Raw genomic sequence first — 288,358 nt, forward strand, 5'->3', positions numbered from 1 at the left:
GTTTGAATCAAGTTTCACACAAAATTTAAATAATCCCGCTGTATATTGCAAACGAGTTTTCTCATAATGCTCTCAAACTCTTAAAAAATGTTTGACAAATATTGTTTGATCCCAAATATACATGTATACTATACATTTTCACCCCAAACTTAGAATACCGGCACTTTATTTTTGCTAACTAGCGTGAAATAAATGATTGCATACAAGTAGTCATTAAGTGCCTACCACATATTAAATTGCTCTTTCGAAATTGTATAAAATATTCTTAGACCAAAGATAATAATATATTTGAGAAGTAATATATTGGTACCTCCTTCATAATGTACAGGGCACTGGCTATAATTAGCTTTATTTCACAGATACTTTTTAATTAGAAATATCATCTTAGGTGACATCAAACTATTCGCCATAGCGTTTATAACTATTTTCTATACACGATATGCAATTTTATAAAATAGAAATAATGATTTTAATCTATCTGTAACACTATGATTCTATTTAGTTCCTATAAAACCTATCTTTAGTGTCGTTATTTATTTATATGTAAAATTAGTTATTACAATGGTATATGATATATATACATAATATTCTAATACATTTTATAAAATATATCAATATCATGATGTTTCATGCAAAAATATTTTTGACACTCATACCACATTACTAATAGTAATATAAATAAACTAGAAACATAGCTAGACATTATTATAAGAAAATATTATAGTATCCGACACATCGTTTCTGCCTTAGAATTCTGTTTGATTAATTTTTGAACTCAATTTTAAGTATTTTATATATCCATCACGGTAAAGTTGCGATGACGATGAACACTTGATACCTAGGTACTATTCAGCAGAGAGACTTTTCTGATTTTTATTTCTAGATGCTGTGCGAAGCTATGAATGTATTGGTTTGATAATAATTAATGTTTTTTTCTCTAAAGTCACCTTTATTACAATAAATGCTTTGATCTTCAACTTCAAGGGCCGTTTTTAATAGGTAGAAAATTGGATTTAGATTTTAGTTAGAACTTAAAACGGGAATATTTTTTTTTGACAAAAATGATTTTCTTGTAGGTAATTCAAAACCAAATAACGGTATAAGATTCTTATAATTGTCATAAAATATTTTCATTATTATCTTCTAAATATGGTTGAATTTTCAAAGTGTTGTGGTTTTTTTTAAACTCTTTGACAACATAGACATTAAAATATACATTTTATAACATTTGTGTAACACTATTGTATTTTTTTTCAAGATAATTAATAGGTATGTCTTTTATGCGGTTTATTAGTATATGGTTATCGGGTCAACGGTACCTGTGTGAGAAATGCATGACTTCTAGATTTTGTCAGGTGACTGATGGCGAAATTAAATCAGAAACCATAAAACGACCAATAACGTACCTATTAATTACAATGTAAATTATACGAAAACGTATTCTCAATATTCACTTAGGTACATATAATTAATATCAAATGTATTTTATGTGAGATTGGTTTCAAAGAATGTTAATGGTAATATTATTACTACGATACAAATTATTAGCTCACATTATTGCAAAATCACAATTATAATACAGATATATTCCATGTAGGTTAAATAACATGGTCGTACTAGAAAGGTTAATGTAATACGTACTTATATATAACTAGGCATCTGCCTCTGCTGAAGTTATACCTATTTATGACATCAAAACTTACTTTCTGTATTTGTGTTGCAACCCACTTAATCAAATATATCAAATATTGTGGCCTGTGGGTTAAACATTTTACGTTGTGTTAATACACGATCAAACCAACAAAATATCAGAATAAAAAAAAAATTAATTAAAAAAAAAATTGCATGGCACGCGTTATAATTTCCACGATAATTATTGTAAAAATAATGCAACGATACATTATGGTGTCATCTGCCCATTTAAATACATTTTTCAATGCACCGCTAACGTACAACAGTTTTTAATTACCATCGGAACGTGTATAAAACGTAAGTACATAATATTTTGTTCATAATGTTGTATATACTAATTATAATGTTTTTTTTCCTGAAATCGAACCATTTACTTAATGAATGGACCAATGATTCACTACACAATCAACGAAATCTGGGTTAAAGTCTAATCTATAAAATACATTGTACGTCAATGGTATTACTGTTGAGTTTCATTGCCGATCCATATAGTGTACAGCTATGGTTTATTATGTTTGCAAATAGTATTTTTTAATTTATGCGTGTGGTTGTCAGACTAGGACGTTGTCACTAAAAATGTTTAATGGTTCAAAGTGTTCATCGTCATCTGTTGTATATTATACTACAAAGAATGTGCGTTGTGTTTAATACTCTGTGTGCAAAGTAAACAGTGAATTCCATTAAATTAAAAAAATATATATTTTTATATTCGATCATAATTTCGAATGAGAAAAAAAAATTCTTTCCGATGAAGTAGATATAAAAATAATACAAAGTGGAAGTTACAGCTTTACAAAAAAAAAATGAACAAAGTGAAAGGGATCTTATTTGGTGGCACAATAGTAGCAACTCGCTGTGAGTTATAAGTGCATTGCATAGTTATAATAGTGTAATAAAATAGCTTCTGACAAAGGTTGCATATAGCGATGGTATATTATTGTAATTAACCAGTTTTTTACGCAGTTTAATGGCAGGTATAATATTACTAGTAGTATGGTACTTTTAATAGTTGTGACTATTGAGGTGTACATATTATCGTCTTCGATTTCATAGATTAGAATTTAATGAAGACTGTAAGCTTAGACTTTTAAAATACTAAATTTAATTGATGGTAGATTTCGATTATGAATTAACCACTATTTTACGATTGTTCGAACAACGCTCTGGCACAACATTTGAATATCTCGCGTGCAAAATATTGCGTATTGATGATTTATAATGAATAAATAATAATTATATATTATTATATTGTTTAACTGCACTTTTAGTTTTACGTGTATTTATACACTAACAATTTGATACAGAATAAATATTTTGATCTAATGAACAAATATCGAGAAGAGGTGTGTAGAACTTTTATTATAAAAGGAGGGCTTCCATGTTACATGTTTACTGAATTTAACATAATATAAAGCTTGCAGCGAAATTGTTTAAGTGCTTCCTAGTTATTAATCACATTAATTTAAATTGATGGAACACTGAAATACGCTGAAAAATTCACTATCGCAGTATGCGATACTTATGATAGTATCATCATAATTATACAAAGACGTTCGATCAATATTATAAACGTGCATAATTACGCTAAAATATTTAAGACTACGTACCGAGTCACAAAGTTAGGTCAGCTAGAGAATTTCGATTCCTTTGCATGAACTGTCATGAATATTCAAATGTTTCAATATATCAGTGATTTGTTCATGATATTTTATACATATTTATTATATAATATTAATTTTGTATTTAATATATTTTATGCTATGTACATTTTTATATTTTATTTTATATGTTTTGGGTACTTTTCATTCATATGGTGTGTATTTAAAATACATGTATTATGGCCATTGATCGCTAAATAAATTAGCATTAATTATAGATCAATTAGCAAATTGATTTTGAATAGATTTTAAAATGATATTTATACATTTTTCTTTATGGCTGTCACCTTCCGAAGAAGTTCAAATGTTTCAATCTTCAACTTCAATATATTTTTTGGTTGGAAAGTGAATCTTGTTGGTACTTTGGGGGTAAAAAGTAATTCATTTCCATAATAATAGGGGATAAAAATACCTATATTAACATAATAAAATATTTAGGAGGACTATAATATCTAATATATATTATATTTTATGTTATATATCATGGTAATTAGGTAACAAGAAAATAAAGAACTAAAATATGGCTAAAGATTTAACCAGCGGCCAAAGGCAAAATAATTTTAAAGGGAAAAATTAATATTGGGAAAATTGACAGATTCCTTGGCACCGGCAGGCAACAGTATTTTACTAAAAAAAAATAATAATAATAATAATACGAAAATAATAATTTATTAAATTTTGCTTATTTGTATTAGAACTTCCAAAAAACACTGTCAGATTATATAAAATAAACTAAAATAATGACTTTTTTTCTCATTACATTCAGAAAAATAATAAAATCTTAAAAAAAACTTTGATAACGGTGATCATACTGTATACAAAAGACCAGAGTTCGAAGTATTGTACAATTTTTAAGAAAACTATATTTGGTTGAATAAAAAATCAAAATAAATAAATAAGAAGAAAAAGTTATTCGAATAGAAAACTTAATAGTCACCTTAGAGAATACAAAAGAAATACTGAATTAATCAAATATGTAAAAAGAACGAAGAAAAGGGTTTACTTGTTTGTCGAAACAACCTATAGCTACTATACATGGCCCGTTCAACTAAAGTATATTAGGAAAACAATATTTAGTGAAGTATGACATAAGTGAAAATTTCGAAAATGTACTTTGAGTTTCTGTAAAAGAGAAAATGTAAGTAATTATAATATTATCAGTTACCATTTATTTTTATTTTTATACAAAAGGTATATACGATATATAATTTATGATTTTGTATGGTTATAATATGTACACGCTTAAATGTGATCATTTATTAGCATTTTAAATGAACAGTAAATTGTGTCTAAAAATATTGTTTTCGTTACAATAATACGTACAGGGAATCTAAGTCGCGTATAATAAATTATTTTTCCATAATTGTATACATCACGATTTCGTGTTGGATATTATTCTAGTTTAAAACTTTATTTTTGCCTTTACATAATACATGACGTGTACAACATACATTTAAGCAGGTGAAAAGGAAACATAAGGAAAACATGAAAAGTGATATACATCAGCATCAACACGTCATATTCAATATGTATCAACCTCCAATTGTCCTCCATACATACCTTATATTATATTGTTACTTCGTGAATCACCACAGACGATGTTATCCACCAACTGTGGAGAAGTTGGGTGAGATTTCATTACTCATCCAGATGTGTAAGCATAGTTGTTGGTTATACAGACGATTTCGATCCTAACCTTACCGAGCCTTATCCGAACCTAACCTTTAGGTTAGTAGGTTAATAGTTACACTAAAAAATATGTGAACAACGAACGTTTTAATAATTTTTCATTACTTAGGTGTAAAAATAAAAAATTTGTTTTTTTAGATTCTCAAATTTTATTCATTTGGCCGTGTAACCAAATTTGTTTTGGTTCGTGACTAATTCTGGTGTTAGGTACACAAGCACTGTCCGGGGTTCTAATTAGAGTCTGTTTAATCGTTATATTATGATGTTAAGTTTGTGGTTGGTTTTGATGCAAAACGAGACTATATCTACTTTTCCGTTTACACAACTTTACATATTATATTGTCTTACCTAATCTAAAAACAATTATATAGGCGAAAAATAATATTGGAGTTCACCCAAATATACGTCGCATATAAAACGAACACGAATGCAAACGCTTTGCATATTCAAATTACATTACACCATAAATACTAATTTAAAAGTGTTTACATATTTGTTGAACGTTATACGCGAAATAATCATTTGAAGAGGTACCAAATATTATCATCAAAATATATTTAAAATTAAGTTTTAGGAATTTTTTTTTTAGTAGTTAAGCTTCAGAACCTAATAATTTGTCTCACGAAAAACTCTCTAGTGCCCTTCGAGTTTAATTTTGAATTATAGTAAATTAAATTTACTTCATTTTAATATTGCCTAACCTAACCTATTACTTTCATGTTATTGCAATTATTTTAAATTTTAAATACCTACTAATAAATCCTATATGTATAGTAAATAAGCTATTACGCTACCTTAATTTCATATTATGTTCTAACCATTCCTAGTTAATAATAACCTAACCTTGATAGTTCTTGTTTGATACTATAATTAAGTACTTAACAACCAACAGTTATCGGTTATAACGACAATTTATCAATTAAAACGTCTTAATTATTTAGCTATCAATCATTTATGTATTTAACCCTTTCATGAATACATTAAATATTCATTATTGATTAACTGGAATTTTTTCGTGAGAATAATTACTACATTAATCAAATTTTTCAAGTATATTAAAGATCGTAGACCTTTTATATAATGTTCTTATTTTTACTCAGAGATTGTAGACTAAATTAATCAAATTATATCATCATCATATTATTAATATAATATTATCAATGACATTATTATTAAAATAATCGTATCTGCCAAATAAAAGATTTTTTCTTAATTATAAAATAATGTATTGTAATAAACTATAATTACACTAAATTTACTTTTGAAACTTTTTCAAATACATTTTAGTAATGAATTGAATGATAGTGAAAATAATTTATTCACCACTTACTAGACAAACACATTTGATTCAACGTTTGATATTTACTGACAATTTTATTATACAAATTATTTTTTATTATTTTAAGCTATTTGTTCGATTTGTGTGGTATATTATTTATAGGCTATGGGTAGTTTGTTTGAAGGTGATTTTAATCTCTAGTTCAAATTGAACTAGACTAAATATTATATTATTCCTTCTTACCCATTGTGTAGAAAGTATCTTAGACCAAATTAATTATTATTAAACCATTTTTATTAGGCACTGAATACATTTGTATACAATTTATACAAAAAAAAAATAACAGAAAAGAACCACTTTCAACTCATTTACATAGTTAACTGTACTTAAAATATAAAAAAAATGATCCCTTCTATTAGGTAAGCAAAATCATCCTTTCATTCATAAAATGATATTTATATAATATATTTTATAATTAACTAATGCAAGAATAATGAATGGTCAAAATTCTACAAGAATTATAATTTGTATAGTTTTAAATATTGTGTTGTATCAACTAAAAAAAAAAAATTAACACAAATACACATATACACATATAAAGGTCGAACTTCACGAGAATGGCGAAAAGCTATGAAAAACAAAACTTAAACACAAATATGCTAATTATATTATGTTCATAGATATGTTATAATATGTCAAACGTCAATAGCCATGAAACCAATATGCACAGATTATCCATAAAAAAACTTTGGAACTTGTCGAAAGTCCATAAGGCTTAACAATATCTGATAATTTATTTTCGATAAAACATTTACAAATATAATATGTACATACAAACAAATATTAGCTATCGTTGTATTTTTGTAAAATCAAAATAACTGTGTGTTTCAAGTTAAGGTGTTTAATTAATATAAATTATCTCTTAAAAAAATGTAGAGAAGTATAATAAAAACATCTTTCCTTTTTTGTTGTTATTCAGGACCCTCCGTGTATTTATTATTCCATGCACACCGACTCTGTATACCATTACTATTATAATATAATTAATAGTTTTCATTAATTATTTATAATATATGCAGTAAATTCTTGTTTAACAAAAACTCGAGGGACTGGAAAAAAAATTGAGACCAAGCTTTAATCTGTTTTACGTCAAAAACAACAAGAGTTCAAAAATAGGCAAATTTATGAGTTATTGATGATAAACCTATCAAAACCAATAGAATGTATGTTATGTAATATAACATTTTATATAAAATTAGGGTATTCTTATTAAAAATGCACAAAATGCTGGAAAAAAAAACATAAAATTCTAAACATTTTTAATCATATGTATTAAAAAAACAATTGTTATAATAAATATTTAGTGTTTATTTAACACGAAACTTTGTTTCATACTATATAGGTTTAATAACACAATTTTATTTAACTTTATTTGCATGTTTTTTTATTTTAACTCTTTTAGATTCTAAACATAGCGATGAATGTATTGATTTTATAATTATGATGATGTTTTTTTTTCATTTATACTTTTTGTTTGGGTCTGTCATCAAATTTTGGTATAGTAAAAAATGCTTTGATTTTTAACTTGGAGGGTGGTTTCTGGAAGCAAATTGGATCTAGTTGATACCTCGGGTGGTAAACAATTCGCAAATTATAATGTAATTTATAAAAAGTACTATTTTTAAAGCTTAAACTTGGAAAATGAATGAAAGGTTCCTTTAATTAGTTTATATTGTATCCTTAAAAATCACTGACAACTGTAGGATAATTGTCAAACAGATGTTTTTTTTTTGCAATAAAATAATTCAACCTACCTATTATTACCAATAGCAATATGAATATAATATAAAATATCTTAGGCTGACACACCGTCTAAGCTCAGAATGGTTTTTTTTATTCAATGATATATCACTGAATTCCAATTTAATACATCTATTAAAAAGGCCGATTTGACACCAACACATTTGACTGAGGAGAAAAGCAGTATCCACTAGTCCACCTTTTTTTTATTTTAAGTTGCCCTTTTCAAGTTTTTTTTCGTTATTAATATTTTGTGTTATAAGCTTGTGAAATTTAAGAGATTTACATACATTATAACTAAATATCATGTGGCAAGTGGTAATAAGGTCGTGGTTGGTACACTTTCTAAAATAATTCAATTATTTTTACGATTCTTTTTTTTTGATTTTATATAATTTGAGGTTATAGTTTATTTTATTCGACAGAAGAAAAATGCCAAAAGTTAAAACTTATTATTTTGCACAGTTACACAGTCTAAGTGATCCAGTCAATGAATTCGAGGAATATAGTTTTACTTGAATGGGTTCAGTGTATAATAAATATAAATATAAAATAATTAATATATTTTTATGATTCTAAAAATATTTCAGAGACCTAGAACATACAAACTCTAGTTATATGGGTGCATATTATACACTATATATACTTACTATTATTAGGTATAATTGAAGAATTGGTACTGGCTACTTCGGTTGAATCGAGTGTACTAAAGAATGAACACGACAAAATGGACAAATAATTGTAATATTGGTTAGCAGATTAGTTGATGTCAGATGAATGTTGTTCTTAACTCATCAACGTAACCCTTTGAGGTATTGATGGTCAATATAATGACAATTTCAGAGCAGTAGATAAAACTCCAAATGGGTTTACAGAGGTTTATTTTCGTGAATCACGTCACTAGGCACAGATGGCGAAAAGGCACTTTATATTTCACTGTTATCGATGTCAAATACATTCCTTCAAATGTATAACTGTTTATTAATGCATTACACATCATATTCTATACAACCTACTGATGATTTATAAATATATTATACTAATACCTAATTAGATTATTTTATTGGTCGTTTGTTTTGCCGACTCATTTAAATTTTAGCTAGAACACAATATGAAACACGAAATAAATCGTGAATTGAATATTAAAACAGTCGATTCTAGGTATTCAAACCTTGATAACAAGAAATTCCCGATATCTTGAAAAACAAACCTCATTCAAACTTTTACAACGCTCTAAAGTTTGTTTCATTAACTAGAAATTCTTGAAAATTATTATTTTTCCTAATCTTTTTGAACTTATCAGGTTCTACTGATGTACACCCATTTAATACGTGTATGTGTTATAAATAATAATTATAGTCTTTCACTTTAAAAAAATTGTTTTGATATTGTAATATTACCTATGCAGGTCTAGTATATAATTTTAGATAGTATGAAAGGTACATTTTTTAATCGGGTATTACTATAATTATTCGTTTATCGGATTTTTTAATTTTTGTACCCACCTGTTTATATATCAACCGCGTTGATAGTTATAAGACATTAAGCCATAATTTATGTAATGTTGTTTTGTTGGATTGAACACCGTAAAATGTTCAGAGTTATGAGTGTCCTCGGGGAGCTTCGAATTATGAACGACAACATTATAATTTTTACAATACATACAAATCATATATTATATTTTGTATTTTGTGGGAGTAGGTACTTTTTTTTTGCAAACGACTTTTTATAGTAGACATTTCCCTAGTACATAAATTGTAAAACTCAAATTGTATTACAATATATTGCAGGAGGTCGGAAGTTAATGCGTGTGAGGTTTTTACGAGCGTTTGGTTAATTTAGTACAGTGTTTTACTAAACGTGCCAACCAACGTAATATGTAGCAAATTCTCTATTTACGAACAGTTTTAATAGTTTTTTTTTGTACTTTATGTGAAACTAATTCGTTTTTTTTTTGCAATTTAAAACATCCAATTACGAAACACCACATAATATTACCATAGTCCATAGGTGTTCTAATTGCGCGACGATATCACACATTAGATTACAATTTACGATCAGATTAAATGAATTATAGTTAATTTAATCTTTTATATAACATATTTACACAATTTTAAGTCTATAAAATGCAAATTCAACGCATTAATTATATTTTAAAAGCCTTGTCACTGAAATTTTTTTTTTTATTCTGCTAATCCTTTCTGATGTGATATCGACCCATTTGTAATGGATTGCCTAATTAGACTATTATATTTCAAGTAAATTTAAATTTATTATAATGTTTTATTTTTAAATTTATCACAATTAATATTTAAATAAAGAATAAAATGTGTCTAGTGACGATACTATGTTATGGAATTCTTTTTTCTTAAATATTGGAGAATATATTATTATAGTACCATACTCTTTTACTTCTCTTGAACTAATATATGACTCATTCGCTTATCATTAAATTTACATTTTTTGTACCACACGTGAAGCGCCAAATGTATATGTTTTCATTTGATAATTTAATTATTTTTACTGCAATACTTTTTTTCGGGTAAAAACGAAAATATACACAAAGTCTTCCAAAGGTCTTAGAAGATCTGAATCGTTTTGAAGAATGCGATGGCTTTTTATATTACGTTTAATGCATTACCACAAATATATCCTGTGAATAGGTGAGTGAAGCGAGTGAATACTTAAACCCCGGCTTTATAAACTTACTGGCTTTTAAAATGTTATATTACGATTGTTCTTTAACCTGAATATTTTAAACTTAAACCAAACATGAAATTGATTGATGATAATTGTTTATACAAAACTTTTACCGGATTTAGAAATATATGTTACAAGTGTTATTGTTTGAAGCAGTGCCTATCAGCAAAAACTTATAATACAACCTCAAGGATAAATGTTGTAAGAGAAATCACGAGGAATTTGCACAGTTCTAATAACAAGAAGGATGACATGCATTAATGATATTGTCACAGGAAACTTCACTCTACTTAAATTTACCATATTTGAGTACCTACATTATTTATTTCGTGTAAAAGCACAAGTATCGTGACATAATAGTTTTTTAGTATTATTATTTAAAATTTAAAATTCTAAGCAAAGATTGATCATCTTTATCTATTCTGAGTAATCTCTGACAACTCTGAGATCCTTAATGCGAACATAGTATTCTTATATTTTTAATTTAAATAAATAAATAAATAAATAATGTTAAGAAAAAAAAAAAATATTAATTAAAATAGGTGCTTAATTTATTAATTTCAAATTGCAAGGGTCATCACTGGGTGGCTTCTTCCAACAAAATACCTACCTGCATCTTATACACTTTATCATATTGTACTTTACACATACGTATAGATGTAAATACTTACTATTGTATAAATAAAACATTGTAAGCGAATTGAGTAATATGTATTTGCAGTTTTACTATGAGTTTTTTTTTATTATTATTAAATTTTTCTACAAAGACTTTTTTAGCTGAAATAGTTTACAAAAAAGTTGCAAATACCATCTTCCACTATCAGAAATCATGCCCCAGTGGTATTTTTAAGAGGGCTTTTTTCATTTTCACAATAATTTATCTAAGTGCAAGAAATATTACTATCGACACCATCGAAATACGTTGAAAACATGTGAGCTAGGTTGGTGTAAACCAAGTTCTGCACAAAATCATTTATTGATTGCTTTTAAATTTAATATCGTAGCACACCGCAATTTTGCGGAGTGAGCGAAGCAAGATGAGTGCTCAACACCCGGTCTATATATTTTCGTGTCTTCATTTTATATAGAATAAAATTCATTGGATGAATATACTATAGTCTTATATATTTTATATTATTTTATCAAGTTGTTAGTGTACCGTATGCGTTAGTAGGCAGAACTGTAGACAGTTGTAAATTGTTTCATATGTAAATACAATTATAACGTTAGTTTTAAGTAAGCAAAATCCATCCACAACTGTAATAATATTGCTAATACTGAGTTGCATAAAAATTTGATAAGTTTAATGGTTCAGTAAAATTGAATGGACCAATTATGGACCACTAAATCATGTTTAGGGACTATTAGCTCATTAATAGTTTATTAAACACTTGTGGTTTTTTTATGCAACCCAGCATAAGTATTTTCAGACACTGCATTTGAATACATCCAGTGAATATGGATAATTGCAAACACAACACTTAATATTTGAAATAATTGTAACATAACTATTTCCAGAAGTATGTCATAATAATATACTAAACATTTGATCCAGTTCTACATCTTTTTTTTCGTTTTTGGAATACCCCTCGTATAATTTGTATGGCATTGATCAACATTACTTCTACGTCTTAAGGGTGTAATAATATCAACTAATATGTATGTATAAACTAATATAAAATGTAAGCTTTTAGATACCAATCTATTGTTTATTAACTATTAACATGTAGGTTAACGTATTAACGTTAAGATTAACTTAACTGACTCGAGTTAACTTGTCCTCATCTTATAATAAATACTGCATTTGAGTGAGCTTCAAAAGCCAACAAAACTGTTTCTATTAAATACAGTATGTGATGAATTTTTCTAACGTTTAAGTAGTGCCAATCAAACAATACATCGTTCCTAAAACGATAACAAATATGCATAATATGTGATGATGAGTGAGTTATTTAAATCTTAACCACATAATTTTAAAATGAGAACAATTTACTGATAAATACGGGTTTTATTACATTGATTTTGTATTATTTATTACAGTAGTACGTAGGGCGTAAATACCTACCTATTATCGAATATTTGAATTACATTTATTAAGCATACCTACGTATACAACTACATTCAGTGAGGTGTATAGTATTTACCATTATTAATATCCTTACTTTAATAGCCGCGTTTTCAACCATTGTAAATAGGTATACAATAAAATAAACATATCCAATTTTCCTTTTGCCCTTTTACCAACATGCAGTTAAAATTGCCTCGAGGTCAAACCCCTTACCAGGTTAGTTATAGTTTTCCTCTACATTTGAAATACCTACATATTTCATAATAGTGCTGAATAAAATACTCAAGGATCGTCTTATGTCTATTACTTGTTATCCAGCTATCGTTTAATATTGAAGCATACTACAGATTATAAATTATTGCAATTGCTTGTCAATGAAAAATGGCTCTCGTCAAAAACAAATTTGATTTTTTTTGTTTAACATTTAATTTGTTTTCTATTAGCTTCGAATAGTTTTAAATTGAAAATAAAACACATGTAGTTTAAAGTTTAAACAACTTATTTGTGATTCACACAATTATTCAAGATCCAATAAAGATCCCAAAATAAAATTATGTTCCGTAGGACGATATATATCTGCCAATATACATTTAAGTTTTTAGTAATATCTAATGTATATATAATAAGGTACACCTATATTTTATTTATAAGTTGCCGTCTTGCAACATAACATAGTACGCTTTTTTCACTCCATAATTGAATAATCCGTCAAAAATGTTTGTCATTAGACATTAGTCACAATTTTGCGTATAAAATATTTAGGATAATTATGACCTAATAACATTTTCGTTTCATTAAGCGACGAGACAAAAACAATTTTTAATCATGTAACTTAAAATCTATCCTGCTTGTTCATTTGAATATTTAAAAATTATTTTTAGTTATATAATTTAAAACCTATATTATGTACAATAAATTAAAATGTAATAAACATACTATAAAAATTAAACAACACTGTTTTATCCATGTATATTAAAAAAAAATATGTTTTCTGATTTTTAATTGTTTTGATAATCTACCTCTAGTAGTCATTTTATTTATATTTTATAGACTATAATTAATACCTAACATAATATATACCAAAATATGTTCATAAACGAGTAACAATACTGATATAACATCATTCTACGGACGTTGTTAAAATTATTATGTAAATAATCAATTCAAATGAAAGTCCGTTATTTACAGTAGAAATACCTCTGTACGTATAACTTTATCGTATCAGTTTTGAACCCAAATAAACTAAAATCACTAGACACCGATTAAAGAAAACGGGTGTACAATAACTATCCCAACACGACAATGTCCATTAATTAAAATTGATACATTTTGGCTGGAATATTATTAGAGAGGAATTAATATCGTCTGCTTCGATAGCGGTCGACGGGCTGTAGTCAAGCGATTGCAGTTTGGGTAATAGAAAGTATATTACCTATCATCTCTGGCCTGCTTAGCCAGTATAGTTGGGGTACATTGTATGAACGCTTGATAGTCGAAAACTCGATTATAAGGTACGGTAATATGGTTAACCACGACAACTATATTTGTTTATGTTTTTCATACCTGCAGTTTCACGAAACCGTTAATTGGATGCTTAAGTTTAAGTTGCGGCTTTAAGTTAAACGCATTAAAATATATTTTAACTGTTAATAATAATTAGTTTTTTTTTTTTTATAGTACTTACCGCCATTTTCAAACGTTTTCACACCCACCTGCAGTTTATTTATTACTTGTTAGTGATGTATAATATTATAATACATCCATGACTAGGTAACTAAACTTATATTACGAAAATATCTTACCTCTGAAACTTCATTAATTTTAAGCTTGTTAATAGCCACCTATGATTACACTGTCCGACGTCCGTTTAATAGTGGTCAAGGATGTATATTTATATGCGAACTATATTAATATTACTATAGCATCTCACTGTAGTTATGGTAATTTGAATTTGTCCACTGCATTTAATCGGGCAAACGGCCTTTTAATGACCTAAGGGACTTTTAAAATTATGTGATGTGGTGATAAAATATAGTTTTATGTGTGACTATGGCACTGCGCATATAATATTATACTGTAACAATAATTGCTTCAACCCAATGCCGTTAAAAAGACATTTTTAAGATATGTCACGTGGTGTTATGGCAATAATATGTATAATAATAATAGTAATGTTTTTTTATCAGTGTGATAAGCATCGATAAATCATGAATATTTAACCGTTGAGTATATGTTTCAAGCTGAGTTAAAAAAAAAACAGGATTACAGGGTTCAGTAACGAACAATTTATCATAATACGCACATCGTTTGTTGTGACTTTCGTTCTTATTGTTACCAAATACAATTGTTGATTATGTAATATGTAGAAGTATATAAAAAATATTTTTTCAAGTCTACACCCCAGCAATATATTATTGTCTACAGTGGAATATGCTGTATTTAATCACATTACAGAAACAATAAAATAATATGGAGAATAGAGATTAATTTATCTCTATTCAGTATTTTCAACAATATTTAACAATTGTTCACATACTATATGTTTTACATGACGTGTTTTTAGTTGGAGTAAATATAAATTTAATAAACACAATTGAATTCATTCACGCAATTTATCTGAATCAAATAATACAAGTAATGCAAGATATATACTAGCATTTTTACGTTCGGTCTACAGTAAAGTAAAACAGTAGAGTATATTATTATTATTTTATAACAATATTTGGTAATATAATATTAACAAGGTTAATACGGTAATGACAAATATTATAGTGGGTAACTGATGTATATTAAATTATACAGTTATTATTTTGGTATGAATTACAACGAGCACTTTCTATTATTGAAACACACTTCACGAATTACCTACCTACGTAATATACTGAAAAGCCTAAATTTTCGTTGATATTCCTTAGTTGGCATTAAAGTTTTTTGCTTCACGGAAGGAAATAAAATTTAGATCGAGTTTAAGTGGAATGTTTACCTAATGAAAAGAATTCATAGCGCGGAACACATCACTAGTAGTTCGTGATTAACATAGTATTCTCGAATCGAGTTAAACCTAATCTAAAATTTCCGTCGTATACCTCGGACTCTGTGTTATAACTATTTATGTATAAGTATAGTTGTTTACTGGTCGGTAGGTATTATGATACGCATATTTTAAATAAATTAAACAAAAAAACTTAGTGAAATATTTTGTATGATTGATATAATTGACCGAAATGTGATTTTTGAATGTTTATTTGAGTTTTATTTCTAAGGATAACTGAGACGAGAAATTGGACATGAGAGGAATAGGTAAAGGTATATTTTGGCGGAAACGTGCTTTGCCCAAAATGTTGATTGTAATCTTGCCTCAGTCTATTTGTCCAAGTATTTTCGTGTACAACAACTATTCATTATACACAACTATAATGTTCCAAATATCAACTACAAATTTTGTAAAAGACTCAAGATACCACACAAAGTACCTAGGTACTTATGAAACACTATGACTTTACTGTCAGTAAATAAATTATATTTTAAAGTTTTGGTATCTATTTTAGATGACTAAAAATAATCTTACATTTAAAAATGAACATGGATATTATATAGATAAAATATATCTAATGCCAAAGTACAGTCAACATAATCAATTAATCAATCCACAAACTTATATTTTATCGATCCAAAAATTTACAATGCATAATTTGAACTTACAAAATGACTAAGTTTCAAACAAAGTAACTCAAGATTCTTATAACAAAAATTACATATTGCCTAGGTACTACAAAAACAAAATATAGACATAACTAAAACAAATTTATTGGACTATTGGATTATTTGTTACATTAACTCGATGATGATGTTACTAATTGTTGATAATTTTAGTATTTCAGCTTAGTATTGTATTATTTATGACTACACACTCTTTACATAACAATACGTTATATTAAAACAAAAACATGCATTTTTTATATTGATATTTTAGTTATTATATTTTATGTGAAAATATATGTACCGTTATCATTCAAATGTATCAACTATTTAATACATTTTTATTTCAAATTGTAAGCTCGTAGGTTTTCAAACTAGCTTGTTCAGTGGGGCCCATTATAATATTCTTGAAATAAAAAATATATTTCGTCATCAAAAAATAACTAGAATGAAATTCTTCACAAGCAAAATATTAGGTACTTAAAATCAGCCTAAGGAACCATTTAATATCAAAACTAAAAAAAAATTATTATTAGGATACATGCTTCAAAAATATAAAACGTACGAAGTATAACAATATTCATGAACATGTAAACGGCTTGCTATATTAAAATAAATGAATATACTTTGCATTAAATAGTTATTAGTTATTACGTTGTATGTACAGATTTATATATTTAATAAAAGATTCTCAAAAATAAAACAGTAGCTTTTACTCAGTAGCCAGTTTAATAACCAGGGTTGAGTTGACGTATACTACTTACTCGAAAAGTCATTCATTCTTAACTCAGATAAATATTTTATAAATGTATCAGTAAGTATTGTTTTATTTCATATTCATAAACTCTTTGTTTCCATTTTTACACCACTGTGTTACGTTGATCAGACATAGTTAAGTTGTATATATTCTATATTTTACGATATTTAGAGGTGAAGCACTTGATGTGTCATATAAAATAATATAAAATAGAATAGGTCATCTGAAATGACCTTTTCAAACTAGGTATCATATTTACTGGATTTATACTCTATAAAGGTGCTACATTTCAAGAAATTCTAGTATATAAAATTTTAATAAAATTTAAAAAAAAAAACTGTATAAGACATAAACATTCTTAACTACCTATATGCAGAATCTAAAAGGAAAATGATAGAACATGATAAGACCCGTCTCTTACGACTTTTATGTTTAAGCTGTTTAAAACATTTCGCAGTTCTTTTGTGAATTGAAATGCAATACACCTTAATATAAAATTGAGTTTTGCATGTCACCATCTTAATGTAATTGACTGATTGATCGCTTTCAGTGTACATGATATCCGTTAAAAGGTAAATTGAATTAAGAAAAGCCCTACGCCGTGGGACCTACAATGTAGTAACCACTACGATCTCGTTAAATAATTATTAGCATTCGTATTAATTTTGTTATCCCTTGTATACACAAACAAGGAAAGTGGTAGTTAAGACCTGGGAATGGTTGGTACCATTGCAGGCTTACTTAATATTCTATTTCTTGTAGTTGAAACTTTAACCAGCTTCTGAAGGTATCAACTGTTAAACAATTAATTATGTTAATCAATAAGGTATTTTATTTCTTTAAAATATTAAAACAGTGTTATATATTCCAAAAAGCTGATCTTGTACAGCGTTTCCCTTGACATATATTAAATGCCAATGAATTCACCCTGTTTTAACTCCGTTAAAATGTACAATACTAAGTACACTTCAGATTTCTGACATAGTCTTTTAGATTGTTTTTACCAAATACACATAAAACACAGGTCTTAAAATATATCTAATATAACCTTTTATTTTCTTTAACCAATGGATATTATATGTATAAACAAAAAAATTTACGTTTTTCATTAGCCAAAAAATCCCTGCCTGAGTATCTTTTTAAAGTAAACATTTCACAAAATCCTTTCATATACTGCGCCTATAACTGTGTGTTGACTGCAAATCAGTCTGTCAGGACATTTTCTTTTATGTAACATAATATAGGTACGTTTTAAATTAATAGTATAAACAATAATTTTACAAAGTTTGCCATTTATAATAAGTTTTTATATATTTTAAATTAATTTAAAATTGCTTTTCTTCTTTTCATATACTGTTATTTATTAGTTTTTATCAATAACCGTGATTCATTTTTCAAATATAATTGTTCAATTTAATTGATAGAATAGACTGCATTATATTAAACTGCAATAATATTTTAATAGTTTATTTAGATTGTAATAACTTATTATTGAACATTAATGATTAAAAAATAATTTGAAATAATGTTGTTTTTCATATTGATAAGGGGAAATGATTTTTGTAAAGTACGTCTATTTATTATTATTTTAATGGCAATACATTGAGCTAAGTTAGGTACTTTGAAGATGTGTTTGAAATTTAAAAAACTATCAAAGCAAACCAATGCGTGTTTAGTTATGATAATATCGATAATCACTACAATACCTTATAGCCCATAGGTAGCGGTAGGCTGCTTAATTATATAAATATGCCTCAAAAATAAAATATTATTTAAAATTATTATAAAATATATATTAATTGTTAACGAAAATAAATTTTTTTTAATTTATTGAGATCTTAGATTTGTAGGTAAAAATGTAATTTACATAATTTGTATTTTATGAATCTACTTTTTTGTTTATATTGTACTCAATATTATCAAAATTATTAAATAATTTTGGGTATTAAATCAAAGTAGTACTATCTATTACTTACTAATTAATAGTATTTCATAATTTTAACGATATCTTATTTTATTCTTAATCTATTGTTTATCTAGTAATTATGATAGTGATATAATATTATGGCCAGTGTCATTGGTGACAACATAAAAATATAACTCAGATATATAATAATAGATCGATTACAGTCCACAAAGCTCAAATCGGGGTTCACCATTCTTTGAGTTATTTTAAATAAGTCATATTATACAAAATTTTTTTTCTACTATTATAATATGAAATAATTTATCATATTATCTGAAGAACAATAATTCTAGTTCAATAGCAATCTATTTTTGATTTCTGTAAAGAGAACTGAATTAATAATATTGTTGCTGATAACATTTATGTTGTTATTTATTTAGTTTGAAAGCTACATAATATGAGTGATTATGATACAATCTGTTTACTTGTGTATGTAGGGACCGTATTTAATATATACCTATATAGACTTGTATGCACGTGTACGAGAATAAATTAATGCTAATGGCTTACTGGATTTACTTGATTGTTACTTAGGAACCAAAGTTATATATTAAATAAATAAACGTTTATTGAAAAAGGCTTTTTTAATTAACGCTTAAATTATGTACCATCCGATGAAGGCATTGCAAAGTAGAATAGTTTTTGTTATTACATAATTTGTATTTTTTTGTTTTACATAGTACAACTTGTTATAATAACATGATCTCTATGGTGCCCTAAATACTAATGGAGTACCATCTTGAATAATATCTTTGATTCAATTTATGTGGTCTAATGAAGCCTGGGAGTAGTCGATAGATAAAATAATACAATTGGTACGCTTAATGACGACTATGCGTGACTCCGTTCAGCCGTTTAGGTCTCGAACCACAGTGTTAACGCAATTGAACCAAAGCTTAAGCCACATGCCAGTATACCACTATTGATGTAAGCATTTCCAAATAGCATATTAGAAAATAAAAACCCACAAATTGAATTAACCAGTGGAAAAACACAATGGGCGTAAATTCGGTTGAAAAAAAATATGTAACACAGATGAAAAAATATGGACTCGTCCTTGACATTATTTCATTAAACGAAACGTTGATCGTATCTATGTGTGAATTATAATATAATATAGAATTTAATATAAATTTGTAATGTATATAGAGTTTATATTAATTATTCAGTACATTTAATGATTCGATTCAATATTAACTATTGAGAGTTAGTCATCGTCTTGACTCCGTTTAGCTAGTAACGCATAACCTACACAATTCACGCTCGTTTGCAAAATTTACGATGTAACAATTTTGTGTTGTTAGCTTGGAATTAAGTCTTAAATACTAGAGTGAATTGGTATATAATGGAACTTAATGGAAATAACATTTTCTCTGTTCTCTCGTTGGTTTATACAATATTTTAATTTTCCAACAAGTCTTAAGAACTTTTAAATTCTAATATTTAAAAATAATACTGCTCGGAACTTACATTTTGATATCTTATAATATGCTTTATTAAGACATGTAAACGGTGGATTAGTTGTCGAAGTTGTCGTGTAATTTAGTCCATTGATTCTGTTTTTGTGTCAAACAATATGTTCACTTTTTTTTTTAACATTCACTGTATAGAATTGAGAAAATATTCTCCTTTCATTGTGAGTTTATAACTAAATGGTAGTGTGAACAAAAAACCGTTGTCCTCCACACTTGATCATAAAAAAAGTTGAAACAATTTGGTCATAAAACTTTTTCTCTTCTGAAGAAAACAATCATGGACGAAATATCAATACTTCTCTTTCATCTATAAAATTGCGTGGTTTAAAGTGCTTACTGCTTACGAAATATATTCTTAGCAAGTTAGAGTGAATGTCATATATTTGTTAGATATGATAGATATTTTATACATATTATGTAAGGGTTAAACAAGAGTATTGACACCGATATAAAATAACACAACTTGAGTGGGTGCTAGGTATATTTTTTTTTTTTGAGTATCTTCTCCGTATTGCCTTGAAATAAAAAATTGTGTGCTTGATTTACTTGAAGTAGGTACCTATATGTTTATTTTATTAATAATTAAGAATAAATATAAATTTAATAATTTGTAAACATAGGTACACACCACATTATTAAGGTACCTATGGGGCCTTAACAGGTACCTACAACTATATTTCATATCGGTAATACAATCTTTGACATCTGCCCAAATAAATGATCAAAGTAACATATTAAATTTATGACTGACTGAATGATTAGAACATAAATTGACTAATTATTTTAGACGAAATATTATAATTTTGCTGCTATTCAGTCACTTACCTAGTTTGATTGTTGATGACAAACATCTCTGATATGTTTCACAGTTCACATATTAATCAGTAGCGCTTGGTAAAATCGGTATATTGATAAATATAATATGGTAATAATATTGTAATCATATTGGCATAATTTTAACATTATACAACGAATAAATGGCGCGGTTGTAACAGTTGGTATTATAATCACCAACATGGCACCGAATATTAATAAAGTAATTAAAAAATTATGCAGAACAGACTGAGGAAATTTATGAAGAACCTGTGAAGTAGGAGGAGAACAGGAAAATATCACCTCACGTTGTTCATAAACTGTGGAATACTTCGTGAAACAACAAGACAATATATCTTAATTGTGGTGTTGTGTCACTATGACGATTACTTTACACATGCCTAAAAAGAAAAAAACAGATTTGAGCTTTGGCCGTCACCACTTATTTTCGAGTTTTCAAGTTGTGTTTAAATAACAAACCGAGGATTATTATTTACGAATTATTATTATTATTTACGAATCGGTTATTCTACCTGACAATTAATTACTAATACTAATTGGATGTGTACCTTAGTTTTAATGCCCTTCTTTCCATTCTTTTGTTGAATTTTTGTGTGATGATATTATCAAAGTTTTGGATTTTTTTTTTTTACGATAATATTTCGTATTCTACAGTTATGTTAGAAAAATACTCGAAATGTGTAGGAGTAAACATATTAAGGTAAAACGAGGGCAATCTAATAAAATAATTAATTGCTAGGCAGAAAACTAAATTGATTTTCAATTAAATAAAATATAATTATTGCATTTTAACGATGATCGCTGTCGCTTTGCTTCAATAGTCGACGGTGGCAAACATAGTAGTTGTCAGAGAGACGACGACTGGTAAATTACATTGTGCATTTATACAGTATATTATGTATTATGTATCATATACGGAGAAAGCTTCTGCCAACTGTTCCCAAACCTCGTTTGGATGTCAATTATTAATGATAATTAAAAAATACAATTCAACGTTTGATTTGATATTGAATTTGCAAAAATTATTTTTGTTTGATAACTACATTTGGTTATACATTAATCACATACTCATATTATTATAAACTGAAAAAAATAAATTAACTTATTTTATTCATAATATAGTTCTATTGATAATACATCACTATAGTTCATATTATTCAGTGTAAACTGTACAGTATTTAAAAAAAAACTATATCCACTACAGGTTTTCTTATTTTATTAGTGTCACACTCTAAAACCAAATCAATATGTTAAAAATCCTTATTTCACACTAACAGTTAATTTGTATCAACTTTTTTATTTGTTGGGTTGTAAGACTAGAGATCACTTTATGAGAGTACCTTTTTAGATTAACCGTGACTTTTTAACTTCGGCTAACAATGGAAAGGAAAATCAATTTAACTCCAATTCTAAAACAGAAGTACCATTAATACAATTCACTAATTTGAACATGGTTTTGTGTGCATTATTAACCACAAAAGATTATTTCTGATAATATGATATATGGACCTAATGCATAATAACTGAATACCAAACATTACTTATTTGAGAATTATATTGAGTATGTTCCTGTGGATAGTAGTAGTTTTAGTAGTTGTACACCTATTTTGTGGTAAGGGAGGTAAATAATAATAATGTAAGTAATACAAAAATCGAAGAAAAATTTTAATACCCTCAGTTACTATTAGATACACTGATATTAATTTTTTAACTTACCTGTATGGGTTTAAGTATTAATATGATATAATAATATTACATACCATTTAATAAGAAATTGAAACGCCGACTCCCAAATTTTTCTGACATTAAAGTGTTATTGATAAATACAAAATTTCAGTAAACAAAAAAATACAATATTAGTTCTAAACTTAAAACAATTAAATACACAGGAAAATAAACTTAAGAATCATACGATAGTCGTATGATAAAATAAAATAAATTAACCATACAATAAATTTAAGAATGTCGGAGTCTATATTGGTAAATACATTTTTTTAAACTTATAATCTTAACTTGGAAATATGATTGGAATAATATTATAAAGTATTATTAGGTATGTTGTCTACTATACAATTTGGAATTGAAGTACCTGTTTCTATTTTCTATGTGGTTTGTAATTTGTAAATATTTATAATAAATTGAGAATATCCTTATTTTTATTTTTGCTTTATAACTAAACATTTAAACATTGTATGTTTTGTTTTCATTTGAAGACTATAAGCTGTCAAAAAAATAAATCAAACGTAATTTTGAATTATCGACCAATCGAAATGACCTAAGAACAAAACAAAAATAAGACTTGTGGTATACTGGCATAGACTCTGTGGAATTGTGTGGTTTTGAGTGACAGGCGCAGTATTGATATGCTGAAACGTTTTTATTGAAATAATATATTGGTTTTCGTAATGAATGATATAACGAGACATCAAACCACAGCACGTCTGTTTTCGAATAGACTGATGGATAATATTTGTATATTGTATCTAACAATTACAGGAACAACGCTGAAATACTTAAAAGCCCTTTTAGCTGTCTTACATAAAAATCGTAATGTGTGATAAGTTTTCATTTCTGCCTATCTCAAGATAAAATTGTCGAGATATCCATAAACTGTGTAACCCATTATTTATGTTTTTATTTTAAAGTTGTTTTATATTTTTATGATCATTTTCACTCTTCTTTGGTGGTCCAGGTGACAAATTAATAATTTACAATATTAAAATTAATTTACCATGTTGTTGACACTGGATCAGGTGTTAGCATAAGAAGTCACTATGAGATGGTAGAGTTTTTTTATTTTATCATGAACTCAGGTAATAATTTTCTTAGTTCATGCTTAATAGATTTTTAGTTTAAATTCCGCTCAAAAAGTGTATTTTATTTATAAGTAAATAAATAATTGCATAAGAAATTTATAAAAATAGTGTCTTGCTACTTGCTGGGTTTTTAGTATTAAAATTGTATACAATGTTAAAATAATAATACATTTTATGCTGCTCGCAATAAATCACATAAAATATAAATAAATAAGTAATACATATACAAAGAAAATAAGTTAGCTAATTGTTTATTTGTTAAACTATAATTTTATACTAATCTTAAATAAAAACGTTGGAAATCAAACCGAAACATTGGAGTAGGTTTTCGAGGAATGTAGGAACTATTAAATGTTTAATACTTTCTTGGTTTAGTTTATTATATTACATGTTCTAACAGAGCGATTATTACCATTATTGGTAGTTGATAAATTGTTTTGTACTGATAGAGATGTTTGTGAGGACGTATCTTAAAGACTAACACAGGTCACAGTTGGAAGGTTATTACAGAAGTGACAGATGTACCTATATACGATTAGGTGCTAATTTAATTCAGTAGCGGAGGTGGTCAAAGATCAAAATGAATTATTTATTTATTCCACAGTGATGAGAAAATTGGGACTGTTGTTAAATGAGAGAGTATTTGCGTGAGATAACATCTTAGAACAATAATTAGAGTTAGCTGTGTTGAGTTTTGCGTTGCACTCGCAATCGTTATCTCTGTTGATTGTTATACTCGTGACACAATTAGCACAGTTTGAATTTACGTTCTTCATTTCCAATAAAGTTTTGTTATTTTTGATATTCGAGAATAATTAATATTTACTTGTTAAGGAACTTGAAAACTTAATAGTAACAGTTGGGCAAGGATATGTATCCGAGATGTCTCATCCATGTTTTTTGATAATTTAATCATACATTTATTTAAAAATATTTTTTAATTGATACCTATGTATTAAGCCGAGTATAACGTATATTATTATTATTATTTCGGTTGTAACCACGCAATAACCCGCCGGTCGTCGTCAATCTGTGGTACGATCAAAGCACCTAGCATAATAACTCGCCATATGTGCAACGCCACTTAAATTATAATTATTATTATTATTCACTTATTTCATCGAGCAAAAATACATAACGATGTAATATAATTTAACAAAAATGATTGAACTTGGTCTTTTCTTCCAGGACCGGCCGGATGATGAAACACACCGGAAAAGTGCGGCTTTGGTGGTGGTTCGCCCTGGTTCTTGCTCTGGCCACCACCGCCACACACGGCTGGACACCCCGGAACGGGTCACGTATACAGATCAACAGCCTTCCAGTGGACCCGTCGCAGAAGGCGTTCGGCCATGGCCGGGGCCAGAGCTCCATCAAGCTGGGCGTGCTCAAGAATCGGCTCAAGGAACCGGTGCAGTTGTCCACCACGCCGGTGGCGACCACCACCAGCACGGAGCGGTTCCGCCGGCAGCAGCCCACCGTGCCGCGAATCATGGCCCGCCGGCAGCACCAGAACCTCACGGTCGGCCTGGTGCTGCCGTATAAGTCGTTCGACACGCGAATATACACCAAGGCGTTCACGTCGGCCATCAGCGGGTTGCAGCGTAACTTCAAGCAAAGGAAGACCAACATATTCAAGAACTACGATATCCACCACACCATCGACATGAAACAGCTGACGCCCACGCCCACAGGTCAGTCTTGGTGTAGTGCGCCCCGTTTTTTGTAGTACCCAAACCATCCAATCGTAGACGTTGATTCGATGGGATAAAATATATTTTTTATACGATTAGAAATATTGCTTCTTTTCCTGTTCTAAGACTCATTATTTCGGTTATTGATACTGGTCGTCTTTATTAAAAAAAAAAATATATAAATCAAAAATATTGTACAGGAGAGATTAATTAAACAGAGAATAGATTGTATTTTTATACCAAAACTATTTATACTAGTAATCCAATCAAAAATAAAAATAAATAAATAGGTTGAAGGTAGCAATTATTATTGCCTTTCGACGATGATTATTCAATAGATTCAGATGTTAGACTTTCATTAAAAAGGTTTAAATCATAATTATACACATCTTCAATATTTTGATTGTCTTTTTTCTGATGACAATTGATTTCAACGGAAAGTTGATACAAATATATATTGATACAACAATTTTTTTTCAAGTAAGCGGTGTAAATCAACATTTTTTCCTCGTAGTATTGTTATTTCTGTAGCACAATGTGTAAAATATTCATTATTGACATTCATTATAATAGCAATCCTACAAACATATTTTTTTCGCTTGTTGATTTTCGGCTATGTTTAACTCATTTTTTGTACACGATAAACTTGGATCTATTTAATTTTTTCTTTAAAGCATTTAACAAAAAAGTCTATCATTTTTTAACAAATATTAATTATATTTTTAAATTACAATGTTATTAAATATATATATTGTAAAACTAAATAGTATTATACACAAATGATTTATGAAGTATGATAGTAAAGTTACAATATTATGTTGTGTGGGTATCGTTTATAAACTGTGACATTAAAGTATTAACTACTACAGTTATTATCATAGTCACGATTTATCTGGAAATGTAATACAATATGAATAACGACAAATTGACAATCGTAAATGATATTCAATGAACTAGGTGCATTTCAAAATGCGTTGTTTAAATACTCAACTGATTAACTACGAGTAACAGTAGAATCAGTAAGAAAAATCTACCCCCACTCCTTTATTCAGCTTTCAGAACACTACACAGTCAAACATAATATTATTATACAATGTTAAGTCTTAGGTACCAACGATCAGATATTTAACAAGAAATCTTCACGCCTACAACAAAAACAGTAAAAAACTAATACATTTTTTTTTAATGAAACATTACCCCGTCGTATAATAGTGTATTATAGTTGTATATATATAATAGAGTGCTATTACAGTGAACTGTATTTGTATAATCATCCTTTGTGCGGGATAGTTTGTGTCTTTTTAATCACAAGGAACTTTTTTTCACTTTCAGTTTATCCTGCCAGGTATTAACGCATACCCCCTACCCTCACACACACAAGCAAGGCCCTTTTCAAATACCATTTGATATTGTTTTGATCACTCTCATAATAATATAGTATTACGGCCAGTTCGCTTTTGATTGGGTTTCCTTGTTGAGATATAATATTATGTATTCTTGCTGTCAGTGTAGTCACACAGTGTTGTATATAATATAATAAATTAAGTATTAATTATTAGTATATTGTTTATGCTCAGAATGCCGAAAAAATCACCACCCGATCGATCTCTCTCCGTCGAAATGATCTGTAATGCATGAATGAGCCTGTAAAACACACTAAATCGTTTTCTTCCCTTAAAATAGATATACTCATTCTTATATTTTTTTTCTACACACCCACATAATATTTTTGACAGTGTTAATTTTTTTTCACTTCCAAACTTCTAGCTATAATAATATGTAACTGTGAAATCATCATCATACAACAAACGCATAATCGGTTCAAAGACGAATGACGATATACCTAAAAATTGTATTAATATTATTCCTTGTATTATCAACGACCGGGCGATGGTTAATTCTAATGAATTCGTGTTCTGAGTATGATAAATTAAATGAACTTAAACATCGCGATGTAATTCTAAATAATTTAAATTCATCAAAGTAGTTTTTTTTATATATGTTTAATTTATGAAATTTATAAAATTATGAAGATTGCGCATAGTAATGGTTAAATTTAGTATTGTAAAAACATATGCAGGTATAACAAAAAATATATACAATTTCAAGTTATTTATTTTTAATTACAAACAAGTATTTGACATTGAACATAATTTATAAAGACATACTTTTTATCATCTGTATACAATATAATTTTTTATACAGTGATGTAAGTAAACAAAATTGTCCTTGTATAGCACACATTTTTATAAACATTTTTTGAACGATAATACTATGATATTTTGTTATGACAATATTTTTCAGTACGAAACATCTATATACATAATCCAATACAATATACATAATGTATTTTCAATATTTTAGGACGAGCTTATTATAGTTTTTCATTTAAGAAATAGTATATGTATAGATATTTGTGTATATTTTTTTAATATAAAATATAATTTTCATTTAAATATTTGTTTTTGTGAAAATTAATTTAAAATATAGTCACTATGATATTAAAGATCCGTTTCAATTACTTAGAGGTTAAAATGTTTATTTTTTAAGATAATACAATTATTATAAACCGTTTTAAGAAAAAAAAATAATGATTATTAAATACAATTTATTGAACTTCATTCAAACACAAATTAATATAACTATTGTTTTAATTTTAAAATCTATTTTCTCTGAGCAAAAAATTTAAAAAGAAATACTAAAACGTCTGGATATTCCTATTTTTAATAACCGTATACATTACACTTATATATTCATATACAATGAATTGACAAAATACTGAGTTTCAATTGAAGAAGTTCGTTCATAATTCAAAGTTAATAATATTCACAATTTTATATAGGCCAAAAGTGTCTGCATAGTATATTAGATAAGCAATCCTCAATTTTAGAGAAGTTTTTATTTGATAGATTTTTTCAAGACATTTGTCATTTCTGAGGAATTCTACTTAAACGTTATTCTGCTCTAAGTAAATATCCTTCAGGAAGTTTAGGGACGTTGGAAAACCAAACTCTGTGACATATAATACGGTATTTGTATGTTTAGCTGTAGTCGATAAAACTGTTAGATAGCAGCAACCGGGATGTAATCTATGTGAAGAACACTGTGCATGTTCCGACGGATGAAATATATTTAGTTATTTATTGTGACTATGAATAGCACACACAATGTAGAGTAGCTGTTTTTTAGTTTATTTTATTGTTTCCAAGAAAAACAAATTACCACAAAAGTACTGTTCGCAAGCAAGTAAAATAAACAATGTTTTTCTTCTTAATTTAAACTTGACGGATAAAAATGTTAGTTTGAAAAATACACGTAAACAATTTATTAGCTTGTTTAGTTATATTAAACAGTATGTTTAAAGCCTTAAACACTTAGATTGAAGTATTTACATATTTGAATAATTGTCTTGAATATAATATGCAAGTTCAATAGAAAAATATATACATGATTATTTAACTGATTATAAGGGAATACAATAAATACATTAGGTAACTGAAATAGCAAATTCGAATAATAACAGGAGAACTGCTGTTGTATTTCTTGCCATTGAGTGTTTCATGTAATTCTCTTGTTGAGGTATTATTCCAATATTCGTCAAATTAAATTCATATTGGCTACATATCTACCTATTAAAATTCTGCACTTATTCCTAGAAAAATAAACTTGTCAAACTTTCCACCGGGCCAAAATTTAATGTAATAATGTGTTAAGTGAACATATCAATGAGTTATTTATATAAATTTTAATTAGGATTAAACACTATATTATTTTCGAATTCAAATTATTTGTATTTTAAATAATCAATATTGAAATAAAGTATATAAGAACCAAAAGTTAATATCACAAACAATTTTATTTTACTGTAAAATAGTAAAATTATTATTGTGTAAGCACGATCTTGATGATTAGTTATTTTAATGGTGAGTATATTCTATAATATATTGATTAGTTTTCACGCAATTCACAATAATTTATTAAATATCATGATACAAATCATTGGTCAATTATTAATACAAAAAATAAAAACAAATCGATCTAGAAAAGTATACTGTCGAATGAAATTGGCTTGGTCATAATATAGGTATTAGTACTATGTTTTTATTACTCCACATAAACGTTTATAAGTGTACAACTATGTACTTTTAAATATATTTATAAAATACTTTAATTAAAGTTTAGTAAATAGTATATGTCGCTTCCATTCTATTCATGACGTTGAATTGAAACATACAATAATATAGTTTTTGAGTTATTTTATGAATTGGAAAAAATAGTGCGTATATTATGAACTGGGCTACGATAAAGTGTAAAACTCAATTTCTGAACTACGCAGTTGCTAGTTTTAGATCTTCAGTATGGCTTTATGAAAGGAGTCAAATCTTAACGACATGAACAATTAACAACAATTCCTAGAAAAGTCCTTGATTAGTATAATGTACACGAGCTGAGCACTTAAATCAGTGATGTGATTTTAGGCATTTGTTCATCTACTACAACTGCAGTATATGTTATGACTTAGGGTTGCATATTTTGTACGGCTATCGATGAAATTATGTTTGATATTGATAATATGAATCCTTCTTGTATGCCAATTATTGATTTGTGTGACTTCATATTTGGTCATTCATAAAATATTTATGGTAATATATCCGTATTAGGTACCTTCTACTACGGATATTCTAAAATTCTATAGTAGGTACTGCTACATATTATATATTATTAGCTGTAATATTATAGTAAATTGACTGTCTTGTTGATAGATTTTTCCGATATCAACGATTGATAATAATAATCACTGATAATATTATGAACGTCGGCGTGCCAGACGCCAATAATCAGTCACCGCAGTATGGTAATTCTAACAATATTTTATTTTGTCAAGACCTACAGGGAAAAACTATCGCTGTGCAATATAGTTTCACTATGTGTTACTGACTACAAGTATTTTGTATATTAAACACACGTAATATATGTAATATATGTATATATACGTTACGTTTTATAGCGCTGTTTTGTTGTAAAAAAAAAAAAAATGGTCTTTTATGTAATTCTGCATATGTCACGATGGTCGATTTTGGGTGAACGCATTGTGATAATAATGAATAATGGGTTCGCATTTTTATTATGTACATTTTTTGTTTTTATCATTGTTTCAATTCGGAAATATTCAAATGAAAAACTATAATAAATTAGGAACAAAATACAATTCTTTTCACATATTTTATTAATATTGGAAACCGTTCAAAAATTTCTCAGTATCGTTAATTGGGCATAATTTCCAGCACATGATGGAAACAAACACTTGTTTGGTGCATGTAAATTGCGGCATAAGTACTTTTATGTAGTGCAAACTCCATCAGAAAAAGAAACAATTAAAATTGAGTTCATGTAAGCTGCGTTAGTGAGGATATCAAATAACAGTATAAAATGAATAAAACCTATTATTATTTTTAAAAAAATATCCAAAAAAATTATTGTGATGTGTATTATCAAAGTAAATAATTGTAATAATCATAAACTATGACGTGTCTATCTAGGCATTATGTTATAATATTTTTAGCTGTAAACTACAATTATATGATACAAATTGTAGACGTTCTAACCCCTTAAATCTATTATTATAACTATTTATGGCTTTCTTTTTTTTTCATTTGGAATTGTTGAGTTTATTTGGTTGAAATGTGTTATTAAGTTCTACATAAGTAAGTCCTTAACACTGGCGGAGTTTCCACAGCCCATTAAAATTTAAAGGTAAGAAAATAAAACTGGCAGAGTTTACATTAGACCTTTTCATTACATTTTTATCTAACCGGTATTCTGGCGGAGCTTAGAATCCCCGAAGTATTGTGTTTACCTATACCTAATATTTGATATTTAATTTTATATTAATTCCGTCAAGGAACAGTTTTAGTAGTGAACTTTAGTGGACTAAAGTAGGTTATTTAGTTCTTGTCTTTAGTTCTAATAAACTAAAATGGTATTTTATCATGAGTAAAGTTAATTTTAGATTCTGAGCTGAACGATATTATGGAGAGAATATTCTCGGTTTTTGTAATTTTTTTAGTTTTCCCCAATAATTAAAAAAATAACAGAGACATTCCCCTACCACACACACATACACACACACACACACACACACACACACATATGCCCAATGTACCAAATAGAAGACATTTACTTCCAAAATCTGAGGACTGGAACATTTTTTCTTCTATAAAAAGTGCCTCTGAATCTAAAGCACTAACAGTCTTGAAATTATGTCACTACTTGGTATAAAAATGGAAACTAAACATAAACCATATACCTACTTAAAGTGTCACGGAAATTATCACCTTAAAAAAATACAGCGAGCCCCGGCGTATTTATATAGAAAACCAAGCTATAGAATGGAACAAGACAGATGAACTAGTTAAGTACCTTCGCGAAAAACTTACTTGGAAATATATATCAACTAAAAACTCCCCCAAGACCAGCATGCCAGAACGAGAACTCTTTATCAGTCATTTAACTACAAATAAACACTACAAACAAAACAATCGCTCTTACTATACAGTTCAATAATCCAGTTGTTGGTCAACTGTTATTGAACATACGTATTGGACATGCAAGTATGGGCGTCAATCTCTTTCAAAAATATTTTAAAAATAACTCAAATCCTTCAGTACTTACAAATTCTTCCGGATATATTTAAAGGCAGCGTGGTTCATCCAACTTTCATCAGAAACTAGTAACATTTGAATAAGCCCGGAGCTACTACCTAAGAACCAAAACATTTAGTTATCGACACAAATACGACCTCAACTGCTTCTAGAATACGATTAGATGACACTGACAACATTTTTTGCGAGGACGAGTTATACTTTACACAAACATTATTTTGTACATTTAATAATTTATTTGTCGCAACTAATTTAAATACATTTTTTTTTACTTTATCTTAAATTGTTGATATTATAATAATTATAATAATTATATTATAATATAAAATAATAATTTATTATGTATTTATTATGGCATTATGTGTTAAAACTATCAAACGTATATCTATACATACTATACTATGTTGATAAATTTGAACTATAATAAAGTATTCGAACAAAGAAATAAAACTTTTCGAAGTAAATGTTGTTAATTTCCTGATATTTAATTATTACAGCTAAAATGTTTTTTTTTTTTTATATAAAACATAATTGAATCTTTTAGAAGTATTATTGACTGTTATTTTAAGAATATAATCTGTGTCTAAGGGATACATGTAAGTAATTTATAAAAAATAAATAATTAACCTTCATTATAGTTCCCGTTTAATTATATAGCTATATAAGTAAATTATACTTTTCACGACACTGTATTACTTTGAGTTAAAATTACATTTAACAATTCTAATGAAGTAAATATTTAAATTAAAATATTTATATAGTTATATAAGCTTGCTAGATGCGTAAATAAATCATAATCGAGTTTTGAGAATAAAAAGGTTTGTTGTTCAATAGGTACACATAAATATTTTTAAATAATTTTGTTTTATACTCAACCTCTCTAAAATACTCTCAGTCTCTGACATGAGCAACGATGTGAGTTCAATGTTCATTGGTCCGTATTTTTCGATAAAACTAAAAAAAAACTTGGAATATAAAACATCGAGAAGAGGTTCAAGTACATTTTTACTTCCAACGAAATTAAATCTTTTCCGCAGGACGTTAATCTGTCGTGCATTGTTTTATTCGATAAATTATTAACAAGATTTATAATACACGATAAACTAACACAAAAGAAAAAATTGTATTTATCTACAATTTTTATCTTTCATTGCAAGAACATTATAAAAGATCAAATTATCTATTAACCCACTAAAGCTACTACTTTTATTATCATCCGTATTAAATCAACTTTTTTTCCACTACGAAGTACAAGTAGAAAGCAATATAATATATATATAAAATAATTGTCGAGATGTAAACAATAACTTTTGATAGCAATCTTGAAAACAAGCGATCACTTTTTTTTAAATAAAAATTACTTATCTATCTCATCTGGAATTATTAATTTGATTCGAAGTAAAATGTAAAGTATAATAGATATAAAAGCTGTTTTTATTTAAAAATAATTAAATTAAAATGAAATATACATTATTAATAATAATACTAGATTTTATTTTTACCTCTTTGAAAAATAAAATATAAATCATGATATTATACCGTATGTCCCACAAGTATTTACTAAATTCAAAAGAGGTAAAATAATTTTCTGCATAGTACCCAAACTCTCACCATTTTAAAATCTCGAATAATTCATCAGACCGATATTATAATATAACGACAATTTAATCACCACCTATACTACAAAGGGACCCAACATCCACCCCAATGTTTTTTTGTATTTTATAATATTTAAAAGTAAAATTATTTTTGTTTAACTTGGTTAAATTAAGTTATTACATTGTTATCATTGAGCTGCTATAGTTGTTAACTGAATGCTAATAATGAAAAAATATAAAAATAAAAATTCAAAAGTAAAAAATATTAATGAAATTAAACAACGATTAACTGATATTGTATCCATTTAAAGAAAACGAATGCCGTACAAATAAATACATGAATTAATATATTAAAATAACTTATAATGTGAAAGGCATTTCCACAGAATATAATTTTAAAAATGTCTGATTTTATATTATTCACTAACACTTTACACTACAGACTACTAACCATGTATTTCACATAATATTATATAGTTTTTAAGTATTTAAACATACAATTTTATCATTATCAAGCATATTTTATAATTTAAGTATGCGTACATATCTACTACAAGTATGTACTTTGGCAGTTGGGCACATTATTCAATGAATCCAATAGAATGTCAGACTCTTGGATCAGGAGTTACCTCTTATCAGCTGATTTAAAAATTATAGTTAGAATGTATTATAGTATTAATATACTAAAGAGCAATTGCCGAATATTGCGGTTCACATTACTTAACATCACAATTTTATTTTTTGTTTTCATTCTAGTGAATTGTTTTCGTCTGTTGTATGTACTTAACCACCATTTTTTCTATAGATTTTCGATTCCGTTATATTATATAATTCATTTATTTTGTTTGTTATTTATACTGACATAAATTTCAGTGTACATAAAACCAAAACCAGTATAGGGTCGAGTCACACCGTAAATAATTGTTTAGGCCAATGATTTTGTTTGGCTGATCCGAATGTTAAAAATACATAAAATTGAGGAGTGAGCTTGAATGAAGCAAGCCTTATTGTTGATTAGTTATCCGTGGCAAAGACAATTTGCTTGTAAAATATATAATAACTATTATTTATTATATGTTTGATACTTTTGTCTGGCTGAATCAACGATATCAATGGTCATATACCACACTTCAATCAATACTGTAATATTGATGTCGGTGCGTGTGGGACATAAAAATAAATACATATAAACTATATTATACGATATCATTCGAATCCTTGTCATGCGTAAAGAATTAAGGGTGGCAGAATCGACCAAAATGCGAGCCAACAGTCCAACCAAAAAAGTCGTTTTCCGTTACCAGACCGGTGTACATGCACGGCGTAGGTTGTCGGTAAAATATAAAAATACATTATCATCCTTTAATAACCAGTATTTTACATAAATTACATAGGTAATATAATTAAAAATCATGTATAGCTTTTTAAAATATTTCTATACCTACTGCACAATAACAATTGTTAATTATCAACTGAAGCTTTCTAGATAATAAATAAAATATTCTTAAAACACAACATTTTTAATTTTTTTTTTTATAAATGTATTGATACTATTCAATTAAATTACAATATACCATCAAACACTTCCCCTACAAGTGAGGTACTAATTAAACAAACTGGTTATAAAATAAGGATACGTAGTGTAAATAATTGCATCAATTAAATCAATTGTATCATGCAATATAAGTAACACATATTATATGGTTGGAAATTTTGATTTGTTTAAATATTTTAATTTTGTGTGTATTAACATATTAAATTGTTAATAACCTAACAAAAACACACATATTTCGTACATTTTACAAATGCCATTGACATGAGCCACATGAATTACTCACAGACATGAGTAAAAATAAATACACTGGATATTATGTTTTGAAACTTTTATCAAAAGTATTTCCCTATATAATATGTTTTGTACTTATTCAATGAAGAAGTTTGTTTGTATCAACTGCTAATATTGTTACAACAAAAAAAAACAAAATGAAACAAGTTGTAAACTTAATTTCCAATTGTTTTCGTTTTTAAATACTTTATAACATCGTATAATTTATTATTATCTATTTTAACTACTTTATTTACGTCATACATATTTTTGATGGTAGCTCCTTCAAGTGTACTGCAAAGCCTTACCCTGACCTTCTTAATTGGTTGGGAAAGTCTGGTCTTCCATATTGGAGGTTAAACGCAGGGCTAACAACTCTATTGATAAATGAAGGATTCTCTAACAATATAACAAAGACATACAGGGGAGCTGACTGCGACCGAGACTATAACCGTAGGGCAGTAAGAGTTCAAAATAGTAGAGGGATTCAAATATCTGGGCAGTATTGTTACAAAAAAGGACGAGTGTCAAATAGAAATTCAGCAAAGAATTAAAGTAGGAAATAGATGCTTCTATGCATTAGTTAAGCCGCTGAGCTCTAGAGTATTTTAGAAAAAGGTTGAAATTCAGCTGCACGACGATCATGCGACCAATAGTCATGTATGGTTCACAAATCACAATGTTGGACGCTTTGAAAAACATTGGAAGAAAGACTTCATGCATCCTAGAGGAAGGTGCTACGCACAATTTATTGACTTATATAATATGATCAAGATATTCAAAGACTTAAGAAAAGACACAATCATGAATTGATCGAGATATTCAATGGACAAAATATTGTGGACACAATAACTTGCAAGTGGAGTAAGTTACAACGGGCAGGCCACGTGTGTCGAAAACAAAACTTAATCATACAAAGAGCGCTCCAAGAAAATCCAAGGAGTAAAAGACCACTAAACTTGGTAGGCCAAGGCTAAGTTGAGAGGATGGAATCAGAAAAGATTTACTAAATGACAGAGAAGATAAATTAAGGAGACATGGATTGGAAGGAAACAGAATAAAAAAGAATGGAAGAGGTTTTGTTATATGACATAAGATGGTTTTAAAGGCCTAAAAAAAAAAGTTACTTCATTAAACTCAATACGTAGTAAGTACATAATTAATATAATAATACTTACTGTGATGAAAAATATATCTACAATTCTATTTATAATTTGATTTATCATTTTTTCATTTTAATTAGTTTAGGTACAGAAAACTATGGGTCGTATAGGCAGAATGAAAAAAAAAAAACATTTAACTTGTACAATACGCTTTTAATTCGTTTATCATTTTAATGCTTTTTTTAATGAACAATTATCAGACTAAATTCTTTTTGAATTTACTTGAATCCGATTATCATCTGCAGTGTTCTTGATGTATAATGTAAATAGTAAAAAAAAGTGATTGATTATGATCAACCTGAACAAAAAAATATATTCGCAGACCTTCAGAAAGAGTTTTTTTTTTATCAACCTAAACGAAAAATAAGGCCTCCACTCTATCAATACTTGTATGTATTATTCATTGTTGGACACCAGGGATTTATTGTGTATATGTCGGAGCCAATCTAGATAAATATTCGCTAAACATTTTAACGCCAGCGTAAGCGTTATATGCAATATTTTACGTTACACGTCGTTCACTGGTGAAATGCAAGACATTTTTTAGTATACCAATTATCCTACATGGTACTTTTCGTTTTAAATGCACATAATATTATGTATCGAGACGATTGTAAGATTATAGAGTGTGTTTTAGACGAAAAAAAAAATAGGAAAATTTCAAACTCAATTAAATTGTGAAGGATAACCAATTACGCAAAAAAATATTGTTTTATTTTCCGAAAACATCGCGAAAAGTTACTTTTGTTTGCCACGCGCTTGTATGTAAGTGAATCACATTTGAACTTTTCAGCATTCTTTTCAGGATAAACTCAGTGACAGGCAAACGCCTTTTATGTACCGCATATATGATACTACATAAAGGAGATTTTGGGTTTTCGGAAAGTTTCCGTTTCCTCTCGATGGGTCTTTATGTACGACGATCGTAGGCACGTGGTAGGCACATGACCTAATTTAACGTGTTTATATTTCTTAACTCCTCCACTTTAATATAAGTCTAGATAGTGCTTTAAATAGTAAACATGCGTTAAAATATCAACGTAATGGTCGATCAATCAAAACTTGAATATTGGTACCAACACCATTTATTTATTACGTATTTGCTAAAGCATTATGCTTAGATAATATTATAATACATTCACGATGATTCACCTATCATGCTCACCACTGTTTTATTTTTATAGAGTTTGCCGTATCATGTAATCACTTATTTACAATGAAAAAGTGCAGCTATCATCTGAAAAAAAAATGTTTTACCACCAACGGTCACTGTTTAAATAATATAAAAAACTAAATATTAGAAAATATATTCTTCAAGTGGACTTAAAAAAAAAATCATCATTTGAATAAATTCAATATTAAGGCAATAATAACTAGAGGTGAGCATTTAACATTCTAAGAGAAGCATCCAATAATATGCATGTTTGCACAATAACATTATATGAAAAGATTTTCATAGGATACATGAAATGAATGAACAATATATACTATTATCTCGTTAGTTTACATCGAGAATTAAACTCATTTTGTTTGTCTTCATTTTATATTCCGAAATAGTCATTTTTTTTTATAGCTATTTGTGGTGTTCGAGTATATAAGACCAAGCTTACAACGAGGTCATGTAATTTTCTGATCTCAACTAAATGTAGCTAAAAACTTATTTTATGTATTTTAATAGTGTTATTATTAGCGCTAATTACGGACTTTCCGTAACTGCTGTAACCTCTATCTCAAGATTGAACTATAAACGCTTTAATTTTCTTCTGCAATTTTCCCGAGTATTTATTAAAGTGTAGCTTGTGCCTTGTATGGATTTTTGCTATTCGAAACGTCAATATATATATATTATATATTTACTTACAACTATAATGTATAAACGAACTAATCAAAGTTTTAAATTATTAAAATGAATACAATAATAATTATTGAGTACATTTAATATTAGCATTTACTTTTTTCAAAACAAAATATATACAATTACATTTTTTTTTTTAGATATTTTGTATGATATTTTAATGTTAAATAACTGTCATATTTACTTAAACAAATGTATTTTAATAATGCACGAGTATCTATGTGGTATTTTATGCCCTTAAAGGTATTTTAATAATTAATATCTAAAATACATTTTTGTGGTTTTGAACTTTCATACTAGGCATACATGGAAATTTTAATAAGTTTTCATAGGCTGTTGGACTCATTTTTATTAAAATCAGAACCTAACCAGTGATATGACGTGTGCAATATACGAAATCTGAATTTGAATATCATGCGTAATCAAGCCTTTAGTATAAAAGTTTAGAACAATTTTGACAGCATTAGATATTTTAAACATTTCCATCAGCACAAACAATTTAATTTGTATACACGTATTTCGTTTTATTTATTTTTTGTTTTTATTAACGAAACTCATATCTATGATTTTCGGAGAATACCTATATTTATTCTGAACAAGCAATAATTTCTATGACATCCAATATTTTTATTAAAACTTCAAAAAAGTTGTTTTGCTTATTTTTAGTAGGTTTGTGTATTATTCGTTTATTTTAATTACAATCATTTAACAACATAATATGAGTCTTAGTCTTGAATTTCATCTGTTTGTGATAACTAAAATTTATTAAAATAGCTAAAATTTAAAAATATTAACTTATCCACATTAATTGTGGGTAGGGGTACTCAGATTTAATTGGACTATCAAAAAGTATTATGTTATTGATTTGTATACATTTTTTCTTTCCTTTAGTAAAATTTATAGGTAGGATCAGAAAATCTACAATCATTAAAAATAAATTTTTAAGTGTTCAATCAAAACCAATAATTCAATTTTAAATAATTTTAACTACTTTTACGACTATTTTTTGATGGATATTGTATTTTACATTTTCATACTGTACATTAATACTTGTATTTATTCACAGGTATTTTTTATTCTATAGCTTTTTCTACTTTCTATAGATAATACGCTGATATTTCATCGTTGCTTATCGAATAAAAAAATAGCTTATATGAAAATATAAAATATATTCTTCTGTCTCTACATAATATTATGTCTATTTAATATGTATTATTAATATTTAATCGTATTAGTAGGTAAAATGCAATGAAATGTATTATTACATTTTTCATTTATCTAGAACTAAGCATATTAATTTTTCCTGTAAATATAGCCCAATATCTAGATATAATAAGGTTAGTTATTTTTAAATAGAGATAATTTTTAAGGAAATTGAGTTCATACATTTTAATTAATTCGATTGTCCAACGTTCAATAATTGTAAAGTTATAAACTAAACAAATTACAAATTAAATTATTTTTTATAAACGTACATAATATTTAACACATTTTTATTTTACGAGTAACTAAAAAAAAATGTCTTTTATTTGTTTTGTTTGTATGCATGAAATAAAATAAACAAATATCTTGATTCCTAAAATATAGAATGCATAAACTTTCATGAATTTAGTTACTTATAAAAATAACGCACCAAACGAATATATTATAGCTCATTGTATTTAGTACACTGCAAGTGAAACCCTCTGGGAACTCTTATACAAAAAAAAAAAAACAAAAAAAATCTCTTTTTTTATTGGCCTTTTAATTAAAACGATAAAACCCAGATACTTCAAATCCCATATTGCTTCCAGACGAATCGTTATAAAACGGGTGTGTTTATTTTATTATCTTATTATATTATAATGATAATTTTTTTTTTCAAAAATGCTTCTTCGCATTTTAATGAATTATGTACCTACTCATAGACAGAATATATGTTATAAGCTAACAGTGTATTCTCTATCATATAAAAATGTTTAAGTTGATACATAATATTTATTTGTTTTAATTTTTTAAAGATCTTTATATAGAACATGGGGTTGCATCAATATAAATGTTATTTAAAAATACACATTTTGTAAAACATCTAAAATTGCATACTTTATCATCTTGCCATCTTCTAAAATCGTAATAACTAAAGAATAATATTATATAGGTATATCTTACGTTAGAATTATTAAATTATTTGAGTACCTAATTTGTTATAATATTATCAAAATTAACCATAATAGGTAATATACATTTCTTATTCATTTTTAGATTTACATACACCTTAAATAAATATTAAGAAACCAAATCCAAATTATCTTTAAATCATATTTTATTTTTTCACAAAAGTACATATTTTAATCAATTGAATTATAAACGAAGTAAACAGATATATTGTTCATCCCGTGTTTTTATTATCTATGTTATATTTCTGTATATTAAATAAAATTAAAAAATGAATATGCAAAAACGAATGCATAAATTTATTTCAAAATAAAAAAAATCTTCAAACATGTTTAAACGAAGAACAATTCCCCCGAGTTTGGAGATTTTTAATAGAACCCAGTTCGTCTCCAGAGTAAAATTCTTAATTGAATTTGAATTCATGATTAGTAAGTTCTTTTTAATACATATAATTGATTGAATCACTAAATAAAATGTGTAAACAGTCAAGTAGTTTCAAAATGTTTTCTTTTATTATAGAATTTATTTTGTTTTTTTAACTATAAAAAAATTGACTTAAATAAAATTGTCAATTGCACTTTATAATTTTTGATATATTACAGAAAATGTTTGCTTTAAAAAAAAAAAAAAATAAATTGTTTTGTCACATTTTTTTTTAGGTACATTAAATATTATTACTCGTAGGTACATCGTATATTATTATTTTATCAATAGTTGAATAAGACTTAAATATTAATACTTGTATTACCTAGTTAAAGCCAAACCAATTTGTGCTTATGTACAAAACTAGAAACCCGTTAAGTTTAGAGTTTAGATGAAAGGAGTTTAAAATAACTAGAAGAGAAAAATATACTTCAGTAATCTCAAAGAGGGAATATTTTTACTTTTTCCCCTCGAAGTACAAACTAGAACGAATTTGTTACTAGAAATCACGCTCAAAACTAATATGATACCTAAGAGTCTTAGGACACAAAAAATAAATAGAAAAACACCTATCAGTGTAAGATCAATACACTCATCCCTCCACTCGGAATCTAAAATAACAATTAGATATTATAAAATAAAATTAAAATTAAAATAAATACAATTAAACTATATTATAAGTAATATATTATTGTTTCATAATAGTATATTTTACTCATATAAATTAAAGTGCTTAAAGGATATTATTGATTATAGACACTTGAATAGTTAAAAAGAAGATATCATTAACTAAAATAATTTTAAATTTAAACTCCGAGATAAAAGTTTTTATCTAATATTATAATTTATTATTGCTAAAATTAGTTTTTAAATTTGGAATAGATTTTTATTTTTCAGTAAAGTTAAAAGTATATTCAAACAATTGAATAGCTGCATATTTAAATATTACATTTACATAAAAAATAATTATAATAAAACAGGCAGTATTCGGAATAGATTCTAAGTGAAACATGGAAGATTTTTTTTGGAAGTAAAATGTACCTATTTACTGTGTATACTCACTAAGAGTTTGAAAACATCCATTTATATTATATTGATTTAACATTTGAACATTTGAACATCAACAAGGTACTTAAAATGTTTTAATAGTTTTCAAGAACATTTCACACAAAATTCAATGCGAAATTGAATAAAATGTAATTCTATTATATTATCGTTTCAGTTCACGTAATAATGTTAGCGGTTTAAAGTTTAAGTTGACAATTGTCTTTTTTATTTTTTAATATATTATTGGTTAAACTATTATTAGTAAGACTATTTAATCATTGCATTAATTATAATATATTTTCTCGTCTAAAGCTTACTCAATAATTTCCAAATTGTAATTATTTATAGTATGATGATAATAATTTTATTTGTTACTAAATATTCAATAAATAGTTATTTTAATACTTAAGTATTTACTAATAAGTTATTACAGTTATTTCTATACTGCATTTTTTCATCGAGAATAGAGCAAGATATCGTATGAAAGCCTAACTTAATTCGTCAATGTACCTAAAAATGCCTATACACCACTCTGCCAAATGGATATAATTACAGAATATTATTATTGCAATAATAATATTACAAACAATATTGAACATACGTTGTCTTATAGTCGTTCAGTTTTTATTGTAATCCACCATAGTTTGCTTAATTGTAAAATATTTAAGTATACTGTCAAATTAATCAATTCATATTTTTCAACATTATAACTGATAAGTCAATTAAATGTTCAAACGAAGATTTGAGTCCAAGGGTGTCCAATGCATAGCAAGAGAACTTAATAATGTATGAACACCACTAAGCAAGCTTTTAGAAGTTTATTCATTGAAGCATCGGGATAATTTAAATTGTACTGTAGCCATAATATTATCAAACAATTATATACCCACTTGTGTTGAACAATTTCATTAAAACAACGTTATTATACCACATAATAATCCCACATTTTGATAGTAGGTATAGTTCCAAAACTTAATTTATAGATAAACTCAAAACACACTTTGTTAGCTAAATAAAAATCATTTAAATCAAACATAAATTATTATTTACTGTTATAATTACAATATTTTAATTTACAATTATTATGGTTGAATAATATTATGTGAAAAATGATTGACGATTTACAAGATACTTAGTGATAAATAAAATAATATATGGTAATAATTTGTATGTTTTATTTTAGGTTTCGAGAATAATTATTATAATGATATTGGGTTTGTTGAAAATTGATCTTTTTTATTTGTATTTAATTGAATTGAAAAATAGGATAACCATACAAAAATATTATAATAAAATGTAAAATTAAATCGAAATGTATTAATATAAAAAACTACTTATTTTAATTCTACCTTAGGGTCCTTCCTTAGGGTACCTTAGGGTTTACCTTTTATGCTATTCTTCTTAAATTATACCTACAACCGTGTTCATACTTCACAGGACTTCAATCATTTAATGCCAGAATGAACAAAAAGTTATAAAAATTTAAAATTCAAAATTAGAAAATGTAATATGATAATAATTGTATTTTTTTTTCCAAGGAAAAGACATAATATTATTACGTATTTATTATAAGTAGTCTTGTAAACTTTATTTTTCAATAATTATTTGGTAACACAAAAATATTAAATATAGGTAACATTTAATAAACGTGTACAGAAGATATAATACATTAATTTAATTTTGAATCTTTGTGTCGTATTAATTATCATAATACTTCAATAATCCTACTGTGAACCGAGTACTTAAAAACCTTTTGAATACATTTTATAAAAGTATCATACTTCATAAAATAAATTCATGTAGAGAAATTATTATGTGAACTGTGATTGATACAAATTAAAATTTTGTTTTTATTTTTTAGTGCTTCTGTAACATTCTTAATATTTAACTATCCCAGATTTATTTTATTAATTGATTTGTACTCTAAGCTGAGCTATGAATGTATTGATTTACAATGTGGGTAACCTGTTTTATTTTTTATGTGTGTCTGAAGATACATTTTCAAGTAGGAAAAATAATCTGATTGTCAACTTTGATGGAAGTTACTGGTAGAAAATCGAATCTAGTTGGTACTCTCGGGAGGTCGAAATATTAAAAATGATCAATACTTTAAAAAAAAACAATGGTAAAAAAATCCAAACGATTTTTTTTAGTTTTTAACATATTATAATATATATAATATTTTATGGGCTGGATGAATTTTTTTTTAAACTAATTTTGAGTAACGTTTTGTTTACTGTCATAAAAATGGAGATCAATATAAAAAAAATATATGTACATATAACAAAAATCATTATATAATAGTTCTGTTTTCATTAAATTCCTAACAAAATGTAGCATGCAAAATCCTACACATTTTGATAAATAGTTTTTCACTTGGTTGGGAAATTTAATACAAGATTCCCTTTAAGTTGTCAATACTTTAATTAAAACAATTGCGGATATCCACAGTAATTTCTTATGATTATTTGACGGTAACATTTTGACGAATAAGAAAATTGATTTTTGTCAAAAACTGGTTTTGATTCAAAATGTTGGTTTTATTTTTTATTTTTTTTTTGTTTTTCCCCGATTATTAAGAAACGTAGTGAGGAAAATATAACTTTGTATAAACTAAATATATTCTTTTATGATAAATATTAACAATATTATAAAAATTGCAATGTTTTCGACAAAAACTTTATCAACCTACGTAATTCTAATAGTAAGTAGTATAATAATCACTTTACTAGAAATATTAAAAAAATAAAAAAATATAAACTAAAATATACTTAGTAATATAGGCTGACAGCTAGACTGCAGTCTTCGCCCAGAATCGTTTTTCGTATACAGTAATTTATCATTTAATTCAAATTTAACACATAAATTACAGTAACTTACTCAATAACGAGGTACAGCTGAGTGGTTACCTACTTTCTCTCCCCATTTTTTGTTGTTGTTTATTTAAGTTGATTCCGTATAAAACCATTAGTAATTGTTAGTCATACACAATTAAATGATGACATATTTTGTTTTTCAGTACCAACGTTGGGTTATTTTTGATAAATTAATCATGGAAGCAATGTTTATTGGCTTTTTGTGTTGTGTATAATTGTATCAGTGAACATCGAACAAACTGAATGCATTTATATGAAACAGCATAATATGTTCAATAATTGTATTCATTTTTCAATTTGAATAAGATGTTTTTAATAAGTATGAGTGTTTGAAAATCTTTGTTCATTAAAATATCGAATAATTGTACTTATAATGAAGATTACAATATACGAATAAACATTATTTATTGAAATTACTATTATATATTGTTATGGAAGAAAAAATGTACATAATTTAACGATCCTAACATATTTAAAAATAATTTTGTAGACAATTAATTTATCATGACAAATGTTTAAATGTCCGTTTCTAAAAAATGATCTATTTAGCATTTGGTAGGTAATTCACTAGGTATGTGAATATGTACACTGCCCGAAAAGGGTTTATTATTTAAAACCTACATAATTTCCATTGCCTCATTAGATACTATTATGGTCTTAAAATGTGAAAATTGAAAATGAATTTCGTAAATGCTTACCTACCGCTTTAATTTATTAACTAATTGCTTGCATTGAATAATTGCATATTAAAATTGGTTTTTCCTATCGTTCAGTGGTTAAAACTAATATAATAAATTAAAAATAAGATTATAAAAATATTAGTGAAATATTTTGTTTAATACTATTTATTGCTTTATTGGATAGGGTATATTGGATTAAAATAATAATTTAACACATTTTTTAAAACTATTATAATTACTTAAAAGATTTATTTTTATTTTTAGTGATAAAATCTTCTATTTAAATTAATTATATTCAGAAATTAAGCTTGATAAAAATGCTTCATGAAACTAAAAATTGAAAAGTATCCAAAACGTACACGCTGCACGTGAATACGCATTATGTGAATTTATATCGTTTATTTTTTTTATACACTTAAAGGTCCCTAAACATTTTTGTCTACGTTGGGTAAGGTGTTGGTTGAGAGTTTGTATAAGAATGAAGTTAAATATGATATCGGGTATAAAATATTTGTGATATTTGAATTTTGAAGGATTTGTTTGGGCTTAAATTTAATAAATGACAGAAATCTGAGTATTCGTGTAAAAGTTATGTTATAATTTGTTCTAGTATTACAGGTCTATTCTGATCCCCATACAAGAATAGATAATATATGATATGTCTGTATTAGTTCGAGCCTAGTCTTATAATTAATTATTGTTTGTTATTTTATGCGTCTAAGAGATTGTATGTAGAATAAGTGGGACACTATAGGACAGAGGTTTGTGAAATCATTGAATGCCCATTCCGTGCAATAATAAATCTGCAATCGATGCTCACGTGTTTGGACCCAAATTTTATGTTTAATACAATACTTCAGATTTCAATTAAATAAACATAAATAATTTACCATTAATTTTCAATTATGTGTAACACACTTTCATTTAAAGCACTGAATTAATGAGAGAATTAAATAATTGCTATATCTATGTAAAAGTAATTTTTCAAAAAACTCTTAGCTTTGACAAAACGTGTAATATATTTATAATTTCAATAATAAACAGTATAATCATGGGTCTTAAATTATAAAATTAATAATCAATATTAATATAGGTAAATTAGTATGTTTTAATTTCTAAAACATGTTTATAAATTGTTAGTAGAGTGAAAATAAATTACTGTTGTTCCTTAATTCTCAAATATCTACCATCGTGGTAAGCAGTGGCGCCGAACACTGGTAAGAATAGATAATTGTGGTGGAATGAACATTTTGGGCCAGTAGAATAAAAATGTAAGAATAATCATTAAATTTCTTTATCATATACCTTCTTCATCATACACACAAACTACAATATTGTGTATACTATAAAGAAATTCCTGTTTGGGTACCCATGTGAGTACAGTGCTACAGTGTACAAAATATAACAAATAAGAATTAAATTCAATAATGATAAATCATGAAAATCGATTACACTTTGAGTAGATACACGTATTACAAACGTATCAGCTGATCCGATTTAAAATTACTCTATAGTAAATATAATTAAATAATGTTTGTAGAATATGTATCATTAAAAATATTAAATTAACAAAAACAAAACAATTAAAATAAATAGTTAGTATCAATATTATTTATTCAGTTGACAGATGGACAGCTGGGCCATCTACCACTAGTCAACGATAATATATTTAATAATAAAATATAAATGTTTTTTTATAAATATTTTATGGTAGTGACTTTAATTTTCATGTAAATAAATGCAATTACAGCTTGTCTCGATTACAAGGTCTTAAACGTAATAATAATTACTTTAAAATGTATATATTTTTTATTCTATCGTTATTACTCTTAAAATCTTAAACTTTGTCAAATATTAACCGTCGAAGTGTTTAAAATTATTTATTTGTAACTCGTTCCTGTAAGTATTATAACAAAACTGTCAAGTATTATTATTTATTATACATCTGAAACATGGTAGATGGTTTTATCGTGTTAGAGCATTTTATTGTGGTTCAAAATTCATTCAAAGGTTCGCGATTTGGTTGTATACAACTTTTATACGTGTGAAACCGACAACGCCAGCCTTAACCACAAAAGAAGATTAAAATGGTCAACGACATTATTACAACTTGAAACCCGTGGTCTTAATTTCCATTTGGAAAACAATTGAAACGGACGTTCTAAAATGCTGTTACCTCATATTATTCTTGCACTGAACATTACAATATATTTTTGTCTCACCCAAAATTAATATTCTTGTAACGAACTGAAACCAAACTGTTACCTATTTAATATTATATTTCTTAGCATAACGGCATTAACTCCATTTTAAATTTGTTTATTTGTTTATTTGACGCCTAACGCCAGCCTCATCTATTTTTTAAACAATATAATATTCACATGTATTTAAGTTATTATAATATTGTATAATTGTTTTTAACTTATAAATAATATTTTCTTCTTATTCATTCATTATTATTTTATACCACTTTTATTACAATCTTAAAATTTTTTTGATATTTTACTACTATTTTTGAAATAATTTAATCACTTATTAAATATAATCAGTATATTTTCACGATTTAAACTTAATGCATTGATGTTTTCAATGTTATGTAGAACTGTTATAAATACTCTCCTGATTCCTATGTACATTTTACAACACAATAACCCTTTGAATGATAGTTAAAATGACTACATACTATTGCAGAAATTAATGACTCAAATATCATCATCAATGTGATCATTATTGAACATAGGTTTAACATAGACATTATAACTTAAAAGTTTATATACATATAACAAATCTTTAAGAGTAAGTTATATCGAAAATTGTTACATTTTATGTACACAATGTAATTAATCCAAGGTTGGATTGTAAAATTTAACCAAATCATGCATTAGATACGAACTTAAATTAAGTACCTTCCATGGTACTTATTTGTACTTATCGTTTATAGCTGAAATATAAATTATCAGCACAGCAAACCTCAAAGTTTTAAAACTAAGCTCACTATATGGCTTCCGAGGGCATATTGATCCTGTACCTAACATATAATTTAATATAAGAATATATTATCACTACTTCACTTTATCTAATATAAACTATATAGGTATATACGAAATCATATATCATTTGTTTTTCCCTTTATGAAATATGCGATTTGAATTTAAATAAACACAACATGGAAAGTTTTAGATTTTGGTCACAGCAAGGAATATATTGTTTTTAAAATTATTATTACCAATATATTATATTGTTTGGTGCTTTGTTACATTTTCTGGTTGAATAAATTGCAATAAACGTTGTACAAATGTATAAATAGGTTACCCTATAATTGGATTGAAAATCAATTCTATTTGAAAATGTATAAAGGTAACTTACTTATTTATCATATGCTTACTTAAGCGTTAGACAACTAACGACAAAAAAAAAAAGTGCACTTTATAATGCACCAGTTTTCAATAGATCAAAGTGAGTTTTTTTATCATAAGAAAAACGAAAACCCAATCCTAGATATAATCATCATTAATAATAACTGTTATTAAAAAAATAATTGTACGGTTTGATATTATTTATTTGGGAGAGGTTAGCGTATTTTATGTATTCTAATTCTAATAAAATTATTAAAAAATTATACAACAGTAATTTTATTCACCAAAATCTTATAAGTTTGAATTGTGGCAAATTTGACAGTTTTCATAAAATGTACGATTTCTTTTCCTTCATAGAATTGCTTTCAGGGTGCTTAGAAAATAAGAAGTTTTTACTTAAAGAAGCGAATAATGAATAAATGCGGGTAGCCAAAATTATAAAAACTGAAATAAAAACAATGATAAATCTCAATAATTGTAATTCATAATCTTTGTTTCGCGTATTTTAAGTTTTTATAGTGGCAATTTTTTTTGAATTATATCGCAATGTTATTTTAAAGATTTTTTAATAGGATTTGTTGCTTTAAATAATATAACAGTTGACATTGTAATACAAAGGCATTTGTAAATTTAATTTGTATGAACAATAATACATAATTGTTTTTTTAATTTTACATAATACTATATTGTAATTGAATACACATATCATTCATTAATATTAATGGTTAACTATACAACAATATCAACACACTGAATCCTAGAAAAATTAGTAACTCGATTTTATTCTGTTATAAGTTATAATATTAAAATGATTTAACCAAATTTGAAGTCAATGTATTGACGTAATAAAAACATATAAGACCTATGATATTGTTTTGATTCATATTCCATTTGAATAAGTTTTAAAATAAAATTTTAGTCTAGTCATAATATTTTTTAAAACAATATAATATATTTCCATTATTACGGATAATTAATTGTATCGTGGAATGCCGGTTGTTAACTGAATTTTTGTTCAAAATCTGTTCCAAATTAATTTAAATTAACCAAACTAAGCAATTTAAAGCAAGAGATTTTATTAGGCATGTACCATATTGCATAACCCAAGACCTAGTTACCATATGGGTTTACTCTATGTGCACATAGTTATAATCGCATAACGTGTGAGATATGTGAAAACCCATAGATATGTGTACAGTGTACACCTCAATCAGTTTTTGTTTAAATCGAAATAAAAATGTATTTATTTAAACAAATGTATAAAATGAAAAAAAAACAAAGATATTTTTTTGGTCATCACTAACATTTTCTTAAAATGAATTTGAAAAGAAACTCCAAACCTTAGTCGAAGTTAAATTCGAAATGTCTGGCCCCGTCTGTTTTTCTTTTGGATTCTGGACTCATTTGCACGTATATTAAAATTGATTTTATTTTATTCAATGTTTACATGACAAACAAAAATAAAAAAATCTGTCAAATTAAGTTTAAAAAATGCAATAAATAAGCATGGAGACAATGTATAAACGAACTCATGTGTATGTTAGATGTTAAATTCAAGTTGACACTCAAGTGACTGTTGCCCAATTGTTTTACTATATTATATTCATTTAAAATAAAATCACCGTCGCCGTTATTATACTGCTGGGATGAAAATAAAAGATATTTATTTTTTTAATTTATATTAATCTTCTATATTAGTATATGATTTAACAGAAAATATACAAAATGTGTCTCAAAGGTTGAATGTCATGGATTTATGTAGATACTATAACCACTAAGTAACTTTTGACCAATACATCTTTGTGGTGACAGGGGAAATGCTGTAAATGTAAAATGAAATTATTCATATATTTTTGTAAATGTATATTATTTATGTGTATTGTATTCATATAGTTTTTAAAATTCAAAAACGCATTTTATACTCAAAAAGAAAAACCCTTTATTAAGAATTTAAAAATAAATAATAAATAATATATAATGTTTAATGAAAAAAATCTTTTTAACAATATTCAATATTATTTATTATTTTGAAAATTAATTACCATCCTCCAAATACAAAAATTATCAGCTAATTGTATAGTTACATAAAAGCAAAATACTATTATAAATTAAGTAAAGCACTAATCGGTAAATACAACTCAAGATTAATAGTATATGATTAAGAATTTTTGAGATACAAACAACTAAAAGCCATTGCCCATTAGAGTATTGTTAATATCACGAAAATGCGAAATGGCTATAGAAATGATCGGGCATTAAAATCATAATTAATTTGGTTTTAATGGTAAAAAAAATAAAAATAAAGGATAACAGAGTTCTAATAAACTGTTACAATTATTTCGATTGCTTTTTTAGTTTTCGCAATAATCGAACCCATTTAATAACCACCATTCATGACGTATTTGTGTTAAAAATAACAATAAAATAACATAAAAAAAAATAAAAACAAATACATTGTTATAGTTTTATTACATTACTTTATACATCGTTATGAAATACGATTTACTTATTGGAGATTTTTAATGTAATTAAAAAAAACAAATCCTCTGATTGTTGTTATGAAAAAACGAAATGCCAAAGAGATAGCAAAATATGAATTGTTCTTTGATCAGTATATAACAATGTGTCCATTTGTAAAAATATGTATCTAATTGATGAAAACACCAATGCAAAAGTGACTGAATTGTCATAATCCTATGTTGATTTGGTGAACTATTTATTTTGAACATTAATCTAATGGTTCAACGTTGTTACCTACCAATTCGAAATCCACGTTGTTAAATAATATAGTTCATGCAAAACATTAAAATTCAGTTGTACGTAGAAATAATATTTGGTTTGTGAATGGTTTTGATTTATGTAATATATTATATTTGGTATATACCTATTACCTACGTACTGCGCGTTACGAGTCAAAAAGGAAACAGCAAAGTTAGAACCGTAAATTAACATTTTCTTTCATTCGAGGAGAAATCCAGTTCAGAGTTGAAATTGTTAATACATTTATAACCGTTGATATACAAGTATATACCTACATGAAACATATCATTTATTATTGTAATGCAGTAATAAGTATTAAAATTTGGCCACAACATTAGTAGGTGGACAAGCTTTTTGTTACACATAATAGTTATTACCTGTGAATTTAAAAATAATATTTAAAAAAAAAATTACAATGAGTGTGTGGAAACAGCACAATGAAATAAAAATAAAATGTGAGGAATTAAAATAAAACTAATATGCCTATAGAGCATAATATTAAATAGTAAAAACTATTCCATATTTCAACAAATAAAATAAACATTATAATCACCGAAAAAAATTAGCCATTTCGATGTTTAAATAAAAACGACACCAATGTATTTTATGTATTTTATTTTATTTTATTTTATTTTTTAATGTATTTTATTGATTTCTTAGTGCCAATTATTTTTTTTTAATAAACATAATGTAGAGTTTTAGTAAAGCAATGTTGGTTCTTTTCTTAATAATACAAAAAAAGTGTACTATTTATTGTTTTTTTTTCTTTAATTAGGAAGAAGGACAGTTAAAGTGTAATTAAGATGTAGAATAAGTATAGTTGTGAACAGCTTGGCAAATGCTGATTTAAAATTTTTTATAATTAAAAAGAAAACAAATGTTTGAAGACTCGCAATTAGTTTTTTTTCCTTTTTTTTCTTTTACGCGTCTCTTTATAGCCCATTTCTGAGTACAGCAATTTAAACTACACTGTTGTACCTAGTAGATTGAAAACTCTATCTTAGGATATTTTAAAAAATTATTTTACACATAAATACAATTTAGATTTATAGCAGAGAGAATCTAATGGATGTACATTGAATGGTTTTGATAATGACGGGTTGAATGTGTATTCACCAATGAATTCACAAAGTACTTTTAAAAAGTGTAAATTGCAAAAAACACCCGTGTTCTTTTCATCAATACGATTAATAATTACGTACTCGTTTGTTTGGTAAATTTATGCGAACTATTACTTCTACCAATTTTTGTTCACAAAATTAATATTTAGTTTAATTTGTATTTAAAATCATTCGACAAAACTATTAATTGGTATGTACCTACTATTTCGATCAATTTTGAATATCAAAATATATTGTTCCTGCATATTAATTATTAGTGCTTTGCCATTGGATTAAAAATCTTAAAAAAAACGAAATCACATCAATTAATTTAAGCTCATTCAATTTGTGTATTACATTTGTTATTTTATCCAAATTCCATTAGAATTTTCCTGTGATTGTTTGATGGAAACAAACTGATTAACTACTAGTAATTATTCATCTATAGTAAATGCATGTATTCGCTATAGAATCATCTTAAAAGCTCAATAAATTAAGTTGATTTATGCTTTATTTGAATATTATATATTATTTAAGTTTTACATAAAATAATAAATTACAAGGAATACTGCTTAAGTAGGTAAATACAAACAATTAAATAGGTGTAAGCTCTCATCACAGTTTACATGGTTATAATAAATCCTAGAATAACATCAAAACTAAAATATTCCACTACAATAATATCTACTTCAATATTAATATAGTTTCCATAATTGAACACAATGTAAAATAGAAAATTGTCTCAAATAGAAAATCAATTATAAACTATATTAATATTATTCTGATAATTAATGGTAAGTAAAATTATTTTTATTTTTATTTATCACAGTAAAAAGTTAGGTTACAGTTAGGTAAGTATTGAAAATAACTTTTTTTAAATATTAAACCATTAAAATTATATGATACTATATTTGATGTTTCTGGTATATGTATCAATTAGTTAATTTGGAACATTATATGAACAAAATACAATTATACAATTAAAATAACCCAAAAACACGACATATTAATGACTCTCAGTGAGTATTATTATTATTTAATCTATAATGTTTATATTATATACAAAGCGATGCAGCCAAATTTTAAAGTCACTATTTACATAAACATTTAAATATTTCTTTAAAAATTAAATAATAATACCTATATATAGGTCCTTCCGAAGCTAAACGCCATAAAGAAGCTTCTTCCATTATTGTAAGCAATGCTGGATCTCATCCACTGTAATTGCTTCCAGCTAGTAAATATTTCGGTTTACAGATGTCTGTCTTAAGTTCACACTGACTAAAATCAGCTGAAAACGAGACCTGTGGTACTAAGGAAATGCTACATCCTCAGAATTTCACGTCCGTCTAAAAGATCTGTGTGACGCCTGAAAACTTGCGATTTTAATCCATTTTCTCCAAACTTGTTTCACCTTTTTGAACGTTTCGCTGGTGTTCTCCCGAGTTTCAGCAAAAATTTAACCAGAAGATATTGTTCGAAATGTTCTGTTTCAATTTTCCAAATCCTATAAAATAAATTTACTCCGGAATACGTACCTATTGAAGATATCAAGTTGTCAAGAGATTGTAACATTGAAATGTTAATAACGTGTTTATTTTTTATTGATTGAACGATATAGGCTATAGTGTTGCGCGGTTCTTTTATAATATAGCCTTGTTACATTTCTGCCATACTTACCTTGACACCTCATAATATATAAGTTAATATAATAATATTATTATGCAAATATGTTAACACCCAGAGCTTTAATTTTTTTTTAGATTCTCTATAGTTTTATAAAAGTGACAGAGAAGTGCTTCTTTTTATTAAAATATTGATTCAAATAATGCAGTGGTTTTCAAATTGATTTATATTCTTCTAGCATTCTCAACTCTTGTATTTTACTTTTGATACTATACAGTTTCGATGTAAATAAAAGTTTTATTAGAGACGACGACCAAATATTTCAAATATCTGAAATCATATAAAACATATATTGAAGCTAATGTAATAAATAATAGTGTAAAAATGAAATTGGAATTTATTAAGAAGTTATTCACTAAACAAACGGTAATAATTATTTTTAGAGTGAAGTGATGAAAGTATTGGTTTAACAATTTTTTTTTTTATTAGGCTGAAGTCGCTTTTAGAAGTGGTAAAAATGCTTTGATTTTTATCTTTGAGGGTGATCTCAGCTAGAAAATTTGATCTTCTGATGTCTTTAGAGATTCAAAAGTAAGACTAATTTTTAAAACAAATTTAATTTTCAATTTGAATAGCTAGGGCTTGTTAATTTAATAAAATGTTCTTCACAAGTCGTTCTTATAGTCTACAGAAACCAAAAAAGTTAAAAATATAAATGCATAATTTTTATAGGCATTTCAAGTTCAAATATCAACGCATGATATTATTTTATTTTAATTCTTAAAATACTATTAGCAGGTAATTGAAACTTTTTAATTTTTGGAATTGCGTATAATATAAATAAATTTAATGAATAAAACTAGTTTTAAATTATTACCTATAATTAATAACCTATTCACGGTGGTATTGTCATATCATTTAACAATATATAGCTTGTAATTGTATATGAAATAATATTATAATTATTAACTATGACTATTGACTTTATTATGACTATTGACTATTTATATATTTGATTTGCTTTTAGGAAAGTCAGTTCAATCTACAGTATAAGTGTATAACTAATAATTAGAAAAACAAAATACTAATAGCAATTTAAGGATGTAATCGAATATCCCAAGAAATATAGGCTGTTATTCTAAGGCACGCTAAGGACTGTGTTTGTTGAGTTTCGCTTTTCACATGCAATGATTCATTATCATTGAATTCAAATTTAATAGAACATTATAGTGACTTACTCTGTACCTACTACACAGAAAAGTCAATTTACTGTAACGTCATATCGATAGGTAGGTAAGTTTTTTTTTGATCAAGCGATTTTTAAAATAACATATTTAAGCACTTCACTATGGTATTTATGTATCATAGTGTGGTTGGATTTGATAACTTGTTTTTACCACCATCATCGCTATACATTTTACATTCTCATCTTATGTTTTTATATTTTATTATTGACGGCGCATTTAACGGTACGCTGTATTGTCATATAAAAGTAGATATTATGCAAAAGTATACTACTACGCTACAGTTATCTCAGGAACTCCTAAAGAGGTACATGTTTTGATATTTTGAATTAGTAAGAATCGTATGGCAACGTTTGTTTTATAGTGGCAAACGTTTACTGTATGTCTTGGAACTGTCATTGGTGAAATGCAAAATAAATATATTAAAAAAACATAGAAGTGAAATTAATAGTAAAGTAATGAAAATAATATGAGTTTAAATTTGCTTCCAAATAAGATTGTAGTGAACATTTAAAACAATTGCAATTTATTGAACAAAACAGTTCAGTACTTATCTAATTGTAATTTACTCGCGTCAGTTATTTTAATTAGTATAAATTTGAAATCAACTCATTAAATATAGTCTGTATATTATAAATGCATTGACATTTAGTGTCTTAATCAAATAAACACTGTATAAGTTCCATATTTTTTACAATGTTAATGAAGTTTATTCTTATACTGTTGATTCGGTTATAAATGAGTTTGCGATCTTTGTGCCATAATTCATATAAAATTCAAAAAAATCGAATGATAAAAAATATAAAATACAATATAATTTTTCATTAAATAAGTTATCAATGTTGTATGTTTATATTTGATTGAGTTTTAAACGAGTGTATATTTAATGTGGCATTAAAATATTCTGTAAAAAAAATATAATCACTACTTACCTATAATACAGATCGTTACAATCCGCTGATTATAAATCTGGTTAGTATTTAATCTTGAGCGAATATTTTTAAATGTTAAATATGAATTTTATTTGAAAATTATCGTACTAATTTATGGATGTAAACATAAAATACAGAGTATCATATACATTTTATAACATACATATTACACGTATACAAGCCATAGCGTCCCAGTTGTATACATATTTTATGGTCGAATAATATCGCTACGATTACACAACAGTCGTTCATATATTATCCGCAGTAGCATAACTTATATGACTGCCAATTATTTCAAGAGAAGAATATGAAGTTTGTATAAGTCCAGTCGTTATGAGACATACATAAAACCACAATGCTCTCAGACGTGCTAATACGATGACAGCGTTTTTCACAACAATTATAAGAACGTGACATATTATTGTCAACGCAATATTGCAGCTCGGCTAAATATCTATTTCAAAATGTTCATGTATTTTTTCCCTATGTTTCTTAGTAGTTATATCTTCGAGATCCGTGATGTTTGTTATTTTACTCGATTTGTTTGGAAAAAAAAAATTACAAACTATTTGTTAAGTCGTGTATTGCAGATAATTTGCAGTTAACTCGTACCCGGTATATTTGCAAGGAATGTATGCCATCGTCTTCATTACTCATCTGCTGTATGTAACCGAAACGGCAATTACTACGGAAGTTGCGAGATCAGAAGATACGTATACTCTTTCATTTGAAGTCGAGCAAAATTAAATGCAAACATTTTATTCTCATTTTAAAAGGGCTTTTGCTCACTTTTCATCTCTAAAAGTCAATTAGAAACTTTTTGTAAATAGTTTACGACGCGTTTAAAAACAAAAAACGCTATGAGCATCAGTCAAAGTTGGATTAATGATTATCACACGGGCCGATACCTATGTGATTAATTAACCAATGCTATTGCTGTACCTACATAGTTGATGAATAAAAAAGCTGTACATTTTTATGCACTATGGCTAAGACCCTAAGTTTATATTTATTTTCTGCTATAATACATTAATAATAACATCAATAAATATCCATTAAAACCTGTATAGTATATATTATTTAAGTGAAGAAGCTTCTAAAAAATCGAACGTGCACTGTGCAAAGACAAATTGTCATATTATTCAAACACATTTGTTAGTAAAAATATACTCACTTTTATTATGTTTCGGAAGATTTCGAAAGTTCTAGACTTATATTTTATTTTTCAACGATTATCTTCTTTTTCATAAATTATGTTGCTATAAACTCAAATGAGCCGAAAATTAAACTTCTGGTTTTATTTTGGGGCCAGCAAAAAATTACGGATCTGCGTTGTTTTGACGCTTAGAATGTGTACACATTAAACAATTAATGGACAGTCTTAACTTCAGAGATAATCCAAATGCGTATTAAATATCTCATGGCAAAAAATTAATTATGTAGAGAGATTTATGTTCTTAAATTTATAATAAATATCAATAACGTTTCTGATAAAAACATGATTAAGTAGAAACTATTAGAAATTTAATTATTTCACATAATAATATATTATTGTTAGTTTGTGAGAAACCAATCGATATAGTTATTTAGTGCTGACTCTGAAATGAGCGTTTAAATGAACTACCAAACCAAAAACTAAAACTAAACAATTATATATTAGAGAAAACTTATGAAATCGATTAGTTGTGTTGGTTAAAACTTTTATATTAATAACAGTTTTATGCCCGTATAAGTAAATAAGTTTATATACTTTTTTTAGTAATATTTATATGATATTGAAACATTCAAGTTTTCATAGCGTATAGTCACTTAATATTAAACAATTAGAAGAGTTATTTTGGAAACTATATTTTGAAGATTATTTTCTTGGAAAAGTTTTAATTATTGCAACACAAGTTTTTTTAATAAACTGCAAAAAGTAAAATTAATGCTGTGTTGTTATGGTGTTAAGGTTTTTTGGAATATTTTAATGTGAATCTGTTAATTCATTTTAAAAAAGAAACGGAACTTACTTACAATATTTTTCAAATTTTTATAGTAAAATATCATCCGCAATATAACGAGTGGCTTTTGTTTTTCTTATTTGATCAATTTGGGGTGTGCACTAACTCGAAATCCGAAAAATTTAAATAAATAAATCCCTTCGAAAGAATCAAACGATTTCCATTCCTGGAACTATGTCAACGAGCTTTTTGTAATCGTAGCTCGCGATTGAATTTTATTTCGTCTAGAAATAACCCCGTGGGACGATCCTAAGGTTGCTTTGTGATGGAAATTCAACGGCGTCGTTATCAGATGCTCATAATATCTGTATGGAATATCAGGGGAACTTTGCACGAGATGTAAAAACGGACACACGCATCGACCCCGACAATGTTGATTGAAATGTCAGTCTTCATTTTATTGCAACAGTAATAAACGAATCACTCGATTTTATATGACGATCATTATGATTTATTCTATTGTACATTACAATGTTTGACAAGGAGTGGAAAATATTATCATAAATATCAGTTATAATATCTTCTACCTTACAAACGTCCGCACGAAATGACGATATCAAATAAAACGAAATAAATAAATTCCGGATGATTTCGTGTGTTATCATGGATTATTCATTTATTTGTATATATGTGTTCACGGTATCGTGTTCGGGGGCTCATCAATCACGATCGCGCAGTGTAAAATATAATATTATATTTAACGACCGGCGGACGTCGATAGTGTCGTCTGAAGACCGCGTCTGTATACAAATATCGTCGGAAAGTTGTTTCGAAAAATGTCGGTCTAATCGGTGCTCGAGTTGTGACTTTCGCGGTTTACTCGTCTCCGTGTAGACTGTACCGCGAGGGGGTAAACAACTATATTATATTATACGACGTACGTAACATTATCAAGGTTTAACGACAACAATAATAGTAATATGAACTTTGCGCGCCACCGAAACGTCAAAATAAGTAATAACACTATCGACGAGTGTGCAGTACACACAGTCGGAATAATAATAATGTCATGCCGGTGCGGTGCCAAAAACCTAATGGAAATATCGCTTTCCGGCGGCATTCGCGTATACACCTTCGCCATTGAAACGGCGGAAACAGATATGTCGTACGAGGTACACATATATATCCTAACAATAACACAGCAGTCACCGTGACGGGAAACGCGGCCGAGTCGAGTCCTATTATCGCCAAGACGATATAGCTGATAACGCCTCGTATTCGAATATTTATGAGACTCGAGGCTAATATACTCGAGGTATACGTATTCATTATTATTACTATTATTATTGTTGTTGTTGTTGTTGTTGTTGTATTGTTATGCCGATCGTTTTATTTTTTTTTTCTCGTCCTTTATTGTCGTCGTCGTTTAGCTTTCGAGTGTTGCCGAACCCCTGCCGCGGCTGATATTATATTATTATCTATCGAGTGCACACATCCGAGGTCGCGAATCTCGTTAAACTGTATATTGCAGTTACCTGACCTATAATCTATAAACGTCATATTATACACTGGTGTTTACTGGTACGTATTAACACGCAGTCGAGCGAACCGTTTCACCTCCGATTTGGGGGGGGGGGGGTGCTGGAAAGGTCGGCGGAAACGACACTGCTACGGCCGTACCGCCGCCGACATCATCATCGTTACCCACCCAGTGCTTTCGGTACGATCTGTTTGGCAAACGTACACACGGCGTCGTATTATATAGGCGCTGCAGACGCGCTCGCTGCAGAGAGAACGTGGCTGAAAAATAAACGGCACGGCGCATTAATGAGAGGGACGGAACATTATTAAATGTTTCTCGGGTAGGTAGCGCACACACACATAACTACTTTATTCTCTTATAAATTACATCCAACAATATCTTTATGTATACCTTGCTGTCCAAATACAAGCAAATGCGTTTTACGAAACCCCGCGCAGACTGATGTTTGTTTTCCTCTTATTTTTATTTGTTTGTTTTTTTATCTGATCACATTAATTTGAATTCCGTTTTTAAAAGGAAAATTACTACATTATTTCCGACAGATTATACTCGTGGATTGAATAAACATTTTCATTTATATTTTTATCTTTTCATTCAATTCGTCGAATTAAATATTGTGAAAGTAATTTATTTGTCAACTATCGGTGACCGTTATCTGAGATTCGTATTTTTTTATCTTTAATAATACATTCGAAAATAAAACATAATAGTTGAAAATCGTCAACATTGAAATAACAACTGTTTTATGAAGAAAAACATTCATTTTAAGATGAAATGTTTTTTAATCGTTTTCAATAAACGGAACTTAAAATGTATGAGTACTTCAAACTGTAGTTGTCTTACATTTGTAGTTACATTGAAATTGACAATATTGTATAAAACTAATAAAGATGTATGTGTGGTGCACGTGTACTACAGGTATAGTGCATCGTGTACGTCATTCTTTGTATTTATATTAAATAAGATAACATAAAAAATGTATAATAAGTATAATATCTTCTTTATTTCTGAAATCTATCCATAATGGAATTTAGGAATTTACATATTTTGAACCAGTGATATATGCATTTAGATCATATTCAGATACATATTTAGATCATTCATTCGTATGTATACTTTATATAAGACACAATAAGAATATTATCCGTATAAATACTTATATTTAAGTATCTCGAACCTGAATAAATAAAGATTTAGGTATTGAAGATAAAAGTGTTAACGATTTTGCGTATTTTCAATAACATATTTGATATTTATTGCTATCAAAAATAATAATATAAAAATAATCCTCTTGGAAACTTTCAATGCATCATAGAATCTGTTTATAAATAATAATAAATATGATACTAAAACTAGATAAATTTAATTCTCGTCTGATCAACCGTCGACCGTACAACGGTAGGAATATGTTTTGTACTGATGTAAGGTCTAATAATTACTTTTATATATTACAAATTACTTATATTATAAAATAAAAATAATTACAAGTTAAATAAAAAATAAGAACCCTGAATTTTAGAAATAATATTATCTGTATTATAGTTTGGTATTCATTGCGTAATACATTAATCCTCCGTTAATCAGGGTGTGCGGTACATAAAATCCTGATAACATTCTTAACGTGTACCAGCATATCCAAGCATTTTAAATATAAGGATTTAATTTCCATTTATTATCACAAGCCAAAACGAATATATGATTTTTAAACTAGTTTTCTTATCAATCAGATTAAAATAATTTTTGGAAAAATAACTACCTATAAGGACTATACATAATATATGTATATAATAATATAATAATACAGGTGTTAATGATATTTAAAATATAATTTATTGCATAATTATTATATTAATGCATGCCAAAATATTGTTGTTTTTGTAGTAAGCGAATCAGGGTTCTGTTTTAATTGTATTTTATTGACCAACGTCAACAATCAATTAATAATCCTTCTCTACCATTGTATTGCTTATGTATTATTGCGACGGTATTGTGTTGAGTGTTGACAATACTAAGCCTTCAATCGATTGTCATCAATCACAGTTGTCAGACAACTCACACCTATGAGCATTAACCTACCATTCTATCATTATTTTATTTAATAACAATAATACTTTAGTAATGGTTTTGATTTATTGTTTTTGTATATTGCGGATTTAGTATCACGAAAATACCTACTCTATTACATAGGTAATTCCTAAAAGTAAATTAATGAAACTATTTGATTTACCTATTTAAAATTATCTTTTGTATATTTGAAAACTGACATTATGCATAGGTCTTACACGTACAATACATATTATTATATAAAGTTATACACTATCTATTACTCGAATTAATAAAACTGCAAGTAAAGTTACTTTAATCATAAAGTTTTTTAATTGATTTAATTATAAAAAGTTTTTTTGTTTTTGAATTCTAAAAATGAGTTCTGAAATCAAATCCGTACATAAAAGTAATAAACCAATAAAAACAATTTGATGATTCAAACTTATATGCAAGTACCTTTTGAGTAAATAATAATTAATTAACTTTTCGTTTAAGAGGGAAAATATAAAGTGTATTGGAAAAAGGCAATAATATGCCGATTGCACTCAAAACTTTACTGGTCATGATGCCAATTTTTTTCCAGTTTATTAAAAATTGTGATCCTGGGGCCAGAGTTCTGAAATATTTAAACATAATAATTATTTTCATATTATTATGACATAACTTTTTTCAGTTGGTTTGTAGTACTAGGTATTATTTAAGTTGTATTCGTTCCATAATAGTAATGATGAGTCATGACGTATAATTATATATTTTTCACCAATACTATTTCCACCTAGCCCTGCAATTTGATTTGTAATTTAATTTGATGTTTTCACTGTTGTTAAACTATTTTAGTATATTACTTCGGTGATTGAAATACTCATTACTTTAATAATAATTACAAACGTACAGTTCAGATGTTTTAGGAACTGGGGAATAATAGCCGGTAGATTTAGGGCTTGTATACATTAATTTACGGTGGTTATAGGCGAAGGAAACACTAGTATAAGTAAGTTATTATGCCAACTGGAAATGCGTGTTCAAATCATCTTCTAAAGTTGCAAATTTATTTAACACAATGATAACCACAGGCGACAGGACAGATAAACTAAATTTAATTCCACAAGTATGATTTTGCGGGTATGAAAATAAAATAAAATAATTTAAATTGTTTTTATTGTTTTGTTAGAAACATGAAAATGGTTTAATAACTAAAAAAGTACTCTCCATCTTATAAAAAAACTATTTAATGCGGTTTCTTCATTGATTTATCGCATTGTTCTCTAAATAATTTTTAACGCAGTTCCAGTAAAAAATAAATCATAAATTATATTTACAAAAATGGTATTATTTTTTAAATAACGTTATTCTTGTACTATATTATCATGGTACATTACATTTTCCCAATAAATAAAATACGATAATATTACGATACATAACAGGTACGTAGTTAATTTCGAGCTACATAATATGTAATATGTATTATCTGTACATGATATTTTAAAATTATATAAATCTATGCCCGAGTTTTTTATGATTACATATTATCTATTTGATAAAAATAAAAAAAAGTATAATTTAAAGTTAAGAGTTTTGGCTTAGAAAGTTGTAAAGTTGTACTGTGTTTACAATTTTGTTCTTATATATCCGTGAAGAAAAACATAATTTATTTATAAAATATGAATTATTATCAGGATAATCACACATTCCAATTGAACTCTATATACAATACATTTAAACATTTATACTTACTAACGTAACATTTTTACTGAATATTTTATGGTTTACCTTCAATATTTAAGCTGAATCATATAAAATTGATTTTCAAATGATGACTCGAAATGATTTAATTACTAACAATATGTAAAATATGAATTCTTCTTATAAATAAAAACAATAATGAATTTTTGCTTCATATTAAATAATCTCATAAAATGTATAATACTATAAGTTGTAAACATACTACCTATATACTCGGTATAAATGCACTTATATTTATATATTTGATGGTACCAAAAAATATATGTTTGATACAAATTGTTAATTGTATTGTTCATATAATGTTTAGGGATGTTATTTTCAAAACAGTTTAAATATGCTCATTTAAAGCTACTATAAATTGTTTTAAGCAGTTAGACTACCAAATTTATTTTTACTTTTGATCGTACAACACGATAACCACAGTACGAATTATATGAAATTGTCCTAAACGTTTAAAGAATAATAATTAATGTAAGTAAAACGTAATTAAGAAGATAAAAAGCACAAACAAGTGTCAAGGGTCTGTTACAAAACAAATGAATTATTTCGAAACGCTTAATTAATGGTTATGTAGTAGAACAGCATATATGAATACCATTTTACATATACGAACATTCCATTAATTGTTCGTTCAGAATTAGAATAATTTTGTTTCGATATCAAACTAACTATATTATGTTGGTGGGATAATCAGTGGCGGCCCCTCCTAAATTTGTCTTGGCCACCCCTTGGCCCCCCTTGGCCACCTAACCACAAAAGAAAAAAAAATTCTTTAAATTTATAATAAAGTACACATTTTTAATGTAAGTTGATATGATGTTGTAATGATCTAATGTGTAAGTATGTAAATATTAAATAATATACCTATACCTATACCTATACCTATACCTATACCTATGATATTTATTATCAAATAAATTTATAAACCAATAATTATGTGAAAACTTAGTATATGCAACACAATCTTTACAATAGTGTGTAAGCCCCCTACCATATACTGAGCCTATGAATGGGAAAAAGACGGATTGGAAATTTTTTTGGCCCTACCAAATGTTCAAAGGCCACCAATGGGCCTCCCCAAGATAAAATTCCTGGCGCCGCCACTGGGGTTAATACAAGTTACTGAGTATACTAAAGTAACAAATAACAATGTTAATGTATTCGATTTTGAGCGGAACGATGAATGAACTGATTTTACTATGATGTGTGTATGTTTGTTATTTCCGTATTTGTTTATTTATGTATGAATACCGTATTCACGATAAGTAATAATAATGTTTTGATTTTCAACATTGAAGATAGTTTCGGATAGAAAATGAGTTCTAGTTGGTATTTTTCAAAGGTCAAAGTTTAAAATTCCCCAATTGATAATTATTATGCAAAACCAGTTTTTGACAATACCGTTTTTCTTTTTTTTTTATGCAACTCAAAAACGATACTTAAAGACGTTTCATTTAAAATATTCGCAAAATGTTTATAATTTATACATTTTATTAATATTAGACTATTGATACATAATAGTATTCAAAATACGCCAATGGCTATTTACGAGTATTTAAATCGTCAAAATTGCAAAAATGATCCAAATTGATAAAATTTGAAAATTATTTTGCAGATGGGAATTCATAAAAATATTCATTTTATGTCTAAGATAAAAAGTTTTATCATGAATTTATCTACCCACAATGAAAAATACAAATTTGAATTCATTTTTATGAGTGTTTAAAGTTCAATTTTTCATGACTTTGGATTTTCACAGGTGAAATAACAATATCTCATTAAACGCTTTTCTTATTTAGTAGTAATTGACGCATAATCATAGATATTCGAAATTGTTGCTTATTTTATCATTTTATATTATACATGATATATTTTTAAAAATATTCTATTGTTTTTTTTGAGCTATTCGTAGTCATTTTGAAAATTTTAATTTCTTAAACAATATTTGTTGGGTCAAAAAGCTTAAAAATGTAATACCTGGTTATTCTGTAGATATCCAAATATGTTTAATTTGCATAGCTAAGGCCTCATAATAATATACAAGGTTAGCCATTGCCCATTAGTCATCGGCCATAGGTAACCATAATGTAACGAAAAAATATGAAACTATACGTATAAACACAGTATTAATTTATAGATATATAAAGTGGAAATTCGTTAGACATTAGATATTTTAACGAAGAGGAACGATTTTGGTTATTGTATAGCAAAATATAAAATATTATTCTAGGGTGATTGAAACTTTTAAAGAATGTATATTATATTTTAAACACACCATTTCATTTTAAAATTCAATGTATAAGACAAAAATTGTTTCAGCCTACCATATTACTACAATAGAAAAATGAATTACTTTAATAGCAATAATATCATGATATATACTTAGTGTTATAGGCTGTCTGTCAGACTCTTCGCTGAGAGTTGTTTTTTGTATTGCAATGATTTATCATTGAATTCAAATTTAACACATCCATTATAGAGTGACACACTCGACGGTTGTAACCTATTGTGCAGCAGAGCGGCACCCACCTGCCTACCTTTTTTTTTTTTTAATAATATGTATCAACAATGGAATACAAATTCACAAATGATGTACCCATTTCAAATTATCAAATTAAGTAGGTATCTTTAAAATGCTCAGTAAATTATTTTTATACTGACATTTTTTTAACCATCTTCATTACTTCCGTTGTAATTTGGGTACACGTGATTACTATGCCTATTATACTTCGCATACTAAAACATAAGCTTAAAATATACTATATTATATTTTGAAACATGGCCCATTCGATTACATTGTTTTTATTTTTATATAACGTTATCGTCATTAAAAAGTCTTAAACATATGTTATAGTTCTTATTTTTTTCCTAATTGGTAAATTATTAATGACCATAAAATATGTGCATTCAGTCTAAATTAATTGGTAGCAATGATGTAATATTATTGTTAAATTAATTTATTGTTATTGTTCGGTGAATTACGTTTTTTTTATGAATGTCCCGTTGAGTTTTAGAAATTCGTATCACCATGAAGTAGGTATTTGAATATTTATACACTCGCTAATCCATTTGTTGATTTTGAATACTAATTCCGCGTTTTTGTTGGATTAAATAGAGTGTAGGTACGTGGAAAACATAAAGACATAGTACACATGATTACAGTTATAAATTTTGCATTGCAAAATACACTATACCTTCTTCCCGTGCTCCAGTGTTTTTGGCATTAACCAAACGCACGTACAGTGCGTGAATATTAAAACTACAATAATTTAAGTCCGCCGACTATATAGCACTACCATATCGGCGTGAACTAAAAACTAAGTTGATTAAAAAAAAACTTCCAAACCTATGTCGAACGAATAGTTGGCATACATATTAGCTGCTGTATGTAACTTAAATATAAATGAAGTACCTAGGTACTCTTACAATATCATTATACTCTGAGATATTTCGTTTCTCACACCCCCCTTAAATTCTTGAACTACTATTGATCTATAATAAAGTCATAATAAGTGTTCTCTAAACGAAAAACTTTAAATGGAATCCGAAATACTTTTGAAATATTCTAAATCTAAAGGGCGATCAACTGAAGATTATGAGTAAACTTAACATAAAACACGTGTATATATATATATATATGTGTGTGTGTGTACATAACATAACATGTATGAATGGTGTAAGCAATAAAGAATGATCATTTAATAAATTATAATATGTATATACTTATTTTTAATGACCGTACAAGTGTACAACTGTTGTAAATAACAGCTAGGAAATGAGGAATGCAACCATCGAACTATTTGGTATATAAAATATCACGACTAAAACTAATATTGTTTGTAATGTTGTTATACATTACGGTGAAAGTTTGAAGAAATTTTTTTTTTAATATATAATATTATGTTATATATATGTACATACTTTAAATTAATGATAGCAGACAGTAATAAATAAATAATTTTTACACATTATATTGTATATTTACTTTCTGAAACTTTGGCAACAAAATACATTTTATTACGAAGTTATTTTTTTTATATTTATGGAGTTTGGTTTAATTTATGAGTTCAAAAATTAGTAAAAAATCTATTCAATATTTTATCAAGTATGTAGGTACATTACTTAAGAATTTGGTAATTTTTAATTTATTTGTGGAATGATTGCTTATTTTTTTAATTAACTTTAGCACGTCTTTAGGGACTCGATTTAATACTTTGTTGTTAATACATACATTCACTCTAATACTTATTTTACATTCTATAGGGAACAACCAATGTACTAGATTACCTACTAGATTTAAAATGATTTGTCTGCGAGTTTTTTCTTAAACTATTTCGTAGTATGTACTTGCTTGCTCACTTTGGCACCTATATGTACTAAATTAACCATGAGAAAACAGTAATAAAAAATTTATCATTTCAAGAAATTAAAGAAAAAACTTTAAACTCATATGAAAAAATAAATGTTAGCACCAAACAGAATTATGAGTATTTTATTTAAACCATAGTTGCCTAAGAACTGGTCTTTGAAGACTTTTATGAGTACATAGATTAGAATTTAAAATAATAATAATAATAATACTTAATAGGGGTGTGAGTGTGTGACAATAAGTCTATTACGTACTGTGAAATAAAATAAAAACATTTTTGAGAGAGGCTTAAACATTGTATTTTATCATTTAATGCATATAAATCCGTTAATCAATAATATTAATCATCGATTCTTTGATTAATTACAAGTTATAATAAACATTAATGTTTTAAACCTAATAGAGGCCTTTAAGTTTATTTATGAGTTATTATTAGCAATTTTTAACTAGATTTGTTCCTCGTGGTAATGAGTAGTGACTAACGAGCATGATGGTATGATACAATGCATTAAAAATATTACATTTTTCCATTCTACAACTATCCTACAAGGACGCTAATAATTTTCGTCAATAATTTTTCTTTTCATCAAAAATTTATACAACCCTGTTGTTTTAATATTTAAAAGCAACATAAATACTATATACTATAAAATACTTAAATTACTTATACCATTTAAGGTATTTTCTAGTGCGATACAAGTATATAATATACCTTCACTGTATTGAGAAAAATATTTTTACAGTAAAATATCAAACAAATGATTTTATTGAAAATGTTGACTAATTTCAATAATAATTTGGTAAAGTAGTTTTTTAAATATATGCACTAAAGATAGTTTTAGTCTTTAAAGATTTGTTGGATATATTTTATACGATGATTTTAAAGTGTATTATAAATATTAATATTATTACCTATATTATTGCAAATAAAACATTTGTTTGGTTATTATAAAATATATTTACAATTTATATTTATTAAATAGTAAATAAACATAAAAGCAACAATATTTCAAGTAAATAAATAAATAGATTATTAAAGTTTCATAGTTATATTTATTCATGGTGTAATTTTTTAAAATTTATATTTAATGTTTCGTTAGCGATTAATGATCTTTTGCATAGGTAATATTTATAAAAAAATATTATTTATTGAATTGAGCAAAATGAAAAAATATGCGATTAGGTACTCATATTAGTATAATATGAGGATATTAACATCACAATCATTGAGTTTTTATTATAATATTATGTATTAATGCATATTTAAAAATAGCTTAAAACAAATATTCAATTTCTATTCAAATATGCATAAGCACATATTTCTCTAGCTTTATGGAGCATTAAGCATTATGACGTTTATAGATTATTACAATTTTTAATACATCTATTATCAATAAATATTGTTTTTTTTTTTAAATAATGATATTTTTTTAGATGCTAAAAATGGTTAAACTACAGTCAGTCTGTTAAAAAAAAAATAATTTAAAACTATTACAAAATATGTAATTTTGTTCTCTAGTTCTTAAATATTATGCTTTTATGTGATAAACTTTTTTTATAACTTAAAGTGAAATGAAATAAAAATGTCTATTGAAGAAAATATGTATTGATGATATAAAGCATGAAGTTAACTATGTATATATTATTTGTTAAGTCTATAGCATTTATATTATATACTAATATTATATTCAGTACATTTATTATTGTTCAATATACATATGCAATATATAGGTACATAACTGAATAATAATAAAGGATGTGTCGGTGCCAATATTTCCAATATTTCCGAAATTCTATAAAATTTGAAAATTCTATTTATATTTTAGTTGTTGCCTTAATTTTTTTACTTTTCCGCTCATATACATATACTGTCCGATAATACTTATTTAGAGGGAGGGGGAGATTGATACTGTGTATTTATTAACAAAAATTAATTCACATCTTGTAATGATTTTATTATAATAATATGTTTTCACGAAAAATTGTAGTTTGGATAAATGGGAACTTTTTCACGTCATATCAGTGTACAAATTTTAATTTCACTTTAAATATTGCTAGAAATATACGTTTGGTAAATAGCAAATATTGTGCGTTATTCAAATTAATTATTCAAATGCATATTTCAGCTTCTTTAGTTATAATTTTGAAAATCAGGATTTTATACGACCTTCGAAACGTTCTTTTCTTTTAAATAAAAACAAAACCAACGAAATCTGACTGTTTTACCGGGCTTGAGAGGTTTTTTCTGTAAGACATGTATTTTTACTAAAAACGCACCGGCTCCGAAGCCCTTAAGATAATATGTCAATGCCAGATTAAAAGAAAATCATGGAGTGTGGGTAGTATGGCAGTACAACAAATATTTATACAATTGGATTAGTCTGAAAATGAATTGAATATATTTTCATGGAGGCATTGAAATTTGTAAATTATAATTGGAGCTTAAAGTATATAAAAAAATCGATTTTAGTTTTTTTATCGGCAAATACTAAACTTGGGACGGGACGAGCATTCGATTGCATTACACCACTGATAACATTGGTGCTTTAATAAACAATAGTGTAGCCCGAATACGTCGAATTAAATTTATATTCCCCTTGTACCCATGATATATTTAATATATTTTATTTAATACACATTATATTATACCTGTGTCTTAACACTTAACATAATATTTTATATAATAGGCGCATTATAATTAGACTAAACCGTGTAGATAGTTATCAAAATTGACGAAAAAAAAGTATTATAATAATATTGTCAAAATAGGACAGCATTCCTCTAGCATAATTTTCCTAGTCAAATTTGAAGGCGGAACGGACTGTCACTAAGTCCCGAGTGATTTAAAAGTTAAAACTAATAAAAATTGTATAAATAAATCGTAAATATTTCTCAAGTCATTAGTCCTAAGAATACATTATACTAGCATTAAATATAATTTTAATTTGTTTGTCCAAGTATCTAGTTGAAAGTATTTATTATTACTAAATAATTACAAGTACTTGTTATTTATTGCAAGAAAAATATGCCAATATTTTGCAAATTGATTGAAAATAATTGTTAAATTGGTTTTTAGATTTCACAAATCAATATTTTTTCGAAAGGGCTGACAAAAAACCTTGAAAAAAAACGCAAAAAAAATATTTGTTTGTAAATTCTAAAAACCCATTAACAGTTATTTTCAGCTAATTTGTAAAAATTCAGGGACCAATTTCACGGACATCGTTGACGAGATGTATCTATTTAATTTTTTTTTTTTATGTTCATTGGAACCTTAAACTAGGTATAATTAGCTACATTTAAGCAATAATTCTTATTTTTCTCAAATGTTTGTGTTAGTCCATAGCTTTTATTATAAATTAATAGTTGGATATCATTTGAATTAAGATATTAACAAACGAATATTATAATGACACTACAAATATACCTTTATTAAATATTCTGTTATCCTTGCATAGGTTTTCAATTCATTTCGATTTCAAGTCAACGACACGTACTTATCCCTCCTTTAAATTATTTCAATATTTGAACAAGTTATACATATGGCTGGATGTTAAAATTAGCAGAATTACTTGTAAAAGGTATAATTTATTAATGTTTAACAATTAAATATTTATTTAATTAATTAAATTTATATTTGATTTTCCCTAGGAATAAATTGAGAATAATATAAAAGTGTATTTCGTAATACCTATAAATGTACACATTATAATGATAATACATACACATTTAAAACAATTATTACAATTTCACTTTTATTAAATATTGAAGTATATTCGTTTTTTGAAATAGTTTTTAAAACATATGTGAACCATTAATATGCATTTTATCCATAAATGTATTAACTGAGCTCAAAATATTGTCCTTTGTAACATTAAAATTTTACTTCTTTCAAACTTTTTTTTTTTACTAAATATTTTGTAATATATGAGTGTAGTATACAAATTTAAAAAAAAATAAATAAAAAAATTATTAGATATACATTTTGTTACGACCGAGTATAATTAAAAATATGATTTATGTTAAAATAAATTAGCACTATCTGAAGTTATTTTTCTAAACTAGCTGTCTTTTTGAACATTAAATTAATATCACACCCATCAAGTGGCTATTATTCGGTTTTTGAGATACCTCTACATTTTATATTTATAAATACTAATTAATTGTGTACCCAACACATATTTCTGTATACATCATTAAATTTAATTAATTTAAAAAATGTATTGTTGTTTACTATACAGAGTGCATTTTTATAATACATTATTTGATATATATTTTAAGTCAAATAATTTTCATATCATTTATGGCTGTAATTTCTGTTAAATGTTTCGTGAAATTATTATTAAGATTCGTTGGTTGTGAATTCGATAACGAAGGGTTATATTTCAAATATTATTCATTTACCAATATAATCTGGTATTTTTAGGACGAAAAATAATTTAATACGTGGCATTTGGGTTTATACATTTTTTGAATAAAAGGTTATTTTTGAATATAAATACTGTATTTGAATTATCGGTTTTTTTCTTTTTTTTTTCCATGGATGGCCAACATTTTTGTTATCGGACCATTTCAGTAACTCAGAGTAGATAATAGTATTGTATGTGCCATTGGTACTTATTTACGTTGAACATAGAATTGTTAATATTCTTCGGTTTTTTGGACTAATGTGTATAAATGGACGAATTAATTCACGTCATACACATACGGCATATTATTATGGTCACGTATACGAAAAGTAGAACGGGGAAAATTATGTATTTTTCAAATCACGATCGCCGTAAAATGCACATAAAACGTATTTAAATAATAAAAATAAAGGGGAAAAAACACGGGATTATCCATAACCCATAATCTTTCGGATATGCCAATGCATTATAATAATATATAAACATACGGATATCCGGTAGCTAGGGGATTCATAAATACAAAAATGATAAAATCAAAACTCTTGTCAAAAAATTTATTAAACAACTTGATTTACCTAAGTTTTAACACAATAATATGTATTTACGTATACACTATACACTGCCTGTCTACCTATACATTATGTATATTAAACAATATACATACAGTTCATATTTTATGTTTAATATATTATTTGGAATTATTTATTCATTTTTATTTCTTGCAAATACCTAAGATCAGATTAATCTCATATTCTTGGTTGTAATCAGAAATAATACTATATAATGTATTTAGTACGTATATTGGTTTTCGGCTGTAAAAATGTTTATGAAAATACTGTAAACTTAGTTAATAAATATTTAAATAGTGTTGTATATAGTGTTCATATTAATTATGTTCTTGACGTGTCGTTGAATGCACTTATTTTTCAGTATTTGGCACTCTTCATGTTTGATTAAATTTAATACCAGACAAAAACCATCGTAACGTTTATTAATCATTAAAATTATATTAATATAATAATTTACAAATATTCTATTGACATCAAAAGCAGCATCTCGTCGTTTTCATTTTCCTGAAGCAACTATTTGTCCATTATGTGTTTATGTATATAATACTTTAGGGGGAAAAAAATGTGTACATTTTTTTCTTGTTAATACTGTAGGTATAATAATATATAACCAAGAAAGAAAAGCAATGAACCATAAATAACCATTTCCCAGAAGAAAAAAAACAGTATCTGAAAAGGATAATGAAAACTATATGAATTATTATGGCCACTTTAGTAAAGTGCGTGCCTATGGTTTGCAATACAAAACTTAATAAAGTATCGTTTAATCACCAGCATTCATTGAATTAAAACAATTAAACAATTGATTCGTGAATATTATTAAGATGTAATTTAATGTTACATTTAAAAATCATTTTGTCCATTTTAATATGAAAGTTCACAAGCCATTTAACGAGAAAAACTTTCGTTTGAACGTATACCCAAATGTTTAGTTTATAGGTTTTCCAATAACCAAATCATTGTATTTTGCTTAGTTTTTGAACGGTTTGAGCGAACTTCAGTCTTATTTTAAATGATAATATTTCCAATACCAAACGTGTCACTGTTTAGAGATTATTTAAATGTCTAGTGTGCTATATTTAAATGAGCGTAGTGCGGGGCTTTATAAAGTAAATACAGAATCCGTGCGATATCCAAGCAACTATGAAGATATCCGCTTAAAACGTATAATTAAATGTCGTTTGGTGGTAAACAACGGCGCGGCGGTAGGTACAACAATGGTGTTCTACTGTTGTTTTTCTCTTTGGCAGCGATAATTGCGGAGAGGCAGGTACCTACTCGTGATTTATCTTTTGGTATTTTCGCAAACCTTGTTCTAATAATGGTCCCAATAAACCGAGTACAGACCATAGAGTAAAATTACACACGTTATTGGATTACACAGGGCCAACTATGTGCGGACCACGATGCACGGTATTCGGGTCCCATCCGACGTTGGCTGAAATCGGTCATACCGACCCTTGATGGCATTTGCAAGTTAAACGGTTTCCGGATTTTCTTCGCAGACACTAGACACGCGAGTGTCGTTCACGCGTGGAATTCGAGGTCCCTTATCGATCAAATTTTAAAAGATTTATCGGTTAGGTGAACTCCCTATATCCGTCCTTTTATTCCGTATGCATGAAACGTATCTATATTATATCCACACACAACACACCCACACACACACACGCTCGCACACACACACACACACACACACACACACACACACACACACACACACACACACACACACACACATACTATTCGTCATGGCACCGAAATGATGTTTTTGACAAGTTTTTGTACAACGCATACCCGCGTTTTTATGTACACTAGGTACATATTAATATAATACATTATAGTCAAAACGTTAAAAAGGTTTTTGTGTTTGTCCGAATGAAAAACGTAAAAAAACTGTACGCCAAAACCAAATCCACTTAAATTTTTTTGAGAAAGCATGTGAATTGTTGAAATTCCCCGAGGATAGCTTTTTGCGATATCCACTGAGACAAAGTGTTGCAAACAGACGGTTAAGAACGCAAAATACTATTAGATCCCGCAGGCTTCTGCGTTCTTGGATAAATTCACAAGCGTTCGTTGATGATAGTAACAATTAAGACCCCATTAAACAAGGAATGTAAGGAAATCCGAAATTGCCACGGGCCGTTTAACGTTAAAAGGCATGTTTAAAAAAAAAAATGTGTCTTAGTATTATCATTCGAGTAATGGACGATACACGTATATGCATCCATCATTTTAATGCTGATTTTAAATTCCTAAGAAAATCGTTTAATATCGATGAATATTAAATTAAATACTTCATAGAAATTACTAGTTACTATCACTATGTTTATATAATTCATTAGTTTGTATTCATATATTTTTCATTTTATTGGTTTAATATTACTCACAAAGCTAAGAAAAAAAACTATCCAATATGCGTTTATAATGAAACAATTTTTCTATATACACTAAAATGTATTATGAAATAATATATGTGACCTAAGACTAGACTTAATAGTTTATATCCAAAATATAAAAAATTGATTATACTTAATTAATTTATGTTTTTCAATGTCGGAACACTTATAATTAATTGTAAGGACACAGCCAAGTCGTGTGTTTGGTATATTCTGTATGGGTTATCTGATGTAGGTTAGACAATAATATAATATGTTTAAGATGCCCGGTAACGGTTTTTGAAACGTCCCTCATTCTATACAAGACCCGTAGAACTGTCAGATTTTGATAACTATTTTTTTATCAGAACAAAAAGAAGACTTCCGACAAGTCACGTTGAATTCCGATTTTTTATTTTATTTCAAATAATGGTATGATATAATTTGTAAAAAAAAACTTAAAATTGTATTATTTTTGAAGACATATTAAAAAGTTTGAGACAAAGATTTGAACAACGGATTTCAATTCGACCTGTAGAATATTACTCTCTACTGGTAAAAAAAAAAATATATCAAATTTGATTGATTATATAGAACAATATCATTATTCCCGAGGAACATATTTTTGGTTGAAATTATATTGGCACCAGGCGCCTTAATCTTATTTAGTTAGCATAAAATATTTTCATACCAATATTGAATTACTAAATTTGAATACCAGTATTCTAAATCACAACATTGATGCACCAACTCGAATTATAAATGTTCATTATCTTTTCTTCTGTAAATGTATGCACAATACATTAAGTAATAAGAACTTACTAATCTAAAATGATCCTTTGTATTTTAAATTGGTTAATTATAAATCAAAGAAAGCTTATCAGATTATAACTAATTATAAAAATCTAAACTTAATTCTTTGGAAGTTGCACTTATTGATTTGTTCAAAACTAAATACTTCGGAGTTGTGTTAATTCTTCTTTGTACTTCTTACTTTAGTGATTATTGGAAACAATACATTTATTTATTCGAATACAAAAGAAACTTACAATAACGAGAGAATTGAAATAAATGCTAATAAATACATATGAATTATATTTTGTTGAAACGTGACATTTATTGTTCTGTACCATCACCGAGCATTAAAGCGTAAAATCATAAATAAATAATATGTATAATCAGTTTCAAGTTATGTAGGTATACCTATATAAAAATATGACATATTATTTCATTTATATGATGTTTATATTTGTTAGTTTATAATACTGCACTAATACCACTTCATATTTGAGCTTAACAACAATACATTCCAGTATATTTTGTAACGTTTAAGATATTTGATTTATCTTTGCTTTTGAATTTATGAAATAATAGCTCTTTTAAAAACCATCTGTGTATTAAACTGCTTTTTTAAGTACCTATACAAATATTAAACTCGCCTGATATTTTTGAAGGATTATTTCCCAATAAGAGACGGCGGCCGTGTTTATAGTAGAATGTATATTCAGTAATATTTAAAAAATATTCTGTCCAAATAATATTCTAGTTAACTTTTCGATCAATGCAAAATAAATACGATGCAATACACCATATGGTATATTATTTTTAAATCTGGTATGCAATTTTGATAGTGTGTCTCAAATTAGAATAAAATACAATTTGTTTAAATGTTTAAATTAAACGAAAATAGTTTCCATGTGAACAGTTGAAAATATTTTTTTATAGATAGAAATTGCTTACAAGACTTTATTTGTACACTTTGTTATTTTTCTTTTTCCCTCATAGGAACAGAAACATTCTAATGTAGGTACTTTTTTTATGTAAAAACCACTATGTTTACGACATTTGATGTTAAACATTTTTTCATCTAATATTTTGATGTCATGTTTTATTTCAGATTGAGTCCACTGTATTATAGTACTTTGAAACTATCTTCAATTATTATTGTTAACATAATTATGTAGAAGTTTTGAAATAGTTTTACCATGTACCGACTTCTATTATAATTCAAGTATTAGGTACTAGTGTAACAACATATACATAAATATTATGAGATGTTTGCGAGTCTAATATATACATTTATATATATAGGTAGGTACCTACATAATATGATAGAAATATAATACGCTCATACAGTCATACTATGTACAACATTTAAATTTTCATAAAAAAGATTATATTTTTAAGAACATAACTATTGAGAATCATTGATTATGATAAATAAATAAATACATAACTAATAACAGTAATAACATAACAAGTAGATTTTAATTTACCAAAAAAAATGTATTAATGTGTATTAGTGTTCTAATTTTGTTCATATCTTGCCCAATATTGTACATTATTGATTTAGATCAACAAACTTTCTTTAATAAGGTATCTCATTAAGGACTAAAGTTGAATGTGTATACACTACTGTCTTATACCTATGCATTTTTATATATTATCTAATCATAAATTTAATTGTACTAGTTAGATAGAATAAAAAATAAAATAAAATGTGAATTTATATTTGTATATGTTTGAATTAATCACGGATACCTTCAATAAACTATCTAGAAATCACTCATTTAACTATTCAAATAATTGTATTAATAATAAATGCTTTTTTGATAGTCACTCAACATAGCAAAAAATGTCTAATTTTTTGAACATATATAATATTTTAAATCAATTAAACGTAAATTAAATTAATCTTTTGTTTATGGTGATCAAATACTAGAACTCAATATGTTTTAGTACTTAAAACTTTGTAAGTAAAAGGTATAGTAATATATATTCAAATTATGTATGTTACTGTTATAAGAATAAGTGTCAAAAATATTTTGATATTTTAAAAAATTTTCATTGACTATCACAATATTATCAAACATCAATTTTCATAAAACTAAATTTTTTTAAATTCCATTGTTAATGCGGTTATTGTTTGGTATTGCTTATAAACCTATTAATTAATTAATATTGTTGGTTATGAAAGGTACGTGGTGACAACTATTACATTAGTCTTTCATTTCAATGAATTTCGTAATCATTTAAATTATTGATTTTTTTACACACATTTTGATAATTAGCTCACTGTGCAAGTGATTGATTTAATATTTGATTCATGTTTTTGATTACTTACCTAAATATTTATATTTTTTAGCAAAATTATAACAATTTTATCCCAAGAAAAGGCTAATCGTCGATGGTAAGACATTGATAGTAGGTACAGTTATAAAATATTATAGTTAGCTTTAACTAATATTACTGGTTTTTACATTCATTATTATGACTCATTGCGAGTTTAAATTATTTTATGATATTTTCAAAACCTAATTGTTTTTACATTTACGTTATGTTTTCATGTTGTTATTAATTTTAAAATAATTGTATCGTCAACAGAATTTAAGTTTACTTATACTCAAATTTATAGTTGTATAAAGGTATCTAGTAAATATTGAGACTAAATATTAGCATTCATATTTTTTAAACACAGATTGTACATTGTATTTTTTAATCCAAATATATAATTAATATCTCAGGTTAAATTCAAGATAAACATAGTATTTAGAAAACAGTAAACTTCTAACTTTGTATTAAAATTGTTTAGGTGTATTTTGTTCCACACTGATATCACGATTATTTTGACCGTATTACATTGACAACCTTACCTTACTAAATTGAAATGTCTTATTAAAAGTAAATCATTGAAATAAATAATATTCATGAACTACGGATGACAGATGTCAACTGTTAAATCTTTAATGATTCAAAATAAGTGACCTGTCAACTTTGATGACTTGAACCTATAATACACAAGTATATAATTTTAAGGACACACTTGAAAATTACCCATACAAGTTTTATCGTTATATTTTTGAAATATACAATGTTAATATTTAAATTATATTTTATATAAACTAACTTTGTTATAATTTAAAATTAAACAATTTTAGTCGTTAATATGTTCATGAATAAATTAAACATAACGGAACTGTTTAGTTTGTTTTAGCTGTTACAATTTAAGTGCTTAATATATTAAGTTATAAAGTCGTTTCACAATCAAATAATTCAAAATAACGATATTTTCTTCCAATATTTCTTTCCAATTGAACATTTAGCTAGTTGCTATAGGTACCTAACTGTGAACAATATGTTAACTTTTAAAATAACATTTTTATGGTGACACAAAGGTTTATAATTTGTAGTGTACTTCAAAATGTGAACTTATAAAAAAAAATACCTACTATTATTGTACAGATTCCTGTTCGAAAATATGTTACAAACATTACAAGCTGTAAATAAAAATGTTAGTGATTTTTAACTTGATTGATTTTGTTCCATATTATCTTTATAAGTTAGTTGATGATTATATTTAAAAAAATATTAATTTTGAAAATCAGAGGACTTTCGTTTGTATTTAATCATAATTTAACTTAAAAAATAAGTCTTAACACATTTTTCAAAATATTGTGAATGTTTTGGGTATATTTTCTTTGATCATAAATTATAATGATATATTGTCTATATAATATACAAATGAGACATAGCAGAGGCACTATTATAAATTTCTAAATACATATTATTATTTCTATAACTATGTTTAAAAATAAAAAAATAATTTTGGTTTTTATAAAGAATTTGACTTTATTTGACAAAGTTTTATTTAGCTGCATCTCACTTATATTGTTGTATAGTTCTTGTCAAACAAGCTGTATTTTTAAGCTTGACAAAACTATTTTCTTTCATATTTTTAACTTAACATTATTTGTTTACATCATATACTTCTGAATTTTGAGATATTGGGGTATTATACCTGTGACCCTGCGATATCCACGTAGAGTCACTAAATTCCGTATGTGCAACGCTGTAAGATTATTATTGGGTAATTTATAGGTATTACGAAATCGGGAAATTCGCACTACTATATAATTTCGAGTATCTATTTTGTCATCCAAATGGTCACAATAATGGATGACGTGTTAAATTTAAATCAAATAATGAATCGTCGCATGCGAAAAACGACTGTGAGCGAAGAAGGTCAGCCAATATTTCCAAGGATATTTTTTATATAGGTATTCGATATTTAAATTGCTATTAGTAATTCATTTTTTGATTAGTAACACGATAATGCAGTGGATTAAACTAATTTATGCCAAAAAAAAAAAAAATGATATTGTATTACCTAGTAATACAATAACATAGACATGTATCATATAATATTTACGTTTTAGCTGTTATTAAACTATAAGCCAATACCAACGTACCGTAGACCAGAGAGAATGGGTTCGTGGTTAGGTAAAATAATAGTTTAAAATGATTCTGAAAACATTGAAAACCTCATTGGGTTAAGTAAATAGTTATATATGTGGATGTAAAAAGTTACATGTCACTACGAATAATGTATTTAAAATTAAAACTGAATAATATTTACACAGCAATTTTATCATACATAAAACAAAAAATAACTAAAAAAATATCATATTATATTAAAAACACTAAAAGAGGAAAAATACTTTTAAAATCAGATTGCTATGTCTTTTAAATGCTAATATGCTAATGAAAAAGCTGTTCCCGCGGTGTCTTCGGTTCCAAAACAACAAAATGCTAATACTGCAATATATTTGGTAAAAATATTAAGTTTATAGAGTTGTTATTTATTGAATAATAACAAAAAATAAAATCTGGGTAAAAACTAATTTTGTGTAAGAATTCTGGTTTTTAACAAAATTTTTTGAAAAATAATTTTTAAGTTTATTCTTCCAAAGGTACCAATTACATCGCAATTCGTTGCAAAAAATCACTCATGATATTGAAAATTAAATAATGGTTAATGTACTTAAATTTTACGTCAGACAAAAATAACATTGTAAACCAATATATTCATTGTTCCGTTCAGAATTTAAATTTTGAAAAACTTTTTTAAGTATCAGGTACGAAAAATTAAACATAAATAAGGAAAAGTGGATGAGTTATGTCAACAGTGTTCGATACGACGGTACATATTGGGGCCATCTAAATAATTCAGCTATCATTTATAGAATTTTATTTGATGAGAATTTTCCTATAATATATTTAAGCGAAGAAATTATGAATACTGCAAACATGTCTAACACTGATGAACAAATGTTCTAATTAAATGACTTAGTATCTTGCCTTTATATCTAATTACACGTCATCACTATTCATTAAGACCTCTCGATAAAAATTATGATAGATGAGGCCACATCTATGATCTATAAACTTTTTCATTACTTTCTTATAAACCTATATTATAGCACATTGATTAATTATCTTTACTGATTTACTCTTACTAGTCTCATTCCATATTAAGTCACAATTATTATTCTACGGATTAAAAATTAAAGTTGATTTCGTGGCTTACTATAAAAGTGAATAAATCATCGCTTAAGAAGCAACACCACCTATCTCACATTTTGGACAAATTGAGTTTGCAACAATGTCTTATTGGAAATTTCGGGTGAAATCGACTGGTGGTATCAGATTTAGAATAAAGTCAATATTTAATGCATTATTTGATAAAATGATAACACAGCATATCTCAATTTAATACAAAACGTAAGACCTTTTCATATCAAAGGTTAATAAATGTCATTTACCATTGTACCGCCATGCATGTCAACATTAATTAATGTTAATCAAGTTAATATTAAAAATATTAAGTTCATAAAATAAATTGTTCAACATATTGTATTGTATTGCAAAAATTGTATTTCAAATCATATGTAATTTTTTTATGTTTCAGGTAACTATATTTGAATATTAGTGGCATTCAATTATTTAACAAGTATAATAATACTGATGTACACAGACAACGAATTGTAAGTACGTATAATGATCATTTTATTGATACTAGAATATGTTATTTGAATCGTTAGTCTCAAACTGCTTTAAATAGTAGAGTGGCATAATATAATATATTATAAAATTACACTACTTTTCATAAAAATACATTAATTCTTTAAAATTAATATATTTATTTAATATTATTTGCAGTTTTTTTTTAATCTTCTCTGAAAATATTTTATTTATGTATGATAACATTTAAGTTTTTGTGTAAAAAAGCTTGAACAGTGAATGCAAATATTACCATATGTAATTCATTCCCGTATTGAATATAATATATTATAAAGTAACAAATAACAATTTTTTTATAAACGAGTATAATAATAATAAATTATAAATGTATATAAATATATGTGAAATATTTTGTATTTAAAAATGCATAACATTTTTGATTGTATCATCTTAGGTTTGCAAACTTAATATAAGATTCCCCAAAAGTTTTATTTCTGAGAACTAAAAATAAAAATGTCGGAAACCCATGTTATATTCAATGGCCCATTAAAGTTCTAATTTAGACGACATTGGATATTCAAACAGGTAACATATTATTTTTTATTTTTTTAGTATTCAAAAATTAATTTTTGTGGAAACTTAAAACATTCTCCAATATAACTTAATCTATTGTTTTCCTCGCATAGGTAGTTATTTTTTCAAACAATTTATAAGAATTTTAAATTTTAGAATTTTTTTAGTTTTGTTTTTTTTTTGAGGTGTTGATCATAATTCTTAAGTTCGGTCAAAATGTTTTTCATATTATGCAATGATTTTTCATTAAATTAAAATGAAATACAAACATGGCGATGTACAGTCGACTTATACTATAGGCTGTACCAAATTCCTTGTATACATTTAAATCGTACAATGAATTGGAGAACAAATAAACCGCATACAGAGAACTGGGTCATCCTACACCCCGGAAGTAACCTTTGATTGTGTTTTGAACATAATTGATTGTAAATAATGTATTAAGCTAACATAACTACCAACATTTAATTCAACTGTTAAATAACAAAACACACCAAAAACATTTAAATACATTTATTTATGGACAAGGTACTTTCTGTTATACTACAATAAGAATTATTCTCATCATTAGTATTTTGCATACCTATTAAAAGCCGATTTCAAGTAGTGGTTGTTATAAATACTAAACAGTTTTGGTGGCTTATACAAATCTCTTGTATGAGTCTTATAACATGATAATATTTACAGTTTTATTTTGAATTAACAAACTTTTATGTATTATTGGTAATAATTGTTTATTTCACTAAAATGTGGTAGAACTTAGAAACGTGCTATGAACTAGAAGGGATGTAATATCATAGATGTCAATTAAAATATAATAAATAATACATATAAAGGAAAAATACTCTGTTCAAACTTTCAACATAAATATTAACGCCTATTTTCATAAAAAATATAATGATGTAAATAGCTTCAAACAAATATAAAACGATTAAAATGTTTAATGTCTATCTGAGACTTCTTCCATTGTTTGTAGAATATTATGACTTCAGTAATTTATAACACAGCTGACAAAATGTAGTATTTCAAAATGGAAAAAGAAGGATAGCATGGATTTTCATATTGTTATCAAATCGTTCATAATTCTACAAAATGTTCATAATGATAAACACGAACCTCCCGTTATCGTTGTCGATTTTAAACAAAGAGATAAATTTAAATTGAAGATTATATTAACAAACAGACCACGAAAGCCTCGGGCCCGAAGACAATCCTAAGCTCTCCTGGGAGCAGGGTAACTAGATCCAGGATTAATTGGGTCAAGATAAGTGGTCTGTGGTGAGTGGACCGCGACATAACTCCATCTCGAAATTTCAGAAGCAAACGGCCACGTGCCAGCCACGCATTTGGTAGTACGTCTTTGGTCAGCAGTGTTTATAAGATAACCATAACAACCATTGTTTATTTCCTGAAAATTAATCCAACAAGCCCAACAATTTGAACATCATAATGAGCTTTGGGTAGGAAGACATTATTACTTGATATTTAGGATTTTGAATTTATATTTGTTATAGTCAAATATTTTCAAAAAATTATAGTTATGATATAAGTACAAAGTAATTTACTTATTATGTTTCTTAAACAATAATTAATTATAATGTGTACTGTTTGAAATTATAGTATCACTTTTTTCAAAGAAATACATTTTTAATCATCTGTATGTGGGGAAATAGAACTTGTAATAGGTAATTACAAAACTGCTTAAATGTACGATTTACATAGAAAGAATCACCAATCATCTTCAGCGCTACATTTTAAATAATAATTAGTTTATTGCAATCCAAGAAAATATGGTAACTATTAAAGTTTACTTAACAATTCCAAAAATTAGAAATTGGCTATAATATGTATTACTGAAGAATTAAAACTTTGAGCATTAGTAAATTCCTCTGTATATTTATCATATATTTATTTATTTAATTATATTTATTTATCTATCATATTTATATAATATTTTCATGTTTTTAACTAGTATTTAAACACTGAGACACAGGAAAAATATTTTCTATTTAAGTTACAAGCCAATGTTACATGGATTCATGTATAAGACACACATTTTTTTATTAATTTAATATCTACATAAGATAGTTATTTTAATCCTAAACTACGACGCTCACATAGCTTATAAAGTTAAACCATTATTATTCAGTGACCTACAAAAAGGTTTTGAGTTTTTAAAATATTTATTCAGTTAGATCACTTATTAAGTAGGTAAACATACTGTATACAATACTTAACATATTATAGTTACTAGATTTGGCTAGCATAATAGATAGACACTGCAATAATAATAAATAAACAATTGATTAATTTTCTTATTATGATACCTAATATTTGTAAACATTTTATTACAGTTTTATCAAATAAGCTTTAGCTGGCAGAGAAACATTTTACATTATATGTTTTATTTTAATATATTATAATAATTAGTACATTCATCTTAATAATATTATATTCATTACAATGTGCTTATATAATACGGATAAAAATAGTTATCACTTATACTAGTACATATGACAAATATTTAGATTCGGTAGTATAGATTGGTTTTTTTAAGGAAATACATTAATAAATTAAAGTTTTTTGTATATGAAATAGGTTAAATTTTTTTTTGGCTGTGCGAAGATTTTCTTACTAAGTATGGGCTAAATACAGGCATTTGAGAAGGAGGTGTTTTATAGATATAATGACGTGTTGCAGAATTCGCACACAAATCTTAGTTCTTTTTTCATAAAAGAAACTTAGGTGTAATGTTTGTGTGGCCGATCTGTATATGTGACCATATTGTTTGTTCACGTGTTGTAAATGAGAGAGGGGAGGTATGGGTTTGGAGCTAAGTCTTGATTTGGTGGAGTTTATTGTTAGATTCCTGGTCCAATAATATTTTAGCTGGTATGGTTTTTTGCTCCTTTCTAAGGAACATCTGAAATAGAGCTAAAAGAGTCACTGGCTATTAAAAATGAATCAGTTTCTTTACAATACTGTCAAATTAATTCAAGAGCTATTAAGATAGGCAGGGCTTCAGTAGTGAATATAGAATTATATTCAAATGAGGCATGATCATATTACCTATTATGTTTACATTAATTTAAAATGTAATTTAGTAGGGAAATATTAAAAATCATAAATAATTATTATACCTGCAAATAAAATTGTGTTGAGTTACAACTAAATGACCCAAAATTAAACTAGGTTATACAATTTGTTAAAATAAATTTGATAACAATGTGCCTTGCAGTATTAATTCTACATAGGTATTTAAATATTAACTATATATTACTCAACTATGATTGCTTCTTCCAAGTATTCAAAAATGTATATTTTTATGTAGAAAATTTGAACATAATAATATTAAATTAATTAAATCTTTTAAAAATGTGCAATAATGAGCTATGTAAATGAATTATGTCAAATTTTAAGAAACACATTTTTAAAAACCGTAGAACACGTTATGATGGATATTTTTGAATGTAACTCGTCATGAATGGGCTTCTGTAATGCATATTGTGTTATATTTAAATTCAATGATATATTCAATGTGACATTGTACACGGACAAGAAAAAACCACACACATCAGTGTAAAATTAATTTATTCATTGCTCCACTCGAAATCTAAAATGTTTTTTTTTTTTATGTTGACAAAAATATATTCTGAATTATAATAAAATATGTAATTCTCTATTACCAAAAAAAAAAAATAATTTCTAAAATCATAATGAAAAAAATATTGACAGAGATAACAAAACATTGAGAGGCACACCGTGTATGGAAATACAGGTGTTATTATAACAATCTCAATATTGTAAATGGGAAATATTTAAATTAAACTACAAATACACAGAATTGAATGAAATTTTGTTTACATTTTAAATAAACCAACAAATATTCCATGTAAATGTTTTTATGAATTTATTATTTTTTTTTTTTTTAATTTAATTCAAATGGAGAAATATTACCTTATTCTTTGAATTGTACACTTATTTGTCTTTCTAATATTGTAATTTAAATTGTGTTGGCATCAAATCATCATTTAATTCCAATTAAACTTTTATTTTATTTTTAAATGTTATCCATCTAAAACTGAACAATTTACCAACAGGATACGAATATTCACTGGAACTAACTATTTTGTACAACGGTCAATAAAACGTAAAATATATTATATATTCATATTATAATATATATGTTAAGTTGACAGAATGCATATGCGATTTTATATGACCCTAAATTGGGACGGAATATTCGATTTTATTTAAACCAATAATAATCTCCATCTTCGTATTATATTATATATTATGTATATTATAATTCATCTTTATCGGATTTATAAAGGATGGTCGAGAATAAGTTTAATATTCAGGGTCACGTATTTTTTCCCTACTCTACAGTTCTATATAATATTCTGTATACTCTGTTTTGTGATCAGTTTTGGTATTACACACACGTAAACTGTAAGTCATCTGTCACTGCTTTTGGGCTTATGGATAACATTCAAGTCTTCACCCTCAACCCAAGTTATATGAGATGAGAAATCGTGGAAATTGATGTGACTAATAATTTTTGGTTATTTTTTTTTTATCCAATTGTATGTAGTATCATGAAAATTGTCTAAAAAATAGCATACTGACAAATACGCATTACGTTTTACGTGTATGTTTTCATCACGTAGCGTGACAATGAAAAATACAATATTTAAGTCCATCGTTCAATGCGATTACTCTATGATTTGTTTTATGCGTTAAAAACAAAGAGTAGTTTTATCAAAGCATGCAAACCATTGTGATAATAATCAAGTTATCGTCAACAATAGGTAGGCACTATAAGCATTATTATACTGTTTTGATTTTCATAGTTGTCAAATGGTTTTTATTTAACTCAAATACATACGAAACTATGCCATTATTAAAGTTTATAATATATATATATATAGGTACATAAGATAATAGTTCTTTATTATTAAAGAAGATATTCTTACGTAGTATTTCCAGTTTCTACAACACTTAATAATGTTTTTTTTTTTACTAGTAAGTGCATTGAAATAACTATTAATAATATTTTTGAATATCTACCAAATATGCAAACCCACATGACGTATTATTTTTTTTTATTAAATTTATCATAACATTCGTTCTCAAAAGAAATAAAGAAAACTAAAATATCGTCTTGTGAGATAATGCATAGTTGTTGGGAAAATCGTTTATAATAATAATATGTCCAGTAAATATTACATAATAATATATTATGTCTTGTGAAACGTATTATTTTTGGAACTTTGGATATTTGGTGAAGGTAACAAGAAAACCAGACATTCAGTTCAGACGCTTGTTTCATGGATCTTAATTTATAGGAATTCAATTAGTAAAATGATCAAGTAGATATCGAGTGACTAATACAACATGGCATAAAGTATTTGGTGCTGTAAATGGGTTCGTTGTTTGACTGTCTTTGACCGAGTAGATATCCAATAACTGAAATCAAATGTTCACTGCTCATTAACAAATCAGTCATCAAAGTTAAATTTGATATTTTGAGCTTAATTTATTATTTGACATGTTCAAAGAATGTGTCAGTTTATTGGAAGCTTCCACATTGATTGATACCAAACATTTAAAGTATTGATTTGTTCTGTGATTATTCTAACACATTTACCACTGCATAAATATGCAATAAATTTAACTATCACGTTTACATAATGTATCGTTCAATATTTATTAGTTATAATAATATTTTGTGAATTGGATTATTTCAAATTTTATGTTTGAAGTTTATTAACGAAATTCGAACAAAATACTTTGGGCAAGAATATTTTCACCGTGAAAATAAGACGTATTTTCAGCCACCAAACTTTAGAGGTGATTTGTCTGTTAAAAGGTTCACTTACAAATTACGCCATATCCGGGAGTAGGGCATAATCAATTTCGGAGCCAATAAGGCACGTAGATCGCTAACAGTGACATGTCACATTTAAGTGTTGCCAAACGATACTAATACTACACGGATTGGTCACTTCTCAAGTACCTATTTCAGCAGTGTATTGAGTACTCTTTTTTTCAAGCTCAAGGTATGCTTGAGTATATTATCTAATATTATATAAAATAAAATAAATTGTATTATACATGTTTTTATTTTTATTTAGTCAATTTAAATTTCCTTCTAATGTATAATATTGAATCCGTGTCGTTTCATGAATAATGACAGGAATTGTAATTTGAGTATAGCCAGTAAAATAAGACTATGGTTGAATGATTAATTATTTATGAAACCAAAATCTTATTAAAATATATTAGAAAGTAAAGATGGTACAAAAGTTCCATTCCTTGGTTATTACATTTCATTTTTTAAAAAAATGTTCTCATGAAAATTGTCATTTTAATTAACTATCTAAATATTTCTTATTTTATGCAATCAAAATTGGATTTTACTCGTAGAGTATGAGTGTATGACTATGTTAGTGTATGACTTGTTACGAAGATAAACTCAATTAAGTCAGAAATAATCTTAGTATTTTAAAATCACATACTTTTAAATAAAACTACTAAATTATCTACATTCATAGTTAGGATTAAACTCCCTATATCGCTGAAAATAATTCATTTTTTGGACTAAAATATTGATGCGTTATCGTATAATTTGGTGTGGTCCTATACTCGTTCATTCGGAAGATGTCATGCCTTAATTTGGAAATAGACTGACAAAATAATATGATATTTTATATCGTATAAATAAGCATCTCGTAACGTCAAATATTGAAAAATATATTACAGTACATTATTTTTCTATTGCTGAATAATTTTATATTTATATTATTTTATAAGTTATTAGATACTAAGATTCATGTATTTAATAATAACTATTACGAAAAGTCAAAGTATAATACATAATTAAATTATATTTTAAAAACCACATTATTAAAAATGGCTTTACAAAGTTTTACAAAATATTAATTAAAGTTGGATAAAATGAAGTAAAGTTAGAAATAAACAAAGTTTTTGAATAATGAATAAGAAAGTCTCCGGTGTTTTACTTTGATTTAATAATAGCGAGACATCATTTTCTGTCATATTTGTTTAATATTAATAGCCTTACTTATAAAGGTAAATTATAGTTTATTATTATTATGTAAAGGTGCAGATAAATAAATTATTGGATGGTATTAATCAAATATTAGTTTATAGTTATTTTTGAAAAAAAATAGCATTGTCAATGTTTTTTTTTTATATTACAGTATTATCCTTATACCTCACATATACGACTTCAATTAATATTTTTGTAACGGGCATTTAAAGTTTTCATGAGCTGAGTAGTCAACCAATACTTTGCTGAGTAATCCAATTCCACTCAAATCAGATCATCTAAACTACAATTGTTTTACGACAAGGCGTGTCTTATATTTAAAAATCACGCTGTGAAGTATCAGCTATATAGTACATATAATATTATAGTTATATGATATAATTTTAATTTTACATTCTTGTTGTAAAATAAACACATTGGTCAACAAAATCAAAAATATTTCCATAAAATGCTACTATATTATTATAATAGACAGTTATATTGTTATAACAGTAAACTGTAGTTTTAAAACTTTGTGACAAACTTACTCAAACTTTAATCTTTTAACCTGCTTATATGTAGAAAACCCAAATATCCATATAATTTTATTTTTCCCATTTACCAGATGATTGAGAAACGCCAGTGAAATGTATAGATTCTGTGTAAGGCGTTGAATATGAAGTATTGATGAAGTTTTCTTTATTTTCTTTTTTTATTTATGTATATGTATTATGTACACTATACACAATTTTTTTTACATATTATAGTAGATTATTAATCCATACTAAAACTTTCTATATATTTTTTCCATCGTTTATTATTACTATTATCATTACTGAATGATTGATATATGAAATATTATTATTGAAAATAAAAATACAATTTGAGATTCACATTAAGTATTTTTGTATTTTTAATTAAATCGTTAATCATTTTAATTGTTTGTAATTTAAAATAATAGTTGTATTGTGTACTTACAACATGATATTAAATTTGCTTCATTTAGTATTTTAAATGTATATACAATTCTAAAAAAATAGTATTATATAATATGTATACCGACATTTATTTCTGTAATATTTAAAAGAAAAATTATAAAATGGTGGAATCGAATAATAATTTCACGAATAATGAGACCATTATTATACCTACATTATTTTTAAGTTAATGAATCCTATTCATACCTTTATTGTTTTAAATTTAGGTATAAACCATGCATTGCTTAATTATTCGTATGAGTTTCTTGAAAAATAATATTGTAAAAATGGTAGAGTGCTTTTTTAAACCTAATTGCATTATCATCCAAACGTCACGTAACGTTAAATTCAAATTATATTATTTTCATCATGACTTTTAATGATCCTTAAAAATAAGGTGTGAATATTCTTAGGAATTTATGAGTATTCTAATTTCTAATGGATAAAATCAATAAGAAATGAATGAATAAAAAAAGGATTTTTATTAATATGCAAAGAACTTTCGTTAGGAGGCCTCTTCTCTCTGTTTATTATTCTTTACTTTTTCATTATTTATTATTTTGTATCACGTAAGCTTATTGTTCTAATTGAAACTTTCATAATATAAAATTTTGAGAAAAATAAAATGAGATAAGGCGAGGCTTAACCTCCTTGTTGTTGAATTTAGCCTCCCAAATATTATTTGTTAACTGTTTTATTTTCATTCGATGTTACTTAGCTTATATGATGTATAGGTTGCTAAAAACAAATTTTTATTGTTTGTTTTCTACTTATAATTCATGCATGGACTATTTAGGATACTATTTCAGATTTGGTACTGTGTACGGGCAAACTGTATGTGGATCGCGAATTTCCGAAATAGTTTCAAACGACGCGTCGTTGCGGTTGAATACAAAATAATAATAATTATGACATTGCACGATCCTCGAAAAACTGTACCTATACGTACTAGTGTAACACTTCTTAAGTAGTACAAAAAAATCTCATGAATTTGTTAGTTTTAGGGCCTTAAATATATTCCACAATTTCAAAATAAGCTTTCGTTTTGATGAAAAAAAGCGAGTGAGCATGTTCGGTTAATCACTCCGTATACATATACACTCTCGAACGATTGCGCAAAAACGGTTTTGTCGAGAAAACCATACGGCCCGGTGGATGTGGAGCAAAAGGCCAACTAGGACTGACTGAATGGTGACGGAAATGATCGCAGTTATCCACTCGTGACTAAACCACATACCTATACAATGTTTACCGCAGTCGAGACGACCGCCGTCCATATTAATGTGGTTTTACGTTACTCACGAGCTGATGGCTGCTATATTTTCCGTTTGAAAGTCTTAAAAGGAAAACGATGGTAGTAACCTGCGTGGTTACCATTTTCTTCTCCACCCCGTCCGGTTCTCAGTGGTTTCTTTGAGACTAGCCAATCAAACATATTATTACGAATACTTCGTGAGTAATTTCTATAAGTCGTTGGTTATTCAGCGCGAGGACCGTTTTATTATTTCTCCGGGACATTCGATTCTCAATTACACCATTTTCAAGACATCGTTCACGAGTGCGTAATGTGTAGTGCAGTGCGATGAAATCTGGGCGAAACCAGTCTATTATAATATAATTCTATCCGTTTACTTACCAGCCTTATCAGTTCCGGTCCACGTCACTCGTTTCTAAAGGATTTTCAGTGGGTGGTATGTCAAGGTAAATATGTACACCGCCGTCACTCCTATTATTCACAATTCCCTCGTCTCTACGACCATTATTTACAATTATTTAGGTATTGCAGTTGGGCATATTTTAGTTTATTGTAGGTATTATCTAACTTTCTAAATAAAGCTTTTATAATATTTTCACCGAATTGTTAAGTCCTTAAATGTCAAATAAAAAAAATTCTATTCTATTCAGGGTCTCGACTTGAAAATTTCAAAAATCAGAGTTTTGATAAATGCATAGTTGAAGTGACTAAAAATATGTTTAGCTTAAAAAATCATCCAGTTTACTAGGAGCATAATGTATTGCTTAGGGTGTCCAAAGGGTGAAGGTGATCGCACAAGAAAGTACTTTTTTGTAAGCACATTATTCGTTTATAATTTTTTGTCTCAAATATATCTCTTAATCTTGTTGGAAAACTTTTTGTTTTATTTATCTCGTTTTTGTGCACCTACAAGTTGTGTAACGACGAACGAGAAAGCATCTGCATTGTTTGCGATGCTATCGTGTTCGCTGATATTAAAATGTTGACATTTATAAGTTCGGGGAGAGAGACGCTGGCAAGAATAAAATAGAACCAGATTGCAAATATTCTGTACACTTTGACAGCCTCGGCGTTGTTTTAAATCAACGTTCAGTGTACAGAATCAAAATCAGGCAATGATGTATGCCGTACGAAATGTTAATTTTATATTGTACGACTGATCAGTGCTCACGAAAACATTGACACATCGTTAGAAATTTTCGATTTTTATTGGAACTCTGTGAGTCACGGTTGGTGTATCACAGGCCACATTACGAGCTAACCAACGTCTATGGGATAACATATGTACGTTATTATTTCGTCAAAAATTGTTTGTTTATTTTGTCTTGACCAATGCGTCGTATCGGGCAGGTATGGCGATTCTACTTAATATTATTATGAATTCATATTAAAACTGAATTGTACGATACGCATAAATATTATGTATAATATTGTATTATTGAGAATTATTGTAGGGAACTAATCGATCTCTTAAACACAATTTTTCTAAAAACTCAAAACTATAATAATATATTCTTATGTTTTCTAAAATAGTGTTTTAAAAAAAATGTGCATTATAAAACTCGAGTACCAGTTTATACATTTGAGGAACGTCATTCGTCGCACGCCACTTGCATCTACGTTAGCTGTGGCGCCATTATTGATCGGTGTGGATTTTAATAACTCTGCGTTGTTTCAGATTTCGATTGCTTCCTTCCGATTGTTTTCTAATACAATAATATACTCTCAATCGAGTAGTTATTTCTCATTGTTTTAGTGTCTGGGTTGTTTTGCCATTAACATAGGTGAATGTACAGTTGTCTGGGATTATACTGGGATTGCTTTGTTTACGATTTTATGGTTATAAACTTAGAATATTATTATAAATATAAAGTTGTTATTGTTATCTGAAAATTAATCAAGGACAACAATTTTTATGCAAATTAATAACTATGAAACAATAGTATAATGTTTAGTATCATTAGTTTAGTGGTTTTTAATACTACATACGACATATTACAGTAATTTAATATTGCTGTGATGAGAAATATACATTTTCAATTTAAATATTAGAACTCTGACCCCTGGTAATTTTTTTTTTGTAAATCAAAATGTTGTTTTAATTAATTATAATACAGATTTTGTTTAATAAATAAAATGTATACATCCCATCTTGTCGCGTCATCTGCAATCTAGTACCTTGTTGATAAATGCCCGACTATGTTAATTATAAATACGAATCTGTTTGTTGACAAGGGTTATATTTTTTTTTCGTTAAGTTTTCAGATATTTTCCACGACTTGGGACAATTCAAATTTCAGGCAATCGTTTTGAACACTCTGATATATAATTTTCATTTATTATAAGTGCACCTTTGCACACAATTTTTTCACATGGTAGTTATTTTGTTTTATAAAATACATTATGCATGAAATATAATATTATAATAATTTAAAAATGTGAACTTTCAACAGGCACTTTGAATTGGTTGTATCGATGCGTTTACATATTACGACATTAATTGCATGGGTGCCAATATATGATAAGTTTAATACCTAAGTGACATATACATCGGACAATTGACATAGACTTCATATTACGTTAAATTCATATTATGATATTCAATTTGATGAAAACATTTGACAGTTGAATATACGTATAGTGTACAAAAATAGTGTTTAATTTCTAAACTTCAAAATGTTTAGAATTTAATCGGTAATATAATCAATATTTTCATCAAACAATAACTTTGTTTTGATGGTTGAACTGATTTTTATGCGTTTCTTACAAACTATTAAAATATGTATATTTAAAACATTGTATAAACACTGCAGTTTCCCAAAGTGTACATGAAATAGTATGTAATTTCTGTTTCTCTAGCCATTATCTGTACCGACTGGTTAAATGGTATAATAGTCGTAACAACATTCTAATGTCAAGACCGCATGCAAAGGGTGACTCATAAATTAGCTTTTGAACGTGTTGGCATCGGCAAGAAGCGACCATACACACCCTCAAGTATTCTCCGTATATTTCAATGAGTTGGATAATAATTATAATAATACCTTTACAAAACTTTAGTTAGTGCTTTTGAGTATTAAAATATAATAATGTGAAACAGATAATTCACGGAGTACAAATCTGTTACGTGTTTGAACTATAATAATATGTTTTAATGATTTTATAATTTTTTGGTTCACATCTTATAGCGTACAAAGTGAAAAATAACATTTTTAAAACATACATTTGTATACATAAAATATTATTAAAATTAATCAATGAATCTAGTAACTATTTTTTAATTGAATCGCAAAATAATTTTTATGTAGGTAATATAAAAAATTAAATCTGAAGTTTACATAATTTAATCATTGGCACTTATATGTCTAACTATATAATTTTAACTTAGTGTATTTTCACACCAAATTGTATATGAAACACTAAATTAAATAAACAAGTATCAATTAATTTAAAAATAAAATAAGCTTTTGTTTTTGAAGGTTGTTTTTGCTTTATAATTCAATTTACTAATTGTGCAAATTGAAAATGTTATTTTTAAAAATCGATTTTCAAGCAATTTTTACAATGAAATAAACTAAATAAATAATAACAATTCAAAAGAATGCATTGAATGATTATACAATTTTTAATTTATACAACTGTTTATTTGTTTCATTACGCACGTTCCATAGAAAATTGCTTTTATTTCAGTACCGTAATTTTTGAATAATTATAAAATACGAGAAACAGAAAAAATGGACTTTACAATTATTTAGATTTAATGTTGAAGAAGAAAATATTAACTAAACAATATTTGCAAGTTAATACAATCGCATGTGTAATATGAGCAAATAGTATATTTCTACAATTCTGAGTAGTTGTGTATGTAAAAAAAAACATTTTATAAACCGAACAACACCTCAAAGTTTTGTGCGTAGGTATAAACAAAATGTTTTTATATTTTCTCTAGATCATAAAACTTTTGGTTTAGAATTATTGATAAGCTCGATGCACTGAGCTGAATGTATGGAACTCGTATATTACTGGAAACGAAAATATATACCTGCCGATTCTAGAGTTGCCGTTTTGATTCCGGGCCATAGTTATGATATGGATAAAATCTTTTTCCAATAGTTATTTACTGATTCGATAGTAATTTATATACTTTGGAAATAAAATGGAAGTAAACGTCGAGCTACAATTTTTCTTGTATATAAGCTACATTCTATACGCAATCCGTGTGCGATATTCAGTTCAGCGATTCGATGCCAAAAAACTTTAATTGACGTAGGTAGAAAAATAAATAAACTATTGGATATTCGTGTAAAAAGTATCACATTTGTCGTGTACGGTTATTGTAAAATTAATTAAATACTTAGTAGTTTTTGTCCTTGCTTTGTTGAAATCAGAACAAGTTGTGTATTAACAATACTAATTAAATGTACACATTTTGTATATAAAAGAAAAATATAGAAAAAGTAGGTATTCATCTTAAAACTAATTACTCGAATGAAGGACAACTAAATTATTTTAGCTTAGGTCTGACATTAATAAGTAGGTACTACAGATATTAAAACTGTTGTTTTAACTTATGTTTTATTGTTTTCCAACTGCTGTCTTTTAATATTTTTAATTTTTAAATGTGTATTTTCATAATGAATAAAAATATTACATGACTCTAATTTTGTAGGTATGATTCTACTAGATAATGTAACATTAAAATCTGAAATGTCAAATATATAATTTAAATGTACCACTTAACTATTTATACATTTAAAATAAAAGTTGTACCAATAAGTCTTACACTAGATATTGTTTTTGTACATATTATATATTTACACACTAAAATGTTAAGAATTATTTAGTTTCATGATTAAACACATAGTCCTTCTAGTTAAATTAACTATGAACAAAAATAGGTAACTAATATATTCAGCAAATAAAGTTAAAACATGATTAATTTAATGTTATGAATCAAAGTAAATACCAAATACAAGGGATATATTAATTGTTTGATTACTTAAAATGCGTATAGGTACTATTTTGCTTAAAGATGATTTAAGTACCAACTTTCATTTTCTAAACTTATTTTATATTTTCTTGTTTAAAAAACAATTATGTAAAGAGCTATGTCTTATATTCGTCTACGAGTATAGGTTACATATGATATTTTATAACATGCTATAATGTTATGTTATTACTTTTTGTGCCGGATAATTCGAATCTTACGAATGATGGCAATGGTATCATACAAAATGTAATGTAGTTTATATTATTCTTTATTCAAATTTAAATTATTTGTTGACTTTTAAAATATTTACTTTTTAGTTTATAAGCTCAGAGCATGGTATTTTTTTTGTTTACTTTAAGAAACACAAAACACTTAATTACAGTGAAAGAAACTGTTTAAAAGTGTTAGCAAATATATTGGAATATAATTTCAATACGATTGAAAGCGAATAGCAATACGGATAAAAAAAAAAACCCTTCGAATAAAATACCGTTAATATAACAATGGAAGATATTTTTTACTTACCAACCATTGTGGATGAAGATCTAAATAAAATATATTGTCAACGGATTGTTAGCGCGTGGCTCGTTTGTCGTATTAAACTATTCGAGAATGAATTATTATCCCATGATTTCACGTTTGAATAGTCACAAAATGATAGTTTTTTTGAATACTGAGAATGTGTATCCAATTTGGCACTCACACAAAATATGCACAATGGCAAAATTATTATGTGAAAAATTTAACATTTTAGTTGTGTGATAATTTAAAAAAAGAGATAATCATAATGCACTTGAAATATGGTACAATGTTTAAATATTAAAATTGTAACAGAATATTGTTCTTATAAGTTGTATCAATGATGTGTTGTAATGTAAATAGTAAATTATATTTTTCAATGCATTTAAATCGAATAAAGTTTTTAAAAAAGAACCAACAACAGCGACTACAAGGCTTTTAAATAACTTGTAATGTTTTATGTCTCGAGTTATTATCGCACTTCTTTAATTTTTTTTTAATGATATCTAGCCAAATGTATTCTTTTATATTATTTTTGAAAATTCTACCATTAAGTCTAACGCTATATAAAGACATATAGGTGCCTGCATTGAAATACCCAAAGTCTAAATATTTTTAAAAATAAGTCGTTCCTTCCAATGTATTTAACAGATCCGAAATACAAAACAAAATTATGTCTTACATTTAAATATAAAATCATTTAGTAAAGGACTCTTGTGCTTTAAGTGTAAGTAAAGAAAAAAAAATCACTTGAAATATTTGATCATCATACACAGATTTATGTCCCGATAACCGATAATGGCAGTTTTTCAATCATATTGCTGACACGTACATGTGTCACGTAGTTTTATGGGTACTTATAATAGAAATACTATTTTCTCATACCACACAGGAAGCGATTTAGGTACCTATGTAATGTAATAGTATAAATTGTATATCACAAAATCACAAATATTGAAAAAATTTTGACTACACTCGTCTTTATGGTCCACATCTTTTCGAATGGACTGTCTGTAATAACTGTCGATGTGGTTCCTTTGTTTTAGTCAGATTTTCCAAGTTGTTCGTTTTTGTAGAGCTTCGACTGAATTTACACCAATATTTACAAAGCTGGTAAAGTCTTGTCTATTATTGCGCTGATATCACTGCGCAGGTACACAAAGTAACCTTTATAGCGTTTTACAAAATCATTGGTCTCAGTAGACAGACCCACTGTGTTTGATAGATCATGCACCACACAATAGTACATCCCCCCCCCCCTAACTCGGTTTATAGAATATAATTAAACTAATTTATCTGTCATCAATCTCTATAATTCAACATAATATTTTACTTTAAACAACGGATTTATATATACGTACTGCATGATGATGGAATATTTATTTAATTTATTAAAGCTCAAAATTGTATCAGCTAATAAATACAATTTTCAATGAAAACCAGTATAAAATATTTATTAATGTATATTGTATATTCATTTAAAATTACTGTAGCTCTAGGTATTTTTTTAAAAAAAACCGTAAAGGTTTTTCGTATTTTGTTTGTTTTAGTATTAACTGTTAGTATGAATAAATATACATTTTTTATTTCAAAAGGAGTTTCATTAAACATATTCATTCATTATGATTGAATAAGTTTTATTTTAATTTTAGGAGTACTTTAAGCCATAGTTTTTACTGTTCGTATTTTATTTTTACATTATTGTTTCTAGAAAAATATGGTGAAACCGAACTAATATTTTACAATATTTACTAAAAATTCAAAATGTTTTATTTTAAAGCATGAAATGATGAAATTATAATGATAGATTTCCACTTTAAAATAATAATTGTTTTGTTTTTCTACAAATGCAAGTAACATCTCATATAATATAATAATTCTGAGACATACAGGAACATTTTAATTTTAAAAATTCTTATTCACATCCAATTAAATTTACGAATTCACTGTAGAATTTTGCTATTATTGAATGTAATTAATGAATATTTTATTGTTCAACAATGACAACAATAAGTTGATTTATAGTAAATTAATTAACATGTAAATTACTCAAAATCTACGTAAGTGTATAAACAGTTAATTAATAGTATTTACTCAATAATACTATTTACACTTCGATGATCACACCACACTATTATACATTTATACCCCTATTATTCAGTCTACGATTAATCAATAATCAATTAACATATTTTGACCATACCAACAACATGACATGTTATGTTTTTAATTTAATTTTATATTCCTGGCATTCCGTTGGACCAACATTACCGTTATTTGTGCTCACAATAAATTGTTGTGTTTTTCTTGTTGTCAATGAGTTTGTTCATTTTGTAATTTGCTACCCACTTAATTCAACCATTTATCTATTGTGGATATTGACACCTCAATAATGGTCACTGTCCACAGATTATGATAATGATCAAAACAAATTAAGAAATAACACGTCCGGCGTAGGCTGGTATAAGGATTTTTCGTAAGATCGGTGTACCCACATACGTTTTAATTGCATTTACATCGAAAAGAATACTGTCTTATCTCTTTATGATAAATAATAATCAATCGTCTTCCACGATAAGGGCGCCTGGGCGCGAGTTTATTTTCTCACCGTTTCCCTTTGATGGTGTCATTTCCATACAACATAATGTTTGTTCAAATCCGTTGCCGACTGAACTACATAATATCTTCACGGTCCGCTAAATCTTAGTTATTTCTACTGCGTACCTTTATTAGAAACATATTATATCGTTATTAATACATAATAATGAGGTCAGAGGTACCTGCACGTACCTACCTATTATTAATAAACAAATATCAAAGCACATTATCCGTAATACATTTCGTTGTCACGTTCGCTTTGGGTGAATTAATTTGATAGCATCAGCACTTTATTGTTGTATTATATATGTTTGTGACGTACCTGTGTGTTAATGTAATTTGCACCATACATATTGTAGTTATCACAATTTACAAAAGATATGCACGTATCTTATCATCTTCTACTGTATTGTTTTAATGGCATGGGTACATGTATTGCGTCAATATCCGGTAGCGTGCTATATACTTACATATGCCTGTGTACCTATGACGAATAACAATGTAAATAGTGTAAAATCTTATATTACATCTCAAACATGATTGTATATCATATATTTATTTCATACATCTATTTATTTATTTTTTCGTTCACTTCTCTCTATTCACCACATTTTAGATTAATGGTTTTAATGCTATACTCGTTTTATTCCGCCAGCATACATATGTATCCCCCGTTCCGAGTTATGTTATACTTAGTATCTAAGCAACGTCATCAATTTTATATCCGTAGAAAAAAGTTGTCTTATTTTATTCTCTCGATGCTATTATAGTAATATCACATCTGCGTTACACATTTTGGTGAACGGCAAACAAATATTTTATTATTACGTATTATTGTACAACGTGCACGCGTTAAACAGGGAATTGTTTTTGTTTTCCCCCTATTGTTACATATTTGTTTTTAGGTAACCATTACCTATAAAACACCATGGCGAAAAACATAATAATGAACACATTGTTATGAGTAGTGAATGTGTTTTTTTTTATTACAATACCCGTTTAAACTTATATTAAAGTAAAAATGTGAATTTACTTTGAATTTACTAATATTATATCCAAAATACAAAATATATAAAGTTAACAAAAACTATGAAATAAATAGGTGAACATTTTTATGAAAGAACATTTTTAAGGTATCTTATTGATGTTGTTTTTTTTTGTGCTTTAAAGAAAAACGTTTTTGAAGAGTAAGCAAAACTATATTCGATTAATTAATGGTTTCTCTAACGAATAGGAACTTAAAACAAATTTAACAAAAACCAATCATTTGGGTAATGTTTTTTTTATAATAATATTCAAAGAAAATATAGCTAAGGATTAAATTAATCTGTAATGACTAATGATTGGTGTTTTTCTAAAAAAAAACCATTTAGCATTTTTGAGTAGGCTCATCTTAATTGAAAATATTTTTCTAAACACAATTAAATGTTTCTTTGAAATGATAAATAGTTGACCAATATTCAATTGTAGAAACATCCACCAATTTAAAAAAAAATATATTTCAAATCTATCATATTTGACATATTCTAAGATAAATTAATATTTTTATTTCATATTCTTCAAAAGTTTGTTTTTAAATAATAACGTTTAAAAATAACTTTAAAAATGTTTTGTTTATAAATAATATAAATAATTTAAATTAAGCTGAATATTTTCTTTATTGTGCTCAAAAAATATGAACTGTATACTATTTAGTTGTAATTTTTAATATCTGATCTAATTTATGTCTAATTTTCTTTAGTATGCAAAACAATTTTATACATTTTCACTAGTTTCGTTTATATACAATATAATAATTCAATTGGTACATAATGGTAATATTTGATTGATAAATATAAAATAATGATAGGTTCCAATGTTCCAATATTGTATAAATTTAATATCATTATTTTTCTCGTTATTTATATTGTTTAACATAATTAAATAAAACAAGCGAGTAATTTACTCGCTTACTACTCTGCTGTAGAATAGGTATCGAGTATACAAATCTGATCATAAACGGACAGACAGTTGGAATAACTATGTTTATTTTATTACATGTATATTATTTGTATTGATAAAATATTAATTTATTTTACTATTTGTAACACGATGGAGTCGAACTAATTCTTATAAAAATTACACTATTAACATTATACTAATTAGCTTTGTGTGAATACTGCTTTACCTCAAAACGGTACTCATAAGCTAGTGGTATAAGTATGCTATACCTTAAAATGAATCTAAATATTTTGAAAATTAAATTGTGTATTTAAAATATAGTACCTAAAATATGTTTGAATTTCAAGTCACTACGAACCATATTTTTGAGTTACAACAAAATAACTAAAATCGTTATTCGTTATTTAAATATCTAAGTTCAACAACATTTGAACTTCAATAATGTCTATAAAAAAAATTCATTAAAAACTATTCATGAGGAGCCTTGTATAACATCTTTCCAGCTTCAGCTACACAAATCGAAAATGTAATACATTTTTCATTACAAAATAATATGTAAATTATCGTAGATTTGATGAATTTTGACAACAATTTTAACTGAAATACATATAAGCTATACATTGTCATACACAAGCACAAGTAAAATAGTGTCTTAAATCTTAAAGGTGATTAAAAAATCCCAAAAATATTTTTATCATCACCTGAAAATAAAAATATTTTCAAATGTGCATAAATAGTTTAAATTTAATCTAAAAATTGTAAACATTTCATTGAGTATAGAAAACTATAATTTAAGTTACATGTTTCAAGTTGTTGCAATATTTTAAACCTTCCAAATTACAACAAAAACGAAATTTGTTTGATGAGAAATCATTATTTTACGTGGGAATATTCAATTTTGTCAAAGCTTAAACTTCATAAAAAATGTTGGTGGAATTACAAATATTCAACTTTATAATAATTCTTGCTACCAAAACTTGAAAGCTTGTATTACATTTTCAAACCTTAGGTATGAATATAATACATTGTATGCATTTTTAACTAATTTGCATATTTTTACGATTTTTACGAATTTCGTCAAAAATTTAACATCAAACACTCATAAAAATATCTTGTAAATTCAAGCTCAACTTTTGTTTTTAATAGTTGTGTTAACAACTTATGAGGAACGTTGTGTTAATGTTTAAACATTTTTTATCATCGTTGTAAAAAAAAATAAAATGCATAAACTTTAAAATGTCTATAGCTCAAAAAGAGTCAACATATTATATTTAATAATATGCTAATATGAATATTTGATAAAAGTACTTGCTGGTATATATTATGTGTATGGTTAATAGTTTTTGGACTACAAGAATATAACAAATTGATTCCGTCAATAACTGTGTTTGAGTAAAAATGCACGTTTTCCCTATTTGCAATTGTTTTTCTAAATAATAATTATTAGGAAAAATTTTAAAAAAAAACCATCATTAATTCAATTTACTCAGAATCCAAACTTTTACGGAATATTAAATACTTTGTACTCAAAGTATAATAATTTTATATATTATAATATTTTTGAGTTTAATACTAGTTACGCCGCCCCGTGGTGATAAATATTGTACTACGCGTAGGTACCCATATTATATTATATATATTAGGTGTACGCATTTTGATTTATACGTAAAATACTATTTCGCATCATAATTTTAATTATTTTGTTGTTGAACACTCGTATTATCACTGAATATTTGAATCATATGTACAATATGTAAATATATATAACCGTTTTTAGTTATCTAAAAATAAATATAATTATACAGTATATAATATTCAGCATTCCAAACCATAAAAATATAAAATGTCAGAAATAATACGGTTAGTTTACATTTCGATGAGAAATGCGTCATCGGGAGGGAGGTTTGTCTCTCACTGACAATTTTGAAATCAGCATCCCCATATAATGAATTTAGCATAATATGGTTAGGTTAATTCTTATCTCATATTTATAAAATTATAAATCAATATTATGCAGGTACATCACATAGTAATTATAAGTGATTATTGAATTATTGTTGGGTGGGACGGGGTGAAGTACCTCAGTAGGTATGTAATCTATGATCATTACTTTCATCAGACGATCTGAGAAAATCAACCTAACCATAATTTTCACTTAAATTGGGCTATCGATTGACGATAATTTTTTTGAACATCGCAATGTTACATACCATTTTTATGTATATTTCTAAAAAATAAAATGTTTATGCATTTATTATAATCGACAGGATAAGGCAATCAAAATTTAAAATTGTGAAATCACTTGATATTATAATCATTCTTTAAAATTCAAATTACAAGGTACATAAAATAACACGATTTATGGAACACGAATGTCTCAAAATTTAAATAACGTTGAATATCTGAATTTAGTCTAACCGTTGTAGTTGCCACCTGGTGGCAAGAAAGTTTTTTAACATTCATTTTCCAAACTTGGGTATGAGATAGCGCCACTATAAATATTTTTTAATATTGCCTTATCTATAAAAAATCGTTACGTATGTCGAAGCTGAGAGACACAATTACAAAAATAATAAAAATATTAACAATATTAATATTTTTTTAATGTTCTTTTACATGCTCTACCAAATTTATTGAAATAAATTAATTTCAAGTTGTATTCTTAAAAATGTAAAATTTTACGACTTGACAATTTTATACCACTTTTCTCTTGATTACTTATAACTCATAACCATACTAAATATAAACAAATTATACGTCATATAAACATTTCTAAATGTCAACCGAATCCTAGAAGTATTTTTAAGTAATTTGTTCGATTATAATATATTTAATTAAAAACATGAAAAAATGAAGTACATTTTGAACATTATTTGAAATACAGATAAATATGTACAGGTATAAAATAATTAATTCAACACGAGTAAGCCCATCTTCTTATAATTTAATATAATATATTATTATTTCAAATTTTCTTATTTTCAAGGATTTTTTTAATTTTTCTAGCGAATAAAAACTATAAAACGATAAGAATACAATTAATATTTATTAATATTTTAAACAAACTCAATAATATCTAGATTGTTATTTATATTTTCTGTCGATTATTTAAAAATCAGTGCATTCGAATAAATACTGTAATAAGCATATTTTGTTAATACTCATCAGAATAGGTATTTATTATTTTTATTTGAAACGAATGAACAATGCAATTTACTTTAGAATAGTTTCTGACATAAATACGTGTGTACTGAACATAAAGTATTTCGACTATACAATATAAACAAAAAATATAATATTTTAGATTATGTCAAATATGCTAATATGAACTTTGCGGGAAAAAATGTAATTTTTAGGATTAGCCTATGACTTAGCTGTCATGGCTTAGATATTTCTAAAAAAAAAAAGAACGTTGTATCTTCTGGAAGTATAATAAATTAAACCAATTTATGTGTTGTGTAGAAAAAAAATGGATCAATAAAATGCAACATACATCAAAATCTGTTGCTTATAGTCTATAATTTGTATAGGTTAGGTATATTATAGACGTTTTGAGTTGAGCTTTTGTTTTATAGCAACAAAGTTGTGTAAAAACTTTTAACTTTTAATAATATAAATTTTATACCATAATAAATATCGATTAATATGTTCTAAGTAGGTTGCCAGACTGGTTATATGTATTAATTTAAAAAAAAAAAAGTTAGAATAGAAGTTAAACATGTTCTAATTTGATAAATGATTATAAAATGTGTATTTGGACACACAATATTAATTGTTAATACACTGAATATCTATTGAAAATTAAATAATAATAATTTAAAATATTATTTTCATATACATACACCGCCATCTAGTGTAAGTTTCACATTTTTATATTTATATTTTAATATAGTAAATTCTTTTTACATTGCATATTTCATATTTGATTAAAGCCACAACAACAATTACTATGGTTATTGCCTCATGAAGTTTTATGATGTATTAAAAATATAATATGTTATATTAGATTGTATAATATTTGGTTAACTCTAAGTATTTAGTATGTATTTCTAAGTGTTTTGGTGTTGTCTGGATCTAGTCTTTGTGTTTCATCGAGTTTTTCTGCAATTTCAAGCCGATCTATAATGTTTCTGATGTTTTGGCAGTGTCAAATTATATGTTTCGCCGTGAGCATTTCTCAGTAATTTTTGGCACAGGTCTGGTTCAGTTCCGACTTCCGGTCATAATAAGGTGTCTGTGAGAGTCAACCATGTGTGTCTGATTCATTATCTATCTCAGATTACTTATAAATAGGGCAGAGGACTTGTAGCATTCGCATATCTGTTTTGCACGATCACAAAAATAGCAGAGTAAGAAACAAATACGTTTCATACGGAAACAAAGCTAGATTTTGAATTTTATTTTGCATATAAATAAATGCATATTTCGAGTTTTATTTTTATTTTAGTGCATATTTCTTCGAACCTATACGTCAAGATACATATTTTCAATAATTTATCATTTTATCAATATTTTTACCGTCGACGTTTTTATTTAATTGAAATATTTAATATACAACCAAAATAATGTTGAATTTAAAATTATTAAAATGTTGATCATATTAATATGGTTGTTGACCGTTCCAACAGGCATGTTTTTTCTTAGGAACACGTCTCAACGATAAACAATTAGATGTATTTTCCGGTTATTAATTTTATTTATGTACAGATATTGTTTTCTGCATAAGATATTATCATTACGAGCCACGGGAACGTCATTGGCAGACATCAATATTTAAATACAATTTTTATATTCATATGAATAATATTATTTTTTTAATGTATATTTCTAATGCATATTTTGTATATTTTAGTGCATATTTGGTGATTTTTCAGAGCTACAAGTTCTCTGCCCTACTCATAAATTATAATAATCATAGATATTATATTATGAACTGCTAGATGGCAGACTATTTCTTATCAATGATTTTTTGACGCCATTTATTGTGTGAGTTATGTTTACATTAGCTTAATGTGATTGAGATAACCGGAGTTGTGAGCCGTAATACATTTTTAATTTTAATATTTGGATTATGACTGGGGGATTGTGGGCTGTACTATGTGATAAGATATGTAAACAAATCTCACACACCATATGGCACAAAATTGCAATGTAGATAATACATATGCTGTACAGGGAGGTATCAATCAGTCTTAGATAATAGCTATGCTCATAAGTCATAATACTTGTTCTTAAGTGTTGTAATGTTATAAATATTGAAAAATTAAAATTTTATACCAGAGCTTTTGAAATGTATTATTAAAATATAATATTATAACAGAAATTATTATTATTTTATGGAACGACCTCAATATTCACTATTTATACAACATGCAATAATATTATTGTTGTATTTCCAAAGAAAATATAAAGTTACAAAAAAATTATACAGTTACAAATTCATAATATATTATTTTTAGAACTATTGTTGTTTAGCTTGAAACTATTTTTTTAAATTGTGCATAATCTATCGGTTTATGGTTAACTAATAATAGTAATATGTAATTAATTATCAAATATTAAGCTAAAGTTAACAATAAATGTTCATTAAAACATCAACTTTGCTGTATGAAAAATGGATATTAAATCGATTTATTTACTAAACTCTTTGTTGGATTTATTTCGTAATTTCGTGTTTGGAACATTGTGAATTTACAATATTAGTCTCAACAAAATTGTGTGTTTGTGAATTATATTTGTGTGACTGATCTATTATATTATCAAAATCAAATAGGCTTGAAATATTCATAATCTGTTTTATAATTCTGAACGGAATTGTTATAAATAAACTATGTATAAATCTTATGCACAGAATGTTTACATTTGTTTTATTATAATTATTATTATTTCCATCCAGTTTAAAACTACACTAAAACTCTTAGTGTGATTACAAAAGTTCGATTCAGTGTTTTGAAAATAACAAAATATCTATAATATAACAAGAAATCATTGTTTTGAGACTTAAAATACTGTATATACATTATTATTTCTGAACCAAAGTATTGTTGACAATCATATTTTTATAATACTGCATAGTGCATATTATATCATGAGCTCTATGTTGGTATTGAATAAAGTGATACATTTTTTTTTACAAGATTCCTTATATTTCACAAATTAAAATGATTTAGAATTTTCAAAGGTTTTAACAATAATTACACTGTAATAAATGTTTTAACCAATCTGTAAGTCAATAATAATAACTTTACCTATACCATTATTATTCACTTAAAAAATATAGGAATGAACGCTTGGAAATTTCTATTTTAAATTATCGACGATTATGCGCATTTGTTTTGATAAAAAATTGAATTTATAATTCATGAACGTATTCAGATTAATAACTCTACATAATATTATAATATACTTAGACACATAGTCAGGTTTTATATATTTTTTTTTTTTGAATTCATTGATGTAAAAAAATCGAAGCAAAAGTTTGCATTTGAATTGTATAGAATACCTTTGAATTTATTACATAACTTAACTTTAAGCTATAGTTAAAATAATCATATGCTTTCAATAATATAAAAAATATTATATGATATTTTTTTTTTGGGGCATTGCCAATACAATAAAAACAGACAATTGCTTTCATAGTATTATTATTATTTTATTGAATAATAAATCGTTGGTATAATTTTAAATCTATCTTAATATTTATAATTTATTGCAATTACCATTATGTTTTTTTACAGACTCTATTTTTCAATAGTCAAATTAATAAAAATTCGAATTGAAGAGTATAAAATGGTAAAATTATCTAACATAAAATGTAATTTTACTAAATTATAAAATACTATTTAGATTGTATTAAAATAATATAGTTAAAATATATAGTTGTTTATTTCTATAAAAATTATAATACATTTATACAAGTGTATAAAGTGTATTATTATACACAAGGTTTATTTTAAAACAAGGAAAAAAATGCATGAAAAATTTAAATTATTTACACTCGCATAAGTAAATAAGTTTTTTTATAAGAATCTAAGCAATTTTTTTTTTTTTAATGTTTGTAATAATACTGTTTATATACTATATTAAGAGCTTTAAATTGTATTAAAAACAAAGGTTATAAATATGAATTCAAATTATTAAAATAATAATAAAATCGTTTTGCACTAAAAATATGTCGAAAAATTGAGATCAATTTATGCTATAAAAAAAAAGTCTCGTATTTTTTGTCAAGTTGAAATTAATAATGCTGATTGATAAATATTTAATAATATCATTGTGACTTATGACAAATGTAACATAATATATAATATATCGTGTTTGATGATTACTTTTCATTGTAACTACATAGACTAATCGAGTTGGCATATATATTCATCTGATAACTCAGGATGGCAATACAAACTCTTTAAGTCTACGGTTTCATTATAGCAATGGCGTAGTCAGGACTTTACATTTTGTAATTCCCAGTACTTTTTAAAATAATAAAAAGAAACTCAAAAATCATTTGGGCACTGAAAAAAGAGAATGTTTACACTATATCGATTGTTGATAGCATTTTATTATATTTTTGTAATTCTTATAAGATAAACTATAAATGATTTATATTTCATTAAAATGTTTTTTATTAGAACTTTCCATACATGAAACAATTTTCAAAAAAATCCACCTCTTTTTGAGCTATTAATAATAATACTTTAAAATGTTCGATTCTATCATTTTGGTAAGTATTATTTCTGAAAGACTTATATATTATAAAATTTTAAAAAATGTTTATGATTGATTAAAAAATTTAAAACTTTGCATCATAGCAGGTTTATCATAAGTTGTAATTATAGTGATACAAAAATATCTAAAATACATTAACATAGTTCATTTTTCTTAGCATATGAAATTAAAATATTGATGAAAGTTGTCAAAATCAAGAATGTTTGCAAAATATTGTATAGTTAAAAATTCCAAAAATGTTCAATTTTAAATGCTCAAAAATTTAATTTAATATTATTCGTTAGTTTTCTTACAGTAGGTTAAATAATTGCATATTTTTTATTATAGAAATTTCAAGTTTGACCTTCGGTCCACAAAATTGGATTTTTATAAGAAAAAATAAGGATTTTAGTTATTTGGTTATAGTTCTAAAAATATTATTTGTTTAAAAGTTCAGAATATTTTGACTAATTTCAAATTATTTTTGTCATTAAAATGTATAGTTTAATTTGGTTTTTTTCGATAAATGTTGATAATGTTTTTTTTCGGTATAAAAAACTCGAAAATATAATACCTACAATGTCCCTATTAAAATATAATATTGTCCTCATCGAAAATATAAAAAATGTTGATGACTTAACTATACCTATTTTTTTGTCATAAAAAATCTCACAAAAACTATATCTAATATAGTCCAACCCGACTAAGAACTATTTCTTGATGTTATTATAAATTATTTTAATAAATATTCATTATAATATCGGCTGTTACATTAACTCGAACAACGATAAGACTTCTGTTACAATAATACTACAACCGAATTTCGTATAATATTATACTGTCCATAAATTGTGTTATTTATATACAGCTCATATTTTGTCAACTTCTCATTAATTATTAATCTCTTGGAAATGTAAGATATAAATGCACAATTGTTAATGAACTGTAGTCATATGCAACTATGCAAATAAAAAAAATTAATTGTAACAATAAATTAAAATATATTTTACATTGCATTATTTTTTACCGATCGATGAAATTCCCTAATTCCCTGTAGATAAATTTATTTATCGCTGACACGCAAGAAACGTGTTGAACAGTTCCCTGGAGTACTTTAAGGTACAATATCGTTACCTAGAATAAGCTAAATTCGTTGCAATACCCTCCCCTATTATAGTGAGCACGATGTTGTTCTATACTCTTTTGTTAGACTGTCAATTCGTGCTGTGAATTATACCTACCGATGTTATTTTATTATTACCTACGATACGTCTAATAAGCAAGCTATGTTTTTCAATTGTTCGTGTATAATAGTTTGAGTATAAATTTGAAGTTACTGGAAATCTGTTTTTAATCGAATATCACCAATTTTTTATTATTAATCTGGAGTTGATAAATTATGATTATTTATTTTAGATTAGAACGAGAGCGGTAGGTATGAAATATTGTCAATTCTAATGATGTTTCCATTGGTTTATGTTAAACATTTTAAATTATATGTATATGTAAAGGTATATCAGAATAAAATATTAGGTTAGGTATCCATAACGTGTGGTTATCCATAGCGTGTTTTTAAATTAATACAATATTGTACGGATGATAAACCGTTGCCAGATGAAAATCTCCCATTATGACAAAATCCGTCACTTTGTAACTCGTATACACTTCGTATTTTAATATTATAAACTGAATTGCTGCTTTCCAAATTCTTAATAGGTTCCTACGATAATTATTGATTATAATGATACTCATTGATGATACATCATAAATTATAATGCATAACATAGACAAGTTAAATGTGTTTCATAGAGTCGAATGAATAGTCATTTATTTTTTTATGTATTTTATGTGAAAAAATCACCCTTTCCAATTTTAAAACACAATATCTATATGTTCTATATTTTTTAGAAATTATTTTATACATCCTTATAAAGCTTATAGCTTTTACTGGAACAGAAATGTATTTTACTTTGTTTAAAAGCCTAAGTGGTTACTCATCCGGGACGTTGTAACTTTTATATAGCTAAATGAAACGCTATACGTTTGATCAAATGATCCATCACCCCAAATTGACCTCTACGGCTTTAATCATATAAAAAATATGTTCACTCTAGAACGTTAAATTTTCAAGAAAACCATATTAAATCTTATATTTGAAATGTGTTCTTCTGGAAAAGTTTTTATAAAATATTCTCATTTTTGGTTGATTTAAAAACTTTAAAAAAAATCTATTGAGTAAAATAGGCTTTTTAGAATACTAAAAATATATTAAGTATGCTTTAGTGAAAATAGTTAAGCTATAAAGAGAACTATAATAATTTTATTTAACCAAAAAAAATATGAAGGATGAAATCTATTTTCGAAATTTTAATATTTTACCAAATGGTCTAAACGAATTGATGCAAACTATTTATATCAAAATTTTACAGCAATTGTATTCTTCTATATTATACAATCTTTTTTTCTAATTTGTGTTTTTAAAAAATAATAATATGAATTGAATGTTGTTTTTTAAATGTATTATTGTTATCTTCACAATAAAATATTTGGATTCTGAGAGCAGCAATGAACGTATTGATTTTACAATGAAATGTGTTTTGCATGTCTATGTGTACACGTTTTATAGTAGAAAAAGTGCTTTGATCTTCAACTTTGAAGGTGTTTAGAGGATTGGGTCTATTTGGTACTTTTAGGGAAATTGAAAATTATTCCAGATTCACAATAGATACTTCTCAGAACGGGCAAAATAAAAAAAAATAAATATGGAAAACCCAAAACTTTTACGCAAAACTAGTTTTCGACAAAAATATGATTTGCTTCTTTGTTGTACACCAAAAACTCCAAATGTTTACCAAATATTCATATACTTAAGCATTTACAAGACATCATACAATTTTTAAAATATTTTTGTTCTTTTTATATAAATATTTGAAATTTCTGACTTTTTGAAGTATTATTTCGATTTGTGTTAGTAAGTAAAAATCAAAAAAATGTAGCGTAAATGGTAAATCATCCTTTGATTAAATAAGTAAATACAAAGTACAAAGTTACAATTTATTTTAGAAGCACTTAAAGTTCAAAATTTTGCTAAATTGAAGAAATTTTGCAGCATATTTTGGTGTTAAAAATTCATAATAATGTTAAAGTTCATACCTAAAGTAAGAAAATTAAATACAAGGTTTATCATACGTTTTCATACAAACATTATAGTAAAAAGTCGAGCTCAATACTGAATAAAAGTCTTTACCAACGAGTGTCTCAAGTTAAAATGTTGACATTGGATATTCATTATTGACACATATAGTGTCAATTTCACATCAATCGATTTTGACATTGTGTTATAATTCAATAAATATAATTCTCAGATATTTGAAATATTCCAGTAATAATGTAAATTATTTTGTTGAAATATTGAATCAAAAGTCGATAAGATCAATTTAGGTAATATTGTGATGTGCAATAAATGTAAATACTAGTATAATAACTAATAAATGTAATTTTTTCGGAAAAATAAATTCAACTTACTGTATTACTAATTATAAAATATATAATTATAGCAGTAATGTAATTAATATATCATAAAATATTCTTAGGCTAACAGACTGTACATAATAGTTTTTCATATGCAATGACTTATCATTGAATTCAAATTGAATACATACATTACAGTGACTTACTCAATCACGTGGTTCATTTGACACCTATACTATACGTATAGCACAGCCAAACTTTCCCATCTTTTACATTAGTAAAATATCTTTTCAGCAATATCATTTTTTTTTACATCATTTTGAAATATGATTTATACAGATTTAGTTGTTTTAAACATAAAACTTAATTTAAAACTAGCTAAACTTGTACCAACAGCATATGCTGATATTATATTAATAAAATTATAAAATAATTTAATAAAATCTTGCAATGGAATTGTTTTTGTAGAGAATATTTTAAAAGTAGATAACTAATTTAGTAAAATCAATGATGTAAAGAAAATCCCGTCTGGTACAAAAAGGAATTAATTTTATACTTTGTGAGATAAAAGTAAAAATGTAATGAACAACCCCATTATAGTGAAAAACCACTTCTTAGTAACACCACATTCTGCAATGTTTGACTTTTAAATTAGCCTTACATTTTATCCAAGTGCGAAACAAAACCATAAATTAAATTTAAACAAGACACAAGCTAAAAATAGTTGCGCTTCAAATTTATATTACAATCAAAACATACTTTCATGCTATAAACCTATTATTTTTTTTTTTTTTCAAATTACGACCATTAATCATTGTAAAATAGTTTTCATGGTTTTTATTTGGTTGTTTTTTTAAAATGTTATCAAACATTTATTGAATTAAAAATATTTTAAGAATATCGATGTCCACAACCGCTGAGTTCAAACTCTGGTAATATTTTATATTATGTCTACTTTTAGAAAGATTTGAATTTACCCGAAATTCAATTGTATACTGTAATATAATATAACGAAAAAATATAATAGATCAAATGTTTCTTCATGGCTTTAATAAAAATATTTATATATATGAAATAATCCAAGCCTATTTTTAGTTTTTTTTTTTTTAAAGCTCTTCGTTTTCATTGACGGTTTGACGGTTGTAACGAATTACGTATAAAAATATATATTTTAAGATTAATGGAAAATATTTTTAAAAACGCACTAATCAATTTATATCATTATAAATAATTAAAATGTACAGGTACCTGACCGATAAATAATTTACAACAAATATTTTCTTAGGTTTTATTTGACAGTATTGTAATATCAATTTTTACTATACTTTTATCAACATAGGTTATCGATTTACTTGGTATTTGGATTTAAAGCATCAACATACACCGTTATTGAGTCATTACCTAAATTGCATTCAAATTAATATCATAATGACATTATGTAGGAAATATCGTTATTATATGGATATAAGCCCCGTAACGGAAAATATACTAACTTGAATAATGGCAGGCAAAGCGACCATGACTATTGATGATGTAAATCTATACTTTATGAAAAAGTCAAGCAACAACCAACAAGCAGATCAATCTTATATGTTTCGAAATGTGACCAAAGTAATCTTATTAATTCGTCAGAACCTACTGCCACACCTTGTATATTATAACCGTGATCAATTACATCGTAAATCTCTTAAAGTTTATATATATTTTTTTACTTAATTAATTTTTTTTAATATTCTAGTTCCCATTTGAAAAGCAATTATAATTTTGACATGCGGCATTAACTATAGACTATACGTACTAACTCGTACATAAATATGTATTGGGTAATGATTACATTGAATAAAATCAATGATACAACTGGTATGGTACATAAAAAAGTAAATTTAATAATAAGTTGTTGTAGAAGTTACAATAACGAAAGTAATATAATTTATGACAATGTAAAATATGTATCGAGTACTAATGGCCAAGTTGCAGTCGAAATAAAATAAAGATCAACGGAACAACCAAACCGAGTTTAATTTTAATGTAATAATCTTTATATTTTATTATCATCTATTGGCGACTGTGGTATTTCTTTAAATTTAATTTTTGTAGAATGGAAAACACACATTTTAACTCTACGTCTGGTTTTCATTACTTTTTTCAAATATATTTTTTAGCTTTGCTATTACGCTGTAAGGAGTAAAAAACCACAGTCGCTAAAATAATAACGTTACGGTGCACAGCAGACACAAACCACTAAAATAAAATGATTGGCATGGAAAAAATTACACGTTTCCAAAATATTGTCTTTATTTAATTGAACACAAACATCGAGAATGTGGAATCCGAAACTCAATGTAAAAGAAGAATTCTCGATAATATACTACCGGCCAGGGCTGGTGGACAAAAGGTCGAAAAGTTTTTGGCCGGCACTCTGTGACCGACATAACTTCGGTCCTTCATTTAAAGCGTATTATATACCGGCTATAGTGTACACAGTAGGTATAGTGTACCTATATAATGTATATAAACGTATAATCGGAATTTCGTACGCTTTCTCGTTTTTCCAAGCACACACACACACACACACACACACACACACACACCACACATGATGATTTTCCGTCCATGTTTGCCAAATTCGTTTAAGGCCGAATCAGTACAGGACGCTCGTCACGTACGGTCATAACGAGCTCTTATATACGTATGTATAGCGTGCACATATGCATTACCACCGTGTCACAGTTGGCGTATATATATATATATGACTAATGTCTGTCGATACGCAATGAATAAACCTATATAATACCTGCGCCCTGTATACATTATTATGCAAAACTCATCACGTGTATGTATTAAAGCCCATACGGTACGGTGAACGGGAATTCAATTTAATAATATTTATACGCCGAAAACTTAAAAAACATCCAACGAAAACGCGTAATAATATCACGTCGTACGTTGGCTCATCCGTTTAACACGTTGGCGCGTAAATATTCGTTTATGCGTTTTTAATACGATGCAGCTACAGCAGTGGTAACTTAATTATTACTATCATCGTCATCATTATTATTATTGTTATTATCATCGTCATTATTATTATTATTATTATTATTATTTTTAAACTTAAATTGGTTACCCCGCGTATACGGTACAATACATCCAAGCGACTTGGCATTATTATAATACATTTTATGTTATAATTAAAATATGGATTGAACTATACCATCGCACATTCTTTTATAACCCGCACGTCGTTTTCGATAAGACTAAAAGATGCTAGGGCAACCGCACAGATAAACTAAAATTTATGATTACCTTATCCCTTGACGTTATTTATACAACCAACTGGATTGTTGTTATAAACGCTGGAATTTGTTTGAAAAGAAAACTATTTAATACAAAGTAACATGAAACTGTCGTGTTAGCACAAGAAGAAAGTATAAGTATTTTGATGTTTTAATATAAACACTATAAACCTCATTTAAATGCTACTATGGTATGTATTATACCTGTTATATCTATAAGGTATATTATGTTGTCACTTCTACTGAACTCGATGACGTAGAATTAAATTTAACTGAAATTGAAAATAAAAAGTATGTTGCTATTTATCTTTTATTATAAAATAAATACATTCTTTCCAAGAATATCCACTGTTCATCTTCCGTGCATTTTTCTCTTTGTTTTCATTTCTTTTTTAAATTACAACCAATTTTACATCAGTATCAGGTATCAGGACTGTAATGTTATTGTTTTATTCAAAAATTCATTATCCACATTAAAACTTAAATCCGAGACAAGATGTCAAATAAATCTTTCAAAATTTCATCAAATGTACTTAGTATGATCTTTAAATTCCGATAATTAAATATTTAATTAATCATAAGACATTTAAAACTTGAAAAAAATTTTAAATGGTAATTATTTCCTATCTAAAGTATTTTATTTTTCAAAACAACGGCAATAAATATTGTTTGAAGCATCATTTAAGTATTGCCACACAAAGCACAATAAATGACACTAATATGGTATGACGATTTAAATTACAATACGATACAATTTAAAAATAATTATAAATTAAAAATAACTATGGGTATTTATAGTCGACTATTATAATGGCGATAATCTTGTAGAAGTCGTAATTAAAATGATAAGTAGCATATAATTAAATTGTATATTATATCTTAAATTGGCAGTTTATAAAATATGGTTCCTAAAATAGAATAGTAATTTACCTCACCAGTGAATGATAATAAGATTAAGTTAGGTATAAGTTTAAAAAAAATTCAACCACATTTTATTCACTAAAACTGGGCTTTAAATTATTTACTTTACGATTACATACATTAAATGGTTACAACAAACTGTTTAAACTAATAAAATTTTCACTTATTAAATTTTTATCTGAAAATTAAATTTTAAGCAATTAAAAAAAATTAATACATTCATTTATCGTATTTTAATCTCCCTGTCAAATATATTCGAATAATTATACTACATTTTTTTTTCAATGAAACGAATAATTAAGTATTTTATTGATTTTCTTCGAAACCAATAGATTAATGAGGTGACACTCGATGATCAAATATTTGAAAGTTCAAGAATGAGGGCCATCCTTATATGTATAAGACTCCATATTGATTACATTGTTGGAAAAGCGTTTCGTGTTGTGGTTGTATTAGGTAACAATCATCAAACGTTGGTTCACCCGGTTGCCTACGTACACTTTATAATGCCATGTCCACGAGGTTCTTGAGTATGATGGTTTCATTGTTTGGTAACCATATACTGCCATCAAATCATAGTAAATCGATTGGGTCCAAAATCGTTTTTTTTTTTTTTGGGGGTTTCGCCGGTGACTTCTTAAACATTCCTCATCCACATCACGACTGCATGTCAGGCTCTTAAACTTGATTATCTTGACAGTAAGTGAAAATAATTTGGTAGTAGATTCATTCGAGGATTTTTCAAAATTGAAGTTTGATGCTCTGACACTACTTGAGCCAGTTACTGTGATACCAACTTATCAATGGATGCAGTGTTATCGTACATAATACTCAACTTTAATATTTGATGATATTTCGATACTCATCCCGTACTAGTTATAGAGACAATTTTTATATTTTATAATGAGTCTTTAAGATTATTTTGTTATAAAATGCAAAGTCTATTAAGTAAGTCTTAGACTCATCTGTTATAATATTATGCTATGTTACCATTGTAAAAATCCGAATGACGATAGTTCTATTAAATATATAGTATATATAAGTAGTGTACATAAATAATTATAAAATGCAATTGTTATATAAAAAATAAACCAGAATGTCTTTCTTACTTACAACAGTATACCAATTTATTTTAAAACCACTTAAAAACGTATTACAGCATTAAGTCTTAAAATGTAATTATATTTGAGTCCATTTTTTTCGTATATTTATTATAAATTGGTACCCTACCATAAAAAAAAATGTCTTTACAGCTTGAGTAACTCACTACATACAAAGAAAAATAAATTCTTAGTTGGTCTTCGCCGAGGAAAAAATCATCGAATCCTGCGAAAACGGATATTTTGTAATTTAAACTTTATTTTAATTAATCTAATGCATATTTCACAGCAGTTTAATGCATACAATTGTAGGTCTATTTTTTAATTAATGATTGTACTTGAAATATTACTAAACGATTTTTCCTCATTACAATATGTTAAATATTATGGTGTTGTGTGTCTTATTTTTAGTAAGATATTATAGTCAAATAAATATTATAGGTACTACCTATGTGAGTACATGCAGTATGAATTAAAACCTGATGTTCCGTGATTATATTATAAAGTCATTAATTAAAAATTCTTCATTCTTGTGGCAATAAAACTAAAAGTTTGACTAGAACATGAAACTTTCATTAAACAAAAATATCAAGTTACACAGCACAATATCGACCAATTAATTCTGTATTAGACATGAGTAGGACTAAAGCATTTTCAAAAAAACTAATAATCATGAAATGAGCCAGATGCATTGCGGTATCTTAAGTAAGTACCTATTATATGATTTTAAATTGATAATACAATTTTTCAATGTTGTTTATTATATAAATCCACTAGCGAATAAACATAAATGTATTACTTATTAGTAAAAATCAAATGATTTATATTTATGTATACATATTATAGTAAATAAATAATAATATATTATCATGTAACAGTAACTGTTGTGATGATGGGGCTCATATCGGTACCATTATCAATTTTTCTCCAAGATGACATTCTTATAATTTATTATTTTATAAAGTTATCAGTGTGTACGTATGATTAATTAATTGTAGTTGAATTATTTTAATGAAACACTTAATCATAATCACATTAAATATACCCCAATTATGTTTAAATATTGTGTTCCAACAAAAATCTTTAGTGGACAGCTATAAAATATGTGGAAATTATCCATATTTGATAGCAAAATGAATAAGGCCTCAAGCAGTATTAACGTAATAGTTGATTCGCTGGGGTCTTATTGTGGAGTTATGGGTAGCAAAAACTATTCATTCAATCGAAAAACCATCAAAGGCAGACGTAAGCCCGATTATCTGTAGATGTGCACGTTGTACTGTAATAGCATGGAATGTCGAAACTCGAAATTAATATAACTCATATTAACGCAAACTCGGAAGGGATTCAATTGTTATGCTTAGTGCGTATAACAGTACAGGAACAATGTAATCCGTGTTTGCTATAACAAATGAAATGATTTGCGTTATGTAGTAGAGGTGTTCGCCTACCTTATACTGCAGGACCAGTGAAAAAATCTGTTCTTCGTTGACCTGTTTATATCTTTGTAATCGCGTTGTCGACTGCCTTTGTCACGTAGTTATTCGTCAATCAGACGAAAATGCGAAAGGGGGAAAAGTGAAAAAAAAACATTAGACCATTACCCACCGTGAAACCTTAATCCAGTCGAACGCTGTCGTATTCTCATTGTAGAATTTTCAAAAGCCTCAATGTTTAATCTCTTCGTGCACGGTAACGAGAATAATAAAGAACCCCGTCACTATGTTTTCACGAGTTTCCTTTCACGGACAGATATCGTGGCGAGATTATTTTTATTGCCTGTCACGCTTAACCACGTTACACTGATAATGTGTAGGGAGGATTAAAAAACATGGACGCACTACCCTGCAGGCTTTCCAGATATTCAGCATGCACCTATGCCCCGTTTTAGTACTTACAGAGTAGGTAAAAATGTATTTATTTGACATTGTTTTCATAAAAAATTGTTTAATTTGAAGCATATTATTGGCAGGAGGAAGGGCCAAAATGTAATCAATATTTTTGACTATTAGGTTTAATAGTATAATGATAACCATGGATTTATTCTTAAATACAAGAGGTACAATGTAAATCCAATTAAGAAATTTTTTTTTATATTAATAAACCAGAAAAAATAGAAAAACGTCCATGGTACATTTTCAGTTTAAATATATGAAAATATCATAATCATCTATAATCCTTCAAGTGAAATATCAATAAATAAAACACAATTTAATATAATTATTACATCCCAATACATATTACTATACCATAACATTATATACTCATTGTCTATATTTTCAAATCCTCATTAGTTATTTATTGAATTTATGTAATTTACGGTAACTATGGAAATAGGTTAGAAGTTGTTCATCATAATATATTTTCTGTTTGTTCATAAAATAATTATAATTAATATTTGTATGTAGTTGGACATTTTATGGTATTGTGCATGAAATTATATTTATAATATTCAATATATCATCCACATGACTGGTGATTGTAAATATATTGACAAATATTCCTACCATATTGACTCACTGCAGTCGTCTGAGAACCATAGTAAACATAAATTCATATATTTATAATAATTATATGTTCCAAAACAATACGTCACTATTCTGTATAAAATAGCACATAATTTTACTAGGTACTTAAGACCCGAGAACCCAGTGATTCAAAATGCTCTTTTTATTGAGAAAAAATATTTATGCCCCCTCCCAAAAAAAGATTTTAGTAATTTGAGTTAACAAAAATTATAAAAATTCATTCATAATATTAAATAAACTTCCTAACAATGTATTCGTAGTAAACAACAAAACAACAAAATATAAATCAGATTAGTTTCTTATTAAGTCATTTGTTTTTGTTACAATTCAATTAACATCTAAATAGCGTCTCTAATAATATTAAGACTGAATGTATATGTAATAGTATAATTATACTACTTAACTGTGCAATGTAACTAAGACTGTCGCTCCATTTTCGCACACCCGAAATCCGTGAAATTTCAGTCGTAAGATATTAAACAGTAGTCGTGTGCGCTTTCATAGGTAGTTGGCTCCTAACTGTCGTCGTAACTAAAATACATTCGTATATTAAATTCGTTTACCGACTAGCGATACTACAGGCCGGGTATACCACCTACACGCCGATGTACCGAAATTGCATACACATAGCGCCGGCTAACAGATGTTAATATCACAATGAGATTAAAATATATCAACTAACAATCATTATCTATAAATTTATTGTGGTTTTTTTGTCTTGTGCATCGACAAAACATATTATTATAAATTATACCATACCCACTGATTTTATTTCAACGGAATTTCTTATTGAAAATATTTTTATCAAATAATATTTGAAAAATTGAAATCACTCAATTGGCTGTAGCGTGTAGAAATTGTGTTGGATATTGTTTTTTCTACCGGAGCTCTCAATCAAAAAAATTAAAGTTCAAAGATTATAAAAGCTGTAATAAAATAAAAAAATTTATTTGAATTTCAAGGAGACTTTTTATCTTACATTTATAATTTATAATTTTTTCTCAGATATTTACTCAATAGCCAATATAGTATGAAAATATTTTTAAAAAAGTTCATTTGCTTTTAAAATAATGCAATTGAACGTTTATTTATTTATTTGTTTATTTATTTTGTTCAACTACCGTTTTAAAGCTTTAACCTTAACAAAGTATAGCATTTCGAAAAAATAAATGTTATGTAATGTAAATAATGTAATCGCCGGAAAATAACCACGAAGTAGATACCTTAAATAATTATCATCGTTAAATACTGTAAGTAAAATACTAAAATGTATAGATTTTATGTTACTATAGTTTGTAGCTTTAAGACTTGTAGTTTATTTACATTAAATGAACTTCAACATAAATATTTTTGAAATTAACATTATCTAATGTCAGCTTATAATAATATAATCTAGTTCATTATTATTATTTTTTAAATTAAGGTTTAATTTATTTTGATATAAGCTGTGACTTATTGTAATCTGTATTAAACCAACAATTCATAATAATATAATTTTTAATATCATTAAATGTAATCAACCGTAAAAGTTCAATCTGTGGACTATGTTCAATTAAATTGCGTTACCAGTTATTATATAACAGTGTACAACAGAAATAGATAACTATATATGATATCCCTGGTTTTAATTGCTGAACTTTGTGAATGAACTTATTTTATCGAATGAAATCTCAAACCTTTTTTGTAGTCTTACAAACTCAGACTTTTAAGGAAATATCTAAACCACACTGCATTAAAACAAAATAATATAATCAGATACAACTTGATTAATTTTCTATAAAATCTCATATTTTGATAAGTCATATCATCATAATTAAATTTTTAAATTCTTGAATTTCTTGTTCGTCGAGCGTGTTAAATCGCAGGAAATTAAAGCATGTGTCACATCGGAGTAAAGGTCAATGGATATTATTATTAAATCAATTTTATACTCAATTTCATATTGTGTATGTACATATTATATTATATATTAAGCTCCAAAATATTGAAATAAAAATTTTAATAATCATTTTTTTTTATCTGAAAACTAAAGAATGTCCTATATTATTCTTTGAGTTATTTTCTAGTCAGAATAATTCAAACTTAAAACTATTTTCCTTAGCATTGAATATACCGAAATTGGAACGATATAGATAAAATTATCATGGACCCTGCGCAAAGATGACACGTAAAGTCGTGAAGCGTTCCACATTTGTACCATATTCATTTTTAATTTGTCACTGTATATTTTTATATAGCCCATCATTTATACCTATACTATTTGAACTTCTCAAAACAGTATAATTGATATTTCATTTTATTTTATTTGTATTCCTTAATAGTATTTGTCTTATTTGTATTATCTTAAAAAATATATACATATTTAATAGCAGTAGTAAACTGTGTCCAATTGGCAACTCGGTGAGCAGTCAACCTTATGTCTTATTATGTAATGAAGTTGTTTTTATGTACTAAATGTAATAATTATAAACAGTATTATATTTAACTAGCAGACAATTTTATTTAATACGAGTATTTTAATTAAAGTTTATTTCATATTATTGAATTTTATCATTGAATTTGAAGTATCTACAAAAAAACTAATAAATATCTGTTATACATGACATCTAACTTCACCTCCTCTGCTATAATATTATAAAGTATATATTTTATTTTAAATCTCAAAAATAGTTCATACAAAAAAGAACACATCGTTGTAAAAATGAATCGTATCGTATCGTCCCTGAAAATTATTAACTCAATACTACTTAACTCACGATGCGCATTCTATGACTTTACAATATGTTAATAGTCTATGATTTTTAAGAACAATATAAATATAGCTCTATGCCTATTTTCACTATAATTCATTTTATGAAACTGTAAATAGAATAATAATAAAATACAGATTATAAAAATATTACAGCATTCGTTAAAAAGATTATCATGTTGCAATCATCTAATTGAAATTTAAATATTTAGTTTTCATCAGCAGATCCTCATGGCTAGTGCTTGTGTATTTCACTGAATGCTTTAAGCATTTGATCCAATTGTATGCATTATTAATAAAGATTTTAAATTTGTTCTCTGTGCATATTAAATATTCACTAGGAAATAATAAGATTGAAAGGGTGATTATTTTTCACACGAATTCCACATATTAAAAAAGCATGTAAAAACTTTATAGGTACTTGCATAGATTATATATATAATTTAACTCCTTCTATGAATTATCTGATTACAAATTTTTAATTTAAATTAAACTCAAAATTTGCTTTTCATTTATTTTGATATTAAAAGTTGTATACAAAAATAATTAGTTGATTATTTAAATAATTCAAGATTAATTCTTCAACTTCTATTCAACTTTCAATTAGAGTGTGTTTTTAGCAAAATTTCTCATTTGTGATATTAGATTAGGTAATACATTTTTTATGAATGTATTACAAATTAAATAAAACAATGTTTATTGAACATTGGAATTTTGATGCTTTTGTAATAACAATAATAATAATAATAATAATGATTTTACAACTGCTTCGAATATATTTATATAATTATCGTTAGATCATTAATAACACTATATTTCTCTCATTTTAGATTTTGTGTAGATGTGTGATTTTTTTTTCTTTTTAGCTTCAATATCTTGTATGGTAAGAAAGTGAATCTATAGTCAGCTCACAAGAGAAAAATTCATAATTTTTGTCTTAATAAATGAGGAGAGCAAAAACAAAATATTTAATAAACTTGATTTATAGTTATTTGTTATTTTCGATTTTTAATTTTTTTCTATAAACATCGATAAAACGACTTTTTTCAAAAGTTTTAAAATATAATAATAGGTTTTCCATAAGTTTTTATATTAACTATTTAAAAATGGAAAAGATGCACAACAATTATTTTATACAAGGCGTTCAAATTCCACAAAATGACGAATATTTACAAACAATTTTGTAGTTACAAATTTATAATATGTTCAATTTGTTTGGAGCATACTTAAATACTTTTAAACTAAATATATTATTTCTCATAAGTACCTAATGATTCTAAAACCAAAACATTAAAAAAAATTATTCCAAAACAATTTATTTTATAGAAATTTTAAGTTCGAATTTGAACTACATTATATATTCAAGCGAAGAAATATAATACTCCATAAAACGTATAATTAATTTTAGATAAAATAATATTACTGTAGTATTATATTTAACTACATTGATATTATAATATAATTACTTTTTTTACTGTCCTTTATTCATTTATACTAATATAAAACATTTTTAATCAAATGTATACACATTTTATTCCTATCCCATTTATATAAAAATATATTAAATTAGATGATTTATATTTGATGTATCTATCATAAGTACAAATAAATATTGAACAAGAATAAATGTTAAATGTATAATAGTTATCTAAATTATTTATACAAATATAATTTTCTTGGCTAAGAAAAACCATTAAATCGTTGTCTGTTCTCTAGGGAACTCCTTACTTTTGACCAACATTAATGTATAATTTCCTAGCTGTCGGAGGATGTACTATAATTTATGTTTCTTATATTTTTAAAACAATAACTAAAGTACCTAATCATTGTCTAAAAACAGTTTATTACATCACGGTTATTCATTGGAGTGATTAAATAATTACTCATTTTTATTCATAAGAAGATACATCTAACTTGTTTGAGTCTTAGAATAGTTGTATTTAACAAACCTTATTTCTGAAACTCTTCCTATTGATATTTTACTAAGTAAAATATACTCATTATACTCATTTGCTTCGAAATCACCCGTAAATTGTCGTAAAAAAGGTATCGATCCAGTCCTCGTGATAGAGTGTACAATGCTCCTAAAATGTTAATGATCTAGTAAACGCAAGTGAATGCTACTAAAAAAAATAGGTACTGAGCTAAGTATTGATTTTGCATGTACGTTTCAAGAACAAAACTTTACTATAATTATGCGCAACGTAATAAACATAGAAAGAAGCCCTTTTATTATTGCTTTTAAAAACGTGCGAGATTATGCGTATAGATGATTAAAAGCGCCAAATGTTCAGTAACAATTCCATGTAAAGTTTATATTTACTACGTTATGCTCGTGCACATTAACAAAATTAAATTAGATCTCAAAGAATAAATTCACAAACCGAATCAACGTGTAGGGACTTGGGAATATGTGTTACTTTTTTCATCTTGAACTATATTTTGCATATTATTTGGATCACTCGTTTCGCAATAAAAATAAATAAATACAGTTTCAACTGTAATTAGCAGATGGACATAAACAGTTCAAGAACAAGCATTTGGAATCATTGAAACAACAATTTAAATGTTTTATTTGGTTAATAAGAATCGAGTACTTCATTATTACATTTTTTTTTAAATATAAAATATACAAAGGTTAGGTTAGGTTAATATTCCACATATTTTTAGATTTGAAAATATGACATATTCAGTACCTACAATTTACATATTTTTGAAATCTTAGTTGGATATGTTTTTGCCTATTGTATTTGAAATATCAAACGCATATTATATATATATTTATAATGTATTCATGTGTGTGGTGGGTCTGAAAAGTTATAGAAGATATAATAACAAATTGAAACAAAGTAACTTTGAGTATCACATTTTGAATACCATTATTTCTAGTTTCGATCTTAAAAATATGTTACAAGTTTCTTTTTTAGTTATAAATTACCTAGAAGCCATGTGTTTTAAGAGAAAAAAAAATGAGAAGAGATTAAATATGAGAACATAACTTTATACGTTCACCGCAAGAATTTGTCATTTATTCATCTTATAAAATCATATTATGAAAAACGAGCACTTTATTTTTAAATATTACCCATAAGACACATTGTAATCAAACAACAAAGCTAAAAATATAAAAGTTTATTTTATTTTATTTACGTTACGCCTTCAAAAAAATAATTTGAATAATGTAATTTCAAGAAAATCGAATTGAACTTTGTTTCGTTCAAATGCTAATTGAAACGAGAGTAAAATATTAAAATATGCGGAACGTTACAACGTTTTGTGACAAGTTTGAGACACGGTGGGATTTATTTTTGCATAGATAAAACGTAAAAATTTGCACACCGATTATCGGCCAAAAAAATAACAAAATTACACATTCCTCTTGGTACGGGTCCTGTACACCAATATGCACAGATGAGAGAACACCTGCAACGCGGTTCGTTAAATATTATCGACTCGGTGGCATCACCTGGCCGGGGAATTTTCACCAATACAATCGACAGTAGTTGTCAGTCGGAAAGTGGGCCGCCTCGCGCTCAATTGTTATAACATCATATACAATTCCAAACCATATTGTGTGTAATCTGCAAATGACGTTTTGGATTGGAAAATAAAAATTTACTATGCATACCTTTAAATACGTTTATAATGTATGCGCGTAAAACAAAAAAATAATAACACCCATAAATAAAATGATAGTTAAACCACCATAGCAGCTATGACCATTGTTAGAGATTAACTAGGTATACATTGATGAATAATGGGCATTAAAAACTCGACCAAATTTTCCAAAAGCCAAAAAAAAACCCAACTATGAATAAGTAATCGGCTTAAGTTCTGTGCCTATTATACCTGCAGCTGCCAATCCCTTTGTCGTAGGTTAGAATTATTGCTGTTATATGAGTGACTGTAGCTTGGTGATTTGGGTAGGGTTGAAATCCTATATGGATGAGTAAATTAATAAATTATGCTCTGAGGTGTTGTGTTTATTAACTTCGATGTACTTTCGTGACACTTGAGTACGTGTCCAAATATGCTAATAAATATTGCATTAATATTTTTTTTATTTAAACAAATCCAGATCTATTAAAAAAAAATTATTATAGGTGTGAAACATCTAATGCTATGTCCATTCATCTAACGCACCTTTAGAATAAAAAATATATATTTTTTTTAAATTGAATATTTTGTATTTGATTATTATTTCCTTCAATAAATCACCCTCTCAAATTTATTGTACAAAATTATTTCGATGTTTGATATCTGCCACGTTTCCCGCGCCAGCCCACTTTTTGAGTAAGACATAGAAATTTAGTAGTTACAAGGCTTCTAAGAAGTTAAATATTTTGACATATATAAGTACAGGAATATAATAATAGAATACGTTATTATAGGTACAATCTTGATATTTTAATAATGTAAGTTTACTGTAAACGCGTATTAGAAAATTAATATTGCTACGTTCTAATGTGTTTCCTTTGATCATAAATGCATTTCAAATCAAGTTGAGTTTTAAAAATTCTCTCAATAATATAATATGCGTAGGTAGACGTTTAATGATACAATTTTGCTGGCCGTTAGATTTTCACACCGCATTTAACATTAAAACCTATAAATACTGATCAAACGCAATATTTATTAATGATTGCAAACCTATATAATATGGAGATAAGATTCCATCATCTTCAATACATTTGTTATTCTTAATTTTTAATAATTACAAATAATAAAAAAAATATTATCAAACTATATATGGCTATAACTCAAAATTGGGTTTCAACATTTTAAAATTAGAATAATATTGATAGTTATATGTATTAAAAAAAAAAAAAGAGATTTATATAAAAAGATAATTAAATTCTATTTATGGTTAGTGATAATTTATATATATGTTGAAGATTGCCCAACGCCGAACAACTAGAAGTTCAAATTAAACAAATATTCGATAGAACATAATATGTTGTAAATTATCTTAAGATTTTAATTAATTAATTTAGATAAGCTATTATTATACTAGATTTAGAACCAAAAAAACCATCAAAATTTGTTGAAAATTATATTGGGTTGAGAAAATTATATTTCTTTAACACTCTTTCTACCCAATAAAGTAATTCCAATCGTATAAGGACATTTCCATTTTTATCGTTTTCTTTTCAACCATAAAATATTTATTTTACTGAACAGTTTTCAAACAAATATAAAAGAATATTGTAGAATTGAATCCTATATTATTATGTTTTATTATTTCTTCATTTTAATTACTGTTATTAAACCTAAGTGTACATAACATAATCTATTTATCATAATAACCAAGGAAAGTAGGTCTAGTAGGTACGTATGTTTTATAATAGTAAAACTCTTGGCAATAACACTAAGTAAGATTTTTAATTATAATTTATATGGGTCCAGTTTCATTCCACTGTTAGCATAAATCAAGATTTATATTGTGACTTCTTCAAAAAAAAATGTTTTTCTTTAGATAATAGGAACCCTTTGGGATGCGATTTAAATGTCCTTTTTAAATGTGGATGCCAGAAAAATAAACTATAAATCTAACCACGTAATATTTATGTTAAAAAAAAAAACTAGCTTTAGTGAAATAATGATATTTAATTAATAATATTGTGGATAAATGTAAAAATAATATGATTGAATTAATTCACGGAGACGTGTTGTCATTTTGCTTAAATTTATTCCATTTAATTTATTTTGTTTTAAGAAAAAGATAAATGTCCGTTTCATAACGAAATACTCAGATTTTCAAATAAAAGTGAATTTATTTTATTTAAATAATTCTACTTTGAGCATGCATCAAGAAAGTAGGTATATTATTTATTTTAATTTTAATAAACTTCAATATTCTCAGGGTTGGAAAAGAATAATGCATTCCAGTGAACCCATTTATTATTCAATTAATTCACTCATCAATGCATTCAATACAATCGTTACCTATGAAAGATATTTCAATATTTTATGTATATGAATTCATTTTTTCATTGAAACTCTTTAATATATAATTATTTTGAAATACTAGACAACAATAATATGTGAATATGAAATAGTCCATACAATTATTTTTATGGTCATCACTATATTTCGATTAGTCAGTGTTTTATTTCTTATCAATCAGTTATATCGTTATAATTAATAACTAATATTGCCATTAAATTAAAACATAAATTTATGAATGTATTGAACTAATGAACTTATCAATTGAAATTTAAATAATATTACACCAGAAGTTATTATTATAATACTGTTCATTTATATTCTTAAATATAATGTATAATACGCATACGACGTTCAGTATGCATGTGCAAAACTAACGTAATAATTGTGAGTGAATTATTTCATTTTTAATTCAATGATGAATATGAGTGCATTCCTTTTAAAACGAAATGTAGTGTTCCAAATTATAAGTACTAAGTATGCTATATTGTTGCATGTTTAGTTCAGCTCAAGTTCTCAACAGTACAACTTTCTGTCTCAGCAAAACGTTATTAAAATATTTACTATACATATTTAAGTTATATTAAAACAGTGGTTAATGTAAACTTTTAGTTATTTATTCATACATATATTATGGTTAATTATGGGTAGTAATATTTTTAATACATATTATTAATATTGGTAGTAAAATATTTAAAGCGAACCTTGTTACAATCATTGGTGATAATAATTTACTACCTGTATCCTTAACACATTTACTTCAACAATGAATGTCGAGTTCATAATTACATGATACATTATACTACAAAATATAGTCAATTTATTTACACTTTCATACTTATTAACATCCATGACGTCATGTTTAAAGTGAGCGTGAATGGCAATATAACCGTTTAAGTGTTTCCGTTTGAAACTGAATTCCGCTTTATGCAGATTCAGTTTTCAGTACTTTTCACTCTTCAGCTTTCGTATAATATAACTTGAATGTCTTTAGTGGTTATATAAAACACGTATACATTATAGTCCTGACTATTCTTTTTTTTTAAATATTACCTATTAACATATTATTATAACCTAGGCAAGAGTTCCTGGTCTTTATTGAAGCTAAATGGCTCTACGTTGAAGCTAAATGGTATAATGTATTCCTAAAATGCTGTGAGCTAACCAACTTATACTTGAAAAGTGCTCCACATCTTATGTATAAGCAGGTATTATAATATAACTTGTTAAAGTATATATTATAATTAATTTTACTTCCAAATTTATTGTATTGTTTCAATACATCTGCTCATCAATATTAATCGCGCTCGGTCTCTACTGAGAAACGTAAACGAACAAAATTAAAAGGTCAGATAGATCGTTTATTTAGGTAAACAATACTTAAATTAAATATGGACCATCCTGGGGGGCAAAAAATTGTTTGTTCAGTGTGAAAAGTCGACCGTTTTTCCCGGAATTCAACACCAATCACCTGGCGTGAATCCAAAGGTTCGTAATTTATATTTATCTTTAAAATATACTTCAAACACAAATAAACCAAAGCCCGGGGAGTTTTGAGCTGCATGTAGAAAATACAAGAAACTCGCTATCGACGGAGTGTACACTCGAATAATAACATCTTCCTATAATCGTATCACTCGTCACTCAATCGTCACTATATTATTATTGTCACCGTTTGCCGTAAATGCTCGAGACACGGTTAGCGTGCGAAACGAAATACAAATTCGTATCAATTGGACGTGCTGTACATACATATACAAATATATGTGTATACAATAATATATATATAAACATATATATATAGGTAATATATACAACTTGAAATAGCGATAAGGGAAAATGGAGAAGGAAAAAAATACAACACGACACGACAATAAACACACACACATGGTCGGACGTAACACGTAATTGCGTCGTACAGTGCGGGCATACTTATGATATGTGAGTGTGTGTGTGTGTGTGTGTGTGTGTGTGTGTGTGTGTGTGTGTGTGTGTGTGTGTGTGGGGGTCGGAAGAGGTATATAACGACGACATCGACGANCTTGAAATAGCGATAAGGGAAAATGGAGAAGGAAAAAAATACAACACGACACGACAATAAACACACACACATGGTCGGACGTAACACGTAATTGCATAATATATATATATATTTATATTTATACGTGACTGTGAATGTGTGTGTGTGTGTGTGTGTGTGTGTGTGTGTGTGTGTGTGTGTGTGTGGGGGGGTCGGAAGAGGTATATAACGACGACATCGACGACGACAGTCACTCGAGCAGTCGACCCGCAGAGTAATAATTGACAGCGGTGTCGATAGTGCGTTCGGAGTGGGTGCGATGGCTGAGAGCGGATGTACGGAATGTACACATCCGGTTCGGGCGGCATTAAAGGGTGCGTCTTTCCACCGACGGAAATACCCCCGTCCGGCGGCGGCGGTGGCTATTCCAAACGTCGGCCGCCTGACCCCGACCCCTGCCGCTTCACCATAACGGAACGCCGCCGTCGAGAACGCGCACAGAACGCACACCAATTCGGCGGCGGCAATGGGACTTACTCGAAACAGCAGCAGCAGCCGCCACCGCCACCACCGCCGCCGCCGCCGCCGCCGCCGCCGCCTACGGTTGTCAAGGCGACGGCTTGAGAAAGGTGCCGAAATCGCTTCGCTCTCGTTTTCCGCCCCGGGTCCAGTAGCTCGTCACGCGTGAGCATCGCACCACACGGTCGTCACGTAAACACACGTGGTCGTGTCTCGTGGTGTACGCCGTCTCGGTCGCGTGTCATTCACGCCCACCCGTACAAGCGTACATGTGGTGGCCGTCCTGGTTTCGAGTGGCCGTCGCCCTCCTCCTGCTGATGTGCTGCTGCGGCCGGTATCCGCCGTCGTCGCGGTGGCCGTCCGTCGGTCGGGCAGACGCCTCTGCCGTCCGGTCCGGAGGCGGTGCCGGTGAAAAGGACCGCAGCGGGGCCGGCGGTGGTGCGGTCGGCGGTGGCCGATGGAAGCACAAGGGCGTGGGCGTCGGAATCGGTGGTGGTGGCGTCCGCTCGTCTCACCGCAGGCCGAACGCGGCTGGCAGACGAACTGATATGGACCTGAACGTGGGCATGCTGATGCCGAAGACCAGCTTCGGCGTGCGTGGTTACCTGCGGGCCATACACGACGCCATCCAAGGCATCAATAAGGCATACAAGAAGAACCATACCACCAACTTTAGCAAGATCTACGTCTTCGAGGAGCACAATGTCAGGTCCCAGATGATGTCGTTGACTCCCAGTCCCACAGGTCGGTGCGATTGAATAATATTGTGATATCGTATGATAGGATGTGGTGTGGTACCTATAATTCAGTGGTGGATCTGAAGCTCATTTTAGACTGATGTCAAAATTGTTTTTACCATAACATACAGTAATATACACACTCACATTTTTCTACATACGTTTTTCTAATTTTTAGTAATTTGTACAGTGGTAAAATAGGCTTTACTTTGAGCAATGAGATTCTTATCTCTGTTTGTATACAACAGAAAAAATAAAAGTGGCATTAAAATATTCGAAATATAATAACAAATAACGATACATTTGTTTTATTGTGTGATAGCGATTGATACAATTTAACCAAAAAGAAATGTCGATACAAATATGGTTAACCGTTTGGATACAGCTGACAGCAATGCAGTGACCGAGGTTGAAAACGTATAATTTGTATCAAAAATCATGATCAGGTTAGGTTAACATTTAAAAAAATGGTGAAATGTATAGAACCTAGTACCTTGTACAAAATTGTTTTTTTGTACATTTTACCGAATTCACTAATTCTCTTTAGTCAAAATCCTACATTTAGTAACATTTAATAATTATTTTATTAAGATACTTATATTTGGGCCAAGAAGGGATGGCGAGTAAACCCTCAAATCTAACCCCCAGCTTTAGTCACCATCGCACTATTATATTGTTTGCATCCGGTTGCACTTGGATTTAGAGCTCATCAATGGGGGGCGGCGAGGGCTTATAAATTATTGAGGAAATGTTTAAACAGTCGCATATTATTGTAAACATCGTGCGGGGATCTCCGGGACTCGCATTCCGCATACGACATCGTACTCACGACGTACTCACTATCCGTTCAGGACATCCCGCCACCACCACCACCACTATTTTCACAACCACTACCACCTCCACCACTATCACCTTAACAACCTCCACCACTACCCCCATCATCTTCAAGACCACCACCTCCGTCACTGATTATACCAGAAACGCGAATTTAATCTGCGATCGCCATGCTACGCGTGGTATTTTGTACTCCTGTTGCGATCATGCTTGTTATGTTCATGTCTCGCAACGTCGTCGGAAATTACGATATTATTATTACGAGACAATGTAGGCACAATCAAATACGAAATGTTATCTTTCTATATTATTACAGCCAAAGCGTAACACTTAATACGCCCTTAATCCGGCCCGACGGGAAATCGTAAGAGTCCTTCACCCAAGAGATCGTAGCGAGCTTCGATTTTGTGGTACAACATATAATATATTATGCATATATATATGTATATTTAGTGTGTGTATGTGTGTGTGTGTGTGTGTTTATTTGGATATACTGGGCTGTGTGCAATTGTGTATATATATATATATATATATAGATCACACCCTCAAAGCGTCAGACTATAATTTTTAATACAATTTGTCTAATCCGCGTCGTTATTAATTACAAACGACAGTTTGAAATATTTATGTGTAATGACAGTTTTATCTGTTTGTTTGGTGTACTGCCACCGTTTCGGTCCGGGTGAATTATAATCGCGATGAACGCAAAAACTAATGCAACTATCTAATTTAATTGTTGCGCACACACGGTCTACGTTTTCTGATGCCTGATTATTAGCCTTACGTATTAACATAATATCACTGTAATTTATCATCGGCGGGCGGGCTATTAGTCATTAGACATACAACAACAGCGCCGCTAACCGTGCGGATGCTTTAAGCGTTACTTACGAACCAAAAACAATATTTTTAACCTAGAAACGTGTATTAGCGTTGCTAGTTAAAATAATATATGAAAGCAAATATTTAACATGCTAATTTCAAAACAATAACGTGAATAAATCTGAATATAGGTGGGTATATTTAAAATGTGATTTTATGCTAATTTCCCATAATATCGCAGCAGTTATGTGTCAACGGTTTACGTTTTTTTTTCAGTTAATATAAACAGCAGGATATATAAAGGTTTTCCGCTTTTGTAAATGCAAAAACGACAATTAATACGATTTTCTGAACAAAATATAATCGCGGTCTGTTTTTTCCAGTGTGCGATAATGCGAAATTATAATGGACCAGCGCGTAAACATAATTACAGCCATAGGGACGTAAACATTTTGACATAAGTACTACAATGGTACAATACATTGCAGGTTGATTGAAAAGTGATTAAATTGAACTGAAATAGTACAAATACGGTACACTAACTGCGAAATTAAACCATCAACACAAGCTGATGGAATTACTCTTATATTTCACCGATCTTAATCATAACAGTTACATTGTATTGCTAAACTTTTATAAATAACTATACAATAATTTTTTGACGTAAGATAAATTAACTAAAACATTGTTTGATGGAATTAGTGTTTAATTAATTTGATTTTGGCACAGTACACTCGCTTTTTCCGAATTATTGAGTTTTAACTTAATACATAATATTATTATAATAAATTATAATACAACTGTATTTTATCGCATTTACGAATGATAATTTAAATAGTGTGTGGAATTTCCAAGTATAATTTATACATTCGATTAATCAAAATTATATTTATCGTTTAATGCTTATTATTTTTTACAAAATATTTACCTTTTATTCTGATGACTTATGAAAATAGGAGTTTATCCGACCATATTGCCATATTGGCACACAATACAAAATATGATAAGCTTGTTTTTACACATTATACTCAGACCTTGCCAAGAGATTAAAAATAGATAACAAATTATATTACATTTCCTATATGGATATTTAACGTAAATTCTTACAAGTATTGATACCTACCTGACGATATTACCATTACAAGATTATACTATTATAAAGTGTACACGTTATAAAATCAAACAAAAATATGATATTTCAATTCAAGTTATCTGAAGCCTGGTATTGAAATTGTCCATAACAATATGTTATTATGTTATGTTAATGATATATTGTGCTTATTAGTTCGTGAGTAATGAATATACATAATAATATTATGCAATATAATTAATTATTATAATATAGCTAGGTAGTATAATTATATAATTCAATTTTAAAACAAGATAAAATTCGCTGCCAAAACTTTCGCAAAGTTGAAAATTGAAAAATGTTCGTTGTTTCAAAGGTAATGACTGGTGACAGACACAATGCTAAAAAAAACAACAGTTATACATCATTGTAAAACCAATACTTTCATCGCTCATACGCTCCAAAACTAATAAGAAAAGTAACGTTTTTGAATAATTCAACTACCTATATATTTTGAAATGTGTTCTTTTATGCCGTCGGTGGTGAAACGAATAATTTGTACTCCAAAAACTTTTAGCAAGATAATTTATTTAAATTTTAGTTTGAGGTCTCCGTGAAAATCCCTCTCAGAAATATCTGTATTTAAAGTTTAAATTAGATATCGGCTACATTTCGGGATTTGATGAACTCAAGCTCTCCGACATAGCCGATAACAACAAACCATGCATAAAATGTAAAGTCAGTTGAGAAACCCCCATGGAATTCATTCCAAATGATCGGCACAGTGGAGTCACGTATAAGGAATGGAGATCTTCGATCTAGTCAAATGTTAGCTAAGGCTAGATTGCAGTTGTAGTACTTGAGACTAGCCAGACCATCACAACTTGTACTTAGTTTATTACACTAACGCATAGTGATAAATAACTAAACTCTTGTCGTTTTTCAAATGGACACTGATAATTTGTTAAAGAAACTTCCATTTAACTACATAATTTTAATTTATTTTTACCCCTAAAATATTACGATTTTTTTTTGTAATAACCATGGAAAGCTATAAAAAAAATTAATAAAAAAATTATTATCAGTATCCCAATAAAGAAATATACATAATACTACTCATAATTTAGGTCCTAAATTATACACTATAATATTATCACACACTTATCTACTAAAACGTTAAACTTACATTTATTATTTTGCATTTCTATTTACTAACCATTGTATTATACATTCGTTAGTACATTTAATTCATAGCTTCATGTGCCATGTCATCACATATTTTATTATATAATTTATAATATAATACTCGTATATATAAATTACTGACGTAATTACATTATTATACTATATTATTTACTATAAGAACAATAATCCATTATAATAGGTTAAAGTTATGGAGGCAATGATGATTAAAAAAAAACATTATTGATCGAGTAACCAGAGTATAAAATAAATATAAAGTTTTTAGTTATTTTTGTCTGTGGATGTTAACATCGATAAAATTATGAAGCCATCGATAATAATAAATAAAAATAAATATTTTTTTTTACCATTTTTTATATAAGTACATACATGTTTTTAAGATAACCTACAACCTCATTATTTTTTTCAAAAACTAGCAAAATGTTTTTCGAAAGAATTCATGGTTTTTATATACATAATTCAAGTGTAAAACTATAACCATTTGAATATCAATGATTTAAAATAGAAGTAATTGTTCGTAAAGAAGATTCCAATAAGATATTTATTATCTGAGTAGGTGCTTTAAAATATTTTAATTGAATATCATTTTTAATTGATTATTCAATTATTCTGTAGTCATCTATTTCGTAGCGTTAAAATTTTCTTTTCACAGACCAATACTTTATAATATGCAGTGAGTATTCTTACATACTTATAACTAAGACAATGTAGCATAATTCATTATGTGTATAGTGTAGATACATTAATGGTACATTTTTTTATCTTAGAATATTTTTGTATTAAATTATTGAATTTAATACAAAAATAATATCTTTGGTTTCATAATTAATTGTATTCAAAGGTTTAGCTACTAAAATAATCACAGATAGCTTATGTTCCAAGCAAAACGATCATAAATTTAAATAAGTTTGCCTTAAGCAATTGTCTACTTATATTTTAATACTAATCCATATTTTCTTGTCAGTGTATTGTACACAATTTGTGAAACAGTATTAGACATTGTATAAATAATTTAAACGTTGTACGATTTCTACAAACATTTAATTTCAATAATTGTTTGTCTGTAAAATAAAAGATCCTATGGATAACAATGTATTGGGAAAAATATTTAATTTTTATGTGATCTAAAATACTTTTTAAAAAGAATGATACAAATATAAAATATTATTTTATTCTCACATTGTTTATTATACTTTATAGTGACGTCGATTTAGATAAACATAGTCAATCACGATATTATTTTAATTGTGTGTTTTAGACACATGAGATATATTATAGAAGGTAGTTATTGTAGTAAAATAAAACTGTAATAAACATTGATTATCAAATATCCATAGAGTTTACGATTGGTTTTTTACTTCATTTTATATAATATTTAACAAAGTATCTATAGAATATCAACCAATAGTGGCTATTTGTACTAACTGTATACAATATATTTAAACATTTTAAACATTTAATTACCGTCACTCAAAACCACTAACAGCACCTGTTGTGCAACATTTATAATACTATAATACGCCAGTGTTATGATTTTTATTTAATATGTATACTTTCAAAATGATTTATGCACGTTTAAAATTGTTAGTGATAGAAGCACGTACCCACAGAGATCGTGCATATCCTATTAATCTTGTATGCTAAATTCTAAGGAAATCAGGGCGTGTTTAGTGTTACATTTAGTGTCATCCGGCTTTCCGGAAAGCCATCTAATTATGTACCTACATTATAATACGTAGTTGTGTATCTACCCGCAATTATTATATTGTCCCTAAAACCACTTAATTATGCAAATAGTTGAAATGCTATAACTCGAGGTTACCATATTTTATTGTGGAAACACACGGTTTAATAATATTATTAAATTGTTATTCATTTAGGAATTTATTTTAATTAAATAAAAAAAAAATTTAAAAAAAATTGTTATTTAAACAGCCATTTGTTGAAAATAAATTACACAATACACACATCAACTATAACTAAAATAGCAAATGTAGGTGTTTTCAATAACATACTATTAATTAATAATTAGAATTTGAAACTGTTGAATGCATATATAGTAGAAAGAAGCCAAAAAGCTCTATGCCGAATCACTCAATTGATTTTCCATAATATTATGTTCTATAGTAAAACTAAAACAATCAATGATTCGCTTGAATAATTAGATAAAATACTCGTCAGAAGTAAAAAGGTCCTTTTACAATGGATGAAAATTGCCCCTATGCATATAATAATATATAAGTTTAAAAATACTAATATGTATGTGGAGTAATTGATCTTTACATATCTTAAAATAATGTTCAAGAGTTTTCCACGATGCAACATTCAACTCGATAAAGTACTTTTTAGAGCCTTACATTTTGTTCTGCAAGTAATTTGCTCTGTTCCCTCAATTACCACCCTTTTATAAACGGATCACAAGGCATGGCGTAGTAATTACAGAGGACTCTCAAGTTTTTTTTTGAAAGAAGATTTTTTTTTCAAATAAAAAATAACTCGGGGTGATGTAACCATTTTTTAATCGTGTATAGCAAACCTTTGGTAATAATAATCTTTGTTAATGCTGAAAACCACTTGGATTTAAAACTTTGAAGAAAAATATATTGATCATCTAAGATTCCTTACAGAGTAATAATTATTTTAATACTTTATAATAATAGAGAACTGTACCCAAGTCATTAAATTTTTTTTTTAAATCATATAATTATGTAAGTCATTGATTTTTAACATTTTCTTCAACATATTACCATGTACTTAAAAAATATATTTGCATTGCAAATAGAAAATAGAGTTTTTTATTTCACTTACCTAGCCGTATATTTTATAAATATAATATTTTTAATTATGCATTGTTTCGATTATTTATGACCAAACTATTATCTAGTATCTATTTTAATTATTTATTTATAAATCTATAAAAAAATTATACATAAATAATATTCGTGTTACTTACATTGAATACGAATTAAAATATTTTTGGAATAATGTTATAATTGCATGTGCTTAGCTGATAAATCATCAGTTAATAATATTTTAATTAAATTAAATTCTTATTCCTAATTAACATAATATAAACAAATATAGAATTCAAGTAAAAATGGTTAGTAAAACCTATTTTTGTAAACCATGAAATTCTACTATTAATACCAAACATTTCAATACTTACATGTATAATTTTAAAATGTATACATTCAAATATTGGTAAAACTTAAAAGTAACATATTATTTTATTAATATATTTGTAAATATTTAATTTGTTAGAATGTAATTACAATATTGTCCAAATTATTTCACTCTTTGTGCATATGAATTCATTTTTCTTAATTTTTAGCTCTAATTACAATAATGACACTCAAAAAAATAATTTCATATAGTACATGAATTAATTATTTATGCTTTCATTCAGCTTATATGAAATATATAGACCAACTTTTAGTAATGTTTATATTATTAAAAAACATATTAAATAATGTAGTTTGTATTTCTGTTTTAAAATTACGAGTTTGAGGAATAATAAGAAGATCCTTCGGGTGTCAAATTAAACAATAATACATAAGTAAAGAAAAGCAACATACCTATATAATGAATAATTAACATCAACATAAAATGAATAACTACACGTGGCCCGTACATAATTGGTATTATTAATAAATGGTTCTGAAATGTAAATGTTGACGAGATAAGTTATCAAAAATCAGATAACGTTTATATAATATACACATATAAGAGTGTCATTGGGTATTGCGATAATATTGCTAGTTTATTGTCTAAAATGAAAAAGGTGGAGCTTAAAATGATAAAATTTACAAATGACGGTGAAAACGGAGACTAAATAACACACAAAAAAAAAGTTAGACATATATATGAATCTATATGGAACAAAGAGGAACAACAAAATGGACCGTTTAAGTATTCTAATTTATTCTTCGGAATTAAAATGAAGAATTGCACACCACTTTTTGAGAGACAAGGCTTTCAGGTAGAAGTATCTGTGGATTTTTTAATAATTTGCCACGGTCCAAAACGGATTTCCCCTGTTTATATTACAGAGATGAAAGACTATGGTGTGCTTTATAACACGAAAATCGCCATAATACCACTGCATAAACAGTGAACATTGCAGTAATGATATTCTAGATGAATATTCTTTGTATAGTGACATTAACGTGCCTAACGATAAAATTAAAAATAATAATATAATTTATATGATTTATATGATTTATAGATTATTCTATAATGCGTACAAGGTGGTGTTCTTATTGTTTTCATTAGTTTTATTTTAATTACAATAATATAATATAATATATTTTATGGGCTTCAGCCGGATATGAATGGTGTAAATTTAAATTATTAGATTCTGAAATTGTATCGTGTACATATAATTGTAAATGTAACACTATTCAATCATATACAGTAATATGACTGCAGTGATACGTCTACAGTTGTTTTTAACGTCTGATAGATCCAAACGAGAAATGGACCAGAGATGAAATGTAATGTAAAAAAAATGGCATGGGTTGCTAAATAAAATATAGAATAATCAAACATAATTAACCTAGAAGATAAAAGTTTTAACAATTAGGTATGTTATATTATTACATGTTAATAATATTTAATTAATAGACTATGCACTAAAAAGAAAAAAAAGAAAGGTGACCACTAAATTAATTAAAGTATTGATGAATGAAAGTATTAAATGATAGCTAGGTAATAAAACATAAACATATCCATTTTAGTGCAATGGTGTGTACTGTGTAAACAAAACAATATTTACATTCTGATTGCATTTGATTAATAATGTTCGTAAATTGTATCCATAACTAACTAGAATACATTAATCACACATAATATTTATTTACAATCTACATTATATTATTTAATGAGCATAATAATATTTTAAGCAGTTAAATAATTATACTATTCCGGGAACATAGTTATTCTTACTAAAACTAATATTTTGTCATACAGTAACATAACAAAAACCAAACCATCTGTTTTTCTCCCACTGTATGCAAACATGACCAAAGTTCTTGAATCTTGATTAATATTTAGACGTATGTTTTTCATTTACCATACCTGAATATTGAATAATAATAATCTACTAAGTTTGCATCTCGCAAACGTTTCAATTATTCTGTTAAGTACACCAACACAAAGGATACAGCTTGACAAATATTTTAGTAACATTTACATAAAGCTATAATAATTGTTGTGTTAGAGAAATTTAATACCTTTTAAATACCAGAAATACTAAAAATTTCACTTATAATTTATATAAGTACCATAATTTAAAAATTCTTGTATAATCGATCAGCAAAAATAAATATATACTGATGGTTAACAATTTGCAACGAAAAAAGTATTTTACTAGCTGCCGAATAAATCATACCTAAATATCTTTACTAACATTTTAAATATTACATTACTATAATAAGTAGATACATTTACCTACATTTTATCTACAAATGTTTATCGTGTTGTTTATTACACACACGTTTCTTTGATAAGAATAATTTACCGACCCGTGGTCACACATAATAACCAATAACCATATAAAATTTGATTAAAAAAAAATCTATAGCCAAAAAGTGTATCTCGTCATATTATTACAAATAAACAACTATATAAACATGTTTATTAGACTGGATAATATAAACCATAATTCCAAAAGACGTTTTCATATTTCTGACTGATTTGAAGTTTGAACACTATTTGTGTATAATGGAAATAATTAATAAAACTAAATTTAATTCTAAAATAAATGCAATAATTTAATTTACTGGGTTGGAACAGAATATATTGATCATTATAATGTGTTACATACTCCAGTCAAAATGTATTGCAGTAAACCTTAATCATGTAAGTAAATATTAATTATTTTATTTTGAATGCATTCCTGATAAAATTAAAATCTTTCAGAGTTGGATCATATAATATGAAGAACTATAGATATGAATATTTGACATTATTTCATGGTGACATTTTATGGATAGAATTAATTATTCAAGGATTTATTCAAAAATCAATTTTAGGTGCTTTCTGGTGTATTTCATTTTTCCGTATTCGACATAATTAACAGAATTGTTTTGAGTATCTATAGTGAATCGAATTTCAATTTAAATGAATAAAATATTACTCACTGAAATCGACATCTCTCACATTACTTAGACTAATCCAAAAATAAAATTCATCAAATATTACTTTAATTTATTTCATATTATCAATATTCTTACTTAATAATCATCCTGATTTATTTAATCTTGTAAGTGTTATTTCTATTATGTTTATAATTATTATTTTATCTGTATTTTTTCTTGATATTGTGTTTTTATTCCTGTTTACTTATACCACACAACATTTAATTTTAATTTGCATTTATATTTAATTCTATGTAATATAACCATTATATATTTTAATAAAAGGGAGTTAACGCTTTGATTTTTATAAACAAATAAATACATTTCTATTAATATAACTGTAATATCTGTATACCTAACAGTAGTTCTGAATTGTATATTATGTACAAAAAATCAAACCTGGTTTTTGAGAATTATTTAATGTTAAAACGAACTCTGATATCTCAATAATAATGTGAACTCTGATGTATGAAAAAATCATAAAAAAAAAAACCATTTTCCATGAATATGCTTTTTATACTTGCAGGACATTTTGAATATGAACATTTTTGTTACAAGAAATAATCATTTCGAATTCAAAGAAACGATATGGTTTACATTGACATTTAGCCTGGTATTTTTTTTTTGTTAAGTCTGCAGTGATCACGTTTTGAAGCAAATAACAAAAAAATGATCATCAAATAAAAAAAAGCTGAACGTAGTCCATTCTTCAGATTCTAAATTGGGTACGATGTTAGTTTAAAAATGTTATAATAATAATTGGAATTTCTTAATAGTTTTTGAGAATAATACAAAATATCAGTGACATTTTCAGCATACCATTTAGAAATCATATATTATAGTGTAGTAGTATATTATTAATATGTAGAGAAATCACTATGACTTCCATTGAGTATATTGGTGGATTTATCAAGTATAACATATTAGAACGCATACGGCAATATACTTTATTTCAAATGACATTATAATATTTTGATGTTTCGTGGTACTTATACATTTATAATACATTACTATGATTTTTAATTGGTCTAATATGTTGTTTAATATGTTCATTTCATACCGAGATTAATAATCATTAATCGATTTTAAAACTAATTTGAAATTATCTGTGTGCCTACATGAAATTTAAATCTATCATATCAATAGCTATATAGTTAAACTCTAAAATACTGTTTACATTTCTGTTCAAACAAAATAAGCTAGATGTAATAAAACATGGAAGTTAAATAAATATCCGAGTGCCGGACTATTATGTGTTTTTACTATATTATTGCTAACTGATTACTTAAACCGGCTTCACTGATGGAAAATATAAAACCGAATAATCGCAAAATGATTAAAATGGCTCACCGAAAAACTGGTACATTGAAATATACATGTGCCCTCTTTTTTCCGGTGAACTGCCAAAAATAGTAATAGTCCAAAGAATGATGCTACGACATCTTTGGAGGGGAGAGTCAATTGAAGGGGGTAATTTAGAATAACACTGATACAAATAATTCGTAGAATTATTCAAAAGTTGTGTCAAAAAAAATGGAAAAGCAAAATACAATGTATTTCCTTCTTACCTCCCTCTGTTCAAAAATGACAAAAAATGCGTTGGTGTGACACTTTGTGGAGAGGCAGGTATTTCCAACCACTTCATAAAAAAAAGTGATAATAAGCAAAAGTTTCGTCGAAAAAGTGGAATAACAAAATATAATGTGAGCTCTCCCCTCTCTTCAACTGTACAAAAATGGAAAAAAGAGTACCATATTAGGACACCCTATGGAGTATTTAAAAAATGTTTACGAAACAAAATTCTAAAAAAAGTTCAATAGTCTTGACAGGAACATACTATACACAATTTACCTACTATTTTAAATATAAACAAGAATAAGGAGAATGATTCACATAATTTAACTAAAAAGGTACCTATATATCTATATCTTTAAACACAATATTATTTAAAAACCTGTTTTAACTAAAGACCTTATTTTTTATACTTATTTAATTTTTGTTTTCCATGTAGTGGATCATTTTCATTTGCATTATTGCATTGTATACTTTTACTCAAATCTTTATCTAATTAGTGTGTTTTTGTATTTAAATTCTTTGGTCCACATAAATATTTTACATTTTTTTTCGTATGTCCTTTATACTTAAAAACATGTGGTTATATACAAAATAGCAATGAATTTCAACTATAATTCACTTAATATTTTGTTTTAAAATTGAAAATTAAAGGTTGTAAACTAGTAATGAATAATGATACAGAAGTTTGATATTTTAAAAACTCACCAAATAAGTTATAAATATTTACCCCTAGGGGATATCGTACGAAATATATTTCACTACTTAGGTTTTAAAAATTAGTTTCATAAATACCAAAACCCCCTTTTCTTTCACAACTTTTATTTTTATCGAAAATAAACATAAAATAATGATTAAAGGAATGTGTAAATTTTGAATCTTAATTTATTTGAGTAAGGACTTAATACAAATTCACTTTAATAAAATTATAAATAATAGTAAGAACATATTTTAATCAGCCAAAGTAATTGAATTCTATCTGAGCATCCAACCATTCCAAACAACATTATTATTATTGAAAATGTTTTGGTTTGCAACTATTTAGTGGAAACCATTTTTGTATGAAGTAATTTAAATGTAAATACACCCTCAACGACGTACAAATAAAAATTGTTGTTATATTATGCACATAAAAAAAAATGCTGATACTAAATTCGGATAGGCTACTTCATCGGACGTGGATCGTGGATGGATGTATTCATATTTTTCAGTAATGCTCTTGACCACTACTCTTGAAATCTATTTAAGACGAGGATAGCTTTGCTAACACAAACATCTCAGGGGTTAGTTTTAAAACGCTTGATATGCACTTATGTATATTCCTTCCATTTTCAAAAATTCCACGAACATTTTATAGAATCTCAGAAGAGAATTACATCAGTCCATCTAATTGCTATTCTTGAACCGCAAAAAACTGATGTATTCTTTTTGAGTCATTTTACTAGGTACATATAAAAACGCATGAGTACCTACGTATGAATATTATTTAAAACAATTTTTCTTACTGCTTATACAGAATATTTTATTGTGTTACTTGAACAAAAATATATTTTGAAAACATTTTCACAAAAATGCATGTAAATCTAGAATGCATGTGTTGACGTATTATAGTGAAAATGATTAGGACGATAAGATAAGCTAGAGTTGTACAATACCAATGATATTCAATAATTCCAAAGTAACTTATAAATAGTATTATTCAGATGATTTTTGAATTTTCTAAATAATATTTATTCGACTGAACTGTTTACTTACTGCCTATGAAGAATTATTTTATATAGAGATCATTATTATGTAATCCAATTCGCCATCCATGTTCGACATTCGGGATTGTACCAAATCAAATTTATTGCATACAGCATTTGTATATTTTGGTTTCCGTTAGGTATCCCAATATATATACAATAATACTCTTACTCTGCAGCAAAAAAAAAAAATGATTTATTAAAAACTGTAAAAATATAAATTTATTACCACTTCTCCTCGAATACTATTAAAACTTATGGGGAGATCGATGTGTATCGGACTTTAGTGGCCCGTTTCCACGGTACGGTCGTATATACTTTCAAAATAACTACCAAAACAATAAAACATAATGGTACACTATTAACACCATGCTTATAGAAATGCGTATACATTTTATGTACTGTATGACTTTAAGAATTTGTTCAATATCGTGACCTACAAAATGATAATCGTATTGTACGCGATGTGGTATTTTATTTCCCTCAAGATTTATAATTTATACATGTATATACACCTACATGTGTATACTGTATGTGTATAATATATATCTATATATTAAAAAATAAAAACAACTTTTTGTGTCAAAACGTATTAACTTTTTGTTATAATGGGCGTGGGCAGTGAACTGTAGACAGGCAGCTCACCTGCTCTCATTCAACTTTTGATATTTTTTTTGAAGCCCAATTTAATTTAGTACTAGGTGTCTAGGTACCAATCATAATATTATGATTATAATAATCTATCATGCTATTATAATGGTATTGCAATCACTTATTTTGTAGCAAATAAGAGAAATTATAAGTTTTAATTTCTTATTTCAGTATATTAATTTTAAATAACTATACTCTATAACTATACTCTATTAGTTATCTAAATAATATACTAATATACATTAGTAATAGTATTATTCAAATAAAAAGTAAATACTGTTTCGTTCGGTATTTTTTATTTCAAGCGACTATTAAAAATTGTGAAGGTTTATGTTTAAAAAAAGACAAAAAATATCGCTTTGTTGTATGTTAAGTGTCGATTGTACATTAATTGAACCTGTATATTAAGTAGGTCACTATAACGGATATTGTTAAATTTGAATTAAATGACAAACCGTTGAATAATAAGAAATCTTCTGTCAGCATATATTTCTGAGCATATTGTATCATTATTCGTCCATTTTTGTTTTTATCGATTATGCAGTTGTTATATTAATTTTTTTCTTCAAAAGTCACATATATTACCTGTCTAAAAAATATTATGACATAATTGTTGTATTATATATTATTTTTACCTATAAAATATAGATGTTATTAAAATATAAATCAATACTGACAATCCATTGAACTATTTCAACAGCACCAATAATTCATTATATACCAGTAAAAGTTTTAAATTTAGTCTAAAAATTAAAAATTACCTACATAATAAATATAAAATGATAATATAAATAATATAAGAATATTTGAAATGTCTACGGTAAAAATTTTTATAAAGGTAAAAAAAAGGCAAATATCTCGTGTCGTCAAGATACTTTAAACTTTAAATAATATGTGTATAGAAAAAAACTCAAAGGTATTTTTGATATTTTTATGTTTTTGTAAGAATAACTTGTAAAGAATCGTATATTCAATTGTCAAGTACTTTAACTTACAAACAACTCTAGTGGCTTGGTGAGGCGCGGTCGTACGATTAATCTGCGGCAACACTCTGATCGTACTTACCGGCCGTCGTTGCTAGCACTCGGATGGGTGACCACCCGGGTTTTTAGCAACACATACAAATAAGTGTTTCAAATCAACCGTTTCCCCTTATAAACAACTAATGGCTATAGTTTTCAGGTTTTGGATCAAGAAAAAAAAACTACTCTGACCAGTAAATGTCAAGCGTCGTAAACGACTACAAAAATTAAAATATTTTAAAAATGGTTCAATGTCTTGATAATGTTATTATACATTTTTGTTAAAATAGTCTCTAGAATTATTTATTTTCGGGTCTTAACCTAAAAACAAAATACATTTCTCATGACCTGGTGTTATCCAAAAATGCATGTTTTTCTTAATTGTTTGTTGTATTAAAATAACTGAAAAATTTTTATTTTCAAATCAGATTCTCTAGTAGAAATTATTCTCGAAGATGAAAACTGTACATTTTACTTTATCATAAGATTGATAATAGACATAGAAAAAAAACATCATTCTTAAATCATTCATTTCTAGATCCAAAACCTTAAATATTAAACTCATGTTTATATATTATTACGACTAGCTGTGTTACTAGACTTCGCGCAGGTTAAAATAATTAATAAACCTTTCTATCATTTTCCATTATGCTTTAGTTGAATTTAATAATATAATGCTAACACAATATTTATTACAATGATCCATTTTATAAATATACACTACTTAATTCTGGAAATATGTTCCTCGCATGTGTTTTCATCAAAATATGTCCAGATTTAAGAAATCAAATCATTAAAGTTGTGTTCAGAAGTATTTGATTTTAAGATTTGTTTTTTTTTTTCAAATTTATCCCAAATCTTTTTTCCATTTTGCCACATGTCTACTAATTATAATAGTAATATAATCTTTAAACAGCGGAAACCATTTAAATAAACAAAAAATAACTTTTTTTTCATAAGTCAAAACTAAATGCATGGGAACGCCAACCTACAGCAATGTATAGGGGTTGACAAAATAAGCTCTAACCACTCCCTGACTCTCAAGATATTATCTTTTTGTGTAACTTTTATTGAAAACAGTCCAGTATTTTTGAGTCTATAGAGAACAAACAAACAAACAAACATAACTGCATATATATATACATGTATATATATATAAATGTATATAAATTAATGTATGGCTCACGGCTATATGTCTCTTATGCCTTCTTACGGCTGGACTGATTTTGATGAAATTTGTTCTGTCTCTTTGAGTCGTTAAAAAACAAACAGGGATATTGGGATTTACGAAGAACATGTTTGTCCATAAAGGGTCGCTGTTGGTTATAGGAGAAATAATTAGTACAAATAAGTTTTTTTTTTGTTCAATAATAATGATTACCATTGGTTAATCAAAACATCAAATCGAATTTTCGCTCATCGGATTGTCCACAATCAAAATACAAAAAAACATATGATTCATATACAGTTGACATTTTTTAATGGGCAATGAAGTGCACGAGATCAACTAGTATTTAATACATATGTCAGCTATAATGTATTCAATAATATGTTATTTTATTAAATTACTAGTTATTCTATAAAATTCCTAAATATTATGCTTGTTAATGTATAAATACACGGTTTTACTAGATAGTTAATATAATATAGAATTCCAATAGGGTTTTCACTAATATTATATGAAACTTATAGTCATCGTTAGGTAGATAACTTGGGACTGGAGTAGATAACATACAATATTTATTGCCGTTGTCATTTTATTTATAAAAATAATAAGATAAGATAATATTGAACTACAAAATTCAACATAGACTAGATTTATTCTTGTGACAGCGTACTTCAACTGAACGTCTGTATGACCTCTAGTTAGTTTGATAATTTTCAGTAATATTCTAATAAATTGACTTGATATAAATTAACATTTATATTGTATACAATGATTTAGGGAGTGTTTGACTTAGTATTAATATAAATTGATTTTTTTTCTAATTTGTAATTTATTTAACACTTAAATAATTCTAATAAATTGACTCTGTATAAATCAGAACCGCCTTTTAAAAATTAATATTTATATTTTAAGCATAGATTCAATAATAGTTTTAAATACACTAACTAAACCGTTATTGTTAGTTTACAAAATATCTAGTTAGTACGTAGAACAACTAGTTGAAGTATAAGGGTAAATAATTTAATACTGAATCTCAAAAATTGTATTGACGTTTTTTATTGAACTAAGTGACTTTCTTAAAACTATTATATGTAAAATGATATCTTACTTATGTAAATATCTATTATATAAAATATATTTAAATGTAATAACTCATTAACACAGTACAACAATAGGGTATAAAAATTAAAAAATGATGATAAAAACATTATTTAACCAACATTAACACTCGCGTGGGGGACAACACATTTTTAATACAATAATAAAATGCTCAAATAATCCAAATGATTTACATACAATGTAAAATTAATAACAAAAAGCGTACCTACTACATATTCCATATTATATTTTTCGTGTAATTTATTTATTTTTTAATGTTATGTTTGTAGAAATAAATATAATTTGCATTTGTTTTTTATTGTTTCATTTAATTTTAGTTAGTGTTTTACATAAAAAATTGTATTTTACTTTTATCAAACCCAAACTAAAAAATTTTGGGGTTTTATGAGTATAATATTATAATTAATATGATATTTCCAATTAAATAAAAATCATCATCTATCACTCAATAACCGTCAATGTTTTATGCTGGTACTTGGTAGTTGTTGACATAATTTTAACAGTATTCTACCCTTTGGTTAAAAGTTTAACAATAATTTACTATTCATGTTCTATAACTAATAATAACTATGTTACTCCTTTTGATGTATAATCGAAACAAATTAGTATGACAATATTAACTTCCATGGTTTGATCTGAGAATACAACATATATTTTATAGTAGGTATCCATACACCATGTACGTGGTGATCTAATAAAACAATTTATTTATTAAATCTTAAAAATCCATATTATGACATGAGGCATCTCCTTAATGCTCTAAACTTTATTTTAATTAAAAGTATGCATCAATGTAGTATTGTTAATAATATATATTTTGCAGGAAGTATTTTATTTTATTAATTCATATTTTTAAAAATCGAAGAACAAATAATATTGCATTAGTTATGTATTATTTATTTGAAAATAAAAGGAAGGTTATTAATATTTCACAGACATGATTTAATAATTTAATATTAAATTAACTTTGGACATTTAATACTTCCAATTAGGGCCAAAATATAAATGTTGAGAAAAGACTTTGACAAAAATGTGTACTTATGATCACTTATGTATTTTTTTTTAAATATTTTTCTCTGTACATTCCAAAAATATACATATAAAAAAACAAACACTTAATCAATACTTATTAACCTGTGAATGGCATCGATTCTTTGTTGTAAATGATTAAAGAATTTATCGTCTCATAATATCATAATACAATATTTATATACAAATGGAATAATACATAAACCTAGCATTATAGTAAATAGCATTAGTTTCTAAAACATTTTAGAATTACTATACATTTGCCGAACGAAGAAAGAATATTAAAAGAAAATATGCATGTTCTTTAAATGTCAAGCCCATAAAATGGCTCCTACATAATGTATAAGAAATATTTGGTTATATCAATATTATTAAAATATATGCTATTATGCTTGTCTATATTATTATGCCACTATATTTTCTCTAACTACTGAAGTATGCAAAATGCTTAAAACTAATAAGTTTCAATCGTAATTATTTAAAAGTTATCACTAAAATTTCAGTGAAATATGCAGAAAAAGTGTTTTTTGTAATGCGATGGATGTATTCTTAAACGAGCGTGTGTCGGACCAGATTTAGCAAACTCAGCTTCCTAAGTTATGTGCAAACGTGTCAGGTTTCAAATCCTGGTTATAAATTATCGTATTTCTGGGTAAGCACTACTAATAATATATCAATGTTTTTTCTAAATTTAATATAGGTAGGTAATACCTAGGTGTATTATTTAATGTGAATATGTTTATACACGTATCATGTTAAGTAACATACTATTCAGTTCGAAAATAAAATAAAACACAGTACGTACTAACTTATAATAATAATAAGAACTAAGCTATAATCATCATCTCGGATCGTCTTATTTTAGAACCACCTACTCTAGTCATATGAGACATACCACCATTTTATGAAATATGGTTACTGTAGTCCTAAAAACTGAGAGTTATTATTTGATCCTTATGGATGTTAAAATTTGATTTTAAAGTCATAATATGACTTACAAAATAAATATTTTATTTTTTGATTTAATTTAATAAAATATTATAAAGCTAGTCTATGTTTAAATATACATTTTTCAGATGATTTTTAGTTTTTTCTTTATGATTTTATGATAGTCGGTTCTGTTGAATACATTTCACTGAAATCCTTTTTTTTTAATTTTAACTGGTACATCATATTTTATCAAAGAGATGAATAGTATTAACAATAATTATAAAAAATATATATATTATATTAACTAGGTACCAACTAGCCATTTCGTGGGATGCGCAAAATGTTTTCAATCGTCATCAATTGAATTAATGTGCATTCTATTTTCTAAGAAATACCCAAAACTCCAAACTAATAAACTAACACTAAACAAAGTATAAATAAAATATAAATCTACCACAGTCAAAGTTTGAGTTATGAATATAAATGAATTTCATGAATAAGCAGACTAACAGAGTATATTTTCTAACATGAAAAAATAGACATGCATGACCACAAATTATTTGATAAGCACACAATTTTCGTGATTTTAACGAATGTTGTCAGACCATCATAAAAGATTATTATTAATTTATGCCAACATTTTTTTTTTAGAATTTCACTAATAACAACTTATGAAGAAACTTATAATATTAAACTTCATGTTTTTAATTGATTTTTTTAGTTCTTACATAGCTTTTAAGAGAATTTTCAATTTTTACTTCTAAACCGCACCAATTTTATTCACTTTCCGAACACAAGAGTTAATGAAGTTGAAAATCAAAGCATTATTTCGGTTATTTATGGAATATCGTGTACACAGACAAAAAAATAATAATAAAAACACACATCATTGTAAAATCGATGCCATTCATCGCTCCATTCGTCATCCAAAATAAGCTTATATATTATTATTAAAACAATATTATTATTGAAATTATCTGAACAATTATATTAACAATCTTAATACTACTATTTTAATTATGTTGATGTTTAAAAAGTTTAAATACAAATCTTATAATTCATATTCGATAAAATATTCTATTTTTCCTTGATAGCTGAAGTACAAAAATCATTGTAGTATTATAAAGCAATGATATTCAATGTCCTATTTCAAGTTACTCAAGAGGTAGGATACTCTACAATAGAAGTTTATTTATGGTGTATTGAAAAACCTCTCAAGCAAAAGTGATTTTTTTCGATGTAACCCGAACAGAATTTCAAGATATCATAATATTTTTTTTTTTTATTATTAAACCCACTTAGTGTCAAGTTATACTCATATCAGTTATATGTTTCATAATATATAAAAAAAAGGTCACACTAAAACATATGTACTAGATACATGATATGCATATTACAGTTCATTCTACTGTTCGAACATACATGCAGCCAAAGTTATTAAAAAAATATTACCTCCTAGTGATACAAACGAGTTTGTTTTGACTTTTGAAATAATAATATTACAATTATTAATACAATAAAAATACGTTTATTTTTAATCATAATATATGAATATAACAGATACCATAACTATTCTATTAAGATTTTAATTTTGATTGCATTGTTTGGAATTGTTCAATTTGTATGATAATTATAAATAACATTTCCAATTTAAAACCCCTTAAAATCAGGTATCGAATTTAAAATAACCTATCTCAAATAATGGAGAAAAAAAGAATACCTCAAACTCCTCAACAAGAAATGAATGGTTATTATTAATATATTTTTTTTTTTTTGAACAAAATGCTTCAACGGCAATGGTTATTAGAGTACAGTTATTTAATTACATTTTTCTTTTTTTAAACAATATTTTTTTGGTAAATGTGAAATGAATATATTATAATTAAAAATCAAAGAACTAAAGATTATACCTATTTTATTATTTTTCCATTATATTTTTAATAAACAATCTGTCACACAAATTGTAAATACCTAATATATTTCTGGAAATAACATTTATATACAATTATTCTAAGGAGAAATTAATATCCATATAACAAGCACGGGGTGCACGAAACGGTGTTAGGTAATATCAATATTTTTTTCTGACAAATATTTTTAAAATCGATTTTAATTTTATTTTTATTAGTTAGATGTTCATATTTATTATTACTTATAATGTTTTAATTACCTAATTTAACAAAAAATAAATAAATAAACACTAGGTTGTTTGTTATTATGATTCTTAAAAATCGGAGATAACCAAATTTATAAAACTAATTTATGTAAATATTTTAAATGTTTAATAATTAAATTGCATTGTGAACCTATTACAAATGTGTAAGTTTTAAAGGTTTGACAAGATATTGGTCGAAATGTGTACATAGTCGGTGTACTGTTATTTACACAGACAAACACTGTGAAAATCCTGTATAAAATATATTTTAAATAAATGTTTACAATTTCATTCAAAAATTAAACAAATAAAAGTTATTTCTGTACTTTAAAAACATAGCTAGTCCAATATAGTTATTCAATGTTTCAATTATTTTTTTTCCATACATAATCTAGAAATTGAAGCTACTATATTTATCTACTAAGAACATTAAAATATTTAGCAAAAATAAGAATATAATTGCTTAATTTAAATATCTTAATTACAAGAAGAGCCGTATACATTTTAAACCAAATTTAACAGAATCTATTAAATTATATTTTAAATCTTTAAGACAAACCACTTTTTACATTTTTATTAATTACTGAATTATATTCTATTGTATTATTATTTATCATTAATTCACATAAAGTCAAGACAATTTTATTTTTCATTATAAAAGCCACTAGTATTCAACTTCGATTACTTAACGCGATTACAGAAAATACAATTTAAATAATGTTATACAATTTAAAAAGTTGTACTCGCATCATTAGATATTTGATTAAAGTTTGGTAAACAATTTATTGGACTATGTGTTTAATGTAGCCACGAAGGTACGTTCTACAAAAACCAATTTTGTTGAATACTTTTAATGATTAATACAAAATAATGATGTATGAATTAAAAACAAAAATAAAGCTCACATACTTTTCAAAATACATAAATTTGTTTCTAAAATAATAACGGCTCAATAATAATTCAAATACCTTACAATAATTTAAGTATACGATTCAATCACAGTGATATTACAAGCACATAGTACCTATTATACATATTATTCATTCAATAATTCAATACAGTATTTTTTATTTTATTTGATTATTGTGTTTTTTCTTTTTGAAATAAGTGGTGACTGACTGTGTTTATTCTGAATAAATAATAACCATTTTATTGAAACATATAGTTTTGAAAAAATTGTAAAAAAAACTAAAAACGTAATTGGTGTGTGTACTGAAGAGCCCAATATTATTATGTAATTTGATAATGTAGTATCCACATTAAACAAAAATTGAAGTGAAATAAGATCATTGCTTTTTTTACCAACTATCCTGCTTATCTTAACATCGTATATCCTTCATTTTTTTTTTTACATTATGTTTTGAACGCTTAAGCCCATATTTCACATTTGTCCAATCAATACTCTATAACCTATACAAGGATATTTCTAAAATGATATAACATTACCTATAATCAGGTTAAGTTTCAACAATGTTGTGGAGACCGTATATGTCATGGCTTTTGAAAGCCTTTGGCATTGTTGTTGGTGAAAACGATTAGAATGCATTACCAAATAATTATAATGTAATTACAAACATGGCATGAGTATTCGTGTGATTAGAAAATACAACAAGCGGATTAATTAATGTTCAATGTCTTCTCTCGTCGGATGATTACGATATCTACAACCCAACAAAGTAGGTATAGTCTTTAAAATCTCTTTGCAATAATGTTCATACTACTTGGGATACTTTCTTTTTTTTGTGTATCGCCCGAACATAACCAACTGTGTAATCACGACCTATGTCCCGGGGTCAACGAGTTTGTTGTTTTAAAATAAATCGCACAGTCCTAATTATTCACCGCCGGGGTAACGCCATAATTACAATTTTGGATTCCATTGTTCGTATACTTTTTTTTTTATATATTTTTTATGTGCTTGTATAACAAATCCCTTTTCGACTATACGATATACCTACCTACTACACGAAGGTGTGTAATATAATATATTATATTATTATACGGACATATAAAACAAAGAGCCATACCTACCCCGAACTCCCTGTATATATGCAACGGACTATATTCCAAAACACGTTTTACACATTTTGTCATCGTCTAAATGTGTTTAATGCGCCGGAAAATCGACCAAGATTCGCTAGCAGTGATAATAACATGCTTGCCTTCGTGTCATGATGCAGCACGTTGGGATTACACGACGAACAAACACAAACACACACAAGCCTAACTGAAATTCTCCCAACGAATGGGTGTGAGTGAATGGCACACGACGCAAAAGTCAAGTGCGCGTTGTTGTCGAATTGATTTAATTCCGTAATAATACGGTTTTAATGACATTATTATTCAGCCGCGTCGTAATCTCAAAATGATGATGGTTTTACATGAAACGTACTATAATAAAATATGTATACCTATACAGAACGCTGTGAGTTTGTGTATGCCTTATACCTTTGTCTACTATTTCATTACTTTCAACGGCGACGGAAAATGGTGGACCGGAGGATACCAAATGATCTAAGAAAGCCCTTGTAAATTATGGAGTGCTTGCATTAAAGATTTATACATTACGTGGTGGTAAGGACGCTTCTCTGAAAAATCACTTGAAACCCGACTGTCTGTGTGCATGTGTGTACGTATGAGGATTAAGGACTTCCAGAAACGGGAACAACAATAATATTACAAAATATTGTCTTTTCAACGGAAATCAAAACGCGATAATACGCGCTCAAATGCACGTGTACCTTTACAGTTTTAGACTGCGCATCACATTATTATGCTTCGTACACTCGAATCGTTCTATGTTCTTTTCAAATACCGTAGTTGAACACAATACTGCATTACGGTGACAGTGGATATGCAGTTTTAAATCTCACGTTCGACCCTTTGCCTCATTATGGTGCTAGTGTAACAAGCACGTGAATTTGACTTAGGCTCCTCCTCCCCGGAGCCATCAGACAGTCATTGTATTATAACGCCAAATCGATAAATCCGGAAAACGAACCGTAGGTGGTTCCAGATGAGACGATGAAAATACTTTATTTATATCTAATTCGTTCGCGTTCAAAACAAAGAAATTATTATGCGCAATAGGTTTTTTTTCACGCCAACAGTTCCGTGTATTGCCGCCTCACATCAAAGACGCAATCGAAATAGTTTATAAAAGTTTACTCGCAAATTACAGAATACATAAAAACTATAGCAATATTATTCTTCCCGCTGGCACGAAAAGTATTCTTTACTTTTACAATTCAGCAATTTGGCCGCCGTGAGCTATATTTTCGAGATATCTGTTCATCGGATATTCCATAATGATGTTCCGTATCGTGTGATTAATTGTATATTATTATGTATTTATGTTCCAAAATTATATACTTCCTCCATGACCGGTGATTACAATACTCATATAGCAATATATTTAGTAGATATTCTTGGTTCAAAGTTGATGAACAACGAACCGTGTTTATGTTAAAGCAATTTAAATTAGTTTCCATCTAATATGAAGAATTTGTTGATTTTAAATGAATGTGTACTTTTTAATTTTTTTATCTATTACAAGTGGTTTTTGGTAACCGCATTTCACAGTTTCCCACACATATATTTTATACAGTATTGATAACATTTTGTTTTTTTTTAAATACTTCTACAGTTCTATGGACAGTAAATAATACAAGTGAAACAATCGTTTTTCAGCTGAAAATTAACTGCAGAAATTAATGTATCTACTTTAGAAGATGTATTTTTATTCGATTTTCTCTATAATTCAAAACATGAACTAAAATACTTCGAAAAAAATGATAGAGAATTTAAGTCAAAAGTAAAGCTGTTTTTCACAATGTATTGAACATTTTTTAGGAGTGAACTGATCTCTTTATAGTACCATTTTTTGAATGTAATGATTTATCGATGCTTTCAAATGTAAATACACCCGAAACAGTTGCACACCCGACTTCAGCATCAACACTTTTTTTTATAGTTTTAGTTGAGTAAATTTGTATTATATTATTTTATGTAGGTATGACATTTTAAAATCGATGGTCCGTGTCAAGTGCTTAGAACCTTTAAATAAATTTTCCAGGAACATAATATTCCAATTGCCTCAAAATAATATATTAGATCTGGGACCTAATTTCTACATACTTTATATTATAGGAACTTACTTAAAATATGTTACCAATTGGCGCGTTCAACTCTCCTCTCTTGTACATATTTATTTATTTGAACGCAAGATATCTTACAATAACATATAGAAATAAATTCTTTACCTAAACTAGTATTTTAGAAAACATAATTAGTATTTTTTTTTATGTCTGGGACTTAAATAATTTTATAAAGTAATATAATCCTGTTTTTTTTTTATTTTTAAATTGAACTAATGACTTATAGAAACTACAAACAGTTCATTAAACCTAGAACTGCAACCAATATTTTGTACATTATTATAAATTTGAATATTTGCAATTCATTAATATACTATGCCTATTTATTTTTTATATATATTTAGTAAAATATATTGTTCAAAACTTTTTAATAATATAGGAGCACACGAATGACACACCCGACCTACATTTGTTCAGATAAATCATTTTCAAATTGATTCTCTTTAAAATGTTGTTTTAAAAACATTCATTGACTTAATTTACAATTCCCTTCATATATGACATTATTTTATAAGTCTAATTTTCCTGAAAGAGCAGCTAATTTGTGAATTAAAATATTTACAAAGCTTTTATAACAGTTTTTTAACTTAGAATTTTGATATTTTTAACTTTACCCATAAAGCATATAATTTAATGTTATTTAAAGCACCTGAGGTATTTTACACAGAATATTTACAGTTGTATAAATAAATAAACAATGTATTACATTTTACCCGAGTACTAAGAAAAATACATTATCTCTTTAATGTATAAGTTTTCCAGAAATAATAATTTGTTTTTGTAATAAAATGTTTTGTTAAACAAGAAGACATTTAAAAACATAAAACTGACACATATGAAATAAAATAACATCTCCATGTACATAAAAATATATTTGATATTCTTTTGTATGATAAACTAAATACTTTATATTATCGAATAATATAATACCTATGTATTAATATTGACATCATTGTAATTTTTTTTTTGATATAGCGAAGAAACTAATCATTTTAAAAGTACCTTTCAGTCTTACATAAAATAGTATATGACTACCTTCTATAATATTTTAATTTTAATTACAATGTTAAGATTGCTAATTTTATATTCATTAGTCATTAATATTATTTTTATGCGAATTACCTAATGCAAATTCATGGAGCGCTAATGGCCAAGCTGTTAAACCGGAAGAAAAGTATTTGTAGGGAAATATAATAAAGTTTTTATTTGTAAAACTAAAACACTTTCCTGGTTATCTAAGAACTTGTAACTGTGGTTTCTACACATACATAACATCGTTTCTTCAGAATCTAAAACGTGTGGTTTAAAATTATTAAGGAATGGTGACTAATTTATTTTAATATTATTGTATTAAAAACTATTAAACTGATTTGCGAGAAATAATATTATGATTTTCGTTTTTAAATTTACTAAAAAGGTAATTTATAAATAACAGAATTTTCAGTAGTATCTAATGTGATCCTCGTTATATCTCATTCACAATTTACGGTCTTCTATCAAGTAACTCAAATTTACTCATTGTACATAATATTTAACTACACATATATGTATATTGTAGTATATATATGAGTACCTGCTGTAGATATTATTTTCTAATATACAAAAAGTCCATTAAAAAAATTATAACCCTATGTTCAAAGTTAAAAAATAAAACTGTTGTTTGTTCATTTGTCATACCTATTATATTTAAAGTATAGTTGTGGCACGCAAATATATATTATGATATAATACATTTGTTATTAAATTTGTCTCGATTTTTGTAAACCACTATCTATTTATCATTAATTTTTCGTTTCAAATATTTTAATTGTATCGCTAAACATTTATAGATAATCATGTCTAAAGTATAATAAAGCATTGAAATCTAATAGAAAGGTATTTTCATACAACAAGCACAATTTCAAAATTATATTAAATATATTATATGTTTTATCAGATATACGTATTGAAGTGATAATTTAACATAGGTAAATGAACATGTTTCATATATAATTGGTTTATTAATTACTCATAACTTTATATATAATATAGGTATGATGAGCATTTTTGAAAAACTTGTCTTAGTTTAACAATTTTAATTTAAAAAGTTTTTTTGCTTTTAATTAGGCACTTATAATCTATATAATATAATATCGTTGCATGCTTCATCGTATATAAACATCACATGTGATAAATATAATGCTCATTTTCATTATTGCTTTTCGCGGGGCCAATATGAGAAGGAAAGAGAAATAAAAATACGTGATGTGAGTAGATAAACGTCCAATATAATGTATAAAAATGTTGGAGTGGCATTTATTCTACTCGGGAATCCCATCCATCGTGTTTCACATTTATTTTAAGATTTGATAAACTTTTAGATGCTACAGTTGCTTTGTTGAGTAATAAAAAATGTCTTAGGAGATTTTCATTCCCATTTTGATAACAATAATGGTTTTTAACGAAATTTAAAGTAAATTAATATTTTCCAACTAACCATGTTTTATTTTCAACTTTTAATATTGTTTGTTCATAGATCTTTAAGGTTTATAACGAAAACTCGTAGGCATGACTCAAGTGCAAATTTTTCTTTATCGTAAAAATCACGAAAATGTGAAATTTTTAGTTAAATGTGTATGTAGAGATTTGAAAATTGTCACCACTATGTATATTATAATTTATCATCCAAAATAAAACGTCCAAAATATTGAAATTAGTACTACGTTTTTTATTCTATGAATCATATTGATTACACAATTATTTTATTATGTATTGAATTAAAAGTTAAGAACAGATAGTATTATTTAACGATATAGTATTATTATATTCATATATATATATACGATTTGTTGTTAGTGAAAATAAGTTTTCCTAATAAAAAAAATAAAGAGCTATTTGAAAAGAAATAAATAAATAGTAAAATATATTTTGAATTATAGAATAACACATCATTTCCACTCATAATCGTTTTTAAGTGTTCAATATTTAGAATTCACCATTCAGTTAACATTTAACACAGCCATTACAGAAACCTACTCAATGACAAGGTATACTCCAAACTTATAATACAAAAGTTACACAACTTATCTGGTTTTCTTTTGTTTGAACCGGACGTAAATTAAAGAAGTGCTCATGGATGAAGACACAAAAGCATAGCTCAGGAAAGATTTAAACGGGCCAAATTCCTAATCCCTAATTTCTTTTATCCTGCTTGCTTCCAAGATATTCGCAATATTTAGTCTTCGGTATTTGAATCTTATTAAAATTGTTATTTTCATTACGCTTTACATAAGCATTTTACAATTTTGTTTTTGTGTTTACAGACTTATGATCAAGAACGTTTTGTATTAAATAAGTTACCAATAGAACTTATTCCTAAAATTCATATATTTTTTTAATCCTTTAAAATTCACAATGAAACAGTTCTGTAAAAATACCGATTCTATTCAATCCCAGAAAATAAGCCATTACCTCTAATTGCCTAACCTATCAGAATGAACTACAATATTATGGTGATATATTATATGAGACAGAAAAAAAACGAATCTCCTGTTTCTGAATATCAAATGTGCGGCACCACTATAACAATCAATCACAATATATTTATGAACGCAGGCAATTTGAAGAGCACAGAAAAGAAGGAAGCCAATATAAGATATTTTATTGAAAAAATCGTAGGCTCTGCTCATTTGGAAAGTGAAAATAATACCATTAAATGCTTTACAATTTAAACTAATTCAAATACGTACATATAATCAATTATATATAAATATGATAGGTTATACCTACTATAATTAATAATATTATTAGTTAAATCATCATTATTCATTATTATTATTAATATTATATTCAAAAATTCAATCTCGTTATAAATATTTAAGTATATATCAACATCTATTCAAAAGTCATAAGAACTAAAATATTGTTTAGTGTGTGTCTGTGTGTCTGTGAGTGTGTGGTGTTATTAAATATAAATTGAGATCATCACATACATTAATTTTAATCGCAACAGCAAAAAATCAAATAATAAAATATTAAAAGAAGTATAGATAACACGTATAAACACCGTTTATTTTAATTCACACAATTTTTGAATGCATTGTTTTAAAATTAAGACACGTCAGAAAAAAAAATATTCCGAAATATTAATTGCATACAATTATTTTCAGCTATCATTGTTATTTTTTATGGATTTTCTATGAAAACTAGAAACAATTAATCGACTTGAGAATATGACATTCGTTACATATATAATCAACGTTATTTTAATCTAACAGAATTTTAATATAATCTTATGAATTTCAATAAATTAAATTATATATTAAGAATTAATTCACTGTTTTTTTCTATGTTACAGCTATATTGGATTCGTTATGCAAAGAGTTTCTCAATATGAATGTGTCTGCGATTTTGTACCTGATGAACTACGAAAAATATGGTCGAAGTACAGCATCAGCGCAGTATTTTCTGCAGCTGGCCGGATACTTGGGGATACCAGTAATAGCATGGAATGCCGACAACTCGGGACTTGAACGGGTAATAACATTAGGATACCTAGTTGAAAAAAAAAGAATGAAATATCACTTAGAAAGTAAAAACTAAAAAGTTATCATGCTCATGTACGAAACGAGAATTCAGGAACCGTGTCGATGAAGGCTCAACTCTTAGTTATGGTTTTCAGTTCTCACTGTACGTACCGTACTTAAGTAATAGGTGATCACACTCTTATCGAAACACTGCAGTGTACCTACAATATACGTCATTTAATTTTTATAAAGTTTTCCGAGCAATGTTTAATGTCACATAATATACAAAACGTAAGATATTTTAATCGGTCCATATAATGGGCTAAATAATTTTCTCTACGAAACAAAATAAACATTGAATTATTATAAGTAGGTACTTTGGAAATTTATTTTTAAGAGCAACTTCAAAAACAACGACGACGTTTTGAACATGGTTTTGAATGCTAAAATGGATAAATATGAAAATACATTGAAATTATGAATTCATAAAGCAGTTTAAAAACACACTTTTAATAATTTCAAAAACAAATCTTCAATGATAATAAATTTAATATTATGCTTTGATTTTATAATAATGGTATTAATAGGTAGGTATTTATTCATGTTTTACAAATGAAAATCGTAATATTTAAAACAAATAAACAGACAATCATCATAACTTATAATAATCTAATAAGCCTATTAGATAATATATTATGTTAAAAAAATGTATGTGATTTAAAATATTAAATAATTATAATTCTACAGTTTATAGAAACCATAAGTCAGTGCTATGGATGGTATACCGATCATAATTATAATTATACATAATATTTAATAATATATAATATTGTGTAAAGTTTTTTTCATCGTGATTTTTACAAACAATTAAATTAAATACATTATTTATCCATCGAAATATTTAAACTTGATTTGTTGGGAATACAAATAAATATGTATATTTATAGGGAAGGAATTAATTTAAAATTTGCTTTAAAAGATAACCGATTTTTTTGTTTTAGACGGCATAAATGTATTAATTTTCTGCCCTTTCTAACTACATAATATTTATCTTGACTCTTAAAAATGTACGATATCGATAATCGAATATATATATAATTATTTATTTTTATGTAAGAATATCAATATTTTAATAGAACTTGTTCTACTTAATGTATTCGTTCATTACAATTAAAGTATAGTAATTTATTATTATGATACATTCAATTTAGGACTGAGAGCTTTACGCTTATGTCATGTCAGTACAGTGGACAATCCTCTACTAACCTTATCGAATAATATCTACAGTGATGATAAATTAATAATTTAATAATAATGTCAACTGCAGTTGTTTGGATTTAAGCATATAGAAAAACATAAAATATATTTCAAAATAAATGCCCAAAGTGTGTAGGTTATCGATTATTTTTTACATTTCAATTTGTAACAAATTAATTTTAAGAATAAAAAATTGTTTTATTTTAAATTCCATATTATTATACCTATATTTGTTTTAAAATATAGGCAATTCATTTTTTTTATGTGTTAATTCCATATAGGTACCTATATCAAATAATGTTATAAATATTACACTGTTCCATTACCTATACGTATAGGTCGATTATTTCGAAACAATGATCTGATGAATACAACATTAATTTTTTTTATTATTTATCTGAAGCATCGGCAACTATGGCCAAAAGCATTTTTGTTAGGGGTTTAAGGTTGGTTGAGGAATACGTGTATGTGGAGTGATGATTCAACACTAAAAACACGGCTGATGGTAACCCATCCAGGAACTAGTGGTGCAAGCCGATGCTTGATCTCAGAACACGTTATTGACTGAAGCAAACCACTAAGCCACACTAGGCCCCACTATATTAATTAATGCATTTCTACACTAATTCTAAATATTTAAAAATCTTGATAGGTACTTATAATTTTTGCAGTGTTTGTTACTAATTCCATTTCAATTATCATCAGTTTGTTGAAGTTTTAATTTTAATTTGTAGAAATAACGATTGCCATGTAAATGAATATGTTCCTCAATCATTTACTGTCTGGTCGAGCATTGGAAAATAAAATCAACTCGTAGAAATCGCATAAATACAAGCCAACAAATATTTTTAGAAATAATATTTAAATTGTTTAAGCAATCCCTAAACAATAATTTGTAATTTTCCCATATTATGTTCCGGTGAACAAAAATATCCATCAAGAAAAATGTCATCTCCCTGACAGTATAGCTCGTAAAACAAAAATAAAAAACTGAAAACAATACTGGAACAATATCATAATATAGCGTAGCCGCTTAGGTACATACTTATAGATATTAAATATAAATTCTAACGGAGTAAACTGAAAAAAAAACTGTACAGCCACGATAATCGCGAATTCGTCTTCGCAATCATAAAAATATTTTAATATCGTCGATAGTTGTTATGCTGAAGTAGGTAACATCAAGTTTTGGTCGTGCAATGCAATCCTTTCAACATACAAAAGGTCGTAATATATTATCATCATATTGTTCTCCAGAGAACAATTTGTTATCACGTTAAATGTTCCAAACGCCATTCTCTCTACCCTACTGCACTTTATTTATTAGTATTCGTAAATATACCTAATATTGCAGTACTTCCTATATACTATTATGTACCCAACACCTCAATATTCAACTTGTGTTGTCTTCCCGAAAATTTGTTGGTGAAGACGAAAACAATAATTATTAATAAGTACTGTACACAGTATCTAGCTACGTTATTATATTATCTACCGTTAAACTATTATTGTTTGCCAGTTGACCTGCAAGCGGACAAAGAGTCTTAAAACATTGCAACAAACGACATTGATTAGTTTTCACTATAATTATAAGAATTTATTATAGACGCATTCTGGCTATGTACCTGCTGTGTGGTTTTTTCTTTTAATTACCAAACATTTATTACATTGAATGCTATTAGCTATTGAGTACTTTGGGTATTTTCTTTATTGAAATTCAGTTTTAACATTTTTTATTGCCTTTATTTATTGGTGATACCTATCACTTTTGATATTTATATAGCTACCTATATATGCATTATATAATTTCATCAGAATACTTAACTGGAAATGTTGACGAAGGTAAGCACCTAAAAATACCGGATATTGAATTAATAATAATTTTAAGTTTAGACGAGCGGACGAAGTTTACATTTATAGTTAGACAGGTACCCCTTGTCACTTCACTCCTGCAATCACTACATTTTGTGATTTTATTTTATTTTAAACCTTATATCGTAAATACTTTATTGCTATATGGGTAGTTTTTTTTTAGGTTGCATTAATTCATTTAAAATACAATACATTATATACTTAAGGATGTACTTACATATGATTTCGAGTAATATTATTTTATAATTTTAAATTTACTTGGTCAACTTTATTACACAACCCTCGAGGTTTAGATAGGTACCTAGGTATATATTTTTATGACTTATAAGCATTTATTATTATGTGATCCAGCATTCTAGCGAATGAATATTGTATGATCTTTATACCTACCTAACCAGGGCCAATGGTTATAGCAAACAGTTTTCGATAATATCAAAATAATCCACTTAATATTTTTGATGAAGTGATGTGGAAATAACACGTAGGCAATTTTCGTTAAGAAATGAAAGTATATCTGTATAGCTATATGACCACGTAAATATGTTAAAATATTCATCTCGTTATTAATCGTATAATATTGTGAAAAAGTACCGTATAGTACACACTCTGATCATACTATTTGCACTAAAAATAATCACTACTAATTGGATTTTTCAGTTTTCAATCCTTAAATTAGAATTATAATAAACTTATATTTTCTATTAAGTGGTTATTTTGAATATTTGATTAAAACAAGGTATGTTAACTTTTACGGAAGACACATTCTCGTAAGATTATGATTTTATTTTATTTGCGCATATTTGTATAGGCACGAACGAGAAGTACCAATTTAATAACTATAGGGAACAATGCTTTTTTGATAGATTTTGCCACCCTCCAACGATATTCTATCTGAAATGCTTTTTATATTAAAATACTGATATCTTTCATTTTATTTTTTTTTTGCTATGATAATAGTAAACACAATAGTAATTATAGCATTTTCATACATAGTACATTGTCTTGTTTTTCGAAACAAATATTTGTAATATTGATACATTGCATCAAAACTATTATTATTTACCTTTAATATTCGATGTTGATTAAAAAGGATTAGAATCCGTTGTGCATTTGTACCCAACTCAAACTTTATATTAATACATTCAACTTACAGGTTTAGATAGGACATAAGAAAAACCAAACATTTTACGTTCTTGCAAATTTAATAGATTTTTCGCACTCTTCTAAATTGCTGAATTTTCATGACCAAGCTCCCAAACGTTTCCACTCCATTTCTACAGCGAAAAAATGTAGTCATCTAAAGAAACCATTAACATCTACACTGAATTCATTAAAATACATATTTTAATATACAAGGAAAGCTGTAACTTATATGTTATAATATAGATAATACTGGACCAAAAAATATTTGATCTAATAAACATTTCCTCCGATTCAACAGAAAAGTATTACATTTTGCATTATAATAAACGTAAATTTGAAATTTAAATTGAATTAGTTAGGTGGTAGGTAGTTATAATGTTTAGATACACTAAACACTGTTTATTGTTTATAGTCCCTCATCTATCGTTGGCACTAATATCAATACAATATTTATTAACTATTGGTTTTTGTAAATACATTTATTGGACACCTATAACATTTTATTAATTTCTTATTCAGACTATAAAAATATATTTTTATTCAATACAATTTTAACATTAATTTAAAATGTGTGTATTATTATATTGTTAAACATTTCGTTGTCTTAAAGTTGAATACGTTTGATTAAAAACAAAATATGCTGTTCTGATAGTGGCACCTACATGATTGTTCCGGGAGATAATTTTCTTTTAACGTTTAATATATTATATTCTAAGATTAAGGTAATGAATCATTATAAATATTGAGTGTTTTATATCACGATGACTGACAATAAAATATTTTTGTTTCCAAAATATAGACATAAAAACCACTAAGTATACACTCTAACTAGATATAACTCAACATTGTATTTATAGTTTAATGATACATATTTCTAAGGATAATAATATTAGTTGAACTTAAAAAACTTTAACCTATACTCGTATGATAAAAAAAAATAATTGTAAATGGACCTCCGTATAAAGGTTCAACGACACCGAATAAAGGGAAAATGCATTTCATATTTCCATTTCAAAATCCACTCTTATACGAAATTGCTGAATGCGACTGACAGATAACATTTTCCTAAAATATTTCCTTCAACTTAATTTCAATATTTTTTTCAGAATTTATAAATATATATCACAAAAGACTCAAATATATTATACAGCATTATATTGAAAGGAGAAAAAACTGATTTTATTTCAGAGAGCTTCGAGGTCCAGTCTACAACTCCAGTTGGCACCATCGTTGGAACATCAGACAGCTGCTATGTTGAGTATATTGGAAAGGTATAAGTGGCATCAATTTTCGGTTGTGACTTCACAGATAGCCGGTCATGACGATTTCATTCAAGCAGTTCGAGAAAGAGTTGCAGATATGCAAGACAGATTTAAGTAAGTTGAAAATATTCAAAACATTTAATTATATTATATTTCTATTTTATCCATTTTAAAATGTCATCAAATTCATACTAAGATTTCACTTCTTTCCGTCGAACTATATCTTGAATTCAATTAAAAAATCAGTTTTTATAAATTAAAAGTAAATATCTTATTAAAAATTAAATATAATATAAATGAAATATAAATATTACATTATACATAAATTATTATTTTAATACTCACATAAGTGCAGAATAAGTTGTAAAGGTAGTTCTAGGCACTAGAATATTATATTATACATAAATGTTTTTTTTTTATTGAACTAAAGCCCGGCAACTATGGCCATTAGCTGTTTTGTAGAGGTGGATGGTTGGTTATAACACGTATATAATATGTGTGGAAAGGATTTCGTTGGTTAAAATCTCGAGTGGTCACCCATCCGGAAGATAGCAATGACGGCCGATACGTACGCTCAGAGCGTTTCCGCAGATTGAGCGACTCACCAAACCACAATATATTTTTATTTTAACTTCTAATTAACGACTATGTCAATTATAATTACAAATTAATCGAATCATTCAAAGACCTATATAAACATCAATAAAATATCAATATCAGTATAATTACGGAACTATATCTGTTTTTAGATAGGTATTTTTATTTTTCGTCATAACATTAAATGGCTATTATGTATTAATATTGTATGCAAATTTAAATTTCCGTTTTATTAATACAAATATGTATATTGTAAGTTGAAATATTTCTTTTTTAACGTATCTAAAAGGTATGTTTGAAAATATTCTTCATTTAATATATTTTAATCTTTGTATAAAACATTCAAAATATATAGAAATAACTTGAATACTGAAAAACGTCACACATTAATAAACTTATAACGGATTGAACATCATATTATATTTGCATGAATTTACGTATGTAAATTTATTCAAGTTCTTCAAATAAGAATTTATTTAAAGTTAGACTCATAAATAATCATTATGCAAAGAAATATAATTTACGGTATTGAATTCTTATAATCTATAGACTTTCAATGGAGTGAAAAAGCTATTGTTTTAATGTATATTGCTATGAATTTATAGTAGGTATTTTAATTAAATTCATTTGTCTGCTTTTTTATAATAGCTATGACTACCCTAATGCCAATACAATGATGAGAGCATCAAAAAAAAAAAAAATAAGTTTAATAAGACATAAATAGCACCCATATTGAACTTACTATATTTATATCACTAGGTATCGTTCAAGAATTTATGGAAAACATAATAGTAGGAACTTATGTTTCTAAATTGTTTTTGTTAGAAATTCTTTGAAGTTCCCAATTTTAGCATGTTAAACGAAAAAGTTTCTTTGTTTTAATACATTTTTATATTGTATTCTTCACTTTTTCGATTTTAACATTTCAAGTTATAGGGGTGATGTCATTGTACTGATGTAGTGCATAATGTACCGACATAACTGACGTAAATTATAGTGGATTGTCAACTATTCGATATTTTGCGATTGATGAAAATAACTGAATGATGATAGAATAACTGATTTATACACATTACACATATACACAATAGTACAATAATAATATAATTCGTTTATAGCCTAATACCTATTTTGATTGCATTATTATATTTTGCATTCTATTTTAAAAGAAGAAATAGTACATCAGAAAAAAATTAAAGATTTTATGGGTTGTTACCAAAAGATATATTTATTTTTATGTTTTTAAGAGTGTACTATTTAATTAAAATATATAAATATTTAATTTAGTACATAATTACAAATAGCTGAAAGTGATAAGAATACAACACATTATGGGGTTTGGTGGCAAAAAAGATTAATGTGAAATTTATTTGTACCCATCTGTTGTAAAATCGATGTCGAATTTTATATTATAATATGTTGAAATTGGTTAAGAAACATATTTTCAAACTGTTGATATTGTTTATCAGCTTATCACTATTCATTTCTATTTATTAGGCATAAAAAAATGTTTTAATATAGATTCTAGATTGCGCCTAAGTATGATAATATAAATGTAGAAAAAAAAGTGCTCAATCTGCACTTTGCCAGAAATTTTGTTGCATTTTACATTCTGTATAAATTATATCAAAAAAAAAAAAATTATTGCAATGGTAGAAACTAAACAAAGTATAAAAATAAAAAAATATATTCATAGTGTAATAAAAATAACAAAAGTTTCTGATAAAACTCAAACAAAGTTCTCTCGCCTGAAAGAAATAAAACAATTTTGATCTACGAGCACTTAACGCGTCACCAGTCAAACCCGGAATCCGATTAAATACGGAAATATATTTTGACAGCTTGTTTCAGTTACTATTGCGCACCCTTAAACTTAATGCACTGTTGCATTTGTCTGTGCGAATGATTAGTGTCATGATGACTACAGTGTTTTGATGAAATCATTATTAACTAACTATAAGTTGTTGAAGTTGTGTTTTGTGTAGAAAACTGAACAGTGTCGGGTTCCACGAAATATTAATAACTTAATTGTTTGAAATTTAAGTTTGAAACGCCATACAATTCGAACTCTGTTCATTTCCAATAATAGTATAAATGTATAATTGATTTTTGACTTAGCTTTAAAAAAAGTCATTGTTATTATTGACTTATTTATAATTTAAACTTGTCAATACCTTTTGATTTAGTTTTGAAACAATAAAATAAACATCTTTATTGCATTAATTTGTTATTAATAAATTACAGAGATTTAATATATACATACATATATATATATTATATAGACACGCTAATTTATAGTAAATACTATTATATATAAGTTTATCATTTATTGTGTAATATATTTATGAATAGTTATAATGTAATCTTTTCTAATAATAAAAATAAATGGCCGTTCGTCCTTTGCGAGAAACTCAATAACTACTGAGCCGTTTTCAATAAAAGTTATATCAAAAGATTCTTATTGATACTCGGGGATAGTAGCTCCTGTTTTCATCCTATATAGGGTGGTTCAAATTCAAACGTGAATTATGTTTCATCTCACGAGAATCGAATATTGTTTTGTTTGTATAAAACAATGTTACCATTGGTTAAAAAAATCATAATTGGATATAACATTTTGTATTGTATTATATTTTGTCATTCAGGATAACAAAGCTATCCCATATAAATGTGAAATTGAGTACCATTTGTGAGATGTATATTGTAATTTAGGAGGTAAAGTGTCGGGTGATATTTATAAACCAAAACAATACTCGATCGGTTTTGACAAAAAACAATTGAGAATATTTCAACTGAGTTGGTTTGCAGATACAAATCAGGTATTTATGCATATGCCAATCCAGAGTTGTTGACCAATTGACACCAAACATTTTGCTCACACATACATAATTTTGGATACGAAAGAATAAGAAAAGGAATTGAAACCGAGGGTAACGGCTATATTATAATATATAAAAGGCTGTGTATCGCTGAAACTTACAGAATCAAAACATTTTCAATCAAAGTAAGGTGTAACCTTGTTTTGAACCTGTTATTTTATAGTGGCGTGAACCTATTAATATTAAAATAATAACCGCATAATCGTGCATTTGAGTTTTTCTGCTTGCAAATGGTTCACGTACGGTAAAAAATTCCTTATTACTTTCCACCGCTAGTAAACAGTTATTTTATTTTAACAAACTCAAGCGTGTTTCCCGGTTTTGTTTTTATATTGAATTTAGAATATTTTGTTTATAGTTATTTTTTCCAAATTATTATGTATTTAAATAAAACAAAATATTCACAATATTGAATGAAATGAAAATACTTGAGAACATGTTAAAATGAAAATTACTTTAGAGAATGTTGTCTTTGACATTTTATACTAGGTACTCGATAAAATAAATATACGTAGAAACAGTAATGTTACTCTACACTTATTTGTTTTCCAATCAACCAGTTTAAATAAAGCTGCTTCATAGATTTCCTACTTTTGTTTCTACACCGAATACTTGCTCCGTTTTTAACAAAAATAGTATGTCTTTCTGAAAATTTGACATTTAAGTTAGTCTTCCTTGCAATTTACTCACTCAAATAATGATTACAAACAAAAACTTACAGTTTGATGAGTTTAAAAGAAAAATACAACCTTATAGTGCATACATGAAAAAGTTGTTTAAAGTTAAATTATATTAAGAATCGCTGATTAAAGAATTCTAAACACAAAAAGTCTTTATTAATTAAAAGTTTCTTGATTTGGAGGAAAGGAAATATTCAATTTATTTCCCCTCTAAAGATTGACAGTATATCACTGCACGTCAAAACTTATTACTTCGAATTTATTTTCATTATTCGTTTTAAATCTCACACGGTTTCTGTACTATTTAGTTCACATGCATTAAATCTATCGGTCTTTATTTAATTACAGATTTACAATACTGAGTTCGGTGTTGGTCACCAAAAACTCAGACTTACAACAGTTGGTTGATTCAGAATCACGAGTAATGTTACTGTACTGCACGAGGGAAGAAGCTCTTAGAATATTACAAGCAGCAAGAGGTTTCAAAATCACAGGTGAAAATTACGTATGGGTAGTAACTCAGAGTGTGATGGAGAATTTACAAGCCCCACAATTGTTCCCTGTCGGGATGTTGGGTAAGTAAAAAATATATACTTAAATAAAGCGTTTTGAGCAAATCATGCAATCCACTTTAATATTTATTAACCTTTAATACATTAATTATAAAATATAATTTTAGATGATATAGAACTAGGTATTAAATTAGAATGAAAAATTTAAAAAAATATTTTTAATTTTAGTAGATCGTCAGCCAATTTTTTTACAGTGATTTATGCTTCAAACATGATACTCCAAGACAACTCCATGATCCTTAAAAGGCACTTCTAAAATCTCAGAATCTTGATTCCTTTGAAATTAGGAGAATAAGATTGGATTAATAAATTGTTTTCCTATAAAGTACTGTTTGGTCTCATTGAATGCCCAGACTTGAACGATTATCATTCCACGTTCTCCCTGTCATGATCCAGTTAAAAAACATATTTTAAATCTCTTTAACCCGTACTAACTACTCATCGAACTCTTTCGCCATTCGTATTATTTATCGTGTAAAAAGGAATACAACTTGTAAACCCATTAATTACTGCCAATCATAACATTTTTAAGAACTATGTTAATGACTAACAATTTATTTAATTTTTTTTTTATATAGCTTTCATATACCAAATACTTGTACCTATATAAAATCTATTTCTTGTTATATATTATCATAATTTATTATATCATTAACCACCACTTTAATTAAACACTTTGTAATTGGGCGCATGCCTGTTTGTTACTATAAATAAGTACATTTTAGAGATAAACAGTAGTTATCTACTTATGTGATAAACACTACTTAACACTACTTAACACTACTTAACACTTATGTGTTTAATGAAGGATTGGTAGTTGTATTAGATATTTTGTATTGTGGAAAACATTTGTTGGTTTATCCGTATGCCACTGTGTAATGGTAGCTTACACAGGTACATTTTAATTTTTAAGTACAAAACACTTTTGTCTCCAATCGTGACTTCCATCGATGTGATATTGATAATAATAGTAATTCGTTTAACAGTATCGCTATTGATTTTATATTTAAAAGTATTTTGTAAATAATTAATAATATTTTTCGGAATCGTGGATGTATCAAGATATTTTACTAGTATTATTCGTTTATAGATATACTAACTAATATACACCATACCTCATGGGTATAGTAGATATTATACCGCATTTATTTAAAATGTTACTTAGCAATGTCAGTTTTAAATAAATATATTAGTTATAAAGCAGCATCATAGCATCAGTATCAATTACATTATTAATAATATCTCTATTAAGATTTAAGACTCATAACAATATGATATAATATAGAAACTTAATATATTTAACTAAAATTTAAGCTTAAAGTGTCAGCACACTATCATTTAGGTCCTCATTCAATACCTACTTTAAAAAATATTTTATTCAAATTATCTTTAATAATATTATAAATATTATTTCACTACAGTCAGTTTTTCCTGTTGGGAAAATTTTCATTCCCGTCATAAATGTATTAATGAATAAAATATAGTACGTATATCTCAATAAAAAAAAAAATATGTTTAGTGTTCGATTATTATCTTTTCGTCAAAAATTAATATCTACTTAATTTTAACAGTTTTTAATAAATTGTAATTGGTTATAAAACAATTATAAATCGAATTCGATGTTTGAATTTTACATTACAATCAAATTAAACTTTAATACACTCATAATCTCCGAGTTTGTGCTTATCGTGTTTCATAATATATGTAATACATAATTTAAATGTTATTCAGTGTATAGTTTGAGGTTAGGATTAAATATCACGTCATGACATAAAAAATTAATTAAAATCTATCAGTTTGTTAAGGATCGTTTGTTTGGGTAGGATTAATTTGTGCAGCTCCACTTCCATCAAAAAAGGACTTGCTTGATTAACCACAACCCATAGCGTAAACTATAATGATATGTCAGGGTTATATTACGCTAAAGTTAATTATAAATATTGTTATAATGATAATTCATATATTTTATCGAAATAACATGTTAATGATTTATAACACTGAGGGTTGCTTTAAAAAAGTTAACACTAAAAATATTTAAACCATACCATTTTTTATCAATTACATTCAAACATTGTCTGGTCTTAGATCATATTATCTTAGTGTGTAATATAGCTATATAGCTTATGTTACGCACTAAGATAATATGATCTGAGACCAGACAATGTTTGAATGAAACTGATAAAAAATGGTATGTTTAAATATCATATAATATGTTCAAATAGATCAATTTAAAAAACAGGAAAAAATGTTAATTACTGCTACCCACACGGATGTCACACAGCCATATTAAGTTCTATAACAATTTAAAACTATGCATGTAAGTTATACATGTATAGGTATGGAATAATCAGGAATAAATAGGTTTTATTTAGAATTGTTGATGAAAAAATGGCTTATTTATATTTTCCAAATTTGTTAGTGATGTTATGATAAATGTTGAAAGTTCCATGTGACGAAAATTATGAATACAGATTTAGCTTAATTTATAATAAAATAATTTTTTTTTTTCAATTTTAATTGAAATAAATTAATCAAACTATGAATCAATTTTCTTCAAATAGTAACAATTAAATAATTCAAATTTCACGTTAATTTAGTTTTACTTCATATAATGTTTTAATATCCAAATATTTCAGTATATTTTAAAACCAATTTACAATCAGAAAATATTTCACAATAATATGAAATCGTGGAATAATTTTAACCTTCTAAAAATAATTAATCCTTGGTAATAGCGTGCTTACTTTCGGCACGTGTGGTAAAAATTTACCTACACCACTACTGTAATAAGTTATTTGTTTTTTTTTTTTAATACATTTTTAAACATATTTTTACTACACGTGTGTAACAGCAAATTTAATGTAAAATATAAATTTACAGAAATACTGTTTATCGAACAATACATATTTTAAAGCATAATATACAAATAATGAATTTAATTATTGAAAGATTTTGCAATATTTTTTTTTCAAATATTATCGATAGTTGATGGTTGATAATTTTACGAGGTAAAGGTGCATTATGCCTTATATTTACATATTATTTATCTTATGTACTTATTTGTAAATTATATAAAATACTATAAATAAATTCTGGGGTAATTTTTGGCTTAACTATTTCAAATTTCAATAACATTTTTTTTTCAAAAAACTGAATATACCTAATTAATATATTATGCTGAATGTTGATGAAAAAACACACAGTTTTAGATTCTGAGCAGAGCGATTTTTCATTGATACGTTTTATCATATGGCCTTATGAAAATATTAAGATAAATCTAAAATTAATAGCAATGAAAAATATTTGTTTAATAGTTATTATTTACATATAACTTGTATACAAATTGTTCGATCATATTTGATTTGAATCGAGTAAACTAGTTCGGAAAACAGCAAGAAAATACAATTTCAATTTCAATTCTCCACTAGACACCCCAAAAGTATTTTAAATGAATATATAAAAGGAAAAATAGAGTCAACGAACCAAACCCAAAATACACACCAAAATATCTAATGAAAATAATCAAGAAAAACTATTTAAATTGAATATTATTATTTTATAAAAGTATGATAGTATTATTATGTTTATATAACATATTTTGTTTAATACCTTTTTATTCTATACTAATATAGAATAATAGCAAAATATATCACTGGTGGTTAACAAACATAATATTATGGTATATATACAATTTGGAAAATATTTTAAATTTGTGAAATTTATTTTGTGTATTTTAAAAAAAAATTGTTACTTAATATTTAAATAATACATTTAAAGAAAAATAGTTGTACCTACCCATAATACAAATTGGCTGAACAAATGTCTCATATCTATTTGAATCGAGAGAAACTCGACATATAATTTCCGGTTTATTTATTTCTGGTATCTTGGGTTATCTAGAACAGTTCTAGACTACACGAAATTGTTTAAGTTTGAGTTTAGTTTGGAATATTTGAATCATTCAGAGGCAGCTTCATTTCTTGTTTTAATACTTAGATTATAAACACAAATTATAATAAAGTGTATCATCGGAGAAATGCATAGAGATGAAGCTTTAGTAATGTTGTGTAGGTAACTGAATAGAAAAGCTTAAATAGTTTGTATTTGAAGGTTTAACAGAATCCCAAAATTATAGTGCCGTAGAGCTACAATGTACAATAAGTCTGTTTCAAAAAACAACTTCAAATATTCACATCGAAGTTTGTATTTCATTTTTCACTTGATTTATAAAGGAAAAATCCTTGTCAAGGGGATAAGTTAATTATTTATACAATGCATTTAATATTGTTTATGTGTTTGATGAAATCCATACTTAAAGTGACCCTTGAATATTTGTAATATAAGATATTATGTAACATATTTTGTCGATATTTATTTCAATAATATTTACTATTAAATTTTTTTACATGTGGTAAATGTCATTACTATAAATTATATTTTAATTGTTTTTAAACATAATTCAAATTATTAGTTTAGTAGGTATTATACTATTATCTTTGCTATACTATTATGTGATTTATCAGTTCTTAATGTCATTGATTTTTTTGTGAAACAAAGTTAGGGTTATGCATTAATACAAATTGTTTGAATATACATTAGATCTTATAAATACACTAAATAATAATTTAAACATAGAAACTATTTATCTACAGCTATTTTTTTTCATATAATATAATATAAAGGTGTATTATAGTGAGCGTATTACGTATTTACCTACTTGATTTTTTAAATTAAATTTAAATAACATCCTTGAAGTATAACTTTAATGTGTGAGATTTTAATTTTTCTAGCTATGTTGGTTGGTTACCATTGAGGCTAGTAAGGCTGAAAAGGGAGTTGCTAAGAATTATAACCTGGCTAGCTACAGTTTTGTGTGTTGGAAAATCAATGGCTTTGAGGATGGCCATTGCTTCAAAAATTTAAATGGAATATTTGTTGGATAACGTTCATTGGCTTTTTGTATCTCGTGTGTTTTTTCATGACTGAGGCGTCAGAAAATATAATATCATATTGAAGTGTTGGCGACAAAATTTAATTGAGGAGATGTTCGCAGTAAGCAGGTAATGTAGATTTATTGGGAGGTAGTAAGTCCAGGTTGATGTTCATTAATATCAGCCGTGGTAGGGAAAGACTGTTTTCAGTTGTTAATATGTCTTAAATTTGGTACTTTTTGTATGGTTTGTTGAATATGTAATTCGGGGTCGAATGTTAGCCTTGGGAGGCTCTCACCATTCTGACAATTTCTGATGGACAAGAGGGAGCATTCCCGATATTCTGAAGATGCAACTAATGGGACTGAATCAGAAAGCGCCGATGGCTAGTATTATCTCTGAGTTGTGTACAGGTTCCAATATTTAGAGGTAAGATGATTTGACAGTAGAAAAAAAGAATGCTTCATAGTCGATTTTGGCGAGAATGAGGGTTCTGTGAATTTTTAGTAGTTATCCAGTTTGAGTATCTCAGGAGGTATGGGAGAGTGTTTAAATTGTGTTGATTCTAGAATAACAATATTAATCCAAGGTATTATCGATTTATACACTTTTATAAATAATACTATACAAATTTCCTAATCTAGAAAATTACAGCATTAAACATTAGAATTATTATATAACAATATGTTATTTTAGTTACAGATCATCCAATTTTTAAATGTTTTTAAACTAAAAATACTTCAAAATACTAGTATATTACTAAATTGTATATATATTTTAGTAATATTGTGTTATTATTATAAAAGTCAAAATTTGTAATTAAAAATAATACAATACATTAACTGATGTGTCAATTTAAAACAAATATCATAATATAATATTTGTATTTTATTTTAAATTATAGGAGTGCACTTTGATACTAGCAGTGATAGTTTGGTAAAAGAAATCACTACAGCTATAAGAGTATTCGCACATGGAGTAGAAGATTTTGTCAACGACCCCCAAAATATAAACGAAACTCTTACAACACAATTATCATGTGAGGGTGAAGGTGAATCACGTTGGGCCACCGGTGAAAAATTTTACAAGTCAGTATATTTATAAATAAATAATAAGCAACGCCCATTTCACGTGTATTTTTATATAATCATTAACTTTTATGCTTAAATATTATTTTATTTCAAGATCATATTTATATTACAAAGATTTATCAACAATTTTAAATTTGAAAAACTGTAACTTACACTTATTTTAAGGTTATAAAGTAGAACAAGCGCTTAATGACTAACCTGACACATACTCGGTATATTCCCTCATCAGGACAATAAATTAAATCCATTTAGGACTTGTCACCATATTATGTACCCTCACCAACTTCTTTTTTCAATTTTCTACAGTGTCGTTAAAATAAATGATAGTAATTCAAATTGAAATTCCTGTTTGCCTATCACATAAGCTATACCCGCATAATATTTTATGGAAATAAAATTACTATATATACAGCTGTGATTTAAAGGCGTAATACTATGTTAATCAAATTCAAAATAGGTACCTATACATTAAGCACTTCCATTGGTATTTGGTAAAAACATGAACCTTACATTCGCATACTATTAATGACAACAATTTGCTAGCTTAACTTTTCTAACACAAAGAATGTTCAGCAAATAAATAAAGTACCTAACTGATTTAAAATCGTAATGTTGTTTAGGTATTTAAGAAATGTTAGTGTTGAACATACAGAACCAGCCAAACCGAAAGTCGAGTTCACTGCTGATGGTGTTCTAAAATCCGCAGAATTGAAAATTATGAATTTAAGACCTGGAGTAGGAAACTCACTTGTTTGGGAAGAGGTAAATAAATAAAAATGTATACTACCTAGTCTTAATTATTAAGTATTAACACTCTAAACAAATTAATGTTTCGTTTATACATTATTATCATACCATGAACTATATTTTAGTTGCTTATTATTACATTAAAAAACCTTAAAAATATTTTTTTTCAAACCACTTAAATCATTAACCTATTTATAACTCAAAAATTATAGACCCAGTACGGATTATAGATTATTTTAAAATTTATATTTAAAAAAAAAAATTATATTCATATGATAAATGATAATTGTTCTTATTTGAAATACAATCTTTATTCAACCATTCATCTTTAAGAGACTACGTAATAACAGTGTACTGGGACAATTTAACAGTGTGTCATTATAAATAAGATCAAATTACAAATTAAAGTGTAGATAAATAATTTATTTTTTAAATCGCCACTGTTTAAATTGTTTAAAATAGAAATGAATATATCCAAGAAATGGATAATGAGTTTTTGATTACATTTGATTACATAATAATAGGAGAACATTAGACTATAAACTATAAGCTTATAAAGTCATATTAAATTGCACAAGTTTTTATATTATTTACCACATTTTGAGCAGGCCACCTGTCAAAATATAAAATATGATGGTTAAGATTTCTTTATGCTTAAATACAATAAAACATTTTGTAGATTGGAGTTTGGAAATCTTGGGAACGTGAAGGCCTTTATATCAAAGATATCGTATGGCCAGGAGATAGTCACACTCCTCCTCAAGGAGTCCCAGAGAAGTTTAATTTAAGAATTACATTTTTGGAAGAAGCTCCTTATATTACACTAGCACCGCCAGATCCAATAACTGGTAAATGTAGCATGAATAGGGGTGTTTTATGCAGGATCGCTCGAGGACCAAATTCGCAAGGGTATATAATTTAATACAGTCAGAAAATCGTATTTATAATATTCCATGAATGCGAGTATTAAAGTAGTCATATTGATATTAAATCATAGGTTGGACGACATTGAAGTCAAACGTAACAGTAGTTATTACCAGTGCTGTTCAGGATTTTGTATCGATTTATTAGAAAAATTTGCTGAAGATTTGGGATTTACATACGAGCTTTCTAGAGTGGAAGACGGAAAATGGGGAACCCTAGAAGTAAGTACCAATTTTTAATTAAACAATTTTCGCATTATGTATCTAATTGCTTTCCTATTTCAGAATGGAAAATGGAATGGTTTAATATCAGAACTGGTAAATAGAAATACTGACATGGTGATGACTTCATTAATGATAAATTCAGATCGAGAATCAGTAGTCGATTTTAGTCTTCCATTTATGGAGACTGGCATATCTATAGCCGTCACCAAGCGAACTGGTATCATTTCACCTACAGCATTTTTGGGTAAATAATTGATTTGAAACTGAAATGTTGTGATTATTTTATATACAAATTAAACTCTTAACGTTTTAAACTAGAACCATTTGACACTGCGTCATGGATGTTGGTAGGAGTAGTAGCAATACAAGCCGCTACATTTTCTATATTTGCTTTCGAGTGGATGAGTCCATCTGGCTTTGATATGAAAGTATGGCTTTACGAATTACTTTTATGCGAATTTATTTTAAACTTTTTTAAATTTAATTTCAGTCCGTTTCACAAGCTCCAAATCACAGATTTTCTCTATTCAGGACATACTGGCTTATATGGGCAGTGCTATTTCAAGCAGCAGTTCAGGTGGATATACCAAAGGGTATAACATCCAGGTATGACTATTAGAATAATTATTTATGGCATACACCAAATATAAAATAAAAACTATAAACTAGCCTTTTAATGGCATATCGTAATGTTAATAGTAATGATTAATGCAAATATAATTATACATATTATTTACACTTTAGGTATGACAAATTAAACATTTATTATTTACATGTTACCTTAGGTTTATGACAAATATATGGGCTATGTTTGCTGTGGTGTTCTTGGCTATATATACTGCTAATTTAGCTGCATTCATGATAACCCGGGAAGAATATTATGATTTTATGGGGATCGATGATTATAGGGTAAGTAATTAGTGTATTCGGTTCATGTGTGTATAACAGAAATCATTAAAGCTAATTATTGGAATGTAATTACTTATTTTCAGCTCAGTAAACCTCATAGCCACAAGCCTATGTTTAAATTTGGTACAGTGCCACATTCTCATATCGATTCAACTATTCATAAATACTTTCCAGAGATGTTTAGTTACATGAAAAGTTTTAATAGATCTACTGTTCAAGAAGGACTTAGCTCATTATTAACTGCGTAAGTAGTTTTAACTCAATTTAAATTTTTTAAAGTACCTAAAAACACAAAATATTTAACATGAAATAATGATTATAATATAATTTAATTTATGAAATATTTATTTAAATGTTTACACTTTAGACTACGAAAAAAACAATTTATTTACGCATTAGAATAATTTTAAAAAATGGTTTGGTAATTAAAAAATAAATAAATATTTTCTACTATTATAGAGAACTTGATGCCTTTATTTATGATGGCACAGTACTTGACTATTTGGTAACACAAGATGATGATTGCCGTTTGTTGACTGTTGGTTCATGGTATGCAAAAACCGGTTACGCTATAGCATTCCAAAGAAACTCAAAATATGTGCAAATGTTTAATAAGCGACTATTAGATTTCCGTGAAAATGGTACACAAAGTCAATAAAATGAATTGAATGAACAAGTATTTAAATATGTGTGTTTATAGGTGATCTTGAAAGATTACAAAGATTTTGGATGACAGGTACATGTAAACCAGATGATCATGATCAAAATGCAACTAGTGACCCCTTAGCCCTAGAACAGTTCTTGTCTGCATTTTTACTGTTAATGGGTGGTACATTGTTGGCAGCTCTAATATTACTATTGGAATGTTTATATTTCAACTTCTTCAGAAAAAAGTTAGCAAAAACTGATCAAGGTGGATGTTGTGCCCTCATAAGTTTGGTAATGTATTATATTATTAGAATATAAAATGATTCAGGAATCTGAAAAGTTCTCTAATATTTTCATTTACTTTTTTGTACAGAGCATGGGCAAATCGTTAACATTTCGTGGTGCTGTATTTGAAGCTCAAGACTTTCTTAAGTTCCGTCGCTGCAAGGATGCTGTTTGTGACTCACAATACCAGTTACTCAGAAATCAACTGATGAGCACTTATTCTAAAATGAAACAGTTGGAAAAGGAGCTAGAATTGAGGAAACTGAAGTCTGAAAAAAGGTAAAAATAATTTTTATGTCATCAGGACCTTTTGAACAAAATTAAACTTGTGTCGTCAGGAGGAAGAAAGCGATGTCACCTTCCGCTAGGTTATTTCAGTGTATCGCTGAAAACCACGATAAATACCCGGAAAAAAAACAGTAAGAGCTAAAAAAAAATATAGGATAGGTAGACGATCATCGAAATCGCTTTGCAGCGCTAAATTTTAGTATAGGCAGTGGGGTATTATAATTATTGGAACCGAAGCTTTTAATCGAAGCTTATAGATTTCTAGAACCGGGTAGTTAGGTGGCCCAATACATCAAAAATGAAATATAATATTATAATGAGCCTAGTTAATAATAACACTATAATATTATACTGCTTGACGCGCTAAATAGATCGAATAATAATATTGTTTAAATGTAAATAGTTAGAAGCATGTGCGTTAATTATGTAAAGACAAATCTAACATTAACAAAATTAGCTACCATATACGTATTCATATTTTTTAAAATACAATGTTTTACCTGATCAAATTTTTTTTTTAAAGATATCAATTTTCACCAGCATCGCCACTAAGACAACGTGACCTAGTGAGACCTAGTATAATTTCCACAGAATACACAAATAGATATGATCACGAGCCAGTCAGGTAACATTTTTTATAATTAAATACGTAAAAAAACATTGACTGGTAGGTATACTATAACAACGGTTAGTCGGTACCTACCCTATATTTTTTGATTGTACAGTAATTAATTAATTGAACAATGTTACTTATTTCTTAAGGTATTTTTTTAAACAAAAATAATAAATTAACCAAAAATATTAAATAAAACCAAACCATCGTTACATACTTTTTAATTGAAAAATTATAAATTTTCGTTTTTATCCTACATAAATACGAATTTAATTAATTAATTAATATTTATACATAATGCATCTGAGAAATATTTTTGTCATGTATAATCACTAATAAAAATTACTAAATTAATACTAATACATAAATAAAAAGTTGTTCATATCTCACCATAGACTTAAAGAAACAATATAATCAAATTCACTTTTTTTTTATGAAAACGTTTTGTTTCTTTTATTTATTGATGAAGAGATTACTTGTTTAAAAAGTTGGAAAACGATAAAAGTATGTTTAGAATGTTAATTACTATAAACGCCCTATAAAATAATGTTAACATAAAATAGTAAAGCAATAAATAATGTTTACTACATTATTATTACTATTCTAATTATTAGTAATCTATTTATATTATAAGGTCTATGTTAGTAATACATATTTTTTGTTCTTGTGGTAGGTACAATAACCATTGGTATAACCAATAGCATTTATATTTAAGATTTAAATTAAATAAATTCTTCTATTGTTTAGCTATATATACAGTGAAACTTCTAAATACCCGACATTCTTAGTGGAAGAAATGTTGTCCTTTATTCCGAGGGATTCATTCATAGAAAGTTTGAAAATTATTCCCTAAAAAATATATGATATTCTAAATATTCACACTAAGGTTTTACTGTATATATTATATATGTGCAGCCATGTAGATAGAGTTGTATTTTTAGTTAATTTACTTTGATTACAATTATTATATCACTTTTACTATCAACTGTAAACCATATTTTCAGGACAGAAATCGCCGAAATGGAGACAGTTCTGTGATTTTGTTTGACGTGTAATTTCATCCACAAAATATCTGATTTCATTTATAGATTTAGAATCAATATTGTGAAATAAAAATAAGTTATATTTAAGTGTATAATGTAAGTATAATAATATTATTATTATTTTGCGTCGCTGTCAAAAGCGTACGGAGAGAAATAGATACTGAAACTTTACATGGAAAAAAAAGCTCAATATCAAAGAAAATAAATAGAAATAATATTATTTTTGAACCGTTTTTAAAAGACAATAATATTATACAATATATAATAGTCATCCATTTAATATAAACTTCTAATGTTATTCTCACCATTCAATTGACATTCATTCCTACTCTTATGTTAATATTTATTGAACTTAAAAAATCATATTTTAAGTGTATTAGAAACTAACCCCTTATTACATACCTAATACACATACATTTAATAAGTTAAGTACCTACTTCATTATAATTCAACCGCAATCTCATCACAATAATATATTGGATCGCTCAACATCATTTATATAACGTTATTTATTGATTACTTATATTGAAATCGTGTAATATTGTATATTGCTTTAAACTTATTGTTCTATTTCTCTATTGATTACTGTGTAAATATAACTAACATAATACATATTAAACTTACTATTATCTGTATGAGTTTAAAAATATATTAACTATCAAACTAGTTATTTTATTAGATACCTACAACAGCACGAGACAATTTAGCTGCTTATAATAATAAAATATTATAATATAAATAAGAGTATGTACCAATGTATAATTATTTTATATTATATGAATATGTAAATTAATACTAACTATAAACATGTTTTATAGTTAAGTTTAACCGAAAAACTACTAATATGGATATGTATTAAGTATCATCTTAAATAACATCTTCAATATATGAAAAACAAGTACATACCTACCTACTATTAATATATTTAATTAAATGCCTACTCATGGTAGTAGATTTGTTGTATTTAGTGCTTTCGTTAAACTAAAAAGGTCGTTGTTTGTTGTGTGTTTGAAAAATTTAACAGTGCATACTAAGTTTTAAAATATTATTATTCCAATAAAAAAAAATGTGAATCAAGTTTTCAATAAACATTAAAGCTTTGTTTTATTAAAATTGAGATAAATAATATATTTCATGATATACCATAATTTATTATAATAATAGTTTTAACCTATTAGCTGTCAATATATTTTATTTAATAAACTAATTTAAATTTATAGCCGCATTTTAAGAACAAGATATTAATAAATAAAAACAAAAATATAAAATAGATCGATTTAAAAAATATCAAAAAAAGATCATCGCACAAAAAATATATTATTACGAAAACATTGTTAGTTAATAACATTCGCTTATGATATATATATTGATATGATCAGTATATATTTACTGAATTAAATACACTTTTTTGAAACATTATACTAACCAATATTTTAACTAATACATACCTAAATTCATTATGGTAAAAATAAACGTCCATTTTTATTTTAATTTTCTACTTATAGTCACTTAGCTTAAGGCGAATTTTAGTTTATTGTTTGATATTGCTATATGCTGGTGCTTTTAAATAATACCAATTTTTATACAAGTAAATAATAATTTAATATTATAGCATTATTGTTTTTTTTTATACATTAAAAACAATTAATAAAAAAAGCATGTACATTTATATAATATTATATAATTTATGCGTACAATTTACATATATAGTAGAATTGTTAATTGTAATGTGCAACTTAGCAGTTAATTGATAGTTCTACACAAAAACGTCTTAATTGTTAAGAACATAATAATATAATACTATGAAATAAAATATCATTACTGTTTTATTGTTGAGTACATGTTGTATTTCAATTAAGTTTACAATATTAGTAATATTTTAAAATTTAAATATTTATAATAATTGTTCAGTTTGAATTATTTATAGGTAAATAATAATGGCATTAGGCTATTAAGAACGTGATTTGTATAAATATGCTAATTTGTTGTGTTATTGTTTTGTTGTTTTATATTAAATGTATAATCTATAAATATATTTACTGTAATTTATACAGTACACAAAACAAGTTATTAGAGATAAATTGTTTATTAAGCCTACAGATTGTTACAGAACATATAATTTCAACGAATTCATTTATTTATTTTAAAGAAAATGTATTAATAAAAAAAATATATTTCATGATTATTAAATGGCAACCATAAGAAAAACTTCGATTACTTGTTATGTTATGTAATAAAGTTATAGAAAAATAATAAAAATATAAATATAAATTATCAACGTTACCACAATAAATATCAAGTTTTTTCGTTATCATTATTGCGTTTTATTTTATGTTACCATTGTCCAAAAGTTGTTCTTAAAACCTGTGTTGACAATTGAAATCAACTAATCCAGAATTAATATTATAAAAGTTATAATATGAACCTACTGTGAAAACTAATTATGCTATATCTATTTACAAACACAATTTTTATAATTAATTATCATTCAAAAAGTTGTATGTAAAAGCCATATAGCACGCTACCCGATATTTCTATCTGTGTATCATAAATAATATATTTTTGGTCTAATAAGTCATCATGATAATGAAAACCATACATAAATTTGGTCAGAAACACAAAGTCTAGTATCCAACCTAAAAGATATTTATATTGATTAAATTTAAAATCTAAATAGACATAATATTATGTGTCTATGTTACTGTACATTTACGAATATCGTAACACATATTTACATGCTTAGTGTAAAATTATATCTTTAAAAAAAACTGTTTTAAAACTATATTACTTATAATCCGATTTAAAATTGTACATGAATGCATATGTAAATATGTAATATGAATTATTATTGAATCGACGGCTGTTATCGAAATGGCCACTAATAGTCACTACTTACTATGGTCACTAATAGCTAAAATTTAAAATACGCAGGGCTTGGAAAACCAAGTGAAAGGTTTTATTTACTATTAATGTACTCACAGCCTTGCAACTCATTCAATAACAAACATTCGAGACATTTTTTTTGATTTTATTGGACAAATAATAAACTGTATTTTATCTGAAGCGTCTTATCAAAAATAATATTATTCACCCTCATTTTTTTTTTACTTAAACGATGGGCGTGAATAATCACAGAAAATTATGGGTACTTTTAAATTCCACCAAAAAAAATTACAGTTAAAAAAGGTACATGTAAATTCCAGCCAAAAAATGTTTTTCATTTTTCAATAAAAACCGCATATTTATATACCTATTTTTTATCCAAAGTATAGGATTTACTAAACTATATAATATAATAATACAGACGGTAGTCATTATAAAAAATATTTTTTTAGATTGCCATTTTTGGATTTTTAAAACGTCATAGACTGCTTTATAAACTTTTTTTCGACAACTTTTTGGCAATACAACATGGTGAAAATGACAAGATTGTAAAATTTACAGACTACATTCTTGAAAACTATATTTCACAGGATCTTATGCCCCTCCTCGAATATTTAGGCACTATTTACTGCTAGCTACAACCTTACTACTAACAGCTGTGAAAGTTTTCATTCAAAACTAAACATGTCGTTCTTCATTAGCCCTCCTAACATATATAACTTCGTTGATGTGTTGTTAAAAGTTCAATCTTTAAAATACATAAAATACAGAAGTAAAAGTGTAAGAACAAAGAAAGAGTGTGAAAATGAGAGCTTTCATTAGAGAATAGATCATTTTGATTTAGTTAAATAGTTGAGTTATAAGCTTTTGCCAAAAAAAAAGATAGATTAGGTTAGCTAAAGTATAATAATATTATTATATACGAATACTTTTTATTTCTTTTAACATTATTATCAGTGTTGGGAAATATCTAGATAAATTTATCTATACAAGTTATCTAGATAGAAATTATTTATCTTTTATCTTATCTAGATAAATTTTAGCCTAATTATATTTATCTTTGTCTAGATTCAGTTCTAGTTATCTATGAGTACATATCTAGATAATTTATTTGTGGACTTCCAGAAAAAATTGTTGTTATTTATATTTACGTAATTTTCTGTATACCGTATACCTATTACACGGGAAACAAACGTTTGGTAAAATGTATTATCATATCAGGTATTCCAAAAAGAATGTATATTATAAAACTGGAATTTCACATCGTAAATATTGAAACGATCTAAAAGTATAAAATTAAAAATATGTCATGTTACTTAGTAACTAGAGAGAGCAACTAATAATAGCAAAATCAAAATCTATCCCTGCAACTGCCCGTATGACGATGCGGTGTATGAGTGTATGACAGTCGTCCGAAAAATGATAAGAGTGGTTGTTCTATGGTATAACAGCGGTTACACTGTGACCAACTTGAGGTGGTGTTGCACAGCAAGTCGAGGGATATTTTCGATTTGCGGAGTGGAGCGACGGCGCCGAGGAGCGTAGCGACGAGTGCCGCTAACAAGGCATCACTGTAAATTATATCTTATTGGGGGTATCACTGCTGGATCTGGTACATTATGGTAAAAGTCGTGATATCAACTTCCGTATCATTTTTCGGACAATTGCACCCGACCCATAACGATGGTCGTCTTCATTATCTGATACTCATTTCACAGAATTGTGTATAAAATTTAAACAAATAATAATTATCAATAGGTACTCATTGTGTTGAGCCGACGAAAATAAAACAACATTCATGGACACACATTCATAATATATTTATATATATTATATACTTATATATTTTATATTTATAATATCTATATAGTGATCATTACTTATTTGTCATTAGTGGCAGTCATTAATATTATTTCAAGTATTCAGAACTCGCCGTTCTCAGTTATCACTTAACAACAAACTCAGTGACTTACTATCTTGATTCTTCGCCTGTGAATAATTGTTGAAGAACTACGATTTTCTTGTTATTTTTATTTCGTTTATTTGTTTATTTTAATTATGAAACGGTTTGTACAAGTTCTAAATGCTGGCCCATCGAAAATCCAAAAAACAGGCAATGATTCAAGTTCGCAATCAACCGAAGAATCAACTAACCATCTGATAAATACTTCGAAATTGAAGTAAAACTATAAATTATGCAAATCTACAAGAAATATCTTTCCTAAGTTCAAACAAAAAATACAGACACTTTAAATCAATACCCTATTATTAAAGAGGTATTCCTAAAATATAATATTACTATTCCATCCTCAGCACCAGTTTAGGCAATCCAAGTTTTGACACCTTGATGTAACAGGTTAAATAATATAACTTTGGATATGATTTTATGTTGTAGATCAAAATAATATGGCTTAAACCATTATTTTTTTTTCAAATGTAACCTTATTTCTGTAATTATTTATCAAGTCAGAGAATGCCTCTTCATATATTCCTATGGAGTTTATTTAAAAATGAATTATTTTGTGTTAATTTTGAAAATGTTTTAAATGAGTTTAAAAAAGCATTTATTTTATTTTTTCAATAATACTACCTTATTTATTTAACTATTTATTAAGTCAGAAAATGACTCTTCGTATATTCTTATGAAGTTTATCTATAAAATAAACTAGGTGTACTGTTTTTTAAAATGTTCTAATAAAATGTAGTACTGTTATCTTTACCTTTATCTAGATAAATTATTAGTTGTCTATTCCCAACACTGATTATTATTAATGTCATATTATATTCTAGAAACCCAAAACAATATAAGTATACGACAATATTGGAAAATACATAGTATTAGTAATAATTTAGAAAATTTGTACTGTGGTGTTAGCACCTACTGTACATTATATAGTGTATGTACATAATTAATATATACATTATTGGATGGCCTCAATTCGTACATATTACCTTTCATAGACCCGGGCTGCAAATCGTATGTATCTCTCGTAAGCCCGAGCCGTAACTCATACGTTATTTAGGGATTGGGCCCCAACTCATCAACACCTCGTCAGTCACGGAACGCTTAGTTTAAATTTTTTATATTTCCGGACGGAGTTTACAAACCCATTTTTGAACCTGTATATTTTTCGGGTGGAATTTAAGTGCATCTTTTTTTACTTGGATATTTTCCCTGGTGGAATTTACCATAGACCTTATTGTTACCTGTTCATTTTGGGTGGATTTTACAATTTCCCAAAATTATACCATATGGTTGCTGGGCGGAAATCAGCAAGTATTTCCTTATATGATGTATTCTAGGAATCGAATGTGATGTTGTAAGTTCATTTTAAATTATATGACCAGTGTTGTTAAATATTTTCAATAATTTTTAAAATTAAAAATTTGTGAAACCGAAGTCCCACAGTTTTGTCTAACATTCAGCCAGTAGTCTTATATGGTTATTTCTATATCAGTCTCCAGCCCAATTAAGGTATGATGTCACAATTTTTTTTATAAGCACTTAAAGTTTAAATGTTTGATAACATATTTATCTAAATCACAAAAATTTGCAAATTATTTTGTAACTTGTAAAAAATTATATAAAATATTAAATGTATATAGCTAAGGTTTGACAATGTACAGTGAGGATACATATTAAAATGTATCATAAGTAGTTAATACTGTATCCAAAAGTTATATACATTAGATTCCTTTTTTTTTTATATTATTAGTTCAAATTTAGACAAAATTAGAAATTATTTTTATAAATAATAATCATTTTAGGTATTTTGCTATAATTTAAAAATATTCTTTTGAAACTTTTAAAGCATATCGTTTTATTTTACAAACACGATTGACAAAAATTAATTTAACCTACTACTTATATTACCAACATGGAAATAACTAATATTAAAATAAATGTCTATAAATAGAAATAGTATCATAAATTAATATACTTAGTAAAAAAGTCGATAGACTTGTCTTTGTTCAAGCCTCGGAATCGTTTTCGTATACACTAAGAATTTTCACACATCCCTTACGGTGAACCAGATGATTCCAATTATGCAGCAGACCTGTTGAGCAGTATCCACTTCCCCTTGTTTTCTATTATTATCTCTTAATAGTTTAAGTTTGAGGTAACCACAACAATTTATACAATATCAATGTTGTATTTGTAGCCTGCAGGTAAATATCAATTAACTTAATAAATCATACATTGATACAATTTTTGCGAACAATGACTTCTTTTATAATAAAAACATAAATTTTATGAACTAAGCGTTATAAAAGGAATCGCGTTATCTATTATTATAGATTAAAATGTACTATTACATGCATAAATAATTTATTAATACAATAGTTGTTACATTATAAGTTGAAACAATATTAATCTTCATTGAAAAAATATTTATAAGTTCAAACATTATGGTGCATACTATTATTATGTGCAATCGTTATTTATTTATTAGGTATTTATATTTATATATTGATTTTATTAATACAACGGTCTAAACTAGTCTTTGTTGAGTATGACCTACCTACCCTTGACAGGTACAAGATGTATAAGATGAATCATTCATTGATTCATGTATCATTTCATTGTATGGTTTTTCGATAACTACGATTTAGTGGAGCAGAGTAGAGATATTAAAGATTTTTTGATTACTGCTATCATCAAGAGCCAGTTCGGCGTAAAAAAGTGGTATTGGCCAGTAAAATATTTTTTTAATATTCACCACACGTGAAACCTAACTCCTCCAGAGCATCTGAAATATCAGTTAAGATTGTATAATGATGAAAAATACGAATTACTACCTTGTGTCGGCACTACTTGTCATGAGGAAGAAAGGTATGTAATTCTGAACTAGTGTCTAGTGCTCCAATATTGTATAGAATATTAGGTGACTGGAGTGAATTATTAAAATGATGGCGTGGACTTAAACAAAAAGTTATTAATACCCGTGAGCTGTATTAATTTTTTGTGAAATTCTAAAAAAAATAATGATGTTCTTTAAATGAATCACCAGCCGAGAGGCGAGAATGGACTTTTGTTCTTTTAGATTTTTTGATTGTAGTTAGTTTTTCATGCTCAACTATATTGCTATAAGACGAAAAATACGTCAGATTCAGTTTTACCATCTTCCGTTGATATAACAGCAAAACGATTGGGTGGACAGAAAGATTTGATTTTTCCCCATGTTAAGGAAAAAAGAATAGTTTAAACCCGTTTTGTAATTCTTGAGATCTTTCACATTACTTTAGGAGTATCCTGAAACTTAAATCGTTATTATTTTATTAACTATCCAATTTCATCGAAGTTTCATCAACTTCAAATGTCTTTTGAAAAAGTTGCCCTCATGTATTTTTTTTAGATTTATAGTTTTCAGTAAGAACTAATTAGAAAAAAAGGTTTATTACATTCTACAGCCCATGCCTATAAAAATTTAAAATCGTATACATTTTTAACTTCAAAATCGAGCATATCATTTTTAAATTTTAATATTTCATTGATAAAAGCTTATGTATGATTGTATGAATACTGAACATTAATTCGTGAGTTTTATTTTTGAACAACAAAACAATTTGCAAATTTGCAAGCAAATCGTCAAAATTCTAATTTCAAACACTATAGAAAAATCAATGTCGATTTATGTTTAAATTTTATATTATTATATAATAAAATAAGCAAGTATCATTAGGTAGTGGAAACGTGTAAAGTAACAAACAATAGACACGAAACATAGAAAACATTTTACTAACGCATTGTTAGTTTTTATTAAAATGTATATTGGATGCACAATGAATAGTTTTTTTTTTTTAATCCATACTCTTAAGTTGTGTCCAAAAACCTCAAAACGCAATTTTTTCTTAAATCACTATTAATCAGGTAATAGAATATGTTTTTTATGTACTTCCATCACTTGTCATCACATTATTACCAGGGTATTATCGGGACTTATAGCACTAAAAAGCACTAAAATATGCGCTTATATATGACCCGATAAACTTAAAAGTATGCGCTCAAAATAAAAATAAAACACATAAAATGTCACTAAAAAAAGGATTTATTTCATATGAATATAAAAAAAATTGGAATTTAAATATAATTATTAATTTAAAAATTTAAAAAAATTAAAACAAAATCTTGAAAATTTGGTTTTGAATGTTCTGAAAAAAAAAATGTGCACTGTTGCTGTTTATATCGATCACTAGATAGATTATTTCATAATTTTCCGAGCGATACGAATGTAAGAATGTAGATAATCAGACGTTTTTCAATTAACTATTACAGATGACTACATGGTTTTCGATTTATTGAGTATTTATAAATCACGTTCATGTGCAACATTTTTGTGACAGATAGCTCTAATTAATATATTTTGAACAATAATATCCATCAATCCTTAAAAACCGTTAAATATGCATCAGTATAAAAAAATAGTATGCAAAAACTTTTGAAATATTCAAAAAACCCCAAAATATGCAAAAATATGCAAAATAAAATTTTATATTTGATTTATCCGTACTATAAAATGTATTTGTACATCACTCTGCTATATTTTACATCACCTATGATGGATATGCAAATGCTATAAATCCCGAACCCTGATTATTACATTAATATTATTATTATTTTTTTGTGAATGGCGACAATATCTTAATTCCTCTTTAGATAATAATATAGTATTATACAACTTAAAAAATTGATATCGAAAATAAGCTTACTATGGCTTGACAATATATCATAAATATCACCTTACACTCAAGTACCTACACCTTCGATTCTTTTTGACGCAACACAAAAATAATCAATCAATTGTTTGATCACCGTAATGCACTGATAAAGATAACACAACATATCATTGCAGGCAGGTAGGTAATAAATATTTGTAATTCAGAAACATACATTTTATATCTAGGAGAGGTCGTACTTGAAAACTTTCTAAAGAATTAGTCATTATCAGTTACAAATAGTTGACTAGGCAGATTAAAGAATACAATTTATGTGAATAATATAAATTATAAATTAACAACACCACTTTTCTAATCATAATATTCTTTTTCTAAAACAGTGCGTAAGTGACTTACCATGAGACATAATATTATTTTCAAATTTAAACAGGTAACTTTACAAGCAAAATCAATTCTCAAAATGTTATCAAGAAATTGTAGAATTTATGAATAGTAAATTTAAACAATTTTGATGCAAGTTATGTTTAATGAAATTTGTTAAGATAAATTTACCAATGTATAATATTAACAACAAATATTTTTAAAATAAAAGATTTAATTACCTTTGTTGTAAGTTTAAATATTAACTAACATTGTGATTTTTTTTATTTGCACAAATTACTAAGGAAGAATCAAATCAAAATACGTAATACAATATTATGTTCTTAAACCATTAATAGTTATCATTCACTTCACATCATGTACAGGTCAGTTATGAAATATCTATTATTAATAACTTGAGTATATTATTAGTGTAATCACTATACATATTGCACATTTTACTTTTTTAGAGTTATAACGGATGCTGATAATAAAGTCACACGGCCTCAAAACCCAAGAAAAAATGCAAATATATTTGAAATTATTTCATTTAGGTAAATAAAATTTAATCAATGAAATTATATTAATTATTAATTCTCAATACACTCATATTAGAATCCAGTTAAAATAATAAAGTATATGTGCGTAATTAAAATCAGCTGAATTAAAATGAACGTACGAAGAAAGAGATGACTTAAGTATTGAAATGGCTTGTAAGAATTATAGGGTGAAAATACGTAAAATACAGTGTGCGCGGGAAAAAAATAATTTAAAATATAAAAAATTCTAAAATGAATATACTATAACTACCCCTGCTGCTATGCAACATGTGTTAAAAGATGAGGTAAATTAGTGGCTGCGCATATGTGCTTAAATGCGCTCTGGTATCGTTTAAGGTTGTTTAAGATTACTGATCATTTTAGGAACAAGGGTATGCAAATATAAGGTTTCTTTCAAAAATGAATTCAACCTGTCTATAATATTGCTAATAAAAATAATATTCAGATAAAATAAAATATCCTTGACTAACACACCCACAAAGACACACAATGTCTTCACTCAGATGAAATGTATTAGTAACATACACTGCCCTTCCTCCCATCTAGGGAAAAATTGTATCTGTATGACAGTGTTAGGTAGAATGTTAAGCGGTTAAGTATTGATAATTGGTGACTTAATTCTAATTCAAAAATGTATATAATTTTTTTGAATAAAATGTTGCCAAAACAATATTAAATAATAAAAGGGTTTCTAATGTCCTTGAGTATTTTTTTTCTTTACAGCTGGTTGTTAAACATATTTAAGATAGGACAACAAAGGGATTTAGAAGAAGATGATTTATTTACGACATTAAACGATCACAGTTCTTCATTGTTGGGAAACGAATTAGAAAAGTAAACTCATCAATTCAAAATTTTTTTGTGTATATTATTATTTGTAATTAACTTGATTTAATTTTTACTGAAGAAAATGGAGATTAGAACTTGAGAATGCACATAAGACAAATCGGAATCCTAGTCTAGGAAAAATTTTGATTGGAATATTTGGATATAAATTTATGCTTTATGGAATTATGCTCTTCGTCGATAAAGTTATTTTGAAGTAAGAATTTAATAGTTGATTTTTTTATGTCTTAATTATTGACACCAAGGCGAAATCCGGTTTGTTAAGGTTTTGACATGGTTCAATAACTATAACATCTTTTATGACGTTATTTTACATATTTTTTATGTACAGAATATCCCAAGCTCTATTTATTGGCGGAATATTATCATATTTCAACCCAGATAATTCTGAAAAAGCGAACTTGGGGTATTCATTAACATGTGCGATTGGTCTAGCATTGAGCATGTTTACTTCAATAATTTTGTATCATTCGTCACAAATTGAAATTTTACATAGTGGAATGAAAATTCGAGTTGCTTGCTGTTCGGTTATATATAGAAAGGTATAATATACATTATATACACTTAGGAATGAATTATTGTAATATGAAATCAATAATAAGAGGTTCTTTCAATTGTTTAATATTTAACCAAATTACTTAAAATATTCATCAAATTTTTAAAATAAATTATGTATTTTCATATTTCAATATTCTGTTACGAAAAATATTAATGATATTTTATGCCATTCAACAAATACATAATAAAATAAGTTTCAAAAATGCTTATGAAATTTAATGAATATATATTTTGTACCCAGTCATTACGCCTAGGTCACACAGCTATTGGTAATGCCATAGTCGGTCGAGTGATTAATTTGTTATCAAATGATGTAAGTCGATTCGATAAATCAGCTACATTTCTACACTACCTATGGATTGGCCCACTTCAAGCAATTATGGTCACGTATTTTTTGTGGCTGGAAATTGGTGTATCTTCGTTAATAACCATAGTTATACTATCTATAACTATTTTGTTTCAAGGTTTGTGGAAAGTTTGACTAGCAAAATTATGTGGTTAAACAATATTGTCAAATTTACAGCAATATTGGGGAAAAAACTTAGAGAGCAACGAAAGAAGACAGCTAAAAGAACTGACGAAAGAATACGTTTTATGAATGAAATAATTTCTGGCGTAAAAGTAATCAAGATGTATACTTGGGAAATACCTTTTGGAAAACTAATTAAATACATAAGAAAGTACCTACCTATGATTTAAAATATAATGAAATGTTAAATATAAATATTTATATAATTTTAGAAAAGAAATTCGACATATACAAATGGCAATGTACATAAAAAATATTATGATATCGTTAGCATTGATTCAATCAAAGTTCCAACTATTTTTAAGTATTTTGTCATACGTATTGTTAGGAAATTATATCTCAGCACAAAAAGTAAATTCAAAATCAATTATTTCTTCAATGTAACAATATTATATGTACCTTTTATTAATTACACTCATAGGTTTTTATCATATATACTTTGTATACTATATCACTTCATCCCATAAATTGTTTTTGTCAAAGTATATCGGAAATAACCGAATTACAAGTTTCGATCAAACGCATACAGGTATATATAATTGGTAATATAGACTTAAGTCTGTATTAATTATTTAACTAACTCAATTTTTAAATCAGTATTTAAAAACAAATATGATACTTAATTTTCAAATAAAGGATTTCTTATTACAAGATGAAAAGGATAATCAATTACCAACTACATCAAAATCTGCTGAATCAATAAAAGATTTAACAAAGTGCGTTTCAAATGAAAATGGCGTCTTAAGTCATCACAATACAGAATTATCAAATACTCATAGCATCGTATTGTCAAAAGCAACTGCTAAGTGGACAGATAATCAAACAAGTAACACTCTAGAAAACATTAATCTGTCTGTACCATCTGGTCGATTGGTCGGCATAATTGGTCCTGTGGGTGCTGGAAAAGTATGACACAAATTACAAAAAAAAAGTTATCAGCTGTTACATTAAAATGTGTATTGCAGAGTTCATTGTTTCAAGTTATTCTACGAGAATTGCCACTTTCCGAAGGCTCCTTAGACGTCCATGGTGTAATTTCTTATGCATCCCAAGAACCGTGGTTATTTTCTGGTTCTATAAAACAGAATATCATATTCAACTCACCAATTGATGAGTATCGTTATAAACAAGTAATACATTTAAACCTAAAATACGGTTACTCTAAAATAATTCTATGTTTGATTTCCTTATCGGATGTATGTAAAATAGGTAATAAAAGTATGTGCATTAAAAAGTGATTTCGAAAAGTTCCCATATGGTGATAAGACAATTGTAGGAGAAAGGGGAGTTACTCTAAGTGGAGGACAAAAATCAAGAATAAATTTAGCTCGGTAAAATTAAAAATACAATTATTCATGAAATACTTTGTTAAGTAACTATATATATTTTTTTTTCTAGAGCTATCTATAAACAAGCCAATATTTATTTGTTGGACGATCCTCTTTCAGCTGTAGACCCACACGTCAGCAGTCATTTATTTGAAAAATGCATTAAAGGTTATCTTGAATAACTTTGAACCATATAATACAGGATTTTTGTACATTATTATTTTACAGATTTCCTTAATGAAAAAACTTGTATTTTAATCACACATCAAATACAGTACTTGGCTAAGGTCGATCAAATTGTTCACATGGATAATGTAAACAATATGTTATGATACGTTATATTATATTCCCGAGTACGTTTTCAAGTTTAAAATATTGATTTTTTTTTTGCAGGCAAATTTAATAGTGAAACGTACTTATGAAGAACTTCAAACGACCGATTTAAGCTTTCTGAAATCTCTTCAATCTCCAATGACATCTGATAATCAATCCATGATTATTAATAATGAGAATGATTTTAATGTTGCCAAAAAGTCTATATTTGATCGAAAAATATCTGCAGCTAGTGATGTGTCATTATTGGGTGATAGTAAAGAAATAACAAATCAAGAAGAACAAGCGAAAATAACTGAAATTCGATCTTCAGGAAATATTTCATGGGATACCTATTTGGCATACTTTGTAGGTGGAGGAAAGATAAGCACAATATTATATTTAATATTTGCGTCTATTTTGTCTCAAACAGTAGCATCTAGCGGAGATCTATGGATTACATATTGGTATTTTTAATATTTAATGACATGGTAATACTTACTGTTAAAATCGTTTTATATATTTGTTACTGAATATTTGAATTAGGGTAAATCTAGAAGAATCAGTATTTCATAATGAAAGTCTGTCTACGTCAACGACCAAAAACTCAATGAACACAATTTTTATGTGGTCAATTAATCGAGAAGTGTGTATTTATGTTTTTGGTGCTATTACTTTATTTATAGTAATAACAATCAACATTAAAACATTTGCTTTTGTAATGGTGTGTATGAAAGCTTCCACGAATTTGCACAATAATATATTTAGCGCTTTAATCAGAGCTAAAATAAATTTCTTTAATACAAATTTGTCAGGTCAGGACTATTTTAATAAAGTATATTTTGTACTATTTTTGTTAACTGAGTATATATTTAAATTTATATTATAGGCGCAATTCTTAACCGTTTTTCCAAGGACATGGGTGCTATAGATGAAACGTTGCCACAAATAATGAACGAATGTTTACTTGTAATATAATTATTTTAATATATTTGAATTATTGTTTATTTATAATGAAATTTTTAAAATTAGTTGTCATTGCATTGTTTGGCAATTTGTATTATTGTTGTGTGCATTAACATTTACCTGATATTACCCACCATCATCTTAGGGTTTACCTTTTACAAGATAACAGTTTTTTATTTGTCATTGTCTCGAAGTGCAAAACGGCTGGAAGGAATAAGTAAGTAATAGTTTTAAATTATGAACCAAGTACTTATACTATATATAGTATATAGTATAAGATAATATAATATATACGTTTATAATTTAAAATAATTGTTATCTAAACATTCCAGCTCGTAGTCCTGTCTTCACTCATTTAAATGCGAGTATTCAGGGTTTAACAACTATTAGAGCATTTAAAGCAGAAAACATTTTGTCAAATGAATTTGATGCTCATCAAGTTAGTACTACAAACCAATATTAATTCGTGTGTGCTTATATTTTTGAGGTGATTTTATAGGATTTACATTCTTCGGCATGGTATTTATTTTTAACGTCGAGCAGAGCCTTTGGATTTTGGTTGGATATTATTTGCTTCATCTATACATCTATAGTCACATTCAGTTTCTTAGCATTTACCAATAGTAAGATTCAATTTTGTGTGCACTGTACATTATAATAAAGATTTTTGTTTATTATTATAAAATACAATTTGACTCCACCAATCCTCTACCCAGGTATATCTGGAGGAAATGTTGGTCTTGCTATAACACAATCTTTTGGACTGGCTGGAGTTTTACAGTTTACGATGAGACAAGCAGCTGAATTAGAAAACCACATGACATCAGTTGAGAGGGTACTAGAATACACGAATATCCCGCAAGAAGGTTCTATTGAACCAAGCTCTGGTAAATTGTACTAAATAATTTCACTAAATTACTATTTATTATTGAGAGTTAAAATCCATGATAAATAGATATCTGTACTTAACTCGTTTTTTAAATCACTTGATTAGATAAAAAACCTCCATTGGAATGGCCTTCAAGTGGACAAATTATATTCATCAACTTTTGTATACGATATGATCTGAATTCACCGTGTGTTATAAGTAACCTCAATTTAAACATAGAATCAATGCAAAAAGTATATTTAATTAAAATTATAAATACCCATCTGAAGAAAGTTTGTAGAAGTTTTCAATGCTATTTTAAAATTAGATAGGAATTGTTGGCAGAACTGGTGCAGGGAAATCGTCTTTAGTCGGATCATTATTTAGATTAGCTTTCCATGAAGGTAATATCATCATTGATGGTATAGAAATTCATGAACTTGATCTGTATGAGTTACGGTCCAAGCTCACCATTATACCTCAACAACCAGTATTGTTCTCAGGGACAGTTCGAAAAAATTTAGATCCATCAGAAAAATACCCAGATCATATTCTTTGGAACGCCTTAGATGAAGTAATTATTTTAATTTTTAAATAATATTTTAATTAAAATGTAATGATATCTGATCCAGGGATGTCACAGAAAATTGTTCTCAATAAATATAATTTTTTTATTAGGTCGAGCTTAAAGACGTTGTTGACAATTTACCCGATGGTCTTAATTCAAAAATGTCTGAAGACGGTTCCAATCTTAGTGTTGGTCAAAGACAATTAGTATGCCTTGCTAGGGCTATTGTTCGAAATACTAAAATTCTTGTACTGGATGAAGCCACTGCTAACGTTGATCAACAGTACTTATTAAACTTAATAATATATTCAATAATTAATGCACAACAAATATAAAACTCTATTGAATTACATTTGGTTTGAATTTCCAGAACAGATTTATTGATTCAAAGGACGATTAGAAACAAATTCCGAACATGTACAGTCTTAACAATTGCTCATCGGTTGAACACTGATATTGATTCGGACAAGGTGATTGTTATGGATGCAGGAAAAATGGTCGAATTTGACCACCCACATAATTTATTGCAAAATAAAGAAGGCACTTTTTACAAAATGGTAGAACAAACGGGACATGATACTGCTGATTTATTACATAGATTAGCCGCAGAGGTATAATTTTATAACTTTTATGTATAGTACCTAATATTCTTACACTGAAACTTATAATACAACGCCACATTAATTTATTGTTTAATTGTCATAGAGTTATGAAACGAAAAGTTTAAATATTAAAACGTAATCAAAATTATACATTAAGAATGCAGATCAAATCTCCAAGAAAAACTCATAATAAGTAAATTAGTACAAATATTAAGTAATTGTTTATAGTTTAAATTTAAGATAATCGGATTTGACATAATGTTTAATATAAGATAACATCAATAAAATGTTGTTTTTTTTTTTGTAAATTACAAATCAGATTAGTATAGACTATAGATTGCAGAATGTTGAATAATTTGTCTTGTATTTAATCCCCGTTAAAATGTTGATAAATTATATTTTACTTTATAATTTTTAACTGTTGGTAAGAATACTTGTAATAAGTGATTGCAACAAATAATTATATATTTGCAATACATTATACTAATGTATAAGATTTAAATAAGCATATGTTATTTAATATACTATGTTAAGGTCTGTAAACATTTTTAAATATTTATTTAAAAATTATACTCTAATTATGGAGCATATTATATTCTATTAACTAAACCTCTGATATATTTAAATTACAAAAGCTTAAAAATAATTGTTTTTTGATAAGCTAACCTTCACACCAATTTAGTGACACACTGCTGTGAAAATCAACTAAGTGTTTTAAGAATAATTACTTTAATTTTTCAATCTTAAGCCGTAATAATTATTATAGCAATGCTGTATATTTTCTAGATCTACTTGCCAAATACTTCTATTTTTTTATAACCAATAATATAGAAAAATCATATAACTGATTATTGTCATGTTATAAATATAAAATATAATATTTATAATTCATAAAAAAAAATTTAACAGAAGGGTTCAATGTGCATACAGAGCACAACTATTTTCATCAGTATCGTCATCGTCAATTGTATTATATAATAATAATAATAATCGCTTTCTTGAGTATGTTATTATTACCGTTTCGTCATCTCTTACGTCGCGCGTTCTGACAGTACTGCAACATACGCCAGCCGGATGATCAACACTATTATGCTGCAAAACTCTGTAACTTAAAATAACCAGAATAATCCGTAAAATAACCAACTATAAGTACCTTACGAGATCGCTCAACAAGTTTTTCAGGCGTTATCATTTTTGAGAGGTAAGTAGATTAATTGTTTTATTAAAAACGAAATTTCCAAACGCTTATTTTTATCAAACGATAATAGGTACAAGACAAGTATCTAATCGACTTTTTCACGTATTTTAACAAAGTAGCAGTGAGATATATTTTAATTACGAGTATAAAAAAAAATGAATGATAATAATAATTGGAATTTGGAAATCGGTCAGAGTTCAGTAGTTAACCGGAACATAGTCGACCAATTAAATCTTTTTATTGGGTCCATTCCAAACATCATATTTTAATCAATAGAAAAAAAACAAACATAAAACTTATTTTAAAGGATAGTCTAATGTAAAAATGATGAAACCCAGCTACAGGTATTTTTTAAGACACATTTGTAATATTAATAATATTGTGGAATAAAAGTGATATTGAGATGAGAAGTGAGATGAAAGTGAGATAATATTTCTTTAAAATAATATGTCAAATTAGTTATAAATGAAATTGAAAAACTATTTAAAATGAAGAAATAAATACATTATTTAATACTATTAATTTTGGTAGCTTAAAATATATGACAACATAAAAAAAAACATGAGGGGGCAGGCTAACAATATAGAAACCCTCTGATATATAATACTGTAGGTATAGGATTTTTTAGATGCCACCAAAAAATAATCTACAATAGCATGGAACATTTTTATCAGAAATAAAAACATTATACATCACCTAATAATAGATTGTTTCATAATAATCTTAATAATAAAAAATAAAATTGGATAAGATAAGGACGGCAATTGAAGCCTCGATCTGTCTTGCAACAAATACGAGATCAGTAATTATTATATTATCAATACAGAATACAGATAACAAACGTGGATATAGAAAATATAATAACACAATAAGCAAATATGTATTAAAGACGCACAATGTAAAAATAAGATGAATACATGTTAAATACTTAATTCATTTTTAAGCTTTTTCTCAGCTTACCAATTAATATTGACGTTTTTTTTTATTCGTATATACATTAAAGAAGAAGAAGAAGAAGAAGAAGAAATAAGAGAAAAACTTCAAAATAATTAACTTAACATAACAGTTATTTGAATGTAAAATTGATGATAAGCGTAATACATTATGTACAGGTAATTGTTTTAAATTCTGATTTCTATGTTTTGTTTCAAAAATGATTAATATTTTGAATATTATTTTAGGCTAATATCAGATTCTAATAAAAAGGTTGAACGGCCTCAGCATCCAAGAAACAATGCAAATATTTTTGAAATCATTTCATACAGGTAAATACATTAAAATATATACATTTGAATAATTCAAATTTAACATTATTTCAATAAGCTCTTGACCTTAAATGTTTAAATATTATAAACAAACTGGTAGCCAATGCCATGAAATAACGTGTTTTAATCAAACTAAAATGTTTCAAGAGTACAGGACGAACCGATTAATATACTATCATATTTTTCTGAAGTAAATACTATATATCAACTAACTATAGTTATTACTTATTATCTCAACTAGGCATACACAATGTGCTAACCAACTGATTATAATGCTACACTTTATATAAATATTTAAGTGTATAATACTAATTGTTATAATCATCAACAGTATTAACAATTTAGTTAATCTTTCAATCACTTACATTAATAAGTGGAATTTAATTATGTATAATGCCAGATCAATTTAACTCGAAATAGTACCAATTCACATCCTGGTGTCGCTAACTAAATTAAACGAATAGGCATGGACCCTAAAAACACAATCATAATATTCAAACAGAATTACGCAATAAATACAATTTAACTCTTTTATTAAATTTCTAAGACCCGTGAATTAACAACCGTATATCGCGGCTACAATATTTAAGAATCGATACTAAAATATAATATTTTTTTATTTTATTTAATATATGATTGTCATTTTATACATATTATATTGTTATTTGGGTTAGAAGAAAATAAATGGCATACACACACACATAAAACAATATAACATATTTAAAAAAAAAAGTGAAAATATTTTTAAAAGGTCATCATGCACTGATATGAAAAATAGTCATATTAATATTTGGTAAACATTCAGTATATACAAGTATCAGTTTTGGCTATACCAAAAAAATAAAATCGATTTAGTTAAAATTTGTTTTTGATTTATTTTTTTTAATTTTAAGACTACTGGAACCTTATATTTAACCCCCACACCCTCAGTGTTCTAACTAGATTCAATTTCCTTCCAGAAAAGATTTTGAAGTACAAAATCAGAGCAATTTTATTGACCTAAAAGTTTATGACAGATAACAGGCAAAAAAAATAAAAAACACATATCATTGTAAAAACAATACATTGTTTCTCTCCAATCAGAATCTAAAAAATATCTTTGCCACGGGAAAATTGGCGTGCCAAACTTTGGCACGTGCAACCCCAGGCCGGACAGCTAGTCATACATACAGTAGGTACATTAATATGAATTATTAACCTAATAAATTATCAACTTTTATAAAATTTACTATTTTTAATTGAATTAGTTTCGTATTTTATTTAATTCCGTTTTTACTATAAAATGCACTGGATATGTAAAATATAACAAACGTACCTACCTACTGCACACTACTAAACGCTAAAAGGACTGTGTTGAGTGTAAAGATAACACATTTAATGAAACACATAAATGTCGCAAAATATAGGTGATAGCTATGTCGAAATCGCCTTTTAATTAAATGGATGGTATACAGACTTTTGATTTTGACCCCTACAACATTGCCACACAATTCAAAATTAGTTAATAACTATATTTATGTTTTCAAACTATTTTTTTTTTTTAATGCAGTATGATAATATGTTATTAAACATTACATTTTAGAACATAATATGTATTTTTAATTATTTTATTTTATTTTTATTAATAGTGATTGTTATAATTATATTATACACTAAACATTATAACATTATTATAAATAAAAATACTCTGGTCTCAACTGTCCTGTATGTACTAATCCTAGGTGTCAATATAGTCATATAAGCAAGTGTCAAATGTCTTCAATTCGGCTAAATGTGCAAAGTCCATACGGGATATTTTTATATTTTCGATTTAAAATTTAGAATTACTTATAAGAAAGCAACGGAAACTATGACAATTTCTAGCCAATGATATCATGCTCCTTATTTATTATAAATAGTCATAATTTCCTAAAATTTTCAATATTTTTGTACCACCATATATATGTATATGCATATTTATATAGTGTCTAATGCATTCATGTAACACTAATTAATCTAATAGCATATAAAAAACAAGTTAATTTTTTTTTTTATGCAATAAGTGTTTAAATAATTATACAAATAAGGTACTTTCGTTTCCATTTTCTGAGTTTAATATATATTGTTGATTTTATTTCAAATTTATTGTTATACAGCTGGATGTTAAATCTGTTCAAAACAGGGCGAAAAAGAGATTTAGAAGAAGATGATTTGTATACGACATTAATCGACCACACTTCATCATTATTGGGAAACGAATTAGAAAAGTAATCCAATAAATAAAAATATATTTCGTAGATATGTGTATTCATATTTATAATTTACTAAATATTTTTTGTTTTTACGGAAGTAAATGGAATTTAGAATTGGCAAATGCATTTAAGCTGAACCAAAAACCTAGCTTGACGAAAGCCTTGATTCGGATGTCTGCTGCTCGATACATGTTTTATGGTTTTTTACTGTTCATTGATAAAATTATATTGAAGTAAGAATTACTTAATCATTTTTATCGTATTTAAGATATTATAAACAATTTGACAAACATTAATTTTAGTACGTGTCGGCAGTTTCTTAAATATGTTTTATTACAATCCATTAGATACCTAAATATTATTCATGAATTTCAGTTAAAATACCAGTTTAATTTACTAAAAGTTGTATTTTTTCTTCAAATTACATATTCAATGATTCGTATTCTTTTACCTTAATACTATTTTAGTATTAAAAAAAATGTAAAGGGTAATTTTTGTGTTGTTACTTGTTATTTTGAAGTTAATGAGGATTAAATTATCTTTTATTATAGCATTTATATAATATATAATCTGTTACTTATTTAATACAAGTTTAAATATTTTTACGAGTATGAAAAATATAATTAATTGATACCCAACTAAAAATCCTATAAATAACTCACTTTTTTAAACTTAATAAAAAGATATAGTTCAAATTTTTAGAGAAGTCAAATATTTAAAGTACTTACTCACATAATAATGAGCAATTTAGAAAGACCTAATGTGTACACTATGCTATTTGTGTTAATATATATTTAAAATATGTATTGATGATTATGAAATAAATGAAATACATTTATAAAAAAAAAGTAATTTGAAATTGTGTATATGTGTGTGCTAGTAAGTATGATAAGTAGGTATACTTACATATTTGTGTATATTTTAAAGTAAAAAGTTACCAACAGTTTAAGTATTTATGTATACATAAATCGTTTGTAGAATGTCTCAACCACTATTTATTGGAGGAATATTATCGTATTTCAACCCAGTTGGTTCCAATAAGTCTGACTTAGGATATGCATACATATGTGCATTTGGCTTAGTGTTGAGCATGTTTACTTCAATGGTCTTGCAAAATGTAACACTAATAGAAATATTACATTGTGGAATGAAGATGAGGATCGCTTGCTGTTCGTTGATATTTAGAAAAGTATACAAATTTTTAATCATATTTTTTAATATTTACAAGTACTTCAAATACATCTAATCATGTTTAAACAACATTTAATTGGAACTAAAATTAAATTAAATTCTCAATTTCAAGCATGATTTAAAGAATTAATTAAAAATATTTTTGATTCTTACAGTCACTACGTCTAAGTAACACTGCTATTGGTGAAACCACGGTCGGTCAAGTAATAAACTTACTATCCAATGATGTAAATCGGTTCGACAGAGCCGCGACGTTTCTTCACTATTTATGGATCGGTCCCCTACAATCAATTGTGGTCACATATTTTTTGTGGCAGGAAATAGGCGTATCTTCATTATTGAGCATTGCTATCATGATTGCAATAGTTCCATTTCAAGGTTTGTAGAATGTAAACTATTGTAATTTAGTAGAAAAATGATGTAGGTATGATGTATATAAAATATGAAACAAAATTATTATATTTCTAGGATGGCTAGGAAAAAAAATTTCCGAAAATCGATTGAAAACAGCCAAAAAGACTGACGAGAGAATACGTTTAATGAATGAAATAATTTCTGGCATTAAAGTTATTAAAATGTACACTTGGGAAAAACTATTTTCAAAATGTGTAAAATATATAAGAAAGTATGTTTTTATAAGTCTTATAAATTTATATCAATTAATAGGTAAATAATATAAATATTATATACGTATGTAATTGTTGATATAATTGTAGACAAGAAATTGCACACATAAAAATATCATCATACATCAGAGATACTTTGTCGTCGTTAGCAATAATTCAAACAAGGTTTCAACTATTTATTAGTATTTTGTCATACGTATTACTAGGAAATTATATCACCGTTCAAAAAGTAATAAATTCATGAATACCTTCTCTATTGTAAATTGCAATATTAAATAATACAACTTTAACACTTTTAGATTTTTGTCATAACCACATACTTCAGTATATTAATGCCGACAATGACTTTTTTTTTTTGTCAAGGCCTGGGACAAATTTCAGAATTGCAAGTATCCATAAAACGCATACAGGTATTTAAATTTTACAAACAAAATTATGCTAATAATTAAGTAACAGCAAGTCAAGAACTTAATAATAGTATTGACTTAAATTACAGAATTTTTTATTGCACGAAGAAAAAGATGGTCATATTAATATATCAAAGCAATCGACTGTTGATAAACCGTTGATTAATAGTCATATCGAATTAAGAGACTATGATAGAAATAGTACTGACACAAAAGATGACATCGGACCCTTAAATCATTTTTGTATAGTTATTTCGAAAGCTACTGCTAAGTGGATAAAAAATCAAACCAACAATTCTTTAGAAAACATATCAGTGGCCATACAACCTGGCAGTTTAGTCGCAATAGTTGGTCCCGTAGGAGCAGGAAAAGTTTGTGATATTTTAATCTATTTTAAACGTTTTTTTATGAAATGGCCACTATAATGGTTTTATTATAGAGTTCATTAATTCAAGCTATTTTACGAGAATTGCCACTTTCTGAAGGTGCCGTACATGTGCGTGGTGTAATTTCTTACGCGTCCCAAGCACCGTGGATATTTTCTGGATCTGTTCAACAGAATATTGTGTTTAATTCACCAATGGATAAGGATCGTTACAAAAGAGTAAATAGTACTTGCAAATCATATACTATGCAATCTGCGTATACAATTTAATTTTCTTTTTTGGTTCTGAAATAGGTAATAAATGTATGTTCATTGGAACGTGATCTCAAACAGTTTCCATACGGCGATAAAACAATTTTGGGAGAAAGAGGAGTTACTCTAAGTGGTGGGCAAAGAGTTAGAATAAATTTAGCCAGGTAAAGATGCACATAAATACAAATTACAACAGATAACATATTTATTATTCTATGTTGGGGGGTTACATATTTTACTTTCAGAGCTTTATACAGACAAGCGGACATTTATTTATTGGATGACCCACTTTCAGCGGTTGATCCTAACGTTGGAAGTCATTTATTTGAAATGTGCATAAAAGGTTATTAATTTAATATACAAAATGTTTAAATAATTTAGTTTTAATAAATTATACATTTGAATAGGTTTCCTCAAAGAAAAAACTTGTATTCTTGTAACTCATCAAATGCAGTGCTTACCCGATATGGATCAAATTGTAGTCATGGAGAATGTAAATATTAACATTTTAACTGTAATAACTAATGAGATTAGTCAGAAAAGTTTCTATTCTTCTAGGCAAAAATATTAGCAAAGGGTACATACGAAGAACTTCAGGCATCTAATATAGACTTAACAAATTATATTCAATCTTTAAAGTTACCAAATTATGAATATATCATTGATAATAAAAGCATTTTAAGTGCTGAACAAAGGCCTACTTTTAAACGCCATGCGTCTGGGGCAAGTGTCATATCGTCAACTAGCCAAAGTAATTACAGTGAAAAAACAGTAGAGCCCGCTGAAATTAAAGAACCACGAACTTATGGAAATGTTTCATATGCCGTCTATTTATCATATTTTATGGCTGGTGGAAAAAAGTGGAAAATATCATTTTTTATTTTTATCTGTATTCTCACTCAATTATTGTCCACTGTTGGAGATTTCTGGATAACGTATTGGTAATATACATGCTCGGATAGCTTATAAAAAATAAAATATTGACTTTTTAAAAATACAGGGTAAACTTAGAAGAACATGTTTTTCAAAATAAAAGTAGTGTATCTACATCAATATTTAATGATTCATTCAATAATATTTTGTGGATTTCAATTTCTCGACAGACTTGTATAAATGTTTTTGGATGTATTACATTGTTCTTGATTATAATTACGACCATAAGATTACTTACATTTGTATCGATCAGCATGAGAGCTTCCATAAATTTACACAATAATATGTTTAATACTCTAATTAGAGCAACAATATTCTTCTTTAATACAAATTTATCAGGTAATAATAATTTTAAACATTTATTTTATTTTTCAAAATTTAAACTTGTTTTTTTATAGGATCCATTCTGAATCGTTTTTCAAAGGACATGGGAACTATTGATGAGATGTTACCTGTATCCTTGCTAGATTGTATACACGTAATTAAATAGTACTTATCTTTTATAGAAAATAGATAACTACCAAATAAAATAATAATCTTTTTTAATATAAATTATTTTATCTAGAATGCATTGAACCTTTTGGGAGTATTAATAGTTGTTGGAATTATAAACATATATCTTATGATTCCAGCTATCATATTAGCATTTATTTTTTACAAAATAACGGTTTTTTATTTGTCATTATCAAGGAGTGTCAAACGATTGGAAGGAAGTAGTAAGTAAAGATAATTAAGTAAGAATTACTGTATACATATATTTTTTTTAACATATTATTCGTTTTGTGGGTTTTGTAATGAACAAATAATTAGCACGTAGTCCAGTATTCACCCATTCGAATGCAACTATTCAGGGTTTAACCACAATAAGGGCATTCAAGGCGGAAAATATATTGTCTAAAGAATTTGATAATCACCAGGTATAATCAATTAATATAAAATGTGTCATATAATATAGTATGACGTGAAAATATTACAGGACTTACATTCGTCGGCGTGGTATTTATTTATAACATCGAGTAGAGCATTTGCCTTTTGGTTGGATTTAATTTGCTTTATATATACAAGCATAGTTACATTTAGCTTCATAGTAATCAGTAACAGTAAGATTATTATAAACGTTATGCGTACAATGATACATTTTTTTTTTTAAATATTTACTAATAATAATTAATAATCGTACTCAGCAACATTTGGAGGAAATGTTGGTCTTGCTATTTCCCAAACTTGTGGACTTGCTGGTTTGGTTCAATTTGGCATGCGACAAACCGCAGAATTAGAAAACCATATGACGTCAGTTGAAAGAGTTCTAGAATACACACATGCACCACAAGAATATTCGTTTGAATCATCTACAGGTAAATTAGTTGTATTAATATTACGTTGAATATTGATGAATACAGGTTGATAAAAGATGTTTTTTTTTATATTTATTTTAATTATTTTTGGAATAATTTCAGTCACTTTTTAATTAGAGTAAAACAACATTGGAGGAACGTTATATTACATTTTAAAATCTTAGATATGAATATTACATTTTTTTAGTAATTTTGAATTACAAAATAATTTGCAAATTTCCTCTTGTTGACGATATTTATCAAAATTCTATCATAAAACATTATTGTGCATTTAAATAAATTACATTTTTATATTTTTTTTCCCCAAAATTATTTGTAAAAATGTTTAGAATTTTCAATTATGACCTCCTAATATTAAATACTAGATCAATTTTCTACCAAGGGACTATATTGACGTGGATGATTAAAGTATTAAGTATTTTCAAATAAATCCATTCACCACTCCTCTCCGTTTAGAATTAAAAAATTAAAAGTAGGTATATATAATATGCTAATAATTGTTGTATACCATAGTTCAAAATTAAAAATAATAAATTAATCAAACTTCAAAATCTAAACTAAAAGAGTCATAACATGTTTGTTAGCAGAAAAAAAGTTGTGTAAGTGTTTCAATAATGTAACAGTTTGTATTTTATTTTTAGATAAAATGCCTTCCTTAAAATGGCCATCAAATGGAAGTATTACATTCAAAAATTTCTATTTACGATACGGTCCAAAATCACTGTATGCAATTAATAACCTCAATATAAACATCGAACCAATGCAGAAAGTAAACATCGTTAATAATTTATTCATATTACGTAAAAGATTATAAATTATTGGAATTTAAACATTTTATTTAAAGATAGGAATCGTTGGTAGAACAGGAGCAGGAAAGTCGTCTTTAATTGCAGCCTTATTTAGATTAGCCAAAAATGAAGGTAATATCATTATCGATGGCATAAAAATACATGAATTGGGACTACATGATTTGCGGTCCAAACTTTCCATCATTCCTCAAGAACCAGTATTGTTCTCTGGAACAATGCGAACTAATTTAGATCCATTTAACGAATACTCAGATCATGTTCTTTTAAATGCATTAGATGAAGTAATTATTGTCAAAGTTCAATACATATTTTATTGAAAACAAATAGATTCAAAATCTCTCATCAAATACACACAATATGTGATGAATTTTCATTAAGTTTAAATTATAAATCAGGTCGAGCTTAAAGATGTTGTTGAAAATTTACCTAATGGTCTCAACACAAATATGTCTGAAGGTGGTTCCAATTTCAGTGTTGGTCAAAGGCAATTAATATGTCTGGCTCGAGCTATTATTCGATGTAATAAAATTCTTGTACTGGATGAAGCCACTGCTAACGTTGATCCACAGTAAAATATTCAATTATTTTAAATAAATTAATAAACAAATCATCAAACATTTAATTTTTGCTAAACATTTTAGTACAGATGCATTGATTCAAAAAACCATCAGATTCAAATTCCGAACATGTACAGTCTTAACAATTGCACATCGTTTGAACACTGTTATGGATTCGGACAAAGTCCTTGTTATGGACAAAGGAACCATGATTGAGTTTGATCATCCATATAATTTATTGAAAAATAAAGAAGGCGCTTTCTACAAAATGGTGGAACAAACAGGACTGGTTACATCCAATTTGTTACATAGAGTAGCTGCAGAGGTACACGAACTATAATAATATTTTCATTACTCAATTTAGTTTAATATGGATTTATGAACTGTATTTGTACATTGTTTTAGAGTTATCAATCTTTGAGTTTGGAGACAGAATCAAGATCTGAATCAATTGTCAATGATGCAGTTGGGATTTCAATGAAAAATGTTTAGTTATGTTTTTTATGATGTCACATGCAATTATGTGTATCAACCACGAACTCGCAAAATCCATAACCATAATATTATATACTAATTATACATACTGTGTTTTAATATATTTAATTTATAAAATGTGTGATAAAGGGTAATCATGTATAACTGATGTGCATACAATTTTACCATTATTATTTTAATTAACTACCTATCCTTTTCTAATCATTAAGACATTAAGTATAATAATCAAAATATCATCATTGAACTTGTATGATAATGATAAAAAAATACGTAGGTTTGACACTCCACATTTAATATTATTCGTATTGTTACCTAATTAATTTATCATATAACGTATGTTCATTTTGTAATGAACAACAACAATTTATAATAATAAAGTAAATAAATATAACACTCAAGTAAATGTTAGCTCCTTTTTACAAAATTTGAATGAAGAAAGATAAACATAAGCTATAAAATATATACATATACATTTTTTTTATATAATATATTTTATGTGATTTAATAATTGTATTCCATAATCATTTTTATCTGTATATAAAAAGAACCTAAAGACCACTCACTCACTCACTCAACGCTACATCTAAAAAACTACAAAACGCACGAACTTGAAATTTGTAATAGTAGTTATTTTAATGATCTAGATTTGTGACAACAAAAGATATTTCAAAAGTTGAATTTTAAAGAGTTGTTTAAACAAAGATTTTGAAATTCGCAATGGAAATTGGAAATTTTTGTTTTGCTTAAAAATAGTTGTCATTAAGATTAGTGATTACAGAATAATCTGTAATAATCTTAAAATTGTAAACTTCAATATCAGAAATTAGTATACTTGTATATACATTATAATTGGCTGCCATTAATTACTCGGGAAAATGAGGTCAAATTGCTTCTGGCTACAAATAAACAAATTATATCTTAAAATAATTAATTGAAGAGCTTATATTTTATAAAATTATTTATCTATATTATTTTTGTTACCTAATATTTATTAATTCAAAAACCACTATACCGACCTTAATTAAAATTTCAGGAATTTGTCGAATTTTCTGAGGTTCTGTCACTGGACAGTCTAATTTCCATGTGTTACATGTCTTCTTTAATCATTATCATCATTGTTACTTATTGTTTTTGTATGAAACAGATTGTAATATTTTATTAAATAAAAAAAAAAAAGGTTAAATTCATTTTTGGCAAAAAAATTCCATTTTAAACATTATTGTGTGTATAAAATATAAAAATATACTTAAACTTTTAAGTAGGTACCCAAGAATAATATTTTTAAATTACAACAAAATGTCTTGAATCATTATTTTTGGTTATTTAACAATATGTAATTTAAATTATGTAAAGTAATATAATTGAATTTGAACATAAAATATCAATAAAAAAATCTGTGCTTAAATATTTTTTAGATTGTTCGATTACAGAATAAACTATTTATGTGGAACATTGTTATACATTTTTATCCTTAGCTATAAAAGTTGAACATTTTATAAATATTTCGTTCATTTTCAATTTGATAAATTTTGTCAACATTTGAACTTTAAATGCTTATAATGCAAAATCGTACCAATATATTTTTTGTAATTTTCAACTGCTATTGTAACAATATATTAGAAATCTTGTATTCAATTTTCAAGCTTTTCAACCCAAAAAAATACAATTGTATTGACATTTAAAGAAAAAAAAAAATTAAATTGTAAACTGAAAATGTTTACAGCTAAAAACGAGTCAAAATACTTTGAAAATCTTATGAAGTAAATGAGTTAGAAAGATAAACATTTCTCAAGTATCTATAATTATTCGTTTTTGAATTACAGCAAAATTAGAAAATCACTACATGAGAAATCTAGGGGTGTAAACATAACTACTTAAAACGCTCATAAAAATTTAATTTGATTTTTCGGTTCAGTTTTTTTTTTTTTTTTTTATTAAGGTAGACAATCTTATAATCTCATAATCTCATTTTAATATTTAAGATATAAAAAGAAAAATTTTATGAATTCCCAACACAAAATAAATTGCAAATTTTCATGATACTTAAGTATTTTGACAAAATTCTAAATTCAAATACTCATAAAAATTGTTGTTTATTCAAGCTCAACATTTTTTAATTTCCACTAATAACCACTTACGAGAAACCTTGTGTTGCATTTTTAAGTTTTTTGACGGACCGAAAATTTAATATAATTAAAAATAGTTCAACACTATTAAAAATATTTTGAAAATTGTATGGTGTATAGGAAATGCGGATATAAATATTCAGAGAAAACTTCACGTGTTTACGATGTATTTTTTTAGAGTTACATTAAAAACAAAATTTTGTCGAAAATTGGTTTTCCGTTTTTCCTTAGATTGTTTGTTTTTTTTACCGCTTTTGAAAAATATTGGAATTTTTTAGTTTTGACCTCCGAAGTACCAACTAGTTTCACTTTCCTACCAGAAAAGTTACTGTTGAAGAAAATCGGAGCAAATGTCCCAAAAAGTGATGACAGACAAAAAAGAACACTTCATTGTAAAATCAATACGTTCATCGCTCCCCTCAGAATCTTCAATACAAATCTTTGGACGGAGAACGTTGGATGGGCTAGTATAAATAATCATACAGTATTAAAAAATTTAAATTTAAAATATTAATTGCTGTTTGATGGTCATAACTTGAAAATGTCTGGAATGATTGGCTATTTACTTTTAATGTTCGTAATTTTCCAAAGAAGGTTTTACTGAAAGAAAAAAGGGGAAAGTTGCCGGAAGAGGCAAACTCACACAAAAAATTTAAAATTTACGATGAAAATCGAAATATTTCAAATTGTTACTATGGACTCGAATAAAGAATTTACAAATATAAGTGATTTAATTGTATGTTTGTAGCTTATGTACTCAAAAACCTTATTTGATCGATGTTATGAAAATTTCAAATTGTTCATAGATATACCAGAAATGTTTAGAGAGAAGTTTGAATTACTTTCGATTTATATCAAGCGCCGTGGGTACGCTTATAGCGTTGTTTTATATTTTATCATTTTTTTTATAGAGGCGTGTCCTGTGTTACTTTTTAAAATTATGTTGGTTTATCCGAAATTAATAAACTCAAAAACTATTGGGCTGTTTTCAATAAAATCTATATAAATAGATTCTCATTGAGACTTGTAGGGTGTTATAAATACTGTGTTAACAGCTCTTAGAATGACAATTTTTGTGATAATTGAGCAAATTTATGATAGTTAAAAATGTTAAAGATATATTTTATTTTTTATGTTTGGGGGGAATTTGATACATTTTTTGCTAGCAAGTACTTCTTCCAATATCTTGCAAATTGTGATATTGGTCAAGAAAATTCATATAATTTGAAGTCTAATTTTTAATATAAAAAAAAAAAAAATACCCATGTTGAAATGTTTGATACTAGCGCGTACTTCAATTAAAAAATTCTGACGATAATAAAATCTAAAATACATTGTGAAACATCAACCGAGAAGACGTCTATGGTATCTGTGACCTTCAATTACAGATTAGTATTATTGTCTTTGAAATATATTCTTATTTTAGTTTTATTATGTTCATGTAATATATTATACGAGTATCATTGATAAGTTGTAAATAATATTATCATCTTAATACTGTATTTAGAAATCATCGAAAACTAATAATCATGACATTAGTAGGTAGGCAAGTACTTGAAAATATCTCATATTTAGTACCCACACGGGCCACACGGCTACACCATAATTAATGATTATAATGCATAGGTACCAAATATTATATACAATACAATAACGTTTCATCCAATAACGATAGGTAGTTTAAAGTTTTAAGAACAATGGTGCAACTAGCGGCAACAAATTTAATTTAGACTTGTCAATTATATATTGTTTTACTACAGTTTTTCAATACATCAATCCATATTCAGGTCAATTTACTATATTTAATTACAATGAAATGTATAAAACTCATGCTACTGTGATATGGTGTTATAATTATTTGACATTATAATAATCATCCTATCACCCACATTATACTATTTAAAAATGTACGTTTGATACATACATTTTTTTTATTGATTAACAAATTGTTATTTTATGACCACAGTGATTTTATGTCTCTTGAAAAATATATTTTTTATTTGTTTATCGATATTAGTTACAAAGTAGTATACATTATATATTAATAAACTAATTTTCATAAAGTATACACTTAAGTACAAAATATTATCACTTATATTTAATTAATATATAATCTACATATTTTACATTTTAGCATTACGTGAGCCAAATTCAAATTGTATAATTTGTGCATAATATATTGTTCATTCCTATACCATACACAGATTAAATACAAATTACCTATCAATATACTGGATACACGACATATTATAGAAAAAACAATTCTCAAATAGTAAGTATATTGTAATATTTACTTTTTATTTTTGTATTTTGTTATATCATGTTAAGCAAAAATAAAATAAAATATTTTTAACATAATACATTTTAATTATTATGATATAATTTAACAATTGAATAAATTTCTACAAATTGTACTGTTTAATAGAACAATATTGTTTCTTAGATTTTCATCATAACAAGTAAAAAAAATGGATTCAAATTATAAATGTAAAAGGCCAAAACATCCAAGGGAAAATGCAAACGTTTTTAAAATCCTCACATACAGGTATAACAATAAATCAATTATAGTATAAACATAATGAAAATCAAGAATACAGAATTGAAATTAGAATATTACATTGTTTGAATATGTATATTTCACAATAATTCAATCAAATGTCCGTCTCTATTCAATCCTATCCATGTGTATCCTTAACGTTTCTAAAGCTATTTTATATATCATGTTGTTCTTAAAATAATATTTTTTTTCAAAATTGTAATTTGTATTATTTAATACTTTATCTGATTATTTCAATGATTTAGTTTTATACACACACAAAAAAAATTATCATTGAAAATAATAACACTACAAATTATTATTTTTAAATTGTTTTTATATTATTTAGCTGGATGATGGATCTTTTCAAAATAGTACTCAAAAGAGACATTGAAATAAATGATTTGTATGTACCTTTAAAAGAACATACATCATCAACATTAGGAAATGATTTAGAAAAGTAAAGCCCTTAAAATTAAAAACCAAATGCATATGTTCAATAAATATAATAATTATGAACAAACAATTTTAGGAAATGGAGACTAGAACTGGCTCTTGCAAATAATGGAAAACGGAAGCCTAGTTTGTTGAAAGCCTTAATCATGCTGTTTGGAACTAAAATAATGTTTCAGGGATTAATTCTTAGCAGCAGTGAATTAATTTTTAAGTAAGTACTTAAAAATAAATATTTAATTTTAGATTCTCAGAGGACCAATGAATTGGTTTTTGTATTGATTTAGAACAGTGCTTTCCAACCTTTTTACCACCACGAACCACTTCAATAATATTTTATAGGTCGCGGACCACCTCATATTTACAAAACCTAGAAAATCCTTTTTTTTTTCATTAACGAGTATTATATGGTTCCTCAATCAGTCCTAATGTTTTTCGCTATTTAAAAAAAAAAAATAAAGAAAAAATCTATGGTATTTGGTACTTTGGATTGTCAATAGTAAATAAATCCCAACAGCCCTTACAAAATAGTCCGAAAAACAATCAATAAATTGAGGATAAACTAAGATTTATATGAAAAAAACGGTTTTCGTAAAAATTAATTTTGTTCTTTGTGTAACTTAAAAAAAAATAACCTTATGACTTTTTAACTAAATGTTGATATTACACATTTCTATGCTCCATACAATTTTCAAAATATTGAGACTATTTTTTATCTATTTAAAAGGCATAAGAAAAATTCGAGTTTTATTCGTTTTTTTTTTTTTAAATTATTTTCTATGAAAATTTTTTTTGAAAAACTTGAAGTTGTATTGCAACTTCCTCATGGAAATCAAAAAAAAATTGAGCGTCTAGAGCTGAAATTTTGACAAAATTCATCAAAATCAAGAAAATTGGCAAATTATTTCGAGTTAGAAATTCATACAAATTCTTCTATGTGCATCGAAGATTTGAAATTTTTCTTAAATTTTTTTACATCTAAAAAAAAAGTTCATCTGAAAGTCAAATTAATCGTTTATTAGAGTTTGATGTTTTCTTATGTTGTTGTTATTCAAAAACAAAGTTATTCAATAACTATTGACAGTAGTTACTTGAAATGTTCAACAAATGTTTATTAAATGATTTTCTATACATGGTATAATTTTAAAATATTTTAACTTGTTTTGAGCTATTAATAGACATTTTCAATTTTCAATTTTTTTTTAGTTTTTATTCTATAAATAACTATGCAATTTTATTTGTTGGGTCAAAGAACTTAAATATTTAATCCAAGGTTCCTTATAAGTTGTTATAATAATATTTGGTAAACATTGACGGTGTTTTTATAAGTAGGTACTCAAAATTCAAGTTTTGACAAAATGTATCAAAATGTCGAACATTTTCAAACTCATTGAAGTTAAAAAATTATAACATTTTCAATTTGTCTACCTTATAATTTTAAATTAAAAACAAGGATTCTCATAAATAGTATATATTTTAAACAAAAGTTATAAAAAAAATAATGAACAAAGTTATTTTTTAGAGACATTTTAAGTTTAAATTAGAACTAAATTCTATATTGAAACCAAGATTAACAATTTTAGTTATTTTGTTGTATAGTTTAAAAATATTATTCGTAATTACTCGATACTTCTACAATATTATATTATGTACAGTAAACACACTTTGAATTTTTCAAATGCAATTCTTTTGCCAAAAATTAATTTAACCTACTGTTGTACTAATGCCAAATAGTAAAATAAATTACTTTAATCACTCTAATATCATAAAACGTATGTACTGACTACTGAGTTATATTATATTCTGATGGACCGTTTTCACACGGAATCGTGTTATGTAAACAACGATTATTGAATTCAAATTTAACACAACTATGGTCTATGACTGTGACTTTCTACACATCGAATGTACAGCAGAGCTTTTCCCACTTTTTACTCTTTTTTCGTATTACAGTTGAGAGTTACGTTTTTGAATTTTATTGTACATAATATTATGAATCATGCTTTTAATATCTGTAAAATTATGGAAACATTTGTATGGTGGAAAAATAATATTATATTATTACCTATTTGATATGTTTTAGGCGAAATGTACATTTAAAAAATAAAACCCATTTTTTTTTTATAACTTTATTATGAAGATAAATGGTATTAATTTGTTAATAACACAAAATTAGTATTATAGACTATTAATGATTAAATATTTAATCTGTGTATAGCCTTTGAATTTAGCACATAATAAATGTGTCACGTGTACCTATCTAAAATTCCGATTACTTATGTAAGATTTTTAAGTGTCAATGATAAATAACACTTATGTTGTACCTGTACCTAATATTCAATAATTTGTATTATATTACCCTAGTATAAATAAAGTCATGATTTCAGATAACCAACCTTTCATCAATATTTTCCAATAAAAAATTATAAATAATTTACTTTAAAATAAATAATTAATATTTTGATTTAATACACTAAAATATTAAACTATAATGTAGTGTATGTGGTCATGAGCATCCCACAATTTAAAGTATCATATAGAACTTAACTGCAATTTAATACATTATAATTTGTGGCTATAACTGATTGTGTATATTTGGTATTTTACACTAGTACAGTGTCATATTCATAGAATATATTATTTCCTTATGAATTCTATAATTGTATAAAATATGAATAATGCTGTGTACTCCATATAGCCCATTACCCACATGGCCACTTATTAATATGTAGGCACTGTTAATACTTAATTTTTTTAACAGTGCCACTGTCATAAATATTGAAGCCCTGGGCGAAACCATGTATTTGAGCAGTCATCTCACAATCCAAATTATTATATCTGTGAGGCACTCTCTTATGGCATTAGCACCCTACCCCTAACGTCGGTACTGGTTATTAGTATTACATGAGTATTTTCATAATTTGTATGTCATACATAGATGCCTACAACCTAGTGAAGCCTGCAATTGTTATCTTAATTACTTTTAGGATACTAAGAAAGCAGACTCTATGACAGAAGAAATCGATATGTAACTTTTAAGGAAATCAATATAAAGTTTAATTTGTATGTTAAAACTTCAAAAATTATGTTTTTTCTTCACAAACAGATAACAATAACAAATGGATAATACAACTGGAATTAATAATATGTTGCGCTCTACTCTGCAATGATCTAGATATTAAATCGTGTGGTAGGGTGATTTAATTATTCATACAATTTTGCATCAGTTAAAATAAAATAGTTTCTTATTTAATAAAATATGAGCACAAGTTCAATTGTAATATTACTGTAATATTTATTCGTGTGGCAGGAAAGTGTTCAGGGCCAACGGCTACATGTATGTTTGATGGACTACTCCTTAAGTACATGTCATAATATGGTTTCCTCCTTATCCCTTTTTCTAGACCAATATGGTCTTGAAATTTGGCCAATGTTCTTGTAATTAGTTCTTTTTGTAAATTCGGTAGTTAGATCAATATTTGCGACTCCGATTAAAACTACAAGAGATTCTTGGGTTTGCAAGGCCACTTAATATTTCCATTTCGATAAGCAACCATTTTAGTTTTTAGTATAAATCTTTACTGATTAATATAATTGTGAGTTATGATATAGTATTTCTATAAAAACCTTTTGATATTTAAGTTTTATCGATTGTTGTTCAATAAACAAATCTAAATTTCTAATAACTTCTGATAATCTGTGAGTCCGTAACATGTATCACAGTTTCCCTTTAAATAAAAACCGAAAATGAGCAAAAAGTTGACGTATTATTATCAACTGTTTTTAAACTACTACTGACATATTATAATTATTATAATACTTATGTATACATATATATATATCGATTATATATATTCAACACATATAAGCACAACTAAATGACTACATATTATTAATAGAGAAATATAGGTAAAGCATACTTTGTGTTTATTTCATATATTATAGTATATGCTTAAGACTTTGATGACTAACATATCATATTTGCTTTTCAGAAATTTTTTGATGCAAATATTATTATTTTTTATGTCAAATATAAATGTGTTAGGTATTTGAAACTACTTTATAGAGTACCTATAGACTATATTTTAATGCGTGTGGACTTTTAAAGGATGTGCCAACCTATATTTATTGGTAGACTACTATTATATTTCAATACCGAAAAAGGGCAGGAAAATATCGATACAGAACATGCATACATTTACGCTACCTGCTTAACGATATGTACGCTAATTTCAATGATCTTGTATCATTTACCACAAGTAAATATGATTCACTATGGAATGAAATTGCGGATTGCTTGCTGTTCATTGATATACAGAAAGGTATGTTTAATAATAAACGAAAATAAATTATGTTTTTATATGCAACTTCTGTACACTATAATATGAATTATTTATTTATTTTTCAAAATAAAAACGATATTTTCAGATAGAAAAATTTGTAATACCGTTTCTGTTTCATAAAATTGTTTATTAAAAATAACTTACATATTGTCATTTTCTCATCTAGGCTATGCGACTAAGTAACACATCGCTAGGTGAAACATCGGTCGGTCGAGTGGTTAATTTATTATCAAACGACGTAAACCGTTTCGATAGAGCACTATTCTTTCTGCACTTTTTGTGGATTGCTCCCCTGCAAACAATAGTGGTTACAGTCTTATTATGGCAAGAACTAGGTGTATCATCAATATTTGGAGTTGCAACACTGATTATGTTCATTCCGTTACAAGGTATTGTAAAACAAATTCAATAAGACAAAAGTATTATACGAAATTAACGATTAAGATAAATATATATACATTTTAGTGTGGTTTGGAAAAAAAATTTCCATATTAAGGTTAAAGACCGCCATTAGAACTGATGAAAGGGTGCATTTAATGAACGAAATTATTTCGGCCATTCAAGTTATCAAAATGTATACATGGGAAAAACCATTCGAATATTTAGTACAATGCGCAAGAAAGTACGAATTAATCTTTAATAAAAACCATGAAAAAAATCTGAATTCATTATATTTATAGAATGGAAATAAAACATATTCGAGGATCGTCATACATCTCAGCAGTATTCGTATCTTTTACGGTATTTCAATCGAAAATTGCTTTGTTTTTTAGTATACTTGCATATGTTCTACTGGGAAACTATATTACCGCCCAAAAAGTAAGAAAATCTTGTAAATTTAAACACCGATAGTGCTTGAGCTGAATATTAAGGAACACGTAATTTGTAAGTAGGTGTTTAAATGTTTAGGTATTTGTCATAACATCATATTACAATATATTACGAGTGTCATTGACGATTTTTTTCCCCCAAGCCATTGCACAAACAGCCGAATTATTAATGACTATTAGAAGAATTCAGGTAAAATTATTCCTTTTGATGAAAACAATAAAGAAAAATTAATTTAACGATTCAATTTTTACACTTTTTAAAGATTTTTTTATCATACGAAGAAAAAAATAGTCAAGAGGTAAATCTTTCGAAACTAGAGAACATAACCATCAATAACGGCGTAGGAAAACCTACTGTTAACTCGGCATCAAATACTTCAAATACTGACAATGAAACAATGCTATCAAATAATTTGAGAATAGTTATTTCAAATGCAACGGCTAAGTGGGTTCAAAATGAAACTGAGAACTGTTTACGGCACATCAATCTAACAGTAAGATCTGGTCAATTAGTCGCAATCATTGGACCTGTAGGAGCTGGAAAAGTAAATAAAATAATAAATTGTTATATTTTGAATAAGTTAATAATAATTTCAAATACCCCCCTAAAAAATTAAGAGTTCATTAATGCAAGCGATTCTACGAGAACTACCACTATCCGAAGGAAGAATTTCAGTGAGTGGAGTAGTTTCTTATGCAACTCAAGAACCGTGGTTATTTGTAGGTTCTGTCCAAAAAAATATATTATTTGGTTCTCCGATGGATGAACATCGTTATAAAAAAGTAAATTTTTGGAAACTAAAAACGCAATTATCATCGGGGTACTTAAAGTTACATTTTATGGAATGATTTTACAATAGGTAATAAAAGTATGTGCATTGAAAAGTGATTTTGAACAGTTTCCATATGGTGATAAAACAATTGTGGGAGAAAGAGGAATAACTCTCAGTGGCGGTCAAAGAGCAAGAATCAATTTAGCTAGGTAAGTTATAAACAAAACCGATAAAAGGTAATATGCAATATTATTGTTTTTATGCAACTACTTTTTCAGAGCCATATATAAACAAGCGGATATTTATTTGTTGGACGATCCTCTTTCAGCTGTCGACACACATGTTGGCAGTCATTTGTTTGAAAAATGCATTAAAGGTTATACTGAAAAACAAAGTTTGAAATGTTTGTGTAATAGAATGATTGGCATTATTAATATTTTTATAGATTTCCTCAAAGAAAAAACTTGTATTCTTATCACACATCAATTACAGTACTTGACAAGTGTAGAAAAAATTGTTCTCATGGAAAATGTAAAAATAGATTATAAACATTATTATTTGGATATACTTCAATGATATTTATTTTAGGCAAGTATTAAATCGGAAAGTACATATGAAGAACTTCAAACGTCTAATTTAGACTTTGCGAAATTACTTCGTTCTTCAGTGGAGACGATATCTGTGGCTCAAAATACATTGAATGTAGGAAATAAAAGCGATCCAGAGTTAGTTTTTGTTCGTCGAGTGTCTGAAGCGAGTGTAACATCAAATATTGATGAAAGTAAATTCCATCAAAATAAATTAAAACCCACTGAAGTAGTTGAAACTCACACTTCGGGGAATATTTCGCATACTGTTTATATGTCATATTTTTTTGCTGGAGGATCAAAGTGTAAAATATTATTTTTTATATTGATCTGTGTTTTCACTCAAGTACTGTCGTCTATTGGTGACTCTTGGATAAGTTATTGGTATTTAATATGTGGGACAATGTGTGTCAATAGTTTTTCAATATCACTTTTTTTTTAGGGCTAATTTAGAAGAACACGTTTTTCGTAATGTAATTAATGGGCCTACATCAGTTACTGATAATAGATTAAGTACATTTATATGGTGGTCAATTTCTAGACAAACCTGTATTAATGTTTTTACCGCTACGACTATAATTATAATAATTACAGCTGCAATTAGATCAGTCTTATTTGTATCCGTCTGTATGAAAGCTTCGATGACTTTACATAACAATATGTTTAAGGCATTAACTAAGGCCACGATATATTTTTTTAATACAAATCCTTCTGGTAAATATAATTCAGAATTTTTATAGAATACTACTTAACAATTAATTGCATTTTCTTAGGGCGTATTCTTAATCGTTTTTCAAAGGACATTGGCACTATTGATGAATTATTACCAATAGCACTGATGGATTGCATACAGGTAATATAATTTAATATAATCATATTTTATCCTCTGTGAATATTTTTAAATAATTTGTGGGTCAAAACCAAAAGATGCTAACTTGTGTTTTTTTGTGTACATTTACATTTTATACTTCCATAATATAGGTTTGGATACAAAGTATCTATATTTAAATCCATAAAAGCAAGCCTGCACATTGTTAAACAGTTGTTGAAAATGATTTAAATCAATAAAATTTACAAAAATATACCATTTAATAATAATCTAAATAGGACCTTTCGGTTCTTAACTATGCAGTTTAAATTTTCAACCAAAAGGTGCTATCTACATGATGAAATAAATTACTATAATTATATCCTATATTCTCATATCCACTGTATCACATTGAGAATAGATTTCACACAGTGAAATATTATTAATTTTGAATTGTACATTTATTAACAAAATGAAAGCTCTATAAATAAAAGGTACCAACTCATTATTTCGTCTTTTACATCATGCCACATCAACTTTTGTTAAACCGTCATTTTCCTAAATCAGGACGATAAAGTTTCAACTAAGTGAAAAAAAATATTCATGAACAAATGATTCTATCTATAAAACTTTTTAATACTTAACCAAATTGTTTAAACTATCATTTGTTTGATTATGTTTCGTTTATATTAACTCCAAGTGAAAATATATCTTTATAAATATGATTTGTTGCAAAATAAGATAATATAACAGTTAAAAACTGCACTTTTGAACAATTTGATACTTAAAGATAGAACCTTTTAGTTCTGAACCCACGATATATAAAATATTGTGAGTTAATGAAAAAAATATTATGACTAGAATGGATTGGCAGCTTTGGGAGTATTCGTCATTGTTGGAATTGTTAACGAGTATATGACAATAGCCGGCTTAGTTTTAGCTTTTATATTTTACAAAATAATGATTTATTATTTACTGTTATCACGGAGTATTAAACGGTTGGAAGGAATTAGTAAGAAACGAAATTAAAGTACTTCTAGATTTCATTATTTATTTGTATATAAGTTATTGTCACTTTTGAATAATTATAGCAAGAAGCCCTGTATTCACACATTTGAATGCAACTTTACAAGGTTTAACAACAATTAGAGCCTTTGAAGCGGAGCAAATATTGACAACAGAATTTGACAACCACCAAGTTAGTGATTATTGAATTTTTTTCAAATATCTAGCTTTTTATTGTTTTCATTATAATGTTTAAATTTTTATTTTATTTAAAACATACCTAGTATAACACTCACTTAATACTAAATATTATTTAAAATAAAACCTTAAAAAGTATCAAATTAGTCATTAATATAATTATACATTATTGTAATTCCTTAGTATTTTTGATTTATGTCGTTTCATATTGTGTTTAAATATTACAGGACTTACATTCTTCAGCTTGGTATTTATTTTTAGCATTAAGTAGAGGATTTGCATTTTGGTTAGACATTATTTGTCTTGTATACGTAAGCGCAGTTACATTCAGTTTCGTTGCAATTGGCAATGGTAATCTCATTAAAAAATATTAGTTAAAAAATAATTTCGTTTGATTATAATGTTTACTAACTCATGATTGTAATTCAGGTGTATTTGGAGGAAATGTTGGCCTTGCCATTTGTCAAGCGTTTGCGTTACAAGGAATGCTTCAGTGGGGTATGAGACAAACTGCAGAATTAGAGAACAATATGACAGCAGTTGAAAGAGTATTAGAGTATACAAATGTTACGCAGGAAGATGCTCTTGAATCAACAGGTTGTATTATTTAATCCATAGTTTTTCTGCTGTTTAATATATGGGCCTAAAAATTAAAGCAATGTTGCTAATAACTAACAACTATTAGTAATTCAATGAATTAAAAAAAATCTCAGTTTTGAACCAGTATACGAACCAAAATTTGGAGTATTTAAATGGTATTTAAGGTATGCAGCATAATATTAAGAACAAAAATTAATAATATGGTGGAGTTATACCCCACGTCTTGACAGGGAGCGTTAAACTCCATTTATTGAGTCGTTTTTGAGTATAGTGTTATAAAGTGATGCATTTCGCGTTTGGCATTAATGTAAATTATATTAAAGTAGTTATAACTATTCAATTAAAATGTATTTAATTACGAAAGTACCTCAGGTAATTTTTGGTAGCTATGTATGTCAAATGTGATTGAATTTAGGATGCAAATTCAATCAAGATTTAAATTTTTAATAATTACAAATCTGATTATGTGTCTTATTATTAAGAAAATATTAGGTAATAGTATAATATAACGTTTTTTTCGATTGTGTTGATGTTGTATAATATCCTATAATAAAATAATAAAATAATAAGTTTATAATATTATAAAAATTATCTTATGAGTATTATTGATTGATATTGGCATATTGCACATAAATGTGTGATTTATTTATTATAATAAAAAACCTCATAGTTTCTTAGGTATTTTTATAAAAAAATTACAATTTTTTTATGTAAGTCATGTACTAAAAAACTGAGATATGCAAGAACTTAAATATTAAATTAAAATTATATGTATAAATAGTTAATGTAATTTGTTTTATAGTAGACGAAAAACAATTTCCAAAATGGATTTCGGAAGGACGAATTATATTCAAAAACTTTTATTTACGATACGGACCAGATACAGCATATGTTTTAAATAACCTCAATATAGACATAGAACCAATGCAAAAAGTAATATTTATTTATTGTAAGACTATATAAATAGGTTATACCTACATTGTATTTTTTTTTTTTTTATTTAGATAGGAATCGTTGGTAGAACTGGAGCAGGGAAATCGTCTTTAATCGCAGCCTTATTTAGATTAGCTTTTAATGAAGGTAATATCATTATCGATGGTAAGGAAATTCATGAACTTCGACTACATGAGTTGAGGTCTCAGCTTTCCATAATTCCTCAAGAGCCAGTCTTGTTTTCGGGAACAATGCGAAAAAATTTAGATCCTTTTGATGATTACCCAGATCACATACTTTGGAATGCATTAGATGAAGTAATTCACTATTAACATAATGTTTGTATCAAATCGTTTGAAAACTCTAAACACAGCAAAAAAAACTGTTTTATTATGTAAGGTTGAACTTAAAAACGTTATTGAAGATTTGCCCGATGCCCTAAATTCAAAAATGTCTGAAAATGGTTCCAATTTCAGTGTTGGTCAAAGACAATTAATATGTCTTGCTAGAGCTATAGTTAGAAATAATAAGATACTCGTTTTGGATGAAGCCACAGCTAATGTTGATCCACAGTACTAAATGAATACTTTCTTATTTACTGATGGACAAAGATACAGATTTTTTTTTAATTTCCAGGACAGATGCATTAATTCAAATGACCATTAGAACCAAATTTAAAACTTGTACAGTCTTAACAATAGCACATCGTTTGAACACTGTTATGGATTCGGACAAAGTCCTTGTTATGGACAAAGGAACAATGGTCGAGTTTGACCATCCACATAATTTATTGCAAAATAAAGAAGGAGTATTTTACAAAATGGTGGAACAAACAGGATCGGCTACATCTGATTTTTTACATAAAGTAGCTGCAGAGGTACACTACGTATAATACTTTTTTTAAGACAACATTTTGTTTAATATAAATTTACGAACTGTATTTTTTTATTATTATAGAGTTATCATACTACAAGTTTAGTGAATGAGCCAACACCTGAGTCATTTGTCAATGGCGTTGATGTCATTTCAACTAAAAGTGTATAATAATACTGTCACGTAATATTATACTATTACAACTACAAGGCTAATGGTGATTGAAAATTATATTAATTTAGATTTGTTTTATTGTTCGTGTTTAAGTGTTTAATTTATTAACTTATACTTAGTAGATACATGTATTTAAGTTATTTAGTACTTTTAAGATGAATATTTATAATAGCCTGCAATTGTTGATAATTTTGTGAATTATTACTACCTATTGTTACTTTTATTTATAATTCAAGTTTTTTTTTGTGTATCATTATGTGAAATGTACTGATTTTACTGCTGTTAATTACAATTTGTAAATTGTGTTTACAATAAATGTATTAGTTAATAAAAGTAAAAAAATTATTAACCATCTATATTTTTATTACCCGTAATACTTCATACGACGTTTTTAAACCATTTTCATGTAAATTCCAGGGGTATTTTTTGACTACCTAAAAAAAATGTTAATTCCACTTTTTTTACCTGTTTTAAAATTTACATTAGGCAATAGGTTCATTATATATGTATTACATAATTTATAATTTAGTATATAATATATCTTATATTTAGGTACATATATTTATTGTTTAATGTTTATATACTTTTTACACTAATTAAAAAAATATAGAATTATTCAACTATTACTTGCAATTACAGGTTTTTGACTTACAGTTTGTTTGGGATAGTGATTTGGCCTTGGTAGGGAGGGGTAGGTCAATATGCTTACTCTTTCGGCTACAACACGATTCCGCAACTCTGTAGATTTTAATAGCCATTGATAAACATACACGATTCCTCAAATTTCATATGTATATACGTTATACACGATTCCTCATAATTTTTAATTTTTAAAAAATTACAAGTTAATTTCGACAGGCCCCTAAATAATCCGGTCCCTTGTACTTTCAGGTAAAAAAATGATTTAAATTATGTTATAAGTCCAACCTTAAAAACAACTACATATAAATTGGTGGAATTTACAATCGGCCAAAAATGTACATCCTCTTAAAATTTGATTAATGTGATAGTATTTTGTAGTAATTATCGTATTCTTTTAGAAAATTAATAAAATAATGTGTAAACAAGAAGTGTAATTCAATTATTTAAATATTCAAATATTATCCTACAATCATTATATTTTATTTATGTTATAAAATATAGATAGTATTAAATAGTTTTGTTATCAAATTGTTGAGTGTATTACTTAATTACAATCCTATGCAATATTTGGATTACCTCACTGCCTAAAATATAATATTTAAATATACTGATAACCATTCGTTTTGTTTATTTTAATTGGTTTATAGTTAGTAGTTGCATAAAATTTATTTTTGGCAGAATTATTTTTTTCATCCATATGCCGTAATAAGACATACTTTTGTGTCAATATTTAAAGACACCATAATTCATATTATGATTTAACTATAAGAAGGGTTTTCACGTTGAAATATATTTTTCAACTAGATACAAGTATAATAAGTTGTAAGTTTTAAATTGAAATTGATAAGTTTAACGTATTTAACTTTGATCCCAAAATGAACAAACTTATTTTGGGTCATTTAAATTCCCAATAAAGAAATACATATGAATAATTTTTAATCATAGTTTTCTACTTCAGTAGATGGCCACTATCCACAGTTTTAAATGCAGAAACTGGAACTTTGAAAATTGGTACTGGTTCCGGTTCTAGTTCTTATACAATTGTAAAATAATGATTCCAGCTAATACCGATATTAACTGGTTCTAAAAATTTATATTTTCCAATAATATTACTTATTGTTAACCTATGACCTTCGGTGGTTGTTGATACTCAGCCAAATCGAATATATTATATAAGTAATGAAAAGTAACTATAATATCATCAATTGGTTTCCGCCTGAAATTATTTGTATGAGTGATTACTGTGATTGTGTGAGACTATGAAACAGTCTAGGTATGTAATAAATAAATATTCTGTATATGCTGTAAACACGAATCTCAGAAAACCACTAAGCATAAGACTTCGTAAAAACAAATAAACAGCAATATCTCCTCTGACACAATCCTTCAACTTTAAACCTTCCTCCCCCCTCCTCCACGGAGCTTACATAACTACGAAATTGATACCAGTCTTAGTGCCCATGCAAAAAAAAAAACACCCGAAATAGTCGATCGAAATGTATTTAATGAACTAATTCACACAGAGAACCACAATAATACACAAATCTATACAAATGCATCAAAAACCTCAACTTGCATAATATGTCTGGCAGTTATACATAAAATGTCTACTCAAATATTCCAATTACATTGTCATAGCAACATTTATAAGATTGAATAAATAGCACTTTTAAAAGGAGTCCAAAAGCCGTTAATACAAATTATGACAGAATCGGCATTCGTTTCGACTCACTCAGTGTCTTGTCAAACATAAAATATAATAACCAGATCAATCTTTTAGTCATAAAAATAAAAAAACATAATACATTTATCTAACTCATTAACACTTTCTCTTATGTCACCAGTTGCTATAATCAGGAACGTTGACAAATACAATACTATGGGACTCAGACTGGAGTCAAGTCGCCGATAGTAAATTAAGAGGAATCAAATAAAGTCGAGCTCTAGCCGAAACTCAGCCATTCAAATTGAAAATAAGAGGTTATAATGGACCGACTTAGAACTAGCCACACGAGAGTTACTCATGGATACATAATGAGATGCAGACAGATCCTCCCACATGCCGTTCATGCAATTCCTTAATCACAGTCAAACATGTCATCGTCCACTACCAAATCTTCACGGAGGCTAGAAAAGAATGCGAAATCCCAGACAACCTATATATAATATATAATATTTATAATATATAATCTATATCTATGATCTATGATCTATCTATAAGCTATAGGACCCTGTGCTGGTGCTCAAAAAATAATCACTTTAAAAAAAAAAATTGAAATGGAACAACTTAATTTAGTTTAAATTATATTATTATTATTAGACAGCATTGTAAAAACCCCCTTAATGTACATAACTATATAATCATATTGTAAGCTAATAACATCGATGTTCATGCTGTAACAATAAAAAAAATAAATATTTTTATTCTCGTCTATTGTATTATATTCCGTATTACCGTCAGTGATAGGTAGTACCGACAAAGGGTTCTACATGAGAGTAATACTTATAAAACTACCTACATATAGGATATTAACAACATATTTTTTTAACGAAAATGTTACAATTTTGTCAGTTTGTTACCATCAAATGTGTTGGTTTGATTAATATATATATATCATTTTTTTATTTAAATTTAAATTAAGCTTTAGAAAATTTTTTAAAAGTTGTAAAATTCGACCTTAATTTAAATCAAAACTTTTAAAATTGAAAGTTTATATTTATTTAAGACACACGATGCTTATGAATTTCTTAACCACAAAAATACGTTTGACGGGAATATCGATACCGTTCAATAGAATCGACCAAATTTGATAACTTTTTCTTAATTGATAGAGAAAACATTCTATAAAGTACATCGAACTCCGTTTTTAATTTTTTACAAGTTCATTCAAAAATGAACACAATGCATTTCTTACGAACGTTTGAGTCGTTTGACACGGCTTTGTCGTCACTTGTCAGTCTTTTAAGTTACCCTTATTCCAAGAATTGCATCTTTTTATGTTAATTCTTATAAAAGAACTATATTTATTTTTAAATTTAATAAAATCTCAATATTTTTTTTTAACAGGGGTGCTGGGATTATTATATTTTACAAAAATGTGATACATTAAGTGGCCAAGAAAAAGTATTTATTGCATAAAAAAAAAGGAAATAAAGAGAATATAATATGGGTTCGTAATATAAATAGGCAATAAAAATCACCTATAAATCGATATATAAAGTTATAAATATACTATAAATAATAATTTAAGTTAAATTTAAATAAAAATAACTTACATTTATGTTTACATAATCTTGTACCTATGGTATTTTAGGAGTCAGAAAATAAGTACTTGATAAATACTTTAAACAAATAATTATGAATATAATTAAATTTGGCGTGTCCGATAAATGTTATATTTCAGTACACAAAATTAACGACTACATTGTAAAAAAATTACATGATGTTAAATTGGGGTGACCGTTTCATGAAAAATTGACAATTTTGTGAAATATTTTCGAATTTCATGAAGTGTAAAACATCCGTTTCCATTTCATGAATGAATGTTTATCTTCTTATTAAAATATCGAATTCACGAAGTGGCTACGACATATATATGTATAAAACAAAAATACGTTTATGAAAAACACAGCTTTGTGTTTATTTGGTTAAAACAAAACCCAATTCAAATTAAGTGTTCTTAGAACCTAAAAAACCTAAAAGACCATAATGCTTATTTAAATTTAATATAGTGCTAAGAATAATGAAATTTGGATTTAAAATTCCAATAAAATTTTTTATCCTGCTATTATATCCAGTAACCAGTTCTTCCGGTTCCGGTTCCAGTCCCAGAACTTGTAATAATTAGAATTTACAAGCAAAACAATGTTGGTTTGTATCTAGTTTAAAATAAACCAAAAATATCTTTTTTTCGTTATACTTTACAATCTATACAGTTTGCATCTAGAATAAATAAATATTTAATAAATTATAAAAATACAGTAAAAGTAGGAAGACTCTTAGCGAAATCGCATTAACGTACGAATATATTCTTCGTTTGTTATCATTAATTCCATATGGATAGAGTGATGCATTGAAAAAGACATTTAGCAAAAATACAAATGATTACCAAATCAATTACATAATATAAATGTATAAATTGTTTTTAATCAGACAAAGTAACTAAAGTATTGTCATTATTTTTAGACAATTGAATCATTAAGTACAACTACAAATCCCCACTATGACTAAAATACTGCCATTGATAATATCATACCTGCCACTAGGTACTTCGATAAACTTTGGCTCACTTTAACCAATAGCCATCTGGTTTGTAATTATTCATTGGCACTTGACTTACTCATATTTAAATAATTATAAAACACTGTTGTCATATTACATTGCTTAGTACCTACTAAGTCATTGATCAAAATATACAAGAGTTCGATCTTACGTCGTTTTAGTCAAATTATATAGTCACGCAATAAAAGGAACATTTTAAGTGCACAGTTAAATATTAAATCCAGTTTTGTTGTGTAATATTAATTCTCGTTTTAAAGTATTATCTTATTAGTTGTATACCGATTTACCTACTGTATTCAAATACGTGTGTAATTACTAACTAATTTGTTTCCAATAAGTTATATGCAATTCAATTTACAAAGTTATTACAAAATTTTTAAATAAAGTTTAACTTTTATACACAACTCAGTGCATCACTGAAACCTAAGAATAATATTTTATTGATACAATAATTTCAAGATAATTATAAATAATTACTTAAGTACTTATTGTTATTTGGTGAGTGTTTGGATTTCATTAATAATGTTACCTACCAATTACTTAATTTGATCCGTTATTGAATATGTGTAGTAATCATCAAACTTAAATACCTGTTGTACAAAAAGTAGACTACCTAATTAATCATAGTAAACTTTAAATATATCTCAGGAAATATAATCATTTGTTTGAAATATTTGATATCTCATATTTTTAATTTTATTCTGTAACGGGTATTTACTTCCCTACTTAGTCAATAAGTACTTAGTCTTGAAACAGTAGGTTTCGAACGGTGGTGATGAAGGGCAAAATCCCCTCTGGCATTTTTTAAATATTTATAATAGCTTAGATATAGCTATGAAACGGTAACTATAAGTTATCAAATAATGTATGTAAAAAAATATGCCACCCCCCATTTAAAAAAGCATTTTACCACCACTGTGTTGAAACTAATACAGTAGCAAACAATATGTTCTATTTAATATATTTTGTATGTTATATATTATTTTAGGTTTATTATGGACGCTGGTAATAAATATGAACGGCCTTCACATCCTAGAGCCAAAGCCAATATCCTCGAAATCCTCACATTTGGGTAAATCTTATAAAATAATCTTATATGGGCAGTAAAATTATAAAAGTCATATTTTCAGTACCTTATTAATAGTTGTGATTGTGCTTAATAATACTTACCTAATAATTAATAATCACAGTATTGTAAATACTTAGATGGATAAACTGTAGTGAATTGAAACGTACACCTATTAAACAGATTTATTTTATATATTTTAATACATTTTTCTACATTTTATTAAGATGGATTTACAAACTCTTCAAAATTGGAGAAAAAAGAGATTTAGAAGTTAATGATTTGTATGCAACACTAAAGGATCACACTTCATCATCATTAGGCAGGGAATTAGAGGAGTAAGTATATTTATAATAAAATAAATATTATTATTGTTATTTATTATTTTTTATTTTATTATCTGTATATAATTTGATTGTGTGTTTGTATATTATTTATTTTAATATGAATAAATTTAATTTAAGAAAGTGGAATGATGAGCTCGCCAATGCTAAAAAGGCCAACCGACCGCCAAATTTAACAAGATCTTTGATCAAAATGTTTGCGCTCAGATATTTTCTATATGGATTACTACACTCCATCATCGAACTTTTTCTAAGGTAAGCATTGTATTGCTCAATATAATTACTGTCGTTAATGCAAATTACTTTTGATGTATACACACGGAACAAAGCATATAAAAATATACAATATAATATTAGTATTTAGCATTATGTTTAAATCAGAGCTGTTCTATGGTAATCGCATCTTATCAAATTCCTCTTTTTCTTTTGGTTTGTCTTTTTACAAAACATCGTAGCTTAATTATATTTATAAATGCTAACAATAAAATACTAGTGATATTTATTAACCTAAATTTAAATTACAAATGTTTCTTCATTTAGTTTTCATTTTTGAAAAAATTACATACATAATAACATACATATTTTTTAATTTCTCTAACTGTATTTTTGACCAAAATGTCCACTATGGTAGTCATTATTAGAAGTTTTAAAAAGTTCACTAAATTTCTTCCTTTACTCAAAACGTTTTATTGTTAAATTAATTATGTATGTTTTATATCATTACTACAAATTATTTGTTGATATAGAATGACTCAACCATTGCTCATCGGTGGATTGTTATCGTACTATAACCCTAATTTGTCAAACAAAGCACATAATATAAACGAAGCATACATGTATGCAATATTGTTGGTATCAAACATGCTAGTTACATTAGTCATGTATCATGCAATACAAATTGAAATTTTACATTGCGGGATGAAGATGCGTATTGCCTGCTGTTCATTAATATTTAAAAAGGTAAATATGTTTTAAAAATAAATAAATATCAATATGAATACATTGTGTTGCAATCATTTAATCTCAGCATAACCTATTCAAACATTTTTTTTTTTATATTAAATAAACATAAATTAATAATTTATAAAAAGATACTTACACGTACGTAAACACTTAGAGCGTAATTGATCCTAATGTTATAAATATTATCTCAAGTTTATTCTTTACTCGATTTATCATAACATTAAAACTATTAATTAGTAATAGGTAAATATAGAAAATTTCCAAACAAATGTTTACTTACAAATTACATTTTATTTTACCCAGGCATTGAGACTAAGTAAAACGGCTCTTGGGGAAACTACTGTTGGCCAAGTAGTAAATCTGTTATCAAATGATGTAAATCGGTTCGATAGTGTAGTAATATTTCTCAACTACCTATGGATGGGTCCTTTTCAAACAATTTTAGTCACATATTTTTTGTGGCAAGAAATTGGAGTCTCATCAATAATTGGAGTAGGGATATTACTTATAGCCATTCCAATACAAGGTTTGTATTAAATATATTTTCACGAAAGTTCCTTTCACCTATAATATTAATATCTATCACCGTAAAACGAATACATAATTTATTTTTCTGTTATTTTTTTAGGTTGGATAGGAAAAAAAATTTCTCAGTATCGATTAAATACAGCCATTCGGACTGACGAGAGAGTACGTTTGATGAATGAAATAATTTCAGGAATTCAAGTTATTAAAATGTACACTTGGGAAAAACCTTTCGCAAATTTTGTAGAATATGCAAGAAGGTTTGTTGATCTAGAATCTAATGGATTACCTACTTGAATAAATAATGCATAATTATATCTATCGTTTTAGAAAAGAAATAAATGAGATTAAAGGATCATCGTATTGCAGAGCTGTAATGTTATCGTTTGTGTCTTTCCATACTAGGGTTGCAATGGTTTTAAGTATATTTGCATATGTGTTACTCGGAAACTATATCTCTGCCCAACAAGTAAAATAAATTGTGTAATTAAATACAAAGGTTTTATGATATTTTATAAACAATTTATTATACATTTAGGTATTTGTCATAACATCGTATTATAATTTATTGAGGAACACAATGACAGGTTTTTTTCCTCAAGGAATTGCGATAGGAGCGGAAATGCTTATATCTATTAAACGACTCCAGGTACTTATATATACATATATACATACTAAAATAAGGTATACATACCTAATAATATAATATAAAGTATATTAAACAAATTCAATTTAAGTGATAGATTTTTTTTTTTAAACACATCTGATATATAAATAATATGTATTATTTCAGAACTTTTTAATGTACGAAGAAAAAGAGAGCCAAGAAGCAAATCCCTCAAAATCTGATAAGAAAGCTGCGAATATTTATAAAAAAGTCATAATTACTAATGAAAATTTGTCATCGGTTAATACAAAATATAATGGCAATGGCAATCGATCACCTGAATTAAACAACATTGGGATTATCGTAAACAATGCTACAGCTAAGTGGACAAATGCTCAAACCGAAAACTCTCTAGAAAATATTAATCTAACTGTAATACCTGGTAGACTAGTTGGAGTTATCGGTCCTGTAGGAGCTGGAAAAGTACATAAATGCATACTTCATTATTATAATAGGGCGTAAATATAAAAAAAATTATAAAATTTTCAGAGTTCATTATTACAAGCGATTTTACGAGAATTACCGCTATCAGAAGGAAAAATTACAGTGAATGGTGTAGTTTCTTATGCATCACAGGAACCGTGGTTATTTGCTGGTTCTGTGCAACAAAATATTCTATTTGGTTCAGCAATGGATGACGAGCGTTATAAAAAAGTAAGCATCCGTAATAATCATTCAAATGTATTTAGGCAATACTTAATCTTAATCTCTTATTATTATTTTCTAATTTAAAAAAGGTTATACAAGTTTGTGCATTAAAAACTGACTTGGCACAGTTTCCATATGGTGATAAAACAGTTGTGGGAGAAAGGGGAGTTTCTCTCAGTGGCGGACAAAGGGCGAGAATAAATTTAGCACGGTAAAAGAAAACTATTTTTTTTATAATAAATACATTTTAAATAATTGTATTATTATCATGATACCAGAGCTGTATACAAGCAAGCGGATATTTATTTATTGGATGATCCTTTGTCAGCTGTGGATGCTCATGTTGGCAGGCATTTATTCAGAAAATGTATTAAAGGTAATAAAATAAAAAATATTATAGTATTATTCATTGATATTTTATTTTATTTTTATAGGTTACCTCAGAGATAAAACTTGTATTCTTATTACTCATCAAATACAATACTTGAGTAGCGTGGATCAAATTATTCTCATGCAAAAAGTAAATATAATAACTATAGAAAATATTACTAAATAATACGTATTTTAGAAATTTTATATTTAACATATTTAATGGTCTTCCAGGGAAATGTTTTAACTGAGGGTTCATACCAGGAACTTCAGAAGTCTAATTTAGACTTTACGAAAATGCTTGGGTCACCTGCTGTAGAAACAACATCCTCATCTCTTAATGAAAATACTTCCAAAAATTCAAGTGGTAATAATGATCGAACAGCTTATAGTCGACAAACGTCTATACAAAGTATCGCATCATCAATTGAAGATATACAAATCAGCGAATCTCAAGAACAGCCTGCTGATACATCTGAAACTCGAACATCAGGAAGTGTTTCAAAAAAGGTTTATTCGTCGTATTATCTTGCTGGTGGAAGTTGTTTTAAAATATTGTTCTTCTTTGGCATTTGTATTCTCACTCAAGTACTGGCATCAGGCGGAGATTTTTGGATGACCTATTGGTATGATAACGCGTCTCTAAGCTGCTGAAAAATATTATTTAGTATTTTATATTTTTAGGGTAAATCTAGAAGAACGTGTTTTTTATAGAGTGGACAGTGTTTCCACTTACAATAGTAAACCAACCGGCGATGCGTCTACAACATTATTGTGGTGGTCAATTTCGCGAGAGACATGTATCTATGTTTTTGGTATTCTAACTTTAACTATGATAGTTGCGATTATCATCAGGTCCATTTTATTCGTATCAGTTTGTATGAAATCTTCAATGACTTTACACAATAACATGTTCAATTCTATAACAAGATCTACAATGTATTTTTTTAACACAAATCCATCAGGTAATAAAGTAATAAATTAAGATATTATTTCCATGTTGAATATAATTATTAATTGTTTATTTTTATTATAATAAAGGACGAATTCTTAACCGATTTTCAAAAGACATGGGAGCTATTGATGAGATGTTACCAGCAGCATCATTGGATTGCATACAAGTAATATATTTTAAAACATAAACTTTTAAACCAAACTCAACACATCAAATTTTGTGCCACCGTACTAAATGTTTTTAAGGGCCCTTCAAAATATTATTTATTATTAAATAAGTATTCCTAGTTCCCACCAAAATTTTAAAAACTACAATTTGATTTCAACGGGACCTCTAAAGTTTATCGGGCCTCTAAATTCCAGGTTCAACAACCCCCCCCCCCTCCCCTCCCATATTGTGGGTGCCCTGTTTATATATATATATATGTAAATACGTATAATGATTTTAATATTCGTCCTTTAACCTAGATTGGATTATTATTACTGTCAATTGTAATAATTATTGGAATTGTCAATTTCTATCTTATGGTACCTACTTTTTTCATGGTCATAATATTTTACAAATTTCGAGTATTTTATTTATCAACTTCCCGCAGTGTCAAACGATTGGAAGGAGTTAGTAAGTACAACGGACATTTGAATTTGATTATTTATATTTCATAACAGAATGTATTTAAAAATATTAATTCTTATTGTTAACGTACTTATAGCAAGAAGTCCCGTATTTTCCCATTTTAATGCATCTCTCCAAGGTTTAACTACAATAAGGGCGTATGGAGCAGAACAAATTATATCCAATGAATTCGACAACCATCAAGTTCGTGATGAATATTTAAACATTGTTTTTTAATCTATATAATATCATAAAATATCATTCTAGGACCTACATTCTACGGCTTGGTATTTATTTATTTGTTCAAGTAGAGCATTTGGATTGTGGTTGGATATGATATGTTTTGTTTTTATATCAATTGTAACATTCAGCTTCTTGATAATCGGAAATAGTAAGTTTGAAATAATATATACCTCTATATGAAATTGTAAAGAAAAATAAATGATTATAACAAAAGATAATTTTTTAATAATTGAATATAATAATAAATGATAAAAATATATCATAAATAAACTTGAGTTTTAAAAAATAATATTTACGGTACAAATTATTATAAAAACAAACTAATAAAAAAAATGTATTGAAATAGGCAACATAGTAATTAATAAAACTATTCAATAGCACCCACTTGTCTAGGCACGTTTATTAATAATTGAGTAACGGTTCAATACTAATTGATTTTATTTTATTTTATTTAAGACACATATGGAGGAAATGTTGGTCTAGCTATTACACAAGCAATAGGCCTGGCTGGAATGTTCCAATGGGGAATGAGACAATCAGCTGAGTTAGAGAATCAAATGACTTCAGTCGAAAGAGTACTCGAATACACAAATGCTCCACAGGAAGATGCTCTCGAATCATCGCCAGGTATTAATATACAATTTTAACATATTTTGATTACCCGAAGAAAAATATAAAAAATTAAACTGATATTTTTCCTTAGAAAAAAAACCATCTACGGAATGGCCAATGAGTGGGACAATTACTTTCAAAAACTTTTACCTCCGATACGGCAAAGATAGTCCATTTGTAGTCAAAAATCTCAATATAAAAATCGAGTCAATGGAAAAAGTACTACAACAATTAGTAACCAAGGGTAGTAATTATTTTATTAATTATACATTTATTCTTCAAGGTCGGAATCGTAGGGAGGACTGGTGCTGGAAAGTCATCTTTAATTGGAGCATTATTCAGATTAGCCATCAATGAAGGCAGTATCATCATCGACGATATAGAAATACATGATATTGGACTTCATGACCTGCGGTCCAAGATTTCTATCATCCCTCAAGAACCTATTTTGTTTTCAGGAACAATGCGAACCAATTTAGATCCATTTAAAGAATATCCGGATCATATTCTTTGGAATGCATTAGATGAAGTAAACGTTTTAGTTCAATGTTTGATTTTCATACCTACATAATATATATTATACTAATAGTTTTTTTACTTGTTTATTTTATAGGTGGAACTCAGGCATATTGTTGAGGAATTACCCAATGGTCTGAATTCAATGATGTCTGAGGGTGGTTCAAATTTCAGTGTTGGCCAAAGACAATTGGTGTGTTTAGCTAGAGCTATTGTAAGAAATAATAAGATTCTTATATTGGATGAAGCCACTGCCAATGTTGACCCACAGTAAAAATAAAAAATATAAATAATACTATAAATAGTATATTTTGTTTTATAATTATAAAAATATATTTCATTTTATTTTTTTCAGAACTGATATATTTATCCAAAATACCATTAGAAATAAATTCCGAATGTGTACGGTATTAACCATTGCTCACCGTTTGAATACAGTGATGGATTCAGACAAGGTACTTGTAATGGATGCAGGTGCAATGGTTGAATTAGACCATCCACATAATTTGTTGAAAAATAAAAATGGGTTCTTATCTAAAATGGTGGAACAAACTGGGCCAATCAATGCAGAATTGTTACATAGTACAGCTTCAGAGGTATAGATATTTTTATTGGTCATTAAATTTTATATACAAATTTAAATACGTTTATTTTTTTTTTTTACAGAGCTATAATAATATGATTATATCGAAAGAATATCCTATAAAATCTTGAAAATAAAATGTCTTCAAATTTTCATAAAGTCGATGGTTCCTTAATACTTATTTTCCTGTATGCAATAAATACCTATGGCAGCATCAATTCAACTTTTTTCTAGTGAAGAGTGCTGTTTATGAGCTCTGATAGTATATAATTGTATTTATTAGTTTTAAGTTAAATAGTAAATATTTATCTAATTTTAATTGTAAATCTTAACATACTTTAAAAATATGTTATAATGCTTTTGTCAATTGTCATTTATTAATAATTATCATGTATCATAACTCATAAGACTTTGTTGTTTATTTGTCCACTAAAAAGAATTTTTAATTAAAAGTTATGTTTTATTTTATTATTATCACATCTGAAAAAAATTCAAGATTGAAAGAATTTATGATTCATTGTTGGTCTAACCTCAAAAATTAAAAATTAACAAAAACTATGTCATTATTTATAACTTTCTCTTTAAGCACAGGGTATGTACCCGAGTACAACTAATCAATAACGCAATTCAAAATTTTGAAATGATTCACAATTTACAAAGTACGCCGTTCATCGTAGGCCAATACATTTTTCACTCAGCTCAAAATCTAAAAAAAAAATAAGATCAAGAACCAATGCATTATATTCCCCATTTAAATCGTTGTCATGAAGGTACTCCATATTTTATATTTTTATAAGTAGGTAGGTATGTAATAGTACTACCTACCTATTACCTACGTGACATTACTGACATTGACATTAATGGAATATAGGTAGTATTGTAAACAAACTATAGGAACTTGTAAATTATTGTTGAAAGCTTTTAAAAATATTATCACTTATCACGCCACCAAGTATGTGTTATGCGTGACAAAGTATCAAATTCATATTGATACTGTCTTTATCGAACCATTTAATAATGCCCTATTTAAAAAAACTCATTGTCTGGTGATCCAGAAAGGCTAGGTATTAAAAGGTGTTAATCTTTATACTTTTTTTTATTTTTGGTTGTGATGTCATTCGACTTACAACCCTACCTTCAAGTTATATTCTTCAACTATTTGGTTTTAAAAAAAAAAAATGAAGTTCCTACCTTGCTTCATTAATATTTATTTATTTTATCAGTATTATAAAAAATGTCGTATACTTCTTTTTACAAATATACTCAATTTATCATTGGTAGGTACTTCGGTAATGTTTTTATTATTTTTATTCTTATAATATACACTCGTATCGGAAAATTTTTGTGGCCTCCTGATGAAGCAGAAAGACATCCGTAGTGATTATAATGTTGTTAGTAGCCTTCCTAAGACCCAACATAATACCTTTGTTAAATTTCAAGTGAATCGGACACATACTTTCCAAAATCATTCAAGCCAAAAAACATGACATTTAATTTAATTTACTAACAATAATAATAATAATATAAATATATGTAGGTATTAGATAGATAGATTGATATACAAGTATTCATATTGCTGCATAATATTAAGTAAAATAATCAAATTTAGTAAAACTATTAGTCCAAATCTGTCTTACAATTGTATAAGCACTAATGTCCTAAATTTATTTTCGAAAATTGCATGCTTTTATCTATACTTCTACTTTACACACCCGCTGCAAATAAACAATAATTTTGTTAGTATTTTTTCGTCTAATTTAAAATTGTTGTTTATTCATTATTGGACAAATATGATAAATGTATAATTTTAAGTTTTGAATGATAGTAAATAAAATATAATACGTAGCAGTATGCTCTAAAATAAAACAAATTATAGGTACTAAGTATTTGAATTAATTAGTCCAATAACATGTGTAATACACTAATACACTTAAACGGTTAATACAACTTAATCAACAATAGTTTATAGTTATGATGCAATGGCAATATTATGTAAACGTTATTTATATGTTATGACAACATATTATTAAAAACTCGTATACTACGCCTTAGACTTAGCCCCTAACAATGCAAATTGAGTGTATCCTAAACAAATTAATTTATGGCTACTTAACCTTAGTATTTTTTTTTTCAAAATAGTTATTGTAGGTTCAAGTAAAGAATAACGCATGTGCTATTATTTACCTACTTGTTTACTAATCAATAGTAAATACACAATAACTAATTGATAGAAACCTACTATGTATATATATGTACAATGCTCAAGCACATACATATTTAACTAATACCTATATGATATGCATTACACTTAAATTTAATTTATAAAATGTATTTATATATATATATCAATTAATGTCTGTCTGTCTCGTATGCCTGTTCAAACGGCTGGACCGATTTTGATGAAATTGTTTGTGTATGTTTGAGTGGTTCCCTGGATGATGGATTCGACCCAGTAAGTCCAACCCGGATTGTAGCTCAAACAAAGGGTTTCGGGATTGACGAAGAAAATTATTGTCTATAAACGGTTGGTATTTATTTATAGGATAAATATAAATATATTTAGTAGAAATAAATTAATATTTTTTTTGATTATTGGTTGCCATTGGTTGATCGTCATTAAACAAGCATCAAATCGAATTTTCGCACATTTACCAAGGTGGCTGAGTTGCACTTAAAGCCATCCATCGACGTGTCCGCAATAAGAATAAAAATATATATTTATGTAGAATACTCACCTAGCGGGGTCCGAAATCCACCGCATGTGGATTCCCTACCTGGTAATATACTGGTCGTACTATCACAAGCGAGTCTCATATAGAGTTGGAATTTTTAACGGGCAACGATGTGCACGGGGTCAGCTAGTATATAACAAAATATAGTTAGTTTCATAATTATAAAACTGTTGACAATATAAAAAAAAATACTTGTTAATACTACGGTAAATTTAAAATTCAACCAAAATAATTAAGAATTTTAACAAGATAACCCCGAAATGTTACTATTCTACAACTTATAATTTACCTATATTATATATTTTTATGAATGACATCACTTCATTTTAGTTCAATTTCTCAATGCACTTAAAGCCACAGTCTACAATAGTCAGTTAATCTTATTAGAAAACTACTGTATTAAAGAAATAGGAACGATATAAACTCATTATTTAATATTGATTATAAATAAAGATTAAAGATATTTATGCACTTGAATCAATGCCTATTCGCAAATAAACTACAATTATTGGCTTTTAGCTACTATCATGTACTTCAGTCATACAGGTAAAGAATATTATTACAAAACAAGTAGTACGTATGGCAGTTAACTAACAACAAACCTATTCCTTAAAAAATCTTAAAAAGGTAAGTAGTTTTTTTTTTATAACACATTTTGCTAAGTATTACTTCAGAACATTTTTTTAGAAAAATGGGTGTTTTTATTGATGTTTATTAGTTTATTACAAACCATAGTGTGTACTTAATCAATTTATCATACATTTAGCACAAATTAGACTTTGAATTGTATTATCGCATGCAAACCCTAGCAAATAAACTAATAGTAATTCATATTGTATAACACTATTTGAGTTTTTCTCGGATTTGAACTTAATAATTCTTCAAATACAAGCTTCAATGTTTTGAAAAGTTTTTAATCATAATACTATTATAAAATACAAATTAATTTTACATATTATGTGAAATTCAATTTGTATTTTGATTGTATTCTTTATTGAATGATGATGACAATTATACAAATAATATATATTCTTTAAATCTTAAATTATCATTCATAACAAAGTCATGACAATTTACTGACATAAGATATACTTACAATCTTTAAATAATTTTTCATTTATTAACATAACTTTTATTCAATTTAATAAAATACATTTTTCATTTTATTTAAAATAGAATTCAAAATTGTACTTATTATTATTTATTACTATTCTAGATTTAAAATGGATGCGACTTACAAAGGAGAAAAACCACCCAATCCAAGATCAAAAGCTAATATTTTTGAAATTATAACATATAGGTAAACTTAACAACGTTAAATAAAACTTTATTGTTTTATTGTATTTTATAAAAAAACCGAAAATTATTAATAATTATTAAACTTTTAAATTTATATTCGAATGAAATAAAAAATATAGTTTTGTATGCGAAAAATATATCAACAAAAGATCTTGAATTAAATTAGTATGATTATTATTATTATTATTATTATTATTATTATTATTATTATTATTATTATTATCAATTATTATGATTATTTTTAATTATAGGTTTTTAATTATGTTCCTTTAAATTATAAAAAAAATCTGAGTTTAATAAGAAGAAAATGTATTACCTATATTGTTAGTTATTTGCATCTGTCAGTTATTTCTGTTATATTCTGCCAGCACCCATGTACATTTTTATCTTAAACTTTTGTAACTTACCTTCTCTTGGTTAATACTTTCTCTTTATACATATTACCAAGATATCATCCAACATCCCTATTCTGACAGGATGAGTTCACCAAAGAGCTATGTTCTCTCATTATCCTATCTAATATATATATATATAGCTGTAGATCTGCCAATTAGGTCCTACACATCAGTAGCTTATTTTTCAGTATATAAGAAAATATACCTACTTCCCAAACATATACAAATTATATTAAAAAGTCATGAGTCATTCGGAGACTGCCATAGTTAAGGAATTACATAGCAATTTTGTATCTATATGTATCATGTAATTAAAACTAATTATTTTTTTATGATGTTAATTCAAGTTACACTTTTCGAAGACCAAAAAGAAAATGAAAAAATTAGTTTTTTGTTGATAATGGTAGATAAACACCGTACATCGTATATTATAGGTACATTTTGGTATTCCACCACTTTTCGAATGCCGCGTATTCCGCAACGTTTTCCGCAGGGTTTTAAACTGTTAATACTATTAATGCGTGTACAACCTATCTACAAATCATTACTGATGAGTTATGACCATTTTTAGATGGAAAATCTAATAAGCTGCTGAATTATCTCATATCAACAAACAAAAAATTTTTTACTGAACAAAGTTTTTTTTATTTACAACCTGTAATTATCCACATTGTAATGCAATGAGTAAATTGGAGGGGGATTATTAGAGTGATGAAGAAGTCTCCCATTGACGACCCTCCGTACAAAATTTAAACCGTTCAATCAATATAACCGTAAAAATGTATAAAAAAACCTTTTTCCATTCATTGCTTTCATCAATAATACTCAAACCATCACTGAAATATTCTGATCTGCATTAAAAATGTTTTTCAATGTGTCGCACTAACCTTATAGATACTTTAGTTTCAGAACATTACTTCAATACAATAACCTATGATACCACAACAAATATAAACTGAAAGGGGGTACATCTTTAAATAACTTACAATATTAGTATACAAGTAGGTACCTAGATAATTTAGTTGATCAATATTTTATTTAATCAGATTGCCTTTTAAAATGTTTCCACTAATACTAAAATATAACTTACTTATTAGTCATTCTAGTGCCATATAGCATCAGGTACAAGTGTTGATCAAGCATTGCCTTAAATATGGGTTGGTGGGTATTGGTAGAAGAAAATAGGAAATTGTATAGGGCCGTATAACTGCAGTATTATGAAGGGTAAGTCAGCTCTTTAAGAAACACGATGATTTTTTTTATGATATACGCCACTAAGTCATTTATAATTAAATGAATCATTTAAAAGGAATAACCTAAAAATTCAAATTGAGTTGAATCATTAATGTCTGTAACGTGTGCACGCATTTTTATTATTTTAAGATGGATTTTAAACTTTGTCAAAAAAGGATTAAAAAAAGAATTAGATTTGATTGACTTATATGAAGTTTTGGATGATGATTCATCAGCTTTATTGGGAAATAAGTTACAAAAGTAAATAGTTTTTCATGAGTTTATACACAAATTTTGATCAATATTATAAAGTATATAAATCGATTTTTTTAATATTTTTTTTCTAGATTTTGGGATGACGAATTAATAAATTCAAAAACTAAAAATCGAAAGCCTAGTTTTCTCAAGACGTTAATTAAAATGTTTGGCACAAAGTTTATGTTAATTGGAATTTCAATGACGGTAATTCAGATTATTTTAAGGTAATGTTTTAGAATATACATTATTATATATATCTATAAGAAATATAATAACATAATATCATATAAAGGAATAACCTTTTTTTTATTAGTGTTTAGGCCACGATATCTGGCCATTGGCCTGTATTTTTTTTTAAAATTATTTTATAGTTAGGCACATATCTTACAATTAGTATTATAAATTGAATTGAATTATAAAAATATTAATTACCAAGATAACTATTAATATTCTTACTATTTTTATTTAATAGCATAAGCATTTCGACAATGGTAGGCCTTATAGTCAATCATTTTGAAACTAATACATCTTTAGATCAAAATCCGGTTGGAGTATATTTAGCAATTGGATTAATTTCACTTTTGTTGATAAGGGCTATAATCTATAACAGCTTCAGCATGTCAATTGCACATATATCGATGCAAATTCGAGTAGCGACATGTGATCTGATTTACAATAAGGTAACAATATAATTGAATGCAGCACTTTATAATAATAATACACTATTTATCTATAAAAAAATGGTGTAGGGCAGCGATTCTCAACCGGGGGGTCGCAACCCCTTTAGGGATCGCCAACAATTATTTTAGGGTCGTCAATCCATGTGGGAAAAAAATTGTTTCACTTAGAATCTTATAATTAATAGTAAGTGTTATAATATATATATATATATTTTTGGATAGTCCGGTAGTCGATAAAAACGTTCATTGAAGTGTACTTAATATACCTTTTTTTGTGAAATATATATACACAAATAAATACAATAATAACAGTTGGTTCAATTTTTTAATGCTTACATTATAATAGGGTCGTTGGACATCTTGGTGACATTATAGGGGGTCGCGAACTCAAAAAGGTTGAGAATCGCTGGTGTAGGGTATAATTATTCTAGGTATATTGATTATTGGCTATGTCAGATTTTTTTTTATTTACATATTATCCTTAGATAATAACCTCAATATATAACTGACTTCATTATTATCAACATTTTGCTTATACAAACATACAATTGTGTATTTAAATTTTACAACATATTAAATTATTTTATTAGGCATTACGACTCAAAATAAATTCACTAGATCCGACCACAACTGGACATATAATAAATTTAATGTCCAACGATGTTAACCGATTTGATGTGTCTGTAATTTATATACCTTTCTTATGGCTTGGACCTTTGGAAACATTTGCTTCGATGTTTTTTTTGTGGCAAGAAGTAGGTGCGTCATCAGTTATAGGAGTGGGCGCGTTGCTCATCTTTATACCATTACAAGGTTAGTAAAGAAATAATTTGAATGTTAGCTAGTATATATTTTGTATTAACTTTTATTTGGATTTAAATTTAAGTCTGGTTGGCGTCGAAAACTTCCACTATTCGATTAAAAACAGCCAACCGAACCGACGAGAGGGTTCATTTGATGAATGAAATAATATCGGGATTACAGACAATCAAAATGTATACTTGGGAACCTTTTTTTGATAATCTTACAAAAGGATTAAGAAAGTAATTTATCAAAAAAAAAAAACTAAATCATATTAAACTAAATAAAAATATTTTGATTCATACATTATAGGAAAGAAATGACTCAAATTATTGAATCGTCATACATTAAACGTATCTTATCGTCTTTCTTTATATTTAACACAAGAATCGCATTGTTTGTAAACATTTTTTCATACGTTCTGCTTGGAAACTACATAACAGCATCAAAAGTAATGTAATACCTACCTATTCATAATAAATATATCCTACTACTAACTAAATATACCGGCATCGCTCGTGTGCTGCTCGTTTTGTGACCAATCCTAGTATGGTGTAAACGTTAAATAGATATATCTCGGTTAGAGTGAATCTCAAATATTGTACCTCAACTTATAGACAACTTGGTGTCAGTGTACCTAGCTTTGAGAAATAATTCGACATATATATGTGCAACAGCAAATCGCGGATTGGATTTAGCAAAATTGAGATTTTTGTCAAATTCAATTCAGTAATTACTGAGCATATATTAGATACACACATACATTTGGTTTTAAGAAATAGTTTTTTGTTTGGGCCATAAGCACGATAATTTGATGCATGATCGTACCTGATCTGCTCAAGTAACTAATGGCAACCATTTACAAAAAAAAAAGTTTGAATTCCACAGTGAATCTCAAGTCCCTGTTTGAAAACCTCTCTAAAATTTGAATATCAGAAAATCCTTTCTTATTGCACATTTAGATCATTAGAAGAACCACTATTCCAAATTTCAAGTTCATACGTTTCGTAGTTTTTGAGATATAGCAAGGAATGAAAAGAATGACTGGTATTTGGCTTATATATATATTGATTATAGGTAAAGCTCTTACATCATAGTTCAAGGTAATCCTATTCTTATATTGATACATATCTCTTCAATTTTATACAAAATTATAATTAATAATAACCAAACATCTTTTGATGTTAGCTGATTTAGCGGTAACATTTTATATTCAAGAGTGAATCATCGTAGTCAGTAGATCACTAAACATTTAATAAGATTGACCACAAAATTAATTTTCATTATATTATTAGATGCTTAATTCATATATAATAATTGTATGATATATTTATGTATTCCTTTGCAATTACTGTGTGTATATTATATCATACTATGTAAGTAGTAAATCAATAATAAATAATACAATTTCATATCCTAATTACTAATTTGATTTAATTTATATTGTATTAAATCAAGGTATTTGTTATAACAACATACTATGGCATTTTGCGGTCGTCACTATCACTACTTTTCCCACCGGGGATAAGCCTAGCTGCTGAATTACTAGTTTCAATCAAAAGGTTTGAGGTATGAAGGACACATACTAAATAAAATATATGGAATTTACATTTATATTATTTAATAATAATTATAAACTAATTTATAGAATTTCCTTTTACGAGAAGAAAAGGATAAGCGACCACAAAGTCAAACAAAAACCACTAATATGTTAGAAAAATCAAGTAATGGTAGTACCGTGGCAAATAAAAATAGTATAGATCGAAATGATACTGAACAATTAAGTAATACTGGTATAGTCATATCGAACGCTACAGCCAAGTGGTCAGACACCCAAACCTATTACACTTTAGACAATATTAATTTAACTGTAAAACCAGGTCGATTGGTTGCAATAATTGGTCCAGTAGGAGCTGGAAAAGTATAACTTATATAAATATAATAACTGATCCGTTTGAAGTATCTTTAAGTCACATTACTATTCTATTTCACTGCAGAGTTCTTTGATACAAGCAATTTTACAAGAACTACCACTTACTGCAGGAGACATTTCGGTGCGTGGAGTAGTGTCTTACGCATCACAAGAACCGTGGTTATTTGCAGGTTCCGTAAGACAAAATATTTTATTTGGTTCACCAATGGATAAAGATCGTTATAAACGGGTAAACAGTTACATATACTTTAAAATCAAAATCAAAGTACTAATTTAGTTTTTATTTAATTGTTTAATCGTAACATAGGTTATACAAGTTTGTGCATTAAAAACTGATTTAGAACAACTGACATACGGTGATAGAACAATAGTAGGGGAAAGAGGAGTTTCTCTTAGTGGTGGACAAAGAGCAAGAATCAATTTAGCAAGGTAGTGAGTTTATTTGTTCTTCGAAAAAACTTAAATATTATTATATGGTTTATTATAGAGCAATGTACAAGAAAGCAGATATTTATTTATTGGATGATCCCCTATCAGCAGTTGACACTCGCGTTGGAAAGCATTTATACGAAAAATGCATAAAAAGTATTTAAATGTTTAACATCGTATCTGACATTAGTATTTTTATTATTTTAAAATGTACAGGTTACCTTAAGGAAAAGACTTGTATACTCGTTACTCATCAAATACAATACTTAATTGATGTTGATCAAATTGTTTTGATGGAAAATGTAAGTATAATCATTAATAATATCACATTACTTATAATTTTACAAATGTTAAAGTGTAGAACGATAAGTTTTATGTATTTTTTTGTAATAGGCAAAAGTAGTAACAGAGGGTTCTTATAAAGAACTTCAAGCTTCTGGTTTAGACTTTACTAAATTGCTTGAATCTTCTACTGAAACAGCAGTTTTACCCGATAATGAGAGAAAAATTGATAAGTCTAGCAACAATAATATGGCACGTTCCATATCCTATATTCGGCAAGAGTCCATCCTAAGTGTTGCGTCATCAATAGAAGAAACCAAATTTAATGATATTATAACTGAACCTGTTGAAATAGCTGAAACCCGTTCTTCGGGAAATATATCATTTAAAGTATATATGTCATATATTTTTGCTGGTGGTCATTCATGCAAAGTTATAAGTTTAATATTGGTCTGTATTTTTACTCAATTATTTGCATCAGGTGGAGATTATTGGATAACTTATTGGTAACTAAATGTTTCCATTATTTCATAGACTATCTGAATATCCATATAAAATTCTAGTTTATTTTAGGGTAAATTTAGAAGAACATGTTTTTGGTGCAACTAAACCTAACAGTTACAGCAATTCTACGACAGATGATTCTTCTGTAGAATTGATGCCATTGATTGTATCAAGGGAAACTTGTGTTATTGTATTTGCTGCTTTAACAATCTTAATCATAATAGCCACCTTAGCAGAAACTGTTTTATTAGTATCTGTTTGCACGACGGCATCAACGAACTTACATAATCAAATGTTCACTGCTATCACAAGATCAACAATGAATTTCTTAAATAAAAATCCATCAGGTAAAAAAATATTTTTTTTTAATTTTTTTTTTTTAACTTTAATTGTAACTTTTTTCATGTTAGGGAGAATTCTTAATCGTTTTTCAAAAGATATAGGGCTGATTGATGAAATATTGCCAAATATATTAGTTGACGTTATACAAGTAAGATATAATATCATTAATTTTATAGTTGAAAATAAGAATATTTGTATTTTTTATTACACTTTATTAGATGGGTTTGATGGTCATTGGGATGTTTGTAGTTGTGGGAATTGTCAATCCTTATTTAACCATTCCGATCATAATTGTAATGATGGTTTTTTTTAAAATGAGATATGTTTATATGACTACTACTCGTAACATCAAACGACTAGAAGGAGTTAGTAAGTATTGTAAATTAGGTACTAAATATTTATGGAAATGTAAGGATGAATGAACATAGATTTTATTAAATAAACTTAAAATAAATATATGTATAATTAAAATCTATATAATCACAGAACTTTTATTCTTTAAAATATAGCCCGGAGCCCTATGTATACTCACGTAAATGCATCGATCTTGGGACTGACTACAGTAAGATCATTTGAAGTAGAACAAATCCTTTCTAAAGAGTTTGCAATCCACCAGGTAATATTATAAAACACTAAAATATTTCATTTTTTCATTACTTAATTATTCAAAATTGTTCTTAGGATTTGCACTCATCCGCCTGGTATTTATTTATTTCTCTGAGTAGAGCATTTGGATTTTGGTTGGATATCATTTGTCTATTATTTATAAGTGCTGTGACATTTTACTTTATATTCATTGATAATGGTAAGTTAAAAAAAAATTTGAATTAGATATTTATAAAAAATACTGTATAATATTATAAAATATTTATTTATATAAAGTGAGTATTTTATCAATGAACACCAATTGTTCAAAAACTTAAATAAATATATTGAACTAAAATATTTTTTTACATAATTGTAAGTCGTTCCAAAGTTATATTTTTACTATTTTTGATAGTTATCGTTTCTAAGTCATTAGTTTTTTGAATGGCAACATACATTTTTAATTGTATATTAATATTAAAATGATGTGTTTTTTCTGTGTGTTTATGCATACACTATAGACGATAAATAGTCTAAATAATGCTTCAATTTTCAACTTCAGTATCCTTTCTAGTGGGAAAGTGAATCTATCTAATTGGTGCTTCGGGAGGTAAAAATATAAAATCACAGTCATTTTAAAAAGCGTCAAAAAAACCGTGGCTCTGTGTCTACGCACTCTGAGTGTACGTACCGGCAAAAAAAATCCTTGCCACACATGTTCTCCCCCCCCCCTACAAAACAACTAATGGCCTAAGTTTCCGGGCTTAAGATCAATGAAAAAAAAATTATTAAATAAATAAAATACTTTAATAACAATTATATATCATATAATATACTTAGTAATGTTATAAGCAGACAGATCATATTCTATTGAAAAAATTTTTTTACACAGTGATGTTATATCGTTGAATTTAAATTTAACTCGACATCTACTGTACAGTAGAAAACTTAACTAACTTATGGTTGACGATGACAAATTGTTAAAGAGTAATAATTTTTAAAATTATGATAAAATAACATTTATTTTTTTTAAATTTAATGTGTAGTTACGACTTAAAATCATCTAAAAATAAATATTTTTAATAACCTATGAAATAATGACTGTTCTTTAATACAAAATAAATAATCTGATTAGTTGTTTGTTAAACAAAATTAAATTGTATTCCATTAGAAATTAATAAGGGAACAGTTTTGAAAATTTAAATTTAATTTAGGTACATATGGTGGAAACGTCGGATTGGCTATTACGCAATCAATTGGATTAACTAGTTTGTTCCAATGGGTAACTAGACAGTCTGCTGAATTGGAAAATCAAATGACGTCTGTTGAAAGAGTTTTAGAATATTCAAATGTACCACAAGAATCAGCTCTTGAATCGCCTCCCGGTAATAATACTGTTTGTACACCAACATAATATCATGAAATGCTGAAACAAAATAATTCACAGGTTAACTCAATTTTGTAAAAATGATTTTTATTACTTTAGACAAGAAGCCATCAAAAATATGGCCACACGAAGGTCAAATTATATTCAAAACATTTTATCTGCGTTATGACCAGGATGCGCCATTTATTTTGAACAATTTGAATTTTAACATTGCACCTGCAGAAAAAGTAATAATATACATAATTACGTTTAGTAATTTAACGTCAGAATATAAGGATATTTATTGTCTTGAAATATTATAAACTCAAAAAGTCATTTTTAGTATAGAAAAACTAGCTTTATCCTGTAGTGTTAGACTGTGCCCGTATTTAATGTTAGTGCAGTGTTTATCCGTGTTTCAAAATATCTTTGATAATACATCTTATTAATAGTTTCGTAATTATCAAGGTTGGAATTGTTGGAAGGACTGGAGCAGGAAAATCATCTTTGATTGCAGCATTATTTAGATTAGCTGTTAACGAGGGTAACATAATTATCGATGGTGTAGAAATACACGAATTGGGATTACACGACTTGCGATCCAAAATTTCCATCATACCTCAAGAACCAGTTTTGTTTTCAGGAACAATGAGAAACAATTTAGATCCATTTGATGAATACCCAGATCATGTCCTTTGGAAAGCTTTAGATGAAGTAAAATGTTTGTTTTAAATACCTATTTACATAATATACAAAATGTGTTTTATATTGAACCATTCACATTCATAGTATTAAAATATTATATAATAATAATTAATGTACATACTTAACTATAATTATATTAAGGTGGAACTCAAATATGTAGTAGAAGATTTGCCAAATGGTCTAAACTCGAAAATGTCAGAAGGTGGTTCTAATTTCAGTGTTGGTCAAAGACAATTAGTATGCTTGGCTAGAGCAATTATACGAAATAATAAAATTCTCGTTTTAGACGAAGCCACTGCAAATGTTGATCCACAGTAAGAAATTAGAATTTAAAAACATTATGAAATGTAAATTATGTACGAATGGGGGTACCTACTAAAATAATGTTTCTAATTTTTACGTTTTAGAACTGATTCTTTGATTCAAAAAACTATAAGAAATAAATTTAGTAAGTGTACAGTATTAACAATTGCACATCGTTTGAATACAGTGATGGATTCTGATAAGATACTTGTAATTGACGCTGGTTCGGTAGTTGAATTTGATCATCCATATAATTTATTGAAAAATAAAGATGGATTTTTATACCAAATGGTAGAACAAACTGGACAAGGCAATGCTGAATCATTATATAGTTTAGCTTATGAGGTATTTGATTTTCGTACATATATGTTTACATTTAAGTGTATCGTATATCATAAATATATTTTTTATAAAAATGTTTTAAAGAGTTACAATAAAGTTCAGAATATGTCAAGCGAACATCCACTAACAAGTATTAACGAAGATGGAAACTAAATTAAGATCATGAATGTTTAGATATTTTATTATTTACGTATAATCAAATAGATATAAGGTAGAAATAAGGTAGATTTAATATATCATTGTACAATTAATTATAATAAACATTAGAAGTTGCCTTTATTTCTTTTATAGCTAATTACATTTTTTTAATGTAAATCAACAAGTGAACATTGACAAGTATAAATGAAAATCAAATTTATTTAATAAATGTATCATTAATATTTTTTTTAGATATTTTAATTTGTTATATTTTTTCATCATATATAAATCTAGAATAAGTACAAGCCCATTAAAATGCTATTCATACAAACATAATATACATTAGGTACATATACTCTTACATTTCATTTTTAAGATATATAATACAATTTGGTTAGTTTTATAAGTAGGTATACAACTGTTAGAACTCTAAAAAAAATTATCCATATGAACCATATATTCATATTATATCATATAAGAAAACTTTTAGGTATATAAATTAAAATATCTAGCAATAAATATCTACTATGCCAACATGCGACGTATGGCCCCATTTAGCAGAGTCCTTATACTTATTAAGATTCCCACCACAAATAGTATATATGATGCTTATAATTTTTTGTCATAGTCAATAATCGACGAGGCAGATGGCTAAACCTTAAGTTTATTTTTCACAGTAATTTTTGATCAATTGATTTGTAGATGTGAACGTTTCTGGACTTGTTTCGTTTACTATTGAATCAGTATAGGTAATATAGGTATTTATTTAACTTTAAAAAACTACACACGATGCGAGTTGATTAAATTAAGACTTCTACAAATGTAAGTTTTTTTTCTGTATAAAATATTATAGGTACCTACCTAATTAACAATACCACGCGAGTACGCGATACGCGCGTTTCTCAAAAAATATATTTAAATAATTATTATTATTCGTGGTTTAACTTTTAATAGATAGCCAAATAGGTATATAAGACACATGCGTTCAATAACCTCCAATATAGTAGGTATTAAGCATTTAAACGGTGTATTGAAATTGGTTCTCGGGGTGGTAAGTACGGAGGATATATCCGAATTGGTTCTTGAATGTTCGGAGATATATCCGAATTGGTTCCCATACTATTTTAAAAGCATTTTCAATTTTTCTTCCCATTTTATACAGAATACCTACAGATTTGTTTTTTTCTCGTGTGCTTTATTAAATTTCATATATAGGTACACCCATGCATAATGATGTGAAATATTTTTAATTTTTATTATTGTCAAATAATACCTATTATTTGATTATATTTCTTCTTTTCAAAAGTCTTTTCGGGAACCAATTCGGACGCAGTCGTATTAAGTAGGTATTAATAGACACAGTTTATAAAATATATAATATTTGTAGGTATAACGATATAAAAACAATTCTACGGCGTCATCTTTTACACATTTTGGTATTTTATATTTTGAACTCTGAATATAATTTTTTATAGTAGATAACTTCCACGTGCTAAGTACTTATACAGAATTGATTTTTGTAAAAATTACTATAAATCTTAACATTCATTTTTTTTTCAAATAATGTATACTGATGTTTGCTGTTGAAGATTTTAATGTATCTTATTATGACGGGAAGATGGGTATTATAGTTAGTTTATTATTTATAAGTTATAGTTATAAATTATATCTTTCTTGTTTATGGATATTAATTGATCACGAATTAAATGCAAGATTAACATTTTATTTTTATATTTTTTTACCTGTGATATCGAATTTTGGATAGAAATTATTAGATTACAATCATGCATCATCAATAATATTATTATAAATACAATATGGGTAGTAGGTACCAAGATAGCAGTATAAAAAGCAAAATATCAATAAAATATATTCGATTTTTTTTCTTAAGTATTTTTTTAAAAAACTATGCAAGTTACAAAAGACCATGTACTATGAATATTTTATGATTACCTATAGATTAAAAATATGGACGCAACATCCAAAGAGGAAAAACCATTCAATCCAAGAGCGAAAGCTAATATTTTTGAAATTATTACTTTTAGGTAAATTTATTACATTTTGTTATGAATAACTATTATTAATGCATAAGTACAAATAATGGCAATTATATGGCTATATATATAAATTATATATAAAAATATATAGCTATACTCTAAAAGTCTAAAGCAGAGATGGCGAACCTATGACACGCGCACACTATTTTAGTGACACACACACAAATATGTAAAAGTTTGGTAATATTAAAAATTTTGAAAAAAAATTGAAGGGCTATCGAACTAGGTGACAAGCAGGGAAAACAAAATCCAACCAACATTTTTATTCGACACGCTGGTACAAAAAGGTTCGCCATCCCTGCTCTAAAGCATAATTATCCTACCTAGGACCAATGTATTAATTTTTGAAGGTATTCTGTTTGTATTCTTATTGTAAAGACTAAAGGTACATATCAGTGCTTAAGCATAATCAAGTCAGTTTTGCACTTTTAGATTTTTTGAAAACCCATGCAATTTGCCCTTTTGGATACCATTACAGCATTAAATTTTACAAATTTTATATCGAATGTATTCTTTCAAAATGCGTGTCAACTATTTTTAATGTTAAAACTTGTTTTTGATTTGTTTATGTTTCAATGATATGTTAGTCACGAAGGCATTTACGTATTTATAACAATAATGAAACATCTAGAAATGTAAAATGTGAATATTATGGCTACATTTATTACACACCATATATTATTTTGAGTATTGATTAAATATTAACTATTATAAAATACATAATATACATTTATTTTTAAGTTGGATGTTAAAACTCATTAAAAAAGGGTTAAAAAAAGAATTAGATTTAATCGATTTATACACAATTTTGGAAGAAGATTCATCTGCATTACTGGGAAACAAATTAGAAAAGTAAATGATACGTCATGCGTGTGACGAATTGAAATATAAACTGTATATATGCCTATTTACTTTTTTTCGCAAGGTTATGGAAAGAGGAATTGATAAATTCAAAAAAGAAAAATCGAACTCCAAGTTTTTTAAGGACACTAATGCAAATGTTTGGAACTAAGTATATTTGTACCTCGATTCTATTAACAATATTAGAAATTTGTTTAAGGTAGGTAAAATATAGTAATAGTGTGTATGCACAGTATCTGAAACGTTAATAATTAGTTTTTAATTATTTCTTATTTTAATATTAAACTTATAATTGTAGTATTACTATATGTTTGATAATCAATTCATTCATTATGCAAATAACCTATTTTCATGTATTTGAATAGCATTGGTATATCGACTATTGTTGGAAAAATAGTAGTACATTTTGAAACTAATAAATCAGTAAATCAAAGCCCAGATGGAATTTATTTAGCAATTAGTTTAATAGCAGTTTTATTAATGAGGTCAATTCTTTATAACAGTTTCTATTTGACAATGTCTCATATTGCAATGAAAATTCGTGTTGCGACTTGCAATATTATTTACAAAAAGGTACATTTTAATTTGTCTAATCCTTAAACAATAAACATTGAATACGAATTATTCTTTTATTGTATAAAATACATTTTTTTATAGTTATAAACAACATCGACACAAATGATACAATATATTTATAATATTATTATTATTATTTCTAGTCGTTACGATCCAAATCGAATTCTCACGACCAGGTTTCGACTGGTCAAATAATAAACCTCATGTCAAACGACGTAAATAGATTTGACTTATCACTTTTGTACGTGCCTTTTTTGTGGATTGGTCCTTTAGAAACAATCATAGTGACGTATTTTTTATGGCAAGAAGTTGGCATGTCATCAGTACTTGGTGTTACTACGTTACTTATATTTATACCATTACAAAGTTAGTAGATAATATAAGTAACCTATATAAACTGCAGTAATTTAACTATTATACTAAGTTTTAAATAATTATACTTAAAAAAAATGTATCCGACTTATAAATTAAAATTATGTACTCATAAAGTTCTAAAAAAAATTCGTAGAAATAAGCTTTAAAGAGACTGGTATTGCGGACAGATAATTTTTCTCATTCATCGAATATTCCCATACTTAGTATATATTTCTATTATTCATCAGTCATCCATCTTTTTTTTCAAGGACAGTACAATGATGAAAATATAACATCTTAAATGAATTGTTTGTATATGTTTTTCAACGTTGATTTAAGATTGTATTTATACCATCGGAGTTATTATTAACTATCACAATTTAAAACTAATTTATGATATAAATTCAAATGTATACTAACAAATAAAGCAAAACCTAATTGTTTTCAATTAAGAATAATTATTTTGTTTGACATTAAAGTGTGGCTAGGGTCAAAAATGTCCGAAATTCGATTGCAAACAGCCAAAAGAACAGACGAACGAGTACATTTAATGAACGAAATAATTTCTGGTTTACAAGTGATAAAAATGTACACTTGGGAACCATTTTTTAATAACCTTACAAAATATGCCAGAAAGTAAGACATAATTATGAGTGCCCACATAAAATAAAAATAGATATCTAATAAATATAGACAAATTTTAATACAAATAACTTTAATCGTTTATTATAGGAAGGAAATGAACAAAATTATAGAATTGACTTATATCAAAGGAATTTTGTCATCGTTTTTCGTATTTAACACGAGAATCTCATTATTTGTGAATTTATTTGCATACATATTATTTGGAAACAATATAACCGCCTCAAAAGTAATACTCAAGTTGTAATAGTATAATATTGTACTTTGAAGTTCTAAATAAAATATATTTTATAATTTTATATCGGGTTTACACCTATAGGTATTTATAATCACGTCGTATTATAACATTTTACGAGGAACATTGACTGTAGCCTTTCCACCGGGTATTGGTCTAACTGCTGAATTACTAGTGTCAATAAAACGAATTGAGGTGTATATGGATTTATTTGTAAATAATACTATTTTTCCTCAGTTTACTAAAAAAACAGAATATTTTTTTAGGATTTCCTTTTATACGAAGAAAATGATAAACAAGTGACAAACCAAATAAAACCAACAGATGTCTGTAGAAAAACAATAAACGACGGTACAGTGTCGAATAATATAAATAATAAGAACGACTTTGCAGAACAATCAAGTAATTTGGGAATAGTTATGTCAAATGCTTCAGCCAAATGGACAGACACTCAAATCGAAAATACCTTAGAAAATATCAATTTAACCGTAACGCCCGGTCGATTGGTCGCAATAATTGGTCCAGTAGGAGCAGGAAAGGTACTTTATATGAATATATCGGTCTTATTATAAATGTATTATTTAATGTTTATAACTGTACAAGTTATCTCGAACGATCTAATTAATAAAGATTATATCAAAAAGATCTGTTTTTTTTTTAATCGTAGAGTTCGTTGGTACAAGCTATTTTACAAGAACTACCACTTATAAATGGAAGTATTTCCGTGCATGGTATAGTATCGTACGCATCGCAAGAACCATGGTTATTCGCAGGTTCTGTTAAACAAAATATTATTTTTGGTTCACCAATGGACAAAGACCGTTATAACAAAGTAAGTGATTTCTATATTTAATATTAAAAAGTTTGTACTCTATGAACGACAATATTCTTTATAACAATGTTACTCACCTTATAATGAATTTATAATTAGTATCGTTAGATTATGGTATTTAGGTAATAGACGTATGTGCGCTGAAAACAGATTTAGAACGATTTCAGTATGGAGATCAGACAGATGTTGGAGAAAGAGGATTGTCTCTTAGTGGTGGACAAAGAGCAAGAATAAATTTAGCGAGGTGATAATTTGAAGTGTTTGATTTTTATGATTTTAATGAACTTATTTTATTATTATGACGTTTTGAAATATTTTATGTCAGAGCCATATACAGACAAGCGGATATTTATTTATTGGATGACCCTCTGTCGGCGGTGGATTCTCGTGTTGGCAAGCATTTGTTTGAAAAATGTATTAAAGGTAGGTATTTAAATATTATGTGCTGTGTATAGAACGTATATATTTCAAAAATTGTAATTACCTTTAAATTAGTAGTGATCTATGTCTATTATTTATTTTATTCAAAGAGTATCTCAAAGAAAAGACTTGTATACTAATAACTCATCAAATACAATACTTGATTGATGTAGATCAAATTGTTTTAATGGAAAACGTAAGCATAATAAATAATAATACCATAAGTACTGTATAATTTGTATACCTAATATACCGAGTGGTCTATATAACGTAAGACACCCATTATTTCGAACAGTATTAACGTTTTTGAAAATATTTTGTTTACATAATTTTATATAAAAATAATTTTTCTATATGATATTTTTTTTTGTACATACAAATTTATTTTTAATAGAGTATAGTTTATGAGTAATTCATATAATTCACTTATAACTTATAAGTATTTAATGTTTTACCACTCCATGTTAGGTTATTAAAAATGTTGGCCCCCTACTCCACTCATCTAAATTGTTAATACTTATAAGTTATAACAAGGGGCGGAAACTGGTTTTAGGAAAACCGGTTAAAACAGGTTAATGATCGGTTTTGATCGGTTTTGATCATTTATTTTAACCATAACCAGAGCGAGAGCATTAAAACAAGAGAGCGATTTTTAAGCCCGAGATTGAAACCCATGATGATTTGAATGGTAACCAAAACCGAAACCGTTTTTTTTGCTTAGTGATTAACCGGTTTTTTAAATCAAACGATTAATGATACTTTTTTTTATTACCTTTTAGTTTTACTATTACAGCTCAACAAATTAGTGATACTTATATTTTTATTTCAAAAATATCCGAACATCAAACGAGAGTCCATATTCCGTGAATACAACGGTTAGATTATACAATTATCTGTACATATAATAAATATAAATTTAATTCCACTTATATTTTGTTATGTATATACTATTAGGTTTATATTATACTTTATATATATACCTAGTATTTAGCATATTATTATATATATTTTTTCGTGTTTTGTAAACACCGTCTGTTATGCACTTATGCAGGTACTAACCAATAGATTATGATTTTGAATTTCCCAGAATATTTAATACCTACCTAATTAATATAGCGATTAGTTTGATTGAATTTGTCAATCCTGGTTACTTATTAATTCTTAGTTATTAGTTATTCTTATCACTAAATAGTATATATAGTGTCCGATATCGACCAGTCGTTAACTTGTTATTGGAAAAAATATGCGTACAAATTATTAATAGGTCGTATAGAGTCGTATATTAATTCGTTTAAATGTATTGTGATTTGTGATTCCGTATTTTCGTGATGTAAATTTGAACTCCGTCAGTGTGTACTGTCTATTCGCGTTAGGCTGTTATTCGAATGTTCTATTCGTTATTGATTAGTAAATAATAAATTTACGGCTACTTAAGTTTATAGCTAATAGGTTTTTTCTGGATATTTTTAATTCTTTTAATCTAGGAAAAAAAGCTGTGTATAGTCGTTAGTCAAGTGTGGACCCAAATGAAAAGGTGTTGTATTAAAAATACTTCATTTTTTTTTTTAAATCTGTATATGAGCGGTTAACCAAAGACCAAAACCATAATAATAGAAAACCGGGTTTAAAAACCGACACCAAAACCTATGACTTTTATTTTGGTTATTAAAACCTGGGAGCAAAACCTTAAGTATAAAAAACAGGTTTTAAAAACCAAAACCAAAACCTCCAAATTTTTTTGGGTTTACGTCCTTGTGACTTCTAACTATTAAAATACTTTTCAAAAAATGTATCGATACATTCAGAATAATGTTCTATTTCAGAATATGAAATAAAAATGTATGTAGCCATTAAAAATAGTAAATAGTAATACATAATGTAGTAAAATAATGTTTTTACTAACTTCAAATTATACAAAATAAATATTTTCTGAAATAAGGAGTCTCTTACGTTAAATGGATCACCCATTATATTTGGATTGTAAATTATTTTATGTACTTCAGGCCAAAGTAACAGTGGAGGGTTCATACAAAGAACTTCAAAGCTCTGGTTTAGACTTTACGAAATTACTGGGATCCTCAACAGAAACAGCAGTTTTAACCAACAATGAGTGTAAAAATGAGAAATCCAATACTGAAAGTTCTGAAATACATTCCACTTATACTGCACAGAAGTTGTCAGTACCCAATGTTGCGTCGTCTGTCGAAGACACCGAGATCAACGATGTTCACCCCGAACCAGTAAACATGGATGAAACGCGTTCTTCGGGGAATGTCGGATTTAATATCTATTCATCGTATTTTTTCGCCGGTGGACATTTTTGCAAAGTACTGAGCCTATTGTCAGTGTGCATTTTTACTCAAGTACTTGCATCCGGCAGTGATTATTGGATAACTTATTGGTAATTTCAAATTTGTATCTATTTATTCGTTGAAAAACTAATTAATTTAATATTGTTGATGTATCAGGCAATAAATATAGATCTCATACGTTATCACTTCTCAGTGCCATGTTAACAAGTCAGATTTTAAATTACTACCCTTCTTCTACCCATAGCAAATTTCACTCATCAAAAAAAACTCTTCTAATATAGGTACCTATGAATAGAAACTTGTGGAATTTGGATTCAAATAAAATTGTTTATTTTCAGTCGACCATGCTTTGATAGTATTCTACCGTTATATCTGTCAGAGAAGAGAAAGTATTAAAATAATTACTAATTAAGTACCCCATATTCAAATAAAACATTTTAAACTGTAAATATAAAATTCAAATAACTCAATAATCATGTAAGGTGGTCAGGTGGGATATCAGGGATGTTGCTTTGCAAAATCTGCCGAACTAGTAACTACACGTCACATATCCTACTATTTTCCTATGAAGAACGTAGTTTTTTCTGAACATCTATTCCCTTATAAATTAATCTGAATTAAGATGTATACTAAAAATAGAATTTCATAATATTTTGATAAAAGAAAAAATGTTTAAAAGTCGCACTTTCCCTGTTTCTTAGGGTAATTGGAAAATAAGTTATTTTAATACTGTTTATTCAACCTATTTCCTAATTAATTGTAAACAAGTGCCATAAATTATTGAATATCTGTAAGAAATTATCGTTGACAGAATTCAATTATTTTAATATACCATAATTTGTTCAAAAACGCACCCTTACCATTCATAACCGCACATTTTATACCAGTTTTTTAAGTGTGTATTTATGACGACCACTAGATAGAATATTACAATTTATTTTTTATGATTTTTCAAAGAGTTTATACATTATCTTTGAGTTTTAGTTGATTGTTAAAATGTCAATACATATTAAAAGTATCAATGTAAATTACATAATATACATTTGAAAATTTATATTTGCGATTAATAACGATAATATTATTAATCTGTTAATGATTGACTATGGGTCAAGTGCGACATGGCATGTTAGCATATTTCGCATTTGTTCCATTGATCAAGTTGGAATTTCCCCGTTATAATGTTCATGAGAACTTGCCTAATCGACTAATACTTATTTGTATCAAAAATTAGCACAACTCATAAATTAAATAGTGATTTAAATATAAAATGACATTTACTTACCAAATTTGGTACAATTTATGTGTGAAAACGATATCGATTTGTAAAAATAATTCGAGTTGATAACTTATATAGGTACCTAGTAGCTTTTTAAATAGTGATAGGTAAATGGTGTGTTTGCAATATCTTGCATTGTAACTAAAATTATCCAACAACCAATGAGTGTGATTCTTCATAATATTCATATTATCAATATTAAAATTGAAAGATTATAGTTTTTATAGCACTACTAGAAACTCACCGCACCTTACCTAGATATATTACGGTGAAACACAAAAAATTAATTCGTGTATCATGAATTACTAATCAGGATATATTCAGCTACATACATGTATATATTTTGCACTCGAAAATAGTACGAGAAAAATAGAATTGATAGATAAAAAGTGAAGATTAAGTTAAAGATTATCACACCGACACAATATCGGTCCCGGGGTTATGTAATTGTACCTACATGTAACATAGGTATTCCTACCATCACGACCACAGTGACTTAAATAACACAAGTCTTCTTAAAAATTATAAAAACTTAAATTAAACAACTACAAAAATTGACCACATGGAAAAACTTTCCCTTGTTGCCCCACACCCTTAACACGGAACTACAGGATGTAATAATATGTGATTTATTATTTGTCCATAGGGTTGATCTAGAAGATTATTATTTTCATGGAACTGAACTATTCGTGGATACTAATAATGTTACGTACACAATAACCCACCCGACAGACAGAATAATGTCGTGGATTGTATCAAGGCAAACTTGTGTCATTGTATTTGCAATACTTACACTCTTAATTATCATATCTGCCTTTGTCGAGTTGGCTCTGTTGGTATCTATATGCACCACAGCATCTTCAAACTTACATAATCAAATGTTCAGTTCAATTACAAGAGCTACAATGAACTTTTTGAATAAAAATCCATCAGGTACGTATTAAAATGTTCTTTGTTTTTTGTTTTATGATTTTAATCACACACTTCAATATTAGGGCGAATTCTAAATCGTTTTTCAAAAGACATCGGAATTATTGATGAAACGTTGCCTCCAATATTCGTTGATGTTATACAAGTAACAGATATTATACGTTATTATATTTAGTTTTATTTATTTATGAGTATCTATAGTATCTACATATTATGTATTATGATAAAATATGATACTTTCATTTTATTAGATCGGATTGATGGTGATAGGAATATTAATAGTAGTGGGAATTGTTAATGCCTATTTAATACTACCAACATTAGCTATAGTAGTAATTTTTTTCAAAATGAGAACAATTTACTTGACAACAACTTGTAATGTTAAACGTCTGGAAGGGGTCGGTAAGTTTTTTAAACAAGTTTAAATTATGAAAGGCATTATTAATTTATGAACAAATAGCTATTATGGTACAATACTTTGCAAATCACAAATTTAGCACGAAGTCCTATGTTTACTCATGTAAATTCAACACTTCAAGGACTGACAACAATAAGAGCGTTTAATGTTGAACAAATTCTCATCCAAGAGTTTACCAGCCATCAAGTAAGAATCTATCGATTATGTAATATGACATATATTATATATATAATTACCCACGCACGCTTAAGTTGTAAATGCATACAAATTATATTCTAATATTATACAAATTCTAGGATTTACATTCTTCGGCTTGGTATTTATTTATGACTTTAAGTAGAGCATTTGGGTTTTGGTTAGATATAGTTTGCATTTTTTATACATGTCTTGTAACGTTTTTCTTCATATTTATTGTTAATGGTAAGTGTTTAGTAAGTCGTCGCATAAGAATTTTATTATATTTATTTAAAAGTTATATTATTTCAGATACACATGGAGGAAATGTCGGTCTAGCTATTACACAAGCAATTGGATTAACAGGTATGTTCCAATGGGTAGTAAGACTGTCTGCAGAATTGGAAAATCAAATGACATCTGTTGAAAGAGTTATAGAGTACACAAATGTACCTCAAGAATCAGCTCTAGAGTCAGCTCCAAGTAATAGCTGTTAAAATTGGCTCACAGTAAATTTAACTGAACAATAAGGTACAAATGTTGGTACAATATTCTCTTAGATAAAAAGCCGCCCAAAGAATGGCCAAATAAAGGAAAAATTATATTCAACAAATTACATCTGCGTTACGACTCGGAAACACCATTTGTTTTAAGAAATATCACTGTTACAATTGAGGCTACGGAAAAAGTATTAACTATTTATTTATTAAATTATTATATACTATAATAATATTGATATTGCAATAATTTAAGTTAAACTTTCGTCCAGAAAATTGCAAAGCAACAATAAAGATATAGGTACCTAACTTAACCTAACCTATACCATTATGGTTTATTTGAAACCCACATTCTCCAAAAATCTATCAATTACATACATTTATTGAATATTAAAAATGAACTACCTCATCATTGCTTTTAAATAAAGTTATGCTATATTAAATTATAAAAAAACTTCTGGTTAAATTATGTGATAATATTTTTGTTTAATATCTATATAGGTTAATATAATACCTATAATATTCAAAAAATTAAAATACAGATAAGTAGTTACTCATATTTTTAACAATTGACAGCAATGAACTAATAGAAGTATTAATTTGCAGTTCGGGGCATTGCAGATTTTCAAAATGATTTTAATTCTCATTTAATGTAAGGCCTCCAATGTAATTAGGATACCCTAATAATGAAATGAGAGATCTTACATTTAATGTGAATTAAAATCATTTTAAACAAACCCGTTTTATATTTTAATATATATATAGTATTACTAGCTATACGAGACATTATATAATGTAGGTACTCATATTATTACTTATATTTAAGTATAAAAACAAAAATTTTATATTTTTAAATTCTTATATTTTTAACATCAAAATTATAAATTACTGCTATAACAGTAGTGTCCCGTGTCCGTCAATGTGTCGTGTTTTTTAGATAGGGATTGTTGGAAGGACTGGTGCTGGTAAATCGTCTTTGATTGGAGCACTATTTAGATTAGCTCTTAATGAGGGTGGAATTACTATCGATGGTATCGAAATACACGAATTGGGATTACATGACTTGCGATCCAAAATTTCCATCATACCTCAAGAACCAGTTTTGTTTTCAGGAACAATGAGAAAAAAATTAGACCCATTTGATGAATACCCAGATCATGTTCTTTGGAAAGCTTTGGATGAAGTAAGAACACAATTTAATAATTATCAAGCACACAACCACACGTACAAGACACAACAACACAACAAAGAAAAGTTTGTGATAATTTATATAATATTTAATATTGTTATTTTTAGGTGGAACTTAAAAATGTCGTAGAAGATTTATCTGATGGATTGAACTCAAAAATATCCGAAGGTGGATCTAATTTGAGTGTTGGTCAAAGACAATTAGTATGCTTAGCTAGAGCTATTGTACGAAATAATAAAATCCTTGTATTAGACGAAGCCACTGCCAATGTGGATCCACAGTAAAAAAAAATATAACTCTTGTTTCGATCAAAAATAGTATTTACAGAAAACATTTGATTAATATTAGGTATGTGTTTTTTTTTCATTTTCAGAACTGACGGTTTGATTCAAAATACTATTAGAAATAAGTTTCGAACATGTACAGTATTAACGATTGCTCATCGTTTGATCACTGTTATGGACTCTGACAAGATAATGGTAATGGACGCTGGTACAATAGTTGAATTCAACAGTCCATATACTTTGTTGGAAAACAAAAATGGACATTTGTGCAAAATGGTAGAACAAACCGGTCCAAATAACGCCAAATTGTTACATAGTGTTGCAGCTGAGGTATAATGGATTTTAACTATTCATAATTTATTTTCACATTATATTAATTCTAATTTGTTAATAAATGTATATTTTTATAATTGTTCAAGAGTTTTAATAGACAGCAATATGCAGATGTCAACAGATTCTCAAATTAAATAGCCCGACGAAGGCACAAATGAAATTACTACGATCAAAAATATTCAATGACATTTATATAATTATATTTTATTGCATCTATGCAAATAGCATTTAAAAAGTATTTTTAATTTAATTAAAATTAGTAATTAATTAGTATTAATTGTAAATTAGTTTGGTGTTAATAAAATAATTAATGATTTTCGCCTTACCTAATACCTATATTGCTATATATTGTTTTTCGGTGTTACACAAAATCGAATAATACTTTAAATTTTTTTAATATTTGGACGCGTTCTATGTTATTTATATTTTTTTTTTTAAATGTCGATAAAAATATAAAATATCAAATACAAATAGTCACATTATTTCTTAATATATGTTTAAAATAGAACTTTAACAAAGTGATTCAACATTTTCAACATTTTCAATTTTTTTGCAGTTAGAAATCCATTCAAAAGTTCCTTTTTATTTCTAAGATTTAAAAACTTAAAACATAATTTATATAAATTTTCCCACAAATAACAAAAACAAAAAGTTTACCGGAAAGTCACATTAATCTGTGATTGTATGAAGTATAAATTTTTGGTGCGCAATAATTCATCATTGAATTCATATTCAACATATAACAGTGACCGGCTCAATCACAATAGGTAGGTACACTCAAAGACTTCTAAGTCCTACAACTATACAACAGAACAGTTAGCTACTTTCTCCCTTAAGTATTTAAAGGTAAGTATTATTATTTATTATAGAAGTTCAGTGATTAATTATACAAAATTAATTAAATATTGAAATTGAACTACCTATTTGATAAACGACGTAAGTCAAAAAATATCAAAAATTAAGATATTGAGTAGAATGTATTATCAAATGATAGACAAATGATCCCATGTGTGAACAATTGCAAAAACTATATTATTTAATTTTAACACTATAAATAATAAGCAGTAAGAAAGAGAAATAACCATATATCACTGGTAGCGTAAATACCGAAAATAACCAGTACACCCTAATAGATATATTATTATTAACTGCATTAACTGTGCTTAAGCATTTTAAAACGTTTAAAAAAAAGTAGGTGAAGTAGGCAAATTATATTAAATATAAATACTGCTACTGATTGGATCTTTTATATTAATTATATTTTTCAAAGTTTATATTTATTTGTAGATAGGAAAGTATTTAAATGTGTATGGGCAAATAATTGATACTAAACCGAACTATTCAGAACCAAAATGTATACACTTCTACAATCCCCTCCGTCGTGCTCTCTGCAAGAAGGCCATACATATTATCTTTAACATGGTTATTAACTTAACTCCTAGATTACTCATACCAGTAATATAGCTTAACAGCACATTACTTTTTTGTATTAGATTAAAACGGTGAACGTATTATGTTTTGAATTTCAAGAAACTTGTGTAAATGTATATTACTATAAGTAATTTTAATAAATTTAAATACTTTCTTATATTACCTAAAATGTCTAAAAATATGGTTGCTTAAATTAATTTAAATATATTACATGTGCAAATATCAACAACCATAATATAATCTATATATTATAATATTAAAGTTCACATTTTTAATTCATCAAAAATATAAATATGGTTCTTACCATTATTCGTGAAAAATTGAAATTATAATAAAATAGTATGGTGTTGAACTTAAAATTTATTAAAATTAGGTTATAATTTATACTCAATAATTATAGTACAGGTAATATTATTAGTATATAATATATATCAGTATATAATTTCAACTCATTTGTCTAATTTATAAAATAAGTATCTGTATGCAATGCAAATAAAAAACGATTTGGAAATACAGGAATTGTAAAAATAAATAGTCGTAAGTACCTACCTATTATTATGTTGTCCAATATATTATTTACAAACAAATATTTAGTAGGGCTAAAATATTTCTATGCTTGAATATAACAATTTACAACCTTTTGAGAAAAGTAAATACTAAAATTCATAATATTATGTGCCAAGCTATTATATTTTGTTTGATTCATAAAATTAAGTTTTTATATAGTAACAGTGTACTTACATTATGTATACTAAATTGGTGTTATATTAAAATATTAATGTATATTAGTGTATGATATACATATATGTAAGTATATAAAATTAAACTTATTATTTATGTAATATTAATTATATTAATTTATATTAAATTATTAAATAATATTATTTTTAGTTCTACTCTTTTTACTTTATTAAGATTGATCTAATAGTTACCTAACTATTTTAATTTGCTTTTTATGTACTTAAGTAAATATCAAAATATGAATTACATGAAAGATTTTGTTCGATTTTGTTAAATTAACTGTCGTAGTTACCGAATTCGTTTAGATTAAACATGGATGCTAATAACAAAGAAGAAAGACCCCCAAATCCAAGATCCAAAGCTAATATCTTCGAAATTATCACTTTCAGGTAAATATGAAAATTGTACACTGAATTTTGTCTATGTTACACAATAATATTATTTTTCTGTATTTTATTATTATTTTTCATGTCATTAATCTATGGAGCATTAGAGCATAATATCTTGTCAATTAATTAATTTTATTTACGTATAATGACTCATTACATATTAATACAATATTACAAAATAAAAAATGTCTTCGATTTAAATTAACTGTAATAGTATTCAAACCTCAATAAATAAATGTACAGGTGATGAAACAGTATTATTTTGTTTAAAGTTTATTACATTTCTTAAAATTTCCACTCAGTCTGATATTGTAGTTGTTAGTTCCTCATAATTAGCATTTTTGATATTATTCCCAAATAATAAGTGATGCGCTTGTTAATGGCTGTTACGATATTGATAATAGGTATCTATCTTATCTTGAATTGAGTGGGTATATCCTATTCGACCTAATCTCATTAATTTTATTCGTGATTTTTTATTTCTAGCTATACAATTTATTTGAATCAATAAATTATACAAAGTAACATTTTTCGTTTTCAGTTTAAATTTAAAGTGTTTATAACTAGAGAACTAAGTATCTTACCCACTAAATAAAACAAAAATAATACATTTATTCTTAGCCAAGTTGCCCGGAATTTTTTGTCACTAACGTGACTAAGCTATATATTATTAAAATATTAAATATTGCACTCATTTTTTTCTTATCGTATTTTAATATGATTACATTAAATGCATTAATGTAGAACACACTTCACAGAGTCTACTACCAAATTTAAAGTGTTTAATGTATTGTTAATTGTTATTTTAATATTCTAAGCGGAGAAAATAATTTAATGGTGAGGTTATAAAACAATGAGGTTTTTGTTTGTTTGAAAGCACTTTTAAATTGTTATAGTTAAGTCTTAGAAAAAAAATATTTTGACCTTCAACTTTATGGATTGTTCTGGTAGTAAATTAGATCATCTAGATCAACGTTTCTTAAACTGTGTTCCGTAGAACCCCAGGGTTCCACGGAGGTCACTTCAGTGTTCCCCAAAACTTGTGTGTTTTTCAACATTTTTAATTCTTTGTTTTAACACACTATTTAACTTGTTTTGGAAATAACTCTTACATAAAACGACGCATCAAAAATATCGGAACAAAGTAGTAGAGCTGTAATAACTTATTGTTGAAAGCTAAATAAAAAAAAATTGTTGGGGTTCCACGATAAAAGTGCACATAATAAAGGGATCCACAGATAAAAAGGTTTAAAAAACTCTGATTATTAGATGGTAGTATATGCGGTCGAAACTCTCAGGCATTTTAAAATGATCGTTGGAACAAAAAAAATATTAAGGAAAATGGAAGTTTTTACTCAACATTTTTTTTGTTTTAATTCAAAAAAAAAAAATACGTTTTCACCAAAATTTAAACACGCACAGTAATACTTTAATATCAAACATGTCCACCTTCACCCTCCCAAAAAACCCACTGCGCAGACTAAAACGCAAATGGTGTAGAGACCTATTAAATTAGTAAAAGAGGTGTTACCATTGGGTTTCTTCCTCAACACGTCATTCATGTTATTTTATTCTGTTTTTCTTTATCTAATTTGCTTATTGTAATTATTGTGTACAGATTGTGAATTTTCTTTCTTAATTAAAAAAAAAAAAAAAATATGAATCAAGAACTTTAAAATGTTCTTCAATTATTCGTAATATCATATTATTGTTAATCAGCTTTTAAAACAAGATGTTGTGGTATAACATATTTTAAGCTAAGGCTTGAAATATTAATACAAAAGTTCTTCTTAATTTGGGCTAACGGAACCAAAAATATTCTGAAATATTCTGAACATTTGCAAAACATTTTTGCAGACATTTTAATTCAAAATTTTGACGAAATCGGATATTGAAACGTTGTTATTCTGTACGTCAGAAAAGTACCAACTAGTTTAAATTTACCACCAGTAACTAGAACCTACTTTAAAGATCAAAACATTTTAATACTATATTAAAAGTGTACATGAATATAAAAAAAATATTCAAATCGATAAATTCATATCTCTGCTCAAAATTTAAAAATATAATTATTTTATCAAAATTACGATGGCAGTATAATATTTAATTTTAAGCATTCTAAGCACCATTTTATTACCAAAGTATTATTTATTGTGTTTTTGCTTTCTAGTTGGATCTTAAAGCTTGTTAAAAAAGGATTGAAAAAAGAACTGGATGTAATTGATTTGTATACAATTCTGGACGAAGATTCGTCTGCCTTGCTGGGATCCAAATTAAAGAAGTTAATAATTTATTACTTCTAAAAAAACATAAATATTCTAATGATTGTTTTTGTTGTTCTAAAGATTATGGAGTAACGAGCTGAAAAATGCAACAAAGAAAAATAAAAAGCCCTGTTTTTTAAAAGCGCTGTTCCAAATGTTTGGGTTTAAATTAATTATTTGTGGCATTTATTTAGCAATAACTGACATGGTATTTAGGTAAGTAGATTGTAGGTGTATATAATATTACTAGTTATGATATAATAATATAATAAAATAGCTAGAAATGGTGAGGATATATCCATTTTCTTTTCTCAAAATAATTTGGTCAGTGTATAAACACTTTATCAAAAATCCCTCCCCAATCTAACCCTAGTATAATTCACAGGCATTTCTAAAAACTTCAAAGACACTTAGTCTTGATGGAATTTTAAGTTATTTCTTAGCTTATTGCACCGACTCTTTATCCTCGCCAATATACCTATTATTGTCTAAATCTCTGGAAGAAGGTGTGTTCTCATAAGTTTATAAGACATGTTTTTTTATACCAGTTTTCAAAAAAGGCGATGAAATAGATATTAAAAATTATAGACCTACTTCAGAGGTCAAGAGAGAGATTGTTTCAGATTAAAAAACTGCTCGAAAAAATTATTAGTAATTAATTATAAAATTGGGCTGTATTCAATGAAAATTCATCACTACAAAATACTATTTCGTTATTACAATTTTATTTTTCAGTGTTATCCAAACAATTTTCGTGGGAAAAATAATCTCACACTTCGAATCAAAAAGTACAAGACACCAATTTGATAAAGTCGTCTATTATGCTGTTGGTTTAATAATAACTTGTTCATTAAAAACGTTCAGTTCAAACAGCTACAATATGATGAGTTCACATCTTGCAATGAAAATGCGAGTAGCAACATGTGATCTTATTTATAATAAGGTATATAAATAAAACGATTGTTTCAAGAATAACGTATCAATAATAACATTAAATACTTAAGACACTTGTAAATAATTATTTATAATGACATATCATTGTTATTATTTTATTACCAATTTTCAAATATAATTATTTTAAACACAATATGTATATAAATAGAATAAATACGCATGGTATATATAGTGTTTATTATTTTATTCTGTTTATAGGCATTGCGGCTAAAAACAAATTCACTCGAAACGACCACAGGCCGAATAGTAAACTTGTTATCAAATGACGTGATTCGATTTGATTTAACAATAGTATACATAGGTTATGTATTCCTTGGTCCTTTAGAAACAATAATGGTAACGTACTTCTTATGGAAAGAAGTAGGGGTGGCGTCAATTCTTGGGGTAGCCACATTTATTATTTTTATACCATTGCAAGGTAGGTATACAGAGAAAAAACTAATTAATAATTATACCACTATTTTATGATATTTTTATATATATAATCTTCAAGCATGGTTGGGTTCAAGTATATCAAAGTCTCGACTTAAAACAGCTAATAGAACAGATGCAAGAGTTAGTTTGATGAATGAAATAATTTCTGGCATACAAGTAATTAAAATGTATACCTGGGAACATTTTTTTACCAAACTAACTGAATTTGCCAGGAAGTAAGAATTTAATAAATCATACATTCATATTTATTATATTTAACCACCAAAAATATTTTAATTAAAAATGAATTATGCAATTCCCGTAGAAAAGAAATCAATCAAATTACTAAAACGGCATATATCAAAGCTACATTATTGTCATTTTCTGTGTTCAACACAAGACTCGCTTTATTCTTAAGTGTTCTTTTGTATGTAAAACTTGGAAACTATATAACGGCATCAAAAGTAAGACAATATTCGTATTTAATATAATATTTAAAATGCTTTCGCAGTTACACAGTAAAATAAAGAAATATTTTTAAATATTATTTAGGTTTTTATAATAACATCGTACTATAATATTTTGAGAGTGTCTATGGCGGTTACTTTTCCAGTTGGAATTGGTTTGATTGCTGAATTACTAGTTTCTATTAAAAGAATTGAGGTACGCATAAATACTTAAAATAAAATGTATATTATTTTTACTCAAACGATAATATAATATTGTAGTACGGTATTACTTAGGATTTTCTTTTACGTGAAGAAAAAGATAAATCATCGATAAGCCTAACGAAAACCACAAATGAGCACGACAGTTCAAAAATTAACGACAGCTGCAATAAAGTGTCAAATAATATTAGCAATCAAGATGAACAATTAAACAATTTTTGTGTTGTTATTTCGAACGTTACCGCCAAATGGACAGACTCTCAAACTGATAATACTTTAGAAAATATAAATTTAACCGTAAGACCCGGTCGTTTGGTTGCAATAATTGGTCCAGTAGGAGCAGGAAAAGTATAGTTAATACACACCTATAAAAATATTTTAAATGGTCTACAATTTTCATAATTTCACAGAGTTCGTTGATACAAGCAATCTTACGAGAATTATCACTATCAAAAGGAAGTATTTCAGTGCATGGTGTAGTGTCATACGCATCCCAACAACCCTGGTTATTTGCAGGTTCCGTTCAACGAAATATTCTATTTGGCTTGCCAATGGATAGACAACGTTACAATAAAGTAATGTAGTCGTACCTAATATCAACTTAAAACATGCCCCGGTATGTTCGTTACTAAAATTTATTATTTCACTGGTAAATAGATTATCCAAGTGTGTGCGTTACAAACAGACTTGGATCAATTTCCATATGGCGATAGAACAATTGTCGGAGAAAGAGGAATTTCTCTAAGTGGTGGACAAAGAGCAAGAATAAATTTGGCCAGGTATAAATGAAATACAATTTATTAATTACATTTTGATGTTATGAAATATTTTACATTAGAGCTATATACAAAGAAGCAGATATTTATTTGCTGGATGATCCTCTGTCGGCTGTGGACAATCATGTGGGCAAACACTTATTTGCGAAATGTATTAAAGGTAACGCCAGTGTGTAATACAGAATTAATTGTATACAATACTATAATATATTATACCTATATTAACATTACAGACTTCCTCAAAGAAAAAACTTGTATACTAATTACTCATCAATTACAATACTTAACGAATGTAGACCAAATAGTATTACTGGAAAATGTAACTATTTAAAATTAAAATTAATATTATATCATAGGTTACAATATACGTAGGTATGTATTAAATGAATTATGTTTTGTTTTTTTTTTTTTGCATAACAGGGGAAAAAAATAGCCGAAGATTCATACAAAAACCTTCAACAATCCGGATTAAATTTTACCAAAATGTTAGGGTCTCCAATAGAACCTGCAGTAACGCCTGATAATGAATCTAATACAAAAAGTAATAGACCAAGTTTTCGAAGCCAAAATTCCGTTTATACTCGACAATTGTCTGTCTTGAGTGTTACATCAACTGTCGAAGAAAGTAATTACGATAACGTTCAGGTGGAAGTTGTAGAAGTGGTTGAACCTATTGAAATTGCTGAAACTCGCTCTTCTGGAAATTCTGGATTCAGTAATTACTCATCATACTTCTCTGCTGGTGGGCACAAGTGTAAAATCTTCTTATTTCTATTTATATGTATCTTAACTCAAATACTGTCTTCAAGTGGTGATATTTGGATAACTTATTGGTAGGTATCTATAATGTTTAAGATCAGATTGATTTTAAAAATAATCCGAACATTTTTGTTCGAACAATTTTCATGTTAATAGGGTGAATTTAGAAGAACACATTTTTCGTTCAATTGGCAATTTAGAACCTCAGAATAATAGTACATCGACAAGATATAAATCATCCAATACATTAATTCCATGGATAGTAGATCGTCAAACATGTATTATTGTGTTTACTGTAGTTACGATATCTGTTATAATATCTACATTAGTTAGATCAGCTTTTTTTGTATCAGTATGCACAACGTCTTCTACTAATCTACATAATAATATGTTTAAGTCAATCGTAAGAGCAACAATGTACTTTTTTAATAAAAATCCATCAGGTAATAGATACAATAAGACATAACACATACCTACAATAATAAAGATGAATTAATATTTTAGGAAGAATACTTAATCGTTTTTCAAAAGATATTGGATCCATTGATGAAATGTTACCCTTCGTATTGATGGATGTTATACAGGTAGTATAAGTATAATATTATATTATGTCTACCTAAGTATAAAAATTGTCAATTGTTTTCGTTTAAAATTGTTAAGATTGGATTGCTTGTGATTGGAATATTAATTATTGTTGGAATTACAAATCCCTATCTTATTTTACCAACATTAATCATAGTGGCCATATTTTTCAAAATTAGAAAAATTTATATGACAATATCACAAAGTATTAAACGTTTAGAAGGAGTCAGTAAGCAAAAATAATAATTAAAACTTACTTTTATGAAACAAATATTTCATAAAACCAACTATATCATTTAATTTTATAAATATTAGCACGAAGTCCTGTATTAACTCATTTAAATGCATCGCTTCAAGGAATAACAACTATAAGAGCGTTTGAAGCTGAACAAATTCTTTCCGCAGAGTTTTCCATTCATCAAGTGAGAACCATCAACAGTTTTATTTTTCCATACTTACAATTTTCACCAATAATTATTATGATGAAATTCTAGGATTTACATTCCTCGGCTTGGTATTTGTTTATTTGTTCCAGTAGGGCATTTGGATTTTGGTTAGATTTAACCTGCCTCGTATATATAAGTATCGTGACATTTTGTTTTTTAATTATTGGCAAAGGTAAACACCAAGTACACCATTAACGGTATTTAAGTAAAAATATTTATATTAGATTTTAAATAATCTTATCTTAGACACATATAGTGGAAATGTCGGTCTTGCTATAACTCAGTCAATAGGACTAATTGGTTTGTTTCAATGGGGAATGAGGCGATCGGTAGAGTTGGAAAACCAAATGGCGTCTGTTGAAAGAGTACTCGAGTACACAGTTTTACCCCAAGAACCAGCACTTGAATCACCTCTAAGTATTAGCGATTAAATTAATTTAAATAAAAATGATATGCATATATAAGATAAAAACAAACAATGTTAATTTGTACAAATCGTTTTCAGATAAAAAACCACCAAAGAACTGGCCTGATAAGGGTCGAATAACATTCAATAACTTTTATCTACGATATGACGTAGATACTCCTTATGTCTTAAGTAATCTCAACATTCACATTGAACCCATGGAAAAAGTGATATTAAATAAAAGATTATATTTTTCAAAAATGTTATAATAAATATTAATTATGTTTTGTAAATATAGATTGGAATTGTTGGCAGAACTGGTGCAGGAAAATCATCGTTAATTGGGGCATTATTTAGATTAGCTCTCAATGAGGGTAGTATAACTATCGACAACCTTGAAATACATGAGTTGGGGCTACACGAATTACGATCTAAGCTTACATTTATACCTCAAGAACCAGTTTTATTTTCAGGAACCATACGCAACAATTTAGATTTATATGATGAATATTCTGATCACGAAATTTGGAGTGTATTAAATGAAGTAAATTTATATCCACTTGGAATTAATAGATTTAATGAAAACAACTACAGTTTCAAATGTTTCAATTTATTATTAAAATATAACTATCAAAACTTTTACTAGTATTACACTACTGTTCTGAACGGAGAGATTATGGTATAAGACTAAAATAAATTATTTCAATCTTATTTATTTCTGAATTTTATGAAACAAAAGTTTGTTTCATGTAAAATAGTGATGACTGATGACACTTATTAAAACCGATCTACTCTTTTCATAAAATAAAGAACCTTTTTTACGCTTTGTTACTCTGGCGATTTATTATCAATCCAAATGTTGATATAAAAAATAAAATGTTCATTTGTAGGTACTCGTATCAGGAATTCATAAACTAAACATTAGTATAAATTTATGCATAAAATATGGTATATGAAAATTATAAATATTTTTAAGAATAAGTAACAACATGTTTATTAATGACGTATCATTTATTATGATTTTTATATTAAATTAAAAATTAATATATTTTATACTAAATAACTATTTATTTGTTTTGATTATTAATTATTAAATAGTTTTTTTTTATTTAATTTTGAACTTCTTAAGATTCAATTTTAATCCAATTTGTTAATTATTTAATGTAGAAGCAGAGAACATTACGCATTAATTGTTTTTTAATATTGTAAATAAAATTCCAGGTGGAACTTAAAGATGTTGTGGAGGATTTACCAGATGGTCTAAACTCGAAAATGTCAGACGGTGGATCTAACTTTAGTGTCGGTCAAAGGCAATTAGTATGTTTGGCTAGAGCAATTTTGCAAAACAATAGAATACTGGTATTAGACGAAGTCACTGCAAATGTTGATCACCGGTATTGAATAATTGATATTATTAAAAAAATTGTATTCATTTAATCTTTTTCCGATATTATTGGTATTGTTTTATAGGACAGATGCATTAATTCAAAATACAATAAGAAATAAATTTCGAAAGTGCACAGTTTTAACAATTGCTCATCGTTTGAATACTGTAATGGACTCTGACAAGATTCTTGTAATGAACGGTGGAACTGTAGTAGAATTCGATCATCCATTTAGATTATTGAAAAACACTTACGGATTTTTTTATAAAATGGTGAAACAAGCTGATCACTCCACTGCGCGTTTGGTACATACTACGGCTGCGGAGGTATGCCTACGCCTTCATCATATTTTTAGTTCATGGTTTATTTTATATTGTCCACTTCTCATTGTATTATTTTAATGACTAATAATTAAAATTTTATGTTTTTAAGAATTACAAGAATATTGATATACGAAGAAAAAAATTATCCTCAGTGAAATTTGGTGAAAATTGAATAGTTATAATTAGGGCACCAAGGAACCGTTTTATATTTAAATACATATTAAATTCACAGGGACTTGATAAATTAATTTTGCAAAGGGTAAATTTATTTCACGTGATTTTAAATTCAATGAGCTATACTTGATTTTACTAAGTCTTTAAGTTTTGGGTACACATTCGAGGTGAATACCTGTCTTACATATTTTACAATAATTCCACTTTTTTCACATACTCACAGATTCTTTTTACAAATATTTAAAATAATATGCACTATTATGATTATTTTTTGTTTTTAAATTAAACTTTGGCAGCGTTGAACATTAACTTTATACATTATATTTTACTTATTAGTTATTTATGATAACAACATTATACCTACATTATACATTATAAATTATATTTTATGCAAATGTATAATAATATGCTTATTTGACGGGCTGAAATATTTATTAGTATTTCATAGTACCTACCTATGTCTTTTATCTGTGTTATATAATATTACAGAACGATATTATATGTTCTCATTGGGCTCACCCTCTTGCGTTATTATATAATAAAAAAAAGTTGTTTACAGATTATGATTGCGTATTTTACTGTATTTAATATTTATAGGCATCCACTAAAACATATCAAGTATCTACCTACTTAATTTTTCTAGATTAACGTATTAATGTATTTTTATGCTATTACATTTATTTGAGTTCAGTCATACAATTTTACTGTATGGAGTACATAATTCATTAAGCACACTCATCAATTAAGTGCAGAAGTTTATTATTTGCTAACTTTCATCCGGCCGTAAACTATGATTATTTATTACTGATTCATTCGGTGTTATTTATCATAATATTTTATTTTGTTACACTTAAAGATTTAAGGCTTTAACATAATAAGAGCTTAGAGTTTACACTGTCTAATTTTAAGAGTTAAACCATGAACTTATTCATAGCATTATATTATGTACCTACCTATTGAAAATATTAATTTTACTTTTACTTCGATATATAACAGTGAGTAGTTTGTAAATAAAGTTTATAAATCTATACATTTTATTCAATTAGTTTTATTTAATTCCTAAGAATGTTCAATAAATAGTTAGGTCCATTTTCGTTAGAAAAATATTATAGTTCTCAAATTTCACAGTTCTCAGCAAGACTTATAAAAGTTATAGTTCAGTTCAAAAAATTATTTTATTTTTAACTTCTTAACTTAAAAAGTTCCTGTTGGGTTTCCAATAGATCAATTTAACTTAATTTTTTTTTTTTTTAATTAATGCTTTACCAAGGAATTAAATTTTAATTTTAAGAAATTAAGTTAATTTATTTTATTTTATTACATTTCAATTTATTTCGTTTTACTTCAAAAACACAACCTACATAGTCCTGAGTATTAGTAAATAAATAAGTAAGCTATAAACAAAAAAAATTATTAAATAGTTTTAGAAAATGATATATAGGTATTGAGGACTCTACCCTTGCATTTGTTGTCTCCGTCTTACACACATGTGTCATAGCAAATTTTCAATATTGTTAGACTGAATTGAACTTTTATCATTTTTTTATGCACAAAATGTTATTTATGCTTAAGCATCAACTTTTATTTTATATTTTAATTTTCAAGCGAAGTATATGCATCTTGCTTGGAAATTTGAGTACCTATCAAAATAAATCGAAAACGCTTAATCACAGATAATGTTATTACTTATTATCTAAAAGTTTGATAAAAGTCAACCATAATTAAATTCACTTTTAACTTTTTCTTTCCAACCTTATCCTAACCTATATAGTCTCACACCTATCATCACGTACTTTTCCTGACAATCCACTACACCGTCTCAAAAGGCACTGATGCTGGTGCAGACGTGAAGTGACCTACCAACTAAACTCATCGATTCAACAAACAATTTTTTCTAAAGGGTTTCATCACTAGATGACTTTCCTCCTCATGTGTTCACTTATCATGTTATTATTAATTATGTATTTGAATACCTACCATATCTATTGTATTTCGATCTCATTTACATGTTGTGTTTATCAAATACAAATTGTAAATTTTTCTTTGAATAAAAATAACAAGTGTTGTTATTAATGCATATTAATTTAACTTATAAAAAAAATTGTTTCCTTATTCCCCGGCTAAGGTTCTTCTCAGATCATAAATATATGTCATTATAATAATATGTTTATTTTGATAATTTAACATTTTACGGTTCAACGAAAATAAACATAAGTATAGTAACATTCTACTACTAAAACTGAAAAAGTAATATAGTACGATGTAATAATAATAGTTAAATTAAATTATATTGACTCTCTTCTAAAAAGTTAAAAGCTTGTGCTAAGAAATGTGAGTTTATTATAAGTAGAGTTAGGATGTTGATGACTTTTGAATTTGTTTTCCTTTGATTCTATACAATCTCATCGTAGCTAAAAATTTGCCTCATGTTTCTTTGATGCAAAATATTCTAATTTTATTTATTTATATATTATTTTTTTGCATTTTTTATCAATTTTTAACTATAAAAGCATTTTTGTTTTTTAACGTCGTTTTTCAACATTTTTAAGTCATTTTTTGGGTCATTGTTTGCAGTTTTTCTTCATTGTGAAGCATTTACTCAAATTTTAGATTAGAGCAAGTGTTAAACCCAAGTCTGGTTTATTTAAAATCTAACTTTGGATTTATAATACTAAAATACAATATGCTTAAAATGTAAATGTATACTATTGTTTATGAATATTATAATTTATAATTCATATTTAAAATTTCAATTACACCCATATCTCTAATACAATTTATTATTTATAAATAATTTTTTTTCACTTACTAGATCAGTTTTTTAGATCATTTTTAAGGTAATTTTATGAAGGTTTTAGGGCATTTTTGCACTTTTTTTCCCTAGACATTTTCGTGTGTTTTTTAGGTCATCAACATCCTAACTCTCATTATAAGTTATAACGTTATAAATTTAAACAGAAATTACTTATTAAATGTCATAAGCATAACCAACTTATAAATAATAATTAAATAACAAAAAAAGAAAAAGAAAACATTTATAAATCTAACCAACTATGTATATAATTGAATAAACAATTATAAAGAGTTAATGTAATTAAAATTAAAAAGATTTTTTTTATTTAATTTACGACACAACAATGTACATTTGTAAATAGGACTTTGAGAGGTTACAGTCTTGTAAAATTGAATAGAAGTTAATGAAATGTAATTATATTATTATAATTATGCTCTATACCTATTAACACGATATCTATATTTATATACAAGTAAAAATAAATGTATAATGTAATAATATAAAATGGATGAGCGGTAGACATCAAAGTCCATACTATACCGTCTATACCTACAAATGATTTGTTGGATATAAAAAATACTTTGATGTATAAATGTTTTATATTAAACCATTTAAAGTTGTATTTAAAGGCATCAAATAATCTTTGTGGTATGACAACTTATAACATAATATATTATCATAAATGATTAACGTTATTATGAAAATTACTATTTTGGATTCTGGTGGAGCGATGAATATTAATATATCATGTTACAATGATGTGTGGTTTTTCAATTGCATGTTTGGTTTATATACCACTCGACTTTAGATTTTGATACCGTTTATGTCATTATTATTACAATTATGTTTTAATTGATCAGAAAAATCGGCAGTGTATGAAATTAGTGATTGAATATAAGTTTATAATATACTAAATTTACTATATAGTCTTAATTATTATTATTTTTTTTTTTTACATTTATAATATTGTCTACGATTTCGGATATAACGATTACTTCATTTTCTGTAAGTACGAAGGTATATAACATATATTATGTTACCATTAGATTAAATCAGTAAAGTATTGAACCAGTTATTTTATAATTTAACATAACGTTCTAGTTAAAGTGCTTACATTGAAATTACTTATATAAATATTATATACTTTATCTAGGAAACGCATACAATTACTAGTCATATTATAAAATTACAGATTATGAATCGTTAAGATGTTTAAACTATAACAACTAGTTAAAATATCATAAATTCATAACATATATTTTGAAATTAGTATCGTTTTCATTAAACAGGTAAATTAATTTTTCAACGCCATTTATTGTTGTCAAAAGGTGATGTTTAACAAGTCATAAATCACGGGCTTGTGTTTTTCTAATTTTCATTTTTAAACGCCAGATTTGGTATTCAAATATTTTTCACTAGATAAAATAGCACTATTATTTTCACACTCTCGTTCTCTTCGTCAAATTTTTGTTTCATAAGAATTATTAATTATTTCATCCATATTGAACAAAATTTTAAAAAAACTCAATCAAAAAATTAAAACCCGTGAAATGCAGCTATACTGTTTAATAAACGTATAACTATGGTGAGTTGCAAAGCAAACAACTGGATGAGAAACAAACATTTTTATATAACGCAAGATCTATCATAACGAAAATAATAAATTGGTCGGGAAGTTTGGTTAGATTTGTTAGATTTGTCTCCGTCTTACACACTTACGACATAACTAATTTTAGTTTATGTAGTATACGTGGTACACGTTTAGTTCAATAGTATGGTTTTAGTTTTGATATTAGAGTAAATTGATCTATTATAAAATTAAAAGGTAAAGTTTATGTCTGGGGCCCCGAGTAGGTTTTTATTGATATTATTATTCTTAAGTAATTTACGACCTTGT

General features: G+C 26.8%; 9 protein-coding genes across 19 annotated transcripts in view; all 9 read left to right on the forward strand.

Moving 5' to 3' along the window:
* Positions 1–25,621: 25,621 nt before the first annotated feature.
* LOC111031141 (glutamate receptor ionotropic, NMDA 2B) lies at positions 25,622–187,335 on the forward strand. Of its 4 annotated transcripts, none has more exons than XM_022310960.1 (19): positions 25,622–26,127; positions 164,077–164,255; positions 169,706–169,893; positions 174,284–174,510; positions 180,343–180,526; positions 181,150–181,291; positions 181,956–182,185; positions 182,274–182,421; positions 182,485–182,668; positions 182,743–182,852; positions 182,915–183,030; positions 183,210–183,333; positions 183,417–183,577; positions 183,793–183,974; positions 184,034–184,272; positions 184,355–184,545; positions 184,605–184,685; positions 185,078–185,179; positions 186,172–187,335. In XM_022310960.1, exons 1-19 carry the CDS (start codon positions 25,632–25,634, stop codon positions 186,203–186,205), a joined length of 3,318 nt encoding a protein of 1,105 aa, XP_022166652.1. In that variant the 5' UTR covers positions 25,622–25,631; the 3' UTR covers positions 186,206–187,335. The 4 variants fall into 4 exon arrangements, with proteins under 4 accessions (XP_022166652.1, XP_022166651.1, XP_022166654.1 ...); XM_022310959.1 differs by having other exon boundaries at positions 186,177–187,335; XM_022310961.1 differs by lacking the exon at positions 25,622–26,127 and adding an exon at positions 133,554–134,134 and having other exon boundaries at positions 186,177–186,222.
* Positions 187,336–196,440: 9,105 nt separating this feature from the next.
* On the forward strand, positions 196,441–203,840 carry LOC111031150 (probable multidrug resistance-associated protein lethal(2)03659). The gene is made up of 26 exons (XM_022310979.1): positions 196,441–196,517; positions 196,602–196,685; positions 197,415–197,525; positions 197,599–197,733; positions 197,869–198,079; positions 198,337–198,559; positions 198,619–198,775; positions 198,837–198,975; positions 199,046–199,153; positions 199,261–199,530; positions 199,590–199,754; positions 199,834–199,955; positions 200,023–200,120; positions 200,181–200,266; positions 200,346–200,731; positions 200,811–201,079; positions 201,154–201,233; positions 201,297–201,447; positions 201,563–201,669; positions 201,730–201,853; positions 201,947–202,117; positions 202,225–202,352; positions 202,427–202,672; positions 202,777–202,949; positions 203,037–203,277; positions 203,372–203,840. Exons 1-26 carry the CDS (start codon positions 196,510–196,512, stop codon positions 203,405–203,407), a joined length of 4,029 nt encoding a protein of 1,342 aa, XP_022166671.1. The 5' UTR covers positions 196,441–196,509; the 3' UTR covers positions 203,408–203,840.
* Positions 203,841–205,526: 1,686 nt separating this feature from the next.
* On the forward strand, positions 205,527–215,239 carry LOC111031145 (multidrug resistance-associated protein 4-like). Its single transcript, XM_022310967.1, has 26 exons — positions 205,527–205,578; positions 205,648–205,731; positions 207,867–207,977; positions 208,061–208,195; positions 208,941–209,151; positions 209,309–209,531; positions 209,622–209,778; positions 209,870–210,008; positions 210,079–210,189; positions 210,276–210,557; positions 210,626–210,790; positions 210,866–210,987; positions 211,069–211,166; positions 211,231–211,316; positions 211,382–211,764; positions 211,824–212,095; positions 212,155–212,234; positions 212,322–212,472; positions 212,567–212,673; positions 212,733–212,856; positions 212,941–213,111; positions 213,753–213,880; positions 213,956–214,201; positions 214,316–214,488; positions 214,562–214,802; positions 214,883–215,239. The coding sequence occupies exons 1-26, from the start codon at positions 205,571–205,573 to the stop codon at positions 214,967–214,969; spliced, it is 4,095 nt and encodes a 1,364-aa protein (XP_022166659.1). The 5' UTR covers positions 205,527–205,570; the 3' UTR covers positions 214,970–215,239.
* A 3,434-nt stretch (positions 215,240–218,673) lies between these two features.
* On the forward strand, positions 218,674–231,296 carry LOC111031146 (probable multidrug resistance-associated protein lethal(2)03659). 3 transcript variants are annotated; one of them, XM_022310969.1, is made up of 27 exons: positions 218,674–218,885; positions 219,233–219,370; positions 219,542–219,643; positions 219,984–220,094; positions 220,167–220,301; positions 224,196–224,409; positions 224,597–224,819; positions 224,896–225,052; positions 225,111–225,249; positions 225,340–225,450; positions 225,524–225,805; positions 225,879–226,043; positions 226,121–226,242; positions 226,312–226,409; positions 226,479–226,564; positions 226,622–227,004; positions 227,063–227,334; positions 227,394–227,473; positions 228,290–228,440; positions 228,520–228,626; positions 228,859–228,982; positions 229,061–229,228; positions 230,037–230,164; positions 230,236–230,481; positions 230,564–230,736; positions 230,801–231,041; positions 231,122–231,296. In XM_022310969.1, the coding sequence occupies exons 3-27, from the start codon at positions 219,567–219,569 to the stop codon at positions 231,206–231,208; spliced, it is 4,080 nt and encodes a 1,359-aa protein (XP_022166661.1). In that variant the 5' UTR covers positions 218,674–218,885; positions 219,233–219,370; positions 219,542–219,566; the 3' UTR covers positions 231,209–231,296. The 3 variants fall into 3 exon arrangements, with proteins under 3 accessions (XP_022166661.1, XP_022166660.1, XP_022166663.1); XM_022310968.1 differs by having other exon boundaries at positions 218,675–218,885; positions 230,034–230,164; XM_022310971.1 differs by lacking the exon at positions 227,063–227,334 and having other exon boundaries at positions 218,676–218,885; positions 226,622–226,814; positions 230,034–230,164.
* Positions 231,297–237,130: 5,834 nt separating this feature from the next.
* Positions 237,131–244,690, forward strand: LOC111031147 (multidrug resistance-associated protein 4-like). Its single transcript, XM_022310972.1, has 25 exons — positions 237,131–237,207; positions 237,429–237,539; positions 237,666–237,800; positions 238,292–238,505; positions 238,812–239,034; positions 239,137–239,293; positions 239,364–239,502; positions 239,572–239,682; positions 239,827–240,123; positions 240,190–240,354; positions 240,438–240,559; positions 240,627–240,724; positions 240,783–240,868; positions 240,952–241,343; positions 241,402–241,682; positions 241,759–241,838; positions 242,140–242,290; positions 242,382–242,488; positions 242,552–242,675; positions 242,984–243,154; positions 243,231–243,358; positions 243,423–243,668; positions 243,753–243,925; positions 244,011–244,251; positions 244,322–244,690. The coding sequence occupies exons 1-25, from the start codon at positions 237,131–237,133 to the stop codon at positions 244,367–244,369; spliced, it is 4,077 nt and encodes a 1,358-aa protein (XP_022166664.1). The 3' UTR covers positions 244,370–244,690.
* Positions 244,691–247,481: 2,791 nt separating this feature from the next.
* On the forward strand, positions 247,482–258,706 carry LOC111031148 (probable multidrug resistance-associated protein lethal(2)03659). 4 transcript variants are annotated; one of them, XM_022310973.1, is made up of 26 exons: positions 247,482–247,597; positions 248,187–248,270; positions 250,048–250,158; positions 250,245–250,379; positions 250,628–250,835; positions 251,426–251,648; positions 251,722–251,878; positions 251,949–252,087; positions 253,095–253,205; positions 253,285–253,557; positions 253,634–253,798; positions 253,877–253,998; positions 254,057–254,154; positions 254,215–254,300; positions 254,392–254,786; positions 254,854–255,131; positions 255,195–255,274; positions 255,345–255,495; positions 255,636–255,742; positions 255,808–255,931; positions 256,926–257,096; positions 257,198–257,325; positions 257,546–257,791; positions 257,924–258,096; positions 258,190–258,430; positions 258,512–258,706. In XM_022310973.1, the coding sequence occupies exons 2-26, from the start codon at positions 248,194–248,196 to the stop codon at positions 258,578–258,580; spliced, it is 4,068 nt and encodes a 1,355-aa protein (XP_022166665.1). In that variant the 5' UTR covers positions 247,482–247,597; positions 248,187–248,193; the 3' UTR covers positions 258,581–258,706. The 4 variants fall into 4 exon arrangements, with proteins under 4 accessions (XP_022166665.1, XP_022166668.1, XP_022166666.1 ...); XM_022310974.1 differs by lacking the exon at positions 247,482–247,597 and adding an exon at positions 247,661–247,793; XM_022310975.1 differs by lacking the exon at positions 247,482–247,597 and adding an exon at positions 249,762–249,888 and having other exon boundaries at positions 249,974–250,158.
* Positions 258,707–259,001: 295 nt separating this feature from the next.
* On the forward strand, positions 259,002–272,188 carry LOC111031149 (probable multidrug resistance-associated protein lethal(2)03659). Of its 2 annotated transcripts, XM_022310977.1 has the most exons (26): positions 259,002–259,387; positions 260,525–260,610; positions 261,364–261,474; positions 261,548–261,682; positions 261,849–262,056; positions 262,203–262,425; positions 262,893–263,049; positions 263,146–263,284; positions 263,375–263,485; positions 263,557–263,829; positions 263,958–264,122; positions 264,245–264,366; positions 264,448–264,545; positions 264,653–264,738; positions 266,546–266,943; positions 268,777–269,063; positions 269,126–269,205; positions 269,312–269,462; positions 269,558–269,664; positions 269,775–269,898; positions 269,965–270,135; positions 270,213–270,340; positions 271,087–271,332; positions 271,446–271,618; positions 271,712–271,952; positions 272,042–272,188. In XM_022310977.1, exons 2-26 carry the CDS (start codon positions 260,534–260,536, stop codon positions 272,087–272,089), a joined length of 4,059 nt encoding a protein of 1,352 aa, XP_022166669.1. In that variant the 5' UTR covers positions 259,002–259,387; positions 260,525–260,533; the 3' UTR covers positions 272,090–272,188. The 2 variants fall into 2 exon arrangements, with proteins under 2 accessions (XP_022166669.1, XP_022166670.1); XM_022310978.1 differs by lacking the exons at positions 259,002–259,387; positions 260,525–260,610; positions 261,364–261,474; ... (1 more) ...; positions 261,849–262,056; positions 262,893–263,049 and having other exon boundaries at positions 262,270–262,425.
* Positions 272,189–273,802: 1,614 nt separating this feature from the next.
* LOC111031154 (multidrug resistance-associated protein 4-like) lies at positions 273,803–283,741 on the forward strand. 2 transcript variants are annotated; one of them, XM_022310984.1, is made up of 26 exons: positions 273,803–273,923; positions 274,433–274,516; positions 276,687–276,797; positions 276,862–276,996; positions 277,516–277,723; positions 277,933–278,152; positions 278,228–278,384; positions 278,474–278,612; positions 278,701–278,811; positions 278,892–279,164; positions 279,227–279,391; positions 279,474–279,595; positions 279,655–279,752; positions 279,826–279,911; positions 280,013–280,425; positions 280,508–280,794; positions 280,856–280,935; positions 281,012–281,162; positions 281,249–281,355; positions 281,428–281,551; positions 281,626–281,796; positions 281,885–282,012; positions 282,084–282,329; positions 283,007–283,179; positions 283,256–283,496; positions 283,603–283,741. In XM_022310984.1, exons 2-26 carry the CDS (start codon positions 274,440–274,442, stop codon positions 283,663–283,665), a joined length of 4,086 nt encoding a protein of 1,361 aa, XP_022166676.1. In that variant the 5' UTR covers positions 273,803–273,923; positions 274,433–274,439; the 3' UTR covers positions 283,666–283,741. The 2 variants fall into 2 exon arrangements, with proteins under 2 accessions (XP_022166676.1, XP_022166677.1); XM_022310985.1 differs by having other exon boundaries at positions 273,816–273,923; positions 274,416–274,516.
* A 3,454-nt stretch (positions 283,742–287,195) lies between these two features.
* Positions 287,196–288,358, forward strand: part of LOC111031159 (probable multidrug resistance-associated protein lethal(2)03659) — a 12,050-nt gene continuing 10,887 nt past the window's right edge. The window contains exon 1 of the mRNA XM_022310991.1: positions 287,196–287,466. The gene's annotated coding sequence lies outside the window, so the exon portion shown is untranslated. The remainder of the gene's footprint in view (positions 287,467–288,358) is intronic.

Source organism: Myzus persicae, unplaced genomic scaffold, assembly GCF_001856785.1.
Source record: "Myzus persicae strain clone G006 unplaced genomic scaffold, MPER_G0061.0, whole genome shotgun sequence".
Lineage (NCBI taxonomy): Eukaryota > Metazoa > Arthropoda > Insecta > Hemiptera > Aphididae > Myzus > Myzus persicae.

What these genes read in the sequence shown, in the direction of transcription:
- LOC111031154 (XM_022310984.1), top strand. Translation starts at nt 274,440, where the DNA reads ATGGATGCTAATAACAAAGAAGAAAGACCCCCAAATCCAAGATCCAAA. An exon ending in ACTATATAACGGCATCAAAA is followed by an intron (nt 278,613 to 278,700) that starts GTAAGACAATAT and finishes AATATTATTTAG; the next exon opens with GTTTTTATAATAACATCGTA. An exon ending in GCAAGAATAAATTTGGCCAG is followed by an intron (nt 279,596 to 279,654) that starts GTATAAATGAAA and finishes ATTTTACATTAG; the next exon opens with AGCTATATACAAAGAAGCAG.
- LOC111031141 (XM_022310959.1), top strand. Translation starts at nt 25,632, where the DNA reads ATGATGAAACACACCGGAAAAGTGCGGCTTTGGTGGTGGTTCGCCCTG. An exon ending in CATCTGGCTTTGATATGAAA is followed by an intron (nt 182,853 to 182,914) that starts GTATGGCTTTAC and finishes ATTTAATTTCAG; the next exon opens with TCCGTTTCACAAGCTCCAAA. An exon ending in TGGGGATCGATGATTATAGG is followed by an intron (nt 183,334 to 183,416) that starts GTAAGTAATTAG and finishes ACTTATTTTCAG; the next exon opens with CTCAGTAAACCTCATAGCCA.
- LOC111031148 (XM_022310973.1), top strand. Translation starts at nt 248,194, where the DNA reads ATGGATGCGACTTACAAAGGAGAAAAACCACCCAATCCAAGATCAAAA. An exon ending in GTGATCTGATTTACAATAAG is followed by an intron (nt 250,836 to 251,425) that starts GTAACAATATAA and finishes TTATTTTATTAG; the next exon opens with GCATTACGACTCAAAATAAA. An exon ending in ATACGAAAAATGCATAAAAA is followed by an intron (nt 254,155 to 254,214) that starts GTATTTAAATGT and finishes TAAAATGTACAG; the next exon opens with GTTACCTTAAGGAAAAGACT.
- LOC111031150 (XM_022310979.1), top strand. An exon ending in GTTCGGTTATATATAGAAAG is followed by an intron (nt 198,080 to 198,336) that starts GTATAATATACA and finishes TTTTGTACCCAG; the next exon opens with TCATTACGCCTAGGTCACAC. An exon ending in ATTATATCTCAGCACAAAAA is followed by an intron (nt 198,976 to 199,045) that starts GTAAATTCAAAA and finishes TTACACTCATAG; the next exon opens with GTTTTTATCATATATACTTT.
- LOC111031145 (XM_022310967.1), top strand. An exon ending in CCTTGCTAGATTGTATACAC is followed by an intron (nt 212,235 to 212,321) that starts GTAATTAAATAG and finishes TATTTTATCTAG; the next exon opens with AATGCATTGAACCTTTTGGG. An exon ending in ACTGCTAACGTTGATCCACA is followed by an intron (nt 214,489 to 214,561) that starts GTAAAATATTCA and finishes TAAACATTTTAG; the next exon opens with TACAGATGCATTGATTCAAA.
- LOC111031147 (XM_022310972.1), top strand. Translation starts at nt 237,131, where the DNA reads ATGGACGCTGGTAATAAATATGAACGGCCTTCACATCCTAGAGCCAAA. An exon ending in GATTTTTGGATGACCTATTG is followed by an intron (nt 241,344 to 241,401) that starts GTATGATAACGC and finishes TTATATTTTTAG; the next exon opens with GGTAAATCTAGAAGAACGTG. An exon ending in TACATAGTACAGCTTCAGAG is followed by an intron (nt 244,252 to 244,321) that starts GTATAGATATTT and finishes TTTTTTTTACAG; the next exon opens with AGCTATAATAATATGATTAT.
- LOC111031146 (XM_022310968.1), top strand. Translation starts at nt 219,567, where the DNA reads ATGGATTCAAATTATAAATGTAAAAGGCCAAAACATCCAAGGGAAAAT. An exon ending in GTTCATTGATATACAGAAAG is followed by an intron (nt 224,410 to 224,596) that starts GTATGTTTAATA and finishes TTTCTCATCTAG; the next exon opens with GCTATGCGACTAAGTAACAC. An exon ending in TTAGTACAATGCGCAAGAAA is followed by an intron (nt 225,053 to 225,110) that starts GTACGAATTAAT and finishes TTATATTTATAG; the next exon opens with AATGGAAATAAAACATATTC.
- LOC111031149 (XM_022310977.1), top strand. Translation starts at nt 260,534, where the DNA reads ATGGACGCAACATCCAAAGAGGAAAAACCATTCAATCCAAGAGCGAAA. An exon ending in TTTGGAAAGCTTTGGATGAA is followed by an intron (nt 271,333 to 271,445) that starts GTAAGAACACAA and finishes TGTTATTTTTAG; the next exon opens with GTGGAACTTAAAAATGTCGT. An exon ending in ACTGCCAATGTGGATCCACA is followed by an intron (nt 271,619 to 271,711) that starts GTAAAAAAAAAT and finishes TTTCATTTTCAG; the next exon opens with AACTGACGGTTTGATTCAAA.